The 284,912-nt window shown below is 39.6% G+C and overlaps 20 protein-coding genes and 2 long non-coding RNA genes across 39 annotated transcripts in view; 6 read left to right on the plus strand and 16 right to left on the minus strand.

Annotated features, from left to right (window-relative positions):
* Positions 1 to 6,005: 6,005 nt before the first annotated feature.
* Positions 6,006 to 7,430, minus strand: LOC119910964. The gene is made up of 3 exons (XR_005445728.1): positions 7,160 to 7,430; positions 6,977 to 7,081; positions 6,006 to 6,897 (listed from the first exon to the last, which is right to left on the minus strand). It is a non-coding gene; the product is annotated as an uncharacterized LOC119910964 (long non-coding RNA).
* Positions 7,431 to 8,029: 599 nt separating this feature from the next.
* On the minus strand, positions 8,030 to 9,898 carry LOC119910963. The gene is made up of 3 exons (XR_005445727.1): positions 9,589 to 9,898; positions 8,281 to 9,510; positions 8,030 to 8,168 (listed from the first exon to the last, which is right to left on the minus strand). It is a non-coding gene; the product is annotated as an uncharacterized LOC119910963 (long non-coding RNA).
* A 1,910-nt stretch (positions 9,899 to 11,808) lies between these two features.
* LOC119910962 (solute carrier family 2, facilitated glucose transporter member 1) lies at positions 11,809 to 17,060 on the minus strand. Its single transcript, XM_038729831.1, has 10 exons — positions 16,542 to 17,060; positions 16,144 to 16,242; positions 15,141 to 15,301; positions 14,800 to 15,040; positions 14,110 to 14,272; positions 13,691 to 13,875; positions 13,299 to 13,400; positions 12,946 to 13,047; positions 12,460 to 12,663; positions 11,809 to 12,044 (listed from the first exon to the last, which is right to left on the minus strand). Exons 1-10 carry the CDS (start codon positions 16,554 to 16,556, stop codon positions 11,865 to 11,867), a joined length of 1,452 nt encoding a protein of 483 aa, XP_038585759.1. The 5' UTR covers positions 16,557 to 17,060; the 3' UTR covers positions 11,809 to 11,864.
* A 6,058-nt stretch (positions 17,061 to 23,118) lies between these two features.
* On the minus strand, positions 23,119 to 79,404 carry smoc1 (SPARC related modular calcium binding 1). Of its 12 annotated transcripts, none has more exons than XM_038728673.1 (16): positions 79,010 to 79,404; positions 62,488 to 62,653; positions 59,774 to 59,857; positions 57,411 to 57,523; positions 57,068 to 57,167; positions 54,750 to 54,800; positions 54,111 to 54,158; positions 50,982 to 51,038; positions 49,406 to 49,483; positions 40,117 to 40,309; positions 37,645 to 37,727; positions 34,234 to 34,339; positions 32,091 to 32,335; positions 31,155 to 31,208; positions 30,851 to 30,898; positions 23,119 to 25,350 (listed from the first exon to the last, which is right to left on the minus strand). In XM_038728673.1, exons 1-15 carry the CDS (start codon positions 79,109 to 79,111, stop codon positions 30,879 to 30,881), a joined length of 1,500 nt encoding a protein of 499 aa, XP_038584601.1. In that variant the 5' UTR covers positions 79,112 to 79,404; the 3' UTR covers positions 23,119 to 25,350; positions 30,851 to 30,878. The 12 variants fall into 12 exon arrangements, with proteins under 12 accessions (XP_038584601.1, XP_038584598.1, XP_038584597.1 ...); XM_038728670.1 differs by having other exon boundaries at positions 23,119 to 25,347; positions 50,982 to 51,071; XM_038728669.1 differs by having other exon boundaries at positions 50,982 to 51,071.
* A 9,331-nt stretch (positions 79,405 to 88,735) lies between these two features.
* ccdc177 (coiled-coil domain containing 177) lies at positions 88,736 to 95,680 on the plus strand. Its single transcript, XM_038728439.1, has 3 exons — positions 88,736 to 89,149; positions 89,902 to 93,301; positions 95,391 to 95,680. Exon 2 carries the CDS (start codon positions 89,914 to 89,916, stop codon positions 92,461 to 92,463), a length of 2,550 nt encoding a protein of 849 aa, XP_038584367.1. The 5' UTR covers positions 88,736 to 89,149; positions 89,902 to 89,913; the 3' UTR covers positions 92,464 to 93,301; positions 95,391 to 95,680.
* On the minus strand, positions 95,635 to 113,804 carry plekhd1 (pleckstrin homology domain containing, family D (with coiled-coil domains) member 1). Its single transcript, XM_038728440.1, has 13 exons — positions 110,041 to 113,804; positions 108,440 to 108,533; positions 108,109 to 108,198; positions 107,682 to 107,758; positions 106,645 to 106,736; positions 106,501 to 106,553; positions 105,611 to 105,705; positions 105,425 to 105,518; positions 103,985 to 104,193; positions 102,382 to 102,514; positions 100,642 to 100,786; positions 98,230 to 98,373; positions 95,635 to 97,474 (listed from the first exon to the last, which is right to left on the minus strand). The coding sequence occupies exons 1-13, from the start codon at positions 110,193 to 110,195 to the stop codon at positions 97,317 to 97,319; spliced, it is 1,539 nt and encodes a 512-aa protein (XP_038584368.1). The 5' UTR covers positions 110,196 to 113,804; the 3' UTR covers positions 95,635 to 97,316.
* Positions 113,805 to 113,958: 154 nt separating this feature from the next.
* Positions 113,959 to 121,662, minus strand: slc39a9 (solute carrier family 39 member 9). Its single transcript, XM_038728441.1, has 7 exons — positions 121,102 to 121,662; positions 120,746 to 120,854; positions 118,640 to 118,843; positions 118,149 to 118,214; positions 117,708 to 117,793; positions 117,429 to 117,563; positions 113,959 to 115,857 (listed from the first exon to the last, which is right to left on the minus strand). Exons 1-7 carry the CDS (start codon positions 121,195 to 121,197, stop codon positions 115,615 to 115,617), a joined length of 939 nt encoding a protein of 312 aa, XP_038584369.1. The 5' UTR covers positions 121,198 to 121,662; the 3' UTR covers positions 113,959 to 115,614.
* A 950-nt stretch (positions 121,663 to 122,612) lies between these two features.
* Positions 122,613 to 134,596, minus strand: rbm25a (RNA binding motif protein 25a). Of its 2 annotated transcripts, none has more exons than XM_038728331.1 (18): positions 134,410 to 134,596; positions 133,948 to 134,071; positions 133,405 to 133,454; positions 133,122 to 133,283; positions 132,665 to 132,722; positions 132,196 to 132,356; positions 131,908 to 132,102; positions 131,720 to 131,800; positions 127,742 to 128,010; positions 127,128 to 127,239; positions 126,912 to 127,001; positions 126,709 to 126,782; positions 126,458 to 126,608; positions 125,347 to 125,755; positions 124,935 to 125,239; positions 124,701 to 124,799; positions 124,445 to 124,492; positions 122,613 to 123,074 (listed from the first exon to the last, which is right to left on the minus strand). In XM_038728331.1, exons 2-18 carry the CDS (start codon positions 134,051 to 134,053, stop codon positions 122,982 to 122,984), a joined length of 2,463 nt encoding a protein of 820 aa, XP_038584259.1. In that variant the 5' UTR covers positions 134,054 to 134,071; positions 134,410 to 134,596; the 3' UTR covers positions 122,613 to 122,981. The 2 variants fall into 2 exon arrangements, with proteins under 2 accessions (XP_038584259.1, XP_038584258.1); XM_038728330.1 differs by having other exon boundaries at positions 131,720 to 131,803.
* A 3,397-nt stretch (positions 134,597 to 137,993) lies between these two features.
* arg2 (arginase 2) lies at positions 137,994 to 144,670 on the plus strand. Its single transcript, XM_038728622.1, has 8 exons — positions 137,994 to 138,280; positions 138,388 to 138,460; positions 141,691 to 141,865; positions 142,183 to 142,342; positions 142,987 to 143,081; positions 143,191 to 143,295; positions 143,481 to 143,617; positions 143,748 to 144,670. The coding sequence occupies exons 1-8, from the start codon at positions 138,167 to 138,169 to the stop codon at positions 143,936 to 143,938; spliced, it is 1,050 nt and encodes a 349-aa protein (XP_038584550.1). The 5' UTR covers positions 137,994 to 138,166; the 3' UTR covers positions 143,939 to 144,670.
* Positions 144,671 to 145,513: 843 nt separating this feature from the next.
* vti1b (vesicle transport through interaction with t-SNAREs 1B) lies at positions 145,514 to 150,592 on the minus strand. The gene is made up of 6 exons (XM_038728623.1): positions 150,252 to 150,592; positions 150,112 to 150,170; positions 148,749 to 148,946; positions 147,646 to 147,819; positions 147,268 to 147,329; positions 145,514 to 146,441 (listed from the first exon to the last, which is right to left on the minus strand). Exons 1-6 carry the CDS (start codon positions 150,346 to 150,348, stop codon positions 146,348 to 146,350), a joined length of 684 nt encoding a protein of 227 aa, XP_038584551.1. The 5' UTR covers positions 150,349 to 150,592; the 3' UTR covers positions 145,514 to 146,347.
* Positions 150,593 to 151,344: 752 nt separating this feature from the next.
* On the plus strand, positions 151,345 to 158,572 carry rdh12 (retinol dehydrogenase 12). The gene is made up of 7 exons (XM_038728251.1): positions 151,345 to 151,502; positions 152,094 to 152,212; positions 153,051 to 153,206; positions 153,311 to 153,415; positions 155,885 to 156,094; positions 156,462 to 156,651; positions 157,569 to 158,572. The coding sequence occupies exons 1-7, from the start codon at positions 151,426 to 151,428 to the stop codon at positions 157,669 to 157,671; spliced, it is 960 nt and encodes a 319-aa protein (XP_038584179.1). The 5' UTR covers positions 151,345 to 151,425; the 3' UTR covers positions 157,672 to 158,572.
* Positions 158,573 to 159,143: 571 nt separating this feature from the next.
* On the minus strand, positions 159,144 to 187,216 carry zfyve26 (zinc finger, FYVE domain containing 26). 5 transcript variants are annotated; one of them, XM_038728250.1, is made up of 44 exons: positions 187,091 to 187,216; positions 185,780 to 186,063; positions 185,588 to 185,663; positions 185,254 to 185,340; positions 184,942 to 185,091; positions 183,028 to 183,367; positions 181,963 to 182,087; positions 181,712 to 181,876; positions 181,512 to 181,600; positions 181,246 to 181,397; positions 180,936 to 181,142; positions 179,982 to 180,584; positions 179,589 to 179,684; positions 179,159 to 179,313; positions 178,416 to 178,659; positions 177,854 to 178,117; positions 177,551 to 177,670; positions 177,097 to 177,267; positions 176,563 to 176,796; positions 176,179 to 176,284; positions 174,849 to 175,696; positions 174,079 to 174,278; positions 173,653 to 173,757; positions 173,388 to 173,510; positions 172,998 to 173,171; positions 172,031 to 172,280; positions 170,475 to 170,573; positions 169,987 to 170,174; positions 169,467 to 169,603; positions 168,984 to 169,012; positions 168,590 to 168,726; positions 168,031 to 168,251; positions 166,980 to 167,127; positions 165,514 to 165,723; positions 164,518 to 164,733; positions 163,671 to 163,868; positions 163,186 to 163,266; positions 162,951 to 163,078; positions 162,671 to 162,845; positions 162,143 to 162,202; positions 161,551 to 161,733; positions 161,351 to 161,401; positions 160,823 to 161,031; positions 159,144 to 159,430 (listed from the first exon to the last, which is right to left on the minus strand). In XM_038728250.1, exons 2-44 carry the CDS (start codon positions 185,968 to 185,970, stop codon positions 159,385 to 159,387), a joined length of 7,791 nt encoding a protein of 2,596 aa, XP_038584178.1. In that variant the 5' UTR covers positions 185,971 to 186,063; positions 187,091 to 187,216; the 3' UTR covers positions 159,144 to 159,384. The 5 variants fall into 5 exon arrangements, with proteins under 5 accessions (XP_038584178.1, XP_038584175.1, XP_038584174.1 ...); XM_038728247.1 differs by having other exon boundaries at positions 179,589 to 179,708; XM_038728246.1 differs by having other exon boundaries at positions 177,097 to 177,264; positions 179,589 to 179,738.
* Positions 187,217 to 187,551: 335 nt separating this feature from the next.
* si:ch211-10a23.2 (uncharacterized protein LOC567812 homolog) lies at positions 187,552 to 195,074 on the plus strand. The gene is made up of 4 exons (XM_038729861.1): positions 187,552 to 189,033; positions 189,366 to 189,451; positions 192,744 to 192,924; positions 194,144 to 195,074. Exons 1-4 carry the CDS (start codon positions 189,007 to 189,009, stop codon positions 194,285 to 194,287), a joined length of 438 nt encoding a protein of 145 aa, XP_038585789.1. The 5' UTR covers positions 187,552 to 189,006; the 3' UTR covers positions 194,288 to 195,074.
* A 1,236-nt stretch (positions 195,075 to 196,310) lies between these two features.
* plek2 (pleckstrin 2) lies at positions 196,311 to 201,114 on the minus strand. Its single transcript, XM_038729922.1, has 9 exons — positions 200,975 to 201,114; positions 200,538 to 200,702; positions 199,660 to 199,844; positions 199,399 to 199,490; positions 198,410 to 198,597; positions 198,133 to 198,234; positions 197,549 to 197,632; positions 197,176 to 197,254; positions 196,311 to 196,762 (listed from the first exon to the last, which is right to left on the minus strand). Exons 1-9 carry the CDS (start codon positions 201,026 to 201,028, stop codon positions 196,635 to 196,637), a joined length of 1,077 nt encoding a protein of 358 aa, XP_038585850.1. The 5' UTR covers positions 201,029 to 201,114; the 3' UTR covers positions 196,311 to 196,634.
* A 4,967-nt stretch (positions 201,115 to 206,081) lies between these two features.
* On the minus strand, positions 206,082 to 219,529 carry LOC119910237 (tandem C2 domains nuclear protein). The gene is made up of 12 exons (XM_038728728.1): positions 219,095 to 219,529; positions 217,680 to 217,754; positions 217,383 to 217,586; positions 216,345 to 216,515; positions 215,650 to 215,729; positions 213,031 to 213,100; positions 212,059 to 212,159; positions 211,392 to 211,508; positions 210,856 to 211,047; positions 207,800 to 207,914; positions 207,516 to 207,715; positions 206,082 to 206,675 (listed from the first exon to the last, which is right to left on the minus strand). The coding sequence occupies exons 1-12, from the start codon at positions 219,096 to 219,098 to the stop codon at positions 206,565 to 206,567; spliced, it is 1,440 nt and encodes a 479-aa protein (XP_038584656.1). The 5' UTR covers positions 219,099 to 219,529; the 3' UTR covers positions 206,082 to 206,564.
* A 450-nt stretch (positions 219,530 to 219,979) lies between these two features.
* Positions 219,980 to 232,487, minus strand: fbln5 (fibulin 5). The gene is made up of 11 exons (XM_038728729.1): positions 232,179 to 232,487; positions 231,954 to 232,008; positions 231,591 to 231,639; positions 231,139 to 231,408; positions 225,121 to 225,243; positions 224,255 to 224,371; positions 223,843 to 223,959; positions 222,736 to 222,858; positions 222,112 to 222,238; positions 221,776 to 221,971; positions 219,980 to 220,737 (listed from the first exon to the last, which is right to left on the minus strand). The coding sequence occupies exons 1-11, from the start codon at positions 232,220 to 232,222 to the stop codon at positions 220,576 to 220,578; spliced, it is 1,383 nt and encodes a 460-aa protein (XP_038584657.1). The 5' UTR covers positions 232,223 to 232,487; the 3' UTR covers positions 219,980 to 220,575.
* Positions 232,488 to 232,796: 309 nt separating this feature from the next.
* Positions 232,797 to 256,196, minus strand: trip11 (thyroid hormone receptor interactor 11). The gene is made up of 21 exons (XM_038728702.1): positions 255,606 to 256,196; positions 252,674 to 252,750; positions 251,083 to 251,193; positions 249,274 to 249,576; positions 248,297 to 248,365; positions 247,570 to 247,729; positions 247,095 to 247,418; positions 246,781 to 246,821; positions 246,568 to 246,666; positions 245,975 to 246,178; positions 242,479 to 245,523; positions 242,049 to 242,189; positions 241,183 to 241,376; positions 239,977 to 240,140; positions 239,679 to 239,782; positions 239,426 to 239,525; positions 238,074 to 238,155; positions 237,570 to 237,684; positions 235,498 to 235,620; positions 234,433 to 234,577; positions 232,797 to 234,312 (listed from the first exon to the last, which is right to left on the minus strand). The coding sequence occupies exons 1-21, from the start codon at positions 255,742 to 255,744 to the stop codon at positions 234,104 to 234,106; spliced, it is 5,949 nt and encodes a 1,982-aa protein (XP_038584630.1). The 5' UTR covers positions 255,745 to 256,196; the 3' UTR covers positions 232,797 to 234,103.
* A 1,541-nt stretch (positions 256,197 to 257,737) lies between these two features.
* golga5 (golgin A5) lies at positions 257,738 to 264,353 on the minus strand. Its single transcript, XM_038728723.1, has 13 exons — positions 264,168 to 264,353; positions 262,036 to 262,698; positions 261,177 to 261,374; positions 260,868 to 261,087; positions 260,654 to 260,777; positions 260,353 to 260,556; positions 259,955 to 260,125; positions 259,358 to 259,486; positions 259,145 to 259,243; positions 258,828 to 259,047; positions 258,448 to 258,547; positions 258,274 to 258,337; positions 257,738 to 258,180 (listed from the first exon to the last, which is right to left on the minus strand). Exons 2-13 carry the CDS (start codon positions 262,688 to 262,690, stop codon positions 258,103 to 258,105), a joined length of 2,262 nt encoding a protein of 753 aa, XP_038584651.1. The 5' UTR covers positions 262,691 to 262,698; positions 264,168 to 264,353; the 3' UTR covers positions 257,738 to 258,102.
* A 780-nt stretch (positions 264,354 to 265,133) lies between these two features.
* On the minus strand, positions 265,134 to 277,811 carry rtf1 (RTF1 homolog, Paf1/RNA polymerase II complex component). Its single transcript, XM_038728724.1, has 18 exons — positions 277,583 to 277,811; positions 275,529 to 275,639; positions 275,173 to 275,323; positions 273,571 to 273,772; positions 273,195 to 273,312; positions 272,514 to 272,625; positions 272,296 to 272,434; positions 272,032 to 272,209; positions 271,778 to 271,860; positions 271,583 to 271,670; positions 271,308 to 271,415; positions 271,141 to 271,218; positions 270,764 to 270,885; positions 268,741 to 268,798; positions 267,752 to 267,829; positions 267,542 to 267,643; positions 266,333 to 266,447; positions 265,134 to 266,189 (listed from the first exon to the last, which is right to left on the minus strand). The coding sequence occupies exons 1-18, from the start codon at positions 277,664 to 277,666 to the stop codon at positions 266,083 to 266,085; spliced, it is 2,034 nt and encodes a 677-aa protein (XP_038584652.1). The 5' UTR covers positions 277,667 to 277,811; the 3' UTR covers positions 265,134 to 266,082.
* A 63-nt stretch (positions 277,812 to 277,874) lies between these two features.
* Positions 277,875 to 281,111, plus strand: ndufaf1 (NADH:ubiquinone oxidoreductase complex assembly factor 1). Of its 2 annotated transcripts, XM_038728736.1 has the most exons (6): positions 277,875 to 277,967; positions 278,075 to 278,290; positions 278,897 to 279,436; positions 279,894 to 280,079; positions 280,254 to 280,328; positions 280,630 to 281,111. In XM_038728736.1, the coding sequence occupies exons 3-6, from the start codon at positions 278,921 to 278,923 to the stop codon at positions 280,768 to 280,770; spliced, it is 918 nt and encodes a 305-aa protein (XP_038584664.1). In that variant the 5' UTR covers positions 277,875 to 277,967; positions 278,075 to 278,290; positions 278,897 to 278,920; the 3' UTR covers positions 280,771 to 281,111. The 2 variants fall into 2 exon arrangements, with proteins under 2 accessions (XP_038584664.1, XP_038584665.1); XM_038728737.1 differs by lacking the exon at positions 277,875 to 277,967 and having other exon boundaries at positions 278,046 to 278,290.
* A 94-nt stretch (positions 281,112 to 281,205) lies between these two features.
* On the minus strand, positions 281,206 to 284,556 carry nusap1 (nucleolar and spindle associated protein 1). Its single transcript, XM_038728726.1, has 12 exons — positions 284,394 to 284,556; positions 284,112 to 284,180; positions 283,800 to 284,021; positions 283,414 to 283,570; positions 283,148 to 283,240; positions 282,912 to 283,024; positions 282,755 to 282,805; positions 282,473 to 282,651; positions 282,144 to 282,307; positions 281,935 to 282,051; positions 281,727 to 281,847; positions 281,206 to 281,623 (listed from the first exon to the last, which is right to left on the minus strand). Exons 1-12 carry the CDS (start codon positions 284,466 to 284,468, stop codon positions 281,536 to 281,538), a joined length of 1,449 nt encoding a protein of 482 aa, XP_038584654.1. The 5' UTR covers positions 284,469 to 284,556; the 3' UTR covers positions 281,206 to 281,535.
* A 123-nt stretch (positions 284,557 to 284,679) lies between these two features.
* The window catches only part of oip5 (opa interacting protein 5), a 2,912-nt gene continuing 2,679 nt past the window's right edge, over positions 284,680 to 284,912 (plus strand). The window contains exon 1 of the mRNA XM_038728747.1: positions 284,680 to 284,912. This exon is cut by the window's right edge and continues 236 nt beyond it. The gene's annotated coding sequence lies outside the window, so the exon portion shown is untranslated.

The raw sequence follows: 284,912 nt of genomic DNA on the forward strand, positions 1-284,912 counted from the left end.
CGGCCCCCAAGACAAGAGAGGGCCTTTTCTGTGGTTGGACCTAAACTCTGGAACGCTCTGCCCCTCCATGTCCGAACAGCCCCTACAGTTGAGTGTTTCTCCTCTAAAGACACATTTTTATTCTTTGGCTTTTAACTCCACGAGTTGTGTGGTCCTCTGATTGTTTTACTGTATTTTAGTATTTAAAGCTGATGCTCTTATTTTGCTTTTACAAAATTTTATATTAATTGTTTTGTATGTTTGAGTCTTCTGTGCAGCACTTTGGTAACTTTGTGTTTGTAAAATGTGCTGGAACTGCTTTGTATTCAAGAAAAAGTCCCAATATGGTTTATTTACTGTTATTTATGTCAGTACGTCACAGTAGCTGTTGAAAGTCACCGTTTTGTGGCTCGCTGTAAATATACTGAGAGTTATTTAGTTGTTATGGAGGAGAGAGGTGAGGTTTCTAAATGGACAACACTGGTGCTTGAGGTCAGTGTTAGCTTCACGTGGGTGTTAATGTTTTTATTAACCCAGAACTGTCCAGCATTTTTTATGGATGTAATGTTGCAGGCTAGTTGAGTTTACCATTGCAGAAATTCAATATAATTGTTAGAGCAGAGATTATAGTGGCTGGATGTTGAATAATGAATATTTTTTTTCTGTCTGACCAACAGTCCAAAACCTAAAGATATTTAATTTACTTCTTACATTTGAGAAGCTTAAACCGGAGAATATTTAGCATTTTTGCTTGAAAATGAAATCAATTACTAAAAAAATCGCTGCAAATGAATTTCCTGTTGATTGCATGATTTTTTTCTTAGATATTAAGACAATCTTTGTTCAACCAGGACATTGACCTGAAGTAGTCTTCAAAACAAGAATGTGAATGTCCTTGAGTGGCTGAAGCCTAGCTAAATCCTTTTGACGAGGGTAGGCAATTTATTCAGAAGCATTTTGAGTTATATTTGTTGAAATTATCTTCATCTCCTGACAGTAATCAATAAATCAAACTGTTTAAACGTGTCATTTAAATTTCATTTTTTTTCACCGTTCTCAAACAAAATATTAACTTTAATCAGAAACATTGGTCACTTGTGATTTTGAATCTGCTGTTACTAATTTATTCATACACACAAACACACACAAACACTTGTCAGGTCTCTGGCTATTGTGGCAGACAGATGCCAATGGTATTTCTTACTAAACAAATGTATTGTGCCATACCCATACTGTCAGAGTCTGAAATGTCCTTCCACTTTGTCAACTTTACCATTATTTGGCTGTGATGACAGCATGGTGATATCTGAATGTATTTGATACCACTACACTTGTATGAACCTGCTTATTCCTTTTATAAATCACCCCTGTTCTAAAGTCCAATTGAATGCTAATGCAAAACAGAAGTGTGTGTGTGACATTATAATAAACTCTGAAAAAGGAAACCATTCCTATAATATAGTACATCAAATTATTAAGAAGCAAATATTTTAGATTTATATTGTGGGAGGAAAATTCAGTGCGCTTGCGTACACAGCAGGGTGTTCAGGGAACCACCGTTCCTGTTGGATAAAAACGTTTTACTACGTTTTGTCGGCGCTGAACTCGCCCCAGGTTGATCTGGCTGGTTGGTCAACAACACAGCATTGGTGAGACTGAAACGGAAAGGGTAGATACGTATTGGACACTGATCCTCGTCTTGATCGTCCTCGTCCACAAGACGATTGCGTTTCGCCACAACAGGAGTGTTCAGTCTCACCAATGCTGCGTTGTTGAGGCGTTTTGCAGTCGTGTTGTGTTGAAATACTGTCATGTTGTTGTGTTTCCCAGGAATCCTGGGAAATAAATCTGCGAGTTTTGCAAGTGATGCGATATTTTCGCCTCTCTCATTCACTGTGCAAGACGGGTCAGGTCACAGATATAAAGACATGTAGAGAGAGAGGAGATTATGGCTCTTGTTGCCAGATTGACTCTTGTCAAATTTGTATTCCCTTCATGTTACAGAGAGTTAAATGTGGATTGAAATATGAAAAATAGTAATATATAAAATACAATAAAAAATATTTACAGATATTATATATATTTATTAAAATATAAAAATAGTAATACATAAAAATAGAATAAAAAAATAGAAACATATTTACAGATATATATACTTATTAAAATATAAAAAATAGTAATACATAAAAATAGAATACAAAAATAGAAATATATTTACAGATATATAACCTTATTAAAATATAAAAAAATAGTAATGTATAAAAGAATAAAAAAATAGAAAATATTTACAGATATATATACTTATTAAAATATAAAAAATAGTAATGTATAAAAATAGAATAAAAAAATAGAAAAATATTTACAGATATTATACAATCATAAAAACTAATAAAATAGTAATATAATAAAATAAAAATATATACAGATTTTTAGATACACTTTCACGTTCCAATATTTGTGCTCTCTCTTTCACTGGGTAAGACAGTTTGAGGTACAGAAGACTTGTGGAGATAGCAAGTAGAAGGCTTAACCCTCTTTGTCCTCATTGTCACTCACATGTCATTATATAGGCCAGGTACGCAATGCTTAAATCCAAAAGTTTGCTCTGGAAAAAGCAGAAGCAATTCTTGCGGCTCTAGAAAAATCACCTGCAGCATACCTGTCAAATATCCAAGAAGTAGTGAGGACAGAACCACCCAAAACTACAAACAGCTTGAATTCGTAATCGTCTAATAATTTTTGGCAAGCCCTGTAGATACGTAGTTTGATATCTTCTGTCATTGTCCGAAGAGCATCTGCAATTATTGCTGGGGAAGTGTGGTCGTGATGACTCTTGTGAATCACACGGTAATTACGTGCGGAGAGGTCATCCTGCTCTTGTTTGTTTTGCTCGGATACACTACCCCGACAGTCCATGCCAGTGGAGTGGCAGCCATTTCTCGGATCCAGCAACCTGGGATTACTGCAGGTTTGGTCCTCAAAGTCTGTCTGGACTTGTGGCGTTACTACACGGTAAGTGCGTGCAGAGAGGTCATCCTGCTCTTGTTTGTTTTGCTCTGTTTCATCAACTAACCAGTCCAAGTTTAGGGAGTGGCGGCTATTTCTCAGATCCAGCAACCTGGGATTACTGCAGGTTTGGTCCTCAAAGTCTGTCTGGACTTGTGGCGTTACTACACGGTAAGTGCGTGCAGAGGGGTCATCCTGCTCTTGTCTGTTTTGCTCTGTGTCATCAACTAACCAGTCCAAGTTTAGGGAGTGGTGGCCATTTCTTGGATCCAGCAACCTGGGATTACTGCAGGTTTGGTCCTCAAAGTCTGTCTGGACTTGTGGCGTTACTACACGGTAAGTGCGTGCAGAGGGGTCATCCTGCTCTTGTTGAATTTGTTCTGTTTCATCAACTAACCAGTCCAAGTTTATGGAGTGGCGGCCATTTCTCAGACCCAGCAACCTGGGCTTACTGCAGGTTTGGTCCTCAAAGTCTGTCTGGACTTGTGGTGGTACTGCAGGGCAAAAAAATACAGAGAGGTCATCCTGCTCTTGTTTGTTTTGCTCTGTTTCATCAACTAACCAGTCCAAGTTTATGGAGTGGCAGCCATTTCTCAGATCCAGTAACCTGGGATTACTGCAGGTTTGGTCCTCAAAGTCTGTCTGGACTTGTGGCGTTACTACACGGTAAGTGCGTGCAGAGGGGTCATCCTGCTCTTGTTGAATTTGCTCTGTTTCATCAACTAACCAGTCCAAGTTTATGGAGTGGCAGCCATTTCTCAGATCCAGCAACCTGGGATTACTGCAGGTTTGGTCCTCAAAGTCTGTCTGGACTTGTGGTGGTACTGCAGGGCAAAAAAATACAGAGGGGTCATCCTGCTCTTGTTTGTTTTGCTCTGTTTCATCAACTAACCAGTCCAAGTTTAGGGAGTGGCAGCCATTTCTCAGACCCAGCAACCTGGGATTACTGCAGGTTTGGTCCTCAAAGTCTGTCTGGACTTGTGGCGTTACTACACGGTAAGTGCGTGCAGAGGGGTCATCCTGCTCTTGTTTGTTTTGCTCTGTGTCATCAACTAACCAGTCCAAGTTTAGGGAGTGGCGGCCATTTCGTGGATCCAGCAACCTGGGATTACTGCAGGTTTGGTCCTCAAAGTCTGTCTGGACTTGTGGCGTTACTGCACGGTAAGTGCGTGCAGAGGGGTCATCCTGCTCTTGTTGAATTTGCTCTGTTTCATCAACTAACCAGTCCAAGTTTACGGAGTGGCGGCCATTTCTTGGATCCAGCAACCTGGGATTACTGCAGGTTTGGTCCTCAAAGTCTGTCTGGACGATGGATCCATAGATGATGGTTTTCTCGTCTGGTGCTGGTACAGGAGGTGATTCGTGGATCACAGGTTCTGCTGGGTTAATCCTGGGTGTACTGGGTTGATTATGGCTCAGTACAGAGCTGATGAGATGTCCAGCAGTTCTGGCGACCCAAGGAAGCACAACAAGACCTAGAGCTAATACTGGCATGTCAGTAGATAGTGGGATTAACTAGATAAAATGGTATTTCTCCTGATATTTAGTTGCAAAGTTTTACAGTTCTCTGCACAAAGTATTTCTTCTGATATGTTGTTGTCTGGTTTTACAATTCTCTGCAGAAAGTGTGAGATATCTGATCGATTCTGACGCGTTTGGTCTCAGTAAAGAGTGACGTAACAAAAAAAAGAAGCAGGAGTGACGTCAGGAGTGTTCCATGTTTTTTTTAAAAATACTAACGGCTGGATTTTGAAAGGATCCAACAGAGAAACTCCCTTCTGGGCTCCTTCTAAAGCCACGCCCCCAAAATACGTGAACGCACGTTGCCGTTGCAGCTGGAGGACCAGCGAAGAGGAGCGCAGTGCAGCCGCTCACATCAGGTGTAAGAAAACGTGTAACCTTATCATTATGAAATGAAACAACTAACCGTGGTGTTAGTACTCACTGTCTATCTAGCATGTTAATATTGGACAGGTTTAAAAGACCGAGTTTTGATCAGTAACGCGCTGGCTAGTTAACTGTTAGCAACAGGTAACTTAGCTGTGCTAACAGCTTCGCTAACATTGGGCAAAGCTAAAAACAGGCTGATCCACATTTTCCCGTTACACGAACGTGATTTCGTGTTTGACTCCCAACATGGACGTTGTTTTGCATGTCAGAGCTTCCACGGTGACAGCATTATTGTCTCTGAGGACTGCACTCCAGAGCCAAGCACAGACCAGGAGAGGACCGGGGTCGAGGCGCAGAGGTGGGAGGTCCGAGGAAGAACAGGCAGGACGGAGAGGACGAGGTGCAAGTTAAGCAGCACATTTTCTAGGACCTGAGTCGAGCTTCACACTCCAACAACGGCATATGAACAGGTGTGTGTGTGTATATATATATATTTTAATATTAGTACATTATTTCCCAGTGTACTTCTGTCAAAGTTTCTCTGGTGTTTCCCCCCTTAAGCCCTTTGGCAGTCAAAAGTGCTATATAAATATAATCCACTATTGTTATTACTTTTTATTTATTTATTATTTTTTACTGATTACACCAACACTAACTACAGCTCTGCTTCAGCCATTGGCTCATCTGTGTTATGTCCACTGACGTGAATGGAACAAGTGTCTGTGTTTATTGCAGCCCTGAGAGGACTACAGACACCTGGTTTTTATACTCTCTATTTAATATGTGTTGGTGTATAAGACAAAAAGTGTTTTAGAAACAACTTGCTTACCTTGCCTTTACCTGGTGAAGTTATGTGGAAAGCAATAATGGTACATATTATATATGCAATGCACTAGATGAGGTTAGCAACTGCTCAGCGTTGGCCACATAGCTAGCGTAACTATCCATGTTTTCCCAGATTTTCTGATGTTGACTGTTTTCACTGACATTATCTGAATCTCGTTGGCCTGACAGTCTTCATCACATAAACCTTTATTGCTGTTTTTATCCTTACTTAGAGTTTATGTTGGAGTCTTGCTTTGTGCCGTGAGCTGGTTGTTTTGTTAGAAGACTGCATTTCATTAGCTGGGGTGTTTTGTCACTGTGGTCTGCAGGACCCGCATCCTGATCCATTGCCTTTGCATTAAAAGCAGAATAGTGGCTGTTCCAAGCAACAGAGAAAACAGGCGTGTGCTTTATTTCTAACTGAGGTTTGAGCCTATTGACAATAAGGCAGTAAAAATTAGATTTATTAGTGATTTCATTGAAAAACTAGATATAGCCCCTTTAAAACAGAATATGGAAGGTATTTCTGTACTGGCATGGCAGTGCAAGAATGTGAGTAAAGTTATAAATTATGATCAAGTCTGATTTATGAAGTTTGCTTTTTATTTATTTATGAAGGAACGCTGTAGGAAGCAGAATAGTTTGGATGTCTGCATTTTATCAGTGGTCTGTAGTTCAAGACTCCATCAATCTTGTAGTTGATGAGACAATATCAGAAACAATATGTTCTGCACATCTAAAGAATGTGACGACCATATTTTGTACAACAGTTGATAATAACTTCAAAGGCTCAGTTTAGATGGAGGCTGGCTGCAGGTGTTCAAGAGCCTGAACATCTTGTCTGTCTGCAGACAGTTTTTGTATTGACTTGAGGGGAATCTGCAGCACTGTGCTGACTGGCAGCACAGAAATACACACCCCTGTCATTTAATGAAACATTTGAAACAGTGAGGCTTGACTCTTTACGGCCGTCTCCATCAAAGCTGATTTTTCCTTTCACGTCGTCCTCGGGGTATAGGGAGTCCAGATTCAGATATCCCAGGAACTTTAGCGCTTTGTTTTCTTCTTGTTTGTACCAGAGAATGACTTGAAAATTTGTTATGCTGTGTGAACATTTGATCTCACTGGCAACAGATTCATAATTTCTCTTAATGATGAAAGGAGGTTTTTGGACAACAGTGTAGGCATTTGAGGCACCTGTAGAAAAAGAACAGATATTATTTCAAATACTGAAATAATTAGCTGTACAGCATCTTACTCTGTCTGAAATACTCACCCTTATTCCCTGGCAGATGAAGGAAACACAATATAAAGACCTTAAACATTGTGTTAAAGAAGTTTAAATGTTATATTTTTCTGGTCCTTTCAGCTCAGTAAAAACCTGTAATAAAAACATTTAGAATAAGAGCAAAATATGTGAAACAATCTTAAAGCTGCATTAGGTAACACATGAACATACACAATACAAATCCTTCTGTGCCTTTCTCTGCTGCTCGTATCACTCCGCTGTGCACAAGCAGTAATTGACACTTTTTTCGAGACTCCTCCCGGCTGTGATTGGTTGTTTTCGTTTAGGTGAGGTGGATTTTTGAAAATGCTGTCAGGAGCACTTGGAAACAGAGGAACCGGATGTTTCAGGATTTAGTTGCAGTTTCAGCAAATATGCCAAGAAGTTATTTTAATAAAAGCTGTCCATTGAACGTTTATCTTTAGATGTGTTGTCATGGATTTTCAATGAGTTGACCACTTTTAAACCATTGCCACTTTCTGCTGTAATCCCTAAAATAAGGGTAGTTGCAGACTGTAATGCAGTGTTATTACTTCCTGTACCTTACCTTTTAAGTGAAACTGAAATAAGAATAAGATGAAGAGGCTGTGTTTAATAATGTCCATGTTCTGAAGGTTGAAGTCTGAACTTCCAGTGTTGTCACAGAGATGTGAAGAGTTGCAGGTGGGAGTGTCAGTACCTTCTGGGACTTTCTTTGATCCTGTAAACTGTTGTATCTAAACCCACATGGTGAATCAAAGTGTAACTGGGAGTATATGTGGTCCTTGAGGTCCCCCTACAGTACATGAGAGATAATGAATTTTGGTAACAGTTATGCTGCTGCATTGGTGTCCTAGGGTTTTTGTTAAGCTATTGTGTGCATCTGTATCACTGTGTCGACTCACAGCACAGAAGTACAAGCCTTTGTCTTCTGCCACCAGATTCTTCACAGTGAATGTCCCACTGTGAGCGTCAGGCTTGGTGGCTGAGAATTTCTCTTTGCTAAATTCTCCAAAGTCGTGATTCATGTTGGTGCTTATTGTGTACACTATTTGTTGCATTGTTTTTCCTGGCAGCTGTCTGTACCAGTACATCTGGTAGAATAAATCACCCTTGGTATGTCTGCAGTGTATAGTTGCATTGTCACCCTCGTCTTTCCACAGTGAAGAGATCTGGGTTACATCATTGGCAGCAATTAGATCTGTGTGTAAAGCAGTACAGGTCACAGTTAATCTTTGGGATTTTTGGAACATTTTTGGAACATTTCCAAAATGACAAAATCAGGATTCACAGTTGATTTAATCATAAATTACCTGTAATCCACAGCAAGAAGACTGACAATCTGAAGAAGCCTCGTTTGGTGATAGTAATAAAATCCATGATCTGTCTGACAGAAACAGCCAGAGTGTGTCTCTCTCTAAGTACAGAGAGATAAAGATGTGCAGGTGGGAGTGTCACTGAACTGTGTGATGTGATTTTGTGAACTGCTCTGTACAAACCTACAGTCATTCAAGTTGTACTAGAGGTCCCCCTGCAGTACGTCACTGCCCTGTAGATTGCCTGTACTTCATATCAGTAACACTTACGAGCTAAAGATGCCAGATTTGTTGACAAAAACAGAAGATGGACAATCATCTTTCCTTTCTAAGCAGTGAAGAAAAAATTATAACATGCATCAAAGATGATTTTAAAATTCTCCATAGCGATATTATAAACCTGAAATCGACTGCATGGGGCAGACAGTTTTAGATCCAACACTCTTTAGTCCACTCAACTTTTAATTCTATTATTCTTGTTAGGGCTGATCAGTTAATCGAAATCTTATTTAAAGTGAGGAGGTACAATAATTGTTAAAGGCAAAATTTGCGGCCCTTTTAAATTAAATATCTTGCGGCACAGATGCCCCGGCCTACACATCATTAAGAAAACATCTTTGATTCGTACAGATCTTTGCAAAAAACATATATATTTTTCAATGAAAATAAGAATAATTCCCTCCGATATTGCAAATCATATCGCAATAGCAATATCAGTCAAAATAACCACAATCAGATATTTTTCTTTCTTTCATTCAAAAGACTGTAGATTCAGAGGAGGTCAAAATTGTGTCATAACAGCTGATAAAATCGTCGAAGGCTTTGTTTATGTGGGCTGGCTGCAGGTGTTCAGGATACTTAAAAACTTGTTTGACAGATAAAAGAGAGTTTTTGTATTGACTTGAGGGGAATCTGCAGCACTGTGCTAACTGGCAGCACAGAAATACACACCATTGTCATATACAGAAACATTAGAAATGGTGAGGCTTGACTGTTTACGGCCATCGCCTTTAAAGCTGATTTTCTCTTTCACATCGTCCTCGGGGTATGGGAAGTTTATATTCAGATAACCAAGGAGCTTTAGAGCTCTGTGATCTTGTTTGTACCAGAGAATAACATCATAATTTGTTATGTTGTGAGAACAGTTGATCCCTCTGGTAACAGATTCTCCAGGTCCCTTAATGATGAAAGGAGGTGTTTGGACAACACTGTAGGCATTAGAGGCACCTGTGGAAAAAGCAGACAAGATATTAAACACTCATGCCTGATCTTGCTCTTTTTGGATACTCCTGTGTTTCTTCTCACCCTTATTTCCTGGGAGATAAAGAAAACTAAATATAAAGACCATAGATATCATGTTAACGCTGTTTTGTTTGAGACTCTACTATCAGCCTTCCTGTCAGTTCAGCACTTGTAAATGAGAGTGCCTCATTGTTACGGTATTGTGATCAGGGGAGGTGTCAGAAGGGTCCACATCATAGTGAGGGAGATGTGTTAATGTTGTAGTCACAGGAAGTTTAGGTTGTTAGCCTCATTTCATATTTTGTGGTATGTTTCCCCCTGCTGGTTATCTCAGTAAAGGCACCACCTGAGGAAAACGTTTTGTGAAGTTAGATACTAAAAGCTTCTCAGATATTTAAAAACTATGGCTGATTAGTTATTTCAGTTCAGTGCTGCAGATTGTGTCATTATTATGTACTCTGCTCTCTTCTACAGTTACGTATCTTCAACCAGTATGTGCAATACTTAATTCATTATCAGATGTTGGCCTGTCTGTGTCGATTTTCATCAAAGACAAATAAAAACAGAACCTGGAACACTTTTTTTTTTCTCTCTTTACTTTATGATTCTGTATTATTCATTTAGTCCCGCCATGGACTGCTGTCGAGGCACTTTTAGAGGCCTTTTCGTCTTTATGATTAAACAAGTTCATATATTCAATATACTCTGTATACATAATGTCTAAGGATCAATCTATCTTCAGCCTCTTTGTCCTGAATAATAATGGGTTATCCATATAGTTTATACAGACATGTGCTGGGTATATCAGGATAAGAATGCAGAAGATGGAGCTGCCAGGCAAGAGGAGAAGAGAAAGGCCAAAGAAGAGGTTTCATGGAGTTGCCCTGTAGTTTAACAGCTCCTTTTACAGTCTGTTCCAGTAGATGGCACTGCTTTCCTACTTTTGCAGAGAGGCAAAGGAATCGAGGAATTGAGACAGATCTACTGTTTTTAAACAAATGAAATAAGGGCTCCCTCAGCCCCCTTAATCTTCCTCGCTGTTTAAATTATGTTTTTGTTCAGATCTATAACAATCAATTGATAATAATCAATGAACACATGGCAAAACATCCTTAAGACGCTGACTGAGTACAGAAGCAGGATGTGTGTCATGAGGTTTTTAGAATCTGAATTTGAATGAAGCGTACAGTCATTTTACATTTAAATTTGATTCTGCCCCCTGGTGTTTTAAAGCCCTCCCTTGTCTGATTTCCTGGCTCGTCTTCCTCCTGCGGTTTCTGCAAGTTACAGTAGATCATATTGTATGAAATATTTATTCACACAGCTGTGGTTGATTTTTCACAGACGTCTTACAAGTTTACACAGTTGAGAGATATGTGAGGTTTGTCAGACCAATAATGAACTGAGCGGCTGCTGTCTGTACAGCAGGAAACTCAAATTCAAGGAAAGATTGTTGGTCAGTGGGACTGGTCCGAGGGGGGATCAGCAACAGCTGCTGGCTTCTGCTGCCATGCAACAGCTTCTGTATTATTCAGTTTAATGTTATCAAATTTAGATACGCCATGGGATTTAACTTCCTTATTCCAATAACAATACCCACAAAACAACAACAATAATTAAATAAAATCTTAACTTCAGTCGGGATCAAAAAACTTAATTCATTTCATCATTAATTTATGTGAAAAGTCACTGAAGATCTTGGCCCACATGACTTACCAGTATGTTCATTTACACAAATTACACAATGACACATCAAGTGGTGGTGATAAACCAACGTTTCTGGAACATCTCCATAACCCCTTTTCAGCTGAACCCAATTAAACAAATGAGCAGTGTGTGCAACAAGTGTGTCTCATTTCTCTTTTTGTAAAATAGTGATGAGCTGTCTAATAAACCTCTGAAATCCTGGTTGATTTAGAGAAAACTAATCAGAATTCAGTCCCTGTAGCCTAAGCAAAGAAAATTCAGAGCCCCTCGGTGTTGCAGACCTTTTCACTGTTTTATAGTTTGTAAGCATCCCCATGTCTGCCCCTCAAAAGGCTCAATCTTTTTACAAAATAACAATACAATGATTATAAAATGCCTCAAAACATGCAGTATAAATATCAAACATTTTACACTTTCAATTATCATAATTTAAACCAAATTAACCCTTGAGGTAAAACAACAGAACACGAACATTAAGAAGGTTAAAGGGTCAGTTCACACACATTTTTGAAAGTATTTTCACTTTTGGTGCTCTTGAGCCCATAAATAATGTTTCAGGTAGATTTTGTTTTTGTTTTTTTGGTGAAAACTCTTGCCAATGAGATTTAATTCAGTAAGGGTTAAAAGGTCGATCAGGGGAAAGTGTTGAATCCAGTCTTATTGTGCAAAGGAATGCCCTCAGCTCCTCTAAACTCCTCTGCGATGTCATCAAATGTGCGACCTTTTGTCTCTGGAAGGCGAATCCAGGTGAAAGCGAAAGCAAATAGAGCTACAGTCATGAAGAGGAGGTAGACGTACGCACCGCAGATTTTCTGTGGGTGGGAGACAGACAAGGTTATAATTTTTATCGGGGTACAAAAAGAAGGCAAATACAAAAGGCATTCAAACGCATTCACACAAAATGGTTGTTTGATTTGGTTCCTTGGTCTTAGTTTCAGGTTGGCTGCCGTCTCTGTAGCACGTCTCTGTTTCCCTGGTTAACTGTTAATTTAATTAGTATTATTTCAACTTGATTTTAAATGACTTAAGATGGATTTATAAATATTACACATTAAAAGATTTATGTCTGTTTTACAGTATACTGTATACAGATTTATAGCCAGTATTTAACAGCCATGTCTCTAAGGTGCAGGGGAACTTGCAAAAGCAAACAAGAAATCCACCTCAAAAGTTTCCCCTGAAGTTTAACTCACTCATGCAGCATGCGGGCCAACAGTATAAACCCACCAGTAATGGAGGAAAGAGGAGTGCCAGAACAAACTTCCCTCCCCAGTTGAGCATGCTGGTGAAGGCCATGGCGATGGGTCTGCCAGGCTGGTCGAACAGCTCGGCAGCAATGAACCAGGAGATGGGGCCAGGGCCCAGCTCATAGGCTGAGATCAGGCAGAAGACCAGCAGGACCTGCAGGCTCCGCAGCTCTGGGACCAGGTGCTGCACAGTGGATAGACAAGGAGGGGTCAGCCATTATGGGTTTTTGGGTTTATCCATCTTGAAATGTGTGAGAACAAAAATGGGGCTGGCGTTATAACCCACGTTGCATTCTCTTAAATTTAAATAAAATTTCATGTCACCTGTTATCAAACACGTAAAACATTTCAAAAGTAGGATCATGTTTTGTCCAAATAAGTAAAAAATCATTCTCCAAAATGTCATGGTTTGTTATAACGGTAGATATTTTGTGCAAATCTTAATCGTACACGACAATAATCTTACCAGGACAGAGTCCACTATAGTCATGAGTAAGTTGCACACTGCGATGGAGATGAACCCAGTCAGGAGTAATTTCCTCCTTCCTGCCCTTTCCATCAGGAAGAACTTGAAAGGAAAAAACAACACAGTGGTGACTCTGCTCACAATTTAGAAACAAAAAACAGCTTTATCCTGTTGTGGCTCAAGCTGTTAGACCATTCATGAAATGGTCAAAACACTTTTATCTGTAATCCAAAATTTGGTGCAATTTGTAAAAAGTTTATGTTGAGCAGCCTATATGATACTGTCATCAGTTAAAACTACATATAAGGCAAGTAGGGAGCTGAAATGTAAAAATTACTAGAATTTGTACTCACTGCGACCAAAGTGAAGGTCACATTGACAGCCCCCACGCCCAGAGTCAGGTATTTTGCCTGGTCAAACTTGGCCTGAAACATTCTGGTGGAATAATTGATGATCTGGTAGAAAAGAGAAGGAGTTTCTTTAAAACTAAATAGGCTACTGGGGCATCTCTCTTTGTTTTTATAAACTGGGGTATTGCACTGACACACTGTCCTGAATCTGAGACTGAATAGTTTATTGAATAAATACCACAGGGCTGCAAGTGAAATATTTATGAGAAAGAGAGAAAATTTCCACTAAAAAGGCAGTTGCTGTCATTAGTGTAAAGATTTTCAGGTCTTCAAATTCATGCAAAAAATGTTTACCCATTGAATCTTGAAATTAAATTGCATTTCATAAGACTGACCGCATTGAATCCGGAGAGCTGACTGCCCAAGTTGATGATAAGGACAATAAGGATTGGCTGCTTGTAGCGTCGCTTCGTGAAGAACTCGTGGATGGTGACGCCGGCCTGAGTGTGGGCGGCCTCTTCCTTCATCTCTTCCAGCTCAGGAAACACCTGGTCTGCGCTGCCTCTCAGCCTCAGCAGGGCTGCAGGGTTAAAACAAAATCTTTTAAGGAGCCACGAAGCTGAGATATTGGATATTGGATTTAAAACATTTCTATGTTTTGATTCCTGGAAGTCAGCCATAAATCTAAAAGCTGATCTTCAGCTCATCTCTGATAGTAAGAAGAAACTCTCTCTATAATCGATGTAACTGCAGGACAAGCTTAATGACTAAAATGGAAATAATAATATGTGAAAGGTGCAGTTAAAACACCCACCCGCCTCTGCCTTGCTCTCCTCTCCCTGGTTGATGAGCAGGTACCGAGGGCTCTCGGGGCAGAAAGGCAGGACCAGATACTGTGTCAGGGCCGGGATTAGAGACAGGGACAGCATCATGGCCCAGTAATGCTCTGTACCCAACACCGTCTCCAGACCAGCCACCTGCAGCAAACAAATACATGTTGTTGATTGAATACTGCCCTGTACTAAGTTAGATGAAAGGTGAGATTGAAGCCGATGGTGAATCAAAGCAGGAATTGGGAAGGCCTAAATATATATATCTATCTGTATGTATTCTCAAAATAAAACTGCAACACAAATTATGCACTGAATTTCTAGTGTCAGGTAATACGGACACTTGACTGTACAGAAGGTTACAATCACATAAAACCAACAGCAATAATATTGCTCCCAATATTACATCACACTAATAACCTTACAGAGATCAAAAGATGAAAAACAAATATTGGAAACTAGACTAATTTTCATTCACAAAACAAAATAAAAAACTAAATTTGAGATGCATAAGTCTTAACAAATTTAGCTAATCTAGCCCAGCCAGCACCAACAAATGTTGACCCTCAAGTATTCGAGACAAAACTCCCAAAAGCTTTTAATTAATTAAATTACTGAATTCCTACAAACAGCTGTACCGTACCCCAGTAAAAATGAAGATTTCCAAAACTCACCATTCCCACCAGGATGCCTGAGGCGAAGGACACCTGGTTGAGTGTAGCAAAGGCCCCTCTCAGGTTTGTGGGAGACACTTCCTGGATGTAGAGCGGATTAAGACTCATCACCAGGCCGCAGAAGAGACCGAACACCAACCGCCCCAGGATGAGGACCTCAAATGACTTGCTGACTTTGGAGGCAGACATCAGACACGCTCCCACCACAGAGAGACAGTTCACTATGAGGATGGAGTTACGTCTGGAGGGGAAGACGAGAGAAAGAATATTAAATGGGATGGAAATTATAGGAAAAATAGCCTTTTCTGCCTTTTTTTTTGTTTGTTTTTTGTTTTTTTTACCTTCCATAAGAATCTGCCAGGTATTTGACTCCCAGCGAGCCCAGCAAAGCTCCAAAGTCTTTAATGCTGACCGATACTGACCACAGTAGAGTCAGGCTGTGGTCTGGCATCGACTGGTTGTGCCTGGCCCTCCAGGTGTGGTTGAAAAACTCTTCAATGATCTGAACAGAAGACAATCAGCATCAGGAAATAGTAGAAATTCAATCTAATGATGAATGGGGTGCGTCAATGTTGGGTGCAGCTTATTTAAATTAATTGTTCCTTATTAAACAGCTGTTGATGTACTTGACCAATCAAACAAGTCAGATAGCAAAAATGTATTCAGTAATCTAATTTACTTTAACTGTGTATATGACACTAACTAATCCAGACAAAATATTTTGTGAGAAAGTATCGTGAGGCACGTAGATGATACATAAGAATGCGGATTTCATTGAGGTTAAATGTGGAAGACTCACTTGCAAATATTTTGTGCAGTCTACCTGTGAGAAAGCAAAACCCTGCCAACCCAGCAGAGCCTGGCCTGGAGCCGAGCCGGAGTTTATTCTGTGTTTTCTTAAGGCTGTGAGATATTTGTTTGACGATCAGACTGTATTTCAGCATCTCGCTCTGTATGATATTTTGTTTTGTGTAAGTGTCAGCCAGGACTATGTTGTCCACTGTCTACATGATGGTAGTTTTTTGTTGCAGTTCTAAACTTCATTTTTGCTGAAGGAATATTTCTCTGAGACCGCTTGAACACTTTGTGGCTTTCTGCAAATTCTTGTAGAATGCATATGCTTTTTTTAAATATTATTTTTTTATATTTGTATTTCTTTCAGACAGATATTCTTAGTTCTGGATGGATCTTGATGCACAGTATATATACAAATAAAATTCCTGTAATGAAATTTGAGGATACTGAAAATGAAATTAGGAACTGGAGAACTAAACTCTGTAACAATCGGTATCCACCAACATAATGTCACATCTTCTCCCCTCAGCTCCCGTCTGTCTGGCTCACCTTGGCTGGAGCGTTGACGTTGCCGGTATGGTAGCCAATCTGCAGGGAGCCAAGCACCACTGCCAGGATGGAGGTCAGGAGTGAGGCTGTCAGATGGCTCTGTGTTGAGGTTAGTGACATTTATTTAGTTACCTTGTAACTTAAATTATATAATAACTGGTTAACCTTTTTCATTAAAATGTACCACGTAATTCCTGCTTATATCAAGCACATTTAAGAGTGCCTAAACTCACTGAACCCACACGGGTCTCTACAATGACTTTGTAAAGGTCACCAACGGCGGGAACCACAATATTTTCACACACTGTCAAGATGTACAGAATTTTAATTACCACAAGTGAGTGTTAGTGCTTCTTCTGTGAGACTGAGTTCATTGTAGGAAAAGGGCTAAAACAAACCTCCTGGGATGCCATTTATTTGGATATCACTCCCTCCCTCAAGAAGCTGGTGCATTTATCTTCTTCTGTCTTCGTCTGCTGTGAAAAACCCAAATAATGCCAGTATTAGAAAGTACCAGGATGTACAGCAGTGTAGGATTTATATATGATGATATTATACCATGTGATAATATAGCAACACTAATTTAGACATTATATTAAATATTGTATAAAGTTTTACTTGTTGACAAATAAGGTGTTTTTTTCCCCTTGGTGTTCATGTTCAGTTCACAAATACAATTTAAAGATCTCCCCGCAGCATTAAATCAAAACTTGCAAACCAAGTTTTTTATAGACAGTCGGTCCTTCATGCTTCAAGGCAGAATATATTTTTATGAGAGAGGATGTCACGAAATGTGTTGCATGTAGATTTTAAATCAATCAGTAACATTATATATTTGTTAACTTAATTTATTTCGTAAAACGACAACAGGCTGTTCTTGTCCAACAAAATAAACAAAAAAGTGCAAAAAAGAAGATAAAAAAAGTTTGAAATGAAATGAATGAAAGTGAAAATTTTTATATAACTTACAAGCTCTGCGTAGAGTCTACAGTTATTTTGCATTTTGAAAATTGAGGAAAAATTAAAAATGTTATTAAACTTTGTGTACCCTGGATGTCTGGAGGTTTACGTCTTATGTACCTAGTTCCATCAGTCCATTTGAAAATGGACATCACAACAGGTTAAGTGTACACAACAAGACAAGATGACGGGAAAAAGTCTCCCTCGGACAAGAGCTCTAGTAAAACCCTGATGGTAATCTTTTCTTTACCGAATGTTGCAGCATGCAGAAAAGACGTCATATCCATTATCTACATCAATATCAACATGTATATTTACATCTAGATCTATATATACTTTTCTTCGAGTTCTCACCACTGTTCCTGAGTGTCGTACGTTGATCCTGTCTTCATCCCTGAGTTTCAGATATGACTGGAAATTCTACTGCGTGAACACAGCACTACTGAAACACACACACACACACACACACACGCACACACACACACACACACACACACACACACACACACACACACACAGGACCAGTGAGTCCAGTGATGAAGTCACACTCAGCTGGTGAATTTGGGGCAGTCATGAGAGAATGGCAACCGTGGGCCTCCTCCAGTTCTCATGGACCAGCTGATCGACACTCTGAGCTATTACTGTCTGAGGATCAGTTTATCTGCTGCGTCCAAATCTCAAATGAACTCTGTTGGAAACAACACAGCTGTTCCCAGGTCAGGGCTGAAAGGCAACTCGTTTCCATTTGGAGCTCTGAGTTGTTTGCATTTTGGCAATAACACAGCCACGTGCTGTGTGTGTGTGTCTGTGAGTTGTGGGTAGCTCTGTCTGTACTGTGATGATGATCACTGAAATGAAAAATTCAACAGTGTACAAACAAGAATTTTCCATTTCTATCTCCACATTTCTTTCTAGGAATTAAGAAAAAACGGTTTCAGATTGGATCATGCACTTATTTATTCAACTAATGGAGAGATTTTTTCATTAACCCAAGACCTTTTAAGATTTTCCAAACTTATACAAGACTAGGAAATCCTTCAAACGAAGATGAAATGTGAAAACTATCAAACCTAGAAATGCCACTTTGTTACGCTGTTAAATAACCAGCTTTGTTATTACATTATTATAAATGTCTAGGTTCCTCCCACTAATATTTTTTGTAGTGTTTCCTAAAGAGTAGTTTTGCTCAGGTTGATTCATAAACCAAAAAAGCTTTCCATTTAGGGATGCCTTTACATGTAAGTCATGATGGATATCTGTGCATTGTGATAGATGCTGTATAATGTATGTAATGAATATAGTTTTTAGAGAAATTAAATTGTAACTACAGAGATAAATGTGGGTCTGGGTCAAGATTTGTTGACTAAGGTAGAGATACTGTGTGGTGCTTTCAAGGGTAGTCTTAAAAGGCAACAACCATCACACCATGCTTTGACAATTTTATAGCGTCAGGGATTTAACAGACAGGACCAGGGTGAAGTACTGTATATGTGCACGCATACACTTTCCTTCTCCTCTTACTCCACCTCCTGCAACAACAATAATATTGGCCTGCTATCTTGTTAGCCTGAAGCTCTGGATGGATTCGTAATCTTCCTATATTCCTACTTATAAAGTAAAAATCTTACTTGCATGTAAATCGTATTGGCATGTACTGTGTTTCTCTTCGTTCACTTTCCTCACATCAGTTTAATCTAATCCAGTCTTAGTGACTGAAGTATGTTTTTGTGTGTGTGCGTGTTTGCATGTTGGTATGTGCAAATACATCTCTGTGTATAGGCTATATCTGTGCACATGGCATTTCCACTAGTAAAATACTGTATAAGTGACTTCAAAATGAAATCATGATGTTTGATACACATATACACGCACACACCTGCCTCTTGAACAAATCCAAATGGGCAGTAACTTCTTTTCACTGCCGAGTTGCATGAGCCAAATAAATAAAAGTATGGAGAAGAAAGATGAACTTAATCATAATGTCCGGTGAGGAAACATTCCCCCAGCCTCTCCACAAACCACATCATTTGTGCATGAAAATATTCTTTATCATAAAACTTAAGTAAAATGTGTACAAATAAGTGGCCCCTGAGGCCTGGAGGTGATGAAAAGCAGTGCCTTGAGTTGTGTTGAAGACGGGAAAACAAAAGATCTCTCATAAAGGAAAACAGAAAAAACATGCTAGTTTCATATTTCAAATCTTTATTTCCTTATAACTTTGTGAATTATGCATTGCTGCTTTCCAAACTGCTGATAGATGCCATACTTTTTATGTAATTTTTTGCTTTTGTAATACATTTTCAGACCTTCTTCTTCTTTCAGACCTCTTATTCTTGTATTTTTTTGTCTTATTTTTCTTATATGTGGAATGTAATTTGATGGATTGTACACATGTTGCTATCAAGCATCATCTATTTAAGATTCATGTTTTAAGAATTGTTTAACACACTTGGTGGGCAGTTTGTGGGTTCTTCTTTTGTCAAATCACCTACAAGAAAATAGAATTTGTCTGTAGTCTAAAGTAAATGAGAAATTAAGTCACTTTAATTCTTTAATTGTGAACTACCGTGAAGTCACAGGACTATACACAATCTGAAGTCCCCCCCGGCACAGTGGAGCAGGTATTAGCAAAATAAAAGAGAGGAAAGAATAGTTAGCATTAGGGGGTAAAATGCGTCGTCCACCTGCAAGCTCTGTTCCTGCAGCTGAGTTCTCAATCAGCGTGTGGATACGCCTGTCTGTAAAGTGACCCCTGACCCCTGAGCCCTGGCCTCCTGGCAGGCAACCCCCTGACCCTGCTCTCAGGCTGCCGGGCAGGTGCTGCTGCAGGCGCAGAGGGCATCAGGCACAAATGGTGAGCAGTGTGCACCATCATCCCCCCACCGCTAATGTTTAGCTATCGCCCAAGCTAATGGCCCTCTCTAATTACCTTTAATGGTGTTTTTGATCCGTTTCTAAGTGTTTCAATGCACACAAAGGGGAAGAAAATACTACTCTAAATTCACACTACCAAAACACGTAGGTTAAATAATAGGTGATTGTATTGGGCTCTTAGAGATCTACTTCTACAGCCCGTAAGAGTCTTTTATATGTAGACATGCCGAATAAGAATATTTTAGTAATTTTTACAAGGGTAAACCATTTTTAGGAGGAAACTCCATTTGTACCATCACATTACTCACACATTGGGTAGGTGAGTAGCGCAAACTGTTAGAAAACACAATTTAAGAACTTTGACAAAACATCTTGCAGCACCTGTGCTGCCCACACGTCACTTTCAAAGCCCAAAATTCCAGTCCTCACCTATGAAACCCCTTTGGCAACCCTCCACCCCACCTTCAACAAAGGAGAAAACACACACTCTCTAAAACACACACACACACACACACACATCCCTAAGCAGCTGCGTCATTATAAAACTCTTTTGAACTTCACACTGGAAGTCAAATGCCACATGTGTCAGTACAAGACAGATGTACTGCAGCTGCTTCTTGGCTTCAATTTCATCTGTGATACAACCCCCTCTCCCCTCCCTTCCTCCCCCATTTCAAAACCACCCCCATCACCAGCGGCCTCACCCCGAAGCCCACCGCCTCCCATCCGCACCTTTTGAAGTCTCATCACTAAATCAGAGTATCTCACACCACACATAAATCAACAGGCCAAACAGAGTGCATCTTTGAAGTCAAGTTTAAGCATTCAAACAAGGAGACAATTCATCTTGATTATTTTTTATTAACTAGAACCCGTTTAGTCACTTTAATTGATACCTGCCAATTTCTTAATCTAGTTTTTATGCTATACCAAATGAATTACACATTCATAAGTCTACAGTAAAATTAAGAAAATTGCAAGCAATAATTCCTCACATTTGTCAAGTCATGAAATTCAGTTGGCTCTGTTGATACTGTGTAGTTAGTTTAAAATCCTTGTGCATACCTGGCTAACAGGGTTCAGTGTGTGAATTTGCAAACTGCAGTGAACCGTCTCTACCAGTAGGGGTCAGTATTGAACTCCTCCCGACCAGACAACTTTTCCAAAGCACAAGAGGGATACTAAGTCCAAACTATGCATACTTTGAATAGATCTGGTATAAAACAGTTTCAGGATCAATGCTGTATTGTTGCTTTTGTGGCATTATTGTACCACATGCTCAAGTGCAACTACGGTGGCTTAAGACAAGTGGAAACAGACGAGTAACATTGTAGTTCTGGAGAAGAAAAATCTAACATTGTTTCTATTTTTGAATTAACAAGCTTTTAAAAATGCTTTAACTTTTATGGTCATGTCAACTTCAACAGTCTAAACACTTGCAAACTAGAGCAAAGTAGCCCTGTAGTGTGTGCACTTTTATTCTCTTCATATGCCTCTGCAAGAGATAAATGCAACACTGACAGCTTTATGTGAGATTTTGGTGCCCTGGTAGCAACTCTTTAGTGTGTCACGCCTTTGAGGTGTTAAGAAAGAAATAACTTGCATGTTTGTTTCTCAGTTGTTCTGAATGTAGGGCATCTGCAGACCTTTTTCTCATTACGGCTGCTTTAAATTTATGTCACAGTTCAAGTGGGGAAAAAAACACAAACTACCCAGAAAAGTGATACAGCTACTGTTGTGTGCCAAGATGCACTTAATCAACTGTAGTATTTGTCAGTGCAGTTTTCCCTCTAAAAAAAGACTTTCTTTTCTTTTTGGTCCTCTCTGTTATTTAGTCTTTTATGTCTCTATTGTGACACAGGTTCAAATAGCCAAGGAAATAAGGCCAATATTAAAGTGGAGACTGAATTCTCGTTTTCATTGCTTAGCCAAACAGCTGCACCTCAAGCCACATAATTTACATTGACTAGTTTCACCCAAAGTCAACACGTCTCAGTGTTTTGTTTTCCAACAGATCTGATTTCTTCGGCTATGAATAAGAAATATTGTCAAAACATTTTGAGATGGTCTCGACAAGCCTGTGGGGGCTTTGGATTTGAAAAGTGGCTGGTGAGCAGCGAGACAATCCGGGCTTCTCTCTGTCAGACTGACAGTCATGTCTAAGCCTTCTTCACTATACGTTCCCCTTTGTGATTAGCAGTGATTACTGGCCTGTTAGGTTGTTTTAGATCTCTCATATGATCTGCAGCTCTGCAAAGTCTGGAAGCACTTCAGCAGACACACAAGACCAGTGTTCAAACCTGGACTGAAGCAGGCATTCAGAAGAGATTTCACGGCCGTCTAAGAAAGTGAAGTTTCTTTTCTCATTCTTGGCATGACCTTCCAGTTCAAATTAGACCCCACTGGACTTGTGATTATAGTGGATTAAGCACTAGATACTGTATACATTCTTGACTGTGTATAGCGATGATGGCAGGAATTGTAAAACACAAGCTGAAACAGTCAAATAACCCCCCGCAGATAAAATAAACAGTGCTCAGAGCTGATAACATCCAGTCTGGTCTAAGCATTTCAATGTTGTGAATTAGCTACTTGTAATAGCCTAATGTTTGACATGATGTAAACACAGTGAAATGTGTTTATATATATTTTACAATATGCCAGAATGACAGTGAAGCAAGTGAACACCCATATGCTGCACAATGAAATTTGGGAAAACAAATAAAGGTTATTGTACATATTTACAATAGGAGCCTTTTTCTCTCTCCTGTTCATGAGCCTGTGTAGTGAATCTTGAGAATATGCTTAAATGCACAACTCAAGAAACACACAAGCATTCAGACCACAATAGCAACTTCTGATTCTCCAATTTGAAAACCCAATTGTTCCAAAATGTGAAGAAGAATTTAAATTTTTTACATTCCAAAACTTCTTTTCCTAGTGTTTTTCCACCATGCTCTGTAATATCCCTGTTAATCGTTCACCCTTGGGGGACGTTTTACTTACTACATTGTCTTACATAAGGTGACAAAACTCCGAGTATGTGTGGTGTAAGTGTTTCACAGAGTAAGACTGATATCAACTGTTGGAGGACAGACAATGAATGTGTTTACATACACAAAATGTACTCTGATATTCCTGTGGAGACTCAAATATTTATTTAAAGAACTGGCATTTGTGAACACCAATTCTTGTTTACAATAACTGGGATAAACGTGAATATGACAGCTGAAATTAGCTGATGTTAACGGCATACTGAGCCATGTAAACATTTTACTACATTTACTGGTTAGGTTTAGTCATCTGTGCCACTTTTTTTTCTCCTGGCACCATTAAGAATATTTAAAACAAAATTTCTGGACTGTGATCTGTTTTGGAAAAATGAAATCCCCACCAGGGGGTCTTTGTCAGAGATTTGTTGATTTGTAACCACAGCCAGTAGAGCCTGATGAACCCATGAGCATGCGGAATTCACCATTAACATACTGGAAATGCCAGACTCTTCAGCTGTTTTTTGGGTTTGATTGTGTAGAAAATGAAAATTACAGTAATAAAACAGCTAGATTGAGTTGTAACTTTATATAAAATTACACTTAGAACCATATCGTGACACAAGATATATGTAAACCAATGGCCTCCGTTGTGGTTTGGACTTAAAGCTGCATTTATTGAATATTTTTAATATCTCAACATTAAATCAAATGGATTGTGAAAGAGATCTCTCATACAGACGTACCCTCAGAAGTATCACCCAAATCTGCCGCTCTTCTGACTCATTGTTTTTATGGCACATTCACAATTTAGTTTGGTCTCAGCGCACTCATGAAGCTGTTTACAGCAAATTGGCTATGATAACCCACCTATATACTACCAGCCCAGCACCAAACACCAGACAGACAAACAGAAAGTAAGCAACTGGCTGAATATAGTGGAGCGTTTAGCAGCTAAAGAAATCAGATAGTTCCCCAGGAGTTGGCTGAGACCAAAACAGAGCTAAAAAGAGAGGAAATATGGGATGATAATGTTGCTCCATGTTCGCTACATCTGTAAGGAAGCAATTCATTGCTAACATTTAGCCATAACAATATCGTTCGGGGTCGTCTGTGTCTAGTTTTGGAATGGCTCTGCCCTCTAGTGGTCAACAATTCATTAATGCAGCTTTAATATGTTAATAATGCCACATTTATGTAGAAATGTTTTTCCTGCTGTGTGCTACAGTGTTGAGCTGCGTTAGTATACTGCTAAGACTGTGTATGCACTGTACCAGTGTTGGGGGGGGTGCATGACATACCTCTGTTATTACAAATAATGGCTGCACAATATTTCAGTTCTTACAATCTGTTACTATTGGCTTTTGAAATGTTTCTTTTTCTGAAATGTTTATTACAAGTTTTATTAGCACAAACTTTGTAAAAAAAAAAAAAAAAAAACAATTGTAGAAAACAATGAACCCCTCAAGGAATCTTCTGTAGACATGTTGATAACTGAGAAAACTACATACAACAAAATGGTTTTGGGTTGCACAGAAAGTACACTTTTATGGAACTGTGTGGCAAGCAAGTAATTACTTATCTTAGCTTTCCCCAACACTGGTATGTACTGAACAAAAACCAGACATAACACATCTCAGACATTGTACACAAAGATCTGATTCTTAAGCCAAAATGTTAATGTATCTAGAAAGTTCTGTACAGTGCAAAGGGATTCATACAGCTAATTCTGTGCTGATAAATTAGACTTCATGGTCACAGTTTACTTCTAATACATGGCGATCACTTAATATTGCATGCTCACATACAACATTACACATTCGTTTAAATTTGTCAACATTGCCATAGCTCTTCCTTTTGACTTTGTCTTTACCAAGCAACATTTGGGGTGATTGTGACTCCCTGTAAGCTCTTCTTTAGTGAGTTACCACTGGCCTGTAAGCTGCAGATAACTATATAACAGGGAAAATGTAAGTTGAATTTAATAAGACAAAATATGCGTGTTAGTGCCTGTTCCTGTTATGTAGGACAGAATGAATCACAACAGCAGACTAAAACACAAGGGGAAATGTGGTAACGTACACATCTTCCAGTGGTGAGCCTGTTATCTTTTTACAAATATATTCTCATTCTTACCTACTGTCACTTCAAGAGAAAAAAAAACGTACAGATAAAATGTCAAACATAGGGAGGAGAAAGTGCAAATATTTTGGCGCCGCTTCGTTTTCTTCTTGTTTTTCTGTTCCTTTTTTTTTTTGAAACTCAGGAACTTTTCTGCTCCATCTTTTTCTTTCCTGTCAGCAAGCGTACAGATGCCTTCCCTCTGTGCCCTCTGCTCTCGTCTCAGCTTCTGGATCCTTCTCTTCTCACACTAGACGACCTACTGGGAACAGAAAAGGCAGACAAGAGCAGGAAGGAGGAAGAAAAAAAATGTATTTAGTGTTCAGAATGCAGATGCACTCACACATAGCTGTTGCGTGACTAGACTGTGGTTTCGCTCAACAGGCAGAAGCTCACTTAGACACAGACTCACACACAATTTACATAATGTATGTAACATCGAATATAGTTTAATAAAATATGTATTTTTGAGTTATTATCCTTGATGCATGTTGTGTTTCTGAATGACCGTGTGGAAAGCAGATAGATCCACCGCAGCTGATAACGTTTCTCTTCGTCTAAAACCATTGCCTTTCCTTCAAGTCTCAACAGCTTCATTTCCCTCAGTTAAACAATGAAACTGACTCCATTTTTAGTTTGATAAGATCAGATAATTGTACTGTATCATCAGTTTTGCTTTTAACTTTTTTTTTTTTTTTTTTTACATCACTTTGTTTTTTTCCTATTATTTCCATTCAAAGTTAACTAGTAGTGTAATAAAAGAAAACTCCAATTAAAGTAACTTGTTAAAATATATGGCTTCTGCTTTCGAGTGTTACTATTTTAAAATGCAATGTGAAGCAAAGTTTATGACATATGTATATTTTATGTATATTTCTTCTTCTTTCCATCAGCAAGATGTTGTTTGAGATGTCACTTATACAGTAAAGGAAGGATAGTCAGTGGCCACTAACTAAGGATTGGCTGCTAAGCATCTGTACCCCACCTACATCCCATTCTGCCATCACATGTGCTGATGTTATGTTACAACCAACTCAACAGGTTTCTTAAGTTGTGTGTTGCGTTACATTCGTGCTGAAACTGCACAAGACAGCCAGTGTGCTACAGAAAAGATTGACTGCTCACTCATCAATCAGATGAGTGGGACAGAAAGATGACAAGGGAGAGAAAGAAAGAAAGAAAGAAAGAAAGAAAGGAGAGGCCTGGGAGAAAAGGAGATGGACAACAATCTTAGATTGCTTACAGATGGCTGTCAGAGTGGAGCAGATGTGTGCGAACATGTGTGTCTAGGTGTGTATCTTTTTATGCACCCATTTGTATTTGTGTGTTTGCATGAGGTTTGGCTTGCAGGTATGTGTACATGTATCTAATCTCTCAACTAGCCTACAGGCGGGTGTGTGTGTGTGTCTCAGAGCAGCAGCCTGAGGGGTGGGGATGTACAGGTGCCTTCTCTGTCAGGGCTGGTTATATTAACCATGAAAAAGAAATCCAGCTGATTCCACTACACAATCTGGAAGTTTCTCAAGTCTCAGAGGATGCATTTGCTTCAGAGTCGAGTGTTCTGTTCAAACTTTAAAGCATCACAGTTCTTCCAGCAATCCATAAATCACAAGTTAACTTCCATATGAGTACGTCAGTAGTGAATGCTTTCACCTATACTTTAAGTGTATGAAGTAAAATATTTATGACCACCTGTTTCTACCGGCTGGATCCAGGTGACTACTTTTGCAGTTTTAGTCGTAACATTTTTATGTAAATACAATTTCATCGATTTTGTTACTGTCAATTTGTACCTACCCAGTTATAACATATTTCTCTACCTTAAACACAAACTAAAATAAAGCTTTATGCACAAGATGTTGCAGAGGCTAACGTTACCAGCCATAGCAACAGCTATTTTGGCATTCAGTACGTAAAGAAATGCTTGTCATCTACATTGGTATGTGGAGTGATTTCTTGGAAATTCTGTGCAAAATCACTACAGTAATTTGCAAATGTTTGTAATATAGGGTTGATTAAAAAATATCTATTGTCTTATTAAACATGAAAATCCACATAATCTTAAGGAATTAGATTTTTGACATTTTGTGTAAACATTTGAAAATGTGACCAAAATGACATTTTTACCTGACGACATCATTACACTAGGTGGAGGTACACTAAATTGTCAGTAGTTATGTAGATTGTTTGGTTTGGATGTTTATACACACTATGGTTTGGACCATATTATCGGATAAAACATTGGCATCGGTGGGTCTGGCAAAAACTCCAACATTCATTTAGGTAAGAACAGGATACCAAGATATCATGGAGAGATGTTTGAATGTTAAAATATTTTAGTTATAAGACTCAGACTGGCTGTCATTTGACTGCAGTTTGGCCTCCCTCTAGTGTTCATGGATTTTTAACATTCAAGCAAGAAGGAGCAACTCACTAACAAGAACTGTAGTATTTTCTACATTCAGCGTCATAAACCATTTAACTTGGCAGCATGTACCTGTTGAACTATGTAGTACCACCATTTTTCCTGATACCTCAATCCAGTGAAGTCATGCTGTTCGTCTCTTTAGCCCTGATAAATGTCTCTCTTGTAAGGAGCTGAGCTACAGTAGTGCTGATGAATCGGCTTTGCAATTACCAGGCTCCAGAGCCGCAAATGGTGCTCTCCCTCCTCTCCTCCCAGTCACTGAGGACACTGTCTGTGCCATTAACAACACAAAGCTCCCTGGCCTCTCCCTGGACACCTTGGCCCCACTTGTGATAAAGAGCTGAAAGCAGATCCTGTCTAGCGGTGAAGTGCCTCACCTCACCTGGGACCAGCCAATAAAGACACTTGGCTCAAGAGCTGGGAATCATGGTATACTTGTACATGGTGGCAACTGGGGATAAATGACTTGGCTTAAGGATATGGATACACAGGCTGGAGTCTGCTTTGTAGAACAGCTCATGAAACAAGGATTTTTTTTTTCTCAAACTCATCACCAGAGTAACAGGTAGTGATGGTGAGCAAAGCAATGCTTATCTAATGGTCACAGTCCTCTCTGTTGACCTCCGTTACCTTTAACACAGTACGGTGTGTCGAGCTGATGTCACAGTAATTATAACAAAAGTGGTGTGGAGTAATTGCGGTTGGCTCTGAGACGACGGGGCTCTGGGCTCTCTAATGGTCCTGCGGCCCCGGTGCCAGGCCTGCCTCATAATGCCCTCCTTTCATTCCTGCCTAATGACAGACACAGCCAGGACAAACAGGAGAGAAAGAGGAGAGAGCAGGAAAGGAGACGGGAAAGGAAGAGTTGGACAGCAGACAGGACAAAAAAGCATAACGCCATCTGTCTATTTTTGTCAACGCAAGCCTCACCTGCACAACAGGGCAGGAAGTTGACCAAGTGGCAATATTCCTCATATTGGCAATATTTCCTTCTTTTATAAGAACATATGTAATTTAACAATTATAATTAATACACACCATCAGGCTACCACCTTATTACCAATTATTTTCTATAAGAAAAGTCCAAATCTTTCTTTTTAAAGGTTGCTTTCTCCTACAAAACTCTGACTGGAAGCCTCACTCAAAACGTAAAAAATTTAATTGGATTCTTAAACCAGAACAAAGCTTGCCTATCCTGCAAAAAACATTTTACAATCCACTGTTCTATCTACACTGAATCATGTAATTGTAACCTCACTCCCAAACGCCCTACGAGATGCAATAGTGACCACCGCTAGTGTCCATGGGTTTAAACCTCCTCGCTAACGCTTCCGCCTCCTGTAACCCAGGTCGCTGGTTCGAGTCAGGACTGTGTAGTACAACTTGGGGCCGGTTACTTAAAGATCCTGTATGCTCATGCAGCTGTCACTATCCATAACCGCTAGACTCCATTCAACACAGTGCTGTTCGATTTATTACTTGAGACAACTCACCGCTGTTTATCACTGACATCTAGAAGGCATCAGCATATCTGTGTTTCATTTATAAGGCCTTGCTATCTACGTTGGCGAGATATTTAACAGCCTTAGTTGACTTCAAAGTGAACTGTGACGCCACATCACAGTGAAACTTCTTGAATACATATTTTGGCGGGAGTTTAAGAATAGCCAATGTTTTTATCATCCACCAGCAAACGGATCCAGTGTCTGCAGGGGCACAAGACCATTACTGTCCGTCATTACTCACCTATATAAATTAATTACTTTTAGTCCCAGTCACTCTGGCTATGTGTGAAGTTGCATATAGTACACAGCAGCACGTACTGTAGGGAAAATTATCCGATACATAACTAAGCATGCTCAAGAACTGCTAAAATCTCTGCTAGCACTCAGAATGGATCCTCTAATATCTTAAAATTGTGTTTGCTCATATTTAATGTGTTTTTGTGCATGCAAGCATTCACACATGCATACCCGCATGTGTTTGCACTTATGCAAACATGTGTTTACATCTTTCTAAATGGAGTTAAGACTTTTGAAAAGAACATCATGAACCCTGCATCCAAAACCCACTGCAACAAGGGTAATAGCGAGATATTTTTGTATTTTGTTTATCACAGCAAATGAGACTTAATGCTGGGGACTAGACCTGCTGTTCACCACTGGCCGGACTGTGAGAAGGGTTTACAGAGAAGAAATCACTGCTCTGGGCTTCTGTTACATATCTCATCTATAACAAGGTTTCCAGTCTCTTCAGAGGATGGATGCCACCCTCTCCAGCGCTTCAAAACTCACACAAGGTGTTCAGATGTTTTCCTTTGCTGTTGCCAACGTGTCAAGAGCGAGGAGCCTCATACAGATGTGCTCCTTTCTGACCCACATGCTCACAATCCTTCACCAAAAAGCACGTTCTGTAAACTGTAAATATGTCCAACAACACTGCAGTGACGATCCAAAGCTGCGACAGAGCATGATAAGATTTTATTCCTGGCAAAGGCAGCCTGACTTAAAGGGATCCAGGCCAGTGAGGATCAGCTAGGCATACCTGAACACAATGGCTGTCTATCTTAGTCAAAGCAGAATGCTGCCATATGTTCTTACAGACTTTTGCTTCTTTCATGCAGGCTTTCTCTGTCTCTCCTCCTCTCTCTACATACCTCACTCTCTCCACATTTATCACTAGCTAATGCCTGAGTGGTAGCATAAGGAGCAGTATAAAGCTGTCAGGCCATTTAACTCCAGCTCTTAAGCATGAAGGTGAGAGATTTGGTGACCAAAGCAAAAACAATCGACTGAGCTTCCTACTATGCTCTTCCAGTACCGGGGCTGTTTATCCTGGCAGCTGTGCCCTCGGTCCGAGAGGCCTGACGTTATGCCCGCCCTGAGCCGGGCCGCGCCAGGGTAAACACATGACCTCAGTGCTATGTGGCGCTGAACCGGCCCAGTGGCCAGAGTCAACGGCACCAACGGGACCAATAATTGCTCAATGGGGGGGATCCCGATGGATTGAAAGAGAAGATTGAGAAGAGGAGCCAGAAAGACTGAAAAAGAGCGAGACAGACTAAAAGATCAGAAGACAATCAGGAAAAAACTACGATTCCTTTGTAACATTTGATGGTTCTTGTTAATTTAAGACTATTCTGGCCAATTGCTTGTTGTCCAAGGACCAAGACAAAGTCACACAAGTCTAGGGCTGACTACTGATTGGTAGAAAATTAACACCCCAACTATTTTAACAATGAATTATAGACATTGAATTTATCAGGCAAATATGCCAACCATTCTCTGATTTCTGATGAGTAAAATCAGAATAAAACCACAAATGTCATTTTTACCTTTATGGTCATAACGTGAGGTGAGATGTCACACACCGCACCAGCTCTCTAAAATACCAGCAAAACAGATAATACACCATCTTAGCTATTGAAACACACACATACCTACACATCCATACAGATACATAAGGATGCACACCTCAAACATAAATGTTTTGTACAAATAATGTAAATCAAATGCTGCTGTATCGAGTACGACTGATGCATTTCACCAATGTGCATGTCAATGGGATACACTATAAGCCAGCTACAGCACTCAAAGCCAGAGCTAGCCACTTAGTTAAAGCGTATTAGTTTGCCTTACTTAACAGTTTTGTTCCTGGCCTTGTCCCTTGGTTGCCACTTGTCGTTGAGCTACCTGCAAAAGAGGGGGAAAAACAAATATTAAACTTGATAGAGGTGGATGTCTCATTCTTAAGTCACTAAACCCTAAAATATGCCTTTAATCCTACAGCTACCTTCACTCCAACTGTGATTTATTGTTCATGAATTGAATTTCTTTGTCATTCATGTGTTAAATGTGTGTTAAAGTTTTTCTCCTGGCTGTATGACATTTGGATTGTAGCTGGCAGCAGCCTCTCACTATAAGCCGCTTTGACAGTTGTTAATGATCTCTATTAGGACCGTTCTGTACAGTCATGATGAGTAGTTTGTTATCCGGCCCAGACAGCGTCTAGGATCCACTAATACATTAGTCTTGTCTAAATATTCATCAGTATTTCTAAGGGGAGTGGTGAACCTTATTTAGATTGCCAAGAGACATCTGTTTGTCACATGCACCACACTTACTTCATCCCTTCCTCTAATCCACAGACTGACTTGACTTTTTGAAACCATGTCATGATGAATATATTAGTAAAAATCTGATGTGGGAATAAATGGAAAATGCTCTTTGTATTGTACACTTGTACACTTGCCAATTTTAAAAACACATGGAAATCAGATCAACCAACAAGTACTTTGAAGATTTATGAGAATAAACAATTTGATATTTCTATAAGAGATGTCATTTGTTTTATATTTGTTCCAAGTATCTGTTAAACTGTAGAAAATGAGTCCTGCATGCCAAAGGGCATCTCTAACCAGGTGTTGAAGGAGACAAGACCCTAAATGCATATTTTTCCAGCTGGCCCGAGGTTCATATCAGGTTCATGACCCTACTCTATCACCCTGCCAACCCACTCCCAACCACCCTGTTTCCTCCTGCTTAGTTTTTCCACAGCTTTCCTTTTTCTCTTACCCTCCTTGCTGACGCCCAGGCAGCCTTTCAGCTCCTGCAGGGAAATTGCCCTGTCCTTATTCAGGTCACAGTAGTCGGTGAATTTTCGGGCGCATTTCTTGGGTTTGGTTTTCTTCTTCAGGTACCTCTTAAACGGCTTGAGTTCCTTCTTGTTGATGTCGTGGCTGCCGTTGTTATCCAGCTGGGCGAAGTACCAGTGCACCACCCTCTCTTCTAAAGTGTGACTGGGATCAGGCTCGACAAACCTGGTTATGGTTAGAGGAACAGACGGGAGTGAGAGCGTGAATGTTTCAAAACCTAGAGAGGATTGGCATAAAGGGTAGTAACAAAACAAAATCTGATAACACAACAATGAACTGGAAATACAGAAGAGGAAGTCCACATAAATACAGTAAAGATAACACGTTAAATGTTGAAATTTAAAATAGGTTGATAAACAATTCTTAATCCTGCATGACACACACACCATTTGATGTGTAATCACATCACTTCACACTCAATTCAAACAATATTGGTCCATTTTGAAATGAAATCAAAACATCCTGTGCCAAAAAAGATGTACATCTGGATTCTTTAGGCAGCTTTGTTTTTATTACAGCTTAACTTGCTGTTTAAAATCATTTAAAATCAACTTTCTGCTTTGCTTTTTTTTTTTGCAGTTAAGGTTCCTTTTTTTATTTAGGTTTGTATACATTCACATGTATTATAGCCTCTCCCAGTAATTAAGGAGTTTTATTCCACTTACCTTCCCCCATTTTAAAAATGATTCTCTCCATACAATTTAAATTTGACTTTTGTATTTAAATAAACTTTAAAAAGATTGAATTTCACTTATTCCATTTTTTTTCTTTTCCTACTTTCATTACAAATCTTCACTTCAATAGAAGGTGTTAGCTTGCAGAAACAAAATAAAACAAACAAAATAAATGCAAAACTAATGCAACAACTTAAATGTAAAGACAGTGTTGCAGGTGAGGAGCCAACCGTTGGCTCTGAGGTAAGTATCAGCTGCTTCCTGCTTCAGGCCTCGTGTTACCTCTTCAGATTCTGCTGGGCCTGCTTCAGTAAAGTGTCAAAGTCTAGTGCATGAAACTTGCCTTTTGCAGGCAATGGATCGTACTCTCTACTCGAATCCAGGTCAGAATAGCTGGACTTGCAGAACTCTCTCCTTCCACCAAAACAGATCGAATGGCGCAGCTTGCCTCCATTCTCTATGGCTGTAAAAGCATCCTTGTTGTCGTAATAAGTAACAAACCCATAGTTGTCCCCGTGGTCTCTAAAGTGCAGCGTGCAGTCTTCAATTTCACCAAACACAGAGAAGCGCTCTTTACAGAGAAGCGCTCTTTAAGTTCTTTTTGGGTCATTGTTGCTCGAATTCAACCAATGTAAACAACCCGGCGCTCCTCCATGGCTTTCCCCTTGCATCTCTTGACTTCTTCCACATTTGCCTTTGTACCGTGACCATAGCCAGGTCTACCTGAAGGGCTGTACAATCTACTGCTTCTACTCCACTGTGTTCGTCTTTGAAGGGATCGAGACCGTGACCTGGAGCGGCTCCAAGAGCAAGAACGAGAGGAGGAATAAGAGTACTTCCTCCTCCTGGGAGGAGAGTGGGACACAGAGGTAGAGGACCGAGAGGAGGAACGGGATGAGGAGCTGGAACTACTCCCAGAGTGACAGAGACGATACCTTTTTTTTAGGTGGAGAGCGTGATCTAAACCGATACCTAGAGGAATGAGAGTCTGACTCTGACCCGCTGGACGTAGGGCTGGGAGAACGATGGGATCTTCTTTTTCTCGACCAGCCTCCAGTCCGTTCTTTGGGACTAGGTCTGGGGCTGGGTGTGCTTTGCAGAAGTGATTAATCTTTTCAGGACAGCACAGACAGCTTTTATCCAAATACCTTTCAGTCTCATCAAGTTCTAGCATTGATGGAAAGTGAACACCAAACCCTGTCAGCGTCTGTGCCAAGATCTGCGTGTTGCATGTCAGAGATAAAATATTAGCATTCAATTCAGAAAACCAGAAGGAAGGATTATTTAAGAAAAACCAGAAGGCATGGAAAACCTCCATGAATAATCAGCCATAAGGTATCCTGCTTAGGTACAATACTCGAGTCTTCACTCGTACACGACACTACTTACCTCCCACCACCAGAGGGGGCTGGTGAGGTTATGGCTTGCACCATGTCAGTGGTGAGGGCATCTAACAAGCTTGTAATGAATTCCACTTTCTTCCCATCTGGGCAGCCTGGCACAAATCAAAGACAAAAACAGACCAAAATTACCTTCCACAACTAATTTGAGTAATTAGAGTACAGTGAAGCTGAAGAGCCTTTAAAGCCACCAGTATACCTGAATCAGTATGACGGACGTCAAACGGAAAACGGCTGTTGGATAGTAAAAGTAAGCATAAAAACCTTGTCCAGAGCTTAATGACAAACCGGGTGTATCTATTAACTGGCTTATGTTCACAAGTTCACAATTACTGGTGAATCATTGTATGTGTGGTGTGTTAGTGAAATACATAGTTTGGCTGCTTTTTTAAGAGTTCAGAAAAGCAGAGCTGAGGCACATGGCAAGAGGTGAAACAGAAGTGTGCGGTGATGAGAGAGTTGTGTTGAACAGTGCAGACCTGTTAACTTTTATGACGCAATTCTGAACACCTTGGGTAGCTCTTTTTAATTGCCCAGATGTATGGTTTTAATAGGAGGCTAAACCAGTGCAAATTTTTCCCTCCTAATTGTGTCTCTTAAAGTCAAACTTCAAACGCAGCTGCATAGTAAACTAATCTTCTGTGTCTCCTTTTTTTGCTCAAGCTGTCTTAGTCGCTGGCCTCCTCCCCTTCCTCTGAGCGCTTGTGGCCTCCTTGTTTTCTGCTCTGTTCATGTCTTTTCATTCCTTTTTGTGTTGGCTCAGGGGGTTTTGTGGGAGGTGGTCTGCTGCCCCACCAGGTGAATCCAATTAGCATTTCCTACGACACGACAAACTCGGAGAAGCACTGCCTTGCTGCGCCTTAATCCAAGTGTTAAATTGGGGTGTTATGAAGCGCAAACCGTTATGTCGTATGTGGCAAGGTGTTAAGGGCGCAGTGTGGTGCAGGACCTCTGGCAGCGTCAAACAAGCTCAGGGCCACTTGGAGTTGATCTTGTTAATCTGAAGACTTGCACATTAAAGCTTTACCAAACAAGGTTATTATTCTAAAAGTACACAGATCTGTTCAGCCAGAGTCAGATAAATAAAGGTCCACAATAAAGAAGAATCACATCTTTGCAGGTTCCATATGTTTTTCACCTGTGAGTAGTTGAGTTTTTTCTTTCACCTGAATTATCTTTAAGTTCTATAAAGAGTTACAACTATCCATTTCAAAAGAAAAAAGCTAATTTTGAACATATAAACATCATTTGTTTATATGTTAATATTAAGTTCTGGAGATAAGTTCAGACTTTTCCACATACAAAGAGTGATCAATAAAAATTAATTAGTAACTTTTTGCTGAACTGTGTTGGGTAAGCACTCTGTCCAGATAAAGTCGGGTTCACCAACATTCGATTTTTTTCTCTGAAAACTGATCACACAGCAGCTGGTTAAGTCAACCTTAAAACCCTGAACCAACACTACAGTGGGTGTCTGCAAATGTGGACATGTATCACTCTTGTGCACTTTGGAAGTTTGTAGGCACATACAATCCACAAAATGAAGAGATGGCAAAATTTACATTTGGTTAAACCCTTGTAGCTTCATAGAGGCGGAAAGTGTAATTTTAGTGTGAGGTGATGTTTACCACTCCACCATTAGGGATGCAGCAATAAAATCTGAGACTGTGTTAAAGTCTTGATCTTTACAGGTTAATGACAGAACAGGAGCAAATAGAAATAGAAATTCTTTTAATATATAGATTTTGAACAAATACAGTTCCTCAACTGACTGAACTAGAAGATCCCAGCCTTTGGTCTCAGGGGGAGAGCTCTTATCTGTTCCTCCTGACAGAAGTGGTATTGTGCCACTTTGTGTACAGTGAGATTGAACCTGTAGCTGCATGCTGTTAATAGACTGCCCTCTCAAGCATTCTTTTCTCCCTCTTGCCTTGATGTGACAACAATGAAATAGTATGCTTTGTTGTGGTGGTTCAGAAATCCCTCTACAGTACATTAAAAATATCTCCATTCAGCACCCTGTGGTCACCAACACCCCCCAGCAGCCCCCCACAGCCTCCCCACCCCACAACACTCACACCTTCCATAAAACATGCCACACATCTGCTGCACAGTCAGGAGTCATGCTTGACTCTGTAAACTCACCAGATGGGGAATTAAATAAGAGTTACAATGCAACCTTAAATGATGGGGAAACAGAGGGGCAACAAAAGTAAGTGAGCAATAACAAGGGCAGAGGAGTATGAGCCAAGGTTGTGACCTCTGGTTTAGAGGAGAGTCCCTGATCTTTGCTGCCAAGAAATCCAACACCACAAAGTGTGATTTGGTCAATTCTTAATCAAAGCAAGTGGGAAAAAAAATATTTCCTGTTAAAAGTGAAAATAGACATACTTGTGTACAATGCAATTTTCTGACTGTTCTCTAAACCCCTCCCCTGGACAGCAGTTGTCCAATCAACAACTGTAACTAAGTCCAGCAGGTCAAGCTTTGGATTTCTCCACATACTGAAACGATATGCATGGGGCTGTAGTGAGAGATTCTACATACAAGAGCCAAAGTGTATTTGTGTTTGTCTGCTCTATGCATGTCTAGCTAACTAGCTTGCTACCTACAAGAAGATGATGATTTCATACTACATACTTTAAGTCTGTGTGGTTACAGGTTAAAAGCCACAGTCATGACAAGCAAGTCCACTGTATAGTATTTCACTATTGTGTGGAAACTCTAACCCAGCATGCTAACAGGTAATGTTGGCAGCTTTCTCTACTCTTTATTGGATTTGGGGTAGTTTACACTAATTATCCAAGATAGCGTTATGTTTTCCAAACATGTTGGGTAATGTGCACCTTTTCTTTGGTAAAAGTGAAACAATTGCGAACAATGAAGCATAAATCTAACCTTTGTGTTGCTTGTCCAAGTATTTAAGCCCAACCAGCATTATGTTAGAATGAAATGAAACTGTCTCATCTTAAATTTTCCCTTATTATACTTCATGCATCAGACTACCTCTACACTGCTGTTCAAGAACATTACTGCTGCTTCTTTATTTCCAGATAATGTTAGCTTAATTGTTAGAGCTGAATCTGCCAACAACAGCAAAATAGCAGGTCACCAGCTAGAAATTAGACACTTGAAACTTACTGACAATTTCAGTGGTAAATCTGACCGTTATCGTTGTAAACTGCACATGTGTCGTACAAGAACAACAAGCATGGCAAAAGTAGCTAAGAACAGTGGGGCTTGGAAAATGTCAATGTCGGGATTATTTTTTCTAGGTCTTGTTATTAGTGCCAATGAATATTTAAACTTCATTCATTTGTTAAAAATAAGTTTTGACACCATTTTCTGCAATCCCCCAAGCCCACAAATGAATGGAACTGCAGTGAAAAGGGAGAAAAACCTGTCAGGTCTCTGCCTTGGAAGGAATCTTCTGTGTCTGAGATGCTGCGCGATGTAGCACTGTCACACTCCGGCGTCTGGTACCTGTTACACAGAGAGGAGAGGACAGCAGAAACATGGCTGCATGAGACAGAAACAGAAGGAGAAGCTGAAGAAGGAAAGAATAAAGCTGTTTTAGCAATGTGTGGAAAAACCTGAGATATCCGAGGAGAAGCTCGTCTGTGATGACAAAGTTGATCAGCCATAGGAAATGAAACAAAAATCAAACAAAGCCTCGAACTCAAGACTCAACAAAACAAAAACAAAACTGCAAAAGATTTTCCTTGTTTTCCTTCCAGGCCACAGAACAATCTGAAGTGGAGCTTAAAACCAGGAGATGTTATTGTTGCAGGACCAATATCTGTGCCTCGCTTAGTGATGAAAAATATACTCTCCCTAATCTCTTCACATGCATTCTTCTCTTACTTCTTAAACTACAACCTGTTGTTCTTTAGCTTTAATCTCTGTATTCATTTTTGATCTTTACTGAATTATTGATAAGGTCGTTGACCTTTCTTTTAGTAAACGCAAATTAATAAATTAATTTGATTTGACGTGCACAAAGCTTTGTTTCGGAGCCATGACAAACAGTTTGGCATTATGCGTAGCATGACTCGTTTTCTCCTGGCTATTCAATCAGTGGTTCTTGAATAGGACGGAAAATTGAGCATGTGTGTTTCATTTGCCTTTTTTTCACAGCGCAGGGCCATTGATCGAAGATGAGATGTTTGATGCATAACTTTGCACATTGCTGTCCAGAGGAAAGAATTTGGGATGAGTGACATGAGGTCTAGTCCAAAATACATTAGATTGTAATGTGAAGGGAAAAAATCACCTCAAGGTTGTCATTCAGTGTCTCAGTGCAGATGGGAATTAGGTCTGTGAAAGTGATTTATTTTATGGGCTGTCAATTAAAAATACGCTGGTATCTCATTGATGTGAAACTAAACCTAAAACTAAACTAAGTTATCCTAGATTCAAACTATAGCAGGGCCAAACACCAACTCACTTTTTTGACTGGAAAAAGTCTGTACCTCATCCTGTAAAACATAAACCCTTTTGTGGAGAGAGAATGATGATGCCCCTTGAGGAACAAAAACAAGTCATCTATTTACTGGTGCATGCTTACAGGTTTTTAAACATCCAATCTCTTTCCCTTTGTCTAGCACTGTGTTGTAATATTGAGAAGTTTTTAAACAACCAAAACATGAGTAATGGGCCGCATTTATTCAACATTTTTCTGTTGCCTCATCTCCATCCCTGTGACATACAGCTCTTGCATAAACGCACTGTGCCTACGCCATTTCCCTGAAAGCAATATAAACAGAAACAAATGTCATATCAAGCACTGAGTGTTTATGGCCAGCTAAATGATATTCCCATCAGAACTTGAGGCTAATTGTTTTACCAAGCGAACCAGCAACGGCAACTTGGATCCAAAATCTTCGTAGCGGCGAAAGTAGCTGTTAGCGATTAGCTCTAGCGCCTTTAGCAGGTCAAAGTTTTCACTTATCCTATAATATATCTCAATAAATCTACTGTACAACATTTTTTTCAGACTCCTAAAGACTTTGGTGATCCTTTGACGACTTCTCTGGTGCCACAAGTACAATGTCTTTTGGATGAATAGCCTTTGATTTTGGTACATATTTTACATTATTTTTTTAATTTGAATAAAGTTGGTGAGCCCTTAAAGGCACAATGAGTAGGATTTTCCTAAAAAAGAATGTATAGGCTCATACAAAAATAATGCCCCTCAATCTTCATTTAAGATCTACTAGATGTGTGTGGCAGTGTCTGAATCTGTAGAGACCGTGCCCTCTAGGAATTGTGAGTTTACGCTGCAAACGACAAATCCTTCACTTATGCCTTTATCTCTTATCTAGTGCTATCATCGGATCACAGTTTCAGTCAAAGTACTTTGGGTTTTGACCAAATACTCGCAAAACTGATGACATTCCTATCAGCCTCAGAATGTTAGCATTATAACACTAAACTAAGATGAGAATGTTAGCATTGTGATTATGAGCATGTTAGCATGCTGTTATTAGTATTTATCTTAAAGTGACATGCTTCAATAATCCTCACAGAGCTGCTTTGGCTGTAGATTGTTATTATTAAAAATTAAATTCACAGACTTTACTGCCAGAGACACCTTAAAACTAGCTGCTGTATGTGTTTAGGACTGGCATTTCTCATGAAAGTTTTGTAGTCTTGCTTGTGCTTCCAAATGCGTTGTCCAGCGCTGATACCAAACTGAACAAAGATTATGATTTTGCCTCATTTTACCTGTCCTGCTACCAGGATATAAGATTGCCAGTCTCAGTTTGGCAGAAAAAGAAATAAACACTCAATAAAATGGAAAGGAAGCTTATTATATTTTCCAGTGGACATCTGAATGCCATAGTACCTTAATAAAAGTAAATGCTATTACCTGGTGGAGGTTCCAGGAATGGGCCGTCCCGTGTCCACCAAAACACACCAGCAGTAGCCTGTGGACTGATGGCATTGGACCGGTTTGTAAAGGCCTCCGGTCCCACAGTCAGGGATAAAAATGGCTTCACGAGGATTCTGCCGAGCCTCGTCCAGTGCGGTCTGTCGCTCCTGGTCACAAGAGGGAACTTTCTCTAAAACCATGAGAAACGCACTCAATACAGAGGGAAACCAGAAACACACACAAGAACAATCATCTATCCCAAGATAAATAGGGCATGGAGTAGGTTGAATGAGAATGTAGACCAAGTGGTTATTGATATATGTAAACCTGATTCGGGATGATCATGTCACAACATGTGTTGTACTTGGTTCTCACTCACTATTTACAGGCAAGAAGCCCAACACCACGATCGACTATCGATCAACCCAATGTCCATCATGATTAGCTAGCTACTGGTTGGTAGAAAGTGCAATAAGCCTGTGAAACACATCTGTCCTGGTTAAAGCTCCTGAAAAGGTGGATCTTTTGTTAAATGAGTTTAGAGTGACAGTGTCATCAAGGCTGCTTATTTTCACCAAGATTTGTTTCGGTTCCAAGTGTTATGTAAATAAAGAGCGCCAAATGTGATGAAGAAGTTTCGGAGACTGATGAAGACCTACGCAGGATTGTTTATTGAGCCTGGCCGGGAGATACAGTGCCAGCATACAACATGCGAACACATGGAACACCAAACCTGAAGGATACTTCCTGTCTGAGGATATTTATCCTTTCTAGACCAACAGAGATCCACTTAGTGTCCAGATAAGGTTATTGTTCACCCCTCTATACAGGTGTCTGTCTATTGGAGGTCTATTGGATATTGGTTCAAATCAAGACACTATGCTTACCTAAGTTAACCTGAGGTCACGTTTTGTGTCATTCAAGCCAAATGCAACACTTTCTCACTAGTCAGTCTGTCTGTAATTAAACAAAATAAAGATAATCTCAACCTTGGGTTAGCAACTGGATAGCAGTGCATCCTTATAAAGGCAGCTGCATCAGTCAGTTGACCAGGCAGGCAGAGGGGAGAGACAAGAGTCTGACCTACTGTTTGGAGAGTCACTGGCTGTCACCTGTAGTTTACTTTAGCTCAGTAAACCCGTGTCATAGTACCCCTAAATTCTTCACACCAAGGACTAGACCTCAGCAATTTTCCTTCAGAAACCCGCGGTTACAGATGCTGCTACTCATCACTTGTGTAGGGTGGACACAAACAAACCACACCAAGCTGTTTCAGCTAATCTGTATCCAACGACATGTTCAACCATTCAACCGCTACCATAAATTCTTAACTAGTCCTTCCTCAGGTTGTATTGGGAAGTCTTTACGCACCACGATCTGTCATATCTGTCACAACAACAGCCGCTCGGCCCTTGAGAGGCAGCTCCTGCAACACCTTGTCCCACCACACTGTATTTACATTCACATCCATTTAGTCTATTGCTCACTCTTAAGCCAAGTACAACAGAACTGCAGGCTAAACTTGTTACCATGGCGATGAAGTGTGCTTTTCCCGCTCCTGATCCATTCTTCATTTTACTTTCAAGTGCGCTATGAAGCATTAAGCTACAAAAAGAAGCTCTAACCGTTTGGAGCCTTTTCTTCAGGGTGGTGAGGCGCTGTTTTTGGATTGTGGGGCTGATTAGTGCCTCATCTGTACCGGTAGTCTCAGCTCACACATTTCCAGTAACCAGAGCATAATTAAGACAATACGGCACAGTCACTGTTTGATCCAAGACAACATAAGAAAAGGAGCTTGTGAAATTAGATATGGGACAGCATTTTAAGTACATTCTCTACCACACAACAGTGCTGGAACACTGTTGATCATTTACTTAAACTGGCTATAATCAAGGAGTTCATTAACACCTGATCAAATGACTGATTAGGGTCACTCTTCTTAGAAACCCAGAGAGAAATATCACCCAAATCACCCTTGTCTTTAGCTCATTGTTTTGGTTTTATAGCCAATTTTGTCTCACCACTCCTATCAGCCTTTTTACCAGGCACGGAAAGCAAGTACAAGTAAGCAAGTTTAAAAAGTAGAGCATCTAACAGCTAAGGAGACGGATATTTCTCTCTCGTTAGTTAGTGGAGACCAAAACTGAGCTGGACAGGAGAGTGAATATTGGACTTACAGTCATCATTTATTACAAAAAACTACTCAAGATAAATGCTAATGTTGCTACATGTGCTTTCTGTATACATGACCATTTTTATGCATGTCTTGAAAAAATTAATTGACCAAATGTATTTCACAATACATGATCTGAAAATGTTAAGCGTAATAGTCATTACATTACATTACATTGTAATGTAATAAGGATGGAGATGACACTGGTGGCAGCAGCAGAGGTGTGTGTGTGTGTGTGTGTGTGAGAGGGTGTTCAGGTTTCTGAGAAATTGCTGCCAACAGAGTACTAAACGTGTCTCTACACCAAAACCCTTTTTCTCCTGCGAAGACTCGCACTCAAGTGTTCTTAGTGCTGTGCCGTGGCTCTGGTCCTCGCCAAGGTTCCTTCACATCCAAATTATTTAGCTCTGTTTATTATACAGACGTTATGCTGGCGCCAGGCACTAGGATTCCCAAAAGAAAATTGTTTTTATACATATAAATGGAAAAGGGCTGGACACTTGCAATATAATCCTCTCAGTTTTATGTGGAGTTGAAATTCAATCTACAACTTATTTGCCTGCCTTGCATTTCTACTCCTATTTATTTTTTGTTTCTTTTTCAATCTTATTTCTCTTCCCTTGGCAGGAACTGAATGATGAGAAACACAAACCCTCGGAAAAACAAATATTGTCCTGAAAAAAAGAAAACCACACAAGTGGATGTCAGGAACCGTCGTAATATGCTCGTTGTTGTGGTAATTATTTCTTCAGGGCAAACGATGGACAAAAGATGACTGTCTGCAGTATCTTTGGTGAAAACAGCTTTGCCCCATTGTTATGCCTTTCACTTTGGCTCTCATCTTCCAGGGTCTGAGCCACGAGAAACAATTTTTAAATCATCACTCTTTTTCTTATTTCTGTTTCTTTATCATTAACATGTTATCAAGATTTCAGTCCCTTCCTACCTCTTTAATCCTTTTATCTCTCATTCTTTCACTTTCCTTTTCTTTCTCTCTCTGCGTCTCTCTATCGCAATACCTCACTCTCTGACCCTACCCCCACCCCACCCAGCGCCCTCTCCTCTTCGCTTCACTCGAATGGCTTTCAGCTGTGGGGTAATCACTGCAATATTGTCTCTAGCAAGTCTTCTCTGCAGTTAAAATAGCGGAAATGTTAGTAATAGGGGAACTCTGTGAGTAGGTATGTAGGTGCAGAGATGATGGAGAGTTCACTCATAAAATGGATTTTTGACAATAACAAATGATGTCTTGAAAAGTAACAAATCATTCGTTTGCTTATTGAGCTGAAAAGCAAAACACAAGTGCGTGCTAGACATGCAAATAGGATTAAAAGAAACAAAACCCCCTTTTAAGACTGCATATTTTTATACAAAATCATTCTCTTTGATGACATGATCGCATTATATCCCTTCAGCATTTTGTTTTACTTCTGTTTGCCTTGCCACAATGGAGGAGCAGCGGTTAGCGAGTTTCTTGTTCTGCACACACTTTTATAAATGAGCTGCGAGACAGGGCACTTCCCACCTCTTACAACATTGGAACAACAGCATGTCAAAGTCTGGCAAGGAAGCATCTTTTTGAAAAATGGAGTTTGCATTGCTCTGCCCAAGCAAACACGTTTCACTAACACAATCTCCGCATCGCTCTAAATCATAATTATGAAGTATCCAGAGGCAGACCGCCAATGAATGAATAATGTAGTTTATGTGTGCAAAGGAGGGCTGCTTTCTGGGCACGCTGATTTTCTAGCGTGTTGGAAGAAAAGGACAAGTTCGGATTCTGAGGAATTTAAACATTGAGGATTTGTTGCACCAAATCTTCTCTAGTTTTAGCCAGAAAGGAAGAAAAAAACAAATGCCTGTGTAATGGTCATAGGCTATCTCTCCAGTTGTTTGCTCACAGTCTCAGAATCTCTGGATTTCGGCCTAAAAAACTGGCATCTATTAAGAGAATGAAGCAAACTGCCAGTAACACAAGACACACACATACACCAGTGATGGAGGAAGATTTCAAATCCTTTGCTTAAGTAAATCTATATGTTAAAAGCCGAAGTCATATATTTAACAGTTCACTTAAGTAAAAATGAACAAGTATACATTTTGAGCTGCAACTAACACTTATTTTTATTTGATGTAATAAAAAAAAAAGATTATCTGTCGATTATTTTCCGGATTCATTTATCATTTTGTATATAAAATTTCAGAAAATGCTAAAAGGTAATATCCTCCAATGCATGTTCTATCTGACCAACAGTCCAAAACCCATAGATATAATGTAAGTAGTTTATGAATGACAAAGAACAGTTACGAATGAAACCATAATCTTTTCTGCATTTTTGCTTGAAAAATATTAAAACTTAATTGCTTTATCAAAATAGTTTCTAATTAATTATCTATCCAGCAGCTAATCAATCAATCTAATAATTGTTTCAGCTCTAACTGAATGGACTCAAATATCAGAGGTCAAAGTCCTGGCTGTGAAGAAGAGTTGTCACATGGTTTTCTGGATTTTAATGTTTCCAAATCAATTGATAGAAAGATAGAAAATGGGGAGGGAGAGCAGAAAAGAAATGACAAATAATTAATATTAGTGATATTTTGAGTTAATCTTATGTTGTATATAAATTGTGAATCTTTGAAGTGATAGTGTAGTAACATCATAAATACAATAATACTTTTTGAAATATAGTGCAGCACAAGTTCTACTAAAATGAAAATGCTCAAGTGCAAGAACATCACAAGTGTACTTGCGTACAGTAGATGTACTTTGTTACTCCCCGACTCTGAATCTCTCTCACACACACACACACACACACACACACACACACACACACACACACAGGAACACAGGAACACAGGAACACAGACATTTTCATGTACACACGCAGATTCACACACACATTCTTTCACTAACACACTCATAAACACACAGACACAGTCACAGACACTGAATCTCCTTTTAATAGACACATGCACACCAACAAACACACACTGTGTGCAATCGCAGACACACACATCGCTCATGTCTCAAACGTGATGACATCTCCCCCTCAGTCGGTCTTGTCGCTTGTGCTTTGAGGACACCAGATGCTAATTGGAAACAGGAAGCTGGTGTTTCCACGGAAGTTTCAAAGAGCTGTCACAGTGAATATTTCTCATCTAAAATACAATGCTGACCACAGTTTCCCCCACCACATCGCCATCATTCAAATTACTAAGAAGCCTCATATAACCAGCAACTGTTTGTGTGGAGATGGCTAACTTTGCATTCCAGTTTGGCCAATGTGTGTGTTCAAAGACAATTAATCATCCATGGTCATTTATTTTATTTGATCAAAACCCTGGGTATTTTCAGTAAACATCAGGGACTGTAGGACATTAAAACAATCCACTGCACCACCTCAGTGGCAAGCTAGGAGACATTTCTAAAGCAAAGTACAACCGATCAATGACATGTATAAATGAAAATGTGCAAACAAAAAATGTATGCACATGTTGCATACTATTACCAAAAGACAAATATCAGTCCCAAAAATCAGCTAACCAACCCTAACACACACACACACACACACCGCATTCACTCATGGACTAGCTGCAGAAGCATGAAAGCCGTCCAGCTGCCCAGAGGGTAGTGAACATGTCGAGGCGTAATTGAAAAGGAGACAGCGAAAGCTAAACAAATTACACTAAAGGAAAGAAACCAGGAAACATAATCCCAGAAGTGCAGGGCTGTCTTCAAACTGCAAATGTTTTACATTGCATCTACTAGTGGCTTTGAAACTGGCTTCGCCGGAGACAAGTTGGTTCTTTCAGAGTGTTCACTTTATTTAGGGTTTGAGCTACTTTGCTGGTGTAGCTTTTACACTCATCTTAAAATCAATATGTGGCTAATAACTGGATCCTGAAATGGATAGTATTTGAGTAGTTGGTTGTACTGGGAGGAGAGGTGGGTTTATCAGTGATATGGTAAAGGACATGATCCCTCACTAGCTTCCCACACACAAAAGCTTGTGTTTGAAACAACTCTGTGTTGGGAATGTATAGCTATTGTGTTGATAGTGCACTATTTCATATTAATCAGGAACTCTCTACACCCTATTCTTAAAAGGTGTAAATTTAATATGCAGATCAAAAAAGGATACATGCATTAGAATAAAGATGGGTTTCTTTGACTATGTTCAGACTGCAGACCAATGTGACTCAAATCTGATTTTTTTTGCTCATATGTGACTCAGATCTGATCTTTTTATAACAGTGTGAACAAGCCAAGTCACATGGAATCTGATCTTTTCCAGTTCGGATTTGGGACACTTCCATATGTGGTCCAAATCTGATACAGATCGGATCTTTTTGAATGCGACTTGAGTCTGGACACTTTTGATGCGACTTTGGCTACGTTCAGACTTCAGGCCTTAATGCTCAATTCAGATTTTTTCCCCCGATTATTTATTTATTTATTTTTTTGATTTGACAATTCACATTATAGTTTTAAATGTGGCCCATATCAGACTCCATTGTGAACTGTCCGCGGCCTGAAAGTCACCCGCATGCGCAGAAGAGTAACACGATGTCTCACGCAGCACGCTGTTGCAGGCTACAGATGTAACTTCCGGTTTTCATTGTCCTGTCACGGTTCACATTTCTCCCGAATTATGACACAGTGTTCACAACTTTCTGTTAGTTTCATTACGGGTTCTGCCGCTGTACAACACAACTGCCCCACAATTCTCTAGCTCGCCTGTTCACACTCAGATCTGAGTCACATATGAGCAAAAAAATCAGATTTGGGTCACAGTGGGGAGAGAGGGAGTTGTGGGGCAGTTGCGTTGTACAGCGCTAAAAAAAACGTAATGACACGAACAGAAAGTTGTGAACACTTGAAAACCAGGAGTCTCCCGGGAGCTAACCGGAGCTATGTTGCTCCTCGTTTACTTCTGTAGCCTGCAACAGCGTGCTGCGTGTGACGTTGTGTTATTCTTCTGCGCATTGGTCACTTTCAAAATCGGATCTGGGGAAAACATTGGAATTAAGCATTAAAGGTTCAGTGTGTAATATTTCTGAGGATCTATTGACAGAAATACAATATAAGATCCATAACTATGTCTTCCGTGCTGTATAAAGACCTTACATAATGAACCTTTATGTTTTTATTACCTTACAATGAGCCATTTATATCTACATAACCGCGGGCAGCCCCTCCTATGGACATCGCAGTATTTTGTTGTCATGTTTCTACAATAGCCGTCAACGGACAAACAGCACAACAGAGCGCGTTTTGTCACGGTGTTCTTCTTCTGCTTGTATAATTCCGGCAGTGTAGACGCCCGTCACTACATTAAATGCGTCCATAGAAGAAGAAGAGGAAATAATAATAAACAGTCTCTGAGTAGTCCTCTGGTTTATTAGAAGTAAGAAGAGAAGTGACATTTGGACAAATGAACAGCACACACTTGTTATTTGTGGGACAGATACAAACAGCTGACGACATAATTGGTGTGGATTTTCCCAGATGGAAGGCTTTGATGTGGGACAGATGTTTTCAAAGCAGAGCTGAAGTTGTCTGTTTTCTGCTGGACAGGTAATTAAGTTAGTTGGCAATGCAAATGAAAGCTGTTGTTTGATAGCTTTAGCTAGAAGTTGGCCATAATCGCAGAGAGCCGTGGTGTGTTTCCCCTGTCAGTGTCTTATCTTGTTGGATTAATTTCATGTAGCCTTGTTGTTCTCCAGCGCTGTGGTTTGGCTTTTCTGCTTACGCAGCTGGTCAGTAACTGGCAATAAAACTAACTAGCTAGTTAGCTTGTAGCATGGAAGCATCAGCCAGCTAAACCTTTAATGCTCTGGTAGAAAAAATATGTTGTTGGATTGTAATTTAATGTAGTCATTCGGCTTGTTGTGTAAAATATATAGTGGGATTAATTTCATGTAGTGACCCTCTCTCCAGTGCTCTGTTTTGGCTTTGTCTGTTATGTTCCTGAGACAATCAGCTGATCACTAATTGGCAATAAAATGTAGCTTCCAGCATCTAAGCTCAGTTCAGCCAGCTAAACTTTTAGTGCCTTGGTAGAAAACATATGTAGTTGGATTGTAATTGGATGTAGTTATTATACAGCGCTCTGTTATGGCTTTGCTACGTGGACAGAAATGTGCCCTTACCTTCCTGAGACAAACCACTGATGAATATTATTGGCAATAAAACGGTTACAGCATAGAAGCTCAGATCAGCAGCTAAACTTCTGTTGAATACTCCCCCTGCCCTGGTGGAAAACATGTATTTATTTTACTGCTAATAGTGACACATAATATGTGTATATGTGTGCCTGTCAAGTTACCAATAATGAATACTTTCCGAATACTTTTTATTTTTGATAGCGCTTCGCCACTGTGCACAGAATTGTGTAATTTGTACTTTCATATGTTAAATGCCCATTAAAAACGTCTTACCACAAGCTGAAATTATGGTTGTCAGTACCACTTTGTGTTTCTGTTGTATTTAAAAAAAAAAAACATTTGGGTACTATTTGCAGATTGCTTATCTAATTAATTAAACAAAGCGAGAGGAGCCTTGATCATCACTTGACAATGCCTTTGTAAACTTCATGTATTATGTGGTTTATAATGGACTGTGGTGCAGAAACAGTGAAGCTTACATTTTCCTGTTATCTGTCAGTGGTCATACTTGATGCACTAGATGTGACAGTGTTTCTGAGATATGAGATGTCATTTTCTTTGGTATGTTAGTCCAGATGAGCCAACCCTCCCAAGTTGTAAAATACTGTATTACAAGAGTATGAGATCATGTAGCACTTAATTTCTTGAAGTGGCTGTTTATTAATGAACAAATAACAATAATATTCATAAAAACATTTATTTTTACTGAATAATTAAGTAAATATAATTTCTTATTATATCTATTTAAAGAAACCTGATTTCTTGACTGGCAACTCACAGCTATCGCACAGAGGATATCTTTTGTCCTGTTTCAGGCACCATAGCTATACAACTCTCTTGGATAGGGGAGACGGCGTGCAATTCACAACTCTCACCACTAGATGCTACTAAAACTTACACACTGAACCTTTAAGGCCTGCAGTCTGAACGTAGCCTTTGTCTCACCTTGCCTCCTGGAAATGGAGATGTTCTGCTTATCCTTATTACCCATCTGTTTTACCCTCAGCGTTGGAGCAGTTATCTCTGGAAATAACAGGAAGACAGTGTATAGATCAATAATTTTCATACTTTTAGATGATCTCCACAGACTCAACCACAGTTAAGCTTTATTTAATCTTGTCAGCTGTGCCGTATCCAACAGTAGCTGCATATTTGAAACACTTGAACTGCCAAGCTTTACCCACAAAACCAACATTTAAATTGTATCCAAGATCCTAGTATTTCCAAAAATATCAAATACTTCATCTGGTATGTTTGACAGCTGGAGTTTTCCATTTTCTATAATGGTGCATTCTTAGGAAATTAGAGTTTGAATATTAAAATCTTGACACACTGCAGCTTCACTTAAGTGTTGGAAGAATCTGGGGATCAACGGCTTAAAGATTCACAAAAGAGAAATCTTATGAGCTGCTTTTTATCCCAAGGTATTCAGTATAAATACATGTTATGCATCTTAGCTAAGTGCCATAAGTGATGAGCTTACCATCGTCTTATGGTGCTTTCAGACCAAAAGCGAAGCGAGCGTTTACATACAAAGTCAATGCAATGACGCGTAGAGCCGCGATTTCCTGTCGGGCGGTTCGAAGGGGGCGTGGCCGGCGGCGCGATGGCAACGCAAAGGAATTCTCGTGGGAGAAAGTCGCATGACCCTGAGTCGCAATAGCCTATCAGTGTTGGGATTGTCTGTACGTCACCGATGGATTCAGAGCGATGTGCGGACAGGGCAGAGCGGCGGAGTGAAAATCTGCTGGCCGGCTGAGAGCTGCAAAATTTGGGAGAGAGGAGCAGGGAGCAGCGCTACAACCTTTGGACAAATAAACACCCGTAGTGGAACTGGATTCTGCTCTGACAACTACGTTGTTTACTCGCGGGAGGAGCTCGGAGTTAACTGCTTTTATTAAATTAGCTTTTTACTTAAGTTTTTGGGATTACAACGTTGATCATTTTCGCTGGAGCTTCTCAGCAGCTAGTTTCCATGCACATCCGGTTCCAGTGTTGTTGTTAGCGTCGTTAGCTCTGTTGGACTATGACTTCATATTTACAGTATATAAAAACTGGACAAAACTGGACATTACTTGGAGAAAAGAAAGCGAGGAGGTTGAACTACCCGGTGAGTTCAGAAAACATGTGTCTCTAACTTTATTCCAGCTATAATTGTCCTGATCGATCCAAACTCCATTTAGAAAACAAACATTTTAGAAGTTGTTGTCCTGCTGTCTTGCTGACAGACCTGACAAAGCATGAATTCATATGTTTAACAAATCTGCATCATGTTGTAATTATTTCGGCATCAGTTTAATCTGTTTATTGCTATTTAATTACAGCAAAATGTTTACTTTGGGTTCATACAGCTGTAGTAATGGCAAGCTGTGTTTATTCATGTTATCGTGTTAAAATCGCCTTCTCGCGTTGTGTGTGAACACTTACAGCGATTGTACTCACGCGAGGAAAGCGTCGCGAGGAGAAAATTTGGTTTGGTCTGAATGCTGCATAACAGATGTAGTCGTAGTTAGAGACTTACCATCACCCTCAGGGGGAACATGAGTGTCCATGGTCGGTGTGGGCTTGGAGCCATCATCTGGGTTGAGGGTGAGAAAGAAACGGAAAGAGACTACCATTATTGAGGTTAATACAATCTACTCTCCAGAACTGTTGAATGGTTGGGATTTGCACATGGCCCGGCCAAGACAGATAGAAAAAAAACAGACAGATAGACAGATTGAATAATAGAGGACGATCATCCACATGTGGCTCACTCACATACACATCAAGAAATCCTCACACTGACATTCTCACACCAACATGACCAGTCTGCACATTTAGCACATTCTCTCACAATCATATTGTAAACCAAACACACATTCACATACATACTCTCACATAAGGCGCCCCACCCACCCATCAGGACCCGCATGAGTGCAGTGCAGGTGGAGGATATGTGGACAGGGACAGAAAGGCCCACTCACAACCAATCCTGAGGTGAAGGGACCTCTGAACAAATGGGGGGCGTGAACTTTGTCATTCTTGATAAATAAGACCATATTTGTCCCACTATTGATGCCGATGTCGGTATGGTCAGTAGGTCGATTGATTGGTCCACCCAAAACGCAGGTCCAGTGTGTGATCTCAATAAGTAGCCAGACTGCACTGAAATTTGGCAATGATAGTGATGGTTCCCTGAGCATAATTTCAAATGAGTTTAGTGATGGTCTGACCATAATTCAGATTAATAATTGACTCACGCCTTGATCCCCGAGAAGGATATCTCAAAAACTCAAATTTTCCTGAAATTTATTGTGGATATTCATGACATTCAAAATAAAATATTGGTTGTCCCCTTGATTTTTTTCTCTAGTACCACAATCATGCCCAAATTTTATTTGTACTCAATGTTTAATTGTATAGTACAAATATAAAAACAGTGGAAAAAAACACTTCATGATTTAAAGACCCTGTGGCCTTTCCTGTAACATCAGCCTAGAACATGCAGCACTGGATAAATAATGGCTTCTAACAAGTGTTCTAGTAGTACTTTTTAATACTGTGTTTCTTGGTTGGATTTGGCCACATGCGAACCACATGACATACTAATCATATTGTATAACACGATCATTCTAACTCCATATTTAGACTCTAAATCCCAATTAAATTTTGTGAAAACTCTTCAAAATTTGGGTTTCTTGGCTCCCAAGCTGCAGGCTGAATAAACTGTCTTTCTTTCATCCTCAGTTTTCTTAAACATAGTCTGCCTTAGGGAAAAAAACATCAGAATTTGATCATTAAGTATTTCAAATGAAGTTTTAGTTACAGACACACATTTTCTGAACTCACCAGGTAGTTCAACTTCCTCGCTTTCTTTTCTCGAAGTAATGTCCAGTTTTGATATAAATATGAAGTAGTAGTCCAGCAGAACTCTGGTGCCATCCGACGCTAACAACAACAGTGAAACCGGATATCACGGAAGCTAGCTGCCGAGAAGCGCGAGTGAAAATAAATAAAGTTGTAATTCCAAAAACTAAAGTTTAATAAAAGCAGTTAACTCTGAGCTCCTCCCGCGGGTAAACGGCGTAGTTGTCAGAGCATAATCCAGACCGACTATGGGTGTTTATTTGTCCGAAAGCTGCAGTGCTGCTCCCCATACACTTCCCCGTTCTTTAGCAGCTCCCCGTGGATTACCAGCGGATTGTCATTACACTGCTCGCCAGGTCCTCTCCAAACAACGCTACGAAGCCAATGGTGACGTTTGGACAATGTCACCGCTGATTGGCTTTCGCAACATCATGTCAAGTGAATTTCTCGCCCAAGTTGAAAAGTTTGAACTCGCACGAACCAGCGAACTTCGCGACAAACGCCTCATTCGCGTCGCCCGGGGCGAATTCGGTGTGAACACACTTTAAGACATTAATGAGTTTTAATGGATCTTAGATAATGCTGTGAATTCAGCTACCCAGAATACTCACCCATGTGCAGTTTTGTAGCATCTGGAACTCTCCTTAGGAAATAATTCAATCAAAAGCAAACCACAGAGAACTGGAGTCATTCTACAAACACTAAAGTCCTTAAGTCAGATGACTTGTCAGAACATTTTAACACTTGAGGTCAAACTGACCTGATCCGGTCAAACTGTAAATAAAATACAAGAGTTATGAGGTTAATCTAAGATGAGAGAAGTGCAAACCTGGGTCAAACAACCTCCTGCAGATATTCTACAGATTTGTGTAAAACACACTGGTGATGCATGCTGAGCATGTTGAAACAAATTCTGTAACTTACAGTATCTGTCAGTAACTGTTTGATCCAGGTCTGGACTGTGTGCTACAAACTGTGAGGGGAAAAAGACAATTAATGTAAGCATCAACAGCAAACCTTTACCTCGACTATCACCTGCCCTCCCAACTGCTATGTCCTCCACAACGACTCTATACGGTGTAAAAACATCCTCTGGGAAACAACTAAATGGCTTTACAATAGAAAAAAGTTGAGAGGCTGCCCATTTTTTCTCAGTTTAAAGGAAGCCTTGTTCTGTACATATATTTTCAGTGAGATTTCTGAAGTAGAGCAGCTGTTTGTCTGATATATCAAGCAGACCCAGGCAAGAAATATTTGCATTACCACTTCAGTTTTCCTTGAATTTAATTAATTACTTTAAAGGAAACTAGAGGAAAACTGTGAAACTACAGTACCATTTGGTATATTTTATTTTATTTCAATATGGAGAAAGACATAACTGGAGCAAACCCAGTGAAGTGTTTGTAGTGTGTCCATCATTCGGCATACAGCACTGTCACTGATGCTTTTACCTAAAGATATATCTGAGGATTAGTTATACCATAGTGTCTGTGTCTAAGATCCTATATCCTAATTTGAATAGCTCAGAATCATGCTAACATGCTAAAGAGAAAAGAAGCTAGTTTTAAGATGTATTCTTTAACTATAAAGACAATTTTCATCCAAATCCCCTCAAAATTAGTGAAGTGAAACATCAACCATGTAACTTTCTGCTCTGCACAAATATGGACTTTGCACAGATCAGATGGAACAAAATGAGGTCAAAAGACATTTTGTCACTTGTGCTCTCTGTCTGTCTCTTTCATACAAATAGAAACACTCACACTCATGCACACACAACTTACAACAGATCTCAACTCACCTTTTCTACCAGAGATCGGTGCCCCAGGTGGTTTATCGGTTACTGACCCTGTGAAGAAAGAAAAAAAACGCAACATGTACAAACCAAAGACTGGACAGCAGAAAAAATTTCTCCGGAACATTAAGTAATTTCACTCGAAAATGCCATTTTAGAAACCAGTAAATTGCTAAAAATTCACCACCTTACTGTAAATAAATTATTTTGCAAGAGCTTTGGTCACTTAATAGCTATCTTATGATTTGGAACAATTTCATTGTTCCAGCAGGCCAAAAGAAAAACATCACTCCCACAGATTACCCAACCCTCTGACGTCTTGACTTAAGAGTTAGATACAAAGATTTATCAGCGTTTGAGTACATCCTGTTAGTACTTGATAGCAGGCACATATTGAAACAATAGGCTTGTTGCATTATCTTTAGGCTGACTAATGCAAACCTGAGTGATCTGCACCATCTGTGAAAAATTATTATCAAAATAGTTGTGCGTTTCCAAATATCATTCTCTTTGGTGCATGCGGGTTGTTGGTTTCATGCATGGTTGCACGGAGGAAAAGGCCACAATTAGACAGTACAACGAATTACAACAGTAGGGCAAAGGGGAGACATTTTGAGTGAAGGTAACTGGAAGGAAATTTACTACCTGACAATCCACTTGTCCCAGCATGAGTTCCCATAAATTCACGGAAGTTTCCTGCAAATGTATGATTGATTTGGGTCATAGTGTAGAGGGGCGTCTGAGCATGTCAATAAAGGTTATTTGCTTATCAGCTGAGAGGGTAGGGAACTTAAGGGAAGGAAAGTTGGGCATGTACGACTGTAGTAGCTGTATACAGTACCAGGTTTATTGTTCCCAGATTCTGGTTCCAGTGTCATACATACCTTTGCAAGAAACAATGAAGATATTGGATCTTATGCAGGGCAGGACAGGTAGAGATTGTGTTGTGCCCTAAACTACAGTTGAGGATTTAGTAAAGGCTTTATTTAAATCTTGACATCTTAAAAGTTCCATTGAGGGCTGCAACTAATCATTACTTTCCTTATTGATTATGTTGTCGATTAGTAGACTTTTCCCTTAGTTATCACAACTTTGCAGGGCCCAAAGTGACGTCTTCAGATTTGTCCGAACAATGGTCCAAATCCCAAAGACTCACTATCATATATGACAAAGAAAAGCTGAAAATCCCCAAACGATTAGTTGATTATCAAAATTGCTAACAGCCAATGCTGATAAATTTTCTTTCAGTCAACCAGTTGACTAATGTTTGCAATTCTATTTTAGAGCAAACAGAGTAATTCAAATCCACTGTCTTCATGGACTCTTAATGTCTTAACGTCTTAATTAATATGTGGCCGCCCCATGATTATAACATTTTTCTTTCCCTGCATAATAATAATTAGAATAAGAATAATGATGGAGCATAGTACAGTGTGCGCACAAGAGATTCAGCATGGTTTGCAGTCAGGTGTAAGACAGGAGTAGATTGTAAAAAACGTGAATGAGTTGTGTTAACTTGCTGTTCACATAGCAAAAGTGAAGTAGTGACTCTCAATTTCCAGCAACACTTATTTTGTGTGGACACACAAATACATATGCTGTGCCACTTTCTGTTGTGACTTAAAACTTTCACTTTCTTTTTTTTTGTCAGATTTTGAAAAATCTGTGAAAAATATAATTAACAAGCTGCCTGGCTGTTTTCCCCAAATACCTGAACACACCTGGGTCCTGTTGTTCACAGAAGGGTAATTCTCTAGCTGCGCAGTGATTTGTTTTCTGCTGCAGAAATAATAATAACAAAAATTCTACCACACCTTCACTTCACGGTTTATGAACTGTACTCCATTTGTGAAATTTACTGATTCTATTGAAAGGACTGAAACACAGTAGGTGCCATGGAAAACCATACAGGTGATTAGTGTCACAAGTGAGAAATGCAGATTTAAAACAAAGAAAGCACAGAAGATTGAGGCGGAGAGAGAGATAAAGAAATTGAGAGAGAGAGCGGGAAGGTTTGGGTCTGTTGAGCAGCTTCAGAGGTGCATGCGTCCACTCTCACCACACTCCACACAAAATTTGCACCATATGCTCTAGTGACTGTGCAGTCCAATTCTGCCAAATACCCCTGTGTATTATCTTCTGAGGGAAAATGATGGTGATTATCATAAAGTGTTCCCATCCAGGATGAGTGTGGAGAGCCGCTCTCTCTCTCTCCTCTGGCTTGCTGAGAGCAGTTAGACAAGGGGGAGGGCTGTGAGGCCCCTGGATGTATGGCCATTAGCCTTCTCGTTGACCTTGCACCTGCTATACGCTACATGACATGTAATACACATGTGCCCATAGTATGGCATGACAGAATCTATTTAACTGCAACCAAAAGGCTGTGTTCACTCTAACCTTCATCAGCGCAGCCGGGCTTCCTAAAAGTCAACTATAGGGTCAGTTTACTGATAATTTACTCAATTTAAGTTCTACCTAAGGAATGCAGCTGCCAGTATTCTAATATAATGTTTCAATTCTCAATGTTTCCATTGATAAGGAACTGAAGCCTATGAATAAGAACTATTGCTAGTTGCTTTTAATGATAATAAAAAAAAATCTAATTCCGATACCTAAAGTTAATTGGCCCAAACCACAGAGACTTGGCTTCCATTCACTCTTGGCTCCAAGATCCTACAAATGCTGCTTCTCCACCCTAATAAAGAATTGTCGGGAAACCTCTTACCCTTCTACTTTTAGTCATACAACCTGTTAAACATTACTCTGAAGTAGAGCTGCTCTGGTTGCACAAAAACAGACTCTAATCACTAATGTGCATAGTACTAAGGCAGGACAGATGCAAGCTGTGTTGGCAGCAGAGTCTTTCACGCTAGAAACCTCGTACAGGACAAACGTTTTAAGATTCTTTTGAAAAACACCGAACATTTCATCCACAGGTTGCCAGGCTGGTTTCCCCCCAGTACCTGAACACACCGGGGTCCTGTTGTGTACAGAAGAGCCACTCACTGGCTTGCCGTCACTGGTGACACACCAGCAGTAACCTGTTGGAGTATGGCATTGGACCTGCAAAGGCATAAAGGTAAATCACACCAAAAAATGACAATAACTTTGTAATATACATCATTTGGTTCAGTGTATTGTGAGTGTAAATACAGCATAAGGCCAAGAGTACATTTACACAATACAATATCTGTCAGTGAAGTGAAACTGATCCCTTGTGTGACGAAAAGGACATGGTTCATAGTAAAAAAGAAACATAAGATGAAGAGGAAAAACATGAAGAAAAAGAAATCTGTGGAGACCGACCTGGGCAAATGTTCCATCATCATTGCATTCTGGGATAAACATGGACTCTTGAGGTCTCCTGGCTTCTTCCAAAGCCTGGTTCCTCTCAACACGACACTTGGACTGACCTGCATCTGTAACAGATTGACAGGACAGTCTGCTCTTATACACTGCAAACATACCTCCCACACTACTTTTTTTTTTACTGAAGACGCATGTTTTTTGTCAGCAACACCCTGTTCACACCTGGGAGCTGACCAGTAGAACTACAGTTTACTACTGTTGGCTGCTGACTGCGTCTGACATTTAAGTGCCTTCCTTAAGGACATCTTTTTCATAGATGCACAGGGAAAACATTTTCTGCACTGTTTCTTTCCAATCAGCCATTTTTTCAACCTTGGAGTTACTACTGCTGTTTTTCTTTCCTGTTGACAAGCAGCCTTTAACACGTTTTTAGCACAGGACAAGCTGCAGTGATGGTTGTTCTCAATTCTGAAAAAAAATATTTCAAAAACCTTTTGCACTGCAGAGACATCAAGCCCAAGTCAGACATTTTATTACACCATTCAAAAAATGCTAACACAACACATTCCTCAACACTGACCATTACCATTGCCAGAAGTAGACTATGAGCACCACATTGTTAGTGCTGAGGAGTGCGTCATGTACTCAACACTGATATTTTGAAATGTGGAATGGAAACTGAGCTTAGACCTGCTCTCAGGGGACAGAGATGGAAGTGACTGAAAGGTCAGAGAATGAAGTGGGCTCCACACCACGTAGTCCACTGGTTCAAGATCCCATCAGAAACTACTGTTTTTATTGCACTCAGCTCATGTGGAGTTGAGCTTCATGTTCAACTATTCGTGTGTACACGTTCACACCAGGGAGCTGACCAGCGCGACCGCAGTCCTCCACTTTTGGCAAACATTCTCCCTGGATAAACAAAAGTCGTCTCTGGACCTGAGAGGAGACAGACATGTTGTCTCCTGCAGAGTAAAAGACTGACAGAGCCAGAATTGGATGATGATGTCAGCGAGAAGGACAGACATGGTTACATGAATTTATAAACGTGGAATATATTTAGTCTTACTTTAGAAATAGGACTCATTAAACATTGTAGTTCTCGTGTGTCATACTGAAGACCTCAAGTCTGATTTAAACGTAAAAACAACTTCATGATCAGAGGCAGTTAGCAGTTTGTTCATCATGTCTTGTTTCATGATGGTCTGTTCTTGTTAGCACTAGGCAGCTATAAATGCAAAGGCTTGTTTCTGTATTTTATTTATTTTGTAAGGCAATGAGGTACTGTTGCAAGAATGTACACTCGCCATTTACAAATGCAGGTTTTGCGTTTGATTGACTGCAAAACCCCTTTTAAACACCCTGGCTGAAGAAAGATTCACTTTATCATCTTCATTTAGGAGATTTTGAATAATGAGCTTGTCCATGGTGTGTTGATCCTGCCCATGTTGTTTATTCACAGCTAAATAATGTTCTGCCTGTTGAAATAGCCATAGTTATGTGTTTGTTGTTGTTTGTGGTTGTTTGTTGTACCTGTTAGCAATTTATATGTCTTGTAGTCCAGTGTATCTGTTTATCTGTGTTTAATCTCAATCTCACGCACCTAAATAAGCCTTCGCCAGACCATTGTAAACAAGGATTGGTTCATGAACTGCCTGCTTAAATAAAGCAGCAGTTTCATTACAACAAAACAGGCCTGCCGCATCTGCAAGGACTGTGAGAGCTTTACCCAGCTTTCCTTTTTTTTGGCACACCACTGATATTATGAAACAAAACCACGTATTACCATACAGAGGGAACAAAAATCTCTCCAAAAATGGATTTGGTTGGGACTGCTGTTTTCCTAATGGACAGTGGGGCTGAAAAAAAGGGTGGGGTGGGGTGGGTGGGGGAGGAGGGGGAATGCCAAGTCCCAACCTTGACTCTAGACCTATCAATCTCTGCTGTTGTTGAGTGGCTGGCATCCAAAAACTGAGGAAGTGTGTGATCTGGTCTGTAAAAACTTACACGCTTACAGAAAGGCGGAAAATGAAAGACATCTTTTCATTCAGCTCCACTTTTCCCAAACTGTCTGGTGTTCACTTTGGGTGCGACATCTTAAACATGCTTGGTAAGTCTCAAGTAAAGTCAATTATTTTGCTTTCTACAGTATGTTTACAACATATAGTCTCCAAGGGAAGATTAGGTTACAATTGGGTACAAAATTATTCTAGCATTTTAGGTGAAAATTTAGCGCTGGCTTTGAAACCTGGCAACACAGAACTATCTACCATTTGAGCCTTTCTCATTAAAATCCCTTATTTGTAGGACTGTTGATGAAATTCAGAGGGGATCACTGTCTGAGGTTTCCTGGTCCTTACCTTTGAGCTCCAGGTCGCTCCCCTCAGATGTGGAAGTTGGTGCTGAAGCCACCGGCAACTGATCAATTTTCCCCCAGTTTTTACCTGACAAAAGGGTGAAAGCGCTGTTTAATTTACTAAACCTTAATGAAGAATTATTGCTGTCTGTGTCCACTGATGATTGTTAAATACATGAAATATAATGTACTTGATATTTTAGACAAGACAAAAAAGTCACACACAGAGATCATACTTCAGGCCATTAACATGTCGTTTGTATACCTAACAGTACTGTCGATGTTGTTTTTGTATGGAGTGTCAAAAAGTACGAGTAGGATGGTACTTGATTCATGCACGGATGTTTCAGGCAGATGTCTTCAGCATGGCAACAGTGGCGATTATATTGAATATCATACCACATGTTTTTTGCCAGTGAGCAAGTGACAGTGAGACAAACATTTGTCTACCGTCAGAGACTTTAGCATATCGTTTATGCCATGTAGCTATCCCTTTAATAACTCTGGATGTATTGTATGGACCATTTTAAGTGAGCATGAGTGCTTTAATGGTAATAGTGTTTCTTTATATGATTGATGCATGAATGTAATGATGTGCTATGACCATCATTTCATTTGCTGGATTAGCCAATTGATTCTCCAGAAAATGTATTATCACAATGATATTGTGATACAAAATTATACACTGCTCAAAAAAATAAAGGGAACACTAAAATAACACATCCTAGATCTGAATGAATGAAATAATCTCATTAAATACTCCTTTCTTTACATAGTTGAATGTGTTGACGACAAAATCCCACAAAAATTATCAATGGAAATCAAATTTATCAACCCATGGAGGTCTGGATTTGGAGTCACACTCAAAATCAAAGTGGAAAACCACACTACAGGCCGATCCAACTTTGATGTAATGTCCTTAAAACAAGTCAAAATGAGGCTCAGTAGTGTGTGTGGCCTCCACGTGCCTGTATGACCTCCCTACAACACGGCATGCTCCTGATGAGGTGGCGGATGGTCTCCTGAGGGATCTCCTCCCAGACCTGGACTAAAGCATCCCTCCCAGACCTGGACTAAAGCATCCGCCAACTCCTGGACTGTCTGTGGTGCAACGTGACGTTGGTGGATGGAGCGAGACATGATGTCCCAGATGTGCTCAGTTGGATTCAGGTCTGGGGAACGGGCAGGCCAGTCCATAGCAATCAATGTCTTCCTCTTGCAGGAACTGCTGACCCACATGAGGTCTAGCATTGTCTTGCGTTAGGAGGAACCCAGGGCCAACCGCACCAGCATATGGTCTCACAAGGGGTCTGAGGATCTCATCTCGGTACTTAATGGCAGTCAGGCTGCCTCTGGCGAGCACATGGAGGGCTGTGCGGCCCCCCAAAGAAATGCCACCCCACACCATTACTGACCCACCTCCAAACCGGTCATGCTGGAGGATGTTGCAGGCAGCAGAACGTTCTCCACGGCGTCTCCAGACTCTGTCACGTCTGTCACATGTGCTCAGTGTGAACCTGCTTTCATCTGTGAAGAGCACAGGAAGCCAGTGGCGAATTTGCCAATCTTGGTGTTCTCTGGCAAATGCCCAAACATCCTGCACGGTGTTGGGCTGAAAGCACAACCCCCACCTGTGGACGTTGGGCCCTCATACCACCCTCATGGAGTCTGTTTCTGACCGTTTGAGCAGACACATGCACATTTGTGGCCTGCTGGAGGTCATTTTGCAGGGCTCTGGCAGTGCTCCTCCTGCTCCTCCTTGCACAAAGGCGGAGGTAGCGGTCCTGGTTGTTGCCCTCCTACGGCCTCCTCCACGTCTCCTCATGTATTGGCCTGTCTCCTGGTAGTGCCTCCATGCTCTGGACACTAAGCTGACAGACACAGCAAACCTTCTTGCCACAGCTCGCATTGATGTGCCATCCTGGATGAGCTGCACTACCTGAGCCACTTGTGTGGGTTGTAGACTCTGTCTCATGCTACCACTAGAGTGAAAGCACCGCCGGCATTCAAAAGTGACCAAAACATCAGCCAGGAAGCATAGGAACTGAGAAGTGGTCTGTGGTCACCACCTGCAGAACCACTCCTTTATTGGGGGTGTCTTGCTAATTGCCTATAATTTCCCCCTGTTGTCTTTTCCATTTGCAAAACAGCATGTGAAATTGATTGTCAATCAGTGTTGCTTCCTAAGTGGACAGTTTGATTTCACAGGAGTGTGATTGGAGTTACATTGTGTCGTTTAAGTGTTGTCCTTTATTTTTTGGAGCAGTGTATATACCATGATAAAGTATTTAATCCATATCGTTTACCCCTACTTGGAAGCATCTTTTCCACACTTTTCAGTATGTTGTGAAAATGTAACGACTAGATGATCTGTTTATCCCTCAAAGTTATATTACTGTCAAGCAGTAATGTAGTTGTAAGCATAGACTATTTAGAAAACCCATGTTGGTGAATTCATGGAAACGCCAACGTATAAGACTTCCAGTGCCAGCTGCTAACAAGATTGTGTGGAAATACAACAAAGAACGTGCAAACATGCACATCATGAACATTTAACGTGAATGCAATAGTTTCTTGCATTCAAAAAGTGCCAGATGAGTCTGAAATCTGAGTTTCTGTGAAAGCACCGTGAGAGAGTCCTCATTGCAAAAAAGGTTTTAAGTGTATTCAGGAAGATTTTCGTAGCATACATCGAGTGTAACTGAGTTCAGTTCTCACCTCGACACCGGCCACGGTATGCCAATGTCAGTGTTTTGTCCTTGCAGCGCGCCCTCTGCAGTTCACAGCCGGTGTCATAGCTCCGCCCGTCCGAGCCACACACCGGCTTCCCCTGCGTCCGTGAGCAGATGACCCCACAGTGACTGTCTCTGTCTCCGATCAGCCACTGCAATGAGCAAAACAGCAACATGTTGGCATAGTGCAATACATTAACATTTTTTTACTCAATTCAGGTTTCACATAACACGACAGATACATCCTAAGATTACTGAACTTGTAGCGTTTTTTATTTCATTTTTGGTCCTTTTCCTTCTTTCTAGTTTCACTGTGTTTTAACAAAGGCTGCATTCAGCTGAATCTGAGATTATGCCAAACTAACCTACAAATTGGACTCATAGGTCACTTGCCCATTTTGCTCAAAACATTTCTTTGTTTCTCAAGCTCTCGTCAGCCGGTGCCTTTCTTTGTTTAGGCTACTGTAGCGAGGATGTGAGCAGCTCTGCACTGAAGCGCAACCTAGAGGTTAATTTTTCTAATTGATTTTTGGCTGAAGACAGGTTAAAACTTGATTAAGTTTCAAAGAAGCCAAATCTCATTCACAGTAATGGGACATTGGGATTCTTTCCTCCTCCATTCCCCAGATCTTTACTCATGATATATTAGTCAGTCAATTCTACTCTATAGTTGGAAAATGGCCTTCTCTCTGACAGCAGTAATGGTTCTTGGCTTTGGAGCTGCCTAACATATATTTGAAGTCTAAAGGAATTTGGGGGAGCACAAACTTTGCCAAAAAGATGGTGGGTTGAGAGCGTTAGAGTAGGTGTGTGTTGAGCAGCACCAGAATCCTTTGCTGTGAACAGTGGCCCAGCAGCGTACCTGAGCCAACTGTTGTTGAAAATGTTTCAAGTATTTGAAAAAAACACAAGGAGCTCTTGATTTCCCTTATCTCGCAAGTGATGAGTAAACTTTGTGGGTGCTCAAACACCTGTTTCGTAAAAAAGACAAAAAAAGAGAAAATCAAGCAATTCCCAAGTAGGAAACTGCATGTGAAAACCTTTCTCCAATGCGTTTTTCACCCAAGGCCTCTCAAGCAATTACCATTATGTCCGTTAGTGTTCTGAATCTGACACAGGAGATCTCATTAAGGGCAGGTACGGGGGCAAGAAGGTGGTGGAAAATAAGACGCAGCCAGAAGGAAAAGGCACAGTTTCCACCCTTCACTTGCCAAATCCTATCAGACGATCTGAGGCAGTATGATCCACAGTTGCATGTACACAAGGACAATTTCTCTGACTCTTTCCTCATCCCAAATGCTTGACTCAAAAAAGCTGTATTTTGAACATCAAAAATGTTGCTTGGAGACAGATTTTTTCCAAACTTATAAAGAGCAATCAGACAGACCTGAACAAAGTGTAGATGGTAACAAAGCCAAACCACTGATGTCATGAATGGTGTACAACTGGATCTCATATTCGAATGAATCACCAGGACTTTTCATTGAACATGCTCTAAACAGATTAACTGCATGGCAATCTCTTTTTTTCCTCTGTGAGTGCAATACCGTACATCCATATGTGCCTTTGTGTTGTCATTATTATTATTATTATTAACTAGTCAGACTGCTCTGCTCCAAAAACTGTCACCATCATTCTGTTTTAATTCTTTGACATTCCACCTTATAACGACATACATACATCGTACTTTAATTATCTGTCAGTGACACTACTTTCCTGGACAATTTGACTTTCATAGATCAGTGGACACTAATCACACTACAGTCCAGCTTCCAGCTCTGTGAGCCGGCTGTTTGAACTGAATGCTAATGTCAGCATGCTAAAATGCTCACAGTGACAATGCTAACATGCAGATGTTTAGCACTTGTAATGTTTACCATGTTCACCATCTTAGTGTGTTAGCATGCTAACATTTGCTATAATTAGCACTAAACGCAAAGTACAGCTGTGGGTGATGGGAATGTTGTTAGCTTTGCAGGTATTCAGTATTGGACTAAATGAAATTTGAACCTCATGGTGGCTAGATGGAAAATCAGGCAATCACCAAAGGCATTATAATTCAACCACTGGGAACCATGAAAGTCTAAACAACATTTTGTGCCAATACATCCAATATCTGTTTCAGTCTGGACTAAAGTAGTGGACAGACCGAGCATCCCTAGAGCCACATTGCTAAAAATACACTCAGCCATCGTGGCAGCGTACTCATACTACTTGAATTTTATACTCTTTGTCATTTTCTGGCTAATATCTCTCTCTCTCTGGAAATAACACAGGAGTTTAAACTTGTTTCAGCACGAATAACAAATCCAATATGTGGTAAGGAAAATGAGACGCAGGTCAGAAAATAATCTATTTTCAGTCCTTTGTGGGTTTTTTACTTTACCGATACCAGAGAGCATCTGTCATCGCTGACAGTTATGAACATTAATTTCTAAATCCCAGTAATTAAATTAAAAGATGAAAATGTGAAAAATCTGCCAGCTGGTGAGCTAACATCACCAGATTAACTGTCTTTTTAGGACTTTGTTTGGATCATTTTCATCATATGAAGGCAACAGCCTCTTTCTGGTTTGAACATTGTTACTGAAACAAATGAGACCTCATTGCAATTATTTCCCCCCACACGAAGGATACAGTAACTTATCTATCCTTGAAAATCAAAATCTTTACAACTAAATATAACATTAGGTAGACAACATTAGGTTTTTTTTTTTGCAGTGGAGAAATTATCATGGTAATTATCACGGCTGTCGCAGCTGTCAGCACAGGCAGATACTACATTATCTGTAGAGAGCAAAGAGAGAGATTAGACTTTTCCTAAAATAGAAAAAGATACTGGAGCTTCAGTATCCGTCAGATAAAATCAGGAGGTGACATAACATGGTAACATGGTGGTCCAGAGTTTAAGAAAGTGTCCTAAAACTGGAGAGTCACAGGTTTAATCCCCACATAAAACAAAGTATCTGTTAAAATATCCAGGTTCTGAGCACAAAGCGACTCTTTTGGCTGTTTTAAAGTTCAATGTTAAATGCAAATACAAAAGACCCTTCGTATAACAAAGTGAATTTAAAGGATACAATGGAACATAAATCCAACTTGCCTTGCCATAACAATATGTCCAAAACAAGTCAGACAGTTTAATGTGATTTCAGCCTTGGCACTGATGCATGGTAGAAAATCTCTTTACAGACAGCTCAGAGTAAAACTAAATCATGATGCGCCTCTTTATGAGAAAGTGCAGACAGGGAGGAAAATATAGAACATCATTTCGTTTTTAACTTGCATGTCCTCTTCTTGGCTTCGCTGAAGGACAGGAATACTTCAGTAGTTGGAATAAAAAGCATGTATCTGCATTGTATCTGTGGCTAGTTTCTTATTTATTTCATTATACAGGTAGTGTAGATAACCACCATTTTAACTTTCTGTTTAAGTATAAGAATAGAAGAAAGGAGTTACAGGTTTCTTCCACAGCAGAGGTGGCTAAAAGGAGAGGACAAGACTGAGACAAAGTACTGTGGCTGGAAAGCAGTTTGTCTATGTGATGAATTGTAAAATCCTTAAACGACTATCCAAAAATAAATCTAAAAAAGTGATTTAGGTTTACCCAGCCACTCCTCAGCTGTAGGCAGAGTCTGTCTGGCCTCTGCCCACAGACTGACCCGTCCTCCCCATCCCTGACTCACAACCATAATGGATGTAGCCCCTCTGCCACTGTCATAATAAAGCATTAAATCACAGATTTTGAGACGGCATTGTCCGGTAAGTGGAAATAAACACTCCTACCAAGACTCCCACATGTAGTAATTTCTTACTCACACTGTCCCACCCACAGACTCGTCTCCTGTAAAGGTGTAACCAGAGACTCCAGCAGATCAGAACAACGTTCTCAATTTATGATTGGGAGTTCTTTCACTTCAGTTGAAGATTATAAAAATGGAAAATACTCCTACTCATTAGTCATTTACACTGATGTGTACATGTAAAAGCATTTGAATTGGTTAAAGCAAGTTATTATTCAATACAAGTAACTTTGCTGAAGGTTTGCTTGAAATAAAACTCAGCATGCATTAGAGTTAAAGGTTACACTTTCACAAAGAGCACTGCTGTGTTTGATCAAACAACACACACACAAAAAGTACAAGAGAATTTATATCAGATATACTCAGAAAAAAACAAAAACAAGAGGTTTTACTTTAGGGAATAAAATTGATACTTCTCTCATATCTGCCTGTTTAATATGAAGCTGGAGCCAGCAGCCCCCTTAACTTAGCTTAGCATAAATAATGAGGGGAGGATAGATAGCCCAGCTCTGTCCAAAGGTAATAAAGTCCACCTATCTGAACATCTTAAGCTCACTGATTATCAAATTATATCACTGTTGTTTAACCCATACAAAAACCAAAGTGTAAAAACGAAAACTTGCAGTTTTACAGGGAGTTATGTGATGGGCTATTTTGTAGGGGAAAAAAACACAACTTGTTTTTACACTTTTACTTTTTCTAAGGATTAAACAAAAAGTATATAAAGTTTTTAATTAGTGAGCTTATGAGGTCCTTGTAAACAAATGTTTTCACCTTTGGACAGAGCCATGCTAGTGGTTTCCCCCTGTTTCCAGTGTTTATGCTAAGATAAGTGGCTGCTGGCTGTAGCTTCATATTTATTAAACAATTACGAAAGTTGTATTGATCTTCTCATCTAAGTCTCATCTGTGAAGAAAGCAGATAAGTAGATTTCCCAAAATGTCAAACTATTCCTGCTAATGGCAATTGGACAGTTATTGATGAAATCCTTATGAGGAGCTGTGTAATGTACTGTCCAGAATGTAATTTACAATAACTATTTGCATAATTTTCAAAACCCTACTTGTGCGTAGCCATACTTGCAAAAGAACTGTTTCAGATTAAAACAACCAAGGAAAAAACATCAAAATGAATGGAGAAAGAAAAAATCAAGCCTCCTGGCGAGAATATCAAATAGCAGACAGTAAACTAAACCCTATCTAATCTAATATGTTGACTCAGACTCTCTGCACTGTGTCCAAGTCACCTCTGAGGTCTGATCGAGTCTCAGCAGTTTCTACAAGACCACTGCTTTACATGATTTCCTCACTACAATAAATGTGCATGTGGTTTACATTTGAAAACTGCCAACAATAAAGTTCACTCACACCAGCAGTGACTGACACTGAGCCTGGATCACGTGGTATTTGAAAAACAACTCTCTTAACTAGCAGGGACAACTAGATGAGTGAGGTTTGTCATTTAGCACCAGACAAAGTAGTTTGCAGGCAATCAGAAAAGCATTTTCCAGTTGACCAAATACTATCCAAATTGTCCTGATGTGGTAAACCCCACCCATCTGGTGACTTAAGGAGGTTAAAACCAACGTTATTTTCAGTTACTGTCTGATCCCAGGTCTGTTTGACAGCAATCAGTTGCTACAGTATTAGCCTGGCATTATCTCCTGAGGGAAAACAGCCTGTTGTGTTAGGCCAATAATGGCTGGGGCCCGACGTCCCATAACCAAAGCCAAACAAACACATCCAAATTAAACACACTAACACGTAACAGGAGCTATTGCTGGATCTTCTGAGGAACACGTGCTGCTCAAAATAACATTAATTACCTAAACCTGTGAGGAGAAACTTGCTCATACTCCCTGTCATACTCCCTATGATGTAAAACTCTGCAGATCATTCTGCAAAGTTTTACATCATAGTGGAAGGCAGCACATCGAACATGTACAGAGAAACAAAAGCTCCCAATAACAAAATGGAGTATTGATGCACCTCTGAGAGAATAATCTGACTTTAACAAACACTCAGAGGCCCTTTCTTTAATTTCCAAAGAGGAGAACAAGTTGAAATCTCTTTAATGGACAGAGAGACAGCTTAGAAATAATTCCCCTTACATGAGGAGACGGTAACCTCCTCTGCCCGATGGCCCACAAAAGAGATGAAGTCAAAGATGAGCTAAAGGTAAAATACCAGGGGAATTGCACGATGGTTTGGTACTGATATCTTTACCAGGAAACAATGAGCGCTGAGATTCTCACATTTTACAAGCCAAATTCCCGCTCGCGCGTGCACACACACACACACGCACTCACATAAATACACACAATATCTCACACACATCTCAGCCAGAAGCACAGAGCCCTGAGCTCTCCACCACTCATAAAATAAGTGAAATGCAACCCCCATTGTGCAACCATTACAGCATTAGCAAAATGGACTTTTATTTATTTATTTTTTTTACCATCACTGGCAGGGAATCTGTTCCAGTCCGAGCCACAACAGTGGAACAAGAAGAAACAATATGATTAGAAAATAATAACCATTTTTATGCACGCTTAAAGGTCTGAAGGGGGAAAAAAGCAGGCTATGTGAAACGGAACAAAGGTAGTAAATAAACAAATCTGAGGATTGCGTCTCCTAAAGTAAATGCAGTTAAGTTCAACGTTTCAGCTGGCTGTGTGCATAGGGTGGAGCACATTTACTTGGGCATTTTTGGGCATTAAAACAAATGTATAACACAATATAAACAATTGATCCCACTAATGATCTCTTCCTTTACCAACCAACCATGTCTCAAACACTGTATGTGGCTTAAAAGACAACTCCACTGATTCAGCTTTGCTCGCCTATCCTAACAGTGTCACACACATAATGGACAGTTTTTAAAAAAGGGATCAAATTCTATGTAGCAGAACCAGAGGTATTGTCTTCCTTGTTAAAACCTGCATTACCCACAATGCTCAACCACCAACAGTTTGTCAAGAGTTTGTCACTATCAATTTATTTTCATTATATTTCTATCGTTCTGTTGTTTAGCAAATATGTAAAATGTAATTTTAGATATTTTTGGGGGCTTTTTAGAGAGAGGGGAAGACGTGCTGCAAAGGGCCCCAGGTTCAAGTCTGCAGTTATAAGGACTAAGCCTTCCACATGGGGCGGGCACTCCACTGACTGAGCCACCTGCACTCCTATAAAGTCCACATGATTAGTTGAGAAGCTAAAACTTGCTAACACACTGGTGTGTTCCTTTTGATTTAGTAGTTAATGATGTTCATAAGTATAGCTGTGGTGGCAGTTGCGGCTTGTCAAAAGCCACCAGCAAGCCGTGGTGTGTTTGTGTGTTTGTGTGTTTCTTTCTATTATGTGGAAGGCTGTGTACAATGTAAACTGTGCCTTTGTAGGGTTAGTCCATTACTGTTGTTGCTGTATGAGCTGCAAAGAGAGATAAGGTTTCAAGCCTGCAGCAAGATCTTCCAGTAAGCTACATGTTTTACTTGAGGTTGATGTTGCGTTTGGAAATCACCGGCTGTATTGATGTCACTGTTAAAACCCCAAATTATATACCAGTCCACACCCATTAGAGTTACTTAATACTTCTGGTTAGTTTTAAAATCTTACTGCCCTGTGAGTTTTCATCTCAAATAACTGTAAATGAAACATCGTAATTACTTAATAACACAAGAACATTTGTGGTGCATACATTTTAAAAGACATTTCGGCATGATCACGCATCATTTTCCAGATCACATTTAATCTGTGCTTCACAGTAACATTTCCTTTGTTAATTAGAGATTTTTCAGGGACTTATTTTTGGAGAGTGCTGTGATAGAGATTATGTGGCTGTTAAAAATAAACTGTCTTAAGGAGTTAACTCTGATGTTTGCATACTGAAAATCCATTTAATCACTGCAGTGACAACCCTCGATACTTTGTTCTAACAAGAGTCGACTGAAGCGCATACCCTGACTTGATATCACAAGGGATGGTTAAATCAGATCTTGTGTAGTGGGAAAAAAAATGTCTGTTCTATTTAACTAACAGGGACATGCACCTTGACATGAATGACATCACTGCTTCTAAGGAAAAGGCTTTTTCATGCACAGATGGAGATTCATTACAAGCGTGTGTGTGTGTGTGTGTGTGTGTGTGTGTATGTGTGTGTGTGTGAGAGAGAGAGGGAGCTAACGTGTGATGGGCTCATTATCCCCTTTGGGGACAACAACAACAAACCATGCAACAACACCAGCACATGTATAAATACATACATATATGGCCATCTGATTCATCCGTGTCATTAATCACCAGGCGTTTTTGGCATTCCCTCACTAGCCAACAAGTGGATTAGTCAAATGTAGGCGAAGGACAATAAAAGTGAGCCAACCACCAAAGTAACAAGCCAATGAAAGTTGTCCACCAAAGTCGGGGCTAATTGTGTACTGTTGTGTGCTTTTAACGGGCCGAGGTAATCGTTTTTGTCTGATAATTAGCATTTAGTTTTCAGGAAATCTATAAAGCGAATGCCATCCTTCATGCTGTTTCCATTAACACACTTTACTTAACCGTGTTATAAAAAAAGTGGAAGAAATAAAAAGGAATGTATGAAAAGCTGTGCCCTTCTTCTCCTCCCACTTATTCCTTTTAAATGTCTAATTGGGTTTTGTCTTGAAAAAGAAACCTGTAATTTAACATTTTCAAAGTAACCCTTTAAAACCCTTAAAACACAGTTCTAATATGTTGTGAACTGGCAAGACCTAAAGGAGCTGGACAGCTTTTCACACAGGAGGTACAAAGTGTGTGTCTCGCTCACAGCAGGAGTGTGGGGATTGGGCTTAAAACATTAAAGCGTTGTCCCCTACTCCACTATATCTTTTAATTTGACCTCTTTATGTAATTACTGTCATGTTTTGGTAGGTAACATTTTGGCAAAGTGGTTTTTAAAGTTGGCTTGTGGAGAAAGTCGAGGAGGATAGAGACTTAAACACTTATGTTCAAAGTAATAACCTTTAGCTTTCTTTCATCCCTTTCACTGGGCTGAATCTACAAAGAAATAAAGGACTGCAAAGAACTGAGTAGTCTTTTGTTGACACTGCTGATTGAAACACAAACTCTGACAGTCCCCCAAATTTAAAGGCTGCATTATAGTGGTATCTGGGTTTTTACAATTAATGTAATAGAATCATCAAAGCATAAATTAATTTGTACTATTATTTTAAATCCTGAATTAACAGGGTTTATTTTTGGTCTAAGCAAGCTGTAAACATTGACATTAAGATGGTTGGCAAACAGTTGATGTTTACACATCCAGCAGCGCATCATTGGCATTTATTTGGAGTCATGTTTCTAGCCACCTAGCGAATGTAATTACAATATTCACTCTCTTTTAGCTGTGTTTTTGGTCTGTACTAACTCCTGAGGGGAATGTCTGGCTCCTTAGCTGCTAAATGCTCGACTATGTTCACCAGCTTGTTGCTAACGGTCACTTCTGTACAGGTAGCACCTGGAAACAGTGCTGATGAGAACAGTGAGACTGGACCAATACGGTAAAGTTGCGAGTCAGAAAACCAAAACAATGAGCTCTAAGACACTAAAATTCTGCGGACAGCTATGTAGAACTGCAGAGTTGGGTGATAATTCTCTTTGGGTTTACCACTTGTGAGTGACCCCTTTCACATTACACACAGTCATTTGATTCATTGTTAATATAAAAATGTTAATTTAAGCAGGTGGTATAAACTCCAGTAGATTTACAGCATCTAATATTGGGTTAGAGTTGAAACAAATACTATTTTACACAATGCTGTAATCACATTTCCTCTTTAGATGATGGTCAGGATATTAAATACAAGATTAATAAGAAGGATGACTTACTTTTCTTTTGAAGTGGTGTAAAGAAATCAAAGTGAAAGTGTGAGTAAGGGGGAGAGGGAGGTGTTCTTCCTTTTCGGAAATGGCTCTAAATCTGATTAACAACATTCCTTGTTTGTCACTAATGCTACATCCTGGCTACAGAACAGTCAGCTGTCTCAGGAAGTGTGGAAGTGTGTGAGTATGTGTGCGTGTCCATCACACATTACAATAGATTCCTTACCACAGTTGCATACTGAAGCTGAGACCACACACTCGCTCATATCAAACGATTAAATGTGCGGCGGAGCAGAGGCTAATCTGCTGAGCTAGTTTGATTAAGTAGAGGAAGTTTTACTGCCGTCCTGATAATCTGAAGGATTACAGAAAGCTCTTTCAACAGGCTGTATTCCTCTCAAACAAGAGCTGGTGCATGTCACTAACACAATGAATTTACATAGGGGTCTAGACGATTACATAAATGCAAACGCACCCCATAAACTGCAGCTATCAGGAGGATCTGCGGAGGAAAAAGAAATGCTGCGTGAAGGAGCAGTGATCCATGCGTGGAGCTCACTGGCCTGAAATCCCAGGCCTGGACTTTGACTGTATTTCATTACACTGATTAGAAAGCCCCAAAATTGAGCATGAAATGCATTTGCTGATTACACAGTTATCAGAGGGAATCGACATATGTAAGCAATTTGATTGGTCACTGGTGCAGTAAGCCTTAAAGCCAACTGTCCATGTCCTGTGAAATATAAGTGGAGCCTAGGTGTCTAGTCATATCAGTCCTTGGCTTGTGAACCTGAAGTTTTTCTGAAGTTCTCAGTAAAGGAAATTTGTTTGACATTTAATGGAATTCAGTGGTTCCTTTGGGGCTTTAAAGTTGTCATTTAATTTCTTAGAGTGCCCTATTTCCCTCTACTTGTCTCATTTATTCTAATTTAATTTCCTATATTTTCCAGAATGCCTTTTAACAACTCCCACAATATAAATATGTTTTTTTGCAATTGGACCCATTGGTTTGTAGGACTACCATTTTGAAGCCTCGAGTTTGGCATTTTGGCTTTTGCCATCTTGGTTTTTTGTATCCAGGCGTAAATGGACATTAGGATGAGCGGGTGGAGCTAGCTAGCTTGGTTAATAATGTGCAAAATGAACATCATGCTATGTTTAAGAAGAATTGAAACTAGTGATTAAGACCATAAAATCTTTAGTGTGTATCAAAGTATTTACTGAGGTAATAAATCAAGTGAGAACTATGGTTCTTTTGTCATTAAGTCCAATACAATGGGACGTCTTTTTGCAACCAGTGGACTCACCCCTGCTGGTCATTACAAAGAATACAGATTTAAGGCACGTACACTTTTCAGACATGGAGGTTGCCGCTTGAGTACCTCCAGAGTGTAACATCTCAAAACTCACCAGACTGCCATGAAATCTGGCTAATATCCCTAAACACCAAAGGATGGTTCTTATTTAGTTAGTTTATCATGGACCTCTAGTCCAGCTTCACCGTCAGGTCTAAATATTCTTCTTCACCAACTTTGGTTAACCTTCAAGTGAGTGACTGTGAATATCCATGGTCCCCAGAGGACAAATCCTGATGTGATAAACCCCAAACCTTTCCTCTAGCACCATCAATGAGCCTAAATTTGCACTTGTACACAAGAAATATCAGTTACTAATGGACATGCTGAAATTTACTGAGCAAAGTGCTGATACCCAGAGGATAAACCATTTGATTGAACATTCGCTTCTCTAGAGCACCACCCTCAATGATATTAAATATCAGTGGTAGTCATAATCCAACAAGGATTAATTCTAATATTTGGGGGCCACCTGACCTTTACTGTAGTACTTGCCAAAATTTCACTTCTACTCAAGAAACGTCATCTTATGGATGGATTGTCATAGATTTATATATCTATCTATGTCTATGTCTATATCTATAATTATATGACATTTCCTCTAACACCACCCTGAAGCCGTATGCCTCCCTTATGCAAACTTTAAAAACAAGAAAAATCTAATTGTTACGACTAGATTGCCATGATATTCATGGTCCTCATAGGATAGAAAGTCTGTGTTTGTTAATACTATGGCCTTTTTTCCTAGCACCACCATTACACCATAATTTCAGTGTGCACATACAATAGTATAATGCAACAGGCTGGTGGTGGAGCACATGCATGGTCTCCAGAGGAACAAACCTTTTCAGTTTCTGTTTCCCTCATCAGTTCAATTGCACTATACTAAGCAGGACCAGCAAGGTTCTAAGAACAGCAAAATCATGCATATGTTTGTTGTTCCATCAGTATTCAAACTCACACCACCATACAACAAAAGAACCCAAAACCACAAGCTTCACCACCAATAACTGTTTTTAGGGAGTTTTCCTTTAAGTGCCTAATCAGAAACTGCTGCTGAACAAAACGTCAGGACAAAGTTAATCTGAAAGGTTTGTATTTCATGACTTCTCTTCACAGAAGATGGTGATGCCAAACTATGACCTTATCACTTTGCCAAGAATGTTTTTTCCCATAAAGACTAAATGGAGAAATGTGCACTGCACATCTGTGCGATTATGGATTATTAAGGGACAAACTTCTCACTCTCTATATCTCTGCTCTTTCTCTGTTTCATGCTAATGTCAACAAATTACTATGTAATACAGGTAAAAGTTATTCTAATAATACATATCCTTCTATGTAGTTTTGTACACATTAGCTCAACTTATTTATTTCCTGTCTATTTCTTCAAGCTATCCGTCATTTCCATCAAAGCCCTTTGTACTTACTTTTTTAGAAATACATTTTATCTGGTCTTCCTTGACACAACTTCATTGTGTCCAGAGGATACAAGTAACATATCTTATTCCTTTGAGTATGTAAATTCTCATAATTATGATGTGCATGCGTACTAAATCAGTAATTCTGCTTTTACTTCACTTCATTCACTCCCAGTTAGATACACCTTTGCCAGAATATTGTACTTCTTTTGGAAAGGCAGTGATTACAGAGAAGCCTCCTGTGTTGTCATGACAAAATCAGGATAACATCCTTTTTTTTAAGTACATCTTTTCCCTCATTCAATGATCTGTAAGAAAGATTTCTTATTAAGGCAAGATGGTTTGTTGGTTGTGGATCTTTTCACATTGACTATTCTGTATGTAGCTCGGAATATCCTTGCTTTTAGCCCTTACTGTATCTAAATTGTTCTGGAGAGCTCTCATTTGAACAGCTGTCCCACGTACTGACAAACAGTCCCAGCACATTGCAGGAATGGTTAGGATTCCTTAAAAGTCCAGTCCATTTGTTGCATTTCTTCATCATTGTTTTAATTTTCTGCTATCTTGCCTGTTGCCTGCAGAAAACGATGCTACTGATTAAAAATATCAACCCAGTACAGTTTGATAAATAAATACTAAATCTCTGATCTGTCATATCTTGTGTCCAGTAGCCAAATACTTACAAAGAATGGATTGGATACTTCTTAATTATGTCCTTATTCTGCTGAATTTCCACACATTCACATTTTCTGTCTATTTTTGTTATTCTATTCTTTGGTTTGCTATTTACTTTGGTGTTGCACCCGCTTTCTCTCAAACTGAATCATCTGCTTCATCTTCACTCCCTGATTTCTTTCATTACGCCAAACTCCCTTTCACATAAGGGAGGTGAACTTGCTGTTTCTTTTAAGCGTAGGAGAAAACACAAGTGCGAAAATGCACAAGTGAGAAAATGCATTGCATTCAGCAGGGAGAAACGTGTTATCTCTCCCTCTACTGCAATGCCTTCGTCTCGTATGATTTCTCCACATAAGTGAAAATAATGGGCCTATAAAGAATCACAAGATACTGAAACTAAACCCTAACATGTTTAGTACACCACTAATTGCCATTTTGGGGTGAATTAGACCTTTAAATATAAAACTTTAATATCTGCAGTGTTCTCTCACTTAAAAAAGTCCTCATTCCTTTGTGCAATGTAAGCATAATTAAAAGTCATTAGCTTGGAGTCATTAGCTGACCCTACGACAATTACACATATGCTTGCATGCATCAACATACGCACATGCAGACCACTCACACCTGCACTGTGGCTATGATCTACCTCACACCAATAAAAAGGCTTTCCTACTTTTGAACTGGGGCTCTGCTTTCCCAAGCTGAAGGTATGCAGTCTTGAAAGCTTTGCCGCTCAGGCCTAGCTGTTTATGTTTGTTTTTCAATGAGTTTGAGTCTTCACTGATGCTGTCACCAAAGTATGCAGGTTGACTGTTCATCTCATCCCATCCCTGGCACTCAACAGATTGGTTTGATGAAGGGGATTAAGGATAGATGGGTAAAAGTGATTGTTACACCTCATTTCTGAATACAGCCCCTGCCCCCCGAAACACATTTCTTAGTTTAAAAATTGTAGGAAATGAGACTGTGTCAGCCTGCCCACCACCTGCCTGCTTGTTAGACAGATCATTCCTAGTACAAAATATGTTGTTGCTGTCATTAAGACCTTTTTATTAGAATCTTCTTAGATTGTAAAAAGCATAATTTCACATTAAGAATTAAAAAAAAAGTCTGCTGATGAGATCATAAAGGTGGTTTCACATTTTGTTGAGTCACCCCCCCTGACCACCATCCTTAACCATCATCGCACAATCCTCATCTTCTGAGTGGTGCTGCCCTCTCTCTAGCCGATGAACAATTTGGTAAAACACGAAAGGAGACATCAAATTTACACAGGGAGTGGGACAGACAGACCTATCTGAACTGCACAAACAGCAGCAATCACAAGATAAAAGGTTTATATTGTCTAACGCTTTGTAAGTGTCCCAGTTACTCATATTCCCCAGTTTTGAGAAACTTTTGCACTTATTGCGTCATGGAGCCTCCAGGGAAATGAGAAAGGAGCAGTGCTATGCAGTGAAGTTAGCTCAGGCTTTCACCCCTGATATCAATGTGGAAAGTGGGGGTGTGAATTCTGGTATTACGGCAGCTGTGAGCAATGTTAAAAGTATCTACTGTGGTGGGGGTGTGCAGCTCCTCCTCTGTGCCCGGTCCAGGCCAGGAGGAGGATAAAGTGGATGCGGAGACAGTGTTCAGTCCTATGGGGATAAAGTTGATAGAGATGCTACAAGCCTTGGACACATTTCAGCATTTATTCCTACTGCTGAAAAAGCTTTTGTCTCTTGAAGTGTCAACTTTTTGAGGACTAAGAAGCAGCCTTGTTTTCAAATCTGCCTCTATGTTGGAGTTTATCCAGTGTGGTTTTGAAAAGGCTGAGGCTGATAGAGTTTCTGAGACTGCAGAGGAGCATATAATCATTTTAACTAAAGCTAGAATAGAAAGAAATAAGTAGAATAAGCAGTTTGGACTACCACAAGACAACTCAGATAGGTTGTTAGTCACAGAAAAGTCAGATAAAATCACCTTTCTTCTTATTCTCTAAACTTCCAATCACTTGATGTATTCTCTTTTGTGGCTAACAACAGATCTGCTACCTGGATTGGTCACAAAATCAATAAAACAAACTCCAAACTCACTTGTTTAACAGTCATATCATACACTTTGCATGGACTTTTTCATTATTTGACCAGTAGGAAAACAATTAGAAAGTAAGTAACAGAGAGGGGATTACACAAAGACTCCATAGAGCCATCTTGACCACAGTGTCTTGTGCAGGGAGGGAGGGAGGGAGGGAGGGAGGGGGGGGATGGTTTCAAAGACATTGTGAAATAGTTCCAATATGTGTATGTGTATGAGAATTACATATTCGCCCCCTCCCCGAGTCACCCCCCCGACCACAAATATTACACTGCATCTGTGAAACAATGCTGTTCCCCATCACTTATTTCTCTCTGGACCTGGGCAGTGCCATGGGTTTTTGTGAAAAAGCTTCAACAAGAGGGGGGAACAAATAAAGCAGTGTGTGTGAGAGAGACTTTAAAAAAAGAGATGGCGAAACCTAACAGTGACAAAGATCTGTCCTAGAAAAGTAGAAGGGATAAAAGCAGGGATGCTGAGGTGAAGGAAATGCTGGTTAGTGATCACAGTACACAGAATAAACTATTCCAATTCCAGTCCTTATAAACAGCCAGTTATCATGTCTTACACTCTGTTTGGAGTATCATACGTTCAGGTTTCAACACAAAAAAAGTACACAAATTGCTAACTCTTCTGGATTAAAATGATAGACCGCTTAAATGTCTTTTTCGGGAAGCTGATCACTGAGCCCACTAAGCAAAAATACATTTTTCCCTTTACAACTATGTGTATAACTATGTAGCTACTAAATGTACTAGGCCTTTAAAGTTAAGTGGTTATAGTTTGTGAGTTAAAGAAAAACAACATGATGCTCAAAAGCATTTAAACTGTCAACATTACAATTAACACGACATGTTATTTTGGAGTCCTTGTGTTTCAGTTTGAAAATTCATTCAATTTGACTGGCCATTGACTTTATTGATTGCTTTGTAGGACTATTATTATAGGCTACTATAAAATCACAGATTAAGGTCATCTTATACCTTCGTTGTACCCCTGGTCTGCACTTGAACGCACTTATGGATAGTCTCATATCCATGTATCCACGTGTTTCTACACTTGTATAGGTTTCAGTTGAAACACTTGAGGATAGCTGGAAGTACAGTTAATTTATCAAAGCGATAAATCATGCCGTCTAAACACAGTAAAGTTATAAATTAGCCTGTAGTTTGTATATTGTTGGTGTAAGGTTTAGGGCTAATGTGTAATCTAATCAGTTTTACAATATATAATTACACATTATCACATTTGGCACACCATTTATTTTGCCATGGCACTTTTTGCACGATGCTCGGTAGACACCAGGTATGAACTCACCCGTGAACCAGGCTTCTGTGCGGAGACTTGAGGCAGGTAACACAGAAACAGAGGCGCCAAAAAGTGAGAAAAGGTGAAAAGAAGAAAACTTGACAATAACATAATTGATGTTAGGCGAGCGCAGCGCAGGTAGCGGCAGGTAGACTGTGTGTGTCCGTCTGTCACACTGATGATCAACAGGTCCAAACCGTGAAAAATAAAACGCTCCAAACACACTCCTATACTCTCTCCACTCTACTTTTCCTTTTGTCTACTTGTTTCTCCAATAACTATTCACATAGTGTCACGCGTCGGATGAGAAATCATGACTTGGCGGAGATCATGGTGATTGATTTTATCCACTGCGGGAGGATCAGCTGTTCATCGCGGCTTCCACAGGTTGAGTCGCGCCTGTATCCATTGCAACTTCATTTAAAAGCAAAGGAAGGAGAAGCAGCGCTGACTGACACTCCCAGCTGTCCAATAGCAGCGAGGGATGGCGTTTAAAAGGCCACGCCCACCTTTTAACTGGTCCAAGATAAACTCCCCACAGAGGAGAAAAGGCTGCTGTGGTCAGTCAGGGGAGAGAAGCAGGAGACTGAGCAGCTGCAGAGACACTCAGTGCATTATCATCAGTCTTTGAGAACAGGGACAATGACCGAGCAATTGTGAAGTCAAATTCTAGGTTCTCATCCCCATTCAGAGACACATAATGCTCTATAATAGCCAAGTATCCTGCTGCCGTGACATTTAGCCTGTGTACTTGGAATGGAAAACATCTATTGAGTAAAGTCAATAGCTGTGACAAGCACTGCAGGGGGTCAGCCTGTGTTTGTAGATCTGTGTGTGTGTGTGTGTGTGTGTGTGTGTGTGTGTGTGTGTTGGAAGAATGTGAATTCAGTGGTTGATTGAACAGTTGTGTGTGCCACTTTATCTCTAATAATTGTGCATAAATTATCCTATCCTATTATGAATAAAAACTCAGCATTAAGACATTTTTCAAAATAAATATGTAGTTCTTAAAACTTTCTTAACAAGTTGCAGTGAAACTATTTTTAATTCATTACAACGCACAATTTAATTAGGGTGCCATCTTTAAAAATACCCATGTTTGATTATGATGGACTTTGAATAAGAGAAAGGCTCTGGATAAATCTTAAATTAATATTGAATTATTAATAAGATGTTTAACCACTATAAATATACATATATATCACAATAAAGCAAATGTATGTAAATTACATATAAAATAATCAAATGTATGATGAATACAAACTGTATACTACTGTTATGCATTATATTCCTTATTTGACGTATTTGAGTATTCCTATTCCATGCTGCTTTATGCTTCTTAATTTCTTGGAAAAATATTGTAATTTGAATTTACTATGTTCACTTAACAGTTTTAGTTGTGTTGCAGATAAAGATTTTACACATTAGACATATGATAATCATACAAAATATGAGACACTTTTATAGAACTGTAAAATGGTAATTACACATTAATGCATCGGTTCTAATAATCCAATAGGCTGTAATATATAATATAATACACACTGAGTGGGGTGTCATTTTGATGCTTTGTAGGCACTACTTAAAATACACTTTGCTAATAATACTTTACTTAAGTGACATTTTCAATCTAAAGACTTTTTCTTGAATGAAGTATTTTTATATTGCAGTATTGCTTCTTTTACATAAGTGAAGGATCTGAATTCTTTTCCACCACTGATCATATTGCATAATTGTTTAGCTTGACAGAAAAGCTTTCTAAATGGACTCATAAAACTCGTCCCACAGTAGTCATCCTACAAACTCTCAACTTCTGGCTCCCACGTCCTCTTGCTCTCTGTCCTCTCGCTTTCTTCATCTTTTCCCTTTCAGATAAATTGTGTAGCCCATTGAAAGCCAGTTCAAAAAGAAGGTGGCGAGACCAAAGAGGGTGAACTAGGGAAGCTGAGTGTTGAGTGCAGGTGTTCAGCTTCAGTTCAGCAACCCCTCAATCCACAGAAACTGGGTTTTTAAGAACTGAAAAGGGCCAGCCGGTCACCCTTTGCTGCAATGGCTAACCCCCCACCACCACCACCAATCCCCTTCTCTCAGTCTTTGTCCCTATAGATATTTTTTAATTGTTCAGCTGCTTTTTGAGTGCCTCAGTGAAGAGCCTTGTAATTAGAGCTATTGAGCTGCTGGAATTGGCACAATTAGGGTCAGCATTAATGATTTCTGTGTGCACCAGGCGGTTTCAGTAAAGGGCGATTTTCTCAGAAAGGATGGAGAGAATTTGTGAAGAGGGTCAGGCCAAATGCAAGAGAAGAAAAAGGAAGAGGGCAGTTGAACATAAAGGGAGACAAATTGAGACCTAAACGTACTTGAGACAGTCAATAAAATGCATTCTTGTTTGTTGGACCACCGTACAGACTCAGCAAAGCGACCGTGTAGTATCATTATCAGAGCTGTGAGAGGTGGGATGCGCCTCAGTCCAGTGCTGTTTCTCACCCAAGGGCCATTATCTTCCCCCCTCTTCTCTGCTATGTGCCAGCCTGTCCACTCATGTCCTGGTGTGAGCGGAGAAATGCTGTGGGAGGTGAGGATGAGGAGCAGAGAGGGGGAACAGGAGTGTCTCTTGGAATGTTAACGAGATCAATTTATATCTGCTCTTCCCTCTCGCTTCAACCCTCCACCCCTAACAAAGAAGACAAAGTGGGTGTAAAGCTGTTGTAGGGAAAGCATGGCTCGAAACTTTAATTCTGTTGTCATTTGGCCGAGCATGAAAGAAAACCTCTGACAACAACAACAAAAAAAAATGAATGAATGGGCATGCTGAAAGGAAATGTATTTCCCAATTACTGCAGCGGCCCTTCCAAGGGCACCCCAGCCGCTGTGCCCCCGCCGGCATACACCAACTACATACGCCCGAAAATTAGCAGGTGTCTGTAGACACAGAAACAGACGGAGCAGGACAGAGGCCACCCAGAGATCTGACGGTCGGAGGGGAGGCGGATTTAGCACAGATGTTCAACCATGATGTCACATGTATGAAAAGAACACACACACAGAGTTCAGATGTGGTATGCTGAATGTTGTGGGTTAAAAGAAGTTATAATGGAGGCACAAACTAGTTAGTTTTCCCATTATTTTATTTTTTTTTACAGTTATTTACAGTATAATAAATTAATAAATAAATTAACCACATTCTTTTCAAAGTAAAATATATTTTAGAAGGAAATATTGTACCTTTTACATCTGTATTTACTGGTTACTTCACGTATTGTCTTTGACATACTTTACATACAGTATAATACACTCAGTGGTAGAAGTTAATAAATAATCCTGTACTGTGCTAAAGTAGATACTTGTTTTTCCATTTACCAGTATGTTACTTTATACTTCTACTCTCTTTTTTAGAGAGATCCTACATTTTACTGCACCATCTTTATTTGACAGCTGTACTTTAGTTCATTGATATATTTAAGATTAATTAATACATTAATATTATAGATTCAAAACTAATGATATGTACAATGAAATGCCAGTGATTATAAAACTTGATAATTTGTTAAAGAATAAACAACCGCACAGTATAAAAGTATGAAGTTATTAACATCAACTCCACTTTGACCAGCTACAATACAAAAATGCTGCTTAGATGTTAACACTATTACATTAAAAGTAAAAGTCATGCATTTAAAATTTTACTTGTGGTATTGGTACTTACAACTTACATAACTACAGGATCTGAATACTTCTTCCACCACTGGAGTTGTTCAAGTACTGTACTTACATACAGTTTTGAGGTACTCTCATTCCATATTATGTGACTTTCTACTTCTACTCCATTACATTTCAGAATGAAAGATTGTAGTTTTTACTCCATTTTATTTATCGGACATCTTCAGTTACTTTGAGATGATAAAGACCAAACACAATTACAGCACTGAATGAAAGACAGATCGAAGGACGGGGGGCCGGGTCGTGGGCTGAACGGAAAAATCGGAGGTCAGATAGAAAGCCCACTCCTTTTAAAGTGTCATCTGGCTTTCATTTAATAAATTCCAGATATTTTACATGAACTGGCCGCAATTTTCAATAGCTCCTGAAAACGAGGAGCCGTGTATAGCAGTTGGTTGGCCAAGAGTTCTGGACAGCAGCAACCTAGCCTCTTATTACCCTCTTCAAACACACACTTGCACATAAACACACACACACTGAAGCTGATGTAGGAGCATGCCTAGTAACGGAAACGCACAGCAACAAATAAATAAGCCCACAAAGCCGAATTATCCATGACATTAATCAGAGATGTGAGGGATTTTTACGTAGTGAGAGAATGAAAGAGAAAGTGGCAACAGAGAGCCAAGGGTGTGAAAAGGGCTATTGAGTCTGGACTGGGGTGTCCCGCACCTGCACTGTCTATTCACCCCACTGTTTACACACTGTCATCCACAATTAATACCTCGTGGGGACTGGGCTGCATGCCCTCTACAGGGCCCCCGAACCCATCCAGGGCCCTTATGGATGCCTAATTGAGCATACTGCTCTCCTGATTGAATTAACAGCTCTGTCTCTGGGACCTTTTCCCCTTCCACCAAGGAGGGAGACTATTCCACACCCGCATGGGACCCCTGTACCGTCCCACAGAAGACAGAGCAGAGGGAGGAGGGGGGTTGGTGGCTGGAGAAAGCATAGGGTCAGAAGGGGGAGTTGTTGAAACTGCCCAGAAAACGTGTCCCTTTCTGTTGGCAAACCGAGGTAGGATATGTGAACTGGGGGCAACGAAAGGTCTCAGTCTTCACAGGACCAGGGAGTTCCAGCAGGACAGAGCGAGTGAAAAGACGGGATTGTTGAGAACAAACACAACCTCAGCCTACAGTACTACAGTACTGTTTGAGTGGTACTCACAATCTGGTTGTCTGTTTTTGTGACACTCTTTGTTTTATTATTGTTGTATTTTGCAGCGCAGATATTAATTATTAGAGTCAGATGTGTGGTTTTTAAAGGAAAATACAGTAACACCTTACTTTACAGGTCCATAATTTCCTGGGCAGTTCCCTTAAATTAAGTATATCATTTGGTAGTAGTTATAAGGAGGATAGAGAGGTCAATTGGTTCACTTTCACTTAATTAAGAATTTAATTGCTTGTGTAACCTAGAATCTTTCCATCAGTGCTCAGTTGAACATGCTAAAATGTAAAATGTGTCTATTTGTCTGCAGCTTTACAGTCCAACAAATATGAAGTTTCCAATAATAAGTTGATATTTTATTGTGTTTTAGTCTCATTATGAAGTTATTAACATTGTCGAAAAAATCTCCAGAAATTAACATAATCAATCAATGCAGCTAAATATAGTCTAACTAACATAAATGTCTCAGAACTATGTCTCTATTTTCACATAATCAATACCAAATTACATAGTTCCTGAAATGATTAGGAAATTACAAACCCAAGAAATAAATTGTTACCGATAACAGAACAAGATTATATTTTGTTCCAATAATCAATACATTTATCCATGACCTAAGAATTATGATTAAAAGAATTATATTGGCTGGATGGGAAAGCCATTATGTTAAAGACATACATTATGATTTTACGCCAATAATAAACTGCAACAATTTTAATAGCGGAGGACAGACTTTAAATGAAGAATTTATTTACAGTGTAATTGAATATGTTATCACACTGCAGTTTTCTAGCTAAGGCCAAGAAAAAACCTACATAAATACCCACATATTAGAAATTAAAGATCTTAAAGGCAAATATCAGCCTGTAATTTATGTTTTATTTTTCACATTTTCTCCCTCTGAAACAGTTTGGTTATGTAAAAAGACATGAATAACATTGTAGTAGTCTTTTAAAAATTCCAAGGTATATGATCACATATGGTTCACTGAACTTGTCTGAATAGCATTTTACACTCACTAAAAATGTTCCACTCTGAGCGAACACCCCTACAGTGTCCTGTTGGCGCAAACCATTACAATAGTAGTAAAATATAATAATGTGGAAAATCAGTAGCCCCCTGGAGAGGTGGAAATGCACTGAGACCGACTGTATCCTCTTTATTTCCAGGTCTGTGAAAGAGTTTGCCATGTCTTTATCCGTACTTGTCAAAGTTCAGCACACATTTAGAGCTAAAAATCAGACCTGGCTCTTGAAGGGAGATGAAATGGGTGAATTCATCTCAGCTGAGGCTGCCGAGTCATGTAGCCAAAAGTGGTTATTGTCTGAGTTCCCCGAGTTTTTCTCTGTCTGTAATCTCTTGGCTGGATTCATTTGTTGCCTCTGTGTAAGAATAGGCTTCCTTCAGTGGAGTGAACGGCACATAGATCCTCTTAACAGCACCAATACTGCCTTCACTTTGATATTCCAGCGTAAGACTTCTTAATCAATCATTTGCTGCTAGATCTCCCAGTACTTCAACAGTTTTTTCAAACTATGAGAACTGATCAGTTTGTACTTGTACTGTGATGTTATTCACAGGAGCAGAGTGCTCTTCTGCATTAACAGACACTTTTTATTGAAGCACTGAAATTAAGTATTATATTTGTTATTATTGGTTATTGTTTCTGTTTCACTGTTTCTAGCCATCATCTTTTCTTTTAACATTCTCTGTTTTTAGTTAATGCTCTCATGCAGCAAATCAGGTTATAAACTTATAGTTTACCGACATGACAGGCATCCAGTTTTGAGGAGCCAAAGAGGAAAAATTGTTTGGCTGATTTCTTTGGAAAAACTGTCAGCTTAATAAATATATTCATCAAAGACACTTTTAACAAAACATTTGCAAAAAAATTAAAACATTTAGTTTAATGTCTTACACTGCTTTCTAAATGATTTACTGATTGATTGGGTTTAAATTTAGAGAAAACGTGAATAATTGCAGATAGTCCTATTTAGAAAATATAAGTAACCCGGAAATCTGTTTAATTATACTATTTTACTATAAAATAAATCAGATTTTTTTCCTGTATACGAATGACGGCTTTGGCACCTTCAGACTGGTTCCCACTACAGAACCAGTAGATAAGGGAATGCTCCAAGTCCTCGCCACCAGCGGGGCATTGCAGTGGTCTCCATGACTGCACAGAGCAGCTCACCTCTCGATGAACCCCCAAGTCCAGCTTTGGCGATGGGGAGCATGCCCTACAGTACCAAAAACAAAAACACAAAACTTCTGTCGAGCATACCCCTGCACCAGTGAACTGTGCAGCAACCACACCATGCCCCGCTCCCCTTTGGCCCCCCTCCCAGACCCCATGCCCCTGGTTAACAAGCCAGCCAGCACGTTCCCTGTTGTCACTTGTTACCCCGCTGTCCTCCTGATACTGCTCACGGGCGGGGACAATTAAACTCGCACTGTTCCCCACACCGGGTCAGACGTTTAGTGGGTCATCATCGCTGTTTTTTTCACCCAGAGTTATCTAATCCTGATTCAACCGCTCTGACTGGACCCAACCAGACCAGTTTGTTGAAAGCCACTTTAAAAAGACAAATATACCACATTCGTTCATGTAGTTGGGTGTGGTGAAAGAAAAATAGTAGACGTAGAAATACACAACAGAGACAACTACTTTTTACTTTTTCTACCACTTGTAGAAGACCTGCTAGAGCAAAAGTTGTGTTATTGCTGCTACCACCAATTCTGCGGCAGTAGTAGTAGTGGTAGGTGTTTGTTTGTAAGTAGTAAGTATTAGTAGCACTGTAGAGTACAGTTAAGCTTTAATGTCCCTGAGAGGCAATTTGTCTTACAACAGCAGTCAATAATAAATAAAAATAGAATTTATGCCATATATATATACTATATACATGCATAAACCCATACACAGTTCGCGCCCACGACACCATCAGAAAAGCAGCAAAACAAACCCATCTACAGATAATCACAGGCCCAATCTCATTTTGTTTAAAGGGCCAATTGCTGATGGAATGAAAGAACTCAAATCACCACCTTGAGGGGAGCAAGTAGTACGTAGGGTTGATGTTATAGCAGCGGATTAGTAATAGCAGTAGAAATAGTTGTAGTAATACTTGTAATGGAAAAATACAAGAAGCAGCAGTAGCTGTAGTAATAACACAGTAATGTTGTTCTCAGGTCTCTCGTGAGAGATCTCTATCTCAGTAATTGAAATAAATAAATATTTATCAGAGGCATCAACTCTTCTCATGATGGATTCTTACCAGCGCTGTTGTTGCTCTCCTGTCTGTGACCCTGACCTTTCACCTCAAACACAATCTCCTGCACGGGGAATAATTAACTATAAGGTTGATACGCAGCGTGTTCATTTATTTAACATTGTGTTATTATTGTATTCATCAACAACTACTACTCCTCCGGTTAGCACTCATACATGGAGGCTGGTGTATAAACAGATGATGAATAACAATATAATAAAACACAACTGTAAAAATGTAATATGTCTTAATAGTTGTAATTGTTGACAAATACTGCACACATACAGTATATCTGGTAATAACTACATTATAGTGTGCTATAAACAATATATTAAATGTTTATATACTCTTATAAATGCTAAATAGGGGAACTTACCAAGAAATCTTGATTAAAATAGCAAGTTGATGTAATACAACTATTACAGCCTATTGGTTGGAGAATTATTAGACACTTTAAGGCCTAATGCAGATAAACATAAACCTGAGAGTTTTTTGCTTCACCTCACATGAATGTCTTTGACAACATGCCTTTTTCACAGTAGACAGTGGCAGTGGGACACTGAGCCAGCATGCACAATACCAGGACCAGGAAACTGAAGCAGCTAAATGGAATTCAGCCATCCTTATTATCATTTTTATTATGTACACCTGTTTTTCCTACTGTAACATGTCAAAATACCTGCTCCACACAAGCAGTGCCTAACAGTTAAAATAACTGTTACAGGTGCTGTAAACTATTAGTTGATTTAAAACTTACTTAAATCAGCACTCTTCATTTAGAAGTAGCCTACATGTTTCTCTGTGTCTAGTCTTAAATGCTGTGGTGTTTTTTGTGAAACTGACCAAAAACTCATCTTTGCACATTACAGTCATCATATGTGATGATAGATACAGGTGTAGCTTTTCTATAACAAGAAAGTGGAAAGATTTATGTAGAATCAAAATGCTCTTTTTGTTTAGTTTTTATATTTATGTTTTTATGTTAAGGGATTTATCAAAAAAGAAGAATCTTACACTTAAGAATAAGTTAGTTAGTTCATCTCTTATAAACTCTAGTGATGGCGATTGGCTGCTGACCCCCCTGTGATCACCCGAGAAACCCACAGCATGAATATTATATTAGAGTGTCCTCTAGTGGCAGTTTAAAGCAATTACAGTCTATATCATTTCATAAGCCAGGCTGGCAGATGGCAGCTGTTACACGCGGTGATGTGACATTTGAAGGGTCAGCCTGCACAGATTAAACAAACATGTATTTATAGATAGGTTCGACTCTCATATCATTTTTAATTAATAAATGATATGTTTTTAATACATTTTTGTATCGCCTGTAACATACAAAACAAATTATAAGGCGGTATTTTTTTTTTTCTAGGAAACTAAAAAATATTAGGAAGACACTTCCTTCTGTGGACACATAGGCCTACTGTATGTCTCTGGTAGAAAAACTATTAGATGAACTTTGCTCAGGGCCAACACATTCAGCATGCCAGTGTTTGTTACATGTTAAAAGCATGTAAAGCTGGGTGTATAGGCGCTTGGTTAATTGCAGCTTGCTGACAGTATTTTTAGCATATTTGCGGGCGGAGCTAAGGAGGCTGAGATGGAGGGATGCTGCTGAACAGATAGCAGGTGGACACCGCTGATGTTTACATGATGCACTTTGCAGAGGGGGGATCAGAGGAAGCTGGATAGAAGATTTTTGTTTTCGTCGTACAGAGTACATTTCACTCTGGGGCTGGTTTTGTATTTATTTTTAATCGCAGAGAGATCTGAGCTCCGCTGCTCAGCAGACCGACAGACTGCGAAAGGCTCCGTCTGTGTCTGTCGTGTCGCTGGAGGTTGCGACGATGTGAAGCTCCATCGTTGGGTCGACGGCCGAAGCCTTTTCCCTGAAACCTGATATTATGCAGGGAACAAGGCGCACTGGACGGATTAAAGGGGAACAAAGCACCGGTTTAGAAAACGTTTTGCAAACTGGCAGGTCAGTGGATGTTTGTGTGCGCTACCCGTGAAATACAACCAATCCACGGGATGAAACTGCAGTGAATATAGTAATAAATATTGTCATTGTTACACAGCAGCCAACAGCAGGCACATCTCTAATGAAATCGGTCCTTCAAATTTGACCCAGATTCGTTTTTAGTGTGAAAGTGCATCTATTTTCAGCCTGGGTGTCCTGCTGACACTGAAAAGTCTAGGCCTTTCCTGTTTTTAAGGTGTGAGTCCAGGATGGAGACCAGAGAGCTTAATTCAGTAGATTTGCCCAGTGTTTCCCAGATAGAATCTCAAATCAAGTTTTTACTATCAACTGGTTAATAATGTATGTTGCAGGGCCTGGAATGACTTCAAAGGTATTTGCAGGTTGATTGTGTGATGTAGAGTGAAAGATATTGCTATGAGTAATCAAATTCTCTCAGCCTAGTAACTCTGCCAAAAATAGACTGTATTAAAGGACTGTGGTGTTTTTTTGTGTGTTATGTCACTTCCCTGAAGGGAAAATGTCTCATCTGGTATAAAATCAGTGCATGAATATGTGCTCATGCATGCATGCATGCATCTCTGAACCTGCATTATGACCCTCCCCCACAGACCGCATCTCTCTTAAGCTTTGGACTGAATTCTGTAATCCTTTAATTGAAAACTCTTCCGACTATTTTATCCATTTCCCCTCAAATATCATGCAACCCCCCTCCCCCCATCGACCCCTGCCCCCTCCCTCTTCTCTGCCTGCAGAATTAGCCAACTATGGTCGACCCCTCAGAGGCTGAGGAGCAGAATAAGTGTAAAGGTCCACAGCTCAACACACCGGCTGTGGCCACTGACGACCCTCGACTGCCAGAACAGGCTGACGGCACTACAACAGAGGAGGATGGGGATGCCGGTTTTGAGACACCGCCCACCGGCAGTTCTGAGCCGAGCCCCTGTCACTCTGCATCCCCAACGGGGCCAGACGCCGCCTGTCAGGGGGCCCCATCTCAGCAACCACAGACTCAGACTGACAAAGATCTGTCACCCAAATTGCACCTGGACCTGTACAACTTTGACTCACCGGCTGCAGAGGGTAGCCGATACGTGTTAACAAGTCCCCACTCTCTGGAGGCGTGTGCTCGATGTGGGGTCAAACCTGTGGAGCTCCTGCCCCGCCCGCTCTCTGACTTTGCCCGGGAGGCTCCCGGCCGCTCTATGCGTGTTGCGACAGGGCTGTTTGAAGTCTATGAAAGGGACAGGAATGCCAAACTGAGGCAGTGCAGGGAGGAGAGGGAGAGGATAGTCAGAGAGGAAAAAAGAAGAATTCTGCAGGCTACAGTCAATACCGGCGGCAGTGCGCCATCCTCCTCTGTGGAGCAGCAGCACAAAGCCTCCTCTGGCTCCACTCAGCTTTCTAAATCTGGGTCGGTGACCTCCAGCTCAGCCCCTGATTTTGGAGTATCCTCTAGAGCCACAGCATCAGGTCCAACCTCTAAAACTGGCACAGGTCTTTTATCTAAAGCCCCCACCTCCAGTCTTAGTACCTCCCCTAAATCTGCCCAGTCCGCAAAAACTGGTTCCACAACCTCTACGCCATCTTCAAAGGGCGGTTTCCAAGGATCTGCCAAGCATCCTTTGTCCTCCTCATCTGAACAAGTAAAAACCACACGGCCACTCTCATCTGGCCCCCCACCAGTAGTAAGGAAGTCCTCAGGCGGTAAATCTGTGAGCACTTTCCCCAGATCAACACCAAAACACCCTTCCTTCCCCAGAGCCAACTCTACATTAACCTCATCAGTGTCAAAGCCTGCAGTTCAGAACACTGGGACACCTCTGAATGGTGTAACAGGAGGACCGTTCATTCAGCAAAACGGACATCTTGGATTTCATTCCAAAGGGCGAGGAAAAAGCCATTCACTGGAGTCCTTACAGCGGAGGATGGATCACGGCTGCTCTTCCACTTCCACCACCACAACTACCACCACATGCACCTCATCAGAGTCAGGCGCTTCTTCTTCTTACAGCTGGGATGGTGTAAGAGATCACTGGGGTAAAGTCTCCAGTCCTCGAGCTCGCACTATGGCCACTTTCAACTCCCTGATGGGCCGCAGCCTCAGCCTTGGTGACCTGAGCCACTCTCCTCAGACGACACAGAAAGTGGAGCGCATCGTGAAGGAGGTGAAGCGGCGAGGCCTGAAGGCCGTGTCTGAGCGCGACCGCAAGATTGCAGCTTTGATGCTTGCCAGATACCAGGAGGAAGACATCATGAGTCAGACCCGCTATGTGGCTCACCTTCAGTGGGATAGTGAACGCAGAATGGAGGAGCTACGACGAGAGCAGGAGGACCGAGAGAAGCAGCGTGCAGTGCTTCAGTGCCAGCGGGTGTGGCAGACCCAGGTGTCGATACGTCAGCGACGACTCAGCCAGCAGGAGCGACAATCAGCAGCTGCCAAGATGCGACAGGCTGAGGAGAGCGAGGAGCGATGGAGGGAGCTTGCAGAGCAGCAGGAACGTAACCGCCTGTTGAGATTACAGCAGGCAGCACGAGAAGAGAAGCATAAGAAAGCTCTTCAGGAACAGAATCTGAAGGCCCTGGAGGAGGAGAGGGCGGCCATGCTGGAACAGGAGAGGCTGCTGCTGAAAGAGAAGCTCACCATGGCCGAGCTGAAGAGGCAAGAGAAGGAGCACCAGGCCCAGGAGGACAGACGAGGTCTGAACAAAGCAGAGAAGAGACGTCACGCCGCCCTGAGACAGGAGATCGCACGCAGAGAGCAGGAGGAGAGGGAGGAGGCCAGGAGGGCAGCAGAGGAGAAGCTCAGCCGCTCCCTGGAGAATTATGAGCAGATAGTTGAGCGTCGAGGGCAGGAGCTTAAAGAAAAGGCCAAGCGTGAGGAGAAGCAGATTCAGAAAGCACGCAAGGCCGCAGAGAAGCGCGAAAAGCAACAGCAGCAGCTTCTGGAATCTCGTGCAAAAGAGGCAGAGAAACGAGCCCAACAGGCGGCTTTAGTGGCCGAGGAGAGGGCCAAAGAGAAAGCTCAGCGGGCAGTCCAGACCCGGCAGGAGAAGGAAAAACTCCAGAGGCTCAACAGGCAGCGAGTGGAAGAGGAGGAGAAGCAGAGGCGCCTGGAGCTGCTCCAGTCCATTGAGAGGAAGCTCGAGAAGAGTGAGCAGATCTTCAAGGAAAAGAGGGCCGTGCTGGAGAGTGCTCGCTCTGTGGCCAGAGCCTCTTTTCATGTACGAGACAAAGTACGGGAGGAGACCAACATGCGTACTTTTGATAAAATGGCCCTGGAAGCTCAACTCAAAGCCAGCATAGACGATAAATAAACCCATAGCTTTGTTGTGGACTCTGGTCATGTGCTTGGCTCTTGCCTTCATTGTGGCCGTCATCACTCAACAGCTTTACCCTTCTTCCCATAAAGTCCAACAGTGTTAGTTTTTCCGAGTCTTACATATCTTCAGCTTGTTTCATTAGGCTACATTTTTGACCATTGTTTTTTTATATTAGATCCTGTCAAAGTAAACCAAATCATTTTGTATCTTGGATGTAATGAGACTACAAACTATATCAGCGATCATAAATGAACCGCAAAGCCTGTATGAGACATACAGTCGACTTCACAATAGGTGAGAGCTTAGAGAGTGCTGCCTTGAGCAGCAACGCAACCCCTCCTCTCTCTTTCTCTTTGCCCTCTGCTCCGTCTATCTCAGCCACTGGACTGAAAGCTGTGTGGGAATGAAAAGAGTCATTGTTTACCAGGAAGCACAACTCCATGACAACTGCAGAGGCTTTTTAGTGAGCACTCTTGTAAAGGAAAAGTAAGCGCAAATGGTTTTAGACCCCAAAGCAAATGAGGGATCCTTTTGTACATGCACAGTGACACAGCCAGATATAGCAATGGAAATGAAGCCCTAGGCAGGACACTTGTCTGCACCTAACCGCTGACATTGCAGCACAGGAAGGCCGTGTGCACAAGAGCTGTGCTGATGAAGCATCAGAGAACGCCAATTCCTGCAGCAGGGACTTTCTGCCTCCCCCTGTCTCTCGTCTTCATGTCAGATTACACTAAACAGTGAGGGATTCTGAGAGACAGGCAACTTTTGACTCACCCGCAGACGATCTGCTCCCAAAACAGCCGCCTGGTGACCAAGTCAAGGTCAACAGGTACGAGTTTTTATTGCTTTTACAGGTTATGCAATGCCTTCTGTTTTGTTACATCCTGTTGCCTTTCAACGCTTGCAATTAAAAAAAACCTACAACACCACTTGATCACGCTGACCCCAAATTGACAGTGCAGAGAGAAAAAAAAATGCATTTACTCATGAGCCGACATGCAAGCCAACAACGAGGTTTAAAGTCCTCTGGCTGCGCTAATCCTACAATCTCTCAGATTAAAAAAAGAAAAGGGAGATACACATGGGTTTTTGCCCTCAGATGTAGCCGTTGCCATGGCGATAGAAATCGGGATAGAGCAGCGAAAGGTGACTGAGCAGGGAGTGTGTGGGAATATGAGGGGGCTGCCGGTGGGGAGCTGGCTCTCCGGCGGCTTATTCTGGTTGTTTCTCTGCAGAGCATTATTGGAAAAACACACCATCGCTTTGTTATATTAACATCTGTGCTAGGCAGCCGGGAAATTACAGGGAGAAAGCCTCTAAAACCATCACCTACAAGCTGCAGCCTGTCTCTGCAGCAAATCTGTGGGCAGAAAGTAGATTGTGCCGAGTATTTCAGACAGTCACATGCCTGATACCTGCTAAGGTCACTAACTACTGAGATAAAAGCCAGAATGAATTTGAACTGCAGCATTAGACCAGCAGAGGACTGACAGGCTTATGGTGCTGACTGAGCCACACTGTTCCCACCAGATAATCATGGGGAGGTAACGTAAGAGGGATGAGATGGCAGATTTGTAGGTGCATGTGATGGTGGTTGAAAAGGTGAAATCTAGAAATGGTTATATTAAAATGTAGTAACATTATAAAAGCTGCAGTTCATACCTCCTAGTAAACCACAGGTACAATTGCATTCTACATTAAAAAAGAAAACATTAGTAGATCAGAGGTAAGAGGAACAGCTAACCTGCAGACTTTTGGATGACAGCAATGTTAACTCCTTGTGTTGCATGGATTTAACAGCTACTGAACTATTACATCAAAACATGACATTGAAATACTTAAAACTGAGGGAAGTGATGCAGCATTTTAAATTAGTGGTTCAAGGCGCGGTTCCTGGTTCTTAAAATTTGAGAAAATGTGGCAGACCTTTTTGAATTATGCTAACATAAGGCGATAAACTCTATTAGTAAATAAACACTTTAATGATCATCTTTATCATTAATGGATATACTGCAAACAGTGCAGTAAGTGGATGCTCTAAAAATCCCAAAACGATCTATAATATAGTATAAAATGTGTCAAGATGCTTATTATGAAATGTAGTTTAATTTTGCATTTAGTAAATTGATTTTGCAATAAACTACAAGCGGTATTGCTTCAGCATCCAGCTCCTCTCCAAGTGGCTCATTGCTCATTATCTTTAGATGACACAACACTCCAAAGTCATTACAGATGAGTTAGCGTCCTGTTTGCACAAGATACTACCTCATCTTTTAAGATTTCGGAGGCTCCAGACAATAATATTTGTAAACAAGAGCTGAAAGTGCAACACTGAGCAGTCAATGTTGTGTTTAGTCTTAAAGGTCTTCAAATACACATAAAATAATTTTAGACTATGCAAGTCTGTCAAAAATAATTTTATCATGACACTGAAAACAGTGTCTTGAAAAAGGTATTTTATATTCATTAAAACAGCAAAGTTCACTTCATTGTTTTAATACGCAACTTTAAACAGGATCATTGATACTGATGTGACACATATACCTTGTGTACTTTTAACTTATCTTTAACATATACTATAGTTATACTTTATTATACTTTATAGTTTATAAACCCTTAATAGATGGTTTTTAACACATTATAAGCAGATATAAAAACTTAAGTTCAACTCCTCATGAATGTGACCGTTTTGCATGTGAAAATTGTCCACTGTAGCTGTAATCATAGACTGTATAATGATTCTAATTAAACACATGAACAAGTGAGATGAAATAGATTCCTAAATGAACATTTAAAATATGACAACTGGACTATTTTTAAGTGCTTTTAAACTACTTATAAACGCCATACAGGGAGGTTAGAATAAAGTGTAGCCGTACTGTTAATACTCACATTTATCACTCTTATTTTATTTGCAGGTCCTGGTGATGAACGAGAGCTGGTGATGTAAACCTACAATCCTCGTGACAGAACCTTTCTTCCCACACTGAACTTTATCAAAGTGTAACACACAACTTATCTCTCCCCTGATGATAAAAACATCCATATCAAGAGTTTTTACTCATTTTAAACTAGTATCAGTGCCATCTATTGTCCTGCTGAGAACAGGAACCCAGATATGAGCCTAAAGCCTTTTTACCTGCATAAATGAAACGACATGTACAAGGTTCAAACACAGCTTTATTAACATCAAGGCATGTTGTTCAGTCCATAATATGTTCCCTCTTACCTTACCCTGACATGTGGGCTTCTTTTTTTCCTATCATTTCCGGTGTTAAGTTATCATTTGTACATTATCATAAAATGCTTGCGTCAGTGATTTACAATGATTTGCTTGGTCAAGGACAGATTTTTATATGTAGCAATAACAAAATGGTCAAGTTTCAATATCAGACACGTGTTTCCATCATTGTTTTCATAGAACCTCTGTTAAAGTAAAGGACACAATCTGTGCATACAATCAAAACCAGAATAATAAAAACAAACATTTTACAAGACGAATTTGTATAGTCTGTGCTATCTGGTACCTCAAATCTATTATAATCGTATTTGTTTTTGAGAATGGTGAAAACACTAGAAACTCAAGGTACAAGGCTACAGTCACACACTGCCGACTGATCAATCAATGATGTTAGTGTTTCTTAATGTCAAGTAACATGACGGCAACTTATGAGGTGAAGTCTAGAGTCCCAAATGGTCAGTTTTCTTGTCAAAATAATATATTTGATTAGGACACTACAACATAGTACACCTTACTGAGAGAACAGTTGTTCCTAACATACATGTAGTTTTCACTTAAGTATTCTTTGGTAGAAAAGTGTGATTAGATTCGATTTAGCCAAACAGTTCCAGGAACTAGAGTAGTACTTTCTGATGGTTCAATTTGCAGAGTGGACCATCAACTTGTGTACAACTTGCTTTATTCCCAAAATAAAGGATTATTGGATTCTAGTATCAATACTGGGACAAGAGGTGTATATTTACTTTTAAAATATGTGTGAGGCTGTGTTGTTGTTCGTTACCTGATTAGTTAAACGAGAAAATAAAATGTCAACTGGCTGTTTAATTGCTGTTAAATCAGAGTTATATACCAGTCAAACAAACAGATTGTCTGTTTTGAAGAAAGGGGGTTTCGGTCTTTAGTCAGTGTTTCTGTCTCCTTTTCTACCTCTGCATATCTCCTTTTCATTTATTCTTTACAGTAAATACAAAGAACAGCAGGATCACTCTGTTGCTGAATCTCTCTGCCGAATCTGATGCTAAATCACATTAGGAACATTTTGGTAGAAAAGGGCCAGAAGTTTTGTTGCCATAAAACTCTTTTGGAGCCCCTCTCTCCAAAGTTAAATTTTTCATCTCCTTTTCGTTTATTTCTTAACATCCAACTTGAACATCTCGCAACAGTAAATAGAAAGAGAAAATGAATACTGCGTTTCAATCATTGTATAGTTTTTTTATCCTTAATTGCCCTGATTTGATGAACACACAAATAGCAATGTGAAAAAGGGTCTTTCAGTTCCTGGATTTTGTTCTCGTGGGTCCTGGAACTGTTTGGTCAAAAAGGGCTATAAACCAGTATATTCATGAGGGGGCTGAGAACAAGTGCTGTTATATGTAAACCTATTATATATAATAATATAGCACTGTTGATTTGTGTGTTAAACTGAATTCTTACTGCTCTCAGTATAGTTTGCAACCAGAGAAGCCACCAAACTGACTTCTGTGTACAGTTGTCTAAAGTATTTTAATGGTGGGTTTGGGATCAGGATCTCTACATCACTCGGTGTGTGGACTGAGGTAAAGCTAAGGACCATTTCTCCTCTTTTACTTCGCTCTCTCTCCTCTCAGTCCTCTGTTTTGTTTGCAGAGTCCTTGCGGGCCATGATCTTGTACACGCTCTCTCTGAAGCTGCTGTCGGAGGTCAGTCGCCGGGCCGTTTCTCGCAGCTCCTCCATGTTGCTGTCGTCAGCATTGGGCACAGCAAAAGACTTGGATTGTTTTACTGGAACGAAGCATAAGAGAAAAAATGTGGAGAACATAATCAATTAGGTACTTGTGACTAACAGTTGCCTCATTAAATAACAACGATAGAAAGGAACATACTATGTTCTGGAAAAATTGTAATGGACATTTTTCATAATTTTCACATTTTGTGACTGAATAACTAACAAATTAAAATAATCTTCAGTTGCAGCCCAATCTGCAACACATTTACCACAGTGTTACTACAAGAGCCACATCCACTTCTACTATAACAACAGAAACAGTACTGCTACTAGTATTACAACATCTGCAACAAACCGTTATAACGCTAGTAGTACAACTACTGCAACTGTTACTACTACTACTACTACTACTACTACTTCTAATACTGTGCATGACTGCCTGTACAAACGTCATTACAACAAATGATAAACATTTTTCTATTGCACAATTCATGTTTAAAATGCAACACAAAGTGCTTCTCATAAAAAGAAAATCATGATATTTACAATAAAGCAAAGGTAAACAAAACAACGTTTTATAAATTTAAAGAGAGAAGGAGAAAAAATGTTAAAAAGATTAGATTTTGTATAAAATTACAGATTTAAACCTCAAACAGACCTTTCCACCTGTGTTTACTAGTATAACTAAATCTACCTATGTACCTAATATTTCTAACAATGCTAATAATCTTAACTTTACTTGTGCAGTGCTCAAACGCCCCATAAAATATGCTTGATTGCGGGGTGTATGCGTTGTGATGCACAGACTTACACCAGTGGCGTCTGGACACTCTCCTTTGGATTCGGCAGCTCTTGATTCTGCGTGCAGCAGCTTTGTGCAGATACACAGCATTCTTCATGATCGCTGGAAGCTTCGCCTCGATCTCTGCTGCACAGATACACTCCTCAAAAAATCCTGGTTAAACAAACACGCCACACACAGTCCGATGTAATGGAGTCTCAAATAGCCAACATACATTATAAGACAACTGATTAAATCCTAGAGATGTATGTGACAGATTTCTGTTGCTGATGTACAATTGAGCATGAAGGAGAATATTAGTGTTGAGACCTAAATCTGTAATTCTCAGATGAACAGAACTAATTTTAAGTTCTGTGGTAAAAGCTCTAAATGCAAAATCCACATACTTTTTTATTTTATTTCCAGAGCTTCTGCCTGCTACATCTTCTACATAGAATGCATACTCAGGTCATGTGACCGAAGTACAGGACCTCTGTCAGGTTGTATATGGGTATGACCAGTGGTGGAATGTAACTTAGCACTAGTATTTACTCAAGTACTGGATTTAAGAACAAATTTGAGGTACTTTTTACTTTCCTTGAGTATTTTCTTTTCATGCTTCTTTCTCTACTTCACTACATTTCAGAGGGAAATATTACAAATTTTAATTCACTACATTTATCTGACTGCTTAACTTCTGACAACAAACTAGTTCATTTACAGATACAAAATATATGAAGACCTTATAAACTATGAATGAATATAATTTAAACTACTGTACCTAACAATACTTAGACGTAGAGCTGAAACGATGGTTGGCAGAAAATTAATGGCATCTATTTTGATAATGGTTAAGTAAATTTTTATGTAAAAATGCAAAAACATTTCATGGTCCCTGCTTCTTAAATGTGAAGATTTACTGCTTTTCCATGTAACTATTTTAATAATTTTAATACATTTTTAACAATTCTTAGGTTTATTTTGTATAAATATCAGAAAATAGTCACACTTCCACAATGTTTGTTTTGTCCAACCAATAGCCCTAACAATCAATTGAATCAATTAATGTAATTACTATTACAAAATGGTTCAAAATGAGCTCTACCTCAACCAACTATAACAGTAAAATCCTGCTTTTACATTAATGCATGAGTAATAATAATCTAATGATAATATATAATATTCACAGGGGACATGTTTCTGCATTGAGTACTTTTACTTTTAATACTTTAACTACATTTTCTTGATTATACTTACATACTTTTACTTAAGTAACATTTTTGCAGAACTTTAACTTGTAATGGAGTATGTTTTACAGTGTGGTCTTAGTACTTTTATTTAAGATATGAATACTTTCTACTCCAAAGAGTACAACATAGGTCACCTGATGACGTCTGTACAAGTTTCATTTGCTGATGAAGACACAGTAGATACAGTAGAAAGCTCTGGGAATAGCTAAGTGGACCTTGCGTTTAGAATATTTACCACAGATTTTGGTTAGAATCTTCTAAAACTACATGATCTACAGCATTATCTTGATATAAATATGTTACTAAGTTATTCAAATTAACAGTATAGATGTTAAATTTGTGTTCATCACATGTTTGTAATTTTATTCTGGAACAAAATCTTATAAATTTTGTAAAATGTACTATGAACCATTATATATTAATATTCAGATTTCACCATATAAATTATATGGAGACATGAAAGTGAAAATATTGAATAATTACCCAGCCCTATATTTTAGCACTGCCATTTTTATACTGTATAATTTGTAGAGCTGCAACAATTAATAGATTACTCAACAGGAAAGTAATCTGCAACTACTTTTCAAGCAAATGCCGAATGTAAGGATTTGATGCTTTATTTCTCATGACAGTAAACTGAATAACTGTATGAGTACGTCACCTGGAGAAATCACTGCAGGTATTTTTACTATTTGTGACATTTTATAGACCAAATAAACAATCGAAAAACATTTACTGGCAGATCAAATAATAATAAAATAATTAGTTGCAGCAATTTCTAGAGAATAAACTAAACAAAATAAAACTCAAACCTCTAAATTTTCTGTGGACTTCCTAAAACTCTGACAGATGCCTCAAGAACATAAAACATATGTCATCTTCTTTAAGTGATATCTGCTAAATGTGACATTGTTTCTTCTACAATCAACGTGTAATACAAACCCTATCCAGACGAGGGCAGTCTCACAGGTGTATGCTCTTTAACAGGTGTTTTAAACATAAAAACATTCTTTAACAGAAGTTTAGGAGCATTTGGAGCTGTATGTATACCTGTTACAGATAATTATGTGAACAAATAATTATCTAAAATGCAACTAAATTTTAATTAACTAAATGCAATCTTGCACCATATAATATTGAATTACATTAATATTTGCCATCAGATACAAAAGGTATCAATGAATTCACTTACGCCTCAGCTGTGTCACATCCCCCTTCATCTTCTCGTCTCTCTCTTTGGTCCGGTCCAGTGACTCCAGGCCTTTCTCCAGGTCCTGCAGAGCCTCTTCAGCCTGCTTCAGTCTCTTCTCCAGCTCCATCCGGGACTCTATCTCTGCCTGAGACACACAGGAACACACAGGATCTGATTGAAAACATATTTAAGCGACTGAGTCAACTAAGACATGAGTTCAATCAATCTAAATATCCAAAAATAAATGTAATGTAAATATCCACATATGTGGATATTTACTTTACATTTATTTTTATTATATTATTATTATATATTATCATTTTATTTTTACATATATTTAAGGGAAACGTTGGGCTTTTAATGATGTGGTGGAAAAAATATTTCACTCAGGCTAAGAGGTCACAGTTTATTCAAATTCAAACTGTCTCACGATAAAGGAAACAACGCAGCAAAAGGAATGTCACTTTTCAATAGAAACCTTTAGTGTTACATAATGAACTGAAAGCAGCACCACAGGCCTTTCCACCTCTTTAATAAAGTATTCTGGGAAAAAAACACTTAAAACATGAATTTGAATTTAAATATCGATTGTTGTGAGCTTCAGGCCAAAAATAGCATTATAATTTATCGCCTGTAAAACACCACTAAATCCAGCCTGGAGAAACAGTTCAGAGTAAATATTTGAGATGAGTGGTACAACCAGTTGGTTGAGGTTTGGGTATCGCTCACAGGCACTTCAACAGCTCAGGAGTTTGTATCTTTAACTGCTTGTCTCAAATAATAGTTTAACTGAAAGAGTGAGTTGATGTAAGGAGTGATGGATACAAATCTTCAAAGAATAGTCGAATAGTTCCCCAGTGACTATCTAATAGTATTTTTGTTTGAAAGGCACATCCCTAAATGCGAAGCAAAAAGTGGTACTTTCATTGAGAGAAAATGAACTTAAACTGGAGGATGAGGGTTTTTCTGTTCCAGTAAGGGTAATGTGATATCTGCTTTTCACGCCAGAGAGACTCAGCACGTCAGACTGGATGTGAGAGATGATTAGATTAGATTCGACTTTGCTCTCATAATGCAGAGAGTACAGGTACAGAGCTAATGAAATGCAGTGGAAGAGGAGGATCTGCTGTTGAAGCACCTGATTCAGTAACATCTGACTAGATGAGCAGCCTGAACAGTGCTGGAAGAAGAACTGAAGTAAAAGTAGCAATTCTACAATGCAAAAATACTCTGTTACATGTAAAAGTCCAGCATTTAAAAATTTACTAAAGTAAAAGTACTAATTACGCAGAACGGCCCATTTTAGATTCACATATTGTATTACTGGAATATCATTAGTGATGCATTTGAGCAGCTTGTAACAGTGAGGCTAAATTTAACGGATTATATTTTGTATTAATAATCTGAATCTGCATTATAAGTTATCAAATAAATAGTAGTGGAGTAAAAAGTAAAATATTGGCTTCCTAAATGTACAGGAGAAGAAGTATAAAGTAGCATGAAATTGAAAAACTCAAGTAAAGTACTCAAGGAGAAACTGAACAAGCATGTTTACTTAATTTCACTTTGATTAGTTTGTGTTTTCATCATTTGACTGTTCATCTTGTGACAACTCTTCACTTTTATCTTATGAATCTATTTGAAAACATAATCCTGGCAGCTGACCTTTAAACTGACTTTGAGTCGTGTTTTGTTGCAGTGCAACTGCAAGCTGAGAGCGGCAGGGTCACGTTCTGTTACCTTAAGCTCGGCCTCGGTCTGCTGCTTGTCCACGGTGAGCTGAGTGAGCGACTGCTGCAGCGTCCTAGCCTGAGACGAGTAGTACTCTCTCTCCTGCTGCAAGACTTTAGCCCGCTGCTCTTTCTCCCTGAGCCTAAACAACAGAAACCCTGTCAAACAGGGAAACAAATACACACACAGTACACAACACAGAAAACGTCATGCGTATCTCTGTGCTAATCTGAAAATGTTCATAGCTCTGATTTTGGCAATTTTTTATGATTGTGACATTATTTAAGCCATTTTAAAAGCTCAAAACAAAACCGCTTTGTTGCAGGAAAAAAGTTGTGGATTTTCAGACATGAGTGCTTTTGTCAAAGATACCCTTCACTGTCAGGACAGCGTTTATTGGTGCCATGGTACTCACTGAGTTCTACACAACACAGATGAATGTTCATAAACGCCCACATGGAATTTCATTAAAAAGGTTAAAACAGGAACCAACAGAACTTTATCTGAAGGAGATCAGTTTTATCTGCACATAACGTCTGACTTTTAGCATCTGTGAGACATTTATATGAACATGGTAATGCAGCGAATTGCTGTTTTAGATGCCGTTTTTTGTATGAATTAAACAAACAAGATATAATGTGTAAAGTTTAGAGCTTTAAAGGTGCTGGTAGGCCGACACAGAGCCAGGCTAGTTGTTTTCAGTCTTTATGCTAAGCTCCGCTAACAGGCTGCTGGTTTTAGCCTCATATTTAACAAAACGTGAATAAGCCTATTTCATAAAATGTCAAGCTAATACTTTGAGATTGATTTGATTATTTTTTATTTGGTTGAATATTTGATGTCTTTTAAAATATCTCATTAATTCTTAAGGAAACTAGCTTAACAGCTGTCTTCATGTTTTTTTTTTTGTTTCTGCTCTTCATCTGAAATCATCTTCAGACATCTTCAGATGTCAGATACAACACAACTCAACAGATACAACACAGTTCCATATTGTATAAACAGAAAAAAGTCTGTTCAATTGTTTTAGTTTTATATATTCTTTTGAACTGAAATGATTGGGAAAAAAGACAAAAATCAAATCTGAAATGTTAAAATGTGAAAATGAAAACAGTCCTTTTTACTTTTGCTCCTCAATAATATATAAATAAGGTGGTAGAAACACCTTTCAGGGAAAAAAATCTTGTTTAAAAGAGGACGACTGAGAAGAGGTGGAGAGTACAGGCAGAGCTCATGGAAACATAACGTTGTAATATCCCACTTACTGGTGCTGATCAATGAGCTTGTTGTTCAGGGATCAATACACATTTCCATCAGTAGTTACATCCTCTGTGCCATTAGTATAGGAGGTTCCCTGAAAGGCCGGAGTATTTCACCCTTTGGATGCTAAAACGTAATCGCAGGCTAAAGCACTCTTGTAAACTTATATTACCTTGGATGTTTTATTTTATTTCAGAATTGATTGATTGATCGATCACCATTTCCAACATGACCCTGGCATTAATATGTTCATTAAAACTTTTCATTGTCATTTTTGTAGATTTTTTATTCATTATGTTCTTTTTTTGCTGCACCAAACCAGTAATCCCAGTCTGATGCCAGTCTCACTTACTTGTCATCCGCCTGCTCCTTCTCCTTCAGCAGGATCTTCATTTGCTCCTCGATGTGCCGCAGGTCCTGCAGCAGGTCCATGTCTCCGGGATCCCCCCCATCCTCAGACTTCCTGCAGTCTGAGCTGTCCTCTGCAGTCTTCACCTCCTCCATGTCCGGTTCCTTCACCCCCAGCAGCTCTAGAGTTCGCCGTTTCTCCTGAGAGAGCTCCTGAAGGACAACACCAGTGGATTCAGATACCAATGAATCTGCTCAGTCTAAAATAACTCCATCTGTTCTGGTTTCAGTGCAGAGGTTGAGTGCTGCATATTACAAGTGTAATAATTTATGCAGAACAAAAAGCAAGTTGAGTGTTCATTCATTTCATTGGAAAAAGTACTTTAACTCAAGGTCCAACTGAAAGCTCTGGAAAAAGCTAGTACATTAGTGGACCTCGAGTAAATATTCAGTTAAATGATCTTTCACATACATATTCATGTGTTTTTCAGATTCAGCAAAAATCCAAATTTATGAATGAGTGACATATTGATATTATAGTTATTTTGTATATACAAACATATTTTGAGTTCAGTTATTACATTTATGAAAATTTTCACAATAAAGATGAAGTTTCTACATTAACAGTAAGTAACTTATAGAAGAAGCTTTTAAATTAATTTGATAGATCTAGAATTTCTTTTTAGTTTTAGGGAATAGTATGATATTTTGAAATGTGCTTTGCTCTTTGTTTTTTTGCCAAATGTTAGATGAGAAGACTGAACCCTCTGTATCTGTTAAATATATAGCCAGCAGCTGGTTAGCTCAGGTTAGCACAAAGACTGGGAAGAGGGGGAAACCGCTAGCCTGGCTCTGTCCAAAGGTAACAAAATCCACCACTAAAGCTCAGTAATTAAAGGTCAAATATCTTGTTTAATTACTACATAAGACTCTAGTGTAAAAACAGCATTTGTAGTTTTAGGTAGATTAGGAGCAGTGACTTCCTGGAGTCTCTAACGGTTGTCTGGAAAACAAACGTGATATAATGTGTTAACGACTGAGCTTTAGAGATGCTGGCAGGCGGATTTTGTGCCCTTTAGACAGAGCCAGGCTAGCTGTTTCCAGTCTTTATGTTAAGATAACCAGCTGCTGGCTTCCATCTAACTGATAGACATGAGAGTGATATAGGTTTTCACATGGCTCCAATCCACTTTCACTGAAAGTTGCATCAATGTGAAATTGATTACGTTCTCAGGGTAATTGTTCTATCAACCTCAAGGGTTTGTTATATAACTTATTCCATCAGCAGTTGTAACATTACATGATCTGATTTGTGCACCAGAGTTCTTTCCAACTCATCAATTAGTTATTCTTGATACACGCTTGCACACATGCAGTATCTGCGTAGCGGAGAATCTGTGCATGAGTGACAGATAACTTTAGTATGACCTTGTCTTTGTCATACCTCAATGGATTTCTGCAGCATGATGGTTAAACTGCTGAGCTCTTCTTTTTCACTCTCAACACCTTTCAGGGACTGAGCTGTACCGTCCAGGTCTCTGCCATCAACCACATAACAGAAAACAAAATCACTTTCATTTACAGGCTTGTACAGTATAATCAATGTCACTTAATGGAAAATGGTTTTTACAGTTTGATATGCTCCTGCTCTGCCTTCAGCTCCAGCACCACCTCCTCAAACTTCATTTTCTCCTCCTCCAGAACCTGGTTCAGACGCTCCAGCTCCTACACAAACACACACAAACTGTTTTAGAGCATTTACATAGGACAATTTCACTGATCACACAGGTCCCAGGATGAACTGAGACAGTAGTTGGCAAAAAAACATTTAGCTATACAAGATTAGTGTGAATGATCATTTTTATTAATACTTAAATATTGAAAAGCAAAAGATTAATCACTTATTCAACTACTTGTCTGACAGTAAATTATTCTGCAACAATTTTGATAACTGATTAATAAAAAACTGCAATCATTCTTAAAGTCCAGCTTCTCCAATGAGATGATGTGCTGTGTTTCTGTTTTATATCATAGTAAACGAAATTTCTTTGGATTTCGGACTATTGATCGGACAAAACAAGAAACACAAAGAAGCCATCTTGGGCTCCAGGAAATTGTGATGGCCGTTTTGCACTATTATCTTTCATTTCATCCATCCATTCTACAGGGCCGGACCGCCATGCCGCCTTCTTTCATTTCATACAACTAAACAATTAATTAATTTAATCAAAAATAATGGATGAAAATAATTCTTAGTTGCAGCCCACACATATAATTTAATGTGTTAAATGTAATATTATGAATATTTTAATTATTTAATTTTGACAGTGACTCGTTTGTCTATGTGTGGCCCTGCGATGGACTGGCGGCCTGTCCAGGGTGTACCCCGCCTTTCGCCCGATGTCAGCTGGGATTGGCTCCAGCCCCCCTGTACGCAGGATAAGCGGTTGACGATGGATGGAATTTTCTTGTCTTTTTGTTATTGCTGTAATGTGACAATACCAGAGGAGTAAACATCACCTCTCTCTGTGCTCTCTGATGACTCAGCTCCTCAGTCTCTTCCATCAGCTTATCTGGAGAAAGAAAAACATTTCACATAACCAGCCCCTGCTTGTTAAACCTTTAAAAAAGCTCATTTATTCGGGTGACTCCCCCCCCGTATACCCAGATACTCCTGCTTCTCCTTGGCCAGCTGCAGCCCCTGAGCTTCCAGACTCTCAATCATGGCCCCACCCAGCTGGGCGTTCTTCCAGGTGCTGTTGGACAAACATTCAAAAACAAGGGATGATTAGTAAATTAAACACAGTAAATATATGCTTTCCATCATATTTGGTGATGGTGGTCGATCACTGTGGTCCAGGCTGAATTGCCATGAAATTTGGTGCAGACAATAATGGCTGCCAGAGTATGCATCTCTCTGACGTTGGTGATACAGGAGTGGAATTTTACTCCTCCAAAAAGACTTTTGATTCCCGTACCCCCAACAATTTTTTTCCCCCCTGTCCCGTCCCAGTCCCATGATGAATAGTGAAATCGACTCATGTCATTGAAATGTCTGCCTCTAGTTTGTAGTTCAGAGTGAACGATCTTGACAAAGTTTGGCTGGGTCTAAACATTCATGGTCTCAACAGGATAACCTGTAATGACATTTAGCTCCATCAACAGGCCAGGCAAGTTTTCACTTCACAGTGAACAATCTCACCCTCTACTTGATGGATTGCCATGAATTCAGACCTTCATGGTCCCCAGAGGATGAATTCTATTAATTCAGATCCACAGACTTTTCCTTTAGTATAATCATTAGGTCAAAAGTTTGTCCAATACTTTGGATCATGACCAAATACAGTGGAAGTGAATAATTACCGAATGTTAGCATGCTAATACACAAGACTAACATGGTGAAAATGGTAAAGATTAAACCTGCTAAACAACGACTCTTAGTCTTGTTAAAAGGTGTAGCGGATAAAGGGAGTGTAATTTCTCAAGAAATTGTCTGAACATTCTTGCTTTGGTAACAGATCTGATGCTGTTTCTTTGTGTATGAACTAAACATTTCTGACTGGCAACTGTGGAATTGTCTAATATTTCCACAAACAAAACTTCTCCCATCAAAATAATGATGTAATCCCATGAAGATTGTACACAAAGGGTCACGTTACGTGTAATTCCTTCACAAGACCAACATTTAGTCGATTACTCACACTTTCCCTGACTCCTGGAGCATCTCCATCCACTGGACCTGCTCATCCTCACACTCAGCAGCCAGGACTATGGTACCCTGGGGGACGGACATACAATATTTTACACCAGCATCTTGTCAATTAAGGGTTCAGGCTGTAAAATAGACAGTGGATTTCCATCTTTGGGCTGCTGAGAGTATAAAAATGTAGGTGTGTCCCAGTGTGCAGTTACATTCACTGCATGTCCCATTTGTTACAAGATCAGATTAGTTATAAAAGTACAATTAAGAAAAAGCTTAAAAGCATTGTCATTGAGATATTACAATAATGTATGGGTGCATTTTCTCTGTCTTGGCCTGTTCTTAACATTACACTTTAAACATCTGTCAGGCTGATAAATGTAAAGGAGGAAATGTTCACTCAATGTGTGACAAAATTGTTTTCTTACAGTAAAGTCTTCCAGGTTGACCACAACAGCAAAGGGCATGCCCATGTTTTCATTAGCTGACACCACACATCCTCCCAGAGGAATGACTCCCTGAGACAGAAACACATCACACAGTTATTTATAATGTTGTTTCTGGATAATTCAGGTAAAAGTCAGATGTTTATAATAACAAAAAGTGACTTAAACACATGGTTATTCATCTAAAACCTTCTACATGTTTTTGTGCAAGCACACGTCATCTAATAAAAGAAAAAAATCTTTTTTGTTTTCTTACAAGAAAAAAATCTTTTTTGTTTTCTTACAGGTGTGCAGAGAAAATGCAGAGGCTCACCTTGGGGTGGATGTTGAAGTACTTGTTGGTCTCAAAGTTTCTCTTCTCGCTCTCTGCATAGTAGAGCAAGAAGCTGTCTTTAATGATGAAGAATCTTTGTACCGAGGAAGACAATGAAAGCAGCAGTGAGTGGGGCTGAAAGGAACCAACGTCTGTCCATGTTCCCAAAGCAAAACTTGTGATCAGGTGACCTGTTTGATAATGCGTTACTGGTTTGTGTTCACAGATGTGCAATGATGAGCTTTAGTATTTAAAATTGGAACATACCTGCTTGATAAATCTACATATTTACATGTTTACTTGTCACTTGCATGTCCTGTTACTTTGGATTTAATTCAACTTGAAAACTAACATATAAAAAGAGAAACAAACAATTTGCCAGTATTTCATAGTAAAACGAATATTCCAGTGATTTAGTACTGCACTTCCATAAAGTTGGGGGACTAAGAGACAGATTTAATAAAGAATGGTGGATCTGTTATTTCCTATAATGCACCTATATAGCATCTTTCATTGACGCACTGTCATGGTTATTTTCTCAGACTTTATAAAGCTATTCCAGACTCCTAAGAGAAATTATAAAAAGTTAGTTCACAGGCTGAGCAGCACTCTTCATGACGAGTAAACTAAGCTTTATGTGAGAAATCCCCATTAATGTCACCAACAGGAAAGGCAGTTAAATATTCTACCACATTATAACTGAAATGATTTAAAATCTTTCTGAGGATCAGACCGGTTGGCAGATTTGTTTCAAACAACTTCCGTTTTTGTTAAGCTGGTGACAACGAAAAACACTAAATCACTGAGCTCATGCGTCTGTAGTTTGGCACAGAAAACCAAATAGGCATTTACTGAAAATAACCAAATTATTTTGACCTTTATGACACAAGCAAATGGGAAAGGTTACAAAGACTGTGCTGCAAATGGACTCTCTGGATCCACTGTGTATTGTCGTTTTAACGGTTATGTAAACTAAGAGCATTATCATGACATAAGGTACCAATCCAGGCATTTTAACATCCAAATATACACTCTACTCAGGGTACACTGACACTGGGATATGAAAACGCCTGTGGACACGTCTATCCTGTTGTTATATAAAGCAATCCTCTAATACACAATCCCCTAATAAACATGTCAGCAGTTTGGTTTACCCAAAATGTTGGAAGAAAATAAGTTCGACTTTCAACGTCTGAAATATAGGCGACAAGTTTTATCAGTTCTTCTGCCATAAAAAAAAATATTTTCTGTGATTTGTCTAAAATAAAAAATGATTACAGATGTCTACAACTATGGATTTTTCGCTCTGGAATAATTATATTTGAGTAAATTTGAGTATTCTGAACTATTATATCAATAATTAACTTTTCACTACTCTTTGACACTCTAGAAGGAAACTATGACGGTTCTCTAAGAACCATCAGCATTATTTTACTGAGCATTGGGAAACTCTTTCCAAAATGTCAACTTTTTTATAATTAAAGCAAAAGCAGGTTTCCTCTAAGTTTAACCCGTAGTTTTTAAAGCTCATCCAGGATTTTCCCATACCAGTAGGAAGAAGAAAAAAATCACGAGACATGTGAATCACACCTCACTCTCACCTGCGGGACCACTTGGCCGATGGCCGTCCAAAGGGCCTTTTCCACAGGACCCCATGCAGCTGCACTTTGGTGCTGATGTCTAACGCTTCAGAGTCCGACTGCTCCATGGACGACCAGGGCGAGAACAGAGAGTTTCTGGACGAAGAGGAGAACATTGTCTCTGGTTTCCCACGCCCTGGGAGGTGGGGTAACAAAAATAATAAAAATAATCAATAGAATCAAAAAAACACGAGACACAATACAGTCTGTCAATAACAATTAGCCCAGTAACACGAACACACATAGAGGGGTGTGTACAGCTGCAGGGACAGCTTCAATACAAAACAGGAAAAGTAGCAAACAAATCCCAATAACTCAGCAGGGTGGAATGATGCAGCTGCCAATACGCTCATCAGCTGGAGGCAGACTGACTACACAGCACAGTGGAGATGAAAACAGGGATGACAGACAGAAAGATAGAGGGAGGGAGGAGGAAGAGGAGGGATACTGGGAGGCGATGGGGGAGGGAAGCTTTAGGAATGAGTTGCTAAATCTGAAGCCAGTCAATACATTCCAGCCAGTAAAAGCTGTTATTCAGATTACTGTGCTTGCAGCAAGCAGCAGTCTCCAGCTCTTGGCAGGTACAAACTCTCTGGTCTCTCCATCCATTACTCCAGCAGTGAATTAGGAGAACATCTGTAGCAGCAGAGGCGTGGCTGCACGACTCCTGGTAAAGAGGATGGAGAGACAGAGTGGTTATCTCAGCATCGCGAGTTTCAGATTAATTTACAGAACATGTGTCAGAGTGGATGGACAGCAGATTATAACGATATTTACAACTCAGTCTCAACAGAGAAACGCATGAGCCTGCATAAAATTTCTAAGTAAAACGTCATGTCAGGGAAGAAAAGCCTTTTACATCTAATTTAAGAGGAAAATAAAGTTGCCAAAAGTAAGTGTGATAATCCTTAAATTCTTACCTTGATGAATAAAATATAAATTGCTGCTAAGTGCATTAAAATCAAACATTTAAATGAATCAATTCCACCTGAAATTGGGGTAAACAGAAAGGTTATTGACCTGCTATATTCCTTTAAAGGAAAACGACTTAAATCATCAAAACATAAGCAAATATTTTCACCAGTTAAAAAAAAAAACAACTTTAATTTATTCATCATAAAACTTGTTTCACAACTGAATTTCACAATCAAAAGTATTGAAATAAGGCAGACTCATTCTGGAATGACAGAAAATAAAAATAAGAGCGACACACTGACCCCCCCAAAAACATTTCACGTTTTATTACAAATATTAACCAGATCCTAAAACTCTCCTGATACAAACTAAAACCTTCAATCAGCCCCAACATGTGCCGTCATCTCTTCCTGCTTGTGTCGGAGCTGATGCATCAAACTCCACCTGCAGATATCTGCCAGTTTAAAGGGTTTCTATAGATTAATTTTCACATATATGCACCTATCAAACATGTTAAGTGCAGATACTGAATGCGAGTCTGTGTGATTACATGTAAATGAGGTTATTACTAAATTTTTAAGATGATCAGACTCAGACCACAGACTTGATTTTGATTGGTCAAACAACCACAGAAAAACCTGAGTCTGTGAAGTGTTGAGCTCGGCAAGTTTGTCATTTTACTTAGCGCAGGTGCAATCAGCCAATCAGCATGCAAGGATGAAGGATGTTCTTTGAAAGACTAAACATCATGAACATTATTTCTGTCCTGCGTCATTGTAGACTAAACCGTATTTAATCATTTTGCTGTCCTGTGAAAACTCCAAACCTCAACTTCACATGAGCTACAGAAAACAGCTGTGTTTTCAGTTTTGTGACGATGCACTTTTCGGATTATACTTTTGGGTTTAAAAGGTTTATTTAACTTAAAAGGATCACATTTTTTTCCAAGTTTCTCTTAAAATGGTCAGGTACCCATTGTACACTGCAAAATGTATTGCTCGCTGTAATCAATCCTCCTGTCCATAATGCCCATGAAGTTATCCCTTCCCAATTCCAGTCAAACACATGGGGGCAGAACATAGTCGTTCAGTGTAAAGCTACATTCAAAAGTTCAGCCAAAGCTAAAATGAGGCTTTAGTAGTCCAAGTTGGACGAGTCAGGTTAGTATTTTCTAAATGTTTAAAATCTGTTGATGGCACAATAAAACAATTTTGTAGTAAAAATACTAACTCTGGAAGAGACCCACTTGGGTTGTCTACTGCATCACACTCCTGATGCTTCATTTGGCTTTGGCTCTTTTGGCTCGCCTTTTTTTTTTTTGCAGAACAAGGATTTTGTCCCTTATCACATTATGAAGGATTTTTTTCACTGCCAGTATGGAGAGAAGGAACAATTACAGTAACCAATAATGGTATGTGTATTGTCTTAAGCCAGAAAAAAATGAGAACCTTTCCTATAAAGATGTAGTATAACGTTCTTCGCACGTGTCAGCAAAATATAATCACCACCAAATTAGGAGAAACATCGTTTTCACAGGAGATTGATATGACACCAGCATGTCTCTCAAATATAGCTAGCCACTGATAAGCTTACAATACATAAATAACCTGCTAAACTACATTTTGATTTTAATTTAATTTTACTTTTATAACTACTTCCGTCGTTCTTCAGGCCTTAAATACCTATTTTCTCAAACAAAACCATTGTGGTAATTTCATTAGATGTCTGTTTTTTTCTGCACTCCTCTCACTGGTTTGAAGCTGGCGGGGCTCAACAGGAAAAAGGCATTGTCACATACTTCCATGCACCAATCAGAGTTTAACAACACTCAAATCAAGTCCTATTTTAAACACAGTTTGCTTTAAAATTCACATACTTTTTCTTTGTACTTTTAGTGCTGCCCCTACGAAGTACATACTGTTGCATGCAGTATGCACACAACTGGGAGATACTACTACATCCTAACATTGTGCCTTGAATCTTGCTCATACTCATGCTGCGCAGAGGATTGTGGGTCAGAATATTCAGAAAAGCATGCTCGCTTGCATGCCGCAAAATGCAACCAGCTGCAGTAGGACGTCCTGGTATTTTTGGCATAATACATTTGACATTCTATGTATTGGGACACACTAAATAGTATGGGTTTATCGACCGAAGATTAATCCATCCATCCATCGTCAACCGCTTATCCTGCGTACAGGGTCGCGGGGGCTGGAGCCAATCCCAGCTGACATCGGGCGCAAGGCGGGGTACACCCTGGACAGGTCGCCAGTGACCGAAGATTAATCTACAACAATTTTGATAATCGTTTAAGTAATGTTTAAAGCTAAAATGCTATGGTTTGTGCCTCAAATCTCTCTTGTTTTTTTTGCGTTCTATGATAGTAAACTGGGTATAATTGAGTTTTTGGACACTTGGTTAAACAAAGAACAGCATTTGAAGACATCACTCTTGGATTCTGGGAACATTTTCCCCAATTTTCTGACGTTTTTTGGGTTTTTTTTTTTTAGACCAAACGATTAAACGAGAAAATAATCAACAGATTAACAGATAATGAAAATAATCTGTTAGTTGCAGCCCTAAACACATACATCAGCAGACGAATTAATTTTTAAAAAACTAGACTAAATGCCAAATCTCAGCAGGGACTCTGATGCAACATTGTTTAGAAGGATGACGGTGGCATAACGGGCCTGTCCTCCCACCTGCCTGGAGGGGGGGTATCCTTTAGTACACACAGTGTCCCATAAAAAGATCATGCAGCTGCTGGTCTGCAAGCGAACAACCCCTCCCTGTCATGAAAGAAAGCCTAAAACATCACAGTGGGTTTCTTCCCGCCATGTAACTGGAATTAATTGACAAGCGTGTGTGTAAAATCGTTCATACATAAAACAGAGACTCCTCAGACAGTCTGTCGCCTCATGTGTCAGTACTGCAAAGAACAGTCCATCAATGTCCAAAATGTCCAATTAAAAAAAGAAGTTGTATTTGCGAGTAAGCAGTTCCATCTCACACAAGAGATCATGATGATGTGGAAGGAAGAAGTTACTCTGTACAGCACACATACATACATATACATGCACACTGCTGTGAGCAGGCAGTGATACAGTAACACTCACAATATCCATGTGCCCCGATAAGAGAGGGAGCATCCTACTTCCATTTTAATGCATCAACCTGTTACTGTTTTAATGGTACTGAGGCAGAAACAGGGGTGTCAGAGCAGGGCTGCGTTCAAGAGTTTCGACATGACATAACAAACCCTTTGAAGATGAAGGCAAACCCTCTGTAACCATTTCAGACACTGCTGCACTCCTGAGGAAGAAGTGGCATTGCCCCAATTTCATGTGTACGATTATTGCTCAAGTGTGATTAATTAACGAGGGGTAAATCAACTTGAAAGCTAAAAATAAACATTTGTTCAAAATTCTAATCACTGGGGCTGCAACATGTCCGTTCTCCTGAGCCGATGGTCCCTAGATGTTTTCATACAGTAAAGGCCCTCTGTGAGGCAAATTCACTCAGAGCTGCTGAAGTAACCTCCACCTCTGAATAAGCGCTAACACTCTATACAATCACTTAAGACAATTCTATACAGTTTTTTTCCTGCAACCTCTATTTATAATTACTCTCCAAGTGAAGCAGAACAGATATAAATCCAGAAACTAAACAGATAAAATAAAAGTGATAGTTCAGGTTGTGATACATCAAGGCTGGTTGTGTCTTTTCCTTACGCAGGATTTGCGTTTCAGCAGATCAGTCCATGAAACATATAGTTTTAAAAAGGAGACATACACCTGCAGTATTCATCATAAATAGGTTTCCAATCAGGCCAAGAAACTGCTCGTCATTTTTTTTTTACCAAGACAAACCGTCACTTTGTAGATAAACTTACTAGCCAAAGCAAACATTGTTACGAGCATCTGGCTGGTTATTCGGGCTGATCACTCATCCTGCTTCATCATTGGCTGCGAGAAAAAGATCTCCGTTAGGAAAATAAGCCAGGAATATTTTCTACAAATTGGAACGTCCTTACGGCGCCGTCTTGTCAGGTATCTGTTCCTAATATGGCACTTGAAAATCAGGTTCAAATTAATCTGGATTGTTGCTAAAGAGACTTACACACTGTACAATTATATATAAAAAAAAGAGTTTGTTTTTTCGATATCACAGGCTTCCAAATCTCACTGTGCAACTGCCATTAGTAAAACATTACTAATGAAATCAGGATCAATTCTTTCACTTTGGACAAGCACAATAATGCAACACTGAAAATAAACAGAGCTAAAGGGTTCGGCTTGGGCCTCTCTTAAAAACAGATTTCTGGTGGAATAAATGGACACATACAATAGTTGTAAGAGGTTTCGTCATCAGAAAAAAAGAAAAGAAAAACATACTCGTGTGCCTTGGTTGTCACTGTAGCAACTCTGATCATTCATTTTCTTATTCAAGGTCATTTTTCGAGTCATAAGATGTCCCCGCAATGAGCACCAGTCTGGTCCACGAGGTCCATCAGGAGACAACAAGCAATAAGACATTTAGACCCACAACATTTGGGATCTCCGTTTTCACTTCATTCCCCTGTACACCCGCCTTAAAAGTCAGTTATGAGGGCTGGGTCTAATGGTGGTGACCAACGGACAGCACCAGAGGAATGAGGCAGCCCAGTACCAGAGCTCCCACCTCCACCTTGCTCAGTCCTTTGCCACCGTTGCCTCCGTTGCCTACGCTGGGAGCGTGGCTGTGGCCACCACCTCCTACCTCAGGGAGGACGTGGACAGTGGCCACGTAGAGGAAGGTGCCAGCAGAGAAAAGCATGGCGACACCAGTGGCATTGATGTCTGACAGTGCCTCCTTGCTGCTCTGAGGAGGGGAGCAAAACAAAAAACACTGTCAGGCAAAATGTCTAAATGTGTGTTCTGGAAAAGAAAAACAGTTTTTTCAGTTCAATATGTTTTATTTCATGAATGTTTCAGTTAAACAATGTTGCTAAAGCGGTTTGTGGCAAAATCACAAAGTTTACATTTTGTATATAACATAAGAATTAATGCAATCATGACCATTCAGTTTAGCAATTATAGGTTACAACAAAAAATAACAAATGCAGATAGAATGTAAACAACAAACAAGAATGAACTAAATGTAACCTGCCATGCAGCGAACGCTTCGTGCAACAGTTCACTGAGTCACTCGCTGTCCCTCAGGTTGTGACACAGGGGACACAAGATATCCTTCTCCTAGGATTATTTTTAATTTATTCTCATCTTGAAATTCTTTGAAATCTGGTATTATTAGATGGAATTTCTTAATATATTGCTCTGCTTTTATTCATGACATTTCAGGAGAAAAATGGGTCTCTGTCTCCACATCACCTGTCGTACAGCGCTCACAGACTCTATATTCTCTTGGTAACCAGGCCTTTTTATGTCTCCCTTTATCAATAGCAAGGGTCACCGAGTCTGTACTTGGTAAGAAGCTTCCTCTGCTTGATATCTCTCACAGTAGAGAGATATTTCATAATCCTCTCATGTTTAGGGCCAGATAACAATCTAGTTTGTGTTGTTTTTTTGTCTCTTCCTCCCAATGTTCCAAATAGTATTTTTTCCTTTGAGTGATCATTTGGTTTATTCTAACTGATGTTTTTAAAGCAAGGCTGGCTTGAGAAAAGTGTGTGTGACATGTTGCAGGATTTGTTCATCTCAGGACTAGCTGGCATAAGGAACTCTTTTCAGGGTTCAGCTCTTGAGTTTTAAAGAGTCTTGAATTCAAAGGAGTCTTGGGGACTTGATCTGAGGTGCATCAGAAAGTATCGTGCTCTTTTTTGGGTATTATCAGTGAGTCTGCCCTACATGCATTTGTAGCGGACTTTCTTTGAATGTGTACTCAACGGGATGCTTTTCCCATCTGTTGTAGTTTCTATTTAATTGCATAGAGAACCATTTGTTCTGATGGCTCAACTTTTGATGAAAATTATTTGTTACGGCATGTCATTTTTTGTGATTTTTTTTTTTTATGGCTAACCGTCCATCTTATCAAACACATGTCAGGTAAACGTTTCATGTAGTCTCAAAGACTAACCAGCCATAACAATTTCCTAAAAGACAAAACCCTGACTGCTATTTGACTGGGGCATTTTCTTTTTAATTATTTATATTTATTTCTAAGACGATGAAAGGTGGTTTGCATTAGGCTGGGTACTCTAAGTTAATAGATCTTTAACATCAGACAAGAAATACACTTCCTGCCTCAAGAAGAGATTTGCAAGGAACACAAGGAGTTGCATTTGGTGGCACTGAAAGAACTGAATGAATGATTCAAAAACCAAAACCCTCCACAAATATATATTAATAAAAAAAGATTCATATCATATTTAAGTACGGGTCCAAAGTCCCACCATGAAGCTCCAAAAACACACAACACATTGCGATATTTACCTGACTGAGGCCTAAAAAGGTGAGCATGGCAAGGACAGGAGCTGCCAGGGCAAAGACCAGGAGATGTTTGCGGATGCGGTTCCTCTCAAGACCAGCATGCATCAGGAACGATACCAAGCCGAACGCTGCTGGTGCCTGCAGACAACAGAGCAGTAGTTCACATTTACAATAATATTGATTACTCACTTGGCCTATACAATATCAGAACAAAGTGCCAATCACCATTTCCTAAAACATTTTCAAATGACTTTTTTTTGTAAAGATATGAACCATTATTACCTTATGTAGCATAATAGCTACAAAGACAATGAGCTGAACGCTTGTCTGAGAGGTTGAGGCAGCGGCTCCTAGTGCCACCCCATCAGCTGAAGATAGAGAGACAGAGAGATAGAGCTACTGAGATACTTTTAATATTTGCTCATTAGTACAAAGTCATTAACAAAGTTCTGACAAAGAAAAAGACAAAAACTGCTCAGACGCTTTAAATAACAACATTTGTTTTATTTTCTAAATAACAGCAAGTCTGAAACTCAATGGGATTAAACAAGAACATTCAGGTATAGCAGAGAACAACAGTAAACAAGTACAAGAGAAATGTCAGTAAATGTTTACACAAAGTCAAACACAAGCATGAAATTGTTATTTAGACTAATAACAAAAGTCTTATCTTGTACCATCACTATAAGGCATGAGACCATGACTATTCAAATACAAGCCTACCTGCAGCGTGGACCACAAGACCCAGGGTGGTGGTGATTTTTGAGTTGACCCTGGCTGACTCTGGATCTAAACGAGACAAAAATAACCAGAAACATTTTGCAATGATTTTTTTTATGTTATATAAAAAGGTAAAATCAAGTGAGAATGACTGAACAGCATCTCTCACAGTGAGCAAGAACTGTGTGGCATCACTTGTTGGCAGACTTTGCTAAACAGTTTGCAGAGCATTAGCTGCTCATACAAGAAGCTCTAAAAGTGTTGGGTGCCGAGCGTGGGTGCATCTGGGAAAACAGAATTAGCAGTTGAGCCATTTGGGGGTGTTTTGGGTGTAACTCAACAAAATAATTTTCTTCCAGAGAACATAAGCTGCTGTCACCAAACCTTATATTCACAAACTTGGTCTCTAGACATTATGGACCTGTGTACAGATAGTTTCTAAGAAACAAGTGCGTTGGATGCTTTAATCTTTTGCGGTCTCCCGTTTAACTGACCTTCAGTGTTGTGCACATGAGAACTGCCTATCTGATCCACCAGTAGCATAAAGACGAAGCCCAGGACCAGAGACACTCCAATGCAGGCATGAAGCTGCTCGTGACTGTGCTCATTTTTCCCACTGGCACTCAGGGCTGCGTCTACTTCAGCCTTTGGCTCAGACACTTCCACGACTCCAACCTGGCCATGGCTGTGGTGTCCACCTGCAGGAGAGGACAGAAAGAGGCCGATGGACTGGTGAAAACACCATAAGACATCTGATCACCATGACCATCACACACACCCATGTAGCATTGTCCTGAGTATGAGTCTATGCAAATATCTGTGTTTGACAATGTTTGTGACATAAGAGAAATGGACGTCATCTGGTTGTACTTTACAGAACTTTTCTCTGTTTGAAAAAGATACCGTTACACAGGCAAACATTTGTATATTAGTTGTCTATATACTCATTACATCTTGTAGCCTGGAGCACTCCTGAATGAGTCTGCTTTATAGGTGGGACTATTATTTACTTGGCGGCGCAACAAGTAAAGTCTGTATGGGAAACACTGACATGTTTTTGCCTTTCTCAGTTAACATATAGCAGACAACTGACAGGAAATGAATGAAGAACATTTGGATGATATGGTCTTTAACCTCGAGGCCACCAGGACTACCGACCTCAAATAACTTTAAGCACAAAGCTTTAGAGGACAAGAACCACACACCAATGCTGAAACCATCAAAGTACAAAACGATTCCGCATATTGTTTGAGACTTACGGTATAACTCAACAGGCTGACATTTAGAGCGGTTTTCAAGAGATGCCTCCGGTATTATTGTGACGTTATCTGGAACCAGATGAACAGGCTCGCAAGATAACAAACTAGTCTACCAGCTCTCTAAGTAAAATTTAGACGGCTCAGACTGCGATTACAGATAAATAGAATTGTCTCATTGTTTTGTTCCCAGGCCTAAATGCTCTGTAAATGCTCTGTACTTGTATACCGCCTTTCTAGTCTTTTCGACTACTCAAAGCGCTTTTACACTACATCTGCATTCACCAGTCACACACATTCATACACTGAGCCTAAGTGCTCAAACGAAAACTAACATTCACACTCACTCATACACTGGCGGAATAGCCACCAGGGGCAGTATCTTGCCCAAGGACACTTCGACATGCAACCAGGGGGAGCCAGGGATTGAAACGCCGACCTTCCGATTAACGGCCAACCCGCTCTACCTCCTGAGCCACAGCCGCCCCCCCTACCTGGCAGTACTGACACTAAGTGAATTATCCTTGTGGAATAAAGTTAGCTTAAATTTTATTGAGTAAATGATTTGTCAATTTATGAATTGGTCAACTGAGAAAAGTAATAAGAACAAAAAAACATTAGACAATCAACGAATTGCCCATTTCAATATACAAAGCCAAAGCTTCTCTGGTTGCAGCATACATGTAGTCTGCATCATTAGGGCTGCAACTAACAATTATTTTTATTAACGATTAAACTACCTATTATTTTCACGGTTAATCGTTTAATCTATATCTAATGTCAAAAAATGTTGATAAATGCTCATCAAAATTTTCCTCAGACTCTTTATTTACTATCATAAATGACAAAGAATAGCAGCAAATTCGTACATTTAAGAAGATAAAACCAGCAAATGTTTTGTAGTGACTGCAGATGGGAATTAGCTTTTAGCTATATCTGTACAGTACATATATGTTGTGCATTGTCCCTGTCAAATAAACAAACATTTTTGCTAAAAATTATCAAAATAGTTGACAATTTTCTTTGATCGATTAATCTACTAATCGTTGCAGTTCTATGAATCATTCCTTTGCATTTTGGACTGTTGGTCACACAAAAAAGCAATTTGAGGATGTTCCCTTGAACTCTATAAAAGTGTGACAGTCATTATTCACTGTTTTCTGATGTTTAAGATTTTTAAAAATGCAAATGATTCACCTATCATGAAAATAACTGTCACAGCTGTTTTTACTGGTTTAAGCATAAAGGAGATGCATCTTTGCCTTCATCCAAGGGAGTTCAGAGAAGAAGTTCTGGTTAGTCCTTAAGGAAATACACTTGGAAACCAGTTTTAATGACCTCTACCTTCAAGGATTTCTTCATAAAGTGCGTGAACCCCCTCTGGGATGATGACAGCCAGTGCAGTGCCACACAGCAGCCCTGCTCCAAGCACTGTGATCAGTTTCAGCTTTTCCTGGAGAAACAAGAGTCACAGACAAATATTTAGCACAAGTGTGCTCTTTGTTTTTAATGCGCAAGATGTAGAATTCATTGTCTGATAACATTACAGAGATTACAATGCAATCAGTGCTTGTGATTTAAATGCACTGAGATGAACTTTTACCTCTGTAAATTTGGAAACGTAGCCTGTGCCAAAGTTAGCCTAATTGTGCATGACTTCAGGAAGAATATTTTCAAAGCTTTGCACGCCATAAACTTACCTCTGAAAAGTTGACTGCTAAAGGTATCGTCCCTGCCACATAACATCCAACCAACATCGCAAGAGACAGCAAGCTGATCGAGCTAAAATCGTCCATGACTGCACTTTTCTTTTCGGCTAATCTAACGCACTGCTAAAAACCAACCTCCACTTTAACACAGACTTTTTATTTGTGCGCGTCAAATTTAAATGCATGCGCCGAGCTACAAATGTTGGTGAACGACAGTAGGTGTTAATTTAATAAACGTCGCGTCCCTCTTTTTGGCAGCAGTTCAGCTCGCTGTCCAACATCCACGTTAACTAAACAAGAGACGCTGCAGCCCACTGGCCTCGACAACGTTAGCAAAGCTAAGCTAACTAGCGTCGGTAATAACACGACTCTCAAAATCCGCAAATGAGAAATCCTGACACGGTAACGTTCACTTGTAAACATCCGATTCGCCGCATCGTTTCCTCCACATTCACCTGTCAACAACAATATTGCAGCTGCCCGACTCGGTTAGCGGCTAACAAAGCTGGCTAACAGAACATCCTCCTGTTTGTTGCTGATGGAAATAACGCTTCCGGGTCACAAGTCACCTTTTTAACCTGCCACGTCTCCGCGGGACTTGTTGGAGGAGGAAGTAATCTGATTTTTTTCTTTTTAATGGAATAAAAAGTACTTAAAAATAGTAAACAATGACAGGTGTAAAGAACAACACAAACAACAGACAAGCAGGGCTGTAGGCATTTAGAAACAGGAGTCCAAGTAGCTCCTCCAGCCACACATAGTTCAGAGGAGGCCTGTAAAAATGAATTTATTCAACTCTTCTATCATATTTTTGTGATTTCTTTTTAAAACAGTCGGTGTGACCTATTGTTTCTCTTCATGGCGGTCTGAAAGAAGTTTTGTCTACTTATAGATTCTGTTGGGAAGATTTGCTAAATTGTTTTTCCTAATTAATGTATATTTAATTTGTAATATCCTAAATATTAGCACATTTAAATAAATTAAATATTTGTATCAACTATGCAAAACTTTAAATTATAACATCATTATTACTTATTATTCTATAGAAGATTTAATTGAACTGGGTGAACTGGAGCTGAGTAAAGTTATTGACTTTACAAAACTGCTAGATAAATAAAAAGTTTGTAAATATTCAATGAATAAAGTTAATATACAGTTTTGTATATTTGAGGTCATAATAGAATTTTAGTGTATTAAGTCATTTTTAAATACAATAAAACAAATTGTGTTTTTGTCAAACTAAATGAATGTGGTATTATGTGAATAATATCGTTTTACAAAAGTACATTTATTTTTGTATTGAATGTTGATGATGATGTTTGATCATTTGAGAGGGGGTTTTGTGATATTGTAATTACAAAGAACCACAAACCACCCATTTTGAAGAACATAAACACCAAAAGTGGAGGAGGAATATAACAAAGAAATTCAAGCATAACTGCATTTAAAACTAGCCAAATAAAGAGAAAATATTTACACAACGCATTAAGGAAAGACAAATATTTTTTCTAAAAAAAAGCATATTTATTAGTTCACACAATGGAGCAGTGCCTTAACATGACAACAGTAAATTAAAGCTGAATGTGTCCAACATATTGGAGAACAGATGGGTGAAACGAGACTTGTCTTCTGCCTCAACAGCATCAACAAAGGGAAAAAATACAACCAAAGTTTTATCATGCAGTATGTTTGTGCAAACCCTTTCTATTCACAGACTTTCTCTTCCAAACACACACACACACATACAAGGCAGCAGCTCCTTGCTGATGGAATGGAGGGGGTATACAGACACATTTTTACAGTCTGCAGGACCAGAAAACTGTAGGTAGCAGAGCTGTGAGCTAAGGAAGTCAGACAGAGACACATGGTCTTTATTTCACCAGTCCGATCTTCTTTGCCTCCGTTTCGTATATCAACAGCCTCCACATTTTTACTATGAAGACTTCTGCTTCTTCATCGAGAACCTAAACACAAACAGGTTGGTTAGACAAACTTAATTTCAAATAGGAATGTCATTAGTTTTGCAGGTATTTGGTCAGAAACCAAAGTATTCTAAAAATTAAAATCTTGACCTGATGATGCTACTGGAGAATAAGTTAAGAGATCACAATCAAGTGTGATTTCAATACATCCTGAGGGTGACACGAATGTCTGTACCAAATTTCATGTCAATCCATTCAGTGGTTGTTGAGACAAATACAACATCAGGGGATCACCAAGGTCATTAGGATACATCGTCTGGAGGACATGAATGCCACGACTAATGACAACATGTCCTGGCAATCCATCCATTTGTTGTTGAGATATTTCAGTCTGGGTTAAAGTAGTGGTACGACCGACTGCCCGACAGACCGACCAACACTGTCAACCTTAGAGCCATGCTGCTGGCAGGTGTGAAATCTCAGTCATAAACATGTCACTGAAGACAATGAAAAATTATTAGAGTCCAGAGACCTTTATTCTTAAACTATAGGATTTGACAAGAAAATCTTGGGAGATAAAATGCATCAAGGCAGGTTTGAATCAGAGTTAACAGTGTGTACTTTTGCAAACTGACGAGCCAGGCATGCCTTACTTCTGCTTCTGTCATAGTTCTGGACTCCACCCAAAGGGCAGCTTGAGTTGAGCCCAAAGTCAAAAGATAAAATAACTCAAACACATTCATCACTACACATTTTGGCGAAAAAATATATAGTTCAATAATTAAATGAATATTATAAACTGCGAATACTAGTCGACTAATGGCTTGAACTATATTATATTTTGTCAGTGTGTTTGATATAAATCAGCTATTATAGCCCAAATAAAGAGGTTTGAATTAAAATTAAGCTTACTTAATACTTAGTACTTATAAGAGTGCTATTTTTCTCCTTTATTATGTCATATATTGTTTTAAATCTTTAACCTGTTCCCTTTTTATTATTGTCCTTGTCTAGTCTGTCCACATGTGTGGGGTTTAGGTCAGGGATATGGGGTTGTTGATCGTTTTCCTCACTAGTTGTTGTTCTCCTTCCTTGACTGAGACCAGTCAAGGATCTTTTGTTCCCCAAAACATAGATGCTCAGACTGTGTAAATGATCATGCAGCCCTTTGCTCTGGGCCAGACGTTAGTGACGGTCTTAGGGGACAGAACCTCTGGTCCAGCTGATTTTGTTGTAGTACTTCTCTGTTTATTCTCTTTTGTTAAATAAATTCTTCAAAGACAACGGTTGTAACTCAATTATTTGCTCAGCCCCTCACCAGGAATATAATTTCCACGACAAAAACAACCGGGAACCTCCACAAAACATCCATTTAAACAGATTTCCCAAAAACAGAATCAAGTTCAACTTACCATAGCAACATCATCAAGAATACCCTGCGGGGTGCTGTGTGCCATTACCTGGGAAGAAAAGGGAAATAAACATTCAGTTAAAATAAAGACACACACAAATAATAAATATTTGTCACTATTACTAATAAACACATTCGGAAACGTTCATATTTTTCATGGGACCCAGCATTTTAAATCACAGGTATAAACAGTGTGAAACTTGAAAATAATATAGCTGATTGGATGGTTTCCGCAAGTAAGAGAAATAACTACGAACCTTTGAACAGACAAAATCGACCAAGGTGGGTTCCTCCTCGCCGATGTATTCAATGATCTTCTTATTGATCCATGGTTTAATGCGGCGGTCCATCAGAGTCTACAGAAAGAACAATCAGAAAATGTAAATGTAGCTGATGAACTCCCTACTGCAGCAGGACAGAATACTGAAATACTACTCTTTGACCTTTTTAACATTATAAAAGTTTTTTTCAAAAACAGCCAGAAACTTTACCGAATCGACCATAGTCCAGTCTAGAGGGTAGGAGAACAGCTCAGGCCTGGCTGTGGGGATCTTCTCAATAAGGCTCTTTATGTGCTTGCGTTTCTCCTCTGTGTTGACGTTGCCTTTGCCCCCTGAAAGCTCTGCCCCATCCAACCCCAGGCTCTTATCGTCATCACCGTAGTCTAGTGGAACCAGTTTCCTTTTGCGAGGCTGCTCATCCGCCTCCTCGTCATCAAACTTATTGAAAACGCTTTCCACGGTCGCCAGCTTCTTTCGCTTTCCAACGTTGAGCTGGCTGGGACTGTTGGTGGCACCTGAAAAAGAAAAACACCAGTTTTTTTCCTGGCACAAAGCAGCAATGCTAAAAAAAAAAAAAAATAAAAACAAGAACTCTGTGCCCTTAGTTTGTTACTGTACTTACCCAGTTTGAGACTTAGACCAATCTTGGGCCGGTGTTCCTCAGGAGGTTGGACCTCAGGAGTGTTCTCGCCTGGAATGATGATGCCACAGGGAGATTCATTGCCAGGTGTGTTTGGAGTCGCGTTCCCACTAGCAGAGGACACTGAAGGAGCCGTAGTGATTGGTCGCATGATGGGTTTCAGTTGCGGCTTGTCGTCCTGCGAGTCCTCACCATCGTGGTAATCATCCTCCTCCCCTTCCACGTCATCATCATCCGAATGCGGCTGGGGCGCTCGAGGCATCGGCTCTGCTGGCCTTCCTGACCCCCTCTTCTCCCGATCTCGATCCTTGTGGGACTTCTCCTGGTTCACCTCCTCCTCTGGTTCAAGCTTCAGGGGAGGCTGCCGTCTGCGCTCGGCCTCCTCCTCCATCTATGCAGCACAGACATGGCACATGGACCTCACATTCTGGTGCACTTTACATTTACATGTGCGTCAGGCATTTTAATAACAGATGCACTAACGTCATTGCAGCTTGGACAGAAAACAGGGAAACTCTTCAACAGAAAAATTTTGAGTCAAAATTAAAAAAAACAAACAAACACTGCAACAGAGATAAAAGACCAAAATCTTCCACTGTTCCACGTTACTTAGAGAAACCAAGTTACGTGGTCAAGATTTCTCCCTTACCCCCAACCATACTTTGAGGACGGGCAGGCACACAAACAGAGCGGAGCTTTGTGAATAAGTCTGAATTTAACAAATAAGTCAAATGTTCAGCTTTGGAAACTGAGTTATTACTTCTAGACTTTGAACTGTTTTATGACCTTGTGTGTGGATCAGAGCAGTGAGGGGACTAACATCGCAAGTTTGAATATACCAAATCTTCAAATGCTGCGGTGGAAACAGACTTATTTCGACTTGTAGAGGTGTTAATTTCAGTTTTAGTCCGACTTTGGATGGAATTATTTTAATTATAAGGAAAACTTAATTTATTAGAAACCCAGTTGCCTGTATGTGTGGCAATCGTTGTTCTCCTGGAGAAATCTACCAGGTTAAGAAACCATCTCCATCTGGAGAAAGCCAAGCGTAACCGGGTTACTAAACTGCATGTAATTGCAATGATTGACTCACCCTCTGCATCTCGGCATCAGGGTCAGGGTGACCTTCAGCTAGAAGCCTCTGTCTGATCTCCTCCAGCTCCTCCTTCTCCCTCTTCCGGTCTCGCTCATCCAATTCTGTCTCCTTTTCCCGGTCACGAAGTCGCTTCTGCAAAGCGCTGCCCCTGAGGATGAAAACCAGAAGCAAAAAAAAAGTAAAGCAAATGCAAAACACAAGCAAAAACAGTGTACCTCACACTTTTAAATGTGCATTAAGATAATCACCTGTAGTATTTTGGATCGTCTCGGTCGTCGTCATAATCTTCAAGGAATTCTTTCAGTCTTTTGGCTTCTTTCATCTGAATTTAAACACAGTTTGTATTTGTATAAGTCTATAAAGTTATTCTCACATATGACACTATAGAGTGTTTAAAACCAATAATTATTTGTTAACAATTTGATCTGGTGTGGCATGCATTCATGTATACCATTTCACGACGCCTCTCGTCGTCCCTCTCCGTTTCTTTGCTGTAGTCACGAGCCTTCTTCCTCTCCCGAATCTCCCAGTTTTTCAGACGCTTTAAGAAGACAGAGAAATAGCTCAACCATTAGTGAGTCAGCATAAATAAGTGTCATTAAATTCATTATTTCTGTGGGATTATTTACACCTGTTTACATCAATCAAAAAGAGATAATACACATACTTCTTGGTAAGCCGCCTCCTTGTCTCGAAGCCTCCTCTCAAGTCTCCTCCGTTCGTACACATCCTCCTCATCTTCTTCACGGTCTCGTTTTTTATCATCTCTAGTCCTCTCTCTGCAGAAGACAATGTGTTAGTGGTGTTAGACCAATCTTAATGATCTTAACATTGAAATGAGAAGAAAACCAAAGTAAAGAACGTAACAAAAAGGCAAGCACTTATTTCACTTTTAGCCAGTCATGTTGATTCGGCCTTATCTACCACTAACTGCCAAAAGCAAAGCTGCATTTTACTACAGTGGTTTCATTATATCATATTTGCATGAGCCAGTACCCTTGTTCTCTTATACACTGATTTACAGGTATTTGCTGCACCGATTTAACAGATGCCCTAGAGCTTTCAATCATCAAAAAAAGGTGAGACTGCATCAGGGTTAAGTCGATCCTTTTTATGAAGCAACCCTGCTTCATAAAAAGGATCGACTTAACCCTGATGCAGACAAAAAGGTAGGATTCATTTGCATGTCATTTGAACATGTTTTGTGTGTCTCATGTCATTTGCTTTGACTATCAGGGCAACTCAGCATCAAGTATGACATCACTGGGCGTCCCCACTGACCTCGATCTGCTGCGATCTTCACTGACGTCTCGACTCCTTTCCCTCTCCCTCTCTCGCTCCTTCGTCCTCTCCCGTTCACGATCCCTCTCCCGTTCGCGGTCTCGATCTCTGTCTCTTTCCCGCTCCTTGTCCCTCTCTCTCTCCCTTTCCTTCTCTTTCTCGCGGTCACGGCGTTCCCTCTCACGCTCCCGCTCTTTGTCCCTTTCTCTCCTTTCCCTCTCGATCTCCAGTCGCTCTTTTTCTTTCTTTCCTTTTTCCTCCTCCAATTTCTACAGGAGCCCAACAGGAAGAAAAGGGGAAAAATGTGTTACTAGATTCTCAACACTGATCATACTAAAGCACATAAATACACAGGTTATCCACACATGATACTGAAAATGATTTTGACTCCCTGGGCCAGACATGCTCACATACTGCCAGGAATCATTGCCTTGGAGAGGCTGGCTGCTGCAAGTGAGGAAGTCCTCTTATCCCTGATGTTTCCTCCAGGAAGAGTGGTCCACTGCTTGAGCAGATTTAATGTAGATACTGCTCAATTCAGGACACACTTACTTAAAACCATAAATTGCACGTCAACCTAGAAAAACGCCTAAACATTTAAGGTAATGTGTGCTTAAGGAAGGTGTTACGGCCATCTACCATTAAAACTTTGCTGGTGTTCTATCAGCACTTTTTAGCTCCAAACATTTACATTATTGTATTTTTGTTACATCCATGTGTTGTGCATAGATCATTTCCTGTACTGGCTCCAGTTTTCAGCCCTCCACTTTCATCACATGCACTAATATTGAATTTTTTTCTCACATATGTAACAGGACAATGTGTCCTCTGCAGTTACTATATGCTCTATGGTGATCTGAGATAAAGCTCTGATGTAATAAGAGGCCAATCCAATAACATTCCAGCTGTACGCAAATACATATTGGTTAAACCCATATCTGCCGACTTTCCAAATCAATGTGCACTCAAATCATAAAAAAACTACTAGATTTGACCCGGTGCAAGAGATACTATTAAAATACATAATGTTTGACATGAGGGAGTTTAGTTATGCCACAGCTCCACCACGTAAATAGGATGTAAGTGGTACTGACTGACTTTGTAATATCTTCAGTCTGAATACACATTAAGGTAATGCTCTACACATGCCTTGGGTTTAAGGGTTTAATTCAAAACAGGGTTACTCATGTATGGTAATATAAAACACTCACCAAGTGCCAAATCATCTTCGGTCAACAAGTTCATTAAGTTTTAACTATACCCTTAAGATCACCGCTATATAATGCTCGGTTTGGTCTTACTTATGGGTGCCAAGTGGATTAAAGCTTAACATGGCAAATGGCCCAACTAAGTGAATTACATAATCAGCACCCATGTGTTTTCTACATGTCATCTGAGATGCAGGGCAACAGTGCCAGCCTGCAATGCGAGTGCTCCCATGCTGCAGGATGAGAGTGTTGTATACAGCAAAGTGACAGACACTGAAACTGGGAGCATGCTGTACAGCTTTCTTATGTGTTTACAGCATAACATGATTTAAAGCTGTGGAATGGGAGGAATGATGCTGCCTAATTATGCTAATATGTCTTTAATTGCGATTGATTCATCAGACAATAAGGTGACCAGACATGCTTTCAGACACCAGAGATTCTGTACAGCACCAGGTACCTCTTGCAAAAATCAATTCCCTCTCAGCAAAAACTGCACCTCTGTGATTTGATAAATTTCAAATAGTGTTTATTACTATATTTATGCCAGCTTATCTGGAATACACTAAATATCTAAATAAACACTACATATTGATCATTTTTCCACTTTTTAAGTAGTTGACATAAATCATGGCATTTTTCTAGAGACCGTTTTGGAGCTAATGGTGTGCAACTTACAGGTGATGAACTATGGTTTCAGCGCTTCTCTGCCCCTACACATCCTACAGGCTACGCGTGGGAGGAAAAGCAGGTCAAGTGTAAAGTCAAAATAATCAGGAAAAACTTCCAAACGATACCTGTGAAGCATTTCATCTAATTATAGTTCATCCACACAAATAAAATCAACAACAACTTCAGAAAACAAATCAGACACTATATTCCATTTTGCCACAAGGAAATTAGTGAAGCAGTCTTACCTGTAGGTTGTTTTCAGGGGTCTCTTTGGCCTCTCCAACCCAATAAATGGTATAAAAAATCTCAACCGACTCAGGGCCACACCACAGTTCAAACTGTCAATCGGATTTAATAAATGTCTAATATCTGTCAGTGTTTAGTGCTGTACATTTTGACTCGTTTACAATAGTAAAAGAACACTGTTGAAAAAGTGGGTCTGATAGCTGTTAAGTGATAAATGTGAGCAATATGATCTACATTGTAATTTAGCTTGACTTGATACAAATGAGCATTTGTAATCCAGATGGAGGGCTTTGTAACATCTGGCCAATTCACAGTACCTTACAAGTTGTTAGTAAACTACCCTGCTCTCATTGCATTATCCTCTTGTCTAACTTCTTTCCATCCTACAACTTACCTCTTGTTCTAAAATTCCATTTAACAACAAAAGGGCTTATTTGTGAAACATACTACTTGAAAATAACTAAATCAACATTTCAAACACTGTCACAGAAGTGGCCTGTATTAAGTTGCATGGAAATGAACAGAAGAACCTCATTTTATACTCTATATCTGACATAATCCTGTTCTTATTCATTTTGGCACCTGCAGTTTTGGTACATATGTTCTGGCCTCTTTTAGTTGTCTATTACATCTTCCAAAACTCACATATCAAAGTGCAGGACCTTATTTTGTACAGCAACTGACAATGCAGCTAATTGGTGTTCACCCTAATATGGCCTACCTCTGTAGCAGTGTTTGAAATTGCGATTGTCCCTGCAGCTTTGTCCTCCTCACTCAACCACAAATAATGTCAATGGGATTCACAAATACACTCACGTGTAATTGACATCGTTATCTCATTGTTTAGCTAAAGGGGTGTGGTTAGAGTCTCTAACACAGAACGGTAAAAGAAAAATAATACGTGTTTGAAAACAAAATGAGAGAAAAAACAAATACAAAGACTTACCTTGTATGTCTTCAGACCACAGAGTGCTGTGGAGAGGCGCTCCCTACTTTAGTAATACTACAGGCTGCAGTTCAAACTACTGCAGTGGTTAGGCTCATTCAGTCTGTGTGTTCTTCAAAACACATCATTTATCATCTAAGGACCTGCAGAGGTTCACTGAGTTGCCCGGCTTTATAAAACTTGCCTAAGTGCAAGTGCAACAAGCTACATTTCATCACTACTTGCAATTTGTACATCCCAGTTCCAGCACCAGTGCAACTTTGTTTCCCCAGACTTCACATGCAAATAAAAATAATGGTAGTAAGCTGAGAGCCAGTTGCCCCTCTGCAAACCCTCCAGAAGGGAGCGCCCAACATGAGTAAAGAAGAAATGAAAGATCATACTTACATCCTATCCTCGCAACTTTTTCCAAAGCTGAGATTCTGAGATTCATCTTGCTCTAGTCACCAAATGAACTCTACCACATTGGTGGGGTTTAATCAATAGATTAGCTTTTGATGAATTTCACATTGTGTCCATGCACTCTGTGTGATGACTTTAGCTTGTGCAGAGCTGAAACCTTTAGACTCAAATCAGTATTATGAATAATAGTAACTCTTGCCCAATTTGGAAATACTGACAGATACTACAAATGAGTGGTTGATGTAGTATTTTAATATGTTAAGCCTGTAATAGATACTATAAAATATTTGAATCAACATATACTACTTTCTATTCCTTTCATGTTTAACATATTACCTCTATAGTATAGTTGACAGTAACAGAACAGTCTTATGGAGGAATTACCTCCATAGATTATGTAAATTGCAGCTCCATTTGCCGTTGAGGAATTTCTAATTACAAATGTGGAGGATTTCTTCTCCAAAACCTAAATTACAGAGTAACAACAGTAGTTTGATACATTACCTTGTGTGTGTCGCGGAATTTACTGATCTCTCTGGAAATCAAGTCTCTCTTGTCATCTTCCATCTCCATAGCATTGATATCCTCCTTACACAAAAGAGAAAGAGATGGGGAAAAACACACTAAGTACTCAGCAGTTACTATAAATAAGCGACAAATTACAGAACTTCAATACATTGTACAAACAATACCTCCTCTTTCTTCTCTTTTCGCTTCTTGTTGCGAGGTTGACTGTCAGGGTCCTGCGAGGGAGCATTGAGCTCACTTGCATACTCTCGGATGAGGACGTCTATTGCCCCTTTCACAACCTGGTCCCGACGCAGGGTTTCTTCATCAAGAACCTCCTCCTCATCTTCATCCCCGTTCTTGGACCCACCAGTGGCTCCCTATGTTAAAAGATGGAAAAATTTAAATTAAAACTTAGAACCCCAATTTAACAAAACCAACGGGACAGAAATTGGTGCTGGTGAACAGCATACCCCATTGGCACTTCGCTTCTTGGCCTTCCACTCATCTAGCTGGGCCTTGGTCTTGGCATCTACTTTGACCAACAGCTTCTTATCACCTAAGAGCAACTCATGCAGAAGTCTGAGGGCCCGCAGTGTGGATTCAGGCTCCTTATACTCACAGAACCCAAAAGCTTCCAGGATTTGAGAGCAGAAAGAAAGTTAGTTGCATAGAACTTTAAATATTTGCAGTGAGAAAAAAAACTGAATTTGAAAAAGGATTTGATTTCACATTCAATTTCAAACAATATCTTTCTGTAAATTGGTGACAAAGACAGCCTACATATATCTATTGTGATCCAATGCTCTAAAAAGTACAGTGGGGAGAATAGCATGACTTTCTAATGTAGTATTTAGAGTCTCGGGACTGTGCCACATACAGTAACGTGCATTCAAATCAAAAGAAGATTGTTAAAATGTGTTTTGCCATTTTTGTTTTTACCTTGAAGTTTCCCAGAGGCACCTTGGACCCTTTTCCAGCTTAGGACAATACCACATTTCTACGTCGAAAGAGAACAGAAAAGAAAAACAATTATTTCAAGTTAAAGTTTCACATTACAGATGCTAATGTCTAATCAATGATCAATTAATCACCAAAATGAAAGTTAGTACAACAGTATCTGTGTATCCCTGAAAGATTAGTTACTGGGTGAACCATGAACAATTATAATTAAAATCTGTGATGCAGGCTTTGTGTTTTTCTGTAAAACTGGGTTGATACACCCTGATGATGTGTTGAAGGTTTAAATTTGGACACACTGCAATAAGCGTTTTTCACATACCTAAGCAGTTCACAGTTGCAGCATGTTATCTTACCATTCAAATTCACTTGGGCTTGAATTTCATTTGAACAGTTGCTGAATAACAACAGGCAGAGTGGGTACACTTGGTCAACTCACCGCTAAAAGCTGTCTGACCAACATGTCAGACGCCTTTTCAGAGATGTTCCCTACAAATACAGTGGTGGTGGGGCCACCGCTGTCCTCGGCTCTGATGTTGCCAGGCTCCTTCTTTGGAGCCATCGGCTTCTGTGCTACAGCAATTGTAGTCGGGACAAGAACCTGCAACATCAAATTACATTTACAATTATCCAAAGCAACAAAGGCAAATAATACGCAAATATTACAAGAATGCCTCAGTTGAGCAGCAAACTTGCAGTAGGAACTCAAGTTTCTAACTCACTGTGGGTGTGGGGGCCACTACACCCATATGAACCGGTATCATGGGAGTACCTGAAAATACAAACAAAATATATTAACAATAAAACTGAGTACTGAGGCATACAACTACACACAAACACAGACAATATGACATCATTGTGCATGTGATTACCCAAGGAACTTATCCTCAAGGTTTTCAATTATAATATATATAGGCATTTCTGTATAATTCTCCATCACCATTTCTAGATACATATCACTAAAACCTTCTGGGTTTATTTGCTCGTTTCGTTTCTAGCTTTAACAACAGTAACCCTATGTTGGATGACAGTATCTTCTTTTCTTAAAGGTTGTTTTAGTCTGAAATCAAATCGAAGTGTCAGCCCAGCTTTCTTACAGACATAAAGTCACCTTGTTTCTGCTCTTTCACTCTCACAGAACTGCCCTGAGTTATTGACACGCAAGAGAACAAACATGCTGTTGACAGCACAAAAACCACACAAGGAATTTATAAACACACAGCGGTTACTGCTAATGTGACCACACAGTTATTTAATAACTTTACCTGGCGGGACAGCCTGGGCAAATCCCCCATACTGAGGAGGTGGGATCCTGGGAGGTAACTGCGGGATGCCAATCTGCTGGCGGTTGAGCGGAGGAGGGTATGACATCCTGAAATATACAGGAACCTGTGGACAAGAGGTTGGATAACTATGACCTGGATGACTGAGAATCTTCATAGACGACAAGAGAGGATGTTTAACTAAAGACGAAGGAAACATTGCTGACGTCTTTTAGGGTTGAGCTGGGTAACGTTAAAGTGAATTTAATCCTACTATTACATTTTTAACATGGAAAGCGCCAGAGACTGCAAACGTTGTAAACTAAACAGGTGGGACACCCGAAATCTCAAAGTGGACGTCCTCCACGTTTAACGTTAACTAGCTAATTAGCTCAAGCTAGCTAACACATACTGTGGCCTTGCTAGTTCACATTAGCTGCAGCGGTCATGTGCGGATTCACTCACCTGTAGTCACGTTTAAAAATAAAACCAGCGTCTAATAATACCGTGGGTTATCAAAATAAAAGCCCATTAAATACGGTACACGGGGAAAAGTAACGCTAAATTAGCGTTAAAATTGTCACCGGTGCGCTACAAGAACCCCTTTGGATACAAATAACTGGGACCTATTCTTTTCGAAATGGATCATGGGATACCGTAGCTCTGGGTTAGCCTTTGCCCTAAATATTGTCTCTCAGGCGGGCACTCACGCCTGATATAGGGCACATTTTGCCCTCACTTTGCCTCCTAGGTACATCTTCAGAAAGATCACACAGAAATACTTTATTGAATTAGTTACAAATTGCTCACTTGCATAATAATAATAGAAAGTAGAATATATTCAAATATAAATGTAATATATAGTTGACATGGAACGGATAGAAATCTAAAACATAAATATAAGGAGTGTGGTTGTGTACAGTAAAGTGTAATGAGTAGCGGTAGTGAATTGAATAAAATATTAATAATAAGGGGGTCTACAGGTACGGTTGACATGGAATGGATACAATCCATGAAAACTACAGCATTAGGACGGAGTAACTAGAGTATTGAAGCAGAGAATATTGCACATTATTATTAAAACAGATAATATTGCACAATGTGTCAGGTGTGTTAGACATTCTGATGGAGGAAATAAAGAGTTTGATGGCCACAGGCAGGATTAACTTTTAGGAGGGATGAGTCTTGTGTTTCACCAGCACGTCATGGAGTGGGTGGGAGCCATTGTCCAAAACATGTAGCTTCGACGTGCTTCAGCTTGATCTCCCACCACATACTGGAAATGCGGCCTCCTTTAACAGGCAGTTCTTTGTCCTGTTTGTGACTTGCTCATAACAGGAGTTAAGGGCAAATTAAAATTACCATTGGGACAAGGTGAACTATATTTCCCGAGGGACTTCTAAAGTCTAATCTGCTTTTCTGTATCCTTAATACTTTTTCTATCACAATAAAACATATTGTTATAAAATACTTGCAATAGGGTATTTACGGATTCATTCAGATCAATAAAATTGTCTAAGAATTCAACAAGGCTTATTATATTCACATAATTTCCCTTAAAAAAAACCTGCAACATGAACTCAAACAAGCACAAAAGTACTTTAGAACACAGAATAATTTGGCAGATGCTTTTATCCAAAGTGACATACCATATGGTTTTTGTCCCCCATTTAAATGTGTCCATTTATTACAATAAGGTATGAAATTCAGCTTGCAGAGACTAATATTTGACCAGTGCTGAAACGGTATTGGAATCTAAAAAATGATGAATGACATTTATCACTGATTTCTGACATTTTATATATTATTAACTGAATCAATGGAAAAAATAATGGACATATAAATTGAGAATGAAAATAATCATTAGTTGTAGCACTGCATTAAACATCATGTCTGGTTTTATTTAGTCTAAGTCACCTTGTTTTTGCATTGTACAGCAGTACAGACTTCAAAACAGTCCCATTAATATAGTTTTCAAAATATTTTAGACCAAAATTTCAATCATAGTGTAATAATTAAAAATAATGGCACAATATGCCTTGGAAATGGTAATTAGTTCTAGAAAGAGGGGTTTGTAAATTCATGCAAAAACGCGGCAATAGTGTTTTAGCCATCTGAAGTATTTGAATGAGTAGCCTAGATGTTGTTGCATGTTAGTTGACAGTCTGTCACGGAAAACTAACTTCCACTGTTTTAACACCAGAATGCAACACCTAACATAGGCCTACTTTATCAATCAAAAAGTGTAGGATCTTGGTTAGACTAAATCCGTAACGAGGGCGACTTCCTGGGGAAAGGTTTTCCCTGATAGGCTAAATTCAGGGCATAAAATCCTAAACCATGCTAAAATTCTTATAATTTGCATTTTCAAACCGCTTGATGGCGCCAAAAGCTTTTCTTTATTTTGTACCGAGGGAGCTCTTCCTTACCGCCCCATTGCGTACATACCACAGGCCGGTTCATACGTGATTTTTCTAGCCGTTGGCTACGTCACACCCCGTTATTATAGTCTGATTAAGTCAGTTCACTGTCGCTCGATGTTCTGTTCTTTTAAAGTTTGTTAAACATCTATTTTATTCCATGTTAGTTTAGTCTTTGCATTATAAACAACGTATCTGTTTCTCTGTTTTAGACATTCACATGTGTGTTTTTATTGTGTCTACTGTGCATATTTTTGCAAGAACACTATGTAGGCTATATATTGTTTTATGAATAAAAAAGTATTACATTTAATTGCTTTTGACTACTTTTTAAAATTTGTAATGAATATTTTCAACTTTTAACCATTTTCAAAAGACAGCTTGAGAGGAAATTTAACTGGTAGACCAGCGCTGCAAAGACAAAACATGCAAAGCAACAAAATAAATATTGGCCATATTTAACATATAGCCTTTTTGCAGACAATATTCAGATGTAACCCCCTATGTAATCATGAAAATTTTCATAAGGCCTAACAGTAATTTATTTACACATTTTTCCTTTATTTTGTAATGAAATTACAATTACATGTAACTAGTTACTCCCCAATACTGATCATGACTTTATAGACATTATATACTTAAGATGGATGTGGTTTTTTCATCATTGCCTACCATAGCTACAACAGACACTGAAGTCAGCAGTGGTAGGCCTAATAAAGTAGTTTACATTTAGGCAACTAGCTACTGCACACTAAATGTAGACCTATCTGCTATAGTTAGAAGTTATTTTGCAGATTAAGATTACATACAAAACATATGAGATTATAAACATATTACACTGTTATAATCGACCCAACAGTTTCTAAAGTGATTCAAATTAGCTTTACATGGACCAGATAAACAGCAAAGCCCTGCTTAGCCTAGTGCTTCAGTAGACTACTAATAGTCCAGTGTATAAATAAAACACAAACATGTTTTAGTGTTGATTCTTTAAGTAGACCTACATATAGCTGATAATACGTCAATACCCTACTTTTAATTAAGATTTTGAATGGAAAACTTTTACTTGTAATGGAGTGGGCCTTTGTTTTTACAGTGTGTTAGCCTATAACAACTACTTTTTTAACAGCTGCTTCTTGCATTAAGACTACTGATACCGAGAACCCATGACAGACAAACATTAGATAATACAGGCTATGTGTTTTCTTGTTGACCCGATATCTGATGCCTGTTTTTTTGCCAGAAATATGGGACACGGGAGGACAAACATCCAGGTCAAATAGCCAAGTGTAAACAGCAACAATCCAGCTTGGTTGCGTCTCTGGAAATTTCCATGTAACCTATAACGCTTCACAACAAACATTGCATCATGGCACTTGGCCAACTCCAGCTCCGATACCAGGCCAGCAGAGCGAACCCACTTGTTTTGCCATTTCCTATTGGCTACTCCGAAGGTGTGTCGTTCAACTTGACGTCAGACACCTTACCCTGCTACCGGTAATATTTACGGTAAAGTTAACGCGTTATAGCATTCACGCTTAGCATCATTGCTCATTTCGACATACTCAAAGAAACATTTTGTTTCTATGAATACATTAGGGTGAGCTAACCACGCGATCTTTGTCATCCTGTTCACCAGCTCATGAATATTAAGTAGATGGTGGAGCCATAAAGCCTCCCCTAACAGCAGCGCGGCCACATACTGCCTGGCGCAACTTCTCACAGAGCTTCAGTAGTACTTTTGGTTTTCAAAGGCGGCGGTTTGATTTGGACTGAGTCAGTTTAAATTTCAGAAAAGAAACATGGCTTTGCGAGGACCTCTATTCCGTCTTCTCCGGACTCAACTCAGCCACACTTGCCAGCAAAGCAGAGCTCAATCCGTGGCTGTGCTGGGCGCCCCGTTTTCAAGAGGACAGGTAGGCTTTTTTTTGTGTGAACGCGACTCTTCTTTTCACGTCAAGGGCAACATCTTAACATCTTCAGCACTGACTTAACTTTATCCTTTGTCTTTATTTTCTGACAGAAAAGAAGAGGAGTGGAACACGGCCCTAAAGTAATCAGAGATGCGGGACTCCTCGACAGGCTCTCCGGTTTGGGTAGGGATAATTAGTAGAGCAGTCGGTGCCGCTGCATTATGTAACAGTGAATGGGTGTAGCTAACATGCAGGCTCGCCTGGCAGCAAAACAGCTTTGACTTATCTCCAGTTATCAGCCTGCCTCTTACATCACCGGGAGACCGAAAATATAAACATCCGATTTCCTTGGAGAGGTTATTTCAGAACATCAGAACAAAGTGGTCCTTGTGTCTTAACAAACGCTCACAGACATTTCTAGGATTATCATAGTTATAGGCCTACAACAGGGGATTTTGTTTTCTTCTTTCGGGTAGCCACATGTATGGCTGTTTAGTCAGTCTTCTTCCTCGGCACATGCTCGGAGGGGTGCAGGAAATGGATGGTTAATTTATTTCCACTCTGTCGTCACTGCAGACAGACTCAGCCTCATTGTCACAAACTCTTTTTTTTCGTTCCTTTCAATGGAGACGCCTACAGTCTGCAGGGGGACAGGGAGTGCCGCTTCAAAGATGAAAGTCTACACCACAGGCGGAAAGAATCCCATATTTATTTTAGCTCTCACGTCAATGAGGTTGTATTTTGTTTGACGTCTCAAGCTTGCATAACAATGCATATGCTATGAGACAGTCGCAACAGGAATAATGTAAAAATAGCTCGCTTTAAAAATACCACTTAGTAGGCTATGATATGGTCACTATAAAGTCAGCATACTTAAAGTCTATATGTGGTCCAGACACAGATAAGTCTTGTTTAAATATACCAAGGACACACTGAAGATTAATGTGGTGCCATAAAATACCATTTGGTATAATCAAGTAAGAAGGGCTTTACACTAATGATTTAATGTAATTATTATTATTTAACCTGTTTAATATTTGATTAAGATAATGACACATGGCCATGACAAGTTAGCGCAAAGTGATGTCAAAACATTAATCATAATACAACTAGTAGTCTACTGTAGGCAGGATTATTTTACAAACACAAAATAATTATACAAACAGAAAAAGACAATAATGTAACCTATGAAGAGGTCACTGGATGGCTTACCATGAGTCTCAAGCTAGCGGTGCCTGTTGTTTTATAAATGTACTATCATTGACATGAGTATATGATCATATGAACTCACTGCTGAGTTCCACAGACTGTTGGTCCTATTTTTGGTGATAATGGCAGCTTTATGCTATAAAGTTTTCCCACAATGGATAATCTAGGTATGTTAGTGTCAGTAGTATCTGGTTTTGTGTGGTAGCCAATCAAACAGACCCAGAGAGATGCAGAATTTGCCAGGTAATCCTAGCATGTCTGGTCCCAGACATCTGCTCATCAGCTGTAAACATCAAATGTTGTGCAAGAGAAACAGCCCTCCCCATCCTCACACAGGAGTAGATCTACAGATGGGACATAATTTTATCTTCTGCAGCTAACATACTTTTATTCTTCTGACAGAAGACACAGTTATTAATGCATGCAGTAAAGAACAGAGGGAGTTGTATGCTGTACAGATTGTAAAGCCACTTGAGGCTAACTGTTTTGTGATAGGCCTACTAGGTTATATATAGTAAATACAGTTGACATTATATTTTACATTTATTTTTCTGCAGTGTATTGCAATCAAATTGTAGCAAATTTTCTCTATGATAAAAGAACCTCATCTGTTAAAATATATTTACAGTTATGTTCCTCACATTTAAACTTGGTCCAGAATACAGTAAACGGAACACAAATTGAAAATTTGTTCAAAATCAAATTTGTCATTTGTTAAGGAAAGACATTTTTAGTTTATCCTAGTATATTTTGAAAGTAGCTTAAGAATGATTCAGAAACTAAGATCTATGCCAGCTATATTTTTAACCGCAGGAAACCTAGATTTATGGTCATTCATGTAGAACCTATACTCTTGCGTTTCACAGTAAACAGAAGCAGAACTTGCAGTCTGTTGCTGCTATAACCGACTTTCTGAATTGTCCTGCAACAGATGCTCACGATTGCACTAAGACAAGTGCTATTCCTGTCCTGTCTACGAATGGTAATGAACCACACTGGTTCCCCTAAGATCAGCAGAGTAACAGTACACTGCCATCAAGGCTCACATTACCAGATGATCCCCCAATATGGTAGATCACATCACTTGTTTACTTCGCATTCTGTGTTCTCAACTAAGTGGAAATATCCCAGTCTTTACTTCCGCAGCCACCTAGCATAGCTTGGCCTGCAGTGACTGCAACCTGAGCTGACGTGGGAAATGGACAGTGACAAACGGGAATCTAACGTCACTCCATTCCAAGCCAAGTCAACTGCACTTACTAAACAGGAATAAATATAATTTTAAAGTGTTTTACACCTGGGACTGACTGGACTTATGTTTATCATCATGACGCTCTGGTAGCTCTGAGTAACAGGAGTTCCAGGTCCTGCTCACCTGAAAAGAGTATACAGGTCTTTATTTTCCAGATTATTTCCATTCATACGCATCTCCTGCATCCCGCATAGCATTATTAAGTTTCCTAAAACACAGATTCAACTGGGGAAAATGTAATTGTGACATGATGTGCTTAAAATCACCAACCACATCCCTTGCTCGTGAAGATAACTGTAATTGTACAACATTTAGTGACACTTTTCTACTTTTAATGCACTACCTTTCAGTTCCTTTTCTCTTTCTCCCGTGCTGTCCATTTTTTCTCCACACTGCTCAGCCATAAGCACTCCATTCACTGACTGAACTTTATATTGATGTGTACGTACATGCGCGTACAGACAGACAGAAACTATACTGTAAGGTTAAAAGCAGACAGGGAGGGAGAGGCTGACAGACTACAGTTCTGAGGGACTGTAACTGCCCTGACTATTTGAATGATTAGGCATTTTTAACACTCCAAGCCAATCAGCTTCCAGTGCTCCCTATGGCCGCTCCCCTGGCATTGAATGACTCAGCCTCCAAGGCAGACAGATGCATGTTAAGTCATGCTATGGAAGCTACAGGTTATGCAGGCTTTTCAACTGAAACTCTTGCAAGCACAAATGTTTCTTCAAAACAGACAACAGGGCAGTGTCCCAATGATTATAAAGATTGTCTAGAACCAACAGATTGCAGGTTCTATGCAAAAGTCCATCAACAGTCCTGGTGTAATACTCCGAACCCTTGCTCAATCAGTCACTCTAAACTTCACCAGCGACTCATCTAAGTGCCTTAAAAGTGCATTAAGGGCTTGAATTGATCAGCAGCATTTTGTTGTTGTGTTCCTCAGACTACTCTGTCCACGACTTTGGCGACCTCAACTTCCACCACCTGGAGAAGGATGAACCATACATGAATGTACAGTCCCCTCGCACTGTGGGTGCAGCAAATAAGATACTGGCTGGTGCAGTGAGCAGAGCGGTTGGTGCTGGTCACACCCTTGTCATGCTGGGTGGTGATCACAGGTAAATGATCAGATAATATCAAATGTAAAGACTAAAAATTGTTATATACAGTATGTGAACAGCACCTGCCCCGAAACCATGCAGTACAATTAGTACAGCATTTAGGTGTTCGAAGGCTACTGGATTTAATTTCCCCATATGTGTTAGTGATAGGACTCTTGCAAGGATACACTATAAACACAAGTGTCCAGTGTCAATCAAGTCCAGTTGCCCTTGACTTTAACCTTCTTTGGCTAACTATGACCTGGATGACTGAGAACCTTCACAGACAACTATAAACACCAGATATTTATAAGACTATCCTTCTCCTTTCACAGCCTTGCTGTTGGATCCGTGGGAGGCCATGCCCAGCAGTGTCCTGACCTGTGTCTCATCTGGGTTGATGCTCATGCAGATGTAAATACGCCCATGACTTCTCCGTCAGGAAACCTCCACGGCCAGCCTGTGGCATTCATGCTCAAAGAGCTGAAAGACAAGGTGAGGAGAAATATTAGACGTCATCCTTGTATTTCAGTGTACATAGAACTTGACAGTATTTTAGCAAGGAACGCAAGTCAATACAAGCAACTAACATTTTAATATGCACTGACATCTGAATCATATAATTTGACTTTAATGTTTTGATGAAGGTGCAGTGTGATCAACTTCATCAGTTTTAATCTCACTTTATTGATTCAGAAGCTAAACTTTATAGATTATCAGCTGATCAAGGGACCCAATTTCAACAACCAGTGAATACTGCAACACTAACAGAACTTCCTACTGGTGGATGGAGCAAGACACCCAGACTGACAGAATAAGAAAAAGTCTCTCAAACTGATTTAATGACTAATAAAATCTGTATTTTTATGAAATGCTACTGTGGCCTGTTTGCCTTACAGCTGTAATATGAAGGAAGAAATAAACAAAAACACATATTGGACTCACATTATCAGACTCTTCTCTGATCAGAACACGATCAGAACTTTTAAATGGGCTCTGTGACCTTCCAACAAGAAATGTTGACAGTCATATCAAACACCTATTTAGCTATAAGCCTGTTTATTAAGTTCAGCTGCAATTTTTCTGTCCCTGCATACATATACACTCCATATTACATTATCTCTGTACGTTTACAACAGATGCCAGATATCCCAGGGTTCTCCTGGATGAAGCCATTCCTCTGCTCGAGGGACCTGGTATACATTGGGCTGCGGGACGTTGACCCCGGAGAGCAGTAAGCACATACTATCACTTTTGAAACTTTCACTTTCATTTGGCTGATGTGAACTTAATTTTCCAACACTGAAAATGGTTCCTTATGTTTTTGATTTTGTTTAATACAGCCACATCTTGAAGGACCTGGGTATCCAGTACTTCACCATGAGGGATATTGACAGACTGGGCATTCAAAGGGTCATGGAAGTCACTCTTGACCATCTCCTGGCAAGGTATCTCTTACATATGTTACTGTTTAATATTTTTAACATGATTGCATGATTATTTTTTAAGTTTAATTTACCTAATGGTTACTAAAAATAAATTTTGGGGTTTTTTTGTTTGATAAAACCAAATGATTGCCCATATCTAAGTTGAAGTGAACCTTAAATTAGCACTTTCTCACCTTCTTGAACAGAAAACAGCGACCGATCCACTTGAGCTTTGACATTGATGCATTCGACCCATCTCTGGCTCCAGCCACAGGAACGCCAGTGAACGGAGGTTTGACCTACAGGGAGGGAATCTACATCACAGAGGAAATCCACAACACAGGTACAGATGACTACAAATATGGTCGTGACATCCTATGTAGATAGCTTCATGCTCCTTTAATAGAAACCAGTTTTGTCAGTCCTTAAAGGGCCTTGATTGTCAGGTTTCTAACAAGTGTGTTGATGTGCAGGTCTGCTGTCAGCAATGGATCTGGTAGAAGTTAACCCTGTGCTGGGTGCCAACCGTGAAGCCATGGAGGCCACTGCCTCTTTAGCGGTCGACGTCATCGCGTCTTCTCTGGGACAGACAAGAGAAGGCGCTCATGTGTCCATTGATGAGATTCCCCCTGTGAAGGACGACACAGAGCAGCTGCGCCTCTGAGAGTATGAAGCAAAGCAAAGGACTTGCATCCCTGAGTATTCCGCAACAAAGACTAAAACTAACAGCACCTGAAGTTCTTGTTCTCATCTCTTTGCTGTTCAGTGTTGAATGATGAAAACAAAATTATGTCTGGGTTCATAAAAATATAAGATTTGAGGAGAAACGTTCATATTAATAATGGTGACAATAGCCTGTGACATAATTTTGAAACCACTACACTTGTTGATGCAAATACTATTCTTTTGAGCAGCAAAACTAACTGATTCTGCTCCTGTGTGTAATAAGTTGTGGTAAGTGTTAGACGACACATCTGCCACATATTTATTATTTTTTTGATTTATTTGTATGGCTTTAAAGAGAATGAACCTGCCACAGAGGTATGATTAAAAAGTTTGACTTAGTTTGAAATCCACAGTCTGATGTGACTGAGTCTCTCAAAACTGTTGTGGCTGTGCCATTTAGTAAAAACTAGTAATGAAGTGTGCACTTTTGGACCAGCTGTAGTTACTGCATTTTCTTTCTTACTTTTGTATTTCACAATGAACCTACTAGTACATGTACTATTACTGTGTATAAATATTTACTGACTACATCCGTATCAATTGGCTTGAAAACTGCAAAAGCTGATCTAATGCTTGGTCTGTGTTTGACTTGATGTGGCCACTAAATGATTACTGCCCTTGTAACAAAGAGTTTATATTTGAGTCTTCCATAAATGTGATTACATTTTTTGTTCATGTGTACAGGTGTCTTATTTCCTCCTGAGTTTATTTTATTCTAACTAAACGGTTTCATTTCTACTTTAGAGATCCACTATTTTAAAAAGACTATAGAGTCTACATAAAATTTTGACCTGATGGTGGCACAAGATAAAAAAAAAAACAGATCAAACACATTACAAGGGAACATGAATGTCTGTACCAAATGTCATGGCAATTCATCCAATAGCTGCTGTGACATTTCACTATGAAAAATCAAAAATGTGAATCACGTTGTGGTGCTAGAGGAACATTTTTATCCTCTGGGAACAATGAATGTCCGTACAAAATTTGGTGCCAATCCATCAGCAGATGTTGAAATATTAATAAGTGAAAATTTTGACCTGCTGAAGATGCTAGCAGAAAGAGATTAATTGGGATTCATCCTGGGGACCATGAATGCCTGTGCAAAATCAATTCAATAGTTACGCTGATAGCATGGCCGAAAGATTATGCAGGTACTTGAAAGAAATATGCCAATGTTTGTACCTATATATAAATTGTTATCAGTACTGCTGGCATCATAGTTAGATTAATGATTAGTTGTATTTATAAAATATATCAATTAAATGGGGTCATACAACCTAGTATTTACCTTTAGTAAAATGCACACATTAAAAAGCTTTATTGTTTAGTTTTTTAAGGGAATGTAAAGGCAAATCTAATACTTTCTTCTACCGCAACTTTCCACCTGATCCACACAGGTAGGTCACCCGACATGTTTTTGTACTTAGCATTACATCAGGATGGTATGATATCTATGTGAAAGAAAAACATTCACTTCAACTTCAAAAACACAGCACTAAAAATAACCTTATCACCTATTACTTGAGAATTTATTACATAGTAACAGATGCTCTTTACCCATCACTAGTGGCGTCAGCTCTACAGCAGATGTTTTTTTTAACTTTGTTCTGTTCACAATATCAGAATCAATTCACACTAAGGTTAATGATTAGCTTTAATTATGTGTAGATAAGAAATGAAAATAAACTATTTCAAACAGTGATTTCTGTATTATACAGTGATTAGACAACTTTACTAACTGTTAAGAACATTGGATGTATTAAGAGTCTCCACTCATTTTCCAATTCACACCTCTGACTGACAAATTTGGCCTCAGGTCTCAGTAATCAGAATTATTACAGAGCTTAATACAACCATCTGGATACTGGACATGACAACACAACAAAATAGATTCAACTGGTGCCATTTTGTCACAATCTGAGATTTAATAAACCTCCCATCAGTGACACTTAACAAGTAGTGTCACCAGAGAATCTACACAATGTAGGAGAAAGTAGATCATACTCAGGATTGTATAAATCCTTACAGAGAATCATCTCTGGGGTCTGTAACAGTGCAAACCTTAGTTCACAGTTTATCCATGGCATTTCTGTAGGTTTGGTCCATAAACAGGTTCAACATTCTTGGCAAATGAACTTCACCTGCCCATGGACAGAATCCCGTCTTGGTAAATGTTCACTTTAAGACTGAACCATCGCATTGTCCTCATTTGCACTCACAGAAACAGTTTACTGAATACAGCAGAAGAACATTATTGCTGCAGAATAGTCAGTGGAGACAGATATAGAGAGTCTGTGTTTGCCCTGGATCTGGAGCTTAGAATGTTTTCAGATTTCATAGTTTTTCATTTTCGGAAGAACTTCAGATAAATCACAGCACCTAGAATGGCCAGCTCCATTAAAATAATGACACCTAACAGCAACTTGTTCGTCACCAGCCTACAAGACAAAAAAGAAGAAAGTCAACAATGTTTTGCTGTTCGTTGTTTAACAAGCACTTACAGAGACATCAATCATATTCCATGATAATTTGAATTGGAGGACTGCCAAGAGAAAACAGTTACTTCCAATAAGAAGATAAGATAATTACCTAAATGCATTTTAAACACTCAGAGTGATGCTATTTGAAATGAATCACCAGTAGAGCTCCAACAATTAGTTCATTAATCGATTAGTTGATCGACAGAAAATGAATTGGTAACTACTTTGATAAGTCGAATGATTTAGTTGTTTTTAAAAGGTTTCCTGGTTCCAGCTTCTCAGATGTGGGGACTGTATGCTTTTCTTTGTCATTCACGATTGTAAATTGAACTTCTTAGGGTTTTGGATTGTTGGTCGAATAAAACAAGACATTTCAAGACACCCTTTGGGGCTGTAAGAAATTATACTAGGTATATTTCAACATATTGTGACATTTTATAAATTACAACAATTCATCAGTTAATTGAGATAATTATTACTTAATTATTAAACAAAAATAACTGTTAGTTGCAGCTCTAATCACTAGTGTGTTAATTCTGAAACAAATTAATTTGAAGAATTATTCACCAAATCCATGTTTTAGTGTGGTCAATGTGCACCATTTTGTCTTGTTGATTTACAACAATACAATCTAGTATATTATAAAAGCTACAGAAACAACACCTCACATTCAGGGAAAGAACAAAGAATTCAAGAAACATACATTTAGCAATCAATCATTAATGCATCGATAACAAAGACCAATATCAATAAAATGTATAACCTCTTCAGGTGTAGCACTTACCGCCGTGCCATGGCACGAAGAATTTTTCTGCTTCGACTGAGGTTTTCTCCAGTGTTCACCAACTACAAAATAAACAAAAGACAGAATGGATTAAACACAAAGCCATTTTCTGACAACAACAAATAGTGTTTGTAGTTCAAATAAAATCAAAGTAATATAAATCCTATTGACCCAAACTTGAGCTGTCCCACATGTTGTTGCCCCTAAACTAAGTATAACTGCTGGACTGCTTTCAGAAATTCAATAAAATATTAGAAACTCAATCATGTGACTAAAATAACGAACATATAGTTCCTACCATACACAGATTAAAACAAATGCATCATCACAATCTCATTCTTCCATACAGTATCATATTAATGATAATTCAAAGCGCACTCTGTTTCTGGTGCGGTCCAGCTGTTCCCTCTGCTCTCCCAGCTCTTCGATGATATCTGTGCCGATGTGCTCTGTCTCATTGGCGATGCGCTGACTTCGTTCAATACTCTGGCTGGCATTGTTCAGAGACTCTGTGCCCTGGAGTAGCAAAGTTCTCTGGGACTGCAGGTGTGTCTGCATGGATGGGCAAAATAACAGAGCCAACCAGGGTAAATAACACTACTGTGACAAGAGTAAGAAAAACATTTACATGGAGGGGAGGAATCCATTCTCAGATGCTCTTACTATCTTAGATATGAATTTGTTTTGTTGAATTAATTCCAGGGGTTCTTTTGAAGTGAAATATCCTCCTTAGTTTTTGTAAAATTCAGCAAATATGTTTCACTAGCTCTCCTTTTGATGTGTGCTCTGAAATAAAATCCAGTTTTCCTAATCAGCCCTAGCTCTGTAAATGGAAAACAAATAAAGTGGTGTGGACCTTGCCACACAACATTGTTCCAGCCAATCATTAACTGGTGGTGTTAGTGATCGTGCACAGGAGCAGAGGTAGAGAGAGTTCTGTACACCGGCACATTCAAACGTGCTGGACTCCAGGCACTGTGAAGAAGGGGAGATGGTTGGGAAACAGCCAAAGAGGAAAAGGTCTGAAGAGTATAAACACAGATTAAAGTGATATTACCAGGCGAGGACGGAGGCACTTCTGAGGGAGCACTCAAGGGAGAGAGGAGTTTTTGTTTGGCAGTTGTGTTCAAATGTCAATAGTCCTTCAGCAGAATCAGTTACTCTCCCATTAAGTTTCATTCTTTCAATTTGTGAGATTGACAACAAAATCTGACATTCTCCACTGATATTTTAGATAGCTGAAACATTTCCATGCTTTTACATTTCCTTCCAATTGCACTGGAAATGTCTTTGTCAGTTGTCACATTGTTTCCCAAAAAAAGAAATACAAATGACTTACCCTATAGCTGCATTTTAAGGTGTTCATAAAGTATTAATATGGCAAGCAATCACACAGGCATGTAAGGGGTCTTGGTTCTGTTAATGACTCTCATTATGAGATGACACCATGTTCAAACAGCTGTCCCGAGCCCCACACTCACACTTTGTTGGTTTTGTGATGCATAGATGCCATGATGACTTCCTTCCACTGGCTGGAAAGAAGAACCAAAGCCAGGAGCAGTGTTTTTCATGTCTCTCTGAAGCTTGCCCAGATCTCGGCGGTACAGGCGCAGCTTTGTACCCATAGCATTTCGGTGGGAGGTAGGGGCACCACGAAGCTCATCTTCCATTCCTTGTAACTGGAGACAGGTAAGAAAACTGAATTTTGTAATTTCAGAGAAAAAGTACGATCTTTCTGTGTAAAGTGCTCGCGAACACATTAACGGAGACATACCCATGCAGAGTACACTGACGGAATAGCTACTGAGTTTGGTAATGTTATGATGATTTCTTGATGTACAAAACTTAAACTGTCAAATCATGTTCATGGTATTTCCAAAGAGATGAATGGGAACAAGGACAGAATGCAGAGGTAATCACATCTTAATCTTCTTTTAATTCCTTGATTGCAAAAGCAAATTGGGCCAGCCTACTAGTTCTGATACCAGCGGTAAAAAGTACATGCTGTACATTTTACTATTTTATACTTCTACTCCACAACATTTAAGGGGGAACACACATTATTTTATAGCTATTATTTATATATCCTTTGCAGAATGTTTAACGTATAAAACATTTTTCTTTAGAAAAGATGATGCATTGTTGAAAATTTAACTACCGACAGCATATAAAGTAGTAATATATTCCACAGTGTTAATCTGGCTCCTGAAACTGTTACAGAGATGTGATGATTCAAATTTATGTTTAACTATTTAACTCATCAACACCACAAGCCTTAAAAATTACAATAAAGTTGGATCAACACCTGTGTAACATTTTAACCATGAACCATAAAAGTGGGATTTATTGCTGTATATCAATTTTTATGTAATAAACTGGCAGCTGAGTGTACAGGACAATGAAAACGCAGCATATTATAAAATGTACTCTTGATACTTTTTTTTTTTTAAATTGAGGTATTGCTACTTGGGTGGTGATGGTGCAGTGGATAAAACGGCAGAGACCCGGGTTCAATTCCCCACTGCAACACATCTACCATTGTGTCCCTGAGCAAGACACTTAACCCCTAGTTGCTCCAGAGGCGTGCTGACATAATTAGCAATTGTAAGTCGCTTTGGATAAGAGCGTCAGCTAAGTGAATAAATGTAAATGCTACTTCTCCCAGGGTATTTTACATAAACAAACAAAGCTGTTTACTGTGTTTTTTTCACAAGTGAGTAAAAACAGGCCAATTTTGTTTAAATCCGCTTGCTGCAATAATGTTAAATACTACAAATAGATTTTATTAAAGTTCATGGCTGGTAGATAACACTTCCAACACAGAGAAACAGGAGAGCAGCTCACCACTTCCTCAGCCTCCCCCTGCCTCTCATCGAAGGTCCTCACCAACCTCTTCCTCTCCTCTGCAGATACAACACAAGTTCCCGTTTTACACTGTTTGTTACTTTGGTTACACAGTTTTGTAAACATGTAAAAGTGTTTACCTCCGTGGCTTTTCAGGACTCTCTCTGGCATTAGCTTGAGCTCATCATACAGTGATCTGTAGATTTCGTGTAACTTCTCAAATTCCTCCGACGACATTTTGTATTGACTGTAACGTCAGCTCAGCTGCCTTTCCTTGAGAAAGTACTTTGTCTTTTTGCCGTAAAAACACTAATCACAGTCAAGACTGTGAGTTAATCTACTAGGTTTCGCTTTGAAAATAATCACATCCCCGAGACTTTTCCGCATAATAAAGGTCCTCGTGATCCAGTGCCTAAAAAGATCCAGAGCAAAAATCAAACATGATATTTTTTTTTTTATTAATTAATAACACAGGCTAAATGTTACATTCTCCATAGGAGTACAACTCACGAAAATAATGTTAAATCTGGGTGAAAACGACTTAAAAAGCCCCCATAGCGATTTTATTCAGGCAGTTCACAGACAGCTATCACGCTGCCTTCTGGGAAATGAAGTTTTAGTCAGTACTATTTCTTTACGCTATTACCGAGACTGCTCAGAAAGTTGTAGAGCATCTTTGCTATTACTGCAATTACTAACACTTACTAAACAGCTACAAAAATTTATTTTAATTATTTAATTTGTTTAGTTTGCCTATTAATTTGTGTAAACTAGATTTGTTTACCCATTTAATTAATTTTTTTACAACGGTATATAGGCTTTTTTTAAATTTTATTTCATGGTTATTGAAGCTTTACTCTTGTTTTTGTTTTGTTTTCCCTTGGGTGTTTGTATTGTTCTTGACAGTGATGAATAGTTATTGTATCTAAATCTCTTGTATCATAAGGTAAAATAAGGTTCCTGGAGGTGGAAATTAAGTTATTATAGAAACATGAAATGTACTTGAATTAATCAGTCTGACAAGGTAATCTAATATTGTTTATATGCTGTTTACCTGGGATAACATGTTGTGTCTTGCCATACTAAAATAAAAACACATTTAAAGTGAAGGACTAAATTTAATGTAAATTTATAAAGCTGAATGGCTAATCCTTGGTTCTCCTCTGGCCATGGCTGCAAAAACTACAATCCCATGATTCCCTTCGCGGTGCTCTGCTCTGCACCCCTTTTTGCTTTGACATCAGCTGTTCTGCCTACAGAGCTACGGAGCAGTGGGATCCTGCTGGAGGGGATAGAAAAGCGAACATTCGTGGTATGATGTTGCTTTTATTGATTGTCGCGGGCCTCGGAGTGGTGACGTTACTTGTGATTTTATTTGCACCACATATAAGGTAAGCAGCAATTAATACCCTCATTCATTCTCATATAAATGCAGTGTTTAACACATCACGGGTGGGTTGTTACTTGGTTGACAGGGCATTACATTGCACTGATGCAGTTATTACGATGAGGTTCATTTACATTATAAAGAACAGGCTGCTTTAACCTAACTGATAGTCATTTTTAATGTGTTTTTTTCTCTCCATCAAATATTATTTCACACGACGCAGACTGATTTTCTAAGCAGAAAATCAATGCTACAGAATGATGGAGCTATGGGAGTTATTGCACACTGATGAACCGGGTGTCTTCCATCTGAGCTGCTCGGGCCTATCACGAGGCTGAGCGTGGGAGGAGTTATATCTGTATGCATTACTCCAACAGAGCTATTGGTTATGAGGCGGCACTGCTCAGTGGTGTGGTGTAGCCTACTGTTCCTTATCCAAGTTTTTCTATGAATAATTAAGCCAGGTTGTCCATATGTCTTATCCAAATGAGAACAGAAGTTCTAGTGACTGCAGAATAGGGCTACAAGTCACTCAAGAGGAGCTGTCTGCTGTACCTGTTTCTAGTGTTAATCAGTGGTCATTGTGAATTAATAGAAAATATGCAGCAGGAGGAGTGTGCAAGTCCGCAGCTGATCTAAATGGGAAGACAGTCCTCATCACTGGAGCCAACACAGGGATTGGGAAGGAGACTGCCCTGGACCTGGCAATGCGAGGTGACTTTTCATCCATAAGCTACCCTTTACAACAAACAACTACAGTCTCCTCTGTAGGGCTGCACAATAAGATTGAAATCTGAACGTTTTAAGAATGTCCCATATCTTAATAATATGCATGGGAAATGTATACAAACCTTAGACAAAACTTTTTATGTGTCAAACAAAAACATAAACAATTACTACTCCTCCACTAATTTGGGCAACAGAGATTTGTAGAGAATGTTGTGATAGGATCACATCTTCACAATGATTCTTCCAGAACTCAATAAAGGATGATACTGTATTATTGCCCAGCCCTAACCTTTTTGACATTATGTGTAAGTAATAAACTTATGAGTTCCACTGCTTCAGTTTCAGGGTCATGGTGTTGCCCACTGTTTTACTCGAATGCAACAGAGCCATCGATAATGTTATTAGTTACTGTGCTTTTTCTGCTATGACAAGTCAAAATGTCTGCTGTGAAAAAACTACTGGATCTTACTAAATGTGTTATATGACTACATCTTACGTTAAAACACATTGTTGGGGACCTACAGATGATTTAATTTTGGTTTCAAAAAACTACATGTAGAACCATTTTGTGTAGTTTTGGTCAACATGCTGCTGTCAGTTAAGACCGCAGTATAAATTAAATATAATCCTAAATGTCAACCAAAGATCCTTAACCTTAATACCAATATTGGAGTTTTGATCTGTGGTTGACCTTGCCACTGACATTACATGCAGGCTTCAAGCACCACAAGGCAACAGAAACACCCTCTACCCTCTCTTCTATGAATTATTGTGGTTTGTGTTTTGTTCATAGTTTAGCTGCTGTTTATTTTTCACATGACAGGGGCTCGAGTGATTATGGCATGTCGAGATGTGGATAAAGGAGAGGAGGCCGCTGCCAGTATACGAGCTGCATATCCCAAAGCGCAAGTGGAGGTTCGAGAGCTCGACCTGGCTGACACCTGCTCTATACGAGCCTTTGCACAGAAATTCCTGAGAGGTAAGCACAGGGTAGCTGTTTGATACTTACATCTACCGACAGAGCCCTGCCTTGTTGTTATTTAACAGCTGCCGTGTTTTTTTTTGTGATGTTCTCTTCTTCAGAAGTCAACCACGTTCATATCCTTATCAACAATGCTGGGGTGATGATGTGCCCCTACACAAAAACAATTGACGGCTTTGAGATGCATATTGGAGTCAATCATTTGGGTAAGAATGAGGAGAAATTTACTTGAATCAATAAAGAAATCAAACCTTAAACAGGACTGAAAACCTGATGGATCAACTGACTGATTCATTTTTTGGATCATTTTGTGCAAAATTATTAATCAGCCTAATCAAGCACAAATGACTGAAGTTACAGCTACTAATACTGACATTTAATTTACTTTATATTAGAGCCCGGCTGATAAATCGGTATGCCGATATTATAGGCTGACATGAGCTAATTACAGATAATATACAGGTATCTGTGTTTATAACAGCCAATAAATGACAATTATAAAATAAATGGTGAGACGGGAAGACAGATGTTATGAGTGTTGTTATTGTTTAGTTTGTCCACCAGAGGACACTCTACATGTCCTTTGCTGGCAACACAAATTAGGAACAAATCCACCTCAAAACACAGCAATCAGCTGACATAATCAGCTGTACTTTTGTTAAAAGAACTCTTTATAACAAAAAAAATGTTTATTTTTTTAATTGCATTATGTCATGTTATATTGGTGATGTCTCTTAACCACACATAAATGTTGGGAATAATGTTTGTTTATGTTATATATTTACATTTAGTCATTTGGCAGACGCTTTTATCCAAAGCGACTTACATTTGAGGAACAACATACAAGTGTCAGCAGAGGATCAAATACAGATCTACAACTGACAATACATACTAGTAAGAGCATCAGTAAATACTAGAGCTCATAGTTCATATCGCATCAATGGGGTAAATACCTTGGGAAGGAAGTAAGAGTTAAAAAAAGTGCAATCAATACAAGATCATTGTAGGGGATAGAAGAAGAAGAGCACAGGATGTGCATGTTGGAGGTTAGGAGTTAGAGGTGTTATAAGAGGAAGTGTTCTCGGAAGAGATGAGTTTTCAAGAGCTTCTTGAAGTTAGAGAGGGACGCCCCTGCTCTGATGGCGTTTCACAGATGAGAATAGCCGGGACTGGGATTGCTTTGTGTGAAGGGATGGCAGAGCCAAGCAGTGTTCGTTGGAGGAGCATAGTGGCCGAGAATGAACGTAAACTTGTATTATGGAGTTTAGGTCGATGGGTGCAGACCCAGTAGTCACTCTGTATGCAAGCATTAGTGACATGATTCTGATTCTGGAGGCCGCGGGGAGCCAGTGGAGGTCACTGAGTAATGGAGTGACATGAGTCCTTTTGGGCTGATCCAAAACCAGACGTGCTGCTGTGTTCTGAACCATTTGTAAGGGTTTCACCGCACAAGCTGGAAGACCTGCTAGGAGGGCATTGCAATAGTCGAGGCGAGAGATAACCATGGCCTGTATCAGAAGCTGGGTGGTGTACTTAGTGAAGTAGGGCCTGATTTTTCTGATGTTGTATAGAGAAAAGCGGCACAACCGAGAGACAGCAGCAACATGGTCTGAAAAGGACAGCTGGTCATCAATCATGACACCCAAGTTTCTCACCACCCTGGTTGGAGTGATGGTTGAGGAGTCAATTTGTAGTTTGATGTTATGGTGGATAGATTGCTTGGCTGGAATGACCAAGAGTTTAGTCTTAGAGAGCTTTAGTTGAAGGTGGTAGGCCTTCATCCATGCAGTTATGTCCGAGAGACAGTCCGTGATCCGCGTTGAGACGGTGGGGTCGTCTGGCGGGAAGGATAGGTAGAGTTACGTATCATCTGCGTAGCAGTGGTAAGAGAAGCCGTGAGAGCGAATGATCGGCCCCATTGAGGTGGTGTAGATTGAGCAGAGAAGGGGCCCTAGCACTGAGCCTTGGGGAACCCCTGTGGAGAGGCAGTGGGAGGAGGATAATTGTCCTTGCCACAAAACATTGTAGGAACGCCCCGAGTGGTAGGATTCAAACCACAAGAGTGCTTTACTTGAGATGCCCATTGCTGAGAGTGCAGATAGGAGGATCCTGTGGTTGACTGTGTCAAAGGCAGCTGATAGGTCAAGCAGGATAAGAAGCTTTAGCTGACCTTAGGGCCTAGACCTTATGTGTTTCTGAAAAGAAGAAGAAAAAAAAAAAAAGGAAAAAAATAGATATTGGCCAATATCAAAATCGGATTCTTAAAAATCCCATATCTGTCGGGCTCTACTCTACATGCTAGAACATACTGAGTTGTAAAAATAATATTCATTTAGCCTGTAGTTGTGGATACACATTTCATAAGCATAATTTGGGGTTTCTTTTTTTAGTGGCAAGTATAATGTGGTTTATTATGACATTTTCTGATAACAGACATGAAGCCACTGCTGTTAACAAATTTAAAAAAATATAATTTTGTTGTAGCCTGTTTTCACCATTATCTGTCTAAAGCTACATGATGTAACCAATGATCCCCTTTATATGGAAAATATGAAAATGAAATTTTATCTATAAAATGCGAGGTAGGTTTACACTGCGTTAATTCTTGTTTGACAGGATCTCTTGCAGACTTAGAAAATACAGCACTGACCGTATGTGTTTTTCATTTTTGATAGGGCACTTCCTTTTGACATACCTCCTGATCGGGCAGCTGAAGCGCAGCGCGCCGGCCCGGATCGTGGTGGTCTCTTCTCTGGCACACAACTTCGGCTGGATCCGTTTCCATGACCTTCACAGCCAGGGAAGCTACAACAGCGGATTAGCATACTGCCAGAGCAAACTGGCAAATGTCCTCTTTGCCAGAGAGTTGGCGCGTAGACTCCAAGGTACACAATCACACTAAGGAAATCTGAAGGGATCTGCTTTAAAATGTGACACCCATTATCATTTGCTCATTGTTTAAAAAAAAACATAAAAACAAAGACGATGCATCCTCTAATTGCAGCATTTTTAAGTAGACACGAGAACTAATAAAATGTTTATTACAATGTTTTCACAGAATAATAAATCTTTTGTAATGAGATTGGAATAAATTCTCTTGAAGAAAAGTAAGAGCACAGAGGGACATTTACCTTGAGCTCCATTTGAAGCAATTTATAAAGAGAAACAGTTTTCCTATAATCAGCCTGATACTGCAGATTAGAAAGAAGAAAAAATGTTGCCCGTAGTGATGTAGGTCTGCTGTCCTCACAGGTACCAATGTGACTGTGAACTCAGTCCACCCGGGGACGGTGAACTCTGACCTGACCAGACACTCGACTCTCATGACGATATTTTTCACCGTCTTCTCCATGTTCCTAAAAACCCCACGGGAAGGAGCACAGACCAGCATCTACTGTGCTGTGGCAGACGAACTGCACTCAGTCTCTGGGAAGCACTTCAGGTATGTGATGACAAGCTATATATTTGTTAGGTTCACTTAAAAAAATTGCTTCTGAATGCAAATTCCCTGTTTGTTATTCTCACACGGAATTTTTAAGTGTTTCATTTTAGGGAAATGTGCCGTGAGGTATCAAACTGTGCAACAAACATGTTCCTGTAGAAGCCATTTGGTAACCTGATCTAATCATCAAAGATGAATGTGTCATTCCCCAGTTTCTTGTTAAAAAACTGCAACCCACAACCTTAAGTGTTACCATGGGAAAACCGCCTGCTTCAAAACTTTCCTTTTAAGACCAAAGGACTAACGTTTGTCTTTGTCTTTCTACATCAGTGACTCCAACAGGGTTTTTCCATTAGAGGGTTTTTTATTTTATTTTATTGTGTACTATTATTCTTGAAAATGAGAGGAAGGGAAAAGAATGTCAGTCCCATCTCTGGGATGAGTTAGACCAATATATACCAATACATTCCCTTTTATATATTCCTTGTAATGTAAACAGTTATGCAGCTTTCACATGGAGCGTTCATAAGTTTTATGTCATAATATGGAAGCATGGCCATTTTGTATAGAGCCTGGATGATGTTATGTTATATGATGCTGCTATCGAAGCTTGCTGAAACAGTCTGAAGCTTAGTCATTTTCTCCCACACTATAAGCGGTTTCCTCTATATTAGTTTCTTGTAATTTTGTCTATTTTATAACAGATGAACATAATAATTCAGTTTGTTTAATTCACTAGAAATTTAAATTAAAAACTAAAAATTTGGACAAAAAATATAGATGAAGCGCTCATCTATGATACTCGACATTATTATCATGGACAAGGTCAAAGAAAAATGAGATCACTGCACCGAGACTGATGACTCACACCATCATTAGTCCTTATGTAATAGTCATTCCCCCTCCTTTGATTTCAGCGACTGCGCCCCTGCCTTTGTAGCCCCACAGGGCAGAAGTGAGGAGACAGCAAAGAGACTGTGGGACGTCAGCTGTGAGCTTCTTGGTATTGAGTGGGACTGATTCAACTTTTAACCACCATCTATCACTTCTCCAAGGAGTCCTTATTCTTTCCGTTGTCATTCATTTCATTATGGTTTTTGATGTTCTGTACGTTGAACGTTTCCTACCTAATAAGCAGTCAGGTAATACTGTAAGGGGTACTATAATGTGAAGTTGCTTTTTTTCTGTAATAATGCAGTAATTCCATTATATTAACTTGAGTATTTTGGTGCTCTACAACAGCTCCTCAAACCAAAACCACTCAACTGTATTATCATCTAACCACAAATAACTTTTTGACTCTATATTTTTGTGACACAATGTGAATACAGTGTAGGCAAAAAAGCAACTTGATGTATTTTAATGCTGTAGGGTACTGTGAAGGGTCAAGCCAGGGTAAATGACCAGCATCATTATCAAATATTCTGTTTTTTGATTTCTCTAGAATTTGCAGCTAGATTGCTTGAATTTTGTGCCAGCATTTCTAAATAATTGCAGGGGTTCTTACGGTGTTTCCAGGTTGATAAAAATGCTAGCAAACTATCTACTACTAGTCAGTCTGAGCCATGATTACCGCTTGAATTGCATAAATGTATTTTGTGATAATTGTAGTTGATATAGATTATAAGAAGGTTTTTCTATTTTAACCAAATCAAAGAAAGAGTCATGTCATTGCAATATTTGCAAAGAATTTTCTTTACATCTGCATTACCAAAACTGCACATTCCTGGAGGAACTGCAGTTTTGAATTTATTAGGATCTCCCTACTTATGTTTCCTTCTCAGCATTCACATGCAAGGTTGCCAAGAGTTTACATTCTGTGTTTTATACAAGTGAAACATGCCTTTTACTACACTTATATTCATGTTAAGAGTTGAATGTTTACATTTGATGTAAATAAACAGAAATATTACTATAAGGATGCATGTTTGTTTCAGTCCTTTGAAATTCTAGTTTGAGATCATCAAAATGCCATCAGCAAAGTACGAAGTGGGTTAGTGCACAAAAATAGAGAAATGGGTCATCTTAAGCAATGAAATGTTGGATTAAGTTGAATCACTGCACACAATAAGTGAGTCAGAGTTGATCAGTGTTGGTGTGAAAGGAAAAGTTCAACATTTTGGGAAATACACTTATTTACTTTCTTGCAAAGAGTTAAGTTAGAATATTGATACCTCTTTCATGTCTGTATGCTAAATATCAAGCTAAGGCTAGCAGCAGGCTACCCTCCCTTACCATAAATACTGGAAACAGCTAGCTTAGCTCTGTCCAAATGTAACAAAATCTGTATTTAACCAGATTAACTGTGTCCCCGTTTCTGGTCTTTATGCTAAGCTAAGGTAGCCAGCTGGTGGCAGTAGTTTCATATTTGGCATGATATCAATCTTCTCACCTATCTTAGTAGCTACCTAAAGCAAGACACATAAGAGCATTTCTCAAAATGTCAAACTTTTCCTTTCATTTCAAGAAATTGGGCAGCATTGAGTTCAATATTCCATATTTTTATGTTACTTTTTTATTATTTAATTTAATTTTACATGGGAGAGAGAAATAAGTCACATTTGAAAAGCATCATTGCAGTCACTGCATTACATATTTTAAAATTTTCACCAAAAGAAGTAAACTTAGTATAAAGTGCGGCAGTGATGAGACAACAGTCCGTGTTAAGGAGGATTAGGGTGCAAGAATGTCGTGCGCGTGCATCTCACAAGTCTTCTTTTCATCTCTTGCCGATCAACTCTTACTATCACAAGAAGATTTGTCTGTCCCGGTCTTCAAACTAGTGCAGCAGAGGGAAGCAAGACACAGGGACAACACAGTAGCTCCTCTAAATAAAGATGTACTTTGTGAAGATGTAATCACCTTTGTTGTGAAATACACATTCTAGTATCCCTGAAAAGGCAGCTTGAGCAACATAAGTGATCTGAAAACATTTTTTTGTGTGACTGATTGTTTTGGCCAAGGTGTAGGTGTGTTGGGAAAGAAAGGCAATAACAATATTACACATCAAAAGAAAAACATATGGTAAAAGTCCCTTTTAAAAAACATTATTTGACTCTCTGTGCAAGATAATCATTGCAGATTTATATTGTTTAGACAGAATAAGTCTCCCATTAGAACAAAGTGAAAGCATTATTTAAAATTAGTGACACTCTGGGATTATAAGAAACAGGTGACAGACAAGATGACATATAAAAACTAGCCATTCAGAGACACATAATTAATTAAACTTGATTGATAACATGATCTGTAAGTGGTTCCCTTTCTGTAGCCAACCTAAAACATTAATGTTTCTTGTAAATGTCTCCAAAACATTTTAAATGCCCTCAAATACTTTAAATTCTGTTTGATATAAATTTCCCTTACCAAAAGGGAATATACCCTGAAAGCTGGCCATAAAATGCGCTATATAATGTCAGGTAAAACAGGTAAACAGCTTCTTCAGGATTACAAAAACAGGACTCTACACTTTTCAGTTTCTTCGAGGATTGAACATGTAGCGTTCTTGGCGGAGGACACCTCATTACATTTACGCCTGAGTTAAAACCTTATTCACACGCTGAGACTATAAGGACATAAAAATAAAAAATAAAAAATAAAAAAAGACTCACAAGCAACACATTTGTCAGAGGCCCTACAGTCAGTTAAAGATATTTTCCCTTTTGGCTGAGGTAGGACATTAATCTTAGTCAGATACACATGCTTATATTGTGTAAGAATGACTATCGTTTTAAACTGCAGTTAGGAAATCTGTTAAGTATGTATGTAACAGTTGTCGTTTCTCCACAGTGCAGCAACCCTGGTCCCTCCCAAATACTGTTCAGATGTGCGATAACAGCAAAATATTTTTCAGAATGGAAATAAAGCACAGTGGTGATTTGTTAGTTTCACAGACAGGAAAGCCTCACAAACACAAAGAGAAAGTGATCATCAGGATGTGATCAACTTAGATTATAATAATCTACATCTGAGGACCACACAACATGTAATCTGTGCAACTCCTGTTACGTACAATGTGCAGTCTTATGTATCTGAAAGCTTACTAATCCGTCATGTCCCCACACAATCCTAGAATTGAGTAACGCGAGAAACCCGGGATCCTCTTATTTGCGCTTCATCTGTTTGTAAGTGCAGTATGTATAATCCCTTGTTATGCCGACTGTGCCTTTACCTGGCATTGGGTCGGCCCTGGCGCTGCTGAGATGACTTGCTGTGGTGTTCAGACAGCCACTGGCGACAGATGTTCTGCATCACTGAGTCCTGTGCTCCCTCTGCTGCCTGAAGGACGTCCTCGACCAACGGGCCTGCTCGGCTCGCCTCCAGCTTCACCGCCAGCAGGTACGCAGGTCGCAGTTTACTGCACAGCAGGTACGCTTTGATCTGCAGACAGAAAGAAAATGTGATAAGAACATGACCATCAATGATTTATCTTTTATACAACTTTCTAAGGGTCTATAAACATTGATTTCAGAAGAGGATAAGAACAGGCTTAACAGGAGATAAAAAGTGATATCATTTGCAAAATAGGATGAAAGAGTGAGAGGTGAGTTTCAAAAGAAAACTAGCCAGCACTTAACCAAAGTGACTTGAGAACAGGGCAGATTTGACTACTGTATTTGTAAAAAACAACCTCAGGCAAAAAACAATGATAGTGACAAACAGAGAAGAATAAAATGCTGTGCAGTCAATTTTACACTACCTTGCTTTCTGTGCTCTTGGTCTCTAGAATGAGACCTTCCAGATCCTTAGCCTAAATCAGATAAAAGACAACAAAAGTCTTCATGACCAAACAGACGACACAGGGTCAAATCAAGGTCATAATTTGTTAGCATAGTACACTTAATGTCTCATCCTTGTCTATCTTCAACCTATTTTGTTCAAAATGTTTCTGTCACTCACATTAGCGGGTCCCTTATCTGCAATGGTAATACAGCTGAGAATGAGGGCATCGCAGTCGTTTTTGGTGGCGGTGCCTGATTCACAGACACATTTGAGCAGCTGCCGTACAGCTCCATACTGCCTTTGTCGGATGAGCCTTTGGCCGGCCCGCACGTAGACCGCCTGGGCCTCCAGCTGGAAGTCCTAAAGAAAGGAAGAGACGTAGAAGAGGAACACTTAAACCACCGACTAGTAAATATGTTGTCTGACCCTTGATCTATGATTTTGGGCAATATAAATATAATTCCATTGACTTTACTTGACTATGTATGTTCAATGTGTCAGATTGTTGTTGTTGTATGGCATTTTCTGTACAGAGAATTAATGAAAGCTTACTTTTAGTGCCTGTCAACATCAACGTATAATATTAATTACTTCTGCCATATCAGCTGGACAGAGGGATATGTTGTTCTTTTTTTTGTACGTGGGCAGGATATTTCAACTGACTTTTGGTAAAAATCTGATGTTTAAAGGACATATGCTGATAGAGGCATGCAGAGGACAAACAAATACTTCAGAAAACATGGAAAAGATCATCTCATATACAACATACTTGTATGACTCTATATGCAATGCCAAAACCTTCTTCAATGTTTTTTCCTCCAAGCATCACCTGGAATAAAACAATTAAAGACATATTAGCGATTTTATAATAAACAGAATGTTCTTATATTCATAATATACGTGAAACACAGAAAACAATCCAATCAGGCATTATATATTTTTAATATATATATATTTAACAATGTTATTTGTATTTCTATAAGCTATGTTTTTACTCCTTATTCAGTTCCATTACCAGTAATATATGTTAAACGGTTAACATTCAGTTATATTCAGACAACATAGGAGCAAGAGCTAGATATTTTCCATAACTGGGAGTGTATCCCTTTTAAACAAATACCTGAAAGCATGTTCAGTGCTACTGTACAAGTGCTAACCTTTCATATACCTCCCACATCTCTTATCCAAATGAATAAAGTCCACATTAAGGCAGCAGGCCATCTTAATTAACCTATATTATGTGGATTATAGATTTTTTTTAAGTTAAGTGCTTAGATAATCACAACCGGAACGTCACCTTGCAGGCAACCTCAATTTTCATGGGGCTTCCTCCAAAGAGTGTAGGTAGTGAGCTGGATCCAGGGGACTTGGAGGAAGCTGTACTGGTCTGTGGAGCCTTGGAGGAAGTCGCTGTCTCACAGCGGTGGAGGAAACGGGTCACCTCCAGCTGAAGCTCAATTGTATTCATGTGCCTAATAAAAATAAGACAGGTTTTAAAAAAACAAGTCTATTTGACATGTAACATGTATGAAGCAAATGTTGTAATAATGGAACACAAGATAAAGACCCTAAGATACCTGGAAACATCACTGGATGACATCATCTTCCTGAATGAGTTGACCTGAGACTTTCTTTTCCCAGCACCCCGACCTTGTTGCTCCTGCAGGTATGTCCTCAGGTGCTCTTTGGCTCTGACCAACCAGCGCTGCACAAAGTCACAGTCAAGTTTAAGGTCAGGACAGGCTCAACATTTCTCAAATGCAGGGAAATTTTGCCAACTGCATAACTGTGGGGGGAAAAAAAGAGATATACCTGCTGTTCTCCCAGCTGTAGGTAGGAACTGGCTCCGTGTGTGAAGAATCGGATACAGGTCATGGCCGCACGCACATGATCCTGTCCAGATAAAAAGCATTTTACATATTACTGAAAGGGTTTGTCTCAGATGCAAAATTCTAAATCTTTTTGTCATTTTCTTCATTAGATTGACAAGATAGGGCATATTGCAATATAATCTGTAATTGTATAATTCACGTCTTAACCACTATGCCGCCGGGTTGCACCTTTTGGAACATACATATGGTGATCTAAAGGCTTGTCTGATCGGGAAAAAAGTGGCATAATCTTGGGTTTGGTAATGGTGAGTTGGCTAAGATACAGACAATTTGCCTTTTACTTATGGTATTTCTGTCAAGCCAGGAAACTCAGCACTCTTTCTTTTCACCTTCAAATGATAATTAAAATCTAAAATACTTTCAATAAAAAGAAATAGAAAAAAACATTAAACTCTAGACTCTAACCATCATGAACTGCTGGAGCTGGTACAGAGTGTGGAAGTATCCCCGCCTCTGCAGGAACTGGCAGGAGGCGATGAGGTAACGGCTGCATGTGTCCAGGCCGGGGTCAAGTTTTTCCAGTATCCCCTGCAGCATGCCAAGACGCCCCCGCTCCAGACTGGGCTGTAACACACCCTCCAGAAACACCTCTTCTGGGCAGTCCTGAGTCAAGATGAAGAAAAACACATGTCAAACAAAATACAAGCTATGGCACGTGCAGCAGTGGATTCAAACAAGTGACAGTGGCTACATAATACTTATATTTCCATTGTAGAAGGTGCGGTCATAGTCAGCGGTCAGCTTATTCAAATTCTGCGTTTTCAATACATTCAATACACTGCTACTTGTTCAACTTTTTTAAAGGGTTTGATTAACTCTGCAGCTAGCTTCTTTAGTACAAACAGGGTACTAAAGTGTACGTTGGCATATTTTTTCCCATTAAAAGTAAACAAGTGCTAAATCAAAGTCACATGGACTTTTCACACACTGCCAGATTTGAGATCTTGGCCACAGATGGGTGTCAAATCATATCTGAAGTTAGATCAGATAATCTTCTGACTCCAGACAAACTACACCACAAAAGAGATTGAGATTTCTATTTTCAGACACACACACACCTGATGCCATTTAATGTTCTGACATTTCCTATTTAATGAAACTAAATGCTTACAAAACATTGGATGAATACGTAACACCTCCAAACATACTTAAACTTCCCATGTATGTTTTTTTACATTCAACATGTATGTCATGTCACAGCCCGGCTCTTAGACTGGGAGGGGTTGTCACAATCAAAACTACTGAGCCTCACCTTGTTGAGCAGGTATGTCAGGGCCTCCGTCATGCAGTCATGACGCATATAGAAGCTGATCAATGCCAGGTGAGTGCCATAGGTGTTCAAGTAGTAGAGACACTCCTGGTGGAGGTTGCTGATCTGTGTCTGACCCTCTGGTCGATCCACAGGATCTGCCTCGCACAGGGCATCCTCGAGCTCCCGCAGAGACGCCAAAACGTCCTCACCAAAGGACTGACACAGACAGAAGGTCAAGAATATATATATGCCCACATAAACAATTATAAAAATACTTTGTGCACATGTAATTCATGCAAATTCAGCATTACACAACATAAAGCTTATTGTAGCAGTGTTTTTCTCCAAAGCATAATACGATACAGTGGGATTGAATAGGTGTCACAGAACCAATACCAGTAAGTCCCGAAGAACACAGATCCACATATATACACTTCACAAAACTGCTCTCTCACTGGAAAATCCCGTGCATTCCTTGCCAATAGAAACCACACATGCTGGAGCTTCATGAAGGAGCCAAGACCTTTTGGCACAAAACAATACGTGGGAGATTCCTAAGGTGTCATATACCAGAGCAGGGGGTGATAAAGTCTTGGGACATTCTTTATGACTCCAGCCTTCTAGCACTACTAATAAGGCACAATAAATCATTCTGAATTATGAAGTATTTACAAGTTTTCAAGAGAGTCCAGTCAGAATAATTTGGTTGCTAATGCATGACAGACATTTTTTTTTAAATTTGGTTATATATTAGAATTTGAAAATGATAGTGTGGTTGAACAGATTCAAGTTGGAAAATGTCTAACTTGTTTACAGTGTAGTGCTCATGTGGGATAAATTACAGTAATTACAAAGAGCAAGACTGATCCAGCCCAGCACATATGTTCTGCTTGTGTGTGGGCTATAATGGAGGCCTAGACAGTAGCATGCCAACCACTGCAGAAGTGATGCTGGTTGGATAATGAATAAAACTGCCACTATGACGTGTATTCCTACCATAGCCAGAGTGGGTTGTACATTGGTCTCCAGGTGCTGGACAATCTCCTGCAGCAGTAAGGGACTCAGGTTGAGCTGGTTGCGGTCCACTGGAGCCTTCAAGCAGCGGGCCAACTTCTCCCTTGCTCCTGAAAGGTTTCCTGCCTTGAGAGATGCCATCCCCCATGCCTGCCACACACCGCCAGGGTCAAGGCCACTCTTGGTAGACACCTAGCATAGCAGCCGAACAAGTAGTGACAGTAAGAACACCCATGGAGTTCAAGTCTACATTGATCTACCTAAGTCATTAAATAGGGTGGGTGGGCTAATAAGCTGCCAACTACCTGAAAACAAATTTGCACCACAATGGTCTGAATGCTGTTTTAGATACTTTTCCACTCTGAAGAGATAAGCAATTAATTAATAAATGTAATAAATTAAATCCACTCTTAATCTTCTGAATGGACAGAACAAAATATTTGCAATCAGCAACTTAAGTAAAACAAATCTGCTTTCATAATCAATTCTACGCTGGCAACCTACATTTGATATTACAGAAGTTTTTTTTTTTATTTTTATTTTTTTATGTGAAACTTCTGACAAACTCCTGATTTCAGAAAATTAATGTCTCTTTGAAATAGCCTCAAGAAGACTGCTAATAATATTTGCTAATAAAATATTCCTGGTACATATAGTTAATAAGTTAATAACAGATGTGTGGTGTTTAAAATAACCACTGGGTTATCAGAAAAGTTTTGACAGTCAGATGCGATAACTATCGCAATATAATTTTCCTCAATAAAAATATAACAAGTGTTCAATATATCTTCAATAAATGTTTGATTTAATTAATTAGAATCACGAACAAACTAGCACTTAATTTTTCTGTTAAGATATTTGTTTTGTTGACGAAAAAGGACTTAAAAAGATACTAATCATTACTAATCATATTTTTTGAAAAAAGATTTTATCAGAAGAGTTTTGAATGTTCTACCTCAGATTTGTGAAGTGATCCACTGTTTGGTATTAAGTGTTTGTCATGTTGAGACCACAAAGAGTAGTTTAACCACACAATTAACCATCTGGCCCTTCAATTTTCATTCAGGGTCCAAAATGATTTAAACTTGAAAGAAATGATGATTTGACATTTATCATGATAATTATCGATATTGAATAATATGAAATGTTTTTATCGTCATAACATTTTGGGGCATATCACCCAGCCCTACGTAAGCATGAACTTATGAAACAGAACCGGGGTGGGAATGGGGTTCATATTGCACAGTGTTGGGTACTGAAACATGAAAAATGACAATGGGATTGTACATGGTACTTGTTTGTGTTCATCTGACCAGTAACTGCAGATGAAGAGAACAGTAGCTAAATCTGGTATGTCTTTTCTTTGAAAATATTTTTGCACACCATAACAAATAAATGTAAAAAAAATAAAAAATTAAAAGATACAAATAAACCACCAACCGCCTCACCTCCACTGCTAGCTGGTAGTGCTCTGCTTCCAATAGCTGGTTACGGAGACGTGTGACAGCAGAAGTCTCCAAAATGTCATCCAGAGAGGGAATATATTTGTAATTGGCCGTCACTAAAATTTTAAGCACATCTACTTTGCTGATGTAACTGTGGAAACAGAGAACAAATAAAAGAGGAAGCAAAACTATGAAAAATCTGTGAAAAAGTGTGTTAGTGAGACAGATAAAGGGAGACACACAGACAGTCAGAGAGCTACTTGCTCTCTGTCACTAACCGGGTCAAATTCACACACATAACCAACACTGCTGCGAAGACTATAAATCTCCCTTCACCCAAACTCTCAGAGCTGTAAGGCCATCACACACATTGCAAATATAATAGCACAGGACAGCACGTTCAGGTCCCCGAGGTGCAGAAAGGCTCGCTCTGGCAAAAGCCTGATAATCGCAGCCATAGCAGGCATAACAGCCCTAAACAGCATGACTCGTTAGGGGAACAAGTCTTATGTTGCCAAAGAGCCACATATTTTTCTCAGGAGCTAAAAAGCTAAAAAGCCAGTGAGTATTGGATTTTTGATAGTCAGGTGTCCAAAAACACAACTCCTATGTGGTGATAACACTGCTGTGTGTCCTTTGTAAGGCAATAAAATGTCAGTGGTGTGTGCCTGTCGGCTTGGAGTTATTCTGCCAACTAGTGGCTAATAATACGCATTTTAACAGCAGACATTTTGACTTGTGATAGTAGGAGAAGCACAGGTGTTACTAATAACAGTGAGCCAGCATGCAATATACCAGGACCCTGAGATGAAGCAGCTACTGTACAGGGAATTCAGCCATCATTAATTGTATTATTTATGCCAGTAAATAGTTATGTGTTTAATGGCCAGTCCTGGAACCTTGATGTTGTTCCACAGCCACAATTAACATTGCACTCATATCCATCTTTAGTGTATCTCCTTTTATCTTACGCTCACATTTCCACCATCTAAATATTTACCCAGCATCCTTACAACAAGTGTTTACATCACAGTGACCTGGGGTTACATCTTACCTGTCACACAAGGCGAGATCCTGGCTGCGGCCAACCTTAACAAACATCAGCTTAGCACTGAACAGCAGCTGCCGCATGATGTCAGTGAGGAGACAGGCGTCCACCTCTGGATTGGTCAGTTTACGAGACAGAGAGCGACAGTGGCCGATGAGCTGATGACCACAGGCTGTCTGGTCACTGTGCAGAGACAAGACTGCTACGCAGAGGTGCGCACTGGGAGCCTTGAGGTTTTAGCAGAAGACCATGATTATTCTCACTGTACTCACTGGGTTAATTCTACTACACGACAACTGAATGGCAGTATAGTGCTCCTTCCAACAATTTATAATGCTAGAAATAATCTCAATTTATTTCTAGCACTCAATCATAATCTATTTACTGTCTAAGACAAGTAGCTAGAATTTATTTACACAGCAAGAACCTTAATCCATTATGTTTAATAGAGTAGCATTCCAGGAATTTAAGATTATTAACGAGCTACTGCTGTTGTGGCTACAAGTCGCCTGCAATGAGATGAAAATGTCTTATCCTGTGTTATGATAAATGTTCAAATCCAGACCTGTTCATAGTAGAACTCAGTCCGCAGCAGCTGGTTCTCTGCAGAGTTTGTGCTGAGTTGGAACTGTCGTTGTACCACTTCAGGCAGATGCAGCATCCCATCTAGAGCTTCCTCTGTGACCACGGGACTTCCAGCTACTGCGCAAAGACAGAAGAGCAAAGAGAGCCTGGGTGAAAGCTCATCATTACAGCCTTTACACATAACTGATGCATTTTTGGATATTCCAGGTGGCAGGTGTGCTTTTTCAGAATGAATGAATCAGGACTTTTATTCAAGGTCAATCCTGTATCCTGCTTTGAAAACAAATTAAAGGTTTTCTCCTCCACTTTGATATAGCAAAAAGGAAATAGTTCACATGAAAGTGACAACATAACATTTCTGATGTTTAATTTACCTTCAGTTGGTTCCAATTCTTCATCTGAACTGCACATGGAAAAAAGGAAAACAGCACAAATACTTTTTCAAAACACAGTAACATGTCTGTTTATGTATTTATATCCTTTCTTGCAGGATTCCCACCATTGTCCCCAATGCAAAATTCCATGACTCTTCCAAAACTTTAAAAAGACTGAGCAGTTTTAAACACTTATAACTGAAGTGAAAAGTTGTACAAGGTTCAGCTTCCAAAATACTTGGATTTATTCCAGGCGAGCGTCCATTTACAGAAACTGACAACTCCCTCTCAAATGTTCTGAATGTGGACAACAAGTTGAAATCAATTTCCTATGATTTGTTCTGTTTCATACTGATCCAAATGCTATGATATTCAAGACTTCCAATGACTAGGAAACCCCATAGTCCGTAAATAATATTTGCAGTTGAAAATTATTTTATTAGACTGGGGAGGTTTGCTGCACTTAAATCGATAGGGTCTTACTTTGGGTGAAAATAGGCGTAACACTGGTCACAGACTCTGACTTCATCCTCTGGGCAGCCCTCAATAGGCATCTTATGCTCTGAACACGCGTTACAAACGAGGCGGCCACATCTCCGACAATGATGCCGTCTGTTGAACTACAAGCAGAGAAAAAAGGAAAAGACAAACACTTAAATACACATTTACTGAGAAAACACACATATTGGATTTTATTATTTTTCTGACAAGCAGTTTTAAAATCAACTGTCATGTTACTTTTATAATTTCTTTGTACCGTTTTCCCCCCACTCATTTTTCCACTCACTATGCACGTCCTTATTTTCTTCACCAAGAAAATTCCTTTTCTGGTAAAGTAAAGTCAGTAAATTTAAATGGTATGAGTACTTATATATTATTTATTTGTCCCAATGGGAACATTAGTTTTGGACCTTTACAAATAAAATAGATTTTATATTGCCAAATACTTCTTTTTAATTTATGACAACACCTGTGAGTTACTGTCACCGTTTTGCCCACTCACCATGGTGAACCTCTCACGACAGCAGACCATGCACACGTGCTGATGGGTGTCAGGGACCCAGTCTTTGCGGGCTGGGGGTTGGTCCGGAGGCTGGAACTTTGCAGACGAGCGGCGTTTTCTCCCTGCTGAGCTTCGATCCCTCTCCCTGTCGGTGCTGTTTGAGGATGGTGTATGTGTAGGTGTGCTGCCTGTCATTAAACACAAGAAAGGAAAAAAGAAATCTGAAAAAGCAAGAACACCACAAGTTTCAAACCAGTAACTTCTATCAATAGTAGCACACTTAACACCAAATTCACACCAGAAACACCACCCAAAAAAATTACTTCATTCACATTTCTTTAAATTAATGTTTAATCAATCTGCAAAAGTCCATTGTGGTTAACAGTAGTATCTGGCAAGCTGAGGTGTCCTTAGGCAAAAAAATATGAACTCCCGCAGCGCTGTTGTGTGGCTGATTCTATATTACTGTGAAGCTGCAAATGTCTCACCTGTAGATGGTGATGGAGATTCAAGTCGACTGGACAACAGAGAGCTGCTGTCTTGAGCAGGACACTGCATCAGTGCATCCTGGAGGCTGATTACAGAGTCTGAAAAACAAGCAATCATGTATTCAGAGTTTCTATGGTCATTGGCTGTGCTAAAATATATCACATTAATATCAGTACTGAGACTTTGTGATAGCTTACATTTTGAGAATTTTAATATGTATTTCTAATAAACCCTTTTCTACACTGAACAAAATTATAAAAACACAACACTTTTGTTTTTGCCCCCATTCATCATGAGCTGAACTCAGAGATCTAAGACTTTCTCTATGTACACAAAAGACCTATTTCTCTCAAATATTGTTCACAATCTGTCAAAATCTGTCAAAATCTGTGTTAGTGAGGCCAGATTATCCATCCACCTCACAGGTGTGGCAGATCAGACAGCATGGTTATTGCACAGGTCACAATAAAAGGCCACTCGAAAATGTGCAGTTTCACGGTATTAGGGAGGTACGGGGGGGTCTTGAAACCAGTCAGACGCCATTCATGCCGACTGCCATCTGCCCTGTACAGTGAAAAACGGGATTCATCCGTAAAGAGAAAACCTCTCCATAGTGCCAGACGCCATCGAATGTAAGCATTAGCCCACTTAAGTCGGTTATGACAGTTACAAACTGCAGTCAGGTCGAGACCCCCATGAGGACGAAGAGCATGCAGATGAGCTTCCCTGACACAGTTCCTTTTAGTCTGTGCAGAAATTCTTTGGTTATGCAAACCGATGCAGTAGCTGTCCGGGTGGCTGGTCTCAGATGATCTTGGAGGTGAAGATGCTGGATGTGGAGGTCCTGGGCTGGTGTGGTTACACGTGGTCTGCGGTTGTGAGGCCGGTTGGATGTACGGCCAAATTCTCTGAAACACCGTTGGAGACAGCTTATGGTAGAGAAATGAACATTCAATTCACGGGCAATAGCTTTGGTAGACATTCCTGCAGTCAGCATGCAAATTGCACGCTCCCTCAACTTGCGACATCTGTGGCATTGTGCTGTGTGATGGAACTGCACATTTTCAAGTGGCCTTTTATTGTGGCCAGCCTATGGCACACCTGTGCAATACCCATGCTGTCTGATCAGCATCTTGATATGCCACACCTGTGAGGTGGATGGATTTTCTTGGCTAAGGTGACACAGATTGACAGATTTGTGAACAATATTTGAGAGAAATAGGCCTTTTGTGTACATAGAGAAAGTCTTAGATCTTTTAGTTCAGCTCATGATGAATGGGGGCAAAAACAAAAGTGCTGCGTTTATAGTTTTGATCAGTGTATATAACACATGCAGGTGTACAAGTATGTGGCCAAAAGAAAATGAGCAAATCTATTATTTAAATTGGAAGATATCTCATTAAAGAATAATTAAACAAGACTAAGAATCTGGCATTCAATGCCAGGTTCTCATAATATGTTCTAGAAACATTTTTGCCAGCCCTATCCACTGTTGGTAAACATTTGTCTGTATGTGTGGGAGATTGTCACCATATAATGTGCACTCAGCACTGACCAGATCGAGACCTCTCTCTGGGAGCGCAGGGGAAGTCGAGGGCCTTGCAGGCATAGTCTGCCAGAAGCTTATCGATGTCCTCCACACCGAAGCCAGCCTCCTGACCAACAAGGAGACTCCGCAGGGTCCTCACCACCATGTCTGCCCAGTCCACCTTTAGGTTCATCAACAGTTGCTCGAGCATCAGCAGGGGCTCCGAAAGTAAGGGGAAATATTCCTGTCTAGCCGCTGGAGGCAGAGTTAACAACACCTGAAGGATAAAACAAATTAAAACACAGTCCCACAGTAGTTTTGGGGAAGTTTACAGCTTTCCCAGAGTCAGCAACTAACAAGTGCCTTAGCAAAGGCCTTATGTCAAACAGCAATATTAGGCTATCTTGGCCCAAATGTTGAGTGTCTATGGGATCAAATAATATAATCATCCCATAGGCATCCAAGAATTGAGTGAAACCAGAGTCTCTGGTGAAACTAAGCAGGTAAACTAAGGGGGGGTGAGGGGGCACCTTTTTCCATGCATTGTCTGAGTGGACTTAACGGTCCCAGACTATGAAAACCCCTGTTACAAAACATTTTCCAGCAGGTGAAATTAATGATCTCATCATTTCCTATATAATTATAAATTTGTAATAATTGAGAAGTTGCAAAGCAATTTTCCACAAGCCGGAGAAGCTGGAGAAGCATGCAAGACTGGGCCTGTAACTGAGTAGTAAGCAAGGAACTTAATTGACCCCTTTAAAGGAAAAATTACGATTCAGTATTAACATGAATTAAATTCCCTGTCCTTTGAGTGAACACCACTTAAAAATTCAAACTTATACAAAATTTCCAACAGAATTTCCAATAAATTAAATCAGATAAATTAAAATTGAATATTAATTGTTTAATGATAATAATTACTGAACTATTATATAACAGCATTTCTTATAGCTGTTTAGATATCTGCAGATATCGGTTCATAGTCACAAACCTTAGAGCCCAGATGGAGAGCGTGGATGTGTTGTCGACGCGCTGGAGACACCTGCCTTTGGAAATGCAAAGTTAGGTAGTCGGCGAGGAAGTGACAGGCAGCCAGTCCAGGCCGGTGGTCCAGAGCGCGCTCACAAACTTCTAGGCCAACAAAATCTGAGAGGCTCTCAAGTAACTAAATAAATTAAAAAAAGAAACAAAGGAAATTAACAAAAAGAGAAAAAACACTTTTGAAGCTATAATTGCCAACTATGAAAATAATTAGAAGTATTAGCTAATATCTTTCATTTGAGTTTTCTGGAACACATATACTAAGAGTAGTTCCAATGTTTCATAGAGCCTGAAATGGATTTCCATCTCAAGTTAAAAACAGAAGTTAAGTGGTCTAGACCTGGAAAGCCTCATCTGTCTGTCCTTTCTCCAGCAGATAAAGCAAATGCTCAGTCTGCAGCTGCAGTCTCATCTGGTCAGATACAGGATAGAGCTCAACCCACTGTGCACAAAGGGCAAACTCCTGCAAAAAAATATCATATTTTATCATATAAATAAATAATTTTTTTAGTATTTAAGATGCGTGCTAGGTTGTGTTAATATTTTTGTGGTTACGTTTTTTTGTCTGACATCTGTACTATCTAAAGCAGGTGTGTTGTACCTACTTTTGCCTCCACCATCACAGATAATATGGATTCAGAGTTTGTCTTAGACTCAGTCTTTAGCTCCTGCCAAGTAGCCCAGGGCAACGGAGGCTGTAAATTCAACATCTGTGACAAGAGAAGAAAGTACAAACACGTCACAATGGATTGTCAAATTACACATTGTCACAAGAGAATGACAAACATCAAAAGTTCCCCTTACGTGCAAAACACGAACTTGAGCAAATATTGACTTTTTTGATTTACATAAGCTCACTGTAAGCTTGACTACAAGGACAGGTACATTTTTGTTTTGACATCAACAATTATTCTCCTTAAAGTTTCACTCTTTAACAGTTCTATCTCGTGTACATTTATCTACTAGGCGTGAATGCTTGAACATATCTCACAATTAAAAATAAGTAACTTATTCCCAATTCTATAAATTACCCAGTGATAGATGTCCAGTTGTTTCTTCTTGAGCTCTAAGTCTACTCTCAGCGAGGCCTCTGTGCTCGCGTCGTTGAGGCAGAACTCGAGCAGCTCCAGGCAGGCTGACAGAGGCCAGCGCTCAAGAGCCTGCAGGGCAACACGGGCTCGCAGATTACCATCCTGTATGCGAAACAGCTGACCTATACCTTCATCTCCGTCTGAACATAGAAAACCACATAAACAACATAAATTTTAGTAACATCTATAACAACTGTAAAGTAACTGCTGCATGCAACATATGTTGTGTCCAAGAATCTGAAAAAAAACATTGGAAGACAGCTTCCCAAACAGATCAATAATTTTAATAATAAAAAAATACATCTGCTCAATAAATTCACAAATACAGGATCTTCATAGCTCGAAGAAAACAGAAAAGGGCTTGGACTGGCAGCTGCTGTGGACTGCAACACGTTTCCAGTTTGGTTCTTGGCTCTTCCTCAGGCAGCAGCTTACTCACTTTTCAGTCAAAATACATAACCACGTTACAAAACTGTGATGCCATTCTGTCCAGGATTTTAATGAAAAATGTATTTAGATCTAAGTAAACCTTCCAGTGTGACAGATTTTGTCACTAAAATATTTATAAAATGTCTATAAAATATCATAAAATTGTAAAAAATAACAAACAAACGCTTCTACAAAATATAATGTCACTTTAGTATATATTAGTTTGGATCTCACACGAAAACCATCTCATGAGCTGCCTTTTGTTAAAATGCATTTCTCACCTTCTAAGGCAGCACAGGCAAGCAAGCGGTCTCTTAGTGCCCCCTCCTGGCTGCAGCCTTGCCCATACAGCTCCAGCAGACTGAGGGCTTGGCCCACGTCTCTAGAGGAAAGAGCCTTCTGGAAGGCCTCAGCAGCCACAGCCTGGGCAACTTCTTCTTGAGGACCAGATAGCAGGAGACTGACAATGGGTTTCCCACAAACAACTGACCCTAGTCCAGCAGAACCTTCCTCGCCCTCACTTAACAGGGTGCCTAGCACTGGTTCAGCCATGGTGTGAAGGTAGGCCCGGAGAATAGGGAACTCCTTCAGGAGGTCATCTGCTTCACGAGAAATCTGCTCTCCATCCAGTACAACCTCTTTACGGCCGCTACGGAAATAGCCAGACCATCCAGAGGATTGTGTCCGGCCAGTTTCTCCTTTGCAAGCACTCAGACATGCCAGTGTGGCCAGTAAAGGGGAGCGAGACTTTAGGAAAGACAAGGCAGACGGTGTGAGGAGAAAAGAGTTTGAGGAGGAGGTGGATCGTGGCGAGGTGGAGAGGCTGGTGGGTGAGGTGGAGAGGTTCGTGGGTGTGGCAAAGTTGTCTTCCACTGAGGCATCAGACTCAGAGCTCGCATCAAACTGAGGCTCTGTGATTCCAAGAGTTGACATGTGCTCCTGAGCATGCTGCTGGAGCAGGACAGACAAACTGGCAATACAGAACACTCTCTCATCTTTCTTGATCGGACTGGAGTCTCTTTCATCGCCTGGAAAGGAGATCCACACAGGCAGAGTCTCACAGCATCGCTTGACAATGACCTGCTGGACGCTCAGTCGCAGACCTTCCTGCTGCAGCAAGGACAGCACTCTGAAGATTAAACAGGAAATTGGATAGTTACGTAAGCTGTTGCCATCACACCACTCAATAATGTTTTATTCACCTAGCATCTTCTCATTTTTCACTTTTGTTGTATATCCCCTCTTTCACGTCCGTCCATCCAAAAATAATATTAAATCTGGAACAAGTAACTTTCCCCATTTTGTTGCCCTCAAACATAACAAAGTCTATTCTGTGGGGAACCTTCTACATCCTCACTTCATTCTTGCACTCCAACAGAGTAAAATGTCATAGACTGACCAAGTAAGATGATCACAAATGAATTAGTTGCAATAATTAAATTATTATTAAACTATTCACTGCACTGTGTAAGACGATTTCTACAGAAAACCAGCTGTGTATTTTCGCTGTAGTAAGATATGTAACTTTATGTACTAAGATACAGAGTAACCATGCATGCAAACTACAAGCAAACTACTTGTTTACATTAACAGGGCGTAACCTGTGCATACCTGTCAGGAGACACTTGTCTGTCAAATAGCAGGTGGGAGAGAAGCTGAAATGGGGCTTGAAGCAACACCAGCAGTGGATTCCCAAGCTTCACTTCATTGCTCTGGTCTAAAAGAAACAGAACAACAGATATAAGAAGAAGAGTCACTGAAGGCCACTGGCATAGTGTTCAGGTGGAATGGAAGTGGGAAGTGCCTGCTGAGTTAACTTCCAGTACTAGCTTGACAATCTGAAGAAGTTATGACCAAGATGGTGAGGTTTAAAAGCAGCAAAGAAGAAGAATCTAAGAATCTAAAAACGGATTCTTCTATTTTTAGATCAGCAACCCTTTCCCAAAAAGGGATAAGAAAAGCACATCATCTCTCCTCAATGACAAATGATTGTACCTTCTGAACCAAGGCTGCGCACTAACACAGATGCTAGTGTGTTGACGTAGTCAAAGAAACTGCGCACGTAATCTGGTCTCGCAAGATCTCCGTCTGGCTCGAAGGGACAAAGCTGGTCCAGAGAACGAAGCAGCTTCTTCATACTGGAGCGTACAGGGTGAGCGTCCAGCTCCGACTGTTTCAGACTGGCATGTTCAACCAATAATGCAAGAAGAGCGCTGCCCACACTGCCCTCTGTTAAACGAGAGGTAACATCAAAAATACAGGATCATTCAGACTTTCTCATAGGGTGCTAGAAACACTAAAGTTGAGTCTACAATCCTGCAACACAATTTCTTCTGGTATATTGAAATTATCCAATTTGCATCCGACATTTCACAAAACATGTCAAGCAATCCTTCAAACACATGTTAAGTGTTTGAAAATGATTTGATTGACAGGATTAGGATCACTGAGTAGCTCAACACATTAGAAATCTGACTACCAAAACTGTTAACTTCAGTTCATTTGAAAAGCCATGGTTACTGCGCTGACCTGTGCCATCTGTAGCGGTGCTCAGGATGTGCAGGGTTGTCTCCAAACGTTGAGCTAGACTGAGCCGAGCAGAGATGCACTCTTCACTCAGTATTGGGTGGCAACACAGGAGCACTTCCTGGATGCAGCAACCAAATGGGCTGGCAAACACTTGGTCTTCCCCAGGAGCTTCTATGAACATAAGTGGATCAGTAAGAAAGAAACTATTACTAAACTATAAACTAAACTACTACTAATTTTTTGTAATAAATCTAAAAAAGTTATTTTGCATCTGCATGTTATTGTGTCATTGGCTATTTCCTTTATTTGACAAGCCAATTAGACTTTTGAATCAATTAAAGTAATTTTTTAATTTTTTAACCTTTAAAAATAATTGGCATGTTAATAATATGTAAATACACAGTTATGTGTACACACTATTACCCTCTTGAACATGTTTGAGTATTTTATTCACCCGTTTTGACAGAGCCCTTATTAGTGGCAGAATGATTCAGGATCTTGTTGATCTGTTGTAATACCATGGGAAATCCACAGATCCCCTCAGAATGGGGAACCTTAGGGTCAACTCTTGCTCCTGGTGAGTCAGACAGGGAATACAGACAAAATAAATTACTATATTAAAAAAATATTACTACCTGTGCAAAGACACACAAAATTGTAGTTGGCCTTGCTCCAGTTAGAGTAAATCTGTTCTGTAATCTGCCCCATCTGCATTCCTAAAAATCCATCCAAAGACCTTATCATCAAGGCTGCATACCTCGAGCCTCCAGGCTGCTGTTGAGCCTGCGCTCTGCTGTATCCAGCAGCTGTCGGGACGTCTTCCAGAGCTGACAGTGGCAGCAGGCCAGGTCGAAGGCAGCCATGGCTGCTGGGCTGAGCTCCTCCAGTAGTGTGTAAAGGAGGCCAGATGGGTCTGTAGTGCAGCAGCTCAGCCAGTAATCTTCCTCCAGTGAGGGCATCGGGTGAGCAGGGGTGCTGAGGAGACGGTCTGCTATGTCTGAGATGGAGTAAAAAGCCACACCTGCAGGGAAACACCAACAGAAGTCAGATCCTGAATTATCTACTATATATGCGTGTGCGCGTGCACAGCTGTGTCCTAATACAACCCTAAAACAATAACACATTGCATTTATAGGTCTATTTTGTAGCTTGGTTTTGTATTTTATTCCTCTGAATAACCTGCAAAAGGTACTTTATGTCATACTGTGACAAATGCACTTCCTACATTGAATAGGGCTTAAACAGGTGGTTAAATAGGCATAATTATTCCATAAATTAAGAGCCACAAAAAGTAGGAAAAGTTTAACACAATGATGAACCTGCAGCAGCAGCACTTCCGATGGCCTGCAGGGTTGATCGGCCACTGCTGCCGAGCCGACTCCTGCCTGTGCATGACACGGCTGCTGTGCCCAAACCCTCTGAGGAAGATGAGGATGAAGACATAGACTGGCTCTCCATCTTCTGCTCCACCTGTCTCAACTCCACCAGGACTTCTTTGTAGCGCTCCATGAACACCAGCTCACCGCAACAGACAGAGGCCTCCAGATCAAACACCAGACACACCTGCATAGAAGCGAAGAAATGCACAGGACTGAGCTAACCAGTCTCTGTCCACGTCCACCTCCAAACAATGAATATATTTTTAGACTGCTGGTGAGACAGATTCAAACATATATATTTACAGTAACTTATAATATTGTCTTTGCTGTAACATTTCCAAAATGAAAAGACAAAACAACTTTAATTTATACAAAACTAAACAATATGATGGATGATTAGATAATTAATTTTCCACATGTTTTGTGTGTAAATTAATTTTGGCAACCAATTTTGAATGCACCCAAAGCAGATAACTTGAGATTCATTTGACTGAAACTTCAAAGTCGGTGAAGCAGATTTTTAATTACTGTGCGTCTAGTCTAATCTGCCACCTTAAAATAAAGGTTTATCATAGTCATAATCAGAAGTGGATGTAGCAGTAATGACATAAGTAGTAAACATAATAATAGTGTTATTAGTGGTAGTAATATTAATTTAGTCAAGTCCAGCATGACACACAGACCTGATGTGCCTCCATGAAGTTCCCTCGGCGGATGCAGGACATGAGTAGAGACTCAGGAGGGGACAACATTGCAGGCACCAGCCAACTGTGGGAACCTCCGCATGGACAGACCTCCAATTCCACACAAGCTGCTGCTGCTGCTGCTGCACAACCATCTAACAAAATAAATCCACAAAAATATATATATATATATATATATATATATATTTAGAGTGGTCCTTTGGATGAAGCACAGACTTCGTTCAAAAACTACGGTAACATGTTTCTCACACCATTTCTTACAGCTTCTTAAATTTTCACTTCCTCCAGTTTATTCTATAGGACAAACATTAACTGGTGGAAAACAAAAACGTAGATTTGGATCAATCTGACCTGAACAGACCAAATCAGTGTATGTAAATATGTAAAGGACAGGCTGTTTATGACTTACCTGATGCGCTTGTGCTAATTTCTCCATTGTGTTGCTCAGTGGAGTTTTGTCTCCCTGGTCTCTTCCTCCTCCTCAGGCTTGAGCTTTTGCTTCGTCCTAGAGACGTGATGGGACAGCTGACTATTGACATATGGAGAAGACCTTCTGAACCTGCAAGTTAATTTACCATCAAGATTTAAAGAACCAATGCTAAAATTCTATCTGAACTCCATCCACCCCTAATGCTGACATAAGTGTGAACACTGACACATGCAATGGGTAGGATATTAAGATGAGCCACAAGTCATTCTTAGTTGTAGCTGATATTGCCTTGTCATTAAATTGCATGTAAAAAGCTTAATCATAAAACAAAACCTAAAAGCTAAAGCAATATCTATAGCGTATCCATCTCACCACTTCCACTGCCCTGATTGCTGGTGATGATCTGCAGTCTCCACTGAGCCTCTGCAGTGCGTTTGGACAACCTCTGCTGGCAAGCTCCAAATGTCTCAGCCGTTACTGAGCAGCCGAGGCTCTCCGCTGCCTCGGCCTCTTGAGGCAGCGCTCTCCCAGCCTCCTGTCCCTCCTGCTGGCCCACCACACATATGCCCTCCAACCCTTCTTTCAGCAGCTTCAGAAAGCCCTCCATGGCTGTCACATCAACCAGAAACCCCCTGCAGCCCTGGATAAAGTGTCCCAGGTCCAGGTGAATAAGGTGGGCTGTTGGTGGTGAACTTGAACGCACCTTCTGGTTCTCTTTCCTGCTGTACTCAGTGTCACCTGTCTTTGCTTTGGTTCTTCCCAGTTCTACATTTCTTGATTCTGATATACATTCTGATTGAGTGGCATTTCCGGCGTTGTGTTTCGAGTCTTTTGGGATCTGCTGGACAAAGTCAGTGGTGGACAGAAAGAGGAGAGAGAAGATGTTCTCAAGGAGCTCAAGGCGGAACATTGCTGGCACGGCCTCCAGATAGAGCTGACACTCGGAAAGGTAGTGCTGGAACAGCAAATGGAAACCTGAGAAAACACAACAAACAGAGAAGAACAAGGTGAGATTATTCTAGAAATTAAAAAATGTTTTTGCTTAATGCTTCTTCATTATTAAGATCCAAATTATATCTTACCTATTCAAGCAATTACCTATATTTATTACATTTATTATTTTTTATAAGCCATTGTACTAGTATGATTTTATGCTACCAAAGCTAACTACACATACTGTATATTTAATCAGTTTACCCATGAGTTCAATGTCAGTTTTTTTCTTGCAAGTGAGATTATAATCAGCTAAAATTAGCAGACAGGAAACTTTCCTATCATGTCATCAAAGTAAAACTTCCCTGCTGAAACGAAAGACAGCCTTCGTACCTTCTGAGGTTTGGTTTTGGTGCTTTTCTGCTTCAGAGGGCTGATGCTGGTGCTGCTGCTGCATGGACTCGCACTCGGTGCAATTTGAGTATTTATGTGCATTGACACAGAGAGCGTAGATGGCATACTTCATGGCACAGAACCCCTGGAACAAAATGATGTTCTTCTGCACACCAGGACGGAGAGTACTGATGGCCTCAGTGTCTTCTGCAGGAAAACATATGTACATTGTTCCACTGGCAATGAAACCCAAATTCATCTCAGACTATAATAGACAAACAACAAGAGAGAGGATGATGAAGACGCTGACCTGTTCCTGATGAATTTGGCAGTTGTTGCAGCAGGTCCAGTATCTTACGTTCTTCAAACTGAGCCAAAGGAGTCAGGGAATGCAGAATATAGAGGGCAGAATGATTGTCCAAAGTGTGAAGGTGTGCCTGCAATGCCTCCATACAAATCCCTCTGAAGAAACAAAATACAAAAGAAGTAAATAATAAAAATAAATAATGATTAAGAGGACATTAAATGCTAGTCAAACTTCAAAAACAACAACAACAAAAAAAACCAAATGCTTACGGTTTATTCTTTTTACACCATTCAAGTATCCCAAGCTGTGAGGACAAAATATTCGCAAACTCCCGCAAAACAGAGTCATTGGCTGGCGCCTAAAAGAAGGTAAAGACTATATCACCAAATTACACTTAAGAGCTATAAAACAGTTGTAGTGTAGGAGATACATGTAGATTTCTGTAAAGCTGAATGATTTCAGTTCTGACCTGCTCTCGGTGAAGGATGCTGAGCAGCGTTTGAGCAGAGTTCAGACTGCGACACTGAGTCCATCCCAGGAGCAGCAGCAGACGAGACAAAGGCTGGAACTCCAACTGCAATAAGTCTTTTAGCTGAGAAAACTCCTCGTGTTTAATCAGGTCAAGTGCAGTAACCTACAGGAAGGAACCGATCATATTAAATTATTGGATTTTATCACGTCAGTATTAACACATTTTTCCAATGGTCCAAGTACACTTACCAAGACCTGCTCAAGGAAGTGCTTCCCACTACTAAGGCACTCAAAATAAATGGTCTTCCAAATGGATGGACGATCCTTGTGGCAACATAAACTGAGAGCAAGCTTCTCTGCCTCAGGAAGGTCCACTATAAGGGGGTCATGAAAAGCTGGTAAGTGTAACATCCATAACTATTGTTTGAAAAACACTGTTAGTATTGCAATGGAATGGAGAAAAGGTGTTGCAGGTAAGGTAAATGTCATAAAAAAACGTAATGTCAGTGAATCCATTATGTATTGCAAGGGAATGCAAAAGCATTTCAGCAAAAACATTGCCATTTTTGCCTCTTAGAGACTCTGTAAATAAGATATTATGGGAGGCATTTAGGAGTAAGCCTTTGTCTAACATCACATTGTGTGTCTCATTCTTTTTCTCCTTTAATTTTACATTGTTCCTTGATATAATCATGGTCTGTGTCATTACTTAAACGCAATGAGTTGTAATAAGAATCAATGCTATCATTATATATAGGCTTAAACATAAACTTTCTATCACCACTAGTGGTATAATGCCTCATACATTTGACGCTAACAAAACTGCAGAAGACAAACTGTCACATGTAAAGTTTTCATGACACTAAGTAAGATCTGCCCAGCGTTACCCACAGAAGCAGAAGTGAGATTAAAAGAGGAAAAGGGGTGATGCCAATGTTTGTTCTTTAACACTGAAAGCAAAGAAGGCTTTAAATATCTTATTGGTCCTGTTTCTACAAAACAAAAGACAAACTGACAACTAAACAACTAAAACAGCTCAGAGGAACATACGACTGCTGCAGTCTGGTCATACTGGTTAACATAAAGATCACTTAAAGGGCCACATCATAAATGCATCTGTGTTTTATTTTAATTATAGGGCAAATCCTGATTATACCAAAAGAATTATTAACAAATAACGCTCAAAATGTATTGAAGAATTCATGAGTCAAAGGAGAAATAGGTTTATGTGGCACCACAACCAGTTTAGTATCAGAGTAAGCAAACTTTCTTAAACTGGCTTCTCAAAATCAAAGCTGAACACATTCAGACTACCTTGTGTGTCAGGCGAGCTCCTCAGCAGATGATCCCTCTGAAGTCTCAAAGCGGTGGTACAGTACACCGAGACGAGAGCATCACACCGAGGGCGAAGCAACGAGCTCAGGATCCTCTCCTCTTTCAGGGGGCCGTTTCTGGCAGCCCACAGTGTCTCACACAGTGCCTCCAGCTGCCCACCGCTTCTACGAGAGCTCCATGGCATCACAGACAAGACGGTGTAAATCTCCTCCACCCACTCCTCCACCTTCTCTGGACCTCTCTCCGGTTTTCCCAGTTTCTTCATCAGGTGCTGGATGAACGTTTGCTGCAAAGTATGATCCTTTGTGCATGACTGGTCCTATAGGAGATGGGGAAAAAGGAAAAGGACCATACTGGTGGTATAAAATGTATACATACACAATCTATACATAAATTCAAATGTTTTTTTGATTTTACCTATTAAACATATGAAGCAGTTTTTTAAAGCTGAGCCTTTAGGATTTGATATGATGTTAAAAATACTTTCAACATACTAAACTGTAAAAACAAAAAAAAACAAAAAAAACAGAATGTGTATGTATTTTTTGGTCTTTTACTGTCCATCGCCATCAGTTTTACAAATTCACGTGTACGTACATGTACATACAGTATCTAACAAAAGTGAGTACACCCCTCACATTTTTATAAATCTGCTGTCCCCTAAAAATAACACATCACACAGCCATTAATGTCTAAACCACTGGCAACAAAAGTGAGTACACCCCTAAGGTGAAAATTTGCCATTTTCCCTCCCCGGTGTCAACTGAATCATTAGTGTTACGAGGTCTCAGGTGTGAATGGGGAGCAGGTGTGTTAAATTTGGTGTTATTGCTCTCACACTCCCTCATACTGGTCACTGGAAGTTCAACATGGCACCTCATGGCAAAGAACTCTCTGGAGGATCTGAAAAAAAGAAATGGTTGCTCAACATAAAGATGGCCTAGGCTATAAGAAGACTGCCAAAACCCTGAAATTGAGTTGCACGGTGCACGGTGGTCAAGACCATACAGCGGTTCAACAGGACAGGTTCCACTCAGATCAGGCCACGCCATAGTCGGCCAAAGAAGTTGAGTGCACGTGCTCAACGTCATAACCAGAGAGGTTGAAGGGGTAGTAGGGGATCAGACCATACGCCACACAATGCATCAAATTGGTCTGCATGGCTGTCGTCCCAGAAGGAAGACACTTCTAAAGATGATGCACAAGAAAGCTCGCAAACAGTTTGCTGAAGACAAGCAGACTAAGGACATGGATTACTGGAACCATGTCCTGTGGTCTGATGAGACCAACATAAACCTATTTGGTTCAGATGGTGTCAAGCGTTTGTGGCGGCAACCAGGTGACAACTGCCTTGCTAAAGAAGCTGAGGGTAAAGGTGATGGACTGGCAAAGCATGTCTCCAGACCTAAACCCTATTGAGCATCTGTGAGGAGGTGGAGGAGCGCAAGGTCTCTAATATCCACCAGCTCCGTGATGTCGTCACGGAGGAGTGGAAGAGGACTCCAGTGGCAACCTGTGAAGTTCTGGTGAACTCCATGACCAAGAGGGTTAAGGCAGTGCAATTTGGACATTTTGACCTTACCGGTGTATTCACTTTTGTTGCCAACATTGTAGACATTAATGGCTGTGTGATGTGTTATTTTGAGGGGACAGCAAATGTATACATTTATACAAGCTATTCACTCACTACTTTACATTGTAGCAAAGTGTCATTTCTTCAGTGTTGTCAAATTAATAAATATAATCAAATATTTACAAAAATGTGTGGGGTGCACTCACTTTTGTGAGATATTGTGACACAGTCCTACAGTTCTACTCTCTCTAATAAAAATATATATATATATATATATATATAAATAAACACTTTTGGCTGCTTTATCTGTTTGAGTCTACCTGTAAGAAATGTGCTAAAGACTGGGCGAGTCTGGGCTTCTTTTTCTCCAATAAGGTTCGCAGGCAAGACTCAACAGCAGCATCTGTTGTCCTTGAACCCTCTGGGGCCTTTTGCTCAGACTGTGTGTCGAAAAAGGCCTGGTGCAACTCCTGTTGAAAGATAATTTATCTTAGTGCTAAATTTTGTCCATAGTCACACATGTACAACAGTAAAAACAAAACAAAGTTATTCTTTGTACACGGCCTGTGTAAACATAAACTGCGACTCCCATATATCTGAAGGTAAAACACAAGTAAAAAATGATTATTTACCTTGAGTACAGTCTCTGGTATGCCCTCTGACCCCAGCTCCTCAAGGAGCAGCAGGAACTCTAGCTCTCTTCTGATGTTAGGAGGAACCTGAAATGGAAAGTAAACAAGAGTAGAGTTATCATGTCACACTGTCACACAACACAATATTATATGCTTAGTTAAAGGACACTGAGCAATTTCTGAGATTTAACCAAAATATGAGTTGTAAGCTAACACGAACACAGATGGTCTCAAATACCAACATACTGCTTGAGCAAACAAAATGTGTTATTTCAGAGTAAGCCAAATAAGTACAATAGAGAGAACTGCAACACTTGATTGTTCACAGTATTACCTGCTCTTCTGTCCATTTCTCCAAAACCTGAAGCCAAAACCAAGCCAGTTTGTGTGGACTGCCAACAGATTCCCATCTACATAATAAACACACAGTCATTAAATACATAGCACAAATATAGCTTTGTTTTTTCAAATCTTTTCACACAAGTAAAAACTGGTTGTCGTGTGAACATGCAACTGCGTGACTCACTTTAAAGTGTAAGGATGGCAAACAATAGCTTTGATTATGCCTTGTAGGTTTTCTGAAAGACCTCCCGTTGAGTTAACCAGCTGTGGCACACAGGCATTGGCCAGCTCCCACTCTCCATGCTGCAGACATCTCTTGAAGTACTCAAACAGGTCCTGAAGGGAGGTCTCTGCCTCGCAGCCGAAGGGATGCATGGCCACTTTCACTGCAACACTCCTCTGCTCAGTTGTCACAAATAGAGAAGCACCTTTACTTCCATATAGCCATGGAAGTTTGAGCTTTCTTCACTTGAAACAGAAAGAAAAACTGCCTGAGTTCTTAGTTTGACAAAACAAAGACATGCATGTTATTTGAAACAAGCAGAATATGGTGATTGTGCTTTCAATTTGATGTCAAAACTAACATTTAAACACCGTCCCTACTCTACTATTGCCTATATGCCATTCTGGTCATACATTTTTATTTTTGGCCGTTATTTCTGACAAATTGTGCCAGACATTTTCAGTCCCTCACTATAATTGTTCCTTATTAAACAGCTTTTGGATACTTTCAGGTAGTAATTTGTTGTTTACCGTATACAAGAACATTTTAAAGTCTACCAAGTCTTTGACTTTTAGAGCCTTTCATTTAAAAAACAGTGGGTTAGTCGGTTCTTGATAAGAAGCTTTATTTACAATTTTTATAACTCTCTTTTGAATTTATTTCCTCATATTGCAGTATACGTGAACAATAAATAAAGAGTATAAAGCAGTTTGATTTGAGAAATCCTGCATTTTAAACAGTACTGCAATATTTTTTTTTCCAATTAAGCACAAAATATATAGTTGAAACATAATTCATTACCTGTAATCACCACCAAAAATGGTGGTTATCATCTCTGATCACAAGTTTCCTTTGTATATTTGTTGCACGATAACCAAAAGTGATTAATTTTAGCTCACTTATTAACAACCTTTTACCCATGCTTATTTTCTGACACAAAACTCTAACGTTATCTGTCCCAATAACTGTCTGTGCAAACAAACCACGCACGTTGAGAAAAAAATTACATCTAAATACCTGCCCAGTGAGCTGCTGGGTTCAGTCTGCGAGACTAAATACGCTTTTAAAAGTTCCCATCTTCACCGTTCGTCTCTTCTCAGATCTGACAGCTACCCTAATGTCAATAGTTAGCGTTAGCATTAGCTCAAATATTGCTGACTGACAGTAAAAGAAACATTAAGTTATCTAACTTCCCTCACATCTGACAGGCGTGTATCTTTGCACACGCATAAAGCGTTTAGGAGCTAGCGAGCATTCAATAAAGTTACTTACTCATTTCTTTGAGCTGTTTATCCAGAAACCGGAGGTTTATTTACACTCCCAGCCTCTTTACCTGTTATGCTAGGAGGCTAGCTACATGCTAACAAAGGTCATGTGACAAAATCAGCTGATTCTCCACCGCTGGTTGGTCAAAGGTTGGCACGAGGTGGGCGTTACTGCTGCCTTCAAGTGCTGTCGGGAGTAAGTTACAGCCATTGAATCAGAAGGACGCAAACTACTGTGAAACAACTATTAGTATTATTTAATTAAGAATATGTTTTAAGACATGTTCTACATCTTTAGGCAGGAGTATAAAGAACTAGACAGGTTGTAAAAGTTCAGAATCAGTATCAGGTTTATTGCGAGGTACATTTTCACATATAAGGAATTTACCTTGGTATTTTGGTGCTTAACAGTACACATAAATATATACATAAATATACATAAATATAGAAAAAGTAAAGAGATCCAAAATGTACAAGCATCCAAAATAATAGAAATAAATGCAGACAATATATAGGATATTTGACAGGGAATGTGAAAAAAGCACGACAGAAGTCGACAGTTTATTTATGAACTTGGAAACTAGTTGAAAAAACTGTTTCAGCGTGCTTGTTCTGGAGCTTCCAACTCTATCACATGGTCCTCAACAGCAGATTGAGTTTGCTCTGTTGCCATTGAGCTGTAGATGTTCAAACTTTGCATGCTTCATGTCAATCTTCAAAAGTTAACATAGATGAGAAGTCCCATGGCTCAGTTGCTGTGGCAATTTAGCAAACTTAATCTGCTGATCAGGACCATGTGATACAGCTGAAAGTTAGTAGTCCAGCCCAAAACACATTACAATCTTATCCTCTTTTAGCAACACAGAACAAGGCACTGGCTGTTGTTTATGTTAGAAAGGGGTTTTTGGAAAAAGCTGGATTATGGTCCTATAAACTGGTAGTGGGTAAATGCCCCTGGAAGAAACCACAAGCGACCAGCCAATTGCTGGTAAAATATGCAAATGAATGGTATATTTACTTCACTCTTCAACGAGAAAACTATGGTAATCTATTGAGTAACTGATAGCCTACACTTTGAACATTCAGCCGTTTGGCTGGTGGACAAAAAGATTTGCACCCTGGCCCCCAGACAATCAGCCGCCTCAAAGGCTCCCGGTTCACTTCTTGACAATTAGTTTGTGGTAATTTGGATAATTGCTCTGTGTTTAGTAATATGCACCACTAAAGCCCAATATAAATTAAATGGTAATTTCAGGAGACACTTGCACCGTCTCATTGAGAGGCCCTTTTATTATTTTATTATATATTTTAATTCCACTAATATTTCACCTGATATTATGTTTACATTGTGCTTATTCTTAAATGAATTACCAATTAATCAAATTATAACCATACTAACTTGGGGATGAGGGGGTCTGAATTGGGAATGAGACTTGAGATTTCACCTTGAACAAGGAGAACTATGATCAGTGAACGCAGCGTCCGGTTGATGAAACTGAGCGCTCCGAAGCGGCTTGAATGGGGAAGCACCGGGAAGCACAGACTTAAAGCACGATGAGATCCAGCGACAGAGATACATTTGTAGACCTGTAATCTGCTTTCTGCAGAAGACGCGGTTAAAATTACTATGAATGCAACATGTTCGCATCAGTCCCCCAAAAAACAGCCTTTATGAATCAACCTGATCTTTAACTAACTTTTCGTCCAAATGATTAGGATTTAATTGACACGTGTTTATTCACCTTGTAATATATCCCCCTCTCTCCCCCTCCGCCTGTCTCCCACCATCACCACCGCCAAATTGGGAGCCAGTCTCTATGACAACGTAGTACAGGCGGGGTTTGCCAGCTGGAGGCAGAGTCAATCAGCCCTCAGTTGGCATCACCGCTCGAAACCTCCACACCGCATCACGCCCTGAGTGGAATGGAAGAAAAGGACAAGAAAGATCATGTATGTATCCACGTTTTGTTCGCTTTATGGCATGCATTGCAACGTTTATGCACGAGTATGATTTCATTTAAAATAATAGACCTCGGCATGGCTTACTGAAAAATGAATACAGAAGCACAGTTTGTCCAGCTGAATCACTGATTGTTTAAAACGTGGATCAATAAAGCTATTGTTCCCATCAGTGCTATAGGTGGCAGCTCACCGCAGATTAAGACATCAGCAGTCTGCATGATGGAGAACCATATCCTCCAATAATAAACTAAGTGTGCTGTCTTGTTTAGCGGCAGGCCTCATCCAGTATGATCTGTATAAACATCTCCATTGTTTCACAGGGGGAGTATAACGGAGAGATAAAGGGTGGGCTGCGGCCTTCAATGAAACTGGTTGTTATGGGAATTATAAACAAAAAACCCAAGAGGTTAGTGTACACACTTGTTTTCATGTCGTCATAAAAAGCAAATTGTACATAATTGATATACTGCTGCACACAGGAGGTGGCAGGCAATTAAAGTTAGTGGTAAAAATGCCCTGTCCTGTTGTAAAACAGAATTTTAAAGCCAATAGACAGCTGTTGTCTGTGTTTGAGTGCATATGCCAACCAGCTAGTCCCCGTTTTGGGAAAATATCTTTGTAATGCCAGTGCCTTTCCTAATTATAGGTTAGTCTGTGAATGTGCGTGGGAGAGCTTCAAATCCCATGAAATCTGAAGAGTCACACTGGACTTTCTTTGGCTGATAACATCAGCTGGCTATTTATTCATTCACTCCTCAATTATGTCCAGTAAAAAATGACATTTAGGCTGCACAAGAAAACATGCTCTATAAAAATAAACTATGATGCAGAACTTTTTTTAGCTGCAGAAACATTAGGAGTTTTTAAGGACATATGCTCTCAAAGGACCCTTTTCCTAACCCTTAGTCATGCCAGTGGTAACTTTAGAGCATTTTAATTGTATTTGTCAGTAGTGATTATTATGATTCTAACTAACTCAGATCAAGTTCAAATTAAGTTTAAATTACCAAAAACTGTAATAATGCTATGCGAAGATAGAGCTATGTGTATGATCACAGTTAAAATAAGTATATATATATATACTCAAAATACATACACACGTATATACACACAGACATTTATATATAGTCAAAATACTAATTAATTGAAAGTGCAACATAAGGGTCAAATATAGAGGTAAGCATTGTGCAGAATGCTGTCAGTGTCTTATTATTATTATTATTGTTGGATCGTTATTACTGATGAATAAACATATGAGCAATACCTTAATGTTGTAGCTGGTCAAGGTTGAGCTAGTTTTTATTACTCCTTATCATTCTGGACCCTTTACTATATTGCACTGCATCATATTCCATATACGGATCAAATGTTTTGTCAGGAAAATTATTCATCTGCAAAGTAACTATAGCTGCGAGATAAATGTAGTGAGTTAGAAGTACAATATTGCCCTCTGAAATGTAATGGACTAGAAGACATATAGTAGTAGGACCAACATAAAATGGAAATACTCAAGTAAAGTACCTCAGTATTGTACTTAAGTACAGTATTTAAGTAATTGTAAATAGTTATTTTCCACCACTGAAACTTGGTTACAAAATGAACAGTATTATAAGTTCTCCTGCAAAACTAAGCCAACGTGCCTTCCTCACATGTTTTATTAAGTAGTGTGCTTAAACCCACCATCAGTTATCAAGATCATTTGTCATTCGTTCTTCTTCATTAAATGCATCATTACTACATGACAGTTCTTAGAAAGACCAGAAGATGTCTCTGTACTCCAAAGAATCTATACAGACCAAGTTTATTTCCGTTAGAAGAAATTAAAGGCTGGCCAACAAACAGAAAAGCTACATGTCAGCAGTGGTGAAGGAAGTATTTAGATCCTTTACCAAGTGAAAGTACTTATACCACACAGTAAAACTAATCTTATTCAAGTGAAAGTCCTGCATTGAAGATGTTATTCCATTAATCAATTAATTGTTTGGTTTGTTAAAACGTGTGATAAATTAAATCAGAATTATCCAGAACCTTCACGATGTTTGCTTGGTCCAACCAATAGTCCAACCTCAAAATAATTTAAAATACACAATAATTAAAAGGAAAAGCAGGAAATCTTCATATTTGTGGAGCTGGAACCATTAAATGTTTTTGCATGAACAATTACTCAGTTATCAAAATATTTGCAGTTTGATTTTCTGTCAATCGATCAATCAACTCATTTCATTTCACATTTCAGCTGTACTTGTATATTTTATGTGCAGAAATCTGATTTTGTAAAGTAACTAAAGGTATGGAATATCTGTAGTGACGTAAAAAAGTACAATATTTTCCTCTGAATTGTAGTGGAGTAGAAGTGTTACAAGAAGAGAATATTCATGTAAAGTACAAGTGTCATGGTAAGGCTGACTGCAGTGACAGAGAGCAGAGGTGTGGACCCAAACTCAGACTACAGCGAGGAGGATGCAGTTCAATCAAAAACTTATTAAACAAATAAAGCAGGCTTACACTGGGAGCACAGTGGCAAATGTCCAAACAAAAACATAATACACAGGGGAAATCTATAAAAAAGGAACAAGGTATAACCCAAAGACAAATCCAAAAAAGTGCAGTGCCAGGACAGGACACTCAACACAGACAAAGGACACCACAAGCAAACATTTAAACACCAGGTAATGAGCAAGGCGGGAAGATAAAACAGGTGGATCACATCAGGAGCCAATTAGGCACAGTCACAGGCAAGAAGGTGAAACCAAATGAGGGGAACAGGCAGGACCAGACCAAAATGCAGAAACATAACTGAACACTGAAAGACAAACTAAACATGACAGGAAACAAGCACGCAAGACTAAACACAGTCAAATAATAAATCACCAGACGGAGAACACAAATCAACACAAGACAGACTAAATCTTACAAATTAACTACAATCAAACCGGAAACAGACTAACACTAGATTAAACAGAACATGAAGCAGACAAGACCAACATTAGTGTTGTAGTCAAGACCGCCTAAACCGAGACCAAGTCAAGACCAAGACCAGTTCTCCACATTACATGACACACAATAAAATGTGGAACGAGATCATAGGTGCTTCTCAAACTGATCTGAAAGATCCACATACTTATTAAAACACCCACATACAAACATTAAGAGCTGAAATCAACGTAAGCATCTTTATACAACACTCTTTTTCCTTGTTTACCATCACGATTAGGAGTGACACACTTTTATTTAGGGTTATTGGTTGCATTTGAAGCAATACGTTGTCCATCCAGTCAAAGTTAGGATGTTAACAAATAAATCAGAGTATGCAAAAGCAATTTATTGATATTCCCAAGGTTGACTTGAAACTTGAAATAAAATCCAGAGTCCTCAAAGTCCAAGATCGAGACAAGACCGCGTACAAATGGGGTCGAGTCCTATACAAGACCAAGACCATCAAAAAGTGGTCTTAAGACCGGTCTCAAGACCAAGACCGGTCTTGAATACTACAACATTAACCAACATCATAGCAACATTGAGCAAGGAATAAATACAAAGATATGAACAAAGATACAAAACCAAATCCTAACAAGTTCCTAAAATTTGTACACTACTTGAGTAAATGTAAAATTTTACCGCAGCACGTCAGTCTTTTTAAAATGTTGTATTCTGCACCTCTTCTGTCTGTCCCTGATTGCTCCCGTGTGTTTGAACAGTATTGAGGTGACCCTGTCCAGTAAGCCTCTGGAGGAGGACACAGAGGGTGACGTGGGACTTCAGCTGAAGGTGAGCTTCATGGATAAGGCTGTCCAACGCAACGCCCGCCTGGCTGGAAAGTGGGGTCCAGCAGAAAATACCCTCTCCTTCTTTCCTTTTGCACCTGGAGAATCCTTCAAGGTAAATGTATAACCGTTGACATTTGTGCGCACATTTTTGTACAAGGGAAGATTTTTTAAGTAACAATTGATCATCATGGACTAAAGCAAAGTTTTATTTTCCCTTCCTTTATTTTTCATTCTCTGATCTCTGCATGATCTTAGACTACAAAAAATAGCTTAAGTGGTGAATTCCTAGTGCTCTTCCTGTGGTTCAGTGAAAGTACATCTTTATTTTTTGATACTTTTTTTAGGTTAAGACGCATGCAAAATGACAAGATTCTCAGTTCAAGTTTTTTTCCCCATCATAACATCTAAACAGTCCCCACTACCCCTTCACCCACCTTTCTAACATCCCTTCACTTCCAATCCAGGTCAACAATGCAGTAAAGATATATGAACATGTCCCAACATGAATGAACTAACACAAAAAAGTAGGGAAACACACAAATGTCAAAACAGAAAAAGAAATAAAGAATCCAGATCCCACTGTGACTGTTTAGTCTTTCATTTGTTAGGTGATTAAAATGAGTGTGTCATCCAGAAGTTACTGTACGCTCATTTCCACTCAATGCAAAGTCAGCTTTAAAAATGCACTATAGGTTTAAGTTTAAATGGATCTGTCTGGTTGCCACAGATGACAGGAAGTAATTTGTCATTATTTAATTGTTGGGGGACCAGAAATTAAATGTGTCATCATAAAATGTATACCTCTGAAATCTACTATACATTTATTCATGCTGCAGAGATGGAAGGTAGGGAAGAGTATCCATTATGATTAAGTTAATCTTCTTACCCTGAACAGAGCATTACCTCACAGCCCTGTATAAGAAGTGTAGATTGTGCCCTTAAAGCCTCTAAAAAAAAAAATCTAAGTTAAAAAACACACATACGGATTTCGAATAACCAGAACTGTTTCAATTTTGGCAGAATATTCTGTCGGACCACATCACTTATATTAAGAAACTGATTATAAAAAAATGTTTTGGCCTTTAAGTTGTGATCAACTCTTAGTTTATTAATAATTAATTTAATTTACCCATCCCCTTTCACACCCTGCTGGCACTGTGTCACTGGCAAATATGTGACATCTTCATCACTATGAATGGGACTGTCTTCTGTGCTTATGATTTACAATTTAAGCCAATAAAAATATGTATTTTTGTATTAAGTTTTAAATGTACATCATGAAATATAAAAAGCTGACATTCTCCCTCTCTACATCCACCTTTGACTGTTAGATGGAGATTGTTTGTGAGCACCAGCAGTTTCGTATCTTGGTGGATGGACAGCCTCTGTGTGGATTCACCCACCGGCTCTCCCAGCTCGCCTCCCTCACTGCCTTACGAGTCTTTGGAGATCTACAGCTCACCAAGGTGGCCTAACACCAGCGTCTTACCAACAGAGAAAGGAACATACATAAGAATGTTCTGGGACAGTATACAAAAACATAATATTAGAATAGAGAAACTTTTTGAGTGAGTAAATTAAACCACGATGAGGATGTTGTGTCTCCAGTTCCGAATAACATTACACCTGCCTCGTAATCCCGTGCTAAATCAAAGTGCCTTCACTAGATTACCTGTTTGGAGACTTGAAGATAGTGACTGAATGTTACAGTCATCAATGTCTTAAATAAACTGAAGAATGTGATTTGAACTGAAGTTTATTAAGTTTTAAGCTATAACATTTTCCCTTAATGGATATTTGTACAAACATGATGTGTCACTGAAGAAAAAGAGTGCTGCATCAGATCTTTGTGCATTAAAATCTCAGACATTTGTCTTTGATTTCTCTGGAGTTAACCTTTGAAAGCACTTACGTTTACGAGCGCGCCCGCATGAAGATGAATGTTCCTGAAATCAATTGATTGTCATTCTGTACCCGACTAAGTACTGTAACAGGTGTAACAATGTAAAACAATTTCAGTAGCCTACATTAGTGCATGCCAATATTACACAGGATGTGTTATTCCTCTCAGTTTGCCTCCAGATTAAACACAAAGCTGGAAGGATTAGGTTATGTCACACTTTCTGTTATTCTACCACTATTAACTTAAGCTTTAAAAAAGCTATTAACGGCCACTAGTTTCTGTACTTTCCTTTTATCCTTAGCACTTTTTAGTTGAATCTTTCATATTGACTTTACTGCAATAAATCACTTTTGTTGTTATTTTTTGTTGTTCCCTGCTTTGTGGTCTGCTACTTGGATTTCCTCTAAAATCCATTTTACAGCATCATGTACCTACTACATCACTGAAGTATTGTGTCACTTCTCTGGAACAAAGCTGTAAACCAACACCAACTCAGCCTGAGTCATTCAGATAAAGGCTCGACTCAGCTTGCTGAGTGGGAGTGCCTGTCTGTAATTGCTGGGTGCAGCTGGTCTACTAAACTAAGACTTGATAATTTACAAATACCTCCTGGGGCATTTCTTGTCTCTACTTGTGCTTCCTCCTGGTGTCAGACCCTTTCATTGATAAGTAAGTAAAAGTACCTTATAAAACCATAAAAAAATGCAGGGTTCATCAAGTTAAATCTAAGATTGACAATTTAATACCTATTACATGGTCAGACTGGCTCTCATGGTTTTGACAAAAATTCCACAAAAAAGGTTTTAAACAGCCTCCTGTGTGCACAGTCCACTGTTTATAAGTGTGTAATGTCTCTCAACAGCCCGCAATTGGATACAAAAACATTTTGAATGTGAAAGTAAATGTTTAAAAAACAAAATGTTTTGTAACTACAATTCAGTGCTTTTTAATCGCTTTAAAGGTATTTTTTGAGGTAACTAAATTTAATGCTTTTTATAACGTTTCAAGATCTGAAAGTAAAAGTAAAAAAAGTAAATAGTTGATATAAAGTAAGGTACCAGGTACCGTCACAAAATAAATTGGGGTTTTCAGATGATTAATGTGGTATGAAAGAGGTAGAACCGGTTTGATTGTAGTTAATTTGTAAGAAAAATTTGTATTCATACTTAAATCTTTGCTGTTATTTGTTGATTATTGGACAAATTTACATCTTTGGGTTCTCAAACAGTTATTTAAATAAAACCATCTGAGGAGTTTAGAGGAATATATATATATGTATATACACACAGACATTTTTCATCTGAAAGATGAAAAGAGGACCTGACTACACACGTGTAAGGGGTCACAAACAAAAAAGAACCACTAGAGTAATGTAGATTATTATGCTAAGTTTATAATATGCTGTTTTAGATCAAATCTTCATCTGTCATAGAAAAATAGTGAGTAAAAAGTACAATACTTATCCCTGAACTGTAGTGTAGTAGAAGTATAAAGTAGCAGAAAACTTCCTAAAAACTCTACTTACATAGGCTATACTGCTTGAGTAAACCTTTCACCACCGGTGTCTGAAGTTACATGAAATTCAATGTGGAGAATGAAGTCAAAATGGTTATGTTTAATAATAGAAAAAAAAACTTGTAAAACACATGAAATACATTTAACTTAAACCAAATGATTACAGGACAAATTACTACAACTGTTTAAAAACCCTTAAAATACAGAATAATCAAATGATGATATTGTCTATTTAGTGATAAATAAACAGAAAGTTTATGTAACATCAACACTTTCAAGTGATTGCATGGTCCCTGTTTGTTGCTATACATTCATGGAATGTAGGAAAGTCAGTCTTTTTCATAGCTGGATAAATGAACTATCTGATATGTTAAAAAGAGAAGTTTTAACTGGAATCCGCTGCTTTATGTCAGCTCTCGAATTGCATCTATCCAGTCCATCTTCATCTGGTGGGTAGGCGCCTGAATGAAGTAACGTGTATCTGACTGAGTGATGATAATAAACAAGTTGCCCTGAATTTTGCCTTTCACACCTGTGTGGGAAGAGAAATTAGGGTCAATAAAGTATAATGGCTAACTAAGTATGATTTAAAATAAAAAATTTTTGCAGTGAAAGTTGAGAAAACTTATCATGGGGACATTTACAGCTGCTGATTCGGTGCTCCATTGAATATTTACAGCAACAGGACTTTGTTTGTGGCAATAACTTAAATTAAACTTCACTACCCATGTTTATTATAAAGAAGAGACATAATAATATATTTCAGGATTTGAATACACAAACAATGCTTGTTAGCGTGATCAATTTGTTGACTTTTTAATGAGGTAATAAGAAAATGAGATAATAAGTAAATTACAAACACATACTTGTATTTTTGAATGCACAGACTAAGTAACTTGTTAAGACAAGTTTATGAGGTAACTGCAGTTTGAGACAGTGACTCACCTGAGGGAACTCCGTTGTCATCCAGAGAAGACACCAGACAGCCTCGCAGTGAGAAGCCGCCAACGGGGCTGATGTCATCCTGACAAGTGACATAAGACAGGAAGTGAATAAGGCTGACGCAGATTAGTGGACATGAATTACAGGGAATTATGAGCAACATCAGCTTCAGAGTCATAGCAGGCCCGAGGAGAAGGCAAACAAAACAACTGCTTTGTTTGGGCCAGACCTCCTCTGTTCAGTGTCGTCATCTGTATTTATTTTTGGATTGTGTCTGTTTTATATTTGTCCATAAGTGAAATATCAGACTGACTTTCTTTAGTGATTTTAGTTGTAGTTTTAACCTGTGTTAGCCCTAAATAGGCTGCACACTCACCTTGGTGGGATCATAATAGTGAATGAAAGCAGGTTCTGAACGCAGCACAAACAGTCGCACCTTCCAGTTCTTCCTTCTGTGTCCCTGTGTTTAAAAGGGGCCAAGTGTTAGACTGTGGTCATACATTTGAATGCCAAAGTCATAAGACATCATAGTATCACTTTCTAATCAAGCACTATTTATAAAAGGTTTGTAAGCTGTAGGGTAAATAAAAAAATCTCTAAATTAATAATAATGCTTTTTTGTAATCCATTTACCCATGGGGTTTTCACCTTGTAAGCCATCAAGTATGTTATTGTAAATGTTAGTAAGTTCTTAATAAAACCAATTTGGTCCAGATCCTCGGCAACCTTTTCCAGAAGATAAGTTGCCAAAGTTTGTTAATAATGGCCTATTGGTAAAACCTTATAAATCCATTAGGCATAACTTATAAACACGTTTTAAACATTTGAAATTGGAACACAGGGCTAATACAGTGTGTTTAGAGTTTTTCTTTGCCACTGTTGCTTGTTCATGGTGGGAATTGTTGGGTCTAATAACCTCTGTGATTTGGCCCTTTATAAATAAAATTGAATTGAATTTACCTGTTTGAGCAGATAGCCTCTCTTTATCACTTTTCCACTCAGCTCCACTGCAGACACAGACGACTCTGTCTTCACACTGCCTCTCTTCTTTAAGCTGTCAGACTGTGATTAAGCATGAAAATTCTTATTCACACAAGTACCACTCCAATCTTCTATATCAATAAATGGATTAACACTGGCAATCTATGTACGTGTGTAGGTATTATATTATTATATTATATTATTATATATTAATAAGGTACTGGAGGTCAGAACATCAACAATTCCTGGTACTCACAAAGCTGTACAGTGCAGTGGAGTCATCCATGAACTGCTGGCCAAGGCCGGCGGTGCGGAGAGCCTCCACACTCCTGAGGCCGACAGTTCGCAGGAAACCCTCTTCCAGCAGGGCCGAGGCCAGCGTCATGGCCTCGGTACGGGTCAGAGTCAGCTGCATGAACACCAGCCAGTCCACCACCGCTGAACCTGCATCAACATCACATTTGTATACGTCTATACATACATCTAAACCTTCTAAAATATACAAATAGCCTATTGGAACCATATAAACATTTAGATACATAATATTGAAAGACGCATGTGCACTGCTATATATGTTATATACTTTAGATACAGAAATAGACACTTGCATTGACAGAATAAATTTTATATCATGTACAATAAATGTACCTTAAGATGTTGCTATGCATACTGTCAGGTATTGATAGAGGTATAAACATCTTCTTGGATTTAAAAATAAAGATACAAAAGAAAGACAGACATGTAGAGATAAATACAGCATATGTACATGTACAAAGAAGGCATTGCAGACTTGATTCCAGAATCTGCATGCCGTGTCCACTTTTGTGTCAGTTATTATTCTATTTCCTTCATTTAGCTTAAAATTTAATGTATTTTCCAGTTCATCGTGTTTTTTAATTTTGTTCTTATGCATTACTTTGCCATATGTACATGTAAAGCAACTTAAAGGTTCTTCACAAATAGAGTGGAATTGCCTAAAAATGCAAATATACAATCAAGTTACAGAAGAAAACTAATGGTAATATTCTATACTATATTTTATCTTCTGTCATTTCATCCTTATTGGCTTCACAAGCATTAGAGGTGCAGGGCTTATAACCAAGTAGACAGTAACCCAGTTGTCCAACAATCCCATCTTACAAACTGATAAATTATAAAGGAGGATGCATTTTAACGATCAGACGAGCTTGTGATCAAATATCACCTGAGATGATGGAGAAGAATAAAGATGTTGTAAAAGCTCACCTGAGAAACAGTTGCTGTAAGTGCAGCCCTGCTCCACATGGTTGCTCATCTTTATACCACTGTGGACGTCGTACATGGAGTCCAACACCTTGCTTTAAAAGAGACAAAGAAATTAGACAGAGATTAAAAAAATAAAGTAGTCATAAACAAGCAAAGACAAGCGCAACCTGTCTGCAGGGTGAGGCAGTGAAAACACCACAAGGTTTAACATGTGGATGGTGCTGCAACGTCTGCGGGTGAACTTTTGTTTGCAGGGCTTACCTCAGATTGATGTCGCGTAAATGGGATCCAGCAGGGGCTTGCTGGTTTGTCACCTTCCTATCTTCAGCCGTCCGCAGCTTGTCGACCGCAGCCGTGATGTCAGCTGCCCAGTCATCTCGCTCCTCCCGGGAACAAGTCTCCAAATAATGATCCACCCCATTCTTTGTCTGGAGCTTGATCACCAACTAGGAAAAGAATAGAAAGTAGACCAATTTTCAGTTCTGACAAAATTCAGCCAAAAACAGATAATAAATTGTTATGTAAATTAAGTAGATGATGGCAATCAGGTCCTGGCAAAACAGTAACCTGAGGCAATACATGTTCTCATCAAGTGATGTATGAGAGGATCAGCTGAAGAAGCCACACCTTTAATGTGGTTTCTAGCAATGAAAATATAAACAAAGGAAAACACTGAATAGAATGCAGTCATCTTATAAACATCAGCTGGGACGTGGCACAAAGAACAACAAAGCTTACAATGTAAATTCAAACCTGTGTCTTTGTGTAGATGTCTGAAAATGTATTGTGTATAGGCCTATATTGTTTTGTAACAGATTCAAACATGATTTTTTCCCTAAAGATTTTATAATTTATAAAATTCTTCTTTCATGATGTCATTGTTCCCTCTTTGGGTTTAACTGCTGATTTCATGAATGAAGCAGACAGAAAACTGTAGAGGTATATGATGAAATATCTTTTAATAATGACAGAATTCACATTCACAAGGGGAATGTTGTGATGACTCATAAAAGGACAAACTTTACTTACACTTTACTTAAGAATACACTTCTACTTCTGAGACCTTTCTTCTAAAAGGTTTGAGTCCTTATAATCTATAACAGTAAACAACAAGTAACAATGAGTCTGGAATAACTCACCGGCCGATTTTCATACTCCAGAAAAGGACAAGTTATTACACAGTCCTTCAGTAGGATTGTCCCCCGCTGACACGAGTCCCTTTTGCTTCCATCGTACTTGTAATACAGCAGCTTGTCTGGCATCAACACAAACCAACGCGCCTTCCAGTTGTGTACAAGATGTCCCTATAATAATATTATCAAAAATGATCAAACATTTGTTATATTCTCAGAAAAGCAATATACTCTTTACTCTTTCAAAGGCTCTGTCCTTAGATAACTTACATTAGTATGACTGTATAGAAGCTACTTGGATTTTAGTAATAAAATCTTATATCAGCAAACGGACAAAACTCTGTTCCACAAATAACGATACATTTATCGTCTGTAACATGTCATGCAGATTCATAAAATCTATATTTTACTGTAGTATTACATATTTCACAAAAATATCTTACCCTTTTCACCAGGAATCCTTCTCTTACAATCACATTTGTCTTGTCCATATCCATACTGTTGAGTGTGATCTTGGCAATTGAGCTTTGCCTGTTCCTGCCTGCTCAGGTTTGTTTATGTAGAGGGGATTTTTGTGCCTCAATGAGTGCGTCACCCTGTTCACACCCACACACACGCCTTGCTCAACACTTGGATACCAATTCAATCCTGCACTTCTGGTAATTATCACATGAGGGCACACTAACTCCTTTAGGATGCATGGATGGTGATTTGTTTTTCAAAGACTCATGAAGCTTGAAAAAACTGAATTGAAAATCTTTTAACCAAATGCTCAAAAGACGTTTTCACTCCATCAATTTCAGTATGTGAAGAATTCCAATCCAGGAGATGAAGCCGTAGGAAACATCCTCCAGACGGATGAAAGATTTTTTAAAATCACATTTTGATGAAAAACCAGCAGCTGGTGGACGACCACAGCTCTTCTGGTTTGTAGCAGCTGTACCCAATAGGAGGACAAAGCGCACATATACCTAGTTAAGCCCGAATGAGTGTAGTTACTGAGATTCCTTCAACCACATGTGGCCATGCTGGACATTATTCCTTATCGTCAACCTTTCCTGGTTCCTGCCAGTCACAAATGAATGAACATGAATGAGTGCATAGCCACTTTCAACAAAATGACTCCAACTTCCTCTAAGCCTCTCAACTCTGATTAATTCTTTCAGCTTACATTGTTGGAAAAAAGTCATATTAGGATGCTTTGGCAAAATATTGTTAACCCTCACAGTCACATGAGTATTAAGAAACATATCCATGTCTGTGCCTCTAATTTACAAGTCATATATCATCATATGTTCATCAACTTAGCGTTTTTCAATAGAATATATTAGACTGAAACTCCATCCATTCATGTGGAAGAAAATTCTGAGACTGTTCTTCTGTGGAATTTGTCACACAATAAAAGTGCATGAAAGCTTTTCCAGTAGATGGCTGTAATACAACATTTATGTCTGCCTGAAAATGACGCTGTGAGTGCGTCATTTAACTAAAACAGTAAAGTTGCAGGTCACAAAACTAAAACAATTAGCCGACAGCAGCTAAAACGCTCTGTAGAGTTGAGGGAAACTGCAGAGTCAGATGATAATTCTCTGTGGGTTTATTACTATGAATAAGACTGATGGCTGCACTGCAGCCACACATGGAAGCAACAACTCATGGTGGTAACTCTTTCAATTGTTTTGAGCACATTACATAGGATACAAAATAAATAACTGGACAGAGATTTTAGTTTAAAAAAAACAGTTTTATTAGTTATTTGACATTTGTTCTCTATTCGGGTGCACACATATAGATACCTTTGTCAATTTTACTAATTTCAGGTTTCACCTTTCTTTTTGGCGAGCTGACAACAGGACATCCAACTAAATCTCAGCAGTTTAAGTAGGGGATTGGATAATTGGACTGCACCATATTTTCCCATGTTGTGGGGGTGGGAGAGTTTTCCATTTTGGAGCTGTGTTCATTTCTTTGCTAGTTCTACTTTTGTCGTTATAATTATTTGATTGATTTACCATTAGTTTGTATAAGGTAGCATTGGCTTAACATTTGTTGTAGTTATTGTGGTTTGTTTATATATTATGTGTTTGTCTTTGTGTCAGAATGGTCTGATCAGCCACTATATAAGTTTAACCCATGTCTCAGTCTTGTTAGGTCTGTTTAGTTAGTCTAGGTCTGTGTTAGTCAGCTTATGTATACAAGAGTAAATTTTGCAAAAAGAGCTGAACGGACGCAAGACAAATACTAAGCTGGCCTTCTTGCTGTTGGACTAGTCAGTAATAACTCATTAGCTGTCTATGTCTTGTATTGTTGCGCTTGCTTGATGTTTGCTTGTGTTAGCAAAGTTGTCAAAATCAGCCAGAGGTTTCAAATACCGAGGCTTATAGCCACTAGCTATAAATCTCAAGTTGATGTTAGCAGACTTACTAGATAACCCACTGGGACATCGGTAATGTTACTGTAAGCGTTCTTGCGGCGAATTGCTGTATCTGTGTTGGCTAACTTGCCACCCAAGTTTCAAGCAACATTTTGCTGCTGCTGGTGGAGAGGCTCTATGGACATAACGTTAGCTAGTGGCAGAGGCAAAGAGACCAAAGAGGATGTTGAATAAAAAGGCTGCCAGATAGACACTGAGCTGGTATTCTTTCTGTTGGAATCGTAAGTAATCTTGCTATGTCTTGTGTTGTGGCACTTGCTTGATGTTTGGCTGTGTTAGCAAAGTCGCCAACTTGTCTAGTTTTTGATCATAAGTAATTATTCATAAGAAACGCAGGTGTAAAGCGACAACCTTTTTTACAACAGCGGTGAATTACACTTTGAAATGGTAAGGAAGCAAAATCGCACAAAAATAAATCTTACAGAATGTTTTTTTAAAAGTCCAGTTGAAAATGCACACCAAAAATCCTAGTTTCCTAAAGAAGTTACAATTTTCTACAGGATTTGAGAAAAGAAGTCTTCTTTTTATTTTCCTTAAGGACTTTTTCCAACAGGTTGTCAGTGAGTTTTAATAAGCTTTTAGGGTCATATGTCATGTAAGTCATATAAGCCTTTATTTTGGATAAAAACCAGAAGGTCATTCATATGAGAGAGGGATAAATCTCACAGCTCTACTCTCTGCTGCAGGACCCAAACTCTCCATTGTGTCTCCGAGGTGAAGGAACCTGTTCATACAAGCATGCAGTTATGAGACAACTGGAATGTGCAGCAGACTCAGCGTGGCAACCGGCCGAATGGGTGTTAAGAAAAGAATCCATTAAAGACATAAAGGGACACTAACCCAAAATCCTGCTTCCGAGACTCAAGCACCTTTCTTGAGTCAGAGTCAAACAGAGGCTCTCTGAGCTGAGAGCTGAGTGTTAAGCCAAGTCACAGGTTAAGGTGTGTCCGGAATGCCGTCTGTGTAACATTAACCATAAATCAAACATTAATGATGAAAAAAGGTGATGATGGTGTTTTGGCCTGCCAGGATATGAAGGGCTCTGACGCAGGTCAGCTCACGTGGAGGACCCGGTTGTCCTGGTCACACACTTAAAACACAAACACTTGCCGGACTCTGTTTTCTTGGTCTACAGACTTATTGTTTGCTGGGCGTGTGCTTGCGTGTACACGTCCACAGCTGGTTACACAGAGCACGTCTCAGGACAGTCTCATGCTTTATGAGACTGAAATGGAGACAGGGATGATAAACCTGAGGGTTTTATTCCCAAAGAGTACAAATTTTCAGGTCAAAAATATTTCTTTGTATTCAAAATGATTATTTGAACATTTCAGCTGGTTACAAATCGCCAAACTTTAACACATTCTTTGTAATAAAGGCGAGTATGTTTGTTTTTTCTATGTAGGAAACAGGCATTGCAATATTTAAAAAAGTGGACACATTTAAATTTAAATGAAACTCAACTTTTCAAAGAGCTGCAGTTGAAAGGAAATTGTTTTGATTTTTCCACAAACAACAAATGTCTTTTTCTATAGCCACCACTAAAATGTTGAGAATGAGATTGAGATTGCCAACATACAGTAGTGGCATTAAATTGCCTTTGTAATAAAGAGTGGAATTGAAAAACAGGATGTTCCAGAGTCAGAAGGAGAAACATGGCCGATTATCTTGCTGTTTGCCTTGAGATTTCTCAACCAGTGACCTCTTCAATAAAATGTGAAATGGCGACACAGTGGGTTTATGGTTGTTGACCTATTTTACAGGTGCTGCAGATTGTGTGCAACATGTGTAATGTACATGCTGAAGACTGTGGTCTGTTTACCTTCAATGTGCCGCAAATGAGACATTCAGAAAGATTATTATTCACATGTCCCGGATTTACTGTACACACCAGAAGCAGTCCTCTTCTTATTTTAGATTCTACTGAAAAACCTGCAGACTAATACTCAAACATTTTATTTTCCATTAGTGCTTTCTTCACTTCTTTCTTTCAATAAGCACATAAAATAAACTAGACATTTCGAAATGACAACACATTTTTAATCAACAATAAACTTTCAACATTAAAACATTAATACATAAACATTTTAAAGTGCTTCACTATCAAAAGCGTACAGCTAAGATTTGATACTGCTGTATGGTACAGTAACATGACATCCTATCTAGTTAAATTAGGGAATGGGAAAACCTTCAAGCTCACCTTTTAGGGAATTAAGGGATAAGTCTAGTGATATCTATATTTTTCTTATTGTCAACAAATACCATGAAAAGACCAAAATCAACAGCGAATTGATTTTACTGACAAGGCTGTGTATCCATTATCATCTTGACGGTACACTAATAGGCATGGTGTGTCTCTGTTGTTGCCTGTCCGGGCCAGGGTGCCGGATATTGGCACTGTATAACATTAGAATGTACAAAACCTTTCACGACAATGGCATAATGCTTTATGGCACCAACACGATTCTTCAGCAAGCAAGCTATAAGAAGAAGCAAAAGAAGAAGCAAAAAGTATATAATGTCCACTGTAAGTTCTTTGGAAGAAGCTAGCTTGGTATATTCAGTATAGATTTAATGGCAGAGGCTGCGAAGAGACCAAAGAAGACGTTGTCGTAGGAAGCTAAGAAGAGAAAAAGAGAATGACCAATGCAACAGGCTGCTGGATGTTGGCGAGAGCTTCGTAAAATAAAAGGTGGCAAACTACACTGGGACTAAAAGACAAATCTTACAAAATGTTGCTTTGAAACAACTATAACCAATATTGTACACTAACAATATATCAAATTAATTATCACCTGAATCTGTAACTGCCCTTGGTTTGCTGGAGCCTTATAGCAAATGTTCGCTCATTGTTTAGCTGAGCTGGTCGCAAGTTCTTTTGGTTCAGTGCTCTCTTAGCCATTTATTTAAAAAACTATATAGCATGACAGGTTCTTAAAGATTTACTTCTTCAGGAGGAACCAACTGGATTTAGCTGAGATTCAGAGTGTAGGAACGTAATAGACTTAACTGTTTTAATCTTTTTATGTTGACGATAGGAAAAATATTATATCTCACCAGCCTTATCGTTTAAAATGGGTCTTAATTACAGACTGATAAAATGGATACAGTGAGTATTACAGTGAGTTTGGCTTTATGGTCACTTGTAAACTTTCTATGCAACAGAGAGATTGAAAACAAGATTTTCACTAATATAAGTCATATACACAAGACACAAGACTTACAAAATACACCATTATATACAGCTAAATGCTATGCAACTGAATGGTTGTCAGCTAGGCAAAAGCTCTACTGTTTTTTTAAGAAAGAACTTAATTTTGTCTAGACAATAACCACCAAACTAACATTTCCAGCTTGAAAACCACACTTTGTTCGAAAACCCCTATTTACAACCAGGCACCTGAACTGTCTCTGTGAAAATCTGGTCTCCCAGGGCATTCGGACCCCGTTTAGTAGTTTATAGTCTGGTCCATTAGAGTCGACTCAGTTAGCGTACAGGACTGTAGCCAACAGACTGGAAAAGCAAGTGGGCACAGCTGGACTTGCAGCCCAAGAGATTCACATCCATTGTGTGTAAAGAGGAGGTTAGGAGAAGAGGATTAGGCAGCACTCAATCTGTGCCACGCAGACACCACTTTCTCTGGGTGAGCCATCGTGTCTTTCCACTGCTCCACTGCTTCTGGGGTAGGGCTGTCGAATCCCAGCTGAACCTGCCAGAAACATTGGGAAGTCATTAATCCCTCAGAATGTTGTATTTAATCTCCAAACATCTTCAAATCTTTTTTAAAGTCCTCTACAAAACAGTCTGTGGAATTTTTAATAGAAGAAATAACACAATCCATTTCTTGGAAAAGTTAAATTCATAGGCAATAAAATGCACCCTTATCCACTTCAATATACTCAAGTGTTTTGCTATAACCAACTTGGTCTAGTCAGTATGTTGATATTAATGATGCTGCCGCAGTTATTGAAAACCTTAACATCCTGCAGTTTTAATGCCAGGAAATTTGTCAGTTTGCTTAATAATTAGCGCTAACTAGCATTTATTGCTGCTTTTATTAATATGTATTGTCAGTTGTAGATCTTGTGCTGTATTTTATGCTCTGTTAATGATTGTATGTTGTTCCTCAAATGTAAATCGCTTAGGATAAAAGCGTCTGCCAAATGAGTAAATGTAAATGTACTGTATCCGTTCTGTGATGGAAAAGTCTCTGAAATAGCTTGAAATGACAAGATGCTTTTGATGAATTAGCAGCTCCTTAAAGCAGAAAACAAGCAGCATAAGAACAATTAATTAGCCCCCCAAAAATGAAACAGTTAAATGAATAAGATAAAAGTAAAAATAAACTTCAATTGCAGATATACAGTCTGATTTTATTAATTTTACATTTAGCCAACATTGACAAGAACATATTAAATTGCTCAGAAACATTTGAACTTCTTGCCAAAACTCTTTCTTTCCAAATCAATCTCCAGATTATGTGAAAATGATCAAAAGAAAAGTCTGGTTGTTATTTCATTACGAAAAACCTGGTGTAAGAACAACTCACCTGTCCGAGACACCGTTTCCTCCTGACTGAACTCCGGCTGTAAAGTCTGACTGACAGCGAGCAGGCGTGGTCTAACGCAGTCAGGGGGAAATGAAAAGTCTCCGTCCACTGACACTGACCCCCCGAAGCCTTCAGCACACGAGTCTTCTTCTTAGTCACCACATGCCCCAACTGGTGCATCTCCACTTTGACAAAAAATGCTTCAGAGGAGAAACGAAAGTATGATTACTCACATGAGCCACTCAAGAACAGAGTTGATTTTTCTTTTTTGCTGTGACACCTACATTGGGTGAGTGGTGATGAGGATGCTGTGAGGTTTTGGGCGGCGAGGACCTTGAGTTGGATGCGTCCGTTCACTGGCTGAAAGCAGGTGGTGAGATGCAGCTCAGAGTGGCACACCTGAAAAAGGTGATTCAATTACAGCTTTTACATTTTCTTTTGGTTTTCTCCCAAAAAATGCATTTCTTGTGCGCAATCACATTCTTCATGCCACCCCTGCATAAGTCAGTGACCCACTTAGGCCACTTAAGTCAATACAGTCTGGACATGCTACTGTTTTCTGCATGGTAATTTATTTTCACAGATTGTGGCCAGTGAGCATCAAAGATGTCATCAGCATCAAGTAAACATGTTATCTTCCAAGATGCCATTTTCAAGTTTTGTCAAGACCGGACTGGCTCTGCAGCAGCTACAGGCTTTCAGAGTGTGACATTTTGACCTTTTATCGCAGCTCTTTCAGAAAAATCTGTGTAAATTGTCAGGACAGGTGTTTGCTGTCACCGGATTTAATTGTTGTCCCACAAGATTAAGAATTTTTAAGAAGAATGTACAAAGTGCATCAACCGTTCAAGTTTTGACATCAAACCAGCAGCTTGAGGTGCTTAATATTTAAATACAGCACTTCACCAGGCCAGTTAATATATTTTTCAAAATGCATTGTGTTCTTCCACTTGGAGCAGGGATGTCTTAGACATTACATTTGACTTTAAAACACTGTATTGTCATTTCTTACAATAGCAATTGTTCCATTCTTGAAACTTCTATTTTTCTGATGAATTTCCCTTTTTAAAACTTAATCATGACTCCAATGTTTATTGTGTAGTGATCATAGACATTATAACATTGTGTTAATCATTTGCAATAACAGTCTATCTGTCGGTCGGTCCACCACCTGATTGAACTATCTCCACAACTTTTAGATGGATTGGCACAAATTTTGTTCATGGTCTTCAAAGGATGAATCCTACTCACTTTTATAATCCCATCATCACAACCAACACTTGGTTTGTGATTGGTTTACGACCAAATACCAGACAAACTAATAACATTCTCATCAGTCTCAGCTGTAGAGTACTTTGTGTTTAGTGCTAATTAGGAAATGTTAGCAAGCTAATACACTAGCAATGTCATTGTGAGCATGTTAGCATACTGATGTTAGCATTTAACTCAAAGCACCACTATGGAGCTTCACAGAGCTGTTGGTGTGGCTGAAGACTCTTAGTGTTGTTGTACAATTCGTCTTGGGCCGCCAGCTTCCCTGCGTCTTTTCAAAATGCTGCTGATATTTTTCTTGTTCGAGAGTTCAGCTGTTTTGAACCTTAAGAGTCTCTGACAGTGATTTGGACAATTTGTTCCTTTTGTGTTCACCAGATGGGTAAAGTCACTCACTGTATCAAATTGTCCCTCTGAGAACATAATAATGATTCACTGTCTGATCTCCTAAGTGCAGAAATAGTTAACATTTTACTGTCACTGGCCAGACATGCTTCCTTTTATCAACAAACTACTCTCTGCTATTGAAATGGTTTGTGGTTTGACCTACTTTCCATGTCTTACATTTCCAGAATCTGCACTCTGTTTTTTTTCTCTACAATAAAAGTCTGTTTCCCCAATTTCCCTCCATAATGAATCACCTTTCTCTTTTTCCTGTGATTATGCAACAACATAAAGTCTGACTCAACGTCAATATTACCCTGTTAGGGCCAAGAGCATGGTAGATGCCAGTGGGCTGTAATGCATCATAGGGACAGTTTTATGAGGCACACGCTATGCTTTGTTCTTATTTACTGTGCACATACAAAGGTGTGATAAAAGGCAGCAGCCAACAGAGGAAATAGTGGAGAATAAGTAATAAAAAATCTGGGATATTCCCAGACTGCAAGTTTTTCCTCTTGGCCATAACAGCTGGACAGCAGGCAAGACAATATCAGCTAATTGTTACAAACCAGAATATATTAGGTCCATTTGTGAGCAGCCATTATGAACACTGAACACCAAACGGAGCAGTGATTATTTAGGCTGGTTGACTAAAACTTATTAACTAATTAATTATGGATCCCTCTGATTTTATTTTCTTTATTTTTCTAGTACTAGTTGTCACACTGCCATAATCTAACCAGGATATTCCAGCCCCAACATTGAGAACTTCAAATCTAATTTAAAGACCTACGTTTTTTCTCTGGCTTTTACCTGATCCTGTCCCTTATTTTATTTATTTATTTTAATCCATTTTAATTTGACATTGTTCTTGACTTGACTTGATTCTTCTCTTCGGATTTTGGAGTCAATATCAACTTCCATTATCAAGATTTGGACGCGGGTTCAAACCCCGGTTGCCCCAGCCTTTCTGTGTAGAGTTTGCATGTTCTCCCCATGTCTGCGTGGGTTCTCTCTGGGTGCTCCGGCTTCCTCCCACCATCCAAACACATGCGGACTAGGTTAATTGGTGACCCTAAAATTGTCCTTAGGTGTGAGTGTGACTGGTTGTTTGTCTATGTGTGGCCCTGCGATGGGTTGGCGACCTGTCCAGGGTGTACCCCGCCTTTTGCCCAATATCAGCTGGTATTGGCTCCAGCACCCTGTATGCAGGATAAGCGGTTGACGATGGATTGATGGTTTTGGATGGATTGCTATTAAATCTTGTCCATTCATTCATGGTACCCAGAGGATGAACCCCAAGAATCAGCTTTGAGGTCAAATGAACCTGGTTTTCGAATGTTGCACTTTAGTTTACTGATATAAAAGTAATATACAAGGGCTTTCTTAAGGAAGAACACATATAAATAAGCAGGTTAAAGGTTAATGATATTTTTCAATTGCTAAAACATACTAATGATTAAACTAATGTAAATTTTTAAAAAATCTCTTCTGAGAGCTACTTCTGGTATAAGATAATTACTTTATTCCTTGTAATGTTGGAATTGTTCTCAAACTGTGTTACTATTTGAAACACAAGTGACAGACAATTTAATGGAAACAAAAACCAGAAAACAGATCTAAGACCGAAAACTGACTTTAGTGCCACATGTCTTGATTCACAACATGAGAAGTGAACACTCACAGAGGATTTGGACGGAGGGTTTAGATGAAGCCAGTGCTCTGTCTCCTGTGGACCGAGCTGTCGCAAGGAGAGGACGCACTCCGCCACCGTACGTTTCCTGGGGTTGTATGTTTGCACCCGCAACAACAAAGCACTGCAGCGCAACTGCTGGATATGCAGTGCAAACACAAAGGTCTCTATGAAGGACACATCCTAAAGAGCAGAAGGAGCAGCAAAATCCATTGTTTGTTTTTTTCACAACATTCAGGTATAATAAATCCATCCGGTAATAAATCCAACCTCCCAAGAAAAAAGTTAACTTCATAGAAATGAGTAACTATTAAGAATGTACAACATCTGTATACAAGGATCAAATTAATATTATCTTTAATAAGTCAAATCCTTACACACCTTTTCATTCATAAACCTTCTTCTAAACTCAGCAGTTTAAAACCTGTGCTACAACTCAATTTGTAAACATAAAATCTCAACCTGAAGATAACTTGTGGATCATTTCAGTGTTTCATCAGGTTTTAGACAATGAGGCACAGCATTACCTGACAGTATTCCTTGACTGAACTCTTGAACTGTATTGGTTTGGGGATGGTGAGGATCCCTTTAAATCCAATCTTTTGTTGTTCCACTCCATCCGGAGGAAGGTTGAGGTCTGAACACTGATAACGAAAGAGGAAAAAGAACGTTTTAGTTGAGGCAGGTCAAATCTATTTAAAGGCTAAAGAGCAAATAGGTTTGGGATAAACTGCTTTTCTTAGCAAGAAAGACATACATTTATGAATAAAAAAACTATATTTAAGCAGTTAAGAATACATTTTAAGGGTATTTTGTGACCCCAGTGCCCTCCTTGCTGATACAAATGTCCCAATGACTAGACAAGTGCCCTTACCAAAACCCTAATCTCGGGTGGGAAAGAGGTGCCCCTTTTTCACGTCTCAGCATTAAAGCCTTAAAACTGTAAACATAGATTTAATCTACAATACGCTGCAGGTGTCATTGTGTTTTAGCATCAGCGGGGACAGCTCTGTTTCTTAAAAAAATAACCTTTTCATCCCGAGTGTCCAAGCCAAAGTTAATAGAGCACTGAGAGGAGCATTCAGAGACCTGTGTTCTGGACACACAGAGGGTCCATTGAGAAATGCTACAGAAGAGCACAATGGAGCTTGTTGTGTTCTCATGCTACCCTCTCCTCACCACATGTAACCTTACCTGGACCAGAGTGATCCACACCTGCTCCAAAGCCTCCTGGTAGCTCACTCGGACGCACACCTTCCCCAACTCACGCTCGTCCCCAGACAGGGTGACAGAGTCTGTAACATTTGGAAATGAGACGACAGCAGCACAACAGGAAACAAATCATTGCATGCTATTGCATTTAATATAATAATGAAGAAATTAGCTTATGGTGTAGTTTACACCATAGCTTATTGTAGCTTATATTAGATATACACATTTTCACATTTATTTCAGTTCTTGATTGTGAATACAAATTAATTCAACTACTATGGAGTTTAGAGGGGTTTCAAAGTTGAACAAGCACTTCTCAGTGATATGTTCTACTTATATTGGGCACGAATCTGATCTTTTCTCACCGTGTCATCAAAATCTTGACAAGTTATATCTTTTTTTGTCTCATTTCCAGCTCGATTCAAGCAAAATGTCACAGAAGAGCTCAAGCAGTATAGCTATACAGAGCTATGTGTGATTCTGCCTTTCAGTGCATGAAAAGCAGCATTATTGTTTTATTACTGCATAGTATATAGGACAACAAATGAAAGTAAAGGTAATAGAGGTGGCGATTTGCCATTGCAGTTACAAGACTTTTGTGACATAGGTTGCAATTGAAAGAAAAAGAAAAATGAAAGGAGATCTTTATTTTCATACAAATGATTTATCTCTAACAAGGCTGCTCCTCCTTGTGGGATAATACAATCTTTATGTAAGAAAGCTTATCTCTGAAGCTCAATGGAGTACTGTAGTGAAAACATTTGAAAGTGATTACTGTGTATGCCCTTTCATGACTGCACAATGCAGTGATCTTAATCAGACAGTAATGTCTCCATGGGATATGGGGGGGTTAAAAGTCTTTTTTGTCATTTTCTTCTTTTCTCACCAATGGCAGTGGTAGACAGAGGTTCATCCAAACAGAAAGAAAGTGTTGGAGACAAATCTATAATTTACCCAGGCTGCTTTCAATGGAGCCAATCATGGAGGACGTGCTGCTGAGGACACTGGAGGTGGAGTCGAAGCGCTGCAGGTGAATACAAACACACATAGAGATAGTCAGGACAGCATGACACGTTCATTCCCCCCCCCCCACTTAAACCCAAAACTTTCATTCAACAAGAGTCTACATTATTATTACATTACTACATTATTATTATTATTATTTTTATTTTTTCTCTCCTTGGAGTATGATGCTGTTTTTTCTATCTTTCTATCTACTGGCATTTCTGTTTTTATTTTTATTGTTGATGAGTCTGATGCTGCTTTGGCTACTCCTGTTTAAAGCTGTTCTTAACTTTGCTGTACTTTTCTATGCTGTGCTGTTATGCATGGTATTATTGTCTTTTAATTCTGTAGTTCTGTAAAGCACTTTGGTCAGTCAGTGGCTGCTATAAAACGTGCTATATAAATATGCATGCTAACAATTGCTATTTCGCGCTAAACACAAAGTACAGCTGAGGCTGATGAGAATGTCATTTGTTTATGAGGTAACGTTATGTAGTCATCAGCCAAAGTATTGGACACATTTTTGACATGATGATGGCGCAAGATGAGAATTCAGAGGATCAAAGTTATTCCACTTCATTCTCTGCAGATCATGAATGTCTGTAAAAAAGTTCATGCCAATCCATCTAATAGTTGCTGAGACATTTCACTAAAAACAAAATGAGAACCTCCTGGTGGATGAAGTAAATGGATGACCAAAGTCATTAGGACCTGGGGGATCATGATCTTTACAAACGACAACCAATATCACCTTACCATAAATAATATCCTCTTTAAATCCGTCTTAGCTTTGAAAATACCATCTCTCGCTGGTTCTCAATTCTTTACCTGAACTTCATTCTGGAATCCCGGGTTTATTTGTTTAGATTTATTGCTTTCATTTCATTACTTACTACTGTTTGCTCATAATGTTGCCAAGCTAAACATTTGAGCTAATTTAACTTTTGGATCCATTGCATGTTTCTCTGGATAACAAAGACACAAACAGAAGTGAAAAGTGAATTGAAACGTATCTGCGATGGTTCACAACTGGCAAGACACTTGAGTGTGTTGCTTTGAAGTTGCTCTGACGTTTATCGATGTGGGAGCGCTAAATGAGATACTGTAATGTTTATCAAGCTTTTGGGCGAGACATTAAATTAACTGCAACACAACCTCAACTATTCGTGTTATGTAATAAGGAGCAGTTGACAGGCATCATACACCACATCCTTAAGAGAACAAAGAAATACACCCAGCTTGCCCATTGTTTTCCTCATTGTATTACAGATTAAATACCACTTCGTCCAAGACAATTAACCACTGAATCACATGTAGCAAACTGATATACATTCAGGGACAGAAGCTAAACTGGAATATAAGATGAAGCAGAAATTAATCTCCAGTGACATCATTGCTTATTCCTTTCAGATCCACTTCAAAGGGACTCCATCGTTCACTTTTTGTAATAAATTGAAGATCTCCTGGGGTGTTTTGACTTTTAAGTTAATTACATCTCAATAACTTCTTTAAGTTTTTAATTAAAGCAGTTTATGTGGAGTCCCAAATCAGACATAAAGTAGTTGTGCAACTGAATACATCAATAAAATACACAATTGAACAGTTAAATGGACAAGACAGACCTGTAGTTTTTAATCTTAGTGAGGCATTTCTCCTGGTTAAATAAAGTTATGTGTAATACAGGATTTATTTCCTTTATCAATTATCAGCTGATAAAATTAATTGAATTAAAACTGAGTTATTTAACTTATCTAGTTATCTTTAAGGAAATAGTTTAAAGGAAATAAACTTATTTGCTTTTTTGTCTAGAGTTAGATGAGAAAATCAATAACTCTCTCATTTCTGACAGTTCAGTATAGGGCTGTTTATTAGTGATCTTTAGAAGTAATATTAATAATAATAATAATCTTTATATGTAGAGCACTTTTCAAAAACAAGTTACACATGCTTTAACAAGTGTAAAGACAATAATACCCAAGAGACAATAATACAAAAACAATACAAGATAAAAGCATGAAAACATTGAAAAGACTAAAATACACGTTTAAGATAAAATACAAGAAAATAAAAGGGATAAAATAAAGTCAAATAAGATCGGGAAAGGCTCTCCTATAAAAGTATGTTTTAAGAAGGGACTTAAAAGAGTTCACTGACTCAGCCGACCTGATTTCCTTGGGCAGGCTGTTCCAGAGCCTCGGGGCCCTGAAAGTGCTAGTATTCGAATTTTGTGCAGAACCTTTGGACAGAACTAGGCTAGCAGTTTTCCATTGTTTCCAGTCTTTGTGCTAAGCTATAACTGGCTGCTGGCTGTAGGTTAGCATAGTTCATCTCAAAGTGTCATTGAAGATTAGCTCCACCCATTCAGCAGCACAGCTTCTTTATCAATGCTTCACAATGAAATGTCCCCCTCACTTTGCCCCTTAAATCAAAATACCAGCTTGTGAGGCTTGTTTAAAATGTTCCACTATGCTGCTGAGGGCAGTGGAAACTATATAACTATATTTAGTCATGGTTGACACAGGGTGAGAAATGCTGTGTGAATACAGATTAGATAGAGAACAGTCTCACCTGCATGTGACCCTGAGAGCTGGACAGATCAAACATGGAGCTGCTCAGTTGCTGCTCACCGCCCTTCTTCAGAGTCCAACCTGGAAGCACAACATCCATCCACATTAAGGAGGTTTAGTTAAGTTCTGGGATTCATGATTTTGAAATTACGTGTCAATCTGTCAGCTTCTGTTATTAATTCAAGGATACATACTATTTCTCATCTCTGTGTTTGCAACACTTCTCTTTCTATAACTGCAGACAAACTGTAGAATAGGTGTTATGTAATGATGAATATGTACACACACACACACACACACGTGTTTGGCTGTAAAATGTGTGTAATTGTGGATATCCAGACACAAACAAAAAGATTTCATATATTGCATCACAAACATATACAATTTCATGTCACTGTAAACTCTTAAAATTTTTTAAATAAAGTTCAACATTTAAAAGAGTCCAACATCTTTAGATTTAAATATACAGATGACTGATACATAATCATAACTGTTTTCCTGTAACGTATTTTATCATCATGTAAATATTTGTCACAACTTTGATCATATCATCTAATTATCATAGATTATTTTTCAGATGACATACCTTAATACTGTTCACTTGTTTGGAATTTGTTATTTTCAAATAATTTTGATTCACAACTTGAAAGGAGCATGGATGAAGTTTTTGGTGCGGTGTACTGCTGCATCTGCTACCTGGACTTTGAGGACTAGACTTTATGTTCTTCAGTGTGTCGCGGTGGGTTGAGCTGGGGGAAATGTTTTCAGCCATTTGACCCTGATGAAAGCTGTACTCGGGGCTGTAGGTGAAGTGACTGGAACCCAGCAGCTCTGCCTTCCTCTGTGCATAAGTGCACCGGGCTGAACCTGCAGACAGACAGCGGGGTCGGAGGTCAGCGGGCTTCCATTTGACCAAATTATTCTTTTCAGTTAGTAAACTAAAAGACTACAGCTTTTCATTTAGACACAGGATATCCTGGTTCTTGTCTCCCCCTCAAATGTCAGGTCATGCCTCAGTAACCTCTGAGCTGATTTTAATGAAACTTGGCGCTATGAGTCCTCACTGCAGGCTCGTTGAGCATTGCATGGAGAAAAATGTGTCAGTCCCACTAACCTGTACCTTAACTTAACCCTATATTGAGGCAAGATTTCCTGTGTTTTTTCACCATAGTTGAACTGTGTCTCTGTACAGTGTAAGCTTAGCTCTGGCACTGGAGGAACAAATGTTACCCAGCTCGGGCCCATCCTGTATACTGTACATCTCTGCATTTCACAAAGCAGCAGGCTAGAAAATCAGACAGATAACTTAAGAAAACATTTGATCATTCTGTGATTTTTCATCTCTACATCACCACAGAAACAAGAAAGACACATAATCATAACAGCAAGTCCACGCCCTCAAAATCCAGTTGTTTCTGGCAGCCATACAGTATGAAGTGGTACAGAAACTAAAAGTTAAATATCACTTCTGGAAAATACAGGCGTATGAATTACATGTTGTGTATTCAGTGTAATAGACACCATGATGGGACTGGCATTATTTACCAACCCAACCTTTAAGTCAACATTAACACTTTAGATGGGGTTCTATAATGTTTCTTACCACAGTTCATTAGCATGTGATGTGAGGCAGTGTACATTAGTTTAATCCCATAAAATCTAGCATATACAGAGCATCTGTAATGCAAACAAAAGAAGAACAGCAAGCTGTTGTTATTTTTCAGTTGTACGTACTCTCCAGCCCAGACTGTAAATTCGGGTAGCGGGACCCTCTGGGTTGGATGTAAGAGGCCTTAAAGGTCGGGAGGACAAACGGCACCTCTCTACCATCCGGGGGCAGCTTAGACAGGAGGTAATCTTCTGTGACCACCCTTCTCCCTTCATTCAGCTCCCACCCTAAAGCTGCTGTCTTTTTAGGGGGCATCTTCAGTGAGATCACTTAAAAGCAGAGGAAATCACACAATCAGAAACAAAACACTCTCTACACTGTCAAAGCTGTCTGATATGCAGCTGTGCAGGACGTCAGTTTACCTTGGGTCTCCTGCTCCTTCCCCTTCTTTGTCAAGAAGTTCTTGCAGCAGTCTTTGAGGCACTCCATGGCTGCAACTGAAAATATTTCGGTGTTGAAAGAAGAAGAAAGTGGAAGTTTCAGTTTACACAGTAAACAGTGATACCACCAGGGTTGGAACAGGTTTTTCTGGGGACCTAGGAGTTGATAATACTATCCAAATTGTTATGATGCCTCCAAAGTTTGGCATCAATCCATTATATTCATTATTTGTTATAAATAATTTTGTTAAGAGTGCCCCCAAATCACTAAAGTTTGGCATTGTGTCTCTAAACTTTGCATTTTGATATAATTCAAACCTCTGTTGTAGTGCAGTCCAGCCACCAAACTTAGTGCCCCAAAAATCTATTCTTTTAGACTTGACAATAATCCCCCCAAATTCAATATCATGCCCCAAAAATGTGCTGATAGTGATATTTGTTGTACTTATTCGAAATCCCCCAAATTTGGTGCTCATGCCCTGTAATGTTGATACAATCTGAAAATTCACAGTGCCCTTACATGTAATGCTCCAAGAATGTGTATGTTCCCAATTTTTTTTTAGAGTGAGCCCATATTCCTAAAATTTGGTCCTGTGCCACCAAAGTTGTTGATATAATCCCACAATTTGGTGTAGTGCTCCAAACATATTATATTTTCCTTCTGTTCAGGAGAGTAGCTCCAAAATTTGTTATTTAAAATTGAATATAATCCCTCAAATCATAAACCCCAAAATGTCATGTAGAGCCCACAAAATGTGTTCCTTATATCCCAACATGTATTGAAGTGCCCTAACATTGGATAAATTACGTTTACTAATCCAATAATATATTGTTATTATAATCTTAATTTGTATTATTGTGCCCATAAATTCCAAAATTTGTGATTTGATGTAATACCCCAAATACCTCCACGTCCTCCAAATTTGGTATAGTGACCCCAAAATGTTTTAGTTATTAGACTACAATCACTAAATGTGTCGTTTCAAACCACAATTCGGTACATTGCCTCCAAATGATCTCATGAGCTGTGAGCATCAATTCTGTCGCTTCCACATCCCTAAATTCCACTGTGGTGGATGGACTCAAGATAATATAAATTTATAAAATAAATAGTGTCATAATAATTATGACAAATTGAGCCAAAGAGACCGTTGTCAATGTGTTTGGGGGTCACTTGACAAACACTCGGCTGTGAAGTGAAGAGATTTTAAATGATCTCCACAACCAACCACAGTCAAGAAACTATATGATCTTAATTGCAGCACTTGTTCTGCTATGTGCGGCAGGTGGATGAAGGAATTTGCGTCGGTGTAACCTTGCTAAACACACAAAAGAGCAGTTCATCAACTATTAGGCTATTTCAAATCCCACAATTAGCAAACAAAAATGAAACGTACCCATGCGATGTTTCCACGGAAATAGGTTTAAGGTTGTACATCCAGCGGTGCAGTTAACTCTCAGCGGCCGACTGGAGAGAAATGCCAGTGAGCTCAGGTTTAAAGTGCACTTCAGTTACAGGTCTCTCTCTCTCTCTCTCTCTCTCTCTTCCTCCCTCCCTTTCCCTTCCCCGTCTCACTTCCTGACTCTCTTATTCCCGGACCGACACTGGATGTTGAGCTTCCTTCCCCGAACAGCCATAGAAGCACCACTTTCACTTTTTCTTTGATTTGTTTTGTTTACCCAACTTATTATCACTGTCTTCTCGCTGTCATTTTTATTTTCCTCCTCCTCACTGTCTACATCATCCAGATAGAAACTTAGCCAACATATGGGCTCAGACAGTCTAGTATGTCTTTATTTACCGGCCAGTTTTTACTTTACAGTTTTACAATAGCATGTTATTAGTTAATAGTTTATTGTTATTGTGCCCCCGATTGCCAAAATGTTTGATTTGATTTGATTAGATCCCACTCTTTTTTATAATCCCCCCAAAATATTACATTACAATCCCAAGGAGCCTGTACATGCCAGGGACAGTAAAGTAGTGAACACATTTATTGTTGTTATTGTGCCCAACTCCCACAAATTTGGTATAGCACCCCCAAAATGTGTCACCTGATATAATCCCTATGTACTATGCCAGTAATTGGTACAGTGTTAAAACAAGCTGATATAATCCCCAAATATGTTACAGCACCCCAAATTCACCAAATCTGTGTCCCTAGCAGTTGTTATTAATAATCACACAATTTCTTGTACCACTTGAAAAAATTATTATATTATAATCCACAAACTAGCAGTATTTTCAGGAGTTGAGGAGCCTGCTCATGCCAGGACAGTTGTGTGGTGAAGACATTTATTGGTCTAAAAGAAATTGTGATCGATAATTCAGTTAATGACTGGTTGTGACATCATTTCAGATATTGCCATTGCAAATGCACAATTACACTTCTGCTCAGATGACCGGCTCTCATAAAAAAACCCACAACAATGATGATGGCACTCATGACGCAACGACAGCTCTTGAATTCAGGCCTATAAAAGTCACTTTCACAGCTTATCTGAAGGGATGAAAATTCACAGACAACTGGGGAAAACAGAATGTTGTATACACTGGTATGCAGTGAGGGTAATTCCATCATTTTCAGGTCATTTTCTAAATAGAGGATGTTAGAAATTATACACCATAAATATCCCTCTTTGTCGAAAATCCATATTGCGGCCATAGAAGCTCAGTGTCCATCAAACCAGAGTGGGGTTTCGAGCACAGGGATGCTTTCCCATCAGCCGATCTTAGCTGAGTCTTTACTGGACGTGTCTTTATTGAGGATGAAATAATGATTAAAAAAAGGTGATGAGCTGTCTCAAATAAACCATTACATCAGCTGCAGATGAGTGCAGCTTGATTCTCTGGAGTGATTTAGTTCATTTGGGACACTCAGAACGGGTGCTCTGAGACAAATATCGTCAGACGTATGATGGAGCTGCCTCTAAAGTTGATGACATTGTTGACCGTGACCATCTCCAAGTCCAGCACCACCTCCTTCGGTCCCTTGATGGGCCGTGACAAGACAAGTGTGGCGCTCACATTGCTGGTTTGCTGTAAGATAAAGAAGATGGGAGAGGAATGAAGCGCAGGAAAGGTTTGAATCTGACAGCTGCATATGATGGAAGAAATCCAAGTCTACGGGGTTTGTCATATCATTTACAACTAGCAAACACAAGGACAAAGTCAAGGAAAGTTAATGTGTTTTCCATAGTGCGTAAGGTCAGACGTGCTTGTTCAAACAAGGAGAACAACAACAAGGTAACTTGGTAAGATATGGTAAAATCTTGTGTGGTCATTTAAATCATGTCACAGAGCATCTGGTACTTTGAAATCTGCCTAAAAAGACTCCACTAAGTATGTATTTAACACATTTGAGCAACAAAAAACAATCTCCCTTACACATTACACACACTTGCGCCATCTACTGGCTGTACACTGCACTAAAAGGTCCGGTGCTTCATGTTTTACTTCTTCTACTACTACATATATTTGTGCCTACTTGGTACTTTTCATGGTATTAAAAGCACAGGTGTTGCTTATAACATAAATCTTTCTGTGTAATTGTGCCATGTCTACTGTGACATGTCACAATTACTTTTGGGGAAAGGCCTTCTGGGATGTAAACAAATAATTTAAGAAACATTTGAAAATTCAAATCAGTAGTATTTTTGTTGCAATTTGTTAATGTGAGTTTTTTAAATGCAAACATAGAGGAAAGACTGTGTCTTTAAGTAACTTAATTATGAAAAAAAAACTAACAAAGCATCTATGTTTTCTTCTTAAAACAAATTTAGTCTGATGCTTATGCAGAATAATCACTCTTGTTTGAGATTGAGATTCTGTAGGTGGTGCTGCTTTCTTTGTCTGTTAAATCACGGTAGCCCATGCTTACTACCCAGTTCTTGCTCTCTTTATTGCAAATAAACTGTAGATAAAACCCATCACTTCCTGTATGACATGTAACGAGAATGTCTCATCTTCCTTTGAGAAGTCAATGCCTGCTTGTGACATTTCTCTATGAGGTATTATTACTGCATCATGTTCCTTCGCATCTACAGGTATCAGTTTCAATATCGCTGATGTACTTACTCTCATGTAAAACTCTCGTCCTTCATTGCCCGACTTTATCTGGAAGATGTAGAAAGCACCGGGGTAGCGAGTGGTAGCCTGCATCTGGAAGATGTCTGCAGGCACACTACGCCCCGACGACAAGTCCATGTGTCGGTAAAGAACAGTGAAGGGCTTGTCCCTGCAGGCAGGGTTCTCAGCTGAACACATACACTGACTGCGGAGGAAGAGACATGTGGATTATAACTCTGTGTTAGGTTTTGTTGTGCGATTGTAACAGTAAATGCATTGGAACACAGATGAAGATGCATTCAAAGTGTGAAAGGCTGTTGGAGAAAATGCAGTGGAAATACTCACTTGTCACTAACTTCGATGTAAGGAGAGCGACACTGTAAAGGATTCAGGCATGTATAGCCTCCCTGGAAATTGAAACATACTTGTGCTGTTGTACAGGTGTTGTTACCAGTGTCACATTCATTGATATCTTCAAAATCAAACACACAACAATAAAAGTCAGTTAAACATCATCATCATTGTAATCATCATCATCATCATCATCACCACCAGAGAAACAACATTTAAAAAGCATCAACAATACAGTTACTGAGAATAACTGGAAATGGTACAAAAAACAAAGAGAGCACATAATAATAATAATAGTACTATTACTACTACTACTAATAATAATATAACGTACTGTAATATATATGTGCAACTTGCTTAAATTCTCTTAAATATCTTCAGTGTAGTATTGCAGGTGCAGATGTGCCATTTCTACCAAATTAAAACCTCAAATAAGACACTTTTTAGGTGATGGATGAAAAATATTCCAAACAAAATGGATCAAAGTAAAACAGGCTACAATTATAGTGAAAACATTCCTGATAAAAAAGAATTACGATACTCAATTCACAGCAGTATTTCGAGTTCAGTCATTGTAAAAGTAGCGACTGTGTCATTGTCTTCTGTCCTGAATTTTACCTTCGCAACTCCTGCCATCCTCGTATACATAATATCCAGGTGGACAGATGCAGGAGAAAGAGCCGGGGGTGTTCACACATCTGTGCTGACACAGAAACTCAGAGAAGCTGCACTCATCCAAGTCTACAGGGAATAAAAAAGGATTAATACTCATCAGAAAAAGCTTGAGAGGGTGTGCTCAGTGGCTCAGCAAGCAAACACTACTGCCTAACAGCATCAGTGTTGAACCCGAGCAGGTCGACTGAGGCCTGTGTGTGGATTTCATCTGGGTGCTCTGGTTCATTCTTCACTATAGTTGTTCTGCCTACAGTTTATACGTCAGCCTGTGATACACTGGCGGCCTCTCCAGGGTGTAACCTGCATCACACCCAATCCGAGCTGTAATTTACTCCATCTCCCTGCTGCACAGTAAAGCAAATAAATATAAAATGTATATATAAAATCTAAAGTGTATCCAGTTGATTAATGTACTTTGCTCATTTAGAGTAATGTTATACATGATTACATTGCTATAAAAGGCTAACGTTTACGTAGAAGATATACATGAATATGTGGGTAAAATGTAAATTTGAAAAAAGTTGCATGAGTGTTACTCTAAAGGATGTTAAATGTAATACTGTATACTTAATAGACTTACACTTCAAAATCATAAAATGCAGGTTTTTTAATTAATAAATGAATCAGTAATCACAGATTAGCAGCACTCATATTTTTTATTTAAGTAAAAGTACTAACACTCATCTGTTAACAAATTTAAGCCTTGAGTAAAAGTATTAACAGCAAAATAGAGTTAACATAATATAACATTAAAGTAAAAACAGGATGATCCCTTTCAGAAGGTCATATTATTATATATATATGAAATTGTTGGAACATTATTCCTGATGCTTTAACTTGTAAGCAACATTGTTATGTTAAAGCCGATGGAGCACATTGAAGTGAAAAGTACAATATTTCCCATTGAAATGTAGTGGAGTAGAAGTATAATGTAGCATCAAATTGAAATACTCAAGTAAATTAAAGGTACCTTAAAATTGTACTTAAGTACAGTACTTGAGTAAATGTACATAGTTACCACCACTAGTTATCAATACCAGCTCATCTCACCAATGCAAGAGGTACCGTCGGACGCCAACTCAAATCCCTCATCACAGTTGCACATAAAGGAGCCGTAGGTGTTGAAGCAGCCGTGACTGCATGGTTCATCCTCACACTCATCCACATCTAGAGGAACAATAGTGGACAGGAGTTTAACACAACTTTGGTACACAACATTGTGCGTGTGTGTTTATCTGTGTGACAGCAAAGAAAGAAAAGAAACAAAGTGCTTGTGTGTGTTTGTTTGAGGGAGACTGATTGTGGATTGACACAGTTTACCTGTCTGTATCTGCGCTTGTTTCTGTGCACAGGGCATTTATTATGAGTTTGAGTGTGTGAGTGTGTGTGTGTGTGTGTGTGTGTGTGTGTGTGTGTGTGTGTGTGTGTGTGTGTGTGTGTGTGTGTGTGTGAGAGCGTGTACCTTGACAGGTCCTGCTGTCTGGGTTAAGGATGAAGCCGGGGTTACAGGAGCACGAATAAGAGCCAGGGACATTGGCACACAGCTGTTGGCAGTAACCATAGCGACATTCATCAATATCTGGTCATAAAAGAAAGAAAGAGACAAACTGGTTATGAACTGAATAACACACACACACACACACACACACACTATACATGTTGTTAAACGTTTGTGTGTGTGTGTGTGTGTGTGTAAAAACAGACTGTGATGTGAATATTACTAAATAGTTTACATTTTATTATCTTGACAATTCATTGATTTGATTTAGCACAAACTTTGCTGAGCTGCTTTACTGCACATAACTAGAAGAGGGTGCTGTTCTTCTAGAAGAGAGCTAAAGCTTTCAGAGGTCACATTGGCTTTTTGTAACTAAGAAAAGAAGCAGCATTGCCTTTTCTACATTATCCAACATTGCTCACAAGTGATGTGGTCTTAATAATAGTAATAGCTGCACTAATATCCCTCCATGGTCTAACTTCTGTACAGTTAGTACACTTAGGTGGTTTAGATCATTAACTATAAATCATGAGTAATCTATTTTACTGCCAGATCAGTTTTTTCAATAAATAATTGCTCCACTTTTTTCCTCTTTATGGTATTGAAAAAACTCTTTCTTCTCTGAATTCACAGGATCCTTTTCACTATGTTGGATTACTGTTTGCCTTCCAAGTTTTTTATTTCCAAACAGTGTAGCTTCTGAATACAATTCCTTTTTGCAAAACAAATTTGACTTTCACTTTTCTTAAATACGCCATAATACGTAATTGGCTAAAATATGCGAAATCACTCGTCCACAATTAATCATTGTTATGCTACAATTTGCTCACCCTGGCACTGTCCACCAATGAGCCAGTATCCTTCAGTGCAGGAACAGGTGTAGCCACCTGCTGTATTGATGCAGACCTGGGTGGGGTTACAGTGATGGGAGTTTGTCTCACATTCATCGATGTCTGAAACAGAGAGAAGGAGCAGAGTACAGAGAAAATGTTAGATGGGGTGGCTGTGGCCTAGGGTGTAGAGTGGGCGTCTACTTATCAGAAGGTTGGTGATTCCATCCCCAGGTTCCCCATGTCGAAATGTCGTTGGGCAAGACACTGAACCCCAAACGTGAACATTGTGAGTGTGTATGAATGAGTTAAATCCTGTTTCTGGTGAGCAGTTGGCAACTTTGCCTCTGCTCATCAGCGTGTGAATGTGATATAATGTAAAGTGCTTTGAGTGGCCGAAAAGACTAGAAAGATACAGCTGTCAAATCACATAAAAGAATCACAAAACAACATAAGGACACTTAACTAGATCTTATAATAATCTTAACTACAAACTAAACTAAAAACTTAGTTCAACTCTAAATATATATACATTGGCAGTGGCTGGTAATATTTTATCTGTTGAATTAGTTTTTAGAATCTACACAAAAGTGACAGCCTCCTTTTAAGCAGTGGTTGGGTTGAGTTAGGAAACGTTGCTGGATGTATAACCAAACAGAAAACTAATTTCTCATGTATATTTCTCATATATTCAATGTTTGAATGACATTGATTGTATTGATTTTCATGTGGGAGTTATGCTTTTGCTTTTTTGCTTTCTCTCAGAATTGTTTGTCTCTATTTTAGTTTTTGGTTGATTCCTCTTGTCTCTGTGTTTCAGTGTGGCGGGAATGGGGAGTTCAGTTTGGAAATAGGTTGTCTTCTTTTCTGATTTACAGTACTTATGTTATATTCCCCTAAGTAGTACTGCAAGTAATAAAAGTTACACAGTCTAATGATGTTAACTCTACTGCAGCTTTTCAGGGTTACATGCCTTGCTCAAAAACATGTCCACTAGACTACAATTTTCCCTGCAGGCTCGGACATTGCACCCACAATCTTCTGGTCAAAAGTCTGTTTCTCCAACACTCAGGTTTTCACCACGTTGTGTTTAAAGAACTCTTAACATAATAGTTAACATTTCAATAAAGCATCAACTTACAATTGTTTTTGCAAAAGATTAACGATTTCTCAGATTACAGTATGAATTCCTTTAACGCCCCTGGAGCTGCTCGCCCACTTCATCATAATAGCCACATTTCCTTATGAGGATATGACAAATCAAAATTTCCAACCTCTGTTTATGGTTCTCAGACCATTAAGTCACCAATCTCTAGAAAACTGGTGGGGGAAATGGGTGGGAGCTTGGCTTTCTGTTTGGACAGCCAGCTACGATAAGTGATAACGTCTGTCGGTGGGGCCGTTGCCCTTTGTGCCAACTTGGACCACCAGCCCTTCATGGGGGTGGTGGAGGCCTGAAGAGCTCGGCCGCCTGCCAACAGCTACACGGCCCCGGCACCTGCTTGCAGTTACCAGTCAAAACCTCTCTGAATGGTCTTCATCTGCACCCCATCTGTAGCCTTACTGCAGAACTCCAACATACACACACAGGCTGCAGGAGCATTTCAGTTCAGCTCCTTATATAGACTGTTTCATGAGCTGCCGAGGTCACAGCTGACCATCCTGATCAGCTTCAGGGGAGACATGACAGATGGGATTTGTTTTAAAATGATTGAATGTTGGGCACATATAGGAAAACTGAGAAAACTTGAACAGCTGAAAGATTTTGACACCAGATTTTGTATACAAACTGATTCAAAATAATCCCCAGTGGCTTTTAATGCCAGGTCTGCTTGGTTGCAAGGATTAACATGTCAGCTGTGTTCATCATCTACTCTCAGAAATACACTGAACACTGAATGTGATCATAAGCAATTTATAACAATGAGAAAATAGTTCTTGTTTTCAGATCTATCATGCATTTTTTAGTTTATCCACTGATTTCAGAAACCCACAAGGTTTGAAATGTTTCTAAATCCAAGAGGAACATGTAATCCTTCAACTCAAGTAAAAACATTAAAATCCGCAAAACTGGAGTTACGAGCGGAAATGAAAAGTACAGTCACATGTGAAATTTAAAACACAAGACGAGAGCGTATCTGAACTCTAGAGGCATCATTTGACATATCTGACTTACAAGATATAGGAGGGTCTCTAAAAATGTGCTTGAGCAGTCTATCTGCTTGGTCATGCAGGTAGTTTTGAAATATCTGTGTCTAAAATGTCTGCAATCAATTCAATAATTAAGGAGAATAAAATATAATTTGTTCGCCACAGTGAATTGAAAAATTATGAGAATATTATGTGAGAAAAATTCAAAAAACAATTATATTTTGGAATACATTACATTTCATTAGCTGACGCTTTTATCTAAAGCAACTTCCAGTTTACATTCAGCCATCTGGATACAATCCAAAAATTGCTAGAATCATGCAAGTACATCAGCTTCATCAAATATGCTGAACTGCTTCAAGTACAACATTTAGAAACAATAAGAGAAGAGTTTCTCTTTTTCTTTTTTTTTTTTTTTTAAATGGGCCATGGTGCAGTCTGAACCAATATTATACAATCTGGGTTGCGTACTTATGGTCTGGGTTAGGCAAGGCCCCTTAGTTCCACTTAAAGGAATAGTTTGCCATTTTGTGAAACACACTGATTCACTTTCAAGAGTATGATGAGACCTACCATCACATCTTTATCCATCGTCAACCACTTATCCTGCGTACAGGGTCGCGGGGCACATCTTTATCATGTTTGTTTAATACATACAAAAACCAAAGTGTAAAAATAAAAAGTTGCACAAGACTATTTCATGGCTTTTTAAACCTTCATATTTGTTTGGATAAAACAAACAAGATGTGTTCATTTGTGAGCTTTAGTAGTGCTGGTAGGCATTTTCACCTTTGCACAGAGCCAGGCTTGCTGTTTTCCCCTGTTTCCAGTCTTTATGCTAAGATAACCGGCTTCTGGCTACAGCATCATATTTATCGTACAGACATGATAGTGGTATCAATCTTCCGAACTAATGCTCGGCAAGAAAGGAAACAAGCATATTTCCCAAACAATCGAACAATTCCTTTAAGGAAAATCTTAATGCTACAGCGTACAATGACCCTTTAGACTATAATGTGTGTTTCCAACTTTGAGTCACAATTTGGGGAAAGTCCTTTTTATCTTTTAACATCACAATGCCCCTGTGCACAAAGCCAGGTCCACAGAGAAATGATTGGTGTGGATGAACTTGGCTGGGATGAACTCTAACGCCAACTATAAGCCAAGCCTTATCACCTGACATCAGTGGCTAACCTGCAATGTTTCTTTCCAGAAGAGTGGAGGCTGTTCCACGTGGTTTTAAAAAGAGATCTTCAGCAATCTGCTGTTACTGAGAGAGGGCTAATAGTGTAACACACCATTAAACTGCTTGTAAAATGCCTTTGTAGTACTATCTGGCCTCGGAAAAACAAACCCACATATGTATAAACCCATACCTGAGGGATAATTTATTCTATTGATCTCCCAGACTGGTGCCATTAGAAACAGTGATGGAGCATATAGTGCCATTCACCTAAAGACAAAGCCATGTTTGTTTCAGGTTCAGACAGGAAGTCACAGTAATTTCTGCCCCATAGCAGCATCAATCAACAACTCATTACATCACTACACACACACACACACACACACACACACACACACAAACACACGAAAGTCTGTTCTAGGCACAGAATTGGCAACACATGACCTCATCTTTGGCACCCAGATGGTGTAGTTTACCCAAACAAGGTTGTGAGCCGATTCTCTGACAGCCTTTTCCCCCTACAAAGAGAAACAGTCCGTATTTGTGCATGAGCTAAAGTCTGAAGCTCTCTTTAGAGGGAGAATACTGTACTATATGTGTACATTTTCCACTCATTACATGGTCACGGCTGATTTACCCAAAATGACAGAAAAAGCCCGAAATGGACTTTAAGGAGGCCATTTTCAACAGCTTGTCCCAGCTGGACACAATGGGGTAATTATGTTAAGATGTATTCAAGACAGCTGGGTGGAGGACATCAGACATTTAGTGTTTATCTGACAGCTGGTAAAAGAATCAATCAGAAAGCAGAAATGTCCTCACTGTGAAGAGTTAAAGGCCCCACTTCTCTAGTTGGGTGACGGCAGACATGACACTGTACCGAGCATCCAAACATCTGTCCCTGCAATCTGATGGATTCATGCATTCCCCTGGAGTTCAACCACAATCTTTTATGACTTACACTAAAATTCTGGCCTCTATTGCCTTTCCCTCGTGTCACCTCGTCCATCTAGTTTCGCTTCAACATCTGATAAACAGCAGGAGGAGGCAGAAGTGGGGACAGTCTTTCTCGAAACATTCATATCTTTCAAACAGAGATTGCAGCCAAGGGGCTAGAAACTGCAAACAGCTGCAGCAGAGGCCGGGTCATCCACCCGTGCATCTTTTGCGGGTAATTATGTAGTAATATTTCTTAAAATTTAATATGAACACTCACTACACTCTTACGGTACCCAAGATACCCCTAAAATGAAGATCCCATGACTTTGAATACACAGTGTTGAAGAGTCAAATCTTTGAAATGTTCTTATGAACTTATTTTGCATCTTTAGGCAACTAAAGCATAAAATCAAACAATCTGAGAAGGGAAAATCACTCTTTGAACTAGCCATCAGCGGGTGACATATGTAACCTCTGACAAAGAGGTTGCAAGTACACATATCTTTATTTTAAGGGGTCACAATCCCACTCTGCAAACACTGTGGCTGCAGAGACAGTAAACTGACTTTGGGCTCACTGCCTAAATTCACTATCTGGGATGGATGGAAGTACATGCTGACCCACAGCAAAAACTAAACAATGTTTTTGTGTGGCTGGTATAAACAAACAACTGAAAACAATGAGCAGCCATTTTTTTAAAAATGCTAAAGACTTTTGATAAATAAGACCCAGAGACAGGGTGAAGGGGTATTTCCTCCACATTTTTAAATATGTGTTGACAAGAGAAATGAGGTTTGCTGCACAGCTTGATGTAACGGCTGCATCAGTCTTGCCACTAGTCTTATATTAGTCTTAAGCCTTATGTGACACACACACATATACATTTATACATGAACCTTCCTGAAATATGTAAACCAGACCAATTCAGTCTTACAAGGAGGTTCAAGTAAATCAGATTAAAGTAAATAAGTACTTACTCAAGTATTGTTCTTAAGTACGCGGTTGAGGTACTTGGATTTTACTTCAGTATTTCCATTTTATGCTACTTTATACTTCTACTCCACTACACATTACATGGGAATATTGTACTTTTTAATCCACTACATTGATCAGACAGTTGGGCTTAGTAGTTACTGTACAGGCACAGATTGGCACTGATTAAAACACAAAAATCTACCAACCTTTTTGGCATGGCCTTACAAAAAATCAGTGTCTAGTTGGGGCCCATTGACATGATTCAGAGGTCTATGAGTTGTTAGCAGTTCCACCAAAGAGATATTTCTCCTCTAAACTTCTCAGATGGTTTCACTTAAATAACAGTTGGAGACCAAAAAAAAAATCCAATATTTCTGAACAAAACCAGTAATAAAAGATTTAAAAAAGAGTAATAAAAAAATCACTTTGCCCTTTCTTCTTTCCTGCACCTTTAACCATCTCAGGACCCCTTTGATTTCTCTTGTGAACCACAAATCACTGGACTAATCTACAAAACTTTATAAAGTAGTTAAAAATACTTCCACCTTGTAAGCTACAACAGTAAAATGTTGCATAGACATTTACCGCAGTATTAACACTTACATAATGAATAGCCTGTATCAGTCACATTTTTTCTAAGTACTTTAACTTAAGTAGGATTTTGAATGCATGACTTGTAGTATATGCACTGGAGTATTTTACTTAAGTAACAGATCTCAGTACTTATTCCACCACTGCAATGAAATGTAAGTGCATGTCATGTTACTCACCATTACAGGTGCCATCCTCTGCAGGAGTATATCCCAGGATGCACTGGGCAGTGGTTCTCACCCTGGGGTAGCTGGGCTCCACAGATCTCGGAGGAGCTGGGAGGAAGGTGTCTGATGTGTCCGGGTAAACTGTCTCAGGGAGGACCGGGGTCTCCGGTCTGTACGGCTGGTTGTACAAGGTCCTCGGGATGCACAGGTAGCCGCCGTTCTGATTTACACAGCGCATGTCTCCTCGGCAAGCATCTGGCGTGGTACGGCACTCATCCACATCTGGAATACAGAGAGGTGCACTGATAAGGCCAAGACTGCATCCAGGACATCTGTGGGCTTGTAATCCACTTATTTCTCACTATATAATAACTGTAGTGTATAACTACGACTTTTAATTAGGCTACATGTCCAAAAATTTAACTTCTCAAACACAATATGAGAGTAGAAGACATGTCACTCACCTATACACTGCCTTGCCCTGCGGTCATATGCAAAACCATCTGTGCAAGTCTGAGGAGAGATGAGAGGCTGTTTGAGTGTGTTTGCCTTTTTAACCATGATTCATGCTACCTGGAGTTGTTGAAATTTCTGACTAACTAGCACTAAACCATTCATGCAATATAGCTTCCCGTGAGACCTCTAATACAAACAAATTAAGTTTTATCTGTTAGTTTCTGCACTTTGATCTTTATGTACTCTGACTGATTAATCGCAGTTTCCTTGACCACATCAAAATGAGATGGCACAACAACACATGCAGACTCTAACCATGACCTTGGTCTAAATGAATGAAATGACTTCAGTGAAAGAATGTGTTAGGTTACCTGTCCGTGTCCAGGCTGGATACAAAGCAGAATAAATACCAGAGCTGCCAACATCCTGCAAAGAGGGGATTTCAAGTTTTTAAATTGTTCTCAGACAGCGTCGTTGAAAAACCAGGAACTCGGTGCAAGCATCCCGTTACATATTCATTCAAACACACAACTAAAGCAAAAACAACTAAACTAAGTACATTACGCAAAGGTAAAGCCAGATTTAAGATTACTCACCTTGCAGAAGAGCAAAACCTGAAGCCACGTATTTCAAAAAGCATGGTTTATGGTTTCTCAAAGGAAAGATTTAGACGACCCGTAACTTCTCCCCAAATCCCCTCGCCACTTCCCAGCAGGGCTCTCACCACCCCCCAACTATGCGCCTTTACGCGAAAGCCACCAGGTTTTCATTAACCGCCGTCTGGTCGAGTTGAAGCTTCGGTACATTGACCAAGTGTTGCAAGAATGCCTTTTCAAAACGGACTGTTCTGTTCTGTCCCACTCGGTTGGCGCTACAGACTATTTAGCAATGCAAATTGACTGGCCCCCTCCAAGCACTTTCACAACAGCTGGATTCAATCAGGGAGAGCCAGCCCCCTCCCGTCAGAGCAGAGAGACAGCAGCGCACTCACTCCAACAAGCTGCTCCTCCTGTGCTGTTGGGGGGCAAGAAGGCATAAAGCATACAGAGCGGGTGTCTGTTTTCCAAAGATATAAACAACCCCCCACTCCCACACGACTCCTTCTACAGCTGACACTGCACATCTGGCGTAACCAACCCAAGCTATCTGCGCTGTAGTAGCCACATCTGGTTTGCATGAATGCACGTTAAACAAAAAATGACAATGCACAGCGGTAAAGGGTCAGCAGTACCTTTATTTGATTTGAAATTCCAATTAAGTCTCAGGTACTAACCTCCGTTCAGGATCATCCAAGTTCAAGGTATTCCAGCATCTGTTTGACACCTCTGAGTTTCAAACTGTTACATCTACAAAAAATCTTTTACAGCGAGGATTTACAGTTTATACATTTTATCAATACACCTGGAGAAATCCTGTAACATTCCTTCTGCAGAGGCTGACTGATGTCTATACAAAAATTTAGAGCAGCTCAGTTACATGCTGGCCAGCTGTGGTAAGGTAAAACTTTTAGAATGTTTTTACAGTTTTTACATTTTGTAAATATATATATTTATATTAACCATTTACAATCCTGATTATACAACTATCTAATTAGCAAAAATGCAGGCACTTAACTTTCCGAAACTTCCTTAGTGCCCATAAATAGGAAAAACACCACCCATTTACATATATATAACTATATAATAGTACTGTACCTAAACATAACAGCAGTCTCAAGCCTCTGATCAACCACAGTTCGCAGTTACAGCCATAATTATAACGCTTGGTGCATATCACAGTCTGGCCGTCTGGAAAAGACAAGATTTAGCAAAAAATGCCTTTATGGTTTTAACAGATGTACTGAACCACATAAATCTCTACACAGGCTACTGCTGCCAGAGAGTTTTTAGGCAAGTCCTGGACCAGAAACAATTCATTGCATTGTTGAAAGGAAAAAAAAAAAAGACTCAGAAGACAAGAAATTAAAAGTTGTTCATTGCAAGTTAAAGTATGAAAACTGAAGATGTTTCTTCTTGCAAACAGAGGCAATGAAGTCAACACACGTATTGAACTGCACACAGTGAGTTTACAAGGTCACTTGTGTTCAGAATTGGTGCGATGAATGAAAATAAAAATGTAAGACGGAGCTAATAATAAAAAAGACAGTTTCTATGAAAATATGCTGTGCTGCTCTCACTCTGAATGACCCACAACTTGAAAATGTTCTCACCCTGCCTCCTTTTTGCACGTGGAGTCACATTGATCATTTTCAACTTGTAGGTTAACACCTAACCCTAATGTTGAGTGGGAAATACTTTTACTGATGTGTAAAGGGAGATTATGTTGCATAGAACAGTAATTGCAAGTTAAACTTATTCTAAAAAACTAAATTTAGTTTAGATTCCCTCACAAAAAAGGGAATATTAAGCCTTCATGAATTCTCTGATCCTTTATTTTTGCAGGAAATTTAAAAAAGCAGCAATAAGTAGCAGAACTGCTCAAATATCTGTGTAGTGTAACACTCATGTCTATATGGGATTGATCACTGCTTTAACAAGTCTTTGAGCACAGCTCCAGCACTGGCGTCAGCTGAAACCGGCAGAGGTGTGAAGGACGGCAGGGCGTCAGAGATGGGCTTCATTAGCAGGTGACCTCCTGAGCCGCCAGAGCCAGCCAGCAGGGGCACCGCAGCAGAGCGAGGGGCCAGGAAAGGATTGGAATCGCCGGCTCGCTTGCTGACTGCTGCAGCTCCTGTGCAGAGAGAGGTTTACATTTAAATAAGGTTTGATCACTAAGAGTAAGAACAACGCCTCCTGTATGACGTGACTGATTAAGCACACAAAACAAGACATCCAGGCGTTGGTTGTTTACCTGCAGCAGTGCTGGAAGCAGTACTACTGGTTCTTCTCTGGGGCGGGGCGCTCAGAGCTTTCATGTCATGGGCCGAAAGCTTTGGTGCGGGCAGTGAAGGGGTCGACTCAACCTCCAGGAACTTTACAAACATCTCTGAGAAGGACTGCAACAACAAAGGACAGGGCAGTGTGTAGTGCTGATTTAGTGAGATATTTAACCAAGAAAATTCTGCTTTATACCCTAAAATAAAGAGCTAGCTTCAGAATAGCATCCTGTTGAGGAATCAGAGTCTTGCTCAAGGACACTTTAGCAGAGCACAAGCGTGCCAGGTGAAGAGCAGGTTTCTAACCAGCTACTCCGTTGCCATAAATGTGTATCTGTGCAAAAGTGGGTCTAAGTTCAGCAGTGGCAAGATGGATGGTGCGTGTGTATATATGTATACAAGGCAGTATACATGGTGGAGACTTTTATGTATGTATGGTAGAATATGTTGTAATGTACAATGTGTATGCTTTCCCTACACAATTAAATATTCTGTGTTTTGACAGAAACTGTTTTCTTTCAAAGTTTTAGGTAGTGATATTTTTACATTTTGGAGCAAAACAAATATATTTTTTTAAAGCATAGATTTTCTAATTAGAAAAGAAGTTTGTCAGAGCATGGGTGTGGCAGGGCTGTCGTGTTACTTGCAACGCTGAAGTGTACAGTTGAGAACATGTTGTCAAACAGAGAGAGCATTTGTTTTTTATTTTTGATTTGTTTCCCCATTGCATTTTTGGAACTGTATTTTTCACAAGAATTCATTAATTATTTTTTGTAATGGTTAGGGTGCTTATCATGCTCACTCTGGACTCTCCCCTGGGGAAGCATAGAGACCCATTGAATTATTTGTTTCTTCGGTGTCTGATGTCTGGTGCTTTGTGATAAAGAGCTGAAAGAAAGTCCTAAGAAGTGTGGGCCTTGTCCGTTATACAACACAAAGCAGAGTTAGACCCCTTACATGTGCACTTTTCTGTTAGTATACTGTATTAAATATAATCTGTGTGGCTCTGTATTAAAAGAACTTAACATGGTTTTTCTTACCGAGTTGAGCCCTTGGTCGCTGTTGGGCCTCTGGGGAGTGTTAGGGACACTTTGTGCTCCTCTGCCTCCCAGCCAGCTTGACATCCACCCAGTAACACCATGCCGTCCGTCCTCCTCCAGCATCTGCAGATGGGAAGTAAGGAAGTATAGACAAATACTAGGATGGCTATATTTGTAGAGTAGATTTTACTCTGTATTTGAAGAAGTGGTCGGATTGTTTCAGTTTTAATTGCCCTTAGTTTCCTCTCTGCCTGCCACTACTTTCTGGAAAATTATTCTGTGGAGCCACTCACTAGTTAAGCTTATATACAGGCACTCTGATTCCAGCCTGATGACAGCCCACACTCCTAGAAGAAAGTTGTGGCTTTATCATCATACTCCCTAATCATCAAGGTCATTTGCCTGGCAGGATTCAGCTGGATGGACCTCATAGTTAGAGCGTGTGTGGATCACAGATTTGGGCTGAAAAAGGCCCCAGAAGGGGGATACTAGCTGCTCTACTAAGGATGATTCTGAAAAGTCGGCCGGTTTTGTGGGACACTTGGCTGCCGTAATCACGAGTTGAGTGGAAAATTTAAATAGCATTAACAGGAGATGAGGGAGTGATGAAAAAAAAAAGTGGAACGACCTCCAACACAATAAAAATGAGTCTTCTGAGCAGTTGTAATCGCATTTGCCCCACAGCCTGTATCTGTTTTCCTTTAAGAGTGTTGGGTAATATACTTTGGAATCGTTGGATGGAGTCTCACAGGACTCCTGCCAGAAGATCGGGATAAGGAAATGCTTTCTTTTTCAGGGCTGAGCTCTGAGAGGATTTTCAGGGGCTGCTGGAGTTAAAAAAAAATTTAAAAAAAGAGTTGAACAGTGAGTTTCAGGTTTGATGGGTTGTCTCTCAAGGACTTGTTAAACTAATTAAACCTTTCAAAGCCAGAAAAGGGTCACTGTGACCTGGGACACTGACAGTTTGTAAGTAGTGTAATTCACCCTTAGACTCGACAAAAAGTGTTTTGTACAAAGTAAACAAAAACTACTGGATGAACTGCCATTTAATCTTGTACATTCATTCATGGTGCCCAGGGGATAAAACCTGCTGACTTAAGTTAACTGACTGACTTTTCCTCTAGCGCCATCAGCAGGTTGATATGTTAGTTTTTTTTTGACAGAATATTGGATTTATTGCAATTGAAATTTCAAAACACACATTCATGTTCCCTTCAAGATGCATTGTAATCACTTTGGTGATCACCAAATATTGTGTCTGATACTTGACTAAACAACTGCAAAAGTAATCACACTCCCATCAGCCTCAGCTAGCATGGCTGTAGACTCTTCAGTCTTGTTGTACGTTGTTAAATTTGTAGTAATTTTTAATCTATACTTTTATAATATTTAACAATAGAGCTGTTGACTTAGGACATTTGAGACTCCCTCGAGTCAGACTTAAGTCACATTTTTGTAAATATTTGATTTTAACTTTTCATGTGACAACACTGAAGAAATGACACTTGCTGCAATGTAAAGTAGTGAGTGTACAGCTTGTATAACAGTGTAAATTTGCTGTCCCCTCAAAATAACACATCACACAGCCATTAATGTCTAAACTGCTGGCAATAAAGGTTAGTACACCCCTAAGTGAAAATGTCCACGTCCACGGTGTCATTTCAGTGTTGTCACATAAAAAGATCATATCAATATCAAATATTTACAAAAATGTGAGGGGTGTACTCACTTTTGTGAGATACTGTATGTACATATAATGTATTTGGTAAATAAGTACAAATTATACCATTAAATTAATGTTATGTATATTAATTTATTAGTGTGGTTATGTGTGATGCATTTATTTCCAATATGGCACAATACCACAACCATTGCTCACGGACTGTTATCGCCATTATATTGCATCAACCCATTCATCCATCCATCCATTGTCAACCGCTTATCCTGCGTACAGGGTCGTGGGGACTGCATCAACCTTTTTTTTCTTACCAATTGCTGCCTAAAAACATGATTATGTGAATATGTGATTGCTCAAGTAAATACTTATTAATATGAGTCAAGGTGTCGCTCACCTTGTCAACATCTTCTCGGTTCAGTCCCAGAACACTTCCCATGAGCCTCAGCACATCGGCACGCTTGGTTTTAGGTGTGTGGAAGTATCCCAAGAACAGGTTACGCATCAGGACTCTGTAAACAGAACATGAATAAGGCATGATATAATTCAATTACTCAATCCAATCTTTATACAGTTACATGAATTATAAATATACCTTTAATGTTTCTTGGGGGAAACAGAGGTACTCAAGCTTTATTTATAGAAAACTATAGTGCTTGAATTGCTGTAAGGTTTCACTTTTGTGACAAGGTATTTTTGTGGTCATTTAAATGTTTTTTTTAAATGGTTTATGTAGCTGAAGAGGCAGAAACATTTCTCTACCTATAAGATACACTTGAACCTTAATTTTATCAGAAAAAAATGAAATCATCAGAAATTTGGAGATACTGGGTTCTTAATCATAATCTCATTTAGATAAATTAAAGAATGTATGCTTTAACCCAGAAAGGACAGAACCTACTTGTCTATCTTCCCCTCTGTGCTGTTCAGAAGTGTCATCAGTTTCCTCTGAGCCTCATCCAACATCTCCTGTCTCACATTCACTGTAACACACACAGACAGAGTGAAGAGATTTTTTTTAACATTTGTATTAATGTTCAATATTTTACACCATTTCCACAAAAGTTGGCACGCTGTGTAAAATGTAAATAAAAATGTGATGTGCAAAACAATGCAAATCAGGTATTTCTCAAAAATATTTTAGTTTTGTAGCTCAAATTTGATGTTTTATTTATACATTAGAAGCGCAATCTAGAGCTATGTAGCACAGACATACCAACGCTATTTTCTTATTGGTGAGACGGTGGATCAGAACATTCTCACAGCTAGTTCTCAAGTTGTGCCTCTATTAATAGACCCAATGTAAATTTTCCATGGGTGACTGCTTCGTTAAGTAAATATATAGCGTCATATGTATGGGTCTGAACAAATTCAGTGTCTGAGCAGCCAGAGAGGGCTGAAAAAAGAAACAGTCTGAGAATATGCTGTGATGTAATGGTCTTACTGTGTCTGAGAGTGATAAGAGTGAAATCTGCTGAGCGTGACACAAAAATAACAGCAGAACCTAACCTGGGGGAGGATCAGAGTTATACTTGTCTGTTTGGGCTGTGTTATTCATACTCAGGATATCTGCACACTAAAATAAAAATATGAGCCTCTAAGAAGTTGTTTTTCAAAGGCTGTCTGGGAAGGATGCAGATGCATTCCAACAACATATTGGGTATGGAATTCATCTGTATATGCTCCAGTTCAAGATGAGACCAAACTTGTACATGGATGTCCATTTTTGAGCCATAACAAATGCCAAAATGTGTCCAGAGGAGGTAAGCCTTGTTTTTAGCCTAGCCTTTTGATTGCTGGAAATGCCGTTTGCTATGTCTCAACGCATATCGTAAAGTGGCGAAAACAGAGGGTCTAAGATGTAAGAGAGGCTCAATCAATAAAATAGGTTTCTCAAAAATTGTGAATCACTGCAACCCTGCGAGGTCCTTGAGCATACAGTCTTAAATGTGCACAAAAAATATTAGACTGATGGGTCCAGTAGTATGTGAGATTAGCTGTGGACAGACACAAACACACAGTCAGATTTATGTCTGGCGGAGATAATAAACATTGATGAGTAGTGCAGCTCTTTAAACCAAGCGAGCGTAAAACATTTGTTTTATTGCAACCTCATGACGATTTCTTTACTTTGCTGTAAAAATGGGAGGCAGACATTTTGCCTGATATTAATCATTCCCGTATTCAGATTTTAAAACCCCTCAGAGGACATGTGTAGAAGTTGGCAGATGAAAACACTCAGCTGCAGCTCACCTTGTTTTTTCAGCTCTTCTATCTGCTCCTCCTTTTGATCGAGCTGATCGGTGAGGCGAGACGCTGAATCCAGAGCAGCGTTGGCTTCATCAAGGTTAATCTGACAGAGAGATAACGCCACAAGTTAATATGGCCTTCATATAACTGCAGCTTCAGCTGTCATCAAGAAATAAGTAGCCATTAGATGTCACATGTGTAAAATTAAGTATATTAAGTGAATGGTTTATGTGATCAGTTATTGATGGTGGTTTACCTGAAGGGCAGATGCTTGGTCTTCCAGCCTCTGAGCTTTTCTTCTCCACTCCTCCTTCTCCTTCTTGTGCCTCTCGAGCTCTGTTGCGTACATGGTTTTCTCATCTATATAGGAGAAGAGACAATAATAGTATTATTGCAGGTAATGTGTCACAAACTGCCATGCCACAGCCTACAGGATTTCTGATTTTAGAAAAAATGTTCTGCAAAATTCTACTAAATATCAGATACCACAACGACCAGTCTTCATGTGTGCACTGAACATGTGAGGAGAAATGAAGTTGAAGTGGCTGACTTGCCTTGTTGAAACTGCTCTAGCACCATCTGCAGGTTAGAGAGCGACACTGCATACTGGTTGACCTGCTCCTGGGAGGTTCTGAGACGGATGAGTGCATCGTCTCTCTGCTTCACCACTCCATTCAGCTGCTCCTGCAAAGACTCTACCTGCATGCTGGCCTGCTGGCTGGAGAGGGCCAGTAAGCAGAGAAAAAGGAGGAATAACTTTAACTATTTATATAACTTTTATTTAATCAGGTAATCTGATTGAGATCAAAATCTCTCTTGTAAGGCCCGAGTACAGCAGATACAAAAAAATGTAGTTTAATTTAATATTATTATTCGATATTTGCAAACTGCTGGTAGGGCTCCACCAGAGGACGTCAAGCAGTGATCAGCTGCAGTGGAGGTTAAATAATCTTAAATGTAAGCAATCTTAAAATCCCTTTTAAAATTAATGGGCAGCCGATGGAACGCAAGGATCTCATCCTCAAAATCGTTCACCTGTATCACCAGTCTATTTCAAGGCATACATCTGCATGTTATCTGTACAGTGGAATTCAATTTTGTGATATGCCCCAGCAGATTAAGGGACCCCACATGCGGGTGGGGCACCAGAGGAGGTAGATTCTACCTCCACAAAGTAAACAAAGTAAGCCTTAGTGTACAGGTATGAACTAAACCAATGTAGTACAAAATCCCTCATGCCAACTCATTCTATCAGACATCTGATTTATATTTTAATGATATTAAGTCCACTCACTATGTTACACGGTTGAGCTAAGGTCAAAACCAAGGAAACTAAAGCAAAAGGTATCTCTCAATCACTTGACATACCAATTGTGCAGAGTTAATTTCCCACCAGTGGTCACACAATAATTTTGTATGGGAGTAATTTTGTAATCCTAGCAGGTCTCAGGACTGTTATGAACTCAGTGGGGTTATTTAGTGATAAGACAAGTGCATTTTATATACTACACTTGCTAGGATAGCCTAGTACAGCTGAAATACAGCTTTTTGTATAACTAAGTTTAGGGCATTTGAACATGTTTTTTGTTTGCCACTGATCCACCATGACACCTATTCTAAAGTAATGTGGCATAAAAATCCTGTAAAATATTTAAACCATGGTGTAAATGTACCTTGATATTCCTCATAATTTTATTTTTACTTGTCGTGATGCTGCATGTCACCCTCACACGTACGCTGCAGTTTTAGCTTATGCTAACCTGGCATTCTCCACAGCGCTTGACGACGTGGCAAGTTTCTCGTCCAGTATTGCCACCCTCCTCCGTAGTTCGCTCTCCCTGTCCTCTGCAGCAAGGGCTTCTCTCGTGTACGAGTCCTCAATCTCCAAGAGGTGATTACGCAATCGTTCCAGTTCCAAGTTGAGACGCTGTTCTTTATCCCTCATATGCTGAAGCTGTGAGGGAAATGTGTAGATACCCTAGTAACTTTGATCCCTTAACTTTAATTCTTTAATGCATTTATTTTATGGAGTTTAAAGTTTTGAGTATTATTCATGACAGCATGTTTACAGAATGTCACTATTTTTTTTTTTTTTTTTTTTTTTTTTTTTTTTTTACACGTCAGAGTAAATCTGCAAACAAACAAAAAAAAAAAGCACACAAACAGCAGTAAGCAAACACACAAACAGCAGTAAGCAAACACAGTTGAAATTAGGGCTGAAACGATTCACTGATTAAATCGATTAATGTAAAGAATTTGCATCAATGCTTCATTTAATCCATGTAACTATATAGCGCACTGTTTTGCACAGACATTTATTACTGTCGCACTTTGAGTGGAGGAAGAGAGAGAAAACAGCAAGGAACGAAGAAGAAAGTGTCCAAAGTATGGGATTATTTCAAACTAAAAGAAGACAATTCTGTAATGTTACAGTCTGTCCACCGTAAAACGAAACTTGTGCCGCCTTCCGCAACAGCAAGACACGCTGCATCGCAAGCAAGCAAAAGTACGATGCATTGATGAATCGATTAAATAATCTGTAGAAGCTTTGAGTACTAAAATCATCGTTAGCTGCAGCCCTAGTTGAAATTAAAGGGTAGTGAGCAAATACTATCGGTCGTCCTACCTCAGTTTGTACTGCAGTGGTCTCCATTTGTTTTTGCTTGAGTGCCATCATCACCTGATCCCTCTCCTGCTGGAACGCCACAGCTTTGTCCTGCATTGACTTCATTTCATTCAGGAGTTGATTCAACTCACCAGACTTACCCTGAATATAATATAAAATGTTGTTATTTTAAGAATAAAGGACAAAAGAAAATCACCGTTTCCAGATTGAAAAGACCTTTGATGGATACATTTTGGGGCCAGTCAGGGTAGTATTTTTGGCATCTTGCATTAAGCTATACAAGTATAAAAGTGGTTCATTACAAAACAAATTCCAAGAGAAAAATCCTCTCTCTACTGAAAGTATAAAAAAAATTATTCTCATAGTAATAATACAATAAAATTCAGGAAAAGCAAAAAGAATAACTCCTAAGTCTTACGTGCCAACTGACCTGATCTTTGTCCTTTAGCATCTTCTCCATAGTTGCAGCCTTCTCACTCACTGCACTCAGTTCAAACTCCTTCTCTCTCAGCAGAAGGGAAACCTGCATGTTTGTTTCCTGCAGAGCTCTGAACTCCGACTCCTTCTCTCGAGAGCGTGCAGCTACCAGCTCGTTCTCCTCCTTCAGCTTCTTGCTATCCATTTCCAGAATAAGAGCCCGCTCTTTCAGGTTGGTCACTGCCTGCTTCAGCACCTCGTTGTCATTCTCACGGTTACGTAGCGCCTCGCTGACCTGACTTAGCTGGTCACCTTTGGTTTTGATGAGCAGGTCTTTCTCCCTCACAGACCTCTGCAGCGCTTCCAGCCTCTCTCTGACCAGCCGGACCTCCTCGGCCTGACTTCTCTGCTCACTCTCGGAGGCAGATGCTGAGTTAGAGAGCCGGTGGTTGTTCTCCTGAATAGTCCTTATCATTTTTTCCCTCTCAGCCAACTGAGCGCGCAATCGTATACATTCTTCCTGCAGTTTCTCATTGTTTACCATTGGAGATGTCTGGTGGGTTGGAGCATCAGCTATGAGAGGAGGTCCACTAGACTGAGCAGCTATAACTTCAGGAGTTTGTGCTACGCTATCTAGTTTACCCAGCAGGACATCCTTGGTGGTGCTGAGCTGGGTGATGGTCTGCTGAACCTGAGCAAGTTCCTGACTAAGACTTCCCAGCCTCCTTTCCTTCAGCTCGTAGCTCTGGATCAGTCGAGTGTAGTCCACAGACAGCTTGGAGCTGCAGTCGCTGTCAGCAGTCACCTGACTCTGTAGTTTGATCAGCTCCTCCTGCAGCTGAGCCGACTCATGCTGCATGTTCTTGACGGTGGTGATCACCTGCTGCTTCCACTCCTCCACCTTCTTCACCTGCTGTTTCAGAGTGTCCCTCTCTTGCAGCAGCTCCTCAAACTGGTTGCTGCTGACACCGCCGGAGCCAGCACTGGACTCCGCTTCTGAGGACTGCAGGACGGCCACCAGGGTTTGGCACTTCTGGGTCAACGCATCAATCTCTATGTCCTTTTCCCTAATAATGCGGGACAGGTTCTGGATGGTCTCCTTGAACATCTCTTGGCTTCCTGAGGGATCGCTCATGTTGGAGAGGCGTTGGTTCTCCTGCTGAAGCTTCAACAGGGCCGCCTCCTTCCCGGCCATGATATCCATGAGACGGTGATAGTCGGAGCGGAGCTGGCTGTTCTCTCTTGTCTTCTCGTTAAGCACGGCTAGCACTTGCTCTCTCTCCACAGCGTACGCCTGCAACTGCTGCTGTAGAAACATGACATCCTGGCTGTGTCCACCGCCTACGCCCATGGACACTCTGGCATGAAGTGCCTGGATCTCCAGATCCTTCTGCAGGATCATCTGGGACAGTTTGCCCACTTCATCACGAGACACCACCAGCTGATCCAGCTGTCTGGTCAGTGAGAGGTTCTTCTCGTTCAGTTGGATGATCTCTGTCTCTTTTTCCTTGATGCCTCTCACCAGTTTTTCTATTTCTACCTTAGACAGGTCGTGTTTCTCGTTGCCGTTCTCCTGATTTAAAGTCTGGGTCTTCTCCTCCTGCAGGATGACCTCTCCCTGCACAGGGGGGGAATCAGCACGACCTCGACTCTCACTGAGCTGCTCTACCGTCTGCTGGAGGCGAGATATGTCTTCATCTCTGGCATGGATGAGCCTGTCATAGTTAAGTGTGGTCTGCTGATGGCGAACATGAGCCTGCTCAAGCTCACTCTGCTGAGCCTGGAGGGACTGCTGCGACAGAAGGAGAGAGGCCTGCTGCTCTTCCATGGTTCTCCTCAGAGTCAGGACCTCCTCTTCCAGACCATTCCTGGAGGACTTGAGCTGGGTGATCTCTGTCTCCAGCTCTGTGATAATGTCTAAGGTCCTGGGCTCAGCCAGAGATTGAGGTCTGCTCTGCTGATCCCTGAGTCGGTCAATCTCTTCTTTCAAATGACTGTTCTCCTCCTTCATACCGCCCAATTGTTTATCCTTCTCCTCTAATGCCTGTCTGAGAGCTTCCACTTCCTTTGTTGCGACTGAAATACTGTTCTCCATCTCCGTCTGCAAATCGGAAGCATTTTGTTTTAAAGTATCCATGAAGACGTCCTTCTCGTGTAGCAAATCTGTCAGCTGCTTCTGCCCTGCAACTGTGATTGAAAGCATCTCATTGGTGTCTCTGTGGTCAGACGCCAACTGCTCCATGTCCCTCTTCAACTGAGACATCTCCATGTCTTTCTCCTGGTTGAGTCTGATGGCTCGCTCATGCTCCCTCTGTAAAGCGGAGGCATCCATGGACCGGGCTCGAGTCAACTCCTCGATGGTCTGCTGGTACTGTTTTGCCTGTTCTGTTAGTGTGCTCTCAGCCTGCCTCAATTCACCCTCTAGTTGACTTTTCTCCAGCTTCAGAGCTTCGATACGAGTGTCCTTTTCGCGTACCGTCCTGTTCAGAGCTGCCTGGCTTTCCTTCATCTGCTTAGTTAGTTCCTCAACTTTCCCTAGAGCCTGCTCACTCTCTGCCTTCAACTTTCTGTTCTCCATCTTCAGCTCATAGTCCTCAGACATCGCCTTCTCCTGAGAGCTCCTCATCTCATCCATTTCTCTTCTGAGGTCTGACAACTCTCTCTCCTTCCCCGCTAGCTTCTCTTTAGTTCCCTCTGCATCAGATCCTCTATCCCCTGCCTGATCTAGCTCTGCTTTGGCAACAGACAGTTGGTCCTCTCTCTCCTGCAAAGTCTTCTTCAGCTCAGTGATTTCTCTACGTGTCTCCCTGCTCTGCTCCTGTGCATGTCCCAGCTTGTCTTTCAGCTCCTTCACCGTCCCTTCCAACTGCTGTTTTGTCATATGCAGGTCGTTGAGGGTGAAAGCGCTCTGGCTTATTTTCTCTTTTTGGATCTCCAGCTCTTGCCCCAGTGTCCTCTTCTGGTCTTTGGTTGTGTTGAGTTCTGCAGTCAGTCTTGTCAGTTCTGCCTCAGCCTGCTTCAGCTGGCCAGAGAGCTGGTCTTTCACTGAGATCATATGCTAGAAACAGAGGAAATAAAACCCAAAGTAAACGTCAATAAACTGTTCAAATTCCAAATATTGTTTTTTTTGTGATGGGTTTCTATATATTTCCTCCTGAACTGGGTTATTTTCCCATGTTTTTGTTTGACACCTTTAAAGTGTCTTAAAACTATAGGAACTCAGCATGCAAGCAAGTAAGGTCAAATCACTGACATTTGTTGTCAAATGAACATGGCAGGATTTTTGCTGAGTCCTTAGACATGAATCTGAACCTGACAAACATTAAATAATAATTAAAATAATAATAGAATAAATTAGATTTATAGTGATTGTGAAGATAATCAAAGACAACCAGTAAAATAAAAGCTCCTAGAGAACTAAAAACTATATTATAACTATATTATTTAACATTAGAAGAAGAAGAAGAAGAAGAAGAAGAAGAAAAGCAGGCCACCATGGACAGTCAAACCTGTGTTGCTTCTTGGTTTTGCCGGTCTAGTTCCTCCAGCTCAGAAATCAGGGTGTCCCGTTCCTCCTCAGTGTTTCTCAGAGCCTTTTCTCTCCTCTCCAGCTCTTCCTTCAGTTCCTCCAGTGACTCGGATTCACCAGACTCATCTTCCTTATTCCTAACTAATTGTTCCTCTGTCATTTTTAGTCTTTCTTGCAGATTAAGCTGTGAAAAGAAAACCACAAAAATAAGGAATTACACTTCAGGATTTTTAAATATAATGCAATAGACCACAGTTATCTACACTGTGTATCTTTTATATCCCATTATTAACACATTACATCAGGAACTAGTAAGTTGCACTCTCAAGGTTTTTCCATCCGAGTCTTGACTTTGTCTGTCTTACAAATAACTTGTAAGTGTACTTAAAAAAAAAGTATATGGACAAAGAAGCTTGTGCTGTTTTAGCATGTTCTATATTGCTGCCGTGTATGTCACAAGTGAAAGATTTAAATAAGTCTAAATAAGTACACACAGACACATACAATAATTGTATCAATAAAGCTATTACAGATCCCTGTGTTAATAATAATAATCTTAATGTTTTTGCAAACCTTTTCTTCTTCTAGAACTTCCTTTTCTAGTCTCAATGTCCCAATAATGGTGTTCAGTTCTAAGATGTCTGCATGCTCAACTTCTTCCTTTGGTTCAGCCTAAAAAAGTTGGAGAAGTCATTAAACTTGGAGGTTAATTCATGAAAACCTACCACTACATACATTGTAAATATTTAACATGATGTATGGTTAAAGACTTATCTAGACACTTACCTCAGCCAGGCTTTTAAGTCTCTCTATTTCTTTTTCTGCACCTGAAAAACAGTTTTTTTTTGTTATTATGCAGGTCAATTATGAAAGAAAACAACATATTCTTTATAGTATTGAGTTCCTTACAATATTCTGTGTCTATGCACCATTGGGTTAAGGTTACTACAATAAAAAAGTATCACATTAAAAAAGAAAATACATTCAGCTTTAACAAAGTGAATAATTTCTTTCAGCACTAACAAGCTTTAATTATGCAGATGAGAAACAGCAGTATTCAGTAGCTATATTAAACATGAACCAACATAATGGCAGTATACCTTCAAGGTTTTGTCTCAGCATTTGGATCTCGTGGTCTAGCTGGGCTTTTTGCAAAGCCTTCCCCTCCTGCTCTTGTACTCGTGTCTGAAGCTCGGTGACTGAGGCCTGCAGCCGTGTGTAGTTCTGCAGCAGCCCAGCGTTTTCTTCCTGGGCGTCATCTTTCTCCAGCTGCAGGCTGGCCTGTATCCTCTGTGCCTCCTCCAGCTTAGCAGACAGCTCGGCCAGCTGCTTCTCCCGCTGATCTACTGCTTCCTGCAGGGAGCTTATGGTTTTCTGGAGTTCAGGCAGTCTGGAGGCATCTGAATGGGAAGTGGCTTGACCACCTGGAGAGAAGGATTTGGAAAAGGGAGTAGAAACGCTGACTGGAAGGGATTTGTTACACTTATAGTAAAGCTGACCTTTATAGGAATAAAACATCATGATATTTCTGTTTTGATTTCTAGTTACAATAACAAATACCAAAGTTAAGCTAACCAATCTGTTCCTCCAGCTCCTCTATCCTCTCCTCGTACTCTGCTAAATCCTCTCTATGTCGCCGTGTGATGTCGGCCATCTTTTGCCGCTGGGCGTCCTGCAGAGCAGCCAGTTCATGCTGGTGTTCATCCACCTCACGGCTCATCTCCTCTCGCAGTTCCTGTTCCAAAGCAGCGATAACATCCAGGTTAGAGCCTCAGAGTCACTATGGTCTGTGAAAGTCCCTGTCCCTAAAGTATTTAAACTAGTATTTATTGAAATTTTGGCCACATAGAGGCAGCAAAAACAAACTGTAAACAAAACCCCTGACATATTCTCCTTTGCAGACAGTTACTATTTACACGTCAAGCAGTTGGAGTTGTGTTTCTGGCATTAGTGTTTCTGACATTAATGTTGAACATTAGCTCTGTTTTGGTTTCTATCAACCCCTGATGGAAATATCAGGCCCTTTAGCTGCTAAATGTCTGTCATATGGTGCAGGACAGATAGTTCATCAAAGTTCCTTCCGAACAAGAAATAAAACTTGTGAGAAGGGTAAGAGAAACAGTAAAGATGGAAACAAAACAATGAGCTGAAATATGCTATAAAGCTCCATAGATCTAAGAAGATCTAAGAAGTTGGGTAATAAGAGCAACCCCATTCACACTATCATTTAATACATTACATATCATTTTGATAATAACAGCTTAAAGATTTAGATTTATTATGGCAACAATGAAAAATGTACCTTGATAGTTCTTTGAAGTTTTAGAATCTCACCCTGGTCGCCGTTACCAGCTCCAGCCGCTGTTGATGCCTGTAATAAAAAAATAAGTATGGGATCTGCTCAGTGACACAAATAGAGTAAAGTTTAATTTAGTTTTTGATATGAAATCTGTACAGCTCTGTGTTAGTGTTTCTTAGCAATTGTTTTTAACTTGCTTGGTGTGCCATCTGAAGGTTAAACAAATCCAAACAATTCAAATTAAAACAAAGCAAAGTGAACTACATTAAATGTGTCTTGTTTTTTTGTGATTGGCTACGTAGCGGGTCTCATGCATGTGGTACCAAAAACTGCTAAAATAAAACCAAAGCATTCATTTGTATGAAAGTATGCGCATGCTTTCAGGGCGTAAATGTGACCTAGCTATTACAGAGGCAATACATTAGCTCAGGAATAGTTTATCATTTTGGGAAATGATTTGCTTTCTTGCTGAGAGTTGGATGATGTTGACTGATTCTCATATCTGTACGTTTTTAAATTTAGCTAAGAATAAAGACTGAACACGGGGAAACAGCTAGCCAGACTCTGTCCAAAGACCTTTAAGCTTAGTAATTAGCAAAGATTAAACATGACATCTTGTTTGTTTTATCTGAACAAATGCTTATAAAAACCACAGTGTAAAAAAGTAGTGTAAAAGGGGGCATACAGGCTCTCACTTGACCCACATGTAACATCTACAAAACCACAAATTGATGTCAGCTTTAGAGGTGCTAGTAGGCAGACTTTGTTACCTTTCAACAGAAACAGGCTAGCTGAGTCTTTGTGCCAAGCTAACCATCTGAACAGACTCATACAAGAATCAATCTTCTGATTTAACAGAGAGAACAGAAAGTGTATTTACTAAAATGTCTAACTGTTACTTAAACTGAATGACCCAGGTTCAACTCCCTGTACCAGAAACCATCTGTCCCGCGAGATCGTCAGATTCTTATTATCATTACCTGAGACATTCGCCTCCAGTGTGCCACCTCTGCCTCCAGACGCATGACTTCTGTCGACAGCCGGTTGATCTCCTGCTGCGACCAGATGACATCGCTGAAGTCCATTTCGTCATCGTGGAAGCCCTGGTGGGTCCCTGAGGGCCGTGACAGGTAAGAGGAAGCAGATGAGGAGGTAGTGGTCGAGGAAGTAGTGGTGACAGGCAGTAACGCGGGACCAACGGAAGCAGACTGAGCCGACAGCTGCAGCTTCTGGACTTCTTCCTGAAGGCCGCTCTGCCGAGCTTTCAGGTGACTGATCTCCACCTGGGAAGGCACAAACAAACATTAGCACTCTTTTATGCCAAGCCACATCCATATACTTTCTTTTTACATTCCCCGCGTTGCTGTGCAAATTTGAATTTCCAACAGGGGATCAATAAAGAAACATCTTATCTAATCATTTCCTAGCATGCTGTTTGTTGTTGATGTTCAAGATAAGTTCCATTCTTGTAGGTTTTACATCTGGATTTGAAACAATTTTAAGTTAGATCGAATGTGCTTCTAACACTGCTGGAGATGGACGGATGGATTTAAAGGTCCAGTGTGTAATATTTAGGAGGATCTATTGACAGAAATGCAATATAATATCCATAACTATGTTTTCAATGGTGTATAAAGACCTTGCAAAATGAACCATTATGTTTTTATTACCTTAGAATGAGCCATTTCTATCTACATAGACGTCGCCATGTTGCTACAGTAGCCGAAATGGACAAATGGCTCTACAGAGCGCGTTTCGTCACTACGTTGAATATGTACGAAGAAGAAGAAGAACGAGAAGAACAAGTAACGTTAGTAGTAGTAGTGACTGGTTTATTAAAAAGTAAGAAAAAAAGAGAAATTTGGACAAATAGAAGCCCACACGTGTTATTTAGTACAAGAGCCAACAGAGTGTGTCGGCCATTGTAGCTTATCCACCTTGCTTGGAAGGGAGCGGAGAGCGATGCATTCATGTGTTGTCGGAATAATCAGAATAATTTTTTTTCTTCCTTAAAACTTTATTGCAAAAAGAGAAATAAAAGTGTACAAGTGACATAAAGAAGTGTACAGAACTTTGAATCCTGCAAAATCACGTATTGAATATTCATATTTTACAAACATGTAATTTGTAATAAGGTTAAAACGGTAAGTTTGCTGTCCATGTAGAGTAAATGAGATGTCTGCATGTTGTTTATATGCTTTGGTATTACTAATCCGACAAATCTTGGTAGTAGGGTCCATGTTGATTCCACATTCAGACTTAACAGCACAGTAACACACACTGAAGTCGGAAGAACGACTGCACAACTTGGGAAATGGGACCATCCGAGCCGCTGATTGCAAAACGCAACACTCACCACGAGATGCTACTAAAACTTAAACTCTGAACCTATAATCTAACATAAATTTAATTTGCCATCTTTTTCAATTTTACATGTCATTTCAAGTATTTCATTTTTAATATTGGCAGCCTAAAGCCTAAATAATCCGTATATGTTTACCTAAGACACATATTTACCGAGGAAACTTTAATACTAAAAGGTTAAAACTATCACCCCGGCCAGGTTTATACCATATGAAGGTGTATGCCCTCATTTAAAAACACAATTTAAAGATACAATGGATCACATGTCCTAAATTACTGTACAAAAAATGTATGGATCTGATTTAGCCTGGGCTGTAAAATGAGTATCACTGCGGTAGAGTTTTTACTTTTTCAATCCTAGGGGATATATTTCCAAAAGAAGAATCACCTAACTGTTTTAAAAATATAAATGAAATTGTACATACATCTTTCTGTTGCAGAAGGGTTCTGTACTCTGCAGACTGTCCCTTAATCTGGATCTCTGATGCCTCCAGCTTCTCCTCCAGCTCTGCATACAGCTTCCTTAATCTGTCATACTGTAACAAAGAGAGAGAGAAGAGAGGAGTCATCAATAACAAGGAAATATGCAAGATGGTCAAGTGCAGAGCAGCCCCCTGGAGCTTATAGAGATGCTAAAGGACACTTCATCAGTGTGGATGCTCATTAATACAGTGATCTTCACATATACGGCACATAAAGATTAAGGCTATTTTTCGTATTAACAAATTGTGAATGTGTTAGTCCTTCTCTTAAAATTTTCTGACCAAAAACGGCTGGGCACTGCGGCTTTCAGCAAATGTTACTCAAAAAGCAGTATACAGTACATTTGTTGGGGACTACTTTGGTCCCAAAGGTTGGTTGAATTGGTGCTCTAGTGAGTATTTACAGCAACACGGTGGGATTGACTACATGGTGTGTGCTCATGGTAATGTAGGAACATGTCACTCAGTGCAACAATGAGGCTCATTGATGCGTTTTTTATAGTTTTTGGATAACAATGGAGCTCTATGGCACAGAGGAATAAGATACATGAGTATATGGATAATGACAATACTTGTGATTGAAATTTATTGTTGGCTTTGGTCTTATATTGATGACAAAACATCTTTGTAGTGATCTCCTTGCTCACTAAACAACAGGATTTTATACACGGATATTACATGCATTATGCAAAGGAAGTCTTTCTTTGCGGCCCCTCACTTTGTTGTAAATGCAAGTGTTACGTCCCTAGAGCCGTGCGTCTTTCTCCTGTAGTTCTCCAGGTACTGCCCTTCCCCCTCCAGCCTTGCAGCTGCAATTAGTAATGGGCAGCAGCTGCACCTGATCCCCCAATCAGTACCTGGAGAATAAGAGAGCAAGGAGACTGCAGCAAGTGGACTATGGGGCTGGTCTTGAGAGGCCAGCGTGTGAGGCTGGTCCTGTGGGGGTCAGATGGCGGTGCTTGGGTGCAGCAGGAGTGGAGCTGCATGTGGAGCTGTGTGCTTGGGTGCAGCAGGAGTGGAGCTGTGTGCTCGCATACTCCCTTGGAAGAGGGAGGGTGTTAAATGTGTTTTAATTTAAGTTGCTAGTTTTGTGTTTTGGTTAAAAGCTATATCACCACCTTTTGTTAAGTAGTCTAGTTCTTTGTCTGTGTCTCTTCTGTTCCTCTAAGATATGTTTGTTAATAAATATCTATTTTTTTGCACATAATCGGTTTCCTGTTTCTTTAGACCCGGTTTTCATTTATATTTGTCCTCCTCTCCACCTCTGGGCTTGAGCCACGTGAGGACGTAACACAAGTATGTTTAGGATGAGTGAGCCCTGACAGTTTCTAGGGCTTCCCAACACTGACATTACGACCACCATTGAGCCACACAGGAATCACTAGTGATCTAGACCATACAAATGTGAGGCTGGGGCTTAAACACACAGGAAAATGGCTGCATTCCATTTGTGTTGTGCTTTTTCTGCCATGACAAGTCAATGTCATTATCATTTTTATCACTTGACTGTGAGTAAGTGAACAAAGAATCTCACCTCAGATTTCTGGGTTGCAAATGCAGCCTCAACTTCAGCCAACCTGGAATTGGACACCTGCAGTTCTGTGGCAGCATCTGCAGATACGGGGAGCATTGAACATACCACAACCAGGCAGACAGTGAGTAGCTTTATCATATTGTTAACAAGAGTAGCTAAATATTCTTTTTTGTGTACACAGTAAGAGAAATATAACAGGATGATTTTTATTCAGTTTTCTGGTAACTTGAAAGTGAGAGTCAGAATGAAGGTTCATGTACCATTCAAACTGGTAACTTTTTTTCCTCCATCTTGGTCACACGCTCTCTCACAGACACACACGGATCTGCCTAACCCGGTTCACATGACAAACAAACTTGCATGGCTGAGCATATCTAGAGATCTTATGAGCTAACAGCTGGACGAAGCTCAGCCAACACATAACATTCATTACTACATGAACTAAACTGAAGCCTAGAGGCAAAGCTGGTTCCACTTAAGATCCTCTCTTTTTAAAAATGTTGGATTTAAGGCCTGGCATGCAGAATGCTTCACAGCTGGCCCAGTGCTCCCTACTCCAGTGATAAGAATGAGTTGGAGATCTGTGGCCAAAGTTCTCTTTGTGTCAATGCTTTATCACTCCTTGTCTGTTTGCTTCAAAGCGAAGCAAACAGGCAAGGAGTTTTTGGCCAACTGTGCCAAAAATGATGGAGCACTTTTGATAGAAGCTCCATAATTATTGTACTATTGAATTCAGAATCAAGCATCAAATTTGCTTTTTTGATTTGATCATGAGCAAAAAAAAGAAACAAAGCAGTGAAGCCTGTAATCTGTGTAACCATCAGGAGATGTCAGCAGCTCCACAGACAATGAATGAGGAATGAGTGACTACATCGACTGAGAATGTTTGCTAGAGATTTTACACCCCATTAAATTTTATTTTGAATTTTAAGTTCCAAATGAAATGTTGCAATTAATTAACTTGTATTCTTGTACATGCAGGTATGAAAAAAAACTCTTCAACCAGTCAAAAAACAAAGACATCTGATGGGGATAAATATTTTTGACATATTAAGTTCAACCAGTGTGTGGGTTATATTTAAAAGAAACACATAATTAACCTACGCCCCAGGTAGCTGTGCACGCATTCGGTTAACATGAAACAGAAAAAACAAATAGAGCGGGAGCAAGGACACCAACATCACTTAAAATTAAAGCAGCTAGTGTTTTTGTGCATCCTTAAAAAGAACCTTTAAAACTGCTGATCCAAGTAAGAGGCTTTCAATCTGTTTTCAAAGTTCATTCCCTGGTGCTATAAAGTGATCCTGACAGGAAAAAGCTAGACTGTTGAGGTGTAACAGACTTGGAAGAAAGAGATGTGACATTTTAGCTGTACTCTCCCCTGTGTTTAAAAATTGAAGTGGAACTAACTGCAAATATCTAGCTTTCCTATCTACACATATGTACCGTGCATTAAAGACTGATACAAAAACGCAGTGCAGTGCTGGTAAGGAAACAAATACGAAGGCAGGAAATTTAACTGTACACTGTATTTAGTCACCCTGGCAGTCTCAAGCCTTCAATTGCTAGAAAGAACAGAAAGAAAAAAAGTGCTGCGGTAATTCAGTGCAAAACTCAAACAAATATTCTTGTTTCACTCATTCAGTGTCAGCACGGCAGTAACAGAAAAGGGAGTTCTCCTGTCGTAATGTTTACATATATAATAGGAACATCTTTGACACGTCAGACAAAGCAGTACAGTAATCAATTCAGTTTATCAGTCACATAAAGGTAGTTTTCTCCTTTAATTGAGTAAATGTAAATGCTCTGTATTTGTATAGCGCCCTTCTAGTCTTTTCGACCACTCAAAGTGCTTTTACACTACTACACATCTGCATTGACACACATTCATACACTGAGCCGAAGTGCTCAAACAGAAACTAACATTCACACACATTCATACACTGGCGGAACATCTGCTAGGGGCAATTCGGGGTTCAGTATCTTGCCCAAGGACACTTCGACATGCAGCCTGGGGGAGCGGGGATTGAACCGCTGACCTTCCAATTAACGGCCAACCCGCTCTCCTGAGCCACAGCTGCCCCTTTCAGTCTGTTGCTTACTACTAATATCACATTTTTCTTATACTGGGTCATGGGCACGGTCAGTCATACGTCTTTGACAATTCATGTTTTAGCATTACCCATAGCAATTACCTTGACCTTATTAACAATGGACACTGAAGGCACCCGTAGCATTAAAACCCCTGTGTGCATACACTCAGTTATAATGTTCAGTTCTAGAGGTGTTGATTCAACTTTATGGCCATTTTGAAGCATGTACTTTGTGGAGATGTTGAATTGCATTGAGTTATATTATACTGAGAGGTGTTTCTAATATTATTCTGTTCTCACTGATGTAAATGGGACCGACAACATCCCTTAGTATAACCGTTTCATTAAATCAACACCTCTCTGAAACAAACTGAACATAATAACCTTCACGAAGGTCGAATCTACTGCAGGGTTGTTATAATTGTTAAGTTTTCTTATTGAATTAGTTTTAGCTAGTTGTAACTGGTAAATATGTTAAGTAGATATTTTAAGGGCCTCCCAGATTGTAGATGTTTTTCTTACTTTAAGTGACAGTGCTATAAGCTATTTTTTGAGTGAATGGCAGTTCCTCTGTTAAACAGACTTTAGCTGCTCAGTGTAATGGGTTTGCTTTTTCTCTATCCTAAGATGACATTTGCTTCCACTTATGACAGCTGGGTATCTTACAGTGTTCATAAAGACCTGATACCCCAAAGGCACCCTTAGTAGGTGTTTTGTTTAAGGGTGGTACACTGGAAGCAAATATATGTTTTCAAAAACAGTATGCAAAAGACGTGTAATTCAGAAACTTGAGTCTGATGTTGTGGATAACAAAGAGATTCAACAACACAGTTACGTACCTCCTACTTCTTCCACGCCTTCCAGTAACATGTCCTTTGTAAAGTCTGTTATCTGTCCGGTGAAGGAGGACAGGCTCCCGCTGACCTGGCCCAGAGACTGGCCGAGGCCGGAGCCGAGTCCACCCAGCCACGATGACATCCTCAGGAGGGCTGCAAACCAAACAAAAACAAAGCAGGGCCGAAGAGGGGCTAGGAGCGGGGTAGCCTAGCTGTGACTCCAGAGGTGATGAAGCAAACTCGTGTCATAAAGCTCTGCTGTAAACTCTAAACTGCAGAGTTAGCTTCAAATCCCACTTTAATCTTCCGAGATAAAGTCACTTTTCAGGCTGAACGACGCTCACTTAGCTCGAACCCCGGCTAATAACAGCTGACCGTTTGCCTGAAGGAATTTGTCACGACAAGCGAGCTAAGCGACGTTACATCGAAGACACACTGCTAATGTGTCAGATTACGGCCGTACGTCGAGCGTAAGCGGTATTTTCAGCAGTTTTTAGCCCCTCTAAACAACAGAACGCCCAGAAAGTGCCACCTCAACTGCAGCCATTATCAGGTCGGCTGCGGCGATGGCTGCTGTCAGGTTTGACGTGGACACGGAGAACTGCGGCGGTGCATTGTGGGATACTGGAGGACCAACAAAATTCAAGGTGCGTTCAAGAACCAAGAGGACTTCAAATGAGTCAGCCACTGTGTCCACATTATTAGTGTGTGTATATATATTTAAGATTATACTGTATACAGCCCTCTAAATAATTCTTAAGATACAATTTTAAACGAGATGCCAACTCTGTATTTTGTGGAAAGTAATAATAATTATAATAATATGTATGTATGTATGTATGTAATGTACACACACACAAAACTTGATTAAGTTTTAGGGGGAAAAAGTTTAGAACTGTATAAAATGGTATGTAGTATGTACATGCATTTTAATAGGTATAAAAAATTATTAATTAAGGCTTAAGGCCACAACAAAAGGGAGACACACCATGGTAAACAGTTAACATATGTTTATTTAATGAAAATAAACCTAGTCAACAGTTACTTCAAATGAACATAATTAAAGTATGAGGTATGTAGTTTGTGGTTTCATTAGTGTGCAGGATCATGGTTGCGTGAATGTATGTGTGAAGGTGTTGTAGCATGCAAACAAAACAAATACCACAACACAACAGTCCAACCAAAGAAAACCAAAATAAATGGAAAACCAGGGAGCCAGCCGCAGGGAGGTCTGATCTGGTCTTGACAGCAGCCCCTTGCCGAATGAGAAAACAGTCCCAAATACTCAATTTGCCCAGGTGCCCAGAGCCACTGCAATCAGCCCCTCCTCCCCCGAGAGAGAGAGACAGGCCACACTCATGACCCCACAGGGCGTCACAGTTAGGCTTGGAGTAAGTATACTTACAAGGTAGTTTATTTGTCATTATAAAGCACAAGGCTACGAAATGAAACGAAACGTAATTTGTAGTTTCTTCATGCTACACACAAAACATGTAATAATTAGCCTATGTGTATGTTAAAATATGGTAACATATAAAATCAAACAATATATACAGTTATTTATATACATATTTTTATTTGTGTGAAACTTTCCCCACATTAATAACTATACAAAGGGCATTAATCTCTAATATACAATTGACCTGCAACATGGCAGTTTTGCTGTAGACCACTGGCCGCGCATCACTTGAATCTGAACTTGAATCATACACTTTAACATATTTACTACATGAAACCATAGTTCAGAAATGGCAGCTGTGGCAGCTCTAAGTGTCATAAGTTCTGTTACGTATGAATTCTTATTTTCTAGACACAAACGTTACCCGCAATGCAAGAAATGTAGTTTTGCCCTTCTATGAAGTTAGGGGACCCAAAAGAGACATTTTTTAAGAATTGTAAAAATCAAAGCAGTAGAGGTCATGATATCATGACTTTCAGTCTTTATCGGTAAATTACAAATGTTCCCATAATGCAACCAGTAGCATCTTTTAGTAGTTTTTAACTAACATTGAGATAATAATGCTGAGTCGTACTCCCCATGACTGGTAAACTGACTTCTGTGAGTGAAACTGAACAAGTTCCTCGTTTTGTTGTTTTGTGGCTCAGATAATCTATTAGAAAAGTGCCAGGCCATGTTGTTTCTTCTAACTCTTTTATTAAAAGATTATTTTTTACATAGTGTTAAATACAATTTCTCAAGAGAAAAGAGGTCTGAAAGAGAAGAACAGATGTGAGATCATGTTTGATTTAATGTCTTTTCAGCAGACCACCAATACAATAGATCACTCTGCAATTATTTTAAAACTCAATGCAGTTGTCCGCTATCAATCTTAAGTTGGAAACAAAAAACAAGTCAGTGGAAATGTCTAACTCATAGCATTTCTGTGCAAAACAGGGAGAGTTGGGACCCAGACCCATATTCAAGCAGCTTGTACCATCCTTACATTGAAGTCCATAGAACCAACATCTTTTAAGCACCCAACTTTAAAATTCAAGCCTTCTATCTTCCACCAGGATGACCATGCATTTCTGGTGTGTAGGTCAGGAGAACAATCATGACCCACAGGTGCAGTACTGCCTGCAAAAAAGAAGTTGAAATGTTAATTTCTTTGATTAACCAGTGTTCATCAAGATGGACAAATGGTATACCATTTCAAATTCAAATACTCACCATGTACAGGATAACGAAAACTCTGGCCATAGGGTAGCGCCTCAAGAAGATCCCCAGTCTGATGCTGAAATTACAGAATTTCCCATCATCACTGGGGATTATATCTCACACAGGAAAACGAGTAATTACAGTACAGTAATGGTGAGGACAAAAAATACTCCTGTGAAATGTTACCTGAAACGGTCAATGGTGCTGGCTGCCTTGCGTACTTTGCCATACATTCCTGGACTGTCCTGATCACTGAAAAGGATTGGTGTGTTTCTTTGTCGTGCTCCTGAAAATACAACACACAGAAGAAGACATCATGAACTCTGAATGAAATCTGATGAACTATTAAGCCTAATAAAACACAGAATAAATGCACATGTCCAGTTTTAAATGTATGTGTTGGTAATAAGGAAATAAAAGTGACTCCTGAAACACTGATCATCAAATGCATTCTACATTCTTGCCTCATTGAAGTATTGAAAATTTAAATATTAAGATCGCACTGAAAATAAAAACGGTCATCACCAAATACAAAACAATTTGACCTTCATCTAAACCCCGCCTACCTGGTCCCTCTAGACCACTCATGTTGATGGCTGGCCCTCCAGTTTGTCCTCCCTGAGCATTCTTCAGCTGCTGTTCCAGACGCTCCAGCTGGAAGACCAGGGCACTTTTTTCTGTGCCCAGAGCCTCCAGCATCGTCTGCTTCTGGATCAGCGTCTCTGTCAGCTGGTGGAGACGATTCTCCAGCTCTGTTTGGCTGTTGCTAAGAGTCTTGTTGGTCAACTGGAAGAGTACACCATCAATAGTTTGTCACAAAGCAGATGTTGGTCAAACCCAGCATAGGGGCTCTTAATTTACATGCGACTGTAAAGTTACTGACCTGGTTCCTGAGTTTTTGGATTTCATCTTCTCTGTCCTTGATTCTGCTCTGCAGAGAGGTTTTGGCTCGATGGTGCTCTTCCTCTAGGTACTGCAGCTCCTATTATTTTGGAAAAATACAAAAACATCCCACATGAATTACGAGTTCAGATATGTTTCAAGAAAAACATATTCATGACAGTTTGTCATTTTCTATATCATCACTACTCTTTACCTGTTTGTAGCGCTCAACCTCAGCCTCCACCTCCTGCTTAGCTCTGTTTTGTAAAGCCTGTTGCTCCTCTAACTGCGCCTGCTGCTCCCGCCATGTCTCTGCCTCTGTCAGAGCCTGATTCTCCAAATCCTGTGAGACAAAAACATACCTCACTTGTACAGCTGAATCAACAACATGTCTTTGGCTCAGAAGGTATAGCGGGTTGCCTGTTAATCGAATGATCGGTGATCCTCCAGGTTTCATGTCGAAGTTTCCTTGGGCAAGATACTGAACCGAATTGCCCCTGGTGTCTGTTCCACCAGTGTATAAATTTGTGTGAATGTGATGTAGTGTAGTGTAAAAGCGCTTTGAGTGGTCGCAAAGACTAGAAAGGTGCTATACAAATCTCAGAGTATTTACATTCAACTGCAGATATAGTTTCAGACGTATACAAACAATAAACATTAGACAAAAAAATTTGCTTTTGCAGTATACAGCGCCTCACATCATACAGACAGATACATTTACAAACACACAAGTGTGTAGCCATCAACCATGATCATAACTTTAAATTTACACTACCCCTGCCTATATTTTCTGCCATTAACACCATCTCACCTGTATTTCTGTCCTAAGTGTGTGTACTTGCGCCTGTAGTTTCTGGATGTCCTCCCTCTGCAGTTCCTTCTCGTGACGCAGATCCTCCAGCTCCAGAGCCATGGCCCCGCTGCCGTCCAGAGTGTCCAGACCAGATCCCTCCTTCAGACTGCTGATCAACTTCTCTTTGGACTAGAAGACCATTTACAACATTATCAAAAACAGGTTAGGCTTATTAAAAGAAGCCTAGTAACAAAAAAATGACTCGCAAAGGGACACACAAAAAAAACATTCAACAGGAAAAGGTAATTTAGGTCATTCTGAATCTGTATGTAAAAAAATGCTTTTAAAAACAATGAATGTCTGGAACTGTTTATATAAATACTGACACTACGTATGGAAAAGACAGCATGTCTTACTTGTAGGATGCGTGTAGCTTTGTGCTTGTAGTCTTGTAACTCCTGTTTGGCAGTCTCAGCTGCAGCTTTGGCACTTTTCAGTTGCTGTTGGAGGTCGTCGACCCTGAGCTTCTCCTCTGCAGCTCGCCGCACTGATGCAGTCACCGTCTCTGCGAGGGTCTGCCTCTCAGACTCGACTTTGGACAGGCGGCCAGCATACTCACTCTACACAAGAACAGAGAATTAAGAAGTCTATATTTCCATGTGTTCAGTCAAGACTTAACAGTAATTTATAAAGGAAGTTGCATAGCATCATGTGCACCTGCATCTGCCTGTAGCTGTCCTGTTCCCTTCTGAGGGCCAGTTCAGTCTCTCGCAGCCTCTCCTGTATCATTTCAAGCGCTTGGGACTGCATGCTGCTCCCTTCTGTTTGGTCTAGCATAATTCTAAAAACCAAAACAAGGAAATTCATATCTAACCTCGTTCATTAAAGCTGAATCTGATCTTTAATTAAAAAGGTGCTCACAAGAGTGTACCTTGACTTTTCCTTCTGTGCCTCATCTAATGCAGCACTGCGGGACTTCAGTAGCTGATCAGCTTCATCCAGTCTGATCTTCAGGACTGCAAGTTGACCATCTTTGGCAGAGAGTGCTTCTGTTAGGTCATCAACCTGTGACCGAAGTTCCCGTAACATCCTATCAGTCTGAGACTGCTCTGAGTTCCACCTGTCTGCACGTAGACGAGTCTGGTTTAATTCTGCATGAGTAGAAAACCACGCAATTAATACAGAGAGATAGGTGCAGAAATGTAGGCCATTATTGTTGACGTTTTGTCTCATCTCGTACCATCTTGTAAGTCTTTTGCTCTCTGGATGATTGACGCCATCTCCTGGTTGAGGGAGGCCACCTCGCTGCGCAGTAGCTGATTCTCCAGTCGCAGACTGGACAGGATTTGGCTCTGTGGCTCCTCTGTGGGAGGAAGAGGCTCCTGCCTGCTGGACTCCTGAGGGACAGCTAAACCTGAGTCTGAACTCTCAGGTGTGTCTGTGGTGTCCGAGTGGGGGTGATGAAAAAACACACAAAAATATAATTTAGATATAAATGCCAGAAAAGACACACTATTTATGTAAATAAAGCAAAAAATATGGCTGCCTTTGAAGCTCCTGTTCTGTACACCTGGATTTAATAATATCTAGACATCTTTTTTAGATATCTTGTGATATTAATATCACAATAGATTGGCAGTACAAACAGATCACTGACTGCGTTTCTCTTTTCAGAATCTTTCATTTGACTTGATCACATCGTCTTCTTACAGGTTAAGGAAATGCAAAATGAGATCTAGTGTATTACAAATTACATACAATTGTAGATACCAAACACGTAGTTACAACCCGACTCATATTAATCTGAATCAGTAAAACAATAGTTACAAAATAATGTAACTTAGTATACAAGCTACACCCATGGTAAACAAAGGTACTTTCACTTCCTAAATATGTGCACTTACAGGACAAGACAACAGCCAACATACAGAAAAATCAAAATCAAATGAAACCAAAAGAGTTTTAACTTAATACACCAAAATCATACTCTAACTCTGTGTTTCTACTCCCTTATGAATAAGGAAACATGCCACTTTTTCACAACACTGACTGAATGGTAAAAATGACAACTGCATTATGTAGGGCGTTATTGATCATACCTTGGCTTTGTTCTTTAGCAGAGGTCTCCTCTGATGTTTTGATGCTGTGAGCAGACAGTGAGCTAATGCTTGAGGCCCTGGATACACCCCGGGTTGAGGGGGGAGTTGATGGGGCTGAGGGGACGGTATGAGGAGTGGTGGAAGGAGGAGGTGTTAGGTTTTGGGCCTCAGTAACTGGAACTGCTACCTTCACAAGTTCTCTTCTGGAATCCCTCCTGCTGCTGACTGGAGGGTCTGAGCTGTTCAGAAAGTCAAAGAGCATGTCATCGTCCACATCCTGCTCGCTCTTTTTGGGCCTCACAAAGCCAGATGAGGTCTTGGCAGAGTTGGGGACACTGCTGCCAGAACCAGAGGGAATACTGGCCATGTTGGCAGTAGCAGCCAGCAGCGTTGAACTGGATCTCTTGATGTTGCCAGCTGCTGAAGCGATGTAGCTTGGTGCATTATCAGAGGATGAATAAGCATGATGTGTTACAGCTGCATCGGTCTTGTATCCTGCAGTGTTGTATTCAGGTTTGACAGTTGATTCTCCTTCATAGGATGACGAAAAGGAGGATGACCTTGCCTGGTTTTTGGTCAGGGCAGTGGCAGCTCCCTGATCCACTTTATTCAGGAAGTCTTCAGCTTTCCCAGCCAAGTCAGCAAACCAAGACATTTTGTATCCTAATAGCAGAAACATAAAAGCACAATTTGAGTATGAAATGCCTTTGTGCAGACCCATTTCAAGCAGGTTCCAATATACTAAGGTTTAGTTGATCGATAATGGGTTTTTTTGAGTTTAAACATGCAACAATTATTAATGTGTTTGCCCTCCTAAAGGATAAAAAACAACAGAGTAAAATTTCAAAATCATTTGAAGGTGATATCTGTCTATCTATCTATCTATAGGTCTAAAGGTCAAAAAACCAATTCAATCCCTGGACTATCAGGGCAGAGAAACTGAAAGATAAAGCCGCAATCCCTAACCCTTACCACCACTGAGGTGCCCTTGAGCAAGCCCTTAACCCCAGATCAGACTGTGGTACTGAGCCACTTCCATGTGAGTGTGATCAGTAAAACTGAATAAATAAAGGTTATAAATCAATATCTCCTAAACAAGCTATTCACAACTTCTACACTCCTATTGAAGGTGTGTCCATATAAAGTCAGTGAGTCATGATTGCTGCAAAGTAAATTTACCTTACACAGACAGCTAAACATTTATCAACCATCTGTCAGAATGGCTGTAGCCCTGCACATTCCTGTTAACTAAGTATTAATAAACCTTTATTTGTCCTTGTTTTTCATACGAATATCTGTAAAATCAGGGAAAACGTGGATTAGAAAACAGAATCAGAATTAGAAATACTTTATTGAACCCTGAGGGTAAATTCTTTTGTTACAATGGCTCACTTTGCATGTCAAGATATTAAGGAATAGAAAGAATAATAAAAAAGTAGGTAAGCAGAACATATAACAAAATATACAAATCTAAAAATATAGATTCAAATATAAATATATAAAAGAGTGGATATGTACAGTATTAACAGAAATGTTGATAAATAGTAATAAGATACTAATAGTAATAATGAGTACAGTACTACGATTTATCATTACATTTCTATACTGAATTAGTTAACAGTCTGAATTTTTTTGTTTTTGACTCATCAAGTCATATCCTCCTTCATATCTATTCTCCATGCATCGAGTTTTACATTGCATTCATTTGGCAGACGCTGCACCACGTAGGAGCAAGAGACAGCTATCTAAAATTGGGACTGTATGCCTTTTAAAACAGCAATTGACCGATAGTTAAAATTAAGATTACAGTAGCGCCATAAAGTCAAACTACTTGCAGGCATTGTAATCAGCCTGAGAGACTCCACTCAGGACTGAAACTCTCTTTTAAATGCTCAATTTCTGCACAGCTAGCTTGCTAGGTCAATAACTTAACAGTTAGCTGGCTTGTTAGTTATTATAACGACATTGCAGTGTTTCTGGTACATATGCATAACCATAGTTATTACATGAGTCATCAGCAGCTGGGCTTACATTATCATAAAACTAGTGTAAACACAGTTGGTTCAAGATAAACTTCATGACTGCTAAAGCTAACAGGCTAGCTGGCTGCTAAAGGAAAGCCTCTAACGTACCGTTTGTGAACGACGTCCCAATCTCAAAATGCCTCAGTCTCCACCTGGCTACCGCCGGGGTTCAGCTGATGAACATGAAAGAGTAATATAGTTTGGATAAACACGGTCAAATGTCATTATCTGTCATACAACAGGATATTTGGTGATGTTCTCAATACGTGGACCAGGAAGAGCTACAAGCCAGGACCCCACAACAGTCCGACTTCTGAAAAGCCTGATCAAAAATTAGCCAATGAGGTTTCCAATGCGCATCACCCACCTCCTTCCTGCGTGTATGTGAATATCATATGAATATAAATATTAGCAATCATAAACAATTATTGTTTGGTGCATTTTTATGTCTTTGTTCACCTTTACAAAAACAATTTTGTTATCAAGAGCAATAAATAGGATGAGTTTATGAATATGAAAAAACAAGTCCCTTTAAAAAGTTCAAGCAAAAATTTGGAAACGCACACAAAGTAAGAGCACTTTCTCTTCTTCACATATAATGTAAATGTCTCAAACATCCATCAACATTTGCAGTGTGATAATGGATGCTATGTTAACTGTTGTGCAGTACACTTAACTTAAATCCGACATTTAAGCAGAAAAGTAGAAAAAAAAAAAGGTATTTAATTAAAAAGGTAGAAGACAGGTTTATTTGTCACATTGCAACAGGTAGTAAAGTCAAATTAAGTGTGTAACTCCCTTCTGCTACATAGCAGACAAGATACAGTAATACAAAAGCAATCATAAAAATGGTAAACAGAAATACGCCATATTCAATGGAGGCAGCAGGGCGAACAGGCTGTGGCTGGGGTGGGTACTGTCCTTTAATATCCTTTACACATCAGGAGTTAAATGTAATTCATTTCAGTCTGGATTCAGTGCTTCCATCTTAAAAAGATAATTACAATCTCGGCAGGTGACCTATGTTGCCGCAGTCTCACCTTTAAATTAAAAAGAGACAAACTGACACAGAAGTTATGAAACAGTGCCTCTTTATTTTATTTTTTTCGCACTCACTCCAAAATGCATATTTACATGGCATGCCACATCAATAAAAGGAACTGACTATGGACACAATCGATAACACATAGAATCTGCTCTGGGAGTTAAGGGCAGGGGAGTTGTCCCATGAATAACCAACCAAGAGATAACAGAAATTAAAGATGAACACTTTAATAACCAGGACAGCCATAGAAAATGGTTCCCTGTTAAATCGGGTTGTTTCAAAGACTTAAAAAGTGATAATTATCCAGTACACTTGTACTGAACTTTTCACAATTGTCACGGAGTGCCGAAGTCAAGGTAAAGTCTGAGGTGGTAAAAATCTACACTTCGCGAAAAAAAACCACGAGGCTGTTAAAATTCAGAATGGACTGCAAGGGCAGATGATCACACATTTGGGGAGGGGGTGATTTACAACAGTAATTCATTGTTGGTGAGGACAGGCTTGTCTGCGCCATTAGGTATCCAGTCCAGTAATTTCAAAACGCCTCAACAATCTAAGTCTTCTAAAATAGTGTCCTTGTCAAGGTAATAATCCACAAGCGCCACGTCCTTTAAAAAAAAAAAAATATATAGACAAAAAAAGCAGTGGACTCCAGAAGATCCAATAGACGGGGAAGTTAAATACATAAAAAAACAACACACAATTCAATATACGAGTTTGTGTGTGATAATGCAAAAATAACAAAACAAAAATCTGGACTAATTTCTTCCAAGAGAGATTCCTTTGAGAAAAATGTTGTCTTTGCTCAATCAGTATTTCCTCTGTGTTCAGATAAACAGTCTGTTGTATCAACATTCAAACACATGTCCTCTGGGAGTCATTCACACACACTCTCACTCGCTCACCCACACTCACATACACTCTCCTGCACAGCCAGTTACACATGCAATGTGGTGTCTGAATGATGGACTGGCCGCATCAGATCAGCCCCCTCCTCTTCTTGTAGTCCTCCAGGTTGAGGGACCTGCGGGGTGCGCCGTCCTTCACTGGCAGCGCGTTGGAGCTTACGGACAGAGACTTTGCCTCTGCATAACACAACAGTAATATCAATAAGTTATTTATAGTTTCTAAAGTGCTGCGGTTAACATCAACAACCACCTTTGTACTACAGCCAAGTGCAATATATTTCCCGGCTGAGGGAAGTAATAGATTGGGAGAATCATCTCACCTGCATTGGGAACCTGAAGGTCAATCTTAACGTCAAAATCGTGAACTTTAAACAAATCTTCTGAGAGGTCAGTGGTTGGCTTGGGGATATCTTTGTCTTTTGGGTTTGCTTGACCCTATAATAAGACAAACAGAGGAAAACTTAGAAATGTAAATACTTTATATAAAATAAAAGTAGAAAGCTATTTTCTGTTGGGCATTTGCACACTCCCTTTACGAATGAATGAATGGTTTATTTCGGTTTACATTATAATGTACAAAGAATGACAATTTGTGTGAATATGCAATTTACACAAATCTTATACATGCTTACACCAATCCATTCCCACAAAATAACATTAACAACTGAAAAAGGAATAGGCTGAAGCCCAAGGCTTTTATTTGCTTATCCTTTACACTAGAATGCTGAATACCAGCAATACGAACGAAACAAAAGGAGAAAAAAAGAAAGAAAACAAAATTGAATAAATTTCAATCTAAATTGTAATTGTTAATTGTTTTGCATTTTAAGGCTTTTTTGAAACTCCACAGAAAGCTACACCGTTTCAACTCATCGCTAAGTCCATCGCATAATTTAACTCCTAAAACTTAAATACATCTGTATTTTATATTAGTTCTCACTTTACATGTTTCGAATATAAACAATCCTCTCAAGTTATACTTCCTTTTCTTAATTTAATCATTTGAATACACAATGTCTACAAACTTCAATGTGCATGAGTCTATAAATAACTGGTTAGTAGATTCACAGAAACCCACTTTATTTACATCAAATCAGGAAAAGTTAGATTTTCCTCTGTTAAAAATGCATTATAAGTACATAATAATTGGTAAAGTTTTATATAATAAGACCTTAAAATGTCTTGTTGTCCATCAAGCCATTAAGAAAAGTTGTACTACAGTAGTGACTACACTTACTCTTACTTAAATATTTTGGATAAAAGTTAGCAGACAAACTATTAATGAAGTTCATCTTCTGATGACTAAAAAGAAGACAAAGATACAAAACACGTCACAGCAGGAGCAAGAGCACAGTTGTGGTGAAACAAGAGCGAGGTTTCCTATTTTCATGACATGTTGCTTGGAACAGGACTACAAGCAGGATTTTGGCGTTGTTTGCACCTCACCAAACAAGCGAAAGAAGTTCACTCTCTAAACATCTTTTATGTGAAAGCACTGGGAGTGTCTCTTAAGTGTTTGCTCTACTTACCAGTTTGTTCTTCTCTGCGCCAGAAGGATCGGGCGTTGACCCAGAGCCGTACTTCTGGTTCAGGTGAGCAAGAATAGCTGCGTGGACTGAGGGGTCTCTGGCCTGCAGAACCAAAATGAAGAGGTTGACTATTAACAAAATTACATTCAGCAGTGTTTATTGCATTGTACTTATGGAAAATGTTTGGTGAAATAATTATAGAAGTCTTACATTAGACACCATGGTGGGTTTGCACTGTCTTCTTGTGAAAGGATCCATTTGTTGGTTTTTGGCATTTTGTCCTTCAGCCTGCGAGAAAATAAATAAGCAAATAAAAAGTGGGTTATTTTAACAACAGTATAAGTTTGGACCACTGACTAATTTTATATTGAGCTTTTATACTGAAGTTCAGTTGGATCAAAAACAACAGGTAAAATAAATGTTTCCCTAGACATCCAAAGGGTGAGGTTTAGTGCTGTGCTGTGCTTATGTTTCTGTGAGACACACACAACTCGTGTCTCCTCACAAACACTGCTGTGAATGCCCTTAAAGGGTAACTTTGGTAAGTTTTAACCTTGTTTTTCAGTCTATGTATGTGACTTATTTGGACTTTGTTTTTGAGACAGACAGACCTTTGTTAAAAGAGTAAGATTCTTTTTGTTTAACCAGAAACAGTCACTATACCGCTATCACCAAAACTACCAGACTCCACTGATAAAAATAGTAACTTTAATAAGGTCAAGGTTGAAAAATACTGAAATTACTATACTGAAGTAAGTGAACCACAGCGTGACTGCTGGAGTGCTGGATTTGGTTAACATCTAAAGTGAGGCAACATTTCAAAATGTTGGTGAGAAGTACATATACCGTCAGTTTGAAAAGACACTAGTGGTTTCGGAAAACACAATCCTTTTGTAAAGATACAAGACAGCTTCTCTTCCAATCCTTTAATAACACTTTTGTTGTACTTTTCACACCCCTTTGGTGCAAACAGAAACTACAGGAAGTAAACGGTGCATGGATTATTATTATGGATTAATTGATTTTCAAGCACTTCTCATGTCTCATCTTATACTTTAAAACAGTTTTTTTATTTAAACATTTAAAAAAGGTGCCAATATGTGCAATAATCAATTTTGCTAAAAAGTTTTCTTTATATCAAAAATCATTACCGTCAAATAAGCATATGTATGAAGGTGGTGTTTCAGGAGGCCACTTACCACAAGAGCTTTCTCAGATTCAACAATGTTCCAGCTTCTGTTCCTCTGATTGATGTAGCTGGATGATAAAAAAAGATTTTAAGTTAAAACACAATTAGCTTCAAAACAAGGACAAATTTTTTTCATCAAGGGTTATGGATTTAAAAATATGACATAAACCAATCGGTAGGTATATTTCTATCCCTTGTTCTTTGTATTCTATTATCTGAATGTGGGACCTAATTTTAAACAAAAGCTGTTATTTCCTTCAAAGCAACCAGGAATGTTTTTTCAACCAGTGAAAGAAAAGCACCAATTCATAGTTTTCACGCTTCCTTGGAGGGCAAAAAAGAAGTTATTTTCCACTGCCCGCCAACAAGGAAGCAAGTGATAAACTGTTTGAGTTTGTTACTTTTGCGTTGCCAAAATGCCAGATGGTTGTTGCGCTTTCGGATGCACTAACTGAGGAGGAGACAAGCCTGGGCTGTGTTAGGGGAGTGATTCTTCACAAGGTAAACGTAAACATTACCACAGTCGCGTGGCAACAGGGACCTGGGGCCTGTACCATGAAGCGAGTTCAACATACCCAGGGTATGTTTTCGTTATCTGGCTTAACTAACCCTAACATATGCGATCGGGATAAGCGGTTCCACGAAGCTGGTTATCAACTCGGTAAGTCAACCCAGGGTTTCCCAATTCAGCCGTGAGCGCGTTCACATAAAAGAGGCGGTGTTAGCAGCAGATGACCAATCGCAGATATGAACAAGCCCTCTGTCAGCACAGCGTCACATTTTATGAACAAGGATTAAAGTGTAACACTACAGAAATACGACAGTAGCACGCTTGCATCTGACATATGCAGGGAGACAGAAAATTGCAGACAGTGTGAATGCCTAAATAAACAGGCGTAGGCATAGTCTATAATATTGCATTGATGTAAAGTGTTCTTATGAGCTGTATGAATATATCAGCCTTATTCTTTCAGCTCGGCTGTGTGTCGGCGTTTCCACATTAAAAGACTCGTCGTCACTTCAAAAATGAGATAAATTTATTTAACACATTCAAAAGTGTTCCAAACATTGTTCTAAATTAACTTCATAAAGCAATGAAACGAAAACTCCGTTCATGCCATAAAATGTGCTCAAATAGTGGCTGAAAGACTGAATCTCAACATTTAGGCTACTGAAAACTCACTGTCCCAGGAGGAACATGACTACAGTCTCTGTAGTAGGCCTAAGAAAGCTATACTAACCTAAAACAGATAGCCTACGTTCATATTAAAATTTAGTATTTCAAAATCCCTACCAAACTGCTCATAATATTCAGCCTCACATAAGAAAAATAAAACCCATTTATTTTAACGGCTGCGTCAGGGTGTGTGAAATGAACTGGGAGCAAATAAAAAATATTAAAACACATTTCAAAGCAGTAAGTTGGCTTATCCTGCTGTACTGTAAAAACCTGTAGGCAACAATAGCCTAAGGCTTTTAATCAGTCTCTGTAGGATTATATCCTCCACATCACCGCTGCAAACATAAAGCAGCCTATTGGCTAAAACAGTCTGTGGGATTTCCTACAGATGGTGAGTCATTTCCAAGAGAGCTGATTGGTCAATAGGCAGCGTTTTCACAGAGTTGATCTCTTATCTGGAACATAACCTGCTCCAGAGCAGGTTAGCTGTTCAGCATAGGTTACCATGGAGATCTACCCCAGTAAGAAGTGAACCACCTTCGTGGTACTGAAAACCCAGGCTTAACCCCGAAGTTACCTGGATAAACTCAAATCCTGCTTCGTGATACAGGCCTCTGGCGGTTTTTAATGGTAAAAATGCAGCAGCGGATGCTGTAACATTTTATGAATCGGAAAAGCCCAACACTTATATATATATATCTTTCTTTATTATCTATTTTAGGTAAGCTTTTGCAGAAATACAATTTACTAGAATTAACTACCCAACTGATACAAACTGTCTTGTAGCCAGAAACTATATCCACTGTTTTACTGAAATGAGCACCTGCAGGGAGATTAACTGTAGCTTGTGTACCTGATAGCAGAGATGTTCTTGGTCCTCTGTCTGTCAAGTGCTTCTGCCCTTTCCTCGAGCTCATTCAGCTCATCCTGGATCACTTTCACTTTGTCTCCATCTCCACTCTCCTCTGCCATGGCCTTCAGTCAAAACAAACAAAAACGAGTTTGTGAGCCACAAACGGATGAGATATTGTGGGTCACAACACATCCTCTGGAAAATCTATGACAGCTGCTGTTCCCGTGCATGTAAAACTTTGGTTGGTTGGGATATTTGTTCATATTCTGTTTGGATGCAACAGTTAATCTTTGCATGCTAAAATGTCAAGCCTGGTTATGTAACAAACTACATCTTTAAGATATCATTTTGGTATAAAAACAATTATTTTCCTCTACCTTATCTTTGAGTAACTGCGTCTTCTTCATGGCATAATTCGGTGGCGCTTTTCGGAATCGGTCCTTCTCTTTAACAATCTGCAGCAAGTAACACAAAAAATTATTTTGTTCCACTGCATCATGTAAAAAGTCAGATAAATAATTAGCATATAAGCAAACAGACTTACATCCTCTATGTCTTTGTCGTTGAACTTATAGTTCAGAGCTTCTTTGATTGACTGCTCCTTTTTGGTGATTTCGTCAAGAGTTGGTACTTGCATTCCAGCAACTATCATCTGGAAAGGGAAAAGAAAAAAAAAAAAATCACACACAAAACTTTAACTCGTCTTACTTCACAGCCTGCACTGACGGTTCCTTGTGTGTCTGTGTGTCAGAAATTCAAGTTCCTACTTCAACTGATGTTACAACTGACATATTACATATTTTTATAAAACACACTTACCGCCTCTTTCCACTTCATGAACTCATTTTCTGTGAACTCCTGATTGGAAACAAACTCAAGCCTGAACACCCGTGTATCACCGCCATGCCTGAGGAAGATCAAAGGTAAGCATGGACATTAGAAGAGAAAGTCCAATAACTGGTTCATGATTATTTAATTTAATATGTATAAAAGTACCTGTAATTGTATACCTACCTTAATTGTAATCCCTTGTTTGTTCGCGTTGTTCCAAGTTGGTAAACCTTCGCTGTCTCTACCACATCGACAATTTCAGCAACCTTTAAACAACAAGAGAACTAAAATTAATCACCACGTCACCAATCAGCCTTTATTGAACAAAAATCTACTTCTAAAGAGTCCCAGTTCTTCACGAGCAACATCTTACAAGAGCCCACTGCCATCTAATATTGAACACTGTACAAGAAACATTACCTAGTAGCCAAGCTTACCCTGTAAACTGGTTTGCTGCTGCTGTTGCCAATCCCTATCCTCACAAAGCAGCCGGTCACAGTCTTCGCAAAGAAGGGCATGTGGCACCAGCGCTCCAGCTTGTGTCTGGACAGACGGACCCTGTTCAGCTCATCTGGTAGTGAAACAGGCTGCGACTTCGGGGGGGTTTCTTCTTTTCTGTTAGCAGACAACAGTCAAGATGCTGTTTGAAATCAAGAGAAACGCGTGGTCTTGTGAAACACTAAGAGCAGAATAAAACTTACTCGTCATCATCATAAGACGATGAACGCGAACTCCGATCGCTTTTGACTGATGACTTGTCATCGTCTTCTTCCTCTTCCTCCTCATCGTCAGAGTAAACCTCGCTCGTCTTCAGGGGCTGGCGTTTGGCCAGGAGCTCCGCTGCTCACCAAAGAAATGAAACATTAGCTAACGGAACCATTTGAATTATCACATCACAAAGAAGTAAAATCACACCAACCTGTTTTGTTTTTCTTTTTCTCACGTTCAGCTTTTAGTTCTTCCATGGCCTGGGACTTTTTGTCAAGTTTTTCATCACGTTTTGATCGTCTCTCTTTGTTGTGTGACATGACCTGGAGAAGGGGATATTACAATCACACACAAAGACAAACACAGAATAAAGAAATGGTCTAATGATACAACTATATAAGCCTACCCTTAATAAGAAAAAGCAAGAACAATGCAATCAATACTCAGACACACAAAATCAATAAAAAGGCATTGCGAGACATCACCCAAAACACTGACAAAATAGTTTTGTGCAGAGGAAGTGTATACTAGAATGTATTCTAGTTTATTTTCAAAACACTTAAATGTCCTCAGCATAACATGCAAGAGGTATTCATAGTTTTCAGTCACGTGACATGCGCGGTGACCTGGAGGGCAAAACAACAGACCAACATAGCGGCTCACACCGCAACTCCCCTGCAGAGATGCCGCAAAAGCTGTCAAATTTTATTTGGGTCACCTTTCAACTTAAGAAAAATAAAGATACGAACACAAACCGCAAGTGTTGGGCGCTTCTGATGCATATACGCATATGTGTCACATGAAAACTATGAATATATTACCGTAGTGACACACATCTATGACATCCAATATCAGTCTTACATTGTATAAAATGTTGTGAACGTTTACTCACCACTTGCGTGTCTTGAACCTGAGATAGCTTCCTTTTTTCTTGCTCTTCCTCCTGTTTCTTTTTCTTTTCCTCTTTCTCCTTCTTCTTTGCCGTCTTCAGCTTCTTCTTAATTTCAAAACTGTCAAAACAAACATAGTTCTGAATAAATAGACAGACATACAGCAATGTTAAAATGCCATGAATATGAATTTCTTCTCAATTTTCCTAAAAGTATGTTGTTGAGAAGTGAGGACAATTTAAGGACACCAGGGCTCTTTTCAAATAAATTCAACATTTCTATAAAATGTCTCCTTCTTGTTTTTTATGCTTTTGTTTCACATTTCTTCATGTGTTCTACCGTACATTACTGCCACTCCTCGCTCACATCATCGCTCACCGTCTCTTTAGCACCTCTCGTTTCTCAATTCTGTTGAACAGCTCTTGCTCTCTCTCCTTCTCGGTCATCTGCTCCAGCCGAGCTCTGTCCTCCGCGTCTCCCATCAAGTCGTCATCGTACCCGTCCCTGAACACCTCGTCCTCAGAGGAGTCCGAGTCAGAGCTGGAGGACGAACTGTTGCTCTCCGAATCGGACACCTCACCTGATAAAGAGCAATTCAGTGGCACAAACAGCCACCATTCAGCTGGCATCAGTTCTCATCCAGAGTACAGTAATACAAACATGATGCTACGGGGTTAGGGATTTCCTGATCAGTATTGGCTATGTTAAGCCAGACAAAATTCTACTCCTTCATTTCACCCCAATATGCTCTGTCTACATACATTTTCATATGTCTCCCAAAATATTTTATGTACAACCTTTGGCAGTAAGAAACACATTTTAAAAAGTAAACCTGGAAACTGAAGACAGCCTAACAGCTACTTTTGTGGTTACGAAGCCTAAATTTAGTTGCAATAATATAGCTTTCAAAATTACTGATCTGATGAGGCACCAATATAAAGTACAAATTGGAGGTGATTTAAATGTTATTCTCGGAGCTACTTATATTTTCCAGTTTGTTTACCTTGTTTAAATTAATGAAAGAAATTAAAGAGATGCTGTAATGCAGGGTACTATTTTCTTGCTACGCATATCTCCATCATCTTGGATTAGTGGTCGACTGATATGAGTTTTTCAACAGCCAATGTCAATGCCGATATTTAGATAGCAGGGCGGCTGATGGCTGATATATAATGCAGATAGCAAAACAAAGAAAAGCCATGTATAATTCCATTATTCCATGCAGAGTATGGAATAATGTACATGGTTATCTTAGCCAGTAACTTGTTGTTTTAGATGGATTTTCATTAATTAACTGATTAATTGAGTTCTGCTGTGGTGTTTAAGGGAGACAGTGTACTTTGTCAGAAGTGACGTTATTAAACAGCATTATTCTCTACAGTATAACAATATATACTTAACGCTAGCCTCTAATGGATTTGATTTGCTGACATTTAGGATGATATATCGGCCTTGGGAGTGCAGCTATCGCCCGATTATCTTGAAATGCCAGATATCGGCCTAATTAATTGGCCGACCATTTCTGAACTTTTTCCCCCAAAGACATATCCAGGTTTTCCATAATCATAGGGATGCAGTGTAACACAAATAAACAAACAACAGCTTAAATGTTACACTGGGATAAAGGGGATGAATGAGTGAGTCACCTAATCCCAGCCACCTGAAGTACCCGTGGACATGGCACCTGGTGATTTGTGTGTCATCTACACTTCACAATATGTCTCGCCACTCTGCTTTGCACTTTATGTAACATGCCATTAATCCGAGGACATGTGCGTCAGTTTGAAACTGAGCTGTTAGTTGACGTCTGTAAAACTCAACCTTGACTTTTACCATACACGGTTGTTGAAACAATTGTGGTTTCTTTACAATAAAATGATTAAACAGGGCGGCTCTTTGGAGAAGTTTAAGATAAAATAAGAAGAAATGAAGTAAGCCTGCTTGTAGAGCATATTTTCCCCATGAACACTGAAGACGTACCTTCCTCTGGTGCAGAGCTCTCAGCTGAGCTGTCTCCATCTGAGCTGCCAGATGCCGTTGCTTTATTAACCTTCTTCTTTGTAGCATTCTTCTTCTCAGACCCTTTCCCTTGCTTAACCTTCTTTTTGCCTTTTGTGCCACCCACAGTCCACTAGACAAAATGAGAAAAACATTTAGTTTTGGTTATCAAGTAGATGCAACTGGAAGAGAATAGTGGTCTATTCTTTTGGTCAGTAAGTACTTCTGGTTAAAAGTGCTTGATAACAACAGAAGAACCCTCACATGTTTAAACTGTATTTTGAACATTTTGGTACCAAACATAAAAGTGAAGTATTTTAGAGTAAAGATTGCCATACCTCATCGTCACTATCGGATGTCTCTGAGTCTGTAGAAGCTGCAGGTTTGCTAACTGGCTCTTCCTGCTCACCCGAATCGACCCTCTTCCTCTTTGCCAAAGACAACAGCTCCTGAAAATGAGAACATGGTGATGTGGTTCAGAAAGACCACCCATTCATCATCACAAAAAGTGGAAAAATGCCTCCTGCAAGTGTAACTCTGCACATAATTGGCAATAAAATGTGTCTCTGATGATGATCCAGTCCTGAGAGGACATCTCTAAATACAGGTGTAAATAAACCGAAGCAGCATGGAGGACGTATTGGGGTCCAAAGCTTACTGACAATATGCATTTTTGTTCAGCGAAGATCAGTTTCCCACAGGTAAAATAGCCTAAAATGTGAGCAAAGACGCAAAATCCAGTCACAAGGGGCAATTTGTCTTAGCTGGATTTATGCAGAACTTTGATTCAAGATCCAAGTTGTTAACTGGGCCTGAATACATCTGAACAAGGTCATACGCAAAAGCAAGAATGTGAAGCTCAATAACAAAACCTGGAAAATGTATGTGCTCATTCCTTTTCTGCTGTAGGAATGTGGAAAAGCTGAAATAGAGATGACTGAAGAGTAGTAACGCACCGATACTGTGCACTGATCACTGGTGCCAATACTGATGTGACCAATTCACATTGACTCATTCAGCTGACGTTTTTATCCAACGTGACTTATATTTGCTATTTATGTCAGAGGTAGCACACCTCTGGAGGAACTATGGGTTAAGCGTCTTGCTCAGACACACAATGGTGTATGTGTCACAGTGGGAATCGAACCCAGGTCTCTCACATGTAACTTATCCACTGCACCATCGCTACCTCATAATGGTTCATTTTAATGGATTATTTCCCTGGGCTTGCACTGCTCCATTGAATTTAATTTATTTCTGTCCATTTTTATGATTGTTTTTGTATTACTGTATACTGTCTGCTATGTAGCTGAAGGGAGTCACAAACTAAATTTCACTTTACAACCTGATGTAATGTGACAAATAAATCTAACTTACGTACCTTGTTACTTTATAGAATATATAGTGTTTCTGCGATCAGTCATGCCAGGCTGTGCTAAAATCCATGGCCTCTGTTAACTCACGTTATAAAAAGGTTTATGATTCCTATGACTTCCACACAGAGATTTGCAGATTTGAAATTTCGTAAAAAAGTGAGCATTGATATCGAATCATTGTTCTGTAATAGCAGAGTTGAGGTATTTGCAAGGGAGGCAAAGTTAAATGTAAACGTATTCATTACTGCAAACACTTGATCTGCATGGACGGTTTTCACTACCTATCTCTGGACTAATTGGACTAATTGGTAGTGCTCGGTCTGATAATGTACACGGGGGCTTTTAATGGTGATCAAAGTTACTGAGGCAGTAGTCCTGTACCGTTACAGCTCCTCAGACTACCCTGTTAGACCCGTGAGCTCTTCAGTCAGCTTGCCAGCGATTGTTTGACAACAACACCGAAATAGCACTTCAGCTCTGCGTCCATGACGTCATTGAGGACATAAGGTTCAGGTAGCTAAATCAAGCGCGACTCCATTACTACGGCTTCAGTCCGTGCAAACATGTCCCGTGAAAGCTAACAATATAATTCCACAACACTGCACGGCCGTAGCCAGATGGCTTACAACTCGAAACCAGTAAAGGGTCAATGGCGCGGCTTTTTGGTAGCAACATAATACTGCAGGAGGGCTAGCGCTGAGTGCATCTCTCGGAATGTAACCTTAACGTTGGCATAACTTAGCCGACTAATGCTAAGACAGTGTTTTCAGTACAACCTCAAACACTCCTCGGTGCTGAATACATTAACTTTACAGATGGGAAAAATCAAGGCAATTTATTTGATTGTAGGAATGGTGTGTTTACTGAGAAATGAAGCACGGGTTGTAAATAAGCTGGGCCCACTCTCAACTCGTTTAAGCGAGGCCAAACACAACGCAATCAGTTAGCATACATTAGCTTCACCTCAAACTGTTGTCAACTTAATAAGCGATCCGTTGTAACAAAATCTCACCTACCTGATCTAAATTATCGTCGCTAGCACTGTCTTCGGAGTCAGAGTCAATCACGACCCGACCTTTCCGCTTCTTTACATTCACCATGATTAGCTGCACGGCTAACCTGCTAGCTACCTCTGTGTCGTCTCAATGTTTGAAGCTAGCCGCTGCTGCTACCTAGCTAGTTGGCTCTGCAGTCAGCCACACAAAGGCAGTACTGAGCATGCGCGCTCCTTTTGATGCCATAGTTACCGCTGGGATTTATATCTCTGTCAGTGAACTAAAATTTACATTTGTGCATGTGCTTTATCTATTTATCACTGAAGTTTGACTAAAGAAAATCATGGGCCAGCAACGCATGTGAGGACATTGTACAGTTAGCTGAGAGCGGAACTACATATTGACAGTGAGTGTACCAGTTACGACAAGAATCTTTGGTGCACCGGAGCTGCATTCAAGGTCCCGGATAATTCAGCATTTCAACTGTTGTAAATCTGTTGTTCTATGTTACAGCTCGATCTGAATGTGTGCTGAACGCAGCCCGAGTTCTTCTGTTGGGTCTCCCGTGTGAATCCAGACAACCTTGTATGTGTAAATTAGTGCAGTCACACGACCAGTTTCTAAATTGTTTCTAACCGTGACCGTGTTTTAAAGAGGTACTTGATGGTCGAGTCAAACTAAAACAAGCGCCGAAGTCCATCCGTCTACCTTTGGCACAACATGGTCGGGGTAAGGAGAAACCGGTTATGCTAACACTGTATTCACTGTTACATTAACGTTAGGTCTTCAGAATAACGTAACTTGTTACGTTAACGTTAGCTATGTTTTTAATATTTTGAAAATGTCACTAAATATCTAAAACATGGCTGTAACTAACGACTGTTTTCATTATAGTTATCCCACAAACTGCATACTTATCAATATCATGAATTGAGGTGTCAAAATTATGATAAATCCCATTCAAAATCTAGCTTTAGCTGATATAAACCGCTATATTCCTCTTAATTACTCACTGTAGTGAAACATATCTTGTCATGTCATGTGTGAAGCTCAGGCCTGTAAATGGTTTGTACTTCTTTATATGGTAATTTAACAGGTGATTAAATTATACAACTGGAAAAAAGATTCATAGTGTCATCAGTTTTTCAGCAAAAAAACACAGATATTGTTATTTATCACAAGTGGGGGAAACGTTTGCACAATTAAAAGCAAAGAGACACAAGTCAGACACACATATGAAGTCGTACTAATACTAACACACATTTCAAGAGGGAATTAGTGTAGCTAAAGAGTCTGCCATAATGACACCACTTTCTATGTGATGTATCCCAACAGTGAATAGTCCACATCACCACTGAAATGTCTCTGCCAAAGATTGCACGTCTCCCATCATCAGGGCTGCTGCGTTCCATCCACCAGCAGCAGCAGCTGCTCCTCCCCTCCATCACTCCTCTCACTGTGCCCAGAAGGGCTGTGATTCAGGGTGAATACAGACGACCTGGCCAGCCCAAAGAAAACAAGTTTCCATGGGAGAAGATTAACTTTGACCTCAAAAAGGGTTTGGAGGGGATAAAGAAGAATTTCACCCTGCTGAAAAAGGAGTTTTCTGACCGCTGGGTTGGTCCAGAAGGAAAACCGATCCTTGAGCACATGCTGGAGCAGAACCAAGTGATATGGGAGTTCAGAGGTCCAGAGAGCCTGGATCAGTGGACGTTGTCCTCAGATCGCGAGATAGGCGGCCAAAGTGAAGTTTACTTGAAGCTTGGCAAAAACAATACCACTTGTTTTCTGTACGGGACTCTGAGCTCTACTCCTCCAAGGGACGGAGAAACACGCTACAGTGGCTACTGCACCATGCGCTCAAAGCAGCTACTGGTAAGTCTCCTGCTGCAGTTTGTGGAATCATACATTCACGTCTCTCTCACTGTTTTAAACCCTGATCATAATATGAGTGGTATTGAATTCATGGTTAAAAACTATGAAGCAGCTATTAATTAAACTCATAGAATGATTTCTGAATCACACAAGACAATTTAAAAGGTCATTTTCTAAAACTATACAGATTTACATATGTATGGCTAATTGTGAAACTTTTCTGTTGCGTGTTGTCTAGCCCTACCAGCAGCCGCTTTAGCTGCTAACCAAAGATCAGGAGCATTTGTGTACCTGCTATTGGTACTCAATCCAAATACACCAGTTGAATTTACACACTATTTCCTCTCTCTTATCTGTAGTTTATTGGTATAAGTGTATAGGAAAGAAAACCAGACCACATCTGAGGTCTAGAAATTGTCAACAGTTAGTTAACCCCGTAACTTTTTGTCTCTCCTAGGCTTCATTTGATAGAAAAAAGCACTTTGATTGGTCCAGTTTCAACACCCTGCATTTGCGTGTGCGTGGAGATGGCCGTCCGTGGATGATCAACATTGCAACAGAGACATACTTCTCTCACCAGAAAGATGACATATACAATTATTTTCTGTATACCAGGGGAGGGCCATACTGGCAAGATGTCAAGGTGAGCAAAATAATAATTAAAACCCTTAAAAAGTGAATAGGTCTCTTCCACTGATTAGTGCTACGTTTATAAACCAGAAGAAAAATTACATAATTTCACACATCAGAACATTTACTGCACTTGAACTTTTAGTAATTTTTTGCATTCTAATACTCAAGTGTTACTAATTTACAGATCCCGTTCTCCAAGTTCTTCCTAACACATCGTGGGAGGATACAAGATGATCAGCACCCTATCTGGCTGGACAAGGTAGAGCAAAGGGAAATTCATTCTTACATGGCTTCAAATAAATAAACAAGGCCGTAACAAAGTTACTGTTCAGAATATTTCTATCATTGTCTCAAGATATATTTGTACCTCTAGCATTTGAGTACATTTTCAAGGTAGTTTTTTTATTATGATACAAGTTTGTAATCTTTTCATGCTACAAACTTAGAAATTAACAGATAATTAAATGTGTATTACAATATAATAACATACAATGTAGTTGTTTGTATACATGTATTTTTTGCCGTTTACTTTATATTTCTACATCTTTTTGTATTTACAGGTGAACACCATTGGATTTACCTTGGGGGATAAAGCAGATGGTCCATTCCAGCTGGAGATCGACTACATTGGTGTCTGCAAAGATTACGCGCACACTGAGGAGTTTGCCTATGAGGCGTACAAGAAGAATCCTGAAGTTTGAGAGCAACTATTACAATACTGCAGATGAGCTCTTAATGAATAATAGCCGTTATACTGAACTACCTCTGTGTGGTGGACAATTCCAGCCTGTCACTTATTTTAAGACACTGTATCTGCATTCTAGTACATGTACTATGATACTTCACCGACAGACATTTCTTACCTGCAGAAATTGGCAAAACAAACTCTAAAGTACGTTTCTAGTCATAAAAAATAAGCAGATGTGAGGGAGATAAAACAATTTTAGATGACATCATCTATTACAGGATATGAACTCACCAAACTCACAGACAATGCCAACCAACCACATCTTAATAAAAATATTGTTCATGCAAATTTAAATCTTTTGTTGGATTTCATTGTGATTGCTTACAAATGTTAAAAACACTATACTTTGGAAAACAGACTATTTAAAAACAGAATTCAGACAAGGAAGTCTTTTGTACCAATGTATTTATCAGCACCCCCCCCCAGAGTAAAAACAGCAAACAGCAAATTTTTAAGAACAAAATTAACAGTTTCAAATGCAGCATAACAGGACATAGATTCTCTACACATCAAAATACTCAGTCATAATTCAAAGTTACGACATTAAATCTAATGCACAAATCTAATCTAAATGCAGACAGTAGCAGAAAATGTGAGCTTGTCTACTTTGATACGATGGGCTAAAAGAGACTTAATAAATGAATGTCAGCTGCAGACGACAAAATATTTACACTGGAACAAGAGGCTGTACAAATGTCTACAAACAAGCACAATATTTTTACATCATGACAAGGCCTCTTCTTGCACCAAGCATACTCTCTTTCTTCTGCTTCCGGTCTTCCACATGTTTTGCTCTCCGGTCCCCCCTAAAATGAGATGCAGAAACATCCATGAAAGACTATTGCCGGGAGAGTAAATTGTTATGGGAGACTAATATCAGCCAGTGCTGGTCTTTGATTTTAGACATACCTTGTCTGGACTTGGTGCTGTTTGTAATTTTTCTGATGAGAGTTTGAGATCAGTGACTTGTTTCCCGATGCCATGTTTCCAGCTGTGTTTTCTTTGGTCTCTCCAAACGGCTTCAGTTTACCTATAAAGAGAATGAACCATCACGAATTCGGGTGTCTACTGATACCATATTTCAGCAAAGGAGATAAATTAAATAGTGGTTTTATACCTGTATGAGGCTTGTAGGTGAGGGGACGAGAGAGACTCGCCTTCAGATCAAAGTTGGACTTCTTGTGTGTTCCAGGGGTTGTTGAAGTACTTGTGTTGCCGGTGAAAACAAATGGTCCTTTGGAATTCAGGGGGGGAAATAATCACTCACTCTACACAAAGCTACAGGAAAATTCAGATATCATTCCAAGGATTAAACGGTAAAGGTACCTGAAGTTTTGGTGGCAGAGAAAACTGAAGTCTTGACATTGTTGGGCTTTCCGTCATCAGCAGTCGCCTTTAGTGGGGTGCTTGAGGTTACACAGAGAGACCTGCGTGCCGGTGTCTTCAGTAAGGACCTCTTATGCTCATTGTCATGAGTGGCCTCTGAGAACCTGCATACAAACACATTTGGTTGTAAGTATTGCATTGAATACTACATACACAGCACCTGTGCAAGTATTTACAGCAATGGTTGGTTACTTGCTGAAGTTCAACACTAGTGGCTAATTAAATTAATTGCAGTCCCAGCAAATACCTGAGGAAGAAGGGTGACTCACCGAACATTGATCCTGCGAGCGGAAAGGACTGACGGTCTGAACGGAGCATCTTCCTTCACAGCAGGTTTATTAAGAGGAACTTTACGGGCCGAGAGCAAAGTGTGTCTGCGTTTGTCCTCAGCTGCTGTCTTATTCAGCGGCACAGGGCTGAACATGGACGCACGACTTGTATTTGCCCTCTGTAGAATATATACATACATACATACATGTAATCAACTTCTCTGTACTCTGGTTACGATACTGCAACTTCACTGTCTGTAAAATTATGGCGGTGATACTTACCACTTGAGTTTTGCCATCAACTTGCTGTAGTTTAGGTTTGTCTGAAGGTTTCTAAAAATAAAAATGGAATATCAATTTAGACACCAAAACATCAAATTCACTGATAAATATAACATTTAAAATGTTCTGAATAATAAGCCAGGAAGCTATTGAGTACCTTTGGTTCTTTAACTGAACTCCTGTAAGTGTCCATTTGCTTAGTCTTTCGCTGGACATAGGAATCAATCGACTCCATCTTTTCAAAATGTGCCTCATGGAGTTTTTTGAAGTCTACAAAAGACACAATTATTTTAAGAGGCTGTGGTGGGAAAACAACTCCCTTACTATTATGCGGTCTCTAGGTGGGAGAATCACAAAATAAAACAACAAACAAAAAGAAAAAAAAACACTTACTAGGAGTGACAGGCTTCAACACTGGCTTGTTCTTCTGCTGAAGCCTTTGATAACGAGGGATTTTACCAGCTTTGGCCACTGTTGGTGCTTTTTCTGGACACAAAAATGTATGTAAAATAAAGGGTTAGTATGTGATCATAACAGCATGTTAAAAGTCAAGAATCTCTGAAGACAGTGGCAACATTTAAGGCTCTCAGAGGAACAGGCTATTCAAAAGCAGAATAAATCAAGGTTGTTATCCTCTTTCATCAAACCATTCTACTGACCTGCATCATCATGCATGGGTGCTTCATCCTTAATGTCAGGGACCTGGGGCTCCTCAAGAGGCTCAGTTTTGTCAGAATCCTTGGCACAGGACACTTTTCTCTTCTTTGAACCCCTTGCACCACAGCGTTCAACAGATGCAGCCACTTCCGTGTCACCCTTATAGGAACAACACTTGTTAATGTTTTTAATTCTCCAGAATACAATGAATTTACACTACAATAAGGTAACTGTACCAACTTTGCATATGTGTACCAATGAGGAGTGGGGGATCCACATACACAAAAACATGTGCCAGGATACAAACATGTATATTTTATTGGTTATTTAGTTGGACTTTTGCAACAGTTAAGTATTTATATTTTCAGTGTGTTATGATGTGTAATACCTCTACAGTACTTGGAGATAACTTGGCATTACACTCGGTCACGGGTGCAGTATCAGAGAGCTTTCTCTTGGTACAGTTTCCTTTGCCTCGACGTGTGTTCACAAACACAGTGGGGCTGGAAACTTCTTCCTTGCAAGATGAGTCTTCATTTTCCTGAGCACCGTCTTCTGTCGCATTGTCGTCTTCTTGAACAGTAACGTTAGTGTTATCTTTCTCTTGTCCCTGGGAATACACATCAGATATAACGTTACCCAAAAAGGCAAGTCCAACTATTTCTGCAATGAAACCGCATGTTGACCAAGATTTCATTACCTGCCTTTCCTCCTCCTTGTTCTTTTCTTGTTGATAATGCTGCTTGATCGCTTTCAAGAGTTTATCTGCCTGTTTTCGAACAAAAAAAGTTAGCTAACGTTAGTAGAGTATATAGCCCGGTTGCATAAAATGTTAATGCTAGCTTAACGTTACCCGTTAACCGTTAGCGTAACGTTAACGTTGACAAAGCTGGAAAAGCCTCATCAACCTAACGTTAACATTAGTTCAGAATAACTTAAAAATACTGCTGTTATTTAAAAGAAAAAAGTTCGATTCCGTTACCTTCATGTTCGCCTTAAGCCCGAGCTCCTTAGCAAGGCTTCGCAGCTCCGCATATTTCATGGAGTCCAAGTCCATGTTTGTGTGATAGTTTATTCCGTTTTGTGAGAAGAAATCAGCATACACACGTTTGGATTCTAATGTGGAGGCGCCTGACGGTTAAACGTACTCCGATTCAAAACACAGCAGCGCGGGACATTTGATTGGCTCTTGTGCATGAGCGGATGTGCTTCGCAACCAATCAGAGCGAAGAGTCTTTTTTTTCCGCATTCTGTTAGTGTAAAATATGAGCCGTTAATTAACTGTCGGTTAATTTTTTCACTTAAATTTCGACGCTTAAGATGAGTAAAAAAAAATCGTATTATTTATTTGGATTTTAATTTTATTTACAACGCTTACTCTTTGGCAGCATTTCTGTCATGGAGCCAGATGGTGGCGGTGTTAAGGTAACGAGCACACTAACGTCTCAGCGCGCCAAGGTTAAACAGAAAGAAGGGACATCCTGTTTTATGATTCCTCCGA

Source organism: Micropterus salmoides, unplaced genomic scaffold (genome assembly GCF_014851395.1).
Source record: "Micropterus salmoides isolate LMB-PRFRI ecotype aquatic unplaced genomic scaffold, ASM1485139v1 Ms_hic_scaffold_19, whole genome shotgun sequence".
NCBI lineage: Eukaryota > Metazoa > Chordata > Actinopteri > Centrarchiformes > Centrarchidae > Micropterus > Micropterus salmoides.

Coding starts and splice junctions, on each gene's coding strand:
- LOC119910962 (XM_038729831.1), bottom strand. Junction 15,302..16,143: donor ACGTCAACGCTCCAGCCAAG/GTGAGCCAGACA, acceptor TCTTCTGTTCAG/ATCATTGAAGAGTTTTTCAA. Junction 15,041..15,140: donor CTGGCAGATTCTTATGGAAG/GTAAAAAAAACA, acceptor CTTCCCCTCCAG/ACGTAACTCCATCCTCATAG.
- smoc1 (XM_038728670.1), bottom strand. CDS start 79,111: ATGTTATTGTCAAGTTTTCTTCTTTTCACCTTTTCTCACTTTTTGGCG. Junction 59,858..62,487: donor ATACCGTGGCCGGTGTCGAG/GTGAGAACTGAA, acceptor CCCTTTTGTCAG/GTAAAAACTGGGGGAAAATT. Junction 57,168..57,410: donor ATGATGGAACATTTGCCCAG/GTCGGTCTCCAC, acceptor ATGCCTTTGCAG/GTCCAATGCCATACTCCAAC.
- ccdc177 (XM_038728439.1), top strand. CDS start 89,914: ATGGTCGACCCCTCAGAGGCTGAGGAGCAGAATAAGTGTAAAGGTCCA.
- plekhd1 (XM_038728440.1), bottom strand. CDS start 110,195: ATGTTCTCCTCTTCGTCCAGAAACTCTCTGTTCTCGCCCTGGTCGTCC. Junction 105,519..105,610: donor GAGCAGGAGCATATCAAACT/GTAAAAACCATT, acceptor GGTTGATGGCAG/AGACCTGGACGGTACAGCTC. Junction 100,787..102,381: donor AGACCGAGGCCGAGCTTAAG/GTAACAGAACGT, acceptor TGTGTGTCTCAG/GCAGAGATAGAGTCCCGGAT.
- slc39a9 (XM_038728441.1), bottom strand. CDS start 121,197: ATGGACGATTTTAGCTCGATCAGCTTGCTGTCTCTTGCGATGTTGGTT. Junction 118,215..118,639: donor TCATGTGCACAACACTGAAG/GTCAGTTAAACG, acceptor TGTCTCGTTTAG/ATCCAGAGTCAGCCAGGGTC. Junction 117,794..118,148: donor TCTTGTGGTCCACGCTGCAG/GTAGGCTTGTAT, acceptor CTCTATCTTCAG/CTGATGGGGTGGCACTAGGA.
- rbm25a (XM_038728330.1), bottom strand. CDS start 134,053: ATGTCATACCCTCCTCCGCTCAACCGCCAGCAGATTGGCATCCCGCAG. Junction 131,804..131,907: donor GAAAAGAGAAGAAAGAGGAG/GTATTGTTTGTA, acceptor CTTTTGTGTAAG/GAGGATATCAATGCTATGGA. Junction 124,800..124,934: donor ACTGGACTATGGTCGATTCG/GTAAAGTTTCTG, acceptor TTCTTTCTGTAG/ACTCTGATGGACCGCCGCAT.
- arg2 (XM_038728622.1), top strand. CDS start 138,167: ATGGCTTTGCGAGGACCTCTATTCCGTCTTCTCCGGACTCAACTCAGC. Junction 143,296..143,480: donor CTTGACCATCTCCTGGCAAG/GTATCTCTTACA, acceptor CTTCTTGAACAG/AAAACAGCGACCGATCCACT. Junction 143,618..143,747: donor AGAGGAAATCCACAACACAG/GTACAGATGACT, acceptor GTTGATGTGCAG/GTCTGCTGTCAGCAATGGAT.
- vti1b (XM_038728623.1), bottom strand. CDS start 150,348: ATGTCGTCGGAGGAATTTGAGAAGTTACACGAAATCTACAGATCACTG. Junction 147,820..148,748: donor CATCACAAAACCAACAAAGT/GTGAGTGTGGGG, acceptor CCATCCATGCAG/ACACACCTGCAGTCCCAGAG. Junction 147,330..147,645: donor TGGACCGCACCAGAAACAGA/GTGCGCTTTGAA, acceptor TTTATTTTGTAG/TTGGTGAACACTGGAGAAAA.
- rdh12 (XM_038728251.1), top strand. CDS start 151,426: ATGATGTTGCTTTTATTGATTGTCGCGGGCCTCGGAGTGGTGACGTTA. Junction 153,207..153,310: donor TGCACAGAAATTCCTGAGAG/GTAAGCACAGGG, acceptor TCTCTTCTTCAG/AAGTCAACCACGTTCATATC. Junction 156,095..156,461: donor GTTGGCGCGTAGACTCCAAG/GTACACAATCAC, acceptor CTGTCCTCACAG/GTACCAATGTGACTGTGAAC.
- zfyve26 (XM_038728245.1), bottom strand. CDS start 185,970: ATGCATCCCTTCGGCTGCGAGGCAGAGACCTCCCTTCAGGACCTGTTT. Junction 185,341..185,587: donor AGAAATGGACAGAAGAGCAG/GTAATACTGTGA, acceptor TTTCCATTTCAG/GTTCCTCCTAACATCAGAAG. Junction 173,758..174,078: donor AACTGGACATCTATCACTGG/GTAATTTATAGA, acceptor CTCTTGTCACAG/ATGTTGAATTTACAGCCTCC.
- si:ch211-10a23.2 (XM_038729861.1), top strand. CDS start 189,007: ATGGAAGAAAAGGACAAGAAAGATCAT. Junction 189,034..189,365: donor AAAAGGACAAGAAAGATCAT/GTATGTATCCAC, acceptor ATTGTTTCACAG/GGGGAGTATAACGGAGAGAT. Junction 192,925..194,143: donor CACCTGGAGAATCCTTCAAG/GTAAATGTATAA, acceptor TTTGACTGTTAG/ATGGAGATTGTTTGTGAGCA.
- plek2 (XM_038729922.1), bottom strand. CDS start 201,028: ATGGATATGGACAAGACAAATGTGATTGTAAGAGAAGGATTCCTGGTG. Junction 198,235..198,409: donor CCACTGCACTGTACAGCTTT/GTGAGTACCAGG, acceptor GCTTAATCACAG/TCTGACAGCTTAAAGAAGAG. Junction 196,763..197,175: donor TGACAACGGAGTTCCCTCAG/GTGAGTCACTGT, acceptor CTTCCCACACAG/GTGTGAAAGGCAAAATTCAG.
- LOC119910237 (XM_038728728.1), bottom strand. Junction 211,509..212,058: donor TGTGGATCACTCTGGTCCAG/GTAAGGTTACAT, acceptor TTTCGTTATCAG/TGTTCAGACCTCAACCTTCC. Junction 207,915..210,855: donor ACCCTCCGTCCAAATCCTCT/GTGAGTGTTCAC, acceptor CACCTTTTTCAG/GTGTGCCACTCTGAGCTGCA.
- fbln5 (XM_038728729.1), bottom strand. CDS start 232,222: ATGCTTTTTGAAATACGTGGCTTCAGGTTTTGCTCTTCTGCAAG. Junction 232,009..232,178: donor AGGTTTTGCTCTTCTGCAAG/GTGAGTAATCTT, acceptor CCCTCTTTGCAG/GATGTTGGCAGCTCTGGTAT. Junction 223,960..224,254: donor AGACAGCAGGACCTGTCAAG/GTACACGCTCTC, acceptor TTGTTCCTCTAG/ATGTGGATGAGTGTGAGGAT.
- trip11 (XM_038728702.1), bottom strand. CDS start 255,744: ATGTCATCGTGGCTGGGTGGACTCGGCTCCGGCCTCGGCCAGTCTCTG. Junction 245,524..245,974: donor AAAACCAAGAAGCAACACAG/GTTTGACTGTCC, acceptor CTCTGTTTCTAG/CATATGATCTCAGTGAAAGA. Junction 234,313..234,432: donor TGCTTCCAGCACTGCTGCAG/GTAAACAACCAA, acceptor CTCTCTGCACAG/GAGCTGCAGCAGTCAGCAAG.
- golga5 (XM_038728723.1), bottom strand. CDS start 262,690: ATGTCTTGGTTTGCTGACTTGGCTGGGAAAGCTGAAGACTTCCTGAAT. Junction 259,487..259,954: donor CACTTAGGACAGAAATACAG/GTGAGATGGTGT, acceptor TTTGTCTCACAG/GATTTGGAGAATCAGGCTCT. Junction 258,548..258,827: donor GAGTGGTCTAGAGGGACCAG/GTAGGCGGGGTT, acceptor TTGTATTTTCAG/GAGCACGACAAAGAAACACA.
- rtf1 (XM_038728724.1), bottom strand. CDS start 277,666: ATGGTGAATGTAAAGAAGCGGAAAGGTCGGGTCGTGATTGACTCTGAC. Junction 267,644..267,751: donor AACCCACCATGGTGTCTAAT/GTAAGACTTCTA, acceptor TTGGTTCTGCAG/GCCAGAGACCCCTCAGTCCA. Junction 266,190..266,332: donor CCTTCAGGTTCCCAATGCAG/GTGAGATGATTC, acceptor TGTGTTATGCAG/AGGCAAAGTCTCTGTCCGTA.
- ndufaf1 (XM_038728736.1), top strand. CDS start 278,921: ATGTCTCTGCCAAAGATTGCACGTCTCCCATCATCAGGGCTGCTGCGT. Junction 280,080..280,253: donor CATACTGGCAAGATGTCAAG/GTGAGCAAAATA, acceptor ACTAATTTACAG/ATCCCGTTCTCCAAGTTCTT. Junction 280,329..280,629: donor ACCCTATCTGGCTGGACAAG/GTAGAGCAAAGG, acceptor TTGTATTTACAG/GTGAACACCATTGGATTTAC.
- nusap1 (XM_038728726.1), bottom strand. CDS start 284,468: ATGGACTTGGACTCCATGAAATATGCGGAGCTGCGAAGCCTTGCTAAG. Junction 284,181..284,393: donor GGCTTAAGGCGAACATGAAG/GTAACGGAATCG, acceptor GTTCGAAAACAG/GCAGATAAACTCTTGAAAGC. Junction 281,624..281,726: donor CAGCACCAAGTCCAGACAAG/GTATGTCTAAAA, acceptor ATCTCATTTTAG/GGGGGACCGGAGAGCAAAAC.